At 39.4% G+C, this 288358-nt stretch overlaps 1 protein-coding gene and 1 pseudogene across 1 annotated transcript; both read right to left on the bottom strand.

Annotated features, from left to right (window-relative positions):
• Positions 1 to 85593: 85593 nt before the first annotated feature.
• LOC149211590 (Class II aaRS and biotin synthetases superfamily protein) lies at positions 85594 to 176875 on the bottom strand. The gene is made up of 7 exons (XM_089391547.1): positions 175049 to 176875; positions 173144 to 173323; positions 168095 to 168352; positions 167820 to 167954; positions 125813 to 126094; positions 89290 to 89421; positions 85594 to 86168 (listed from the first exon to the last, which is right to left on the bottom strand). Exons 1-7 carry the CDS (start codon positions 176660 to 176662, stop codon positions 85836 to 85838), a joined length of 2934 nt encoding a protein of 977 aa, XP_089247673.1. The 5' UTR covers positions 176663 to 176875; the 3' UTR covers positions 85594 to 85835.
• A 48634-nt stretch (positions 176876 to 225509) lies between these two features.
• On the bottom strand, positions 225510 to 226386 carry LOC149211591 (adenylate kinase 5, chloroplastic pseudogene; annotated as a pseudogene).
• Between the last annotated feature and the right edge of the window lie 61972 nt (positions 226387 to 288358).

Below are 288358 nucleotides of genomic sequence, written 5' to 3' on the forward strand. Positions count from 1 at the left end.
CTTTTATCCTCTTGTTTTATTGTTCTTTATGGTTTGGTAGTTGCTTGATGAAAAGAACACATAATAATAACAAGTAAAAGAAGAAGAAAATTAAGCTAAACAAAATACATCACAAGCAGTTATCAAAGTAAGAGAAATCACCTAACCTATTGCCCCTAGATTTCTCAATTCTTTTATTGTTAGGAAAGCCATTCTTCCTTGGATTAAATATATTCTTGATTAGTTCAAAGGTGCCAAAGAATTTAGTAACATTTATGTCAAATTAAGCTACCACTAGGTTCCAATTAAACAAATCGATGTATGGTGTATCCAGTTTCTACATCCATAGAAACCATGTGTCCAACTAATTTTCTTGAAATGGTTGGTAGGTACACCAATCCATACAAATGTGTATTTTTTTGATTCGTAAAGGTTGGTTGTTTCTTGGGTCAAAAAATAAATACAACAATTTTTTTTAATAATGTTAAGGAACCAAGATTTAGTCTTTATTTATACTAATTCTACTGTGTTGATACATTCTATCCCTCTTATCAAGGATATTGGTTAACTGGCTTTGGGCATCAGAGATGGATGATACAATTGAGTTTAATGAACTTGCAAGAGAAAATCCTAGTGACTATCAAGTGCTTTGGAGACCCTATATTAGTGACCTCCATGTAGCCAAGGATGCATCAATTTCATCGTTTGGATTTCTTGATTCTTGGTTCAAGTTTGGTTGTTCTAAATTTTTGTTTGGTGATAGTGGGTTTGGATTTTAATTAGGTTCCATATTAACCAAATTCACTATATGTGACTGCATTTAGGGTATTTTGTTTGGTTTTTTTTCCAATCTTAAACTATATATATATATATATATATATATATATATATATATATATATATATATATATATATATATATATATATATTTGCTTACTTGCCATTTAAAGACAAGGTATGATGTTGATTTGGAACTTGAGGGGTTTCAGGAATGAACAAACTTGCACAATATCTCCCAAAAACGCATCAAGTTGTCCCAATATGGTAAAAAATGCACAGGTGCATAAAACGAAATCTCACAATGAACGCATGCATGTTCCAAAGAACATGTTAGTTTTCATAGAGCACATGGCACATTCCAAAGAATGTGTTAGTTTTCATAAAGAAAATGTGTATTCATAAGAATACATGCATATTTTTAATAATGTGTGTCTGGTCTTAAGCCATGCCAAGATGACAAATTTGTTGAAAGCTAAGGCCTTACCGAGCCTATATAGTAGGGAATGTGTGCATGTTCTAGGGAATTTGCACATATTCCTACGAGCATGCATTCCAGTGAACACACTCTCATTCATACAGGTGAGCATTCTTGATGTCCCCATTCCCACTTTAGCCAACATCTTCTTAGGAGCATCCACGTCATCTTCTTTTTTCTTTAATCCTTACATGAGTTCTAATTTATTGCTTCCATTTGGTTCCTTGAGATGGGGATAGGGGGTATTTACCTTAATTCAAGTATTCCTCCAACAATATAGATAGACTAATATCTCTCTCTACATGTCACAACATATAGACCTAAGAAAACTCAAAATTATAAACAATAACCATTATCATTTTCATTGTATTTTTGGTTTTTGAGTCTCTTATGTTATAGAAGATCAATGGTGATTTGGTTAATACTATTACTTATTCTAAAAATTATACCAACCCCCAACATTTTGTTTACCAATCCTACTTCCCCTTAATTCAAGGGATCATTGAGTATATTTCTTAAATTCTTTAAAATAAAAGAATTAATTTTTTCATGTAGAAAATGATTAGAAATTGTTTAACCTCAATAAATACAAAATGATAATTTTTATTGAGATAATGTCCCTTATATAAGCCACATTTGTTTTAATAAGACTAAAATCCCATGTTAAAAATCCACAACTATTTTACACTAATTAAAAAGCATACTCAAATTGCAACCAAAAACCATTATGTCAACAAAAAGCATAACTCTTCCACTTTGCACACACGGATAATAATATATTGGTGCTTATATGTTTCCATGAAATACTTCTCTCAAGCCAATAGTAATTTTGTATGTCGAGGCCTTCCTTCAACTACTTCTCTCAACAATGGAGGATAATAATTTTGTATATAAAAATATTAATTACGCAAATGTTCTCTATTAATAATAGACATTGTAAAAGGAAAACATATCTCAAACGCGTTGCTGCTACTGGTAACAGAACAACGCAACCCTAGCCAGAGAACGCAACATGCAACTGCCCCTCAACGGCCTCCTGCTGCTGAGGCCTTAGCTCGATGGATCCTCCAGAGGACGGAGATCCTCCCTCGGATCGCCAACAAGAAAATGAAGGAACAGCAAAAGCATTCGCCTCTCTCATATCTGCAATGGGTCCGACCAAGAATCGACCGTCAATAACCAAGTTTGTTAAAATATTGGAAGACATTCCTGAAATCTCACTCCCCCTCGCTCTCCCCCGTAGAGCAGCTCTGTCCCTGGCGGAGCATGGATTAGTGGGGCAGTTTACTGGGTTATGGCCATCACCCAAGACGGTCCAGAAATGGGTGGAAAGGAACTGGACTGCGTCAATAAATGGAAAAATATCAATCAGGTTCTGTGGAAGAGGGTATTACACCTTCCACTTCGAAACCAAGGAGGATCGCGATCTAATATTTAGGAATGGCCCATACTTCATGGATACAAGGGGACTGTATCTAAACAGATGGACACCATATTTTGATCCAGAAATGGACGTGCCCAACGCTATCCCAGTCTGGGTCAGGTTGTCGCACCTTCCCCTCCACTACTAGGGAGATGATTCAGTTAAAGCTATAGGAAATGCAGTCGGGAAATACATAGACAGGTGTGAACCAAAGGAAAATATGCATGCATGTGCCAGAATCTGCGTAGAAGTGGATCTAGGGAAAGGGCTTCCAGAAGTGATCAAAATCAAAGTGGACTAGTGGATGCACATTCAACAACTGGATTATGAGAAAATCCCCTTCAAATGCAAGGTATGTCATGAATATGGTCATTTTGCTAATAGATGTACAAAAAAAAAGAGAATGAAAATGAAAATGTTGAAGATCCAGAAAACAAATGGGAGCAGGCTAAAAGGAAGAAGACAACCAACAAACAACCCCTTCACCCTTCTTTGTAGCCCCTTGCATCCTCTGACCTCCTCCCTCCATCACCAAAAGTAAACGATAATCCTCTCATTAGCCTAAATCCTTTTGGGCCACTAGATCCCTCAACCCCTCCATCCCCTAGATCCAGATCCAGATCCCACCCTCCCCCCCAACCCTCAACCCCCCAGCAACCTCTCCAATCTCAAATACCCAATCTCCTCCTCCTCCCTCAGTAGACAGAATTCTAACAAGAAATCAGTCAAAGGAAACTCTCCAAAATGTAGAACATCAAAAAAAAACAGGAAGAAAGTCAAACAAAGAACTGAGGGATGAAGCGACAGCAAAGGAAATGGCTTTAGGAACGCAACAACCAATGGAATCCTTTCTGGGAAGAAGCTCAAGAAACAATGATAAAATCCAACAAAGAGGGAAAGGCCCCTTGCACCATCCAACAAGCAAATAATGATAGTGGTCTCCTGGAATTGTTGAGGAATGGGATCACCCTTTAAAGAAAATGCCACAAGAGACATTCTGGCAAAAGAAAATCTAGACATTCTTATGATTCAGGAGACCAAAACAAATAACCAAGAAACGGAAAAAATAATATAAAAAAATCAAAAATTATGAAGGGGAAGCAATACAGGCAACAGGAGCTTCAGGCGGAATCTGCACAATATGGAAAAAAGGACAATGGGAAGTGATACAAAAAAAAAGATCAGCACTGGATACAAACAGATCTAAAGCAAATAAGCACAAAAGAGAAGTACAGCTTCATAAACATATACGCCCCCAATCACTACAAGGAAAAAGAGCAATGCTGGGACACCATAAAGGAAGCACTAAAAGAAATACAAACCAGGAAAATAATTCTCGGAGGGGATTTAAATTTGGTAAGAAGTATAGAAGAAAAGTTTGGAGGGACATATCACATAGACCCATCCAGGGATGCTCTAGAAGCAATAATGGAACAACACAACTTAATAGACATTCCCCCAAACAACGGAAAATATACCTGGAGCAACAAAAGAGTGGGAAAAAATAACATTAAAGAAAGGCTGGATAGAATTCTGATTCAAGAAAACATAGCAGCAGTTCATAGCTCTATTAAATCTAAAATTCTACACACCACGGCATCTGATCATAAGTCGGTGGCAATAATGATGGGCAAAATGGAAAATCAAGGACCGCTTCCATTTAGATACAGCTCAATATGGGACAACAACATAGAATTCAGCGAACTAATCAAGGAAGCCTGGGCACCAAGAATATCAGGATCACCCCAATATATTTGGGAAACAAAATTAAAAAATTTAAGAGCCAAGCTAAAGGAATGGGCAAGAGCAAATGAAAAAAAAAAAAAAAGATTTGCAACAGAAAATGGACAGCATACAAATTGAAAAAGAAAGCAAAGAAGAAGACAAATAGGATTATTTAAGAGAGAAGGAGATATTTTGGGAAATATACAGGGAAAACAGAAAAGAGGAAGAAGAGGCCAGATTGAAATCTAGAAGCCTATGGCTCAAGGCAGGGGACAAAAACACCTCCTTTTTTCACAATACCATTAAGATACGAAGAGCAAGAAATCAAATAGAAAAAATACAAGTTGATGGACAAGAGGTCAAAGGTGCAGAGGAACTAAAAAGAGCAGCCCACAAGCATTTTAAAAATTTACTTTCAGCCAGAGAAGAAACGGCTGAGTATGAAAGCTTCCTACAGCATACAAAAAAAAATTAAAAAGAAAAACAAAACTCAAAAATTTGCAAAGAGATAACAGAAGAAGAGGTAGTGGCGGCCATATGGAGCCTACATCCAGACAAAGCCCCTGGGCCAGATGGTTTTACAATAGCATTCTACAGATTCCATTGGAATATAATAAGAAAGGACTTCTTAAGAATGGTAAAGAATGTCTTCCAAAAAAAAAAAGGAAGCAATACAAAATCCTCCTATCTTGCATTAGTCCCAAAAGAATCCAACCCTTCCACCTTCAATAGATTCTGCCCCATCTCCCTTTGCAATTCCTCCTATAAGATCATCACAAAAATAATTGCAAATAGAATCAAGGAAGTTCTCCCAACAATAATATCTGAAAACCAAGGAGGATTTGTGCCCAACAGGAAAATCATAGATAATGTAATTATTGTATAGAAAGTCGTACATTCTAGCATACAAAGAAAAGAAAAAGGAATCATAATTAAGCTGGATATGGAAAATGCATTGACAGGGTCAGCCTTCCATATCTAATGGTAGTCCTCAAAAAACTTGGATTTTCAAGAGAAATAATAAAAGTCATCCAAATTTGCATCACTAACCCTTGGATCGCCCCTCTTATAAATGGAAGGCCCAGCGAATTCTTTCAAAGCACAAGAGGCCTCAGACAAGCATGCCCTCTCTCCCCCTTCCTATATATTATAATGGCAAAAACTTTAAGCAAAGCTTTGGAAAAACAAAGAAAAGAAAGAAATATCACTGGGCTTCGAATAGCAAGAGGAGTAAAAACCATAAACCACTCTCTGTTTGTTGATGACACTTTGTTATTGGGACGGGCATCCACACTAATTGTAAAAATATTCAAAAGAATATTGGATGATTTCCTACAGGTTTAGGTGGGCTCTTAAGCAACATAAAATGCAGAATCTATGGCTAGAATACCCCCCCCAGAATCATGCAAACGATTTCACAAATCCTAGATATCCCCATACAGGAAAAATGGACTCATTTCTTTTACCTGGGACTCCCCATCTCAAAAGAAAACATGAAGGCAAAGATACAAACAGATTGAAAAAATGAAAAACAAAATCCAAAGTTGGGGAATGATGTGTGTTGGGTCCCTATAATACTAGTGATTACCCCATTACTATTGTAGTTATACCCCCTATTTATATTGTTGTGCCCCTATTACCCCCATATTGTTATTTTTGTGCCCCATAGAATCCCTCTATTGTTATTTTTGTGGCTTTATATTATTATTGTTAGGTCGGCTGGATTATATTGTGACTCCTTAGACTCCTATATATAGAAAGGAGGTTTTGTCATTTGTATCATCCAAGAATTGTTCATTTATGTAATGTAAAGGAGGTTGCCCCCTCGAAGAGGCTGAATTCTAAGGCGTGGATCTCTCTTTTCTATCTTTTTGTGAGCTGGTTTCATAACATTTGGTATCAGAGCTTTGGATTCTAGGGTTTCGCTGCTCCAAACAGGTCATCGTGTAATTTTCACTATAACTTTTTTTCTGTGACGTTTCAGAAGTCGCAAAAAAAACCCATTTGAGAAGAATTGGCGCTGAACTTTGGGTCCGAATTTCAGAGCTTTTCGCGTGATATTTTCGGAGATATGATCTGAGGAATTGGGTCTTTTTGCAGACTCCTGAATTACATTCAAAACAGGTGACCTGGGGAAAATCGTCATAACTCTCTCTCTGAGGATCGGATTGAAATTTTGTAAAAAGGTACAGAAAGAGGACGGACTGTAGTTTCTTGTGGGTGAGTTTCAGATTCAAAGGTTGAAACAGTGACTCGTGGCACGTCGTACAAGTTCGCTCTACTGAACCAGTCTAAAAGCAAGTCACTGTGGGAGATTTCACATAACTCTTCCTTGGAGAATCCAATTTGGCTCAGACTTGTGGCATTGGAAAGAGGACGCAGAAGGCTACTACAGATAGAAATTTCAGAACTGGATGATCCGAAGTTACAGAGATACATCAGATTCAATATCAGGCTTCTATAAAGTGAAAAAAGGTGTGTAGTTTTTTTTTTAAATTTTTGTGTAAGCTTGGTTTAACGGAATTCAAAGGGCATAGTAAAGCATTATTATCGGTAACTGATGCCCCGAGGAAAGAAAATGCAAACACCTAGTAAGGAACCTGAAAGCTCTAGCATGACTCATGAAGAAGAGGAAAATGCTACATGATATATCAAAATTACAAGAACAAGTGCAACAAATGTCACGCTCACAAAAGCTAACAGAAGCTAAGATAAGTGGCGTGGAATCTAAGATAAATGGCATGGAATCTAAGGTAAATGGCATGGAATCTAAGATAAAGGGCATGGAAGCTAAGATGGATGGCATGGAAGCTAAGGTGAATGGCATGGACGCTAAAATTGATGGCATGGATGATAAGATGGATGAATTGAAGAAGTTGCTACAAGAAAGGGTCACTAATGGTGAAAAGGTAGTAAAGGAAACTCATGATGAGAACAAAAGAAATGTTAATCATGATTCCATAGACTCTAATGTTGGATCGAAGACTCACCATGTTCCAAAAATCGATATGAGGAAGTTTGATGGCAAGGATCCCGCCACATGGATATTACAGATGGAGCAATTCTTCGATCTCAATAATGTGCAAAACACACAAAAGGTACGTATGGCAACTTTATATTTGGAACCAAATCAGTTTGTATGGTATCAATGGCTTTGTTCTCGTAAACAATTTATCACTTGGGCAATTTTTACGGAAGAATTGATAGCACATTATGAGGATACAAAAAGCAACACTTTTTTTAGCCAATTGATAAGTCTCAAACAAAAGGGTTCAATAATGGAGCACATTGAGGAGTTCCAAAAATTGAACATAAGGGTAAAAGATATTCCAGAGGAGCATAGGATTGATGTGTTCATAGGGTCTTTAAAGGATAATATCCAACATGATGTGCGCCTTTGGGAACCTGATTCATTAGAGAAGGCATTCAGGTTAGCAAGAAAAATGGAAAGCAAAATTATGGCAACTAGGAAGCATACCATTCACAACTATAAAGACGGAAGTGTTGTTGCCCATAGTCTTCCACAACCTACAAGGTTGACACCACAACAATTGGAAGAAAAAAGAGCAAAAGGGCTTTGTTACAATTGTGATAGCAAATACACAAAAGGTCATAAGTGTGCTGAGAAGAAATTATTCTACATAGATTGTGAAGAGGAAGAAGAAAAGGAGCAAGAAAGGTCAAAAGAAGAGGATATATTCCAGGAACAAAGCCTAGATGAAGAACAAATAAATCCGACCATATCTTGTAATGCATTGGCGGGAATTACCACTCCTCAAACCATCAAGATAGAAGGACAAATCAAGAAGAAAAAGGTAATAGTGTTGATTGATTCAGGAAGCACCCACAATTTTATTCATTGTAGGGTAGCAAAAGAATTGAATTGCTTCCTATATCCAGCACCAGAGTGTCAAGTGATGATTGCAAATGGAGGAACAATAAATTGTTCTGGAAAGTGCCATAATATCAAGCTATCCATGGGAGAATATGTATTGACTAGCCCAATGCTTTCCATTCCAATGGGAGGTGCTGATGTTGTACTAGGAGTCCAATGGCTACAATCCTTGGGTACAATAGCTTTTAATTTTCAAGAACTTTTCATGAAATTTTCTGTGGAAGGAAAGGAAGTTGAATTAAGGGGTATTGCAGGGAAACCAGGAAAGATAATCAGCTCTAATGGCATGACAAAGCTTCTAAAAAAGGAGCAAAGAGGTGTAATTGCACAATTATGTTCGCTAGATGTTTCCACATTGGAATCATCTATTTCTCCAGATCTCCAAAAAGTCTTGGACAATCATTCCAAGGTATTTGAGACTCCCAAAGGTCTCCCACCTATGCGTGATCATGATCATGCTATTCATCTGATTCCAGGAAGTGTTCCTCCAAACATCAGGCCGTACAGATATCCATATGTCCAAAAAAGTGAAATTGAACGTATGGTTGCAGAAATGCTAGAGGCTGGTATAATTCAACCGAGTCAAAGTTCTTTCTCAGCTCCAGTAGTATTGGTGCACAAGAAGGATGGATCATGGCGCATGTGTCCAGATTATAGGGAGCTCAACAAGCTCACTATTAAAGATAAGTTCCCCATTCCTGTTATTGATGAATTACTGGATGAATTGCATGGATCAATTTACTTCACCAAGTTGGATCTTCGTTCGGGATATCATCAAATCAGAATGAAGATTGAAGACATTCCGAAAACAGCATTTAGAACTCATGAGGGTCATTATGAATTTTTGGTCATGCCTTTTGGCCTTACCAATGCACCTTCAACATTTCAAGGTTTGATGAATTCAATTTTCAAACCATTCCTTAGAAAATTTGTGTTAGTATTTTTTGATGATATACTAATCTACAGCAAGTCTTGGAAGGATCATGTTGAACATGTTGACAGGGTGCTACAACTATTGGAGGAGAAACAATTATATGCAAAAAGATCCAAATGTTTCTTTGGAGTCCAGGAGGTGGAATATTTGGGTCATATTGTATCTCATGAAGGAGTTAAGGTAGACCCTAGCAAAATTAAAGCCATTAAGGAATGGAAAATCCCCACATCCATAAAGCATCTGCGAGGATTTCTTGGGTTGACAGGGTATTATCGCAAGTTTGTTAAGAATTATGGGAGAATAGCAGCACCTCTAACAACATTATTGAAGAAAGATTCATTTTCATGGACTTCGGAAGCAACAAAGGCCTTTGAACATCTTAAAGAGGCAATGTGCCAAGCACCGGTCTTAGCTACACCGGACTTCACAAAAACCTTTATTGTGGAATGTGATGCTTCAGGAAATGGAATTGGTGCTGTTCTAATGCAAGATGAAAGACCCATTGCTTTTGAAAGTCGTCCAATCAAGGGAAAGTTTTTAAACAAAGCTATTTATGAGAAGGAAATGTTGGCAATACTCCATGCACTTAAGAAATGGCGACCCTACCTAATGGGAAGACACTTCAAGGTAAAAACGGATCATGATAGCCTTAAATACTTTTTAGAACAAAGATTATCCTCTGAAGAGCAACAAAAGTGGGTCACAAAGATGTTGGGTTATGACTTTGAAATCATCTACAAAAAAGGGAAGCAAAATGTGGTGGCAGATGCACTCTCAAGAAAGGATGAGGATGTGGAAGCATTGTTGTGTGCCATTTCTATTATCCAACCAGATTGGATAAACGAAGCAAGGGAGGAATGGAAGAATGACGAAGAAGTGTGGGCACTTATTCAAAAGCTACAACAAGATTCCAGTACTTCTGATACATTTAGCTGGCAAAATGATTCGTTATGGTACAAAGATCGCTTATACCTCTGTAAGAATTCCCAGCTAAAACAAAAGATTCTTATGGAATTGCACACTTCTCCCTTAGGAGGGCACTCAGGATTTTTAAAAACTTACCACAGGGTTAAGAAGGAATTTTTTTGGGATGGCCTTAAATCAGATATTCAAAAGTTTGTGGCGGAATGTTTGGTTTGCCAGCAAAATAAAGTTGAAACAATTAAGACACCAGGTCTATTACAACCTTTATCCATTCCAAGCCAACGTTGGGAGGAGGTTTCAATGGATTTTATCACAGGTTTACCCAAGTCTGAGGGAAAGAGTGTCATCATGGTGGTAGTTGACAGACTTACCAAGTATGCACACTTTTGTGCATTATCACATCCATTTAAAGCCAGTACAGTTTCTACTGCATTTATGGAAACAGTTCAAAAGCTACATGGAAACCCAAAGATTATTGTAAGTGACAGAGATCCCATTTTCACTGGAAATTTTTGGACAGAATTATTTTCTTGTCTTGGTACTCAGTTAGCTCATAGCTCATCTTATCATCCTCAATCTGATGGGCAAACTGAGATAGTAAACAAATGTTTGGAAGGATATCTTCGTTGCTTTGTATCTGATAAACAGACACAATGGGTCAAATGGTTGCCTCTAGCTGAATGGTGGTATAACACTTCCTTCCATACAGCAACAAAAATGACCCCATTTATGGCACTTTATGGGTATCAACCACCATCCATCACATCATATTTAAGAGAAAATTCTAAGGTTCAGGCAGTGGAACATCACATCGAACATCAACAACAAGTCCTCCAACTCTTAAAGGATAACCTCGTGTTGGCACAAAATAGAATGAAACAACAGGCAGATCAACATCGCAGTGATCTGCCTGTTGTTTCAACCATATAAGCAAATGTCCCTAAAGCAAGCTAAGAAGGATAATAAATTATCACCAAAGTATTATGGTCCGTACAAGGTGTTGGAAAAGATTGGTACTATGGCATACAAATTGGAGCTTCCTGCAGCTTCTCGATTGCACCCAGTTTTCCATGTTTCATGTTTAAAGAAGGTTATAGGTGACAAGCTCCCAATTCAAACAATATTGCCAGAACTTGATGAGGAAGGAAAAATTATATTGGAACCGGAAGCAATCACAGAAACAAGAACTCGATAGCTACGAAATCGATCAATTTCAGAGTATCTTATCAAGTGGAAGAACTTATCCGCTGAAGATTCCACATGGGAGGATGAGAATTTTATGCAGAAGTATCCAGAACTGCTCAAGCGTTGAGGACAACACTATTTTTGAAGGAGAGGGGCATGTTGGGTCCCTATAATACTAGTGATTACCCCATTACTATTGTAGTTATACCCCCTATTTATATTGTTGTGCCCCTATTACCCCCATATTGTTATTTCTGTGCCCCATAGAATCCCTCTATTGCTATTTTTGTGGCTTTATATTATTATTGTTAGGTCGGCTGGATTATATTGTGACTCCTTAGACTCCTATATATAGAAAGGAGGTTTTGTCATTTGTATCATCCAATAATTGTTCATTTATGTAATGTAAAGGAGGTTGCCCCCTCGAAGAGGCTGAATTCTAAGGCGTGGATCTCTCTTTTCTATCTTTTTGTGAGCTAGTTCCATAACAATGTGCCTAAACATGGCAGGAAGGGTGATATTAATCAAAGCACTCCTAGCAGCACTCCCAATCTACCAATATGCAATAATCTTGGCTCCAGCAAGTGCCTATAAACAAATGGAGTTAATCCTAAGAAGCTTCTTATGGCATGGAGGGAAGCAAGAAAACAAAAAATTCAGTTTGGTCAGGTGGGAGCAAGTAGTACTACCATATGAACAAGGAGGCCTATCAATCCGGCTACCTAGTCTCATGAATGTTGCCTTGGGAATGAAAATAATATGGAGACTGATCACAGGGAAAGAGAGCTAGTGGAAAAAAACACTTGCCTCAAAACACATGGACAGCTCTAGGAAAAGTCTGTTGAATGGAAACATCCCATCAAGACAATGTATTCAAGTCTGGAAGTTAGTAAAAAAGACAATCCCTTTAATGAGAAATCATATTTCTAAAATCCCAGGCAATGGAAAAACAATATCTATCTCGGAGGATAGAATTATGGGAAAAGAACCTCTAAAAACCCACTCAGAAATTGAAGGTATTCAAAAATGGATGAGAGGAAAAGGTCTAAATACTCTACACTCAATCTCTCTTTGGAATCAGAGAGATTGGCAAGAATGGAAAGCCTTAACAATCTCTGCAAATCCGGAAGTGCAATGGAGCAAATTAAGGCAACTTCTTAAAGGGGCAGCACCCATAAACTACGAGGAAGAAGATGACTTCCTTTGGGACTCAAGTGGTGGAAAATACACAATCAAGACTAGATACAAAATCTTATAAGAACAACTAAATCAACAAGACTAGGGTTACTTGAAGACAGTTTGGAAATCTAAAAGTCTGCCTAAGATTAAAATGTTCACCTGGACACTCTTAAAAGGGAAGATCTTAACCAGTGGAAACTTAAAAAAAAAAGGCTTCCAAGGCCCCTCAATATGTCCAATGTGTTTGCAAGCAGAAGAAACCATACAACATTTATTTCAGGACTGCATCTTTGCCAAAGAGTGTTGGCAACAACTCATAATTCATCTTGAAATCAATATAAATTTTGAAAAGCCTCTGTCGGACTTTCTTCAAACCTTGGAGAAGGCCTATCCATACACAACAAAGAGGAAAGTGACGATACAGAGGATCTGGAAGTGCATCCCAGTAGTTCTTTGTTGGCAAATTTGGTTGACGAGAAACAAATGAATTTTCAAGAGCCAGACCCCAAGAATAGGGAAAACCCTCTCAAAAACATGGGGTTTAACTTCTGAAATCCTAAATGTTAAAGGAACAGCACCAACGGACTACAACACTCTTCCACAAGAAGAGAAAAATTGGTTCAACAAAGCCATAATAAATAACAATGGTCAAAAATGACAAAGGAGGAAAACTTCAGATCATAGCTGGAAAATGAGACTGAGTGAAGAAGAATTCGCAACTTGGAAAAAAAATCAGAGAAGACATTGTCTCTACTTTGATGGGGCTTCAAAACATAATCCTGGGAAGGCAGGGGCAGGGGGAATAATTCTTGATCCGGATGGGAAATAAATTGTTACATATGAATGGGGACTTGGAGAAGTCTCAAATAATAAGGTTGAAGCCTATAGTCTGTTAATGGGAACAATAATAATCAAAAAAAGAGTGATACAAGACCCCATTATAATAGGAGACTCATCCATAATAATTGAGGCAATGGCTCGTCACAAAAATCCAAACAATGAATTCATGAACAGAGTATACAGGAGAATCAGGAAGAATTTAGAAGGCTCAGGGATGTGATCTTCAGACATGTTTTGTGAACTCATAACCAACATGCAGACTATTTCGCTAATCAAGCAGTGAAAAGAACTGAAGGGAGTGTTCGAGAAAACAAAGAGGAATATGACACCTTTGTCCCATAAGTTCCTCCAAAAGATAATAAGCATGAATCCTCCCAAAAAAAGGAACAGTGGGCATTCCTAAAAGAATTAGAAAAAAAAAAAAACAGTAAGATCTCAGCAAAAAGAATATCACTACAAATATAAGCAGAAGGTCACGAGAATAGGGAGGAAAAATCAAAGAAGATCAAAAGATCGCAATTGTTCTAGCAGCAAGGATGATTTCAATCATGTTCATAGGAAACACGCAGCAACCCATCCAATCAACGAAAGGCCCCGAACAGCTCTCAACTTCTACAAATATATGTGGAATTGTAACATCTCCCATAGCTCCATCCCCAGGCAAATTTGTTTGCTTCAATTGCCCCTCATATCCCCTACCCGGCTACAAGCATCCATGCCTTCTCTAAATTCTGTCTCATTTTCTTTTCACTGCCCACGAGCTCAGCATTTCGAATCCTCCTTCAAGCCTCCAGCCATCTGCTCTGTGCAAACCTCCAGCCACCAACCTCACTCCTCCACTAGTGACCATTTCCACCTCTGTACCTTCTCCCCCTCAGCACCTCTCCTCCCTGCCTGTCACACTCAGGAACGCCAAGCAGCAAGCAGAAGGAACAGCCAACAAAAGGAACAGCAAGCAAGTCAAGGGGAAAAAGAAGGAAGCAAACGAAATGGAATTTAACCCAATAGAAAAGGCAACAAGGAATGATGCATGCCTAGCATGCAAAGCGAACAAATTTATTATTGGCAGACTCCAAGAAATAATGAAAGACATCAAGTCTGAAATGGGAATGGAGTATAGCTACCATAAGAGGAACATGGAAATTCAGAAAGAAGAGATCATGGCACTCAAAAACGAATGCAAACATTTAGAGGAGGCAGTTACATACTTTAAAACCAACACCACAAGCCAAGAAGGTGAAAAATCTGTTTACTATGACAAGAAGAATCAGCCCTCTCAGGAGCAATCAGTCTACAAACCATGAAAAAATATCAGAGAATCAATGTTATGTAAATTTTATTTACTAGTAGGACAATATGTTAGACAGTATTCAAGAATAGCTACAGAAATCTATGAATTTTTTAATATAAGCACAGGAGAAGGGACTGCGTTCCTAGCACATTCTCATTGCTTAGGTTCCGCTTATGCTACAGTCAATTGTAATAGGAGCTTGCTCTATCTCAACTTTTGGTAATATATCCACTATCTGCTAGACTTGTTACAAAAAAAAAAAAAACATTGTAAAAGAATTTTTTTTAAAAGGCATGTTTTACCTTTAATTTGTTGACACGTGTAAGTAAATAATTAGAATTTGGACTAAACATTCATATTATTTTCTACATCAAAATGTTTGCATTTTATGTTATGGTTGTTTCCATGAACTACTTCTCTCAAGCCAATAGTAATTTTGTATGTCGAGGCCTTCCTTCAACTACTTCTCTCAGCAATGGAGGATAATAATTTTGTATATAAAAATATTAATTACGCAAATGTTATCTATTAATAATAGACAATGTAAAAGAATTTTTTTTAAAGGCATGTTTTACCTTTAATGTGTTGACACCTGTAAGTAAAGAATTAGAATTTGGACTAAACATTCATATTATTTTCTACATCAAAATTTTTGCATTAAATGTTATACATTTAAGGAACTTTTGTGATCACTATCCCTAAAGTCCCTATGTGACCAATGAAATGAAGTTGTTGAGAGCATTGAACATTGAACCCATAAAGAGAGTGTTACCCATCAATCTTGGTATTCCTTATAAAAGTGATTGCTAACTTGGGAGAATGTTGATGCATTTGAAGAAAAATGTAATACTTAGCATCTAGTTGATCTAGATTATTAAATTTTAAATATATTTTTAATTGTTTTACAATTTAATAAAATACAAAAAAATGTTATAAAACTTAATTAAAGATTCACAAATAATTTTAATGTATGAAATAGATGGAAAACATTATTGAGTCAAGAGGTGCTCCATAGTGTAATATAAGTGAGAGGGTGTCTTCTAAAATTACATTTTAAAATAATAAAATAACATTTGCAATAACAAATTTAAAAATAGTAATAAAAAACAATCAATATCTATTATAAACAAAATATTTTAATTTTTAACTTAATTTTACATCAATTTTATATAGAGAAGAATAAAAATAATTTAAGTAAAAATAAATAAAATATCACTTTCCTTATAGAGAAGATGTTTAAATTATCTCATTTTTAATATGAAATTGATATATATCATTGAAAATTTATTAATAAATTTATAAATCAAGTATTTCAAAAGATACAAGTAGAATATAATCAATAAAAATAAATTTAAAAAATCTTATTTTGTTCATTAAAAAAAATCATATTTGTAATTTCATCATTATCTCACATATAACCTTTTATAAATATTAATAACAAAAATAATTTACATTATATTATTTTATTCTTGTATCCATCAACCAATTGTTCAAGGTTTTGAATGAAGGTTTTCTTATTGGCCGCTATAATATCACAAGCCTTGCCCGCCTTGGATCTCAGCTTCTCCCCGTCCCCTCTGGACATTTGACGCAGGAGGTTGATCAAACTAAGGTGGTAGTCTTCCTTTTTTTAGATCACGTTCAGTCTGGTTTTGGTCATTTCATATCGCATGCGAGAGAATTCATCTTAGGAATGCGATGAAGAGTCACCTCTTGGTGTGATCCGAAATATTGCGATGGATTTTGTGCGAGGAACTTTGATGACGCGGGAATGAGATCGTGGCACTTTGATCAACGGTGGATAGTGATATCGAGCGAGCTACTTGCGTAATGTTTAACCGCCCTTACGAAGCCGATAAGGAATATAACCCTTAATTTATAAAATTTCGGGTCTGGTTTCGGAATTAAGTCAGAGAACTTGAAGACCCGATATCCATTGGATAACAGAAGCCATCCAATCCTACGGCTTGTGGGTCTTCAACTAACACATGGATTAAAAACAGGCCGAACCCCCGCAGTTGACCGTGACCCAAAAGTTTGAATTTAAGATCAACGACTAGGATTGAGAGCAGGGTTTCAACCACGATCAAGAAGTTTCGTGCTCTCTCCCCCCCCCCCCCCCTCGATTGTTGATCACCGTCGATCTAACAGATCTGTTGATCTGACGATCCAAATCTATTCCTCCGCCATTAATACTAAATGACCGCGATTAACACATAAACGCCGAGATTTACACTTAAATTATGAAAATAGAGAAATTACTCGAGTAAGTTTTAGAATGCAAATTCACAGAGGTAAACAAGAGTCTTCACCAAGATTAACACACAGTTGCACACTGAATCAATTTCTTCAATAAAATAATAGTTACAGAGTCTTGGCCTTCTCGGCTCAATTACAGCAATTCATCCGACCTCTGTCTCAATCTCAAAACCCTCTCTATCACTCAACTCTCAATCATCTCAGCTAAAAAATATCTATCTTTCTTTCCATTACATTTTCTTCTCTTTTATGAGTCAGATCCTATTCTAACTGTACTAACAACTTGATCTCTATCTTAATCAATCTAACAATCAAATCTCTCTTTTTAAGCTCTATTACACACCTATGTTAACAACTTATTCCTTAGTATAAAATAAGACAATTTTGTAATTACTACAATAATGAAGTAAAGATCGTTTTCGAGATATCCAACCCTCTCTATCAAAATTGACTTTTGACCACTTAGGCTAGTGAAATTCAATGCATTTAGCCACAACATGTGAACAAACCATCACATTGTTGGCTAAGTCCATATGCTCCTGCATCAGACTCCCGGGGAAGAAAAGAATCATCCCTCAGAGTTTCAGGGTTTACTCCATACTTCTGCAACTCTATTGTTGTCAACCAACTAGCATCCTCCACTAGTTTTCCTTTCCATTTGACTAGATATTGAAAATAAACATGTCCTCTGGTTCTTTTGGATACTCTTCTCTCCAAAACAAATTCCACCTATTTCTTAACTGTCTTTGGCATTTGTTCTTCCCAGTTCAAATTTTGAACTTCATCTTATGTAGTTTCCTCCTGTAGCTTTGTCTCTGTCTCTTTGTATGGATACAAATCTGCAACATTGAAGATAGGTGATATTCCAATCCCTTCTAGCAATTTGATTTCATAGGCATTAGTTGAAAACTTTCTTACAATTCTACATGGTCCTATCTTTTTCATTTTTAGTTTATTGTAATTCTTAGCAGGAAATCTTTCTTTCCTCAAATACACCATCACTAAATCTCCCACTTGGAATTCTTTCTCTTTTCTTTTCATATCTACTCTTTGTTTGTATTCTCCACTGCTTTCCTACAATCTTCCTTTGACATCTTCTTGTAGTCTCTGCATCTGCTCTGCAAACTCTTCAGCTTTTGCACTTCTTGTCTCTTGTTTACCCAAATTTATGAGCTCATACACACCCCTTGGATTCATCCCAAAAACAATCTGAAATGGATTCATTCCAGTACTTCGATTTGGAGTGTCATTATAAGCAAACTCAGCATGAGCTAGTCCTAAATCCCACTGCTTATGATTTTGATACACTAGACTTCTCAATATGTTTCCCAAACTTCTGTTTACCACTTCGGTTTGTCCATCTGTTTGAGGATGGTATGCCGAACTGAAACTGAGGTTAACACCCAGTTTCTTGCAAAGAGTTCTCCAAAAATTCCCTACAAACTTTGTATCTCTATCTGACACAATACTTACAGGCAATCAATGTAATCTTACAATTTTTGAAAAAAATAGATTAGCAATATGTGTTGCATCACTAGTCTTCTTACATGCAATGAAATGTGCCATCTTGGAAAATCTATCTACCACAACATAAATGGAATCATTCTCCCTTTGAGTTTTTGGTAACCCCAAAACAAAATCCATGCTAACTGCATCCCATGGTTGGTCTGGTATTGGCAATGGCTGGTACAATCCTGTATTCTAGCTTCTCCCTTAAGCATGCTGACATATCCTGCACTTATCAACAAATATCTTAACATCAGTCTGCATCTTTGGCCATTAGTAAAAAGTATTTACCTGAGAAAAGGTTTTCTCCTGTCCAAAGTGACCAGAAAATCCTCCACTGTGTTTCTCCTTTATTATGTTTTCCCTCATAGAACATTTGGGAATGCACAACTTGTTTCCTTTAAACAATAAACCTCCTTGGATAAGATAATCTAACCACTGACTTCTATATGAACTATTGGATTTTGTACTTCTGTATAAATATCTTTGAAATCTCCATCATCTTTATACATTTCAACCATTTCTTCAAATCCTACAACACCAACTTTTAATTCTTGCACAATGAAATTCACCCTGCTTAAAGCATCAGCAGCTTTGTTCAACTTACCACTTGTGTGTTTTATCACAAAAGTAAAACTTTGCAAAAACTCTACCCACTTGGCATGTTTCTGGTTCAATTTTGGTTGGTTGTTTATGAATTGTAATGCATGATTGTCAGAATACAATATAAACTCCTTTGGTAGCAAATAATGTCTCCATTTTTTAAGGCTTGTACAATAGCATAAAATTCTTTATCGTAAGAAGAATACTTCTTCTTAGCTTCATTTAATTTCTCACTAAAGTATGTTATTGGTCTTTGTTCCTAACTCAAAACTGCTCCAATTACAACTCCACTAGCATCTGTTTCAACTTGAAATATTTTTTCAAAATCACGTAAAGCTAAAACTGGTTTCTTTGTGATTTTCTTCTTCGGTAACTTAAAATTCCTGTTTGCTGCTTCTATTCACTTGAATGGTTGATTAGTCTCCTTGATTGTTTCAAGAATTGGTGCACAAATCTGACTAAAACCTCTGATAAATTTCCTATAAAAACTTGCAAGACCATGGAAACTTCTTACCTCAAATATATTCCTTGGAATAGGCCAGTTCCAAATTGCTTTGACTTTCTCTAGATCCATTTTCAACACTTATTTAGAAACTTCAAATCCCAAGTAAATTAATTCTTCTTTCTTGAAACTACATTTCTTCAGATTTATCGGTAGTTTATCTTTCTGCAGAGTTCTTAAAACCAATTTAAGATGCTCTTAATGTTCTTCTTTGCTTCTAATAAAAACTAGAATATCATCAAGATAAACAATAACAAACTTGCCTGCATATTCCTTTAAGACTTCATTCATCAATCTCATGAACGTGCTAGGTGCATTAATGAGTCCAAAAGGCATCACTAACCACTCATACAACCCATTGTTTGTTTTAAATGAAATCTTCCATTCATCTCCTTCTCTAATTCTTATTTGATGATATCCACTCTTCAGATCTATTTTAGTAAAATACTTTGACCCACTCAAACAATCCATCAAATCATCCATGCGTGGTAAAGGAAACCTATACCTGATAATGATCTTGTTTATGGCTCTGGAATCTGTACACATATGCCATTCACCTCCTTTCTTTGGAATGAGTACTGTTGGTACAGCACATGGACTAAGACTCTCTCTAATTAGTCCCTTATCCATCAATTCTTGCACTTGTTTTCCAACTTCTACATTCTCTTGAGGAGTCAATCTGTATGTTGCTTTGTCTGGCAAACTTGCTCCTAGTAGTAGATAAATATGATGACTAATACTCCTTATTTGTGGCAATGCATTTGGAAACTCATCCAGAATAATATCAGCAAATCATTCAACAGAGTTTTGATTTCTTCAGGTAAATCATCTATGTTTGTTGAAGTCAAAATTACCGTAGGTCTCCTTATGACAAAAAAATGCATTTCTTCACCTTTTCCAACCTCTTGCAATAGCTCCTTTCCACTCATCAGCATAAGACTGTTTCCAGGTGCTCCTTTGTTAGCTTCATCCTTCAATGGCAGCAGCGTATGTTTATTTCCATCCTTCTCCAGAGTATAAGTATTTTTCCTCCCATCATGAATAGCTTTCCGATCAAACTACAAAGGTCTTCCCAACAATACATGGCATACATCCATTGGCATTGCATCACACAATATCAAATATTTATAAGTACCAATCTATATCTCTACCTTGCATTGTTCTGTCACAATAATCTGATGTCCTTTCTGCAACCATGACACTTTGTAAGGAGTAGGGTGTATTGTCTTCACTAATCCTAACTTGTCCACCATCTTTGTAGAAACAAGGTTATCAGTACTTCCACTGTCAATTATCACTTTACAACATTTACCTTTGGATTTGCATGTAGTTCTGAATAAACTCTTTCTCTGAGCTGGTTCTCCAATCTCTTTCTCTGCCTTAAGCAATGCCCTTTTCAACAACAGGGATTCTCCTACTTCATGGGATTCTTCCTTTTCTATAATTTGAGGTGTTTCTCACTTTGCCTCAACCACATTCACATTCCTCTGACTTGTTGTTTTATTATGAGGACAGTCCCATGATCCATGTCCCCATTCTCCACATGTGTAACACCGAATATCTCTTCCTCGACTTCTTCCTCTATTAAAATCTCCCCTTTGTGGTGGTCTGCTACTTGAACTTCCTACTTCATTTTGATGTTACTGAAACCTTGGTCTAGTAGTTCCTTTACCTCTTACTGAACTTTTCCCTCTATTCCTCTGATTTTGTTTTCTCAGAATCTTCTCTTCTGCCTTCAAACCTGCTTGATAGGCATCTTTAATGGTCTCCAGACTCAGCAAGCTGATCTCATCCTGTATGTCATATCTTAAGCCATTGATATATCTGGCTACCTTCTCCATGTCATCCTCTACATGTCCTGCTCTAATACTCAATCTATAAAACTGTTATGTATATTCTTTAACAGGCATTCCTTTTCGCCTTAAATTTTGTAACAGTTTGAAAGGATTTAACTGATAATCTTTTGGCATAAATGTAGCTTTCATTTTACTCACCATTTTGTCCCATTTCTTGATCTTGTACTTTCCTTTTCTTGTTCTGGATGTTTGTAGCTCATCCCACCAAATAGCTGCATGACCCTTCAATCTGGTAACTGCAAATTTCACCTTCTGTTTGTCATCAACCTCCTCATAGTCAAAATATTTGTCCAATGAAATGATCCAATCCATTAGCTCTTCTGCATTGAGACTCCCTTCATACACAGGAATTTCCACCTTTGGTTTGCCACCTGCTTTAGCCAACATCTTGATAACTTTGATAGTTTCATTTTCCTTCTCTTCTTCTTCTTCCTCAGAAGATTCTTCTGTAGCACTGGCAACTCCTTCATCAAGTGTTCTCCTCTGAGCAATTTCCATTGTGTCCATCCTTGTACACAGACTCCAGATCTCCTCCAGTAGAATTGCATTTGCTTCAAGTCTTCCTCAACCTATGCTAGCTCCCCTCCTCGGCGACATGTTTACTGCAGTCAACTCAATCTTTGGGCTCTGATACCAAAAATGACGTAGGAGGTTGATCAAACTAAGGTGATAGTCTTCCTTTTTTTAGGTCACGGTCAGTCCGATTTTGGTTATCGCATATCACATGCAATAGAAGGAGTCTTAGGAATGCGATGAAGAGTCACATGTTGGTGCGATCCATGATATTGCGATGGATTTCATGCGAGGAACTTCGGCGACGCAGGAACGAGATTGTGGCATTTTGATCAATGGTGGATGGTGATATCAGGCGAGCTACTTGCGCAATGTTTAACCGCCCTTACGGAGCCGATAAGGAATATAACCCTTGATTTATAAAAGTTCGGGTCAGGTTTTCGATTTAATTCCGAGCACTTGATGACCCGATATCAATTGGATAACAGAGGCCATCCAATCCTACGGCTTGTGCGTCTTCAACTAGCACACAGATTAAAAACAAGCCGAACCCCCGCAGTTGACCGTGACCCAAAAGTTTGAATTTAAGATTGATGGCTAGGATTGAGTGCAGGGCTTCAACCACGATCAAGAATTTTCATGCTCTCCTACCCCCGCAATTGTTGATCATTGTCGATCTAACAGATCTGTCAATCTAACAGAACTGACAATCTAGATCTATTCCTTCGCCATTAATACTAAAGGACCATGATTAACACATAAACACCGAGATTTACACTTAAATTATGAAAACAGAGAAATTACCTGAGTAATTTTCAGAACGCAGATTCACAGAGGTAAACGAGAGTCTTCACTAGGATTAACACACAATTGCACACTAAATCAATTTCTTTAATAAAATAATAGTTACAGAGTCTTGGCCCTCTCGGCTCAATTACAGCAATTCATCCGACCTCTATCTTAATCTCAAAACCCTCTCTATCACTCAACTCTCAAACATCTCAGCTAAAAAATATCTATCTTTCTATCCATTACATTTTCTTCTCTTTTATGAGTCAGATCCTATTCTAACTGCACTAACAACTCGATCTCTATCTTAATCAATCTAACAATCAAATATCTCTTTTTAAGCTCTATTACACACCTATGTTAACAACTTATTCCTTAGTCTAAAATAAGACAATTTTCTAATTATTACAATAATGAAGTAAATACCATTTTCAAGATATTATGCTCCTATACCAATAGGTGTCATATTTCATGATTGACTTGATGAGCTTTGTAATATGTTCATACCTTTTCTTGTTGCAAAGGTTTTCCATATTTTCAAAAAATCAAAAAATTTAAAAAAATGTAAAGAAGGTATACCCTAAAAGAAAAATCAAAGGGTAAAAAGAATAAGATGGTCAAAAAAGTGAAAGAAATGAACCCCAAACAAAGAAAGACCAGGAAAGTGTGCAAGTCTAAATGCCACTACTTTTTCATTTTCTGTAATAAACAATTGTGTGTAGCTTGTCACTTATGCCACAATTCATGAATAGCCAAACAGCTTAAACTTGGCTCATTCATTTTTCAATTTCATGTTGTAGAATAGAGAAAAAATATCTGGCCAAACAGTGTAATCATGGCAGATAAGTAGATAGGTAGAGTAAATAAAAATGAGCTCAACAGTGTAATCTGAGCCCTTGGATGTAATAAGTGAAAACTTAGGTAGACTTGCCATGTAAAAGAAAAAGAAGATTGATAAGGGTTTTCCAGTCTAAGTGCACCCAAATAAAGAAGGAAAAAATGTCAGGCTAAAGTAGGTAGGGTAGGTAGATGGTGTTGCAGAATCACTTGTGATGGATAATGTCTCTAAATGTGTTAATTTTTACTTTTATCACAAGTGCAAGGCAGACATTACACTTGATGCAATTCAAGCAAGACAAGGTCAAATAACTAACTTCCATTCACATTTTCCCCTAAAGATTTCACTAATTCCCCCTAAAGTATTAAAGTCTTTGAAAATTAAAGGGGCTCAGAGCATTTCTCTGACTTCTGGAGGGACCGGACCCTCGGCCCAATAATTTAAAAAGCCTAAGTACTTATAATCATCTATAAACCATTTATTTGATTTCATAAAGTCTTTTCCTAAGTAAAATCTTATTTTACTTAAGAACAATGAACAATATCACCTAAAAAACCCCTTTTTTCATCTTAATCCTAAGCTTAAATGTATACCCGAAATGTTTTAACTTAGCGCTTTCATTTCAGTCATCATATTAATTCCTAACTACTATTATATAAATCCTACATAACTGCACCCTTTCCCGTAATATGTAAATATACATAAAAATACCCAAAATCTTATATATCCCACCTTGGTTAAATATAACCATAAATACGTGCCAAACAGGATTAATTGAAATTAATTAACCCCCAAGGTTAATTAAGAACCTCCCCGCCATTCACAATCAACCCGATATGGTTTATTAACTTGTTAATTCAATCAGGGCCACCGCAATTAAAGTCCCGCCGTACCTCACTTCCCATCCACCGCTCAATCGCTCCCCCATCATCCAACGGTCGTCGCTGATGTCGCTACCCCCTTGGCGACAACGCTTTAACGTGCGATCACCAGGCGGTTTTCCCTCCGTACTCCCGCCACGCATCAAGCAGTCTATGTGATCGCTCGCCCTCAGCCCAATACTGCCTAACTCCAAAAGCGGTGCGATCCCGTACTACTTACCGCTCTCCATAAACGACAAAACATCATTTCCACGCCTACGTCAGTCACCCGATAATCCAAAAAACCCCACCAACCTTGACTTTGTTAAATAAAATGAACAAAATGTCATTTTCACTGTTATATGTTGTGACCCGTGCTCCCATGCAAAACAACGTCCAAGTCAATTGTTCGAGCTTTCAGACCACCACCTGGTTAAGAAACTTGCAGTGACGCAGCCCAGAACCTGTTATCCTTCCGTCTTGGCACTGTTCACTTCCTTGATACAGGTATTTATCCAATCTACACTGAAACCCTGTAATTTTGGTTTTCTACTGAAAAATTCTACAAGAAAGGGCCAAATTCAGTTCTAGTCCAGTCTGTGTTTGCCATAAAAAATTCCCAAACCTACTGTTTGGCCTATTTTCTCACAGAAAACCCCAATTCCATTTTTGAATCCACAAGAACCAAAGATGGAAACCCCTATGGCCCTGAATGTCGCACCTATGAATGCTCCTCACAAAGACTTAGATTATCTACCTCTGGCCGATAAAGATTTTCAGATAAAAGACTTATCTGGTGATAAAAACCATCTTCAGGTCTTCTGCCAAGCCAGAGATAGTTATCTGAATGGGTTTGACATTTTTGGATTGTGGGAATCTAACCTTCCCATGTATTTCCTCCCCTCAGTCCATGTTTTCCCAGATATAATTCATCAATGTTGTGCCAATTATGATCCTAACCATAGAGTTGTTATGTCCCCAAGCCAAACAGTCCTTTTTCCCATAACTGCTCAATCCATCAATGAAATGTTGCAATTCCACTCCAGTCAGCCCCTCACTCCTATTTCCATGGGATATTTACTTGAAAAAGCATCTCAGTTGTCCCAATCAGAAGTGAGCCATATCGGTCAAACCTTCATGTTACCAAAGCACCAGCCCAAAGGTCCACCTCCTTATCTACAAACTTGCTTCACTGAAACTGGAAGACTCATTGTTGATATGATATCCCTGATTATGGGATTTAACTCTAGTGAATATGTTGATGATATCACCCTAGTGTTATTATCAATCTTTACTCCAGGACAGCCCCCTACTATCAAATATGACTATGCCTCCTATATTGCCAATAAAATCCATGACCAATTCCTGAATTTGGAAAGGGAAGGAGTCTTCAAATACACCACTTTCATATATCATCTCATGTTGTATTATCAGTCAGACAACTTCTCTTTCCTTATCAAGAAACTTGACACCAAAGGAAATCCAAGGTCTATTATCTTTTGGAGTCCAATCTTTCATAATACCATTGAGTCCCCTTACACCTACAGTGAGTTCATTGACCTATTTGTCCATCCAGCAACCACTCTGTTGACAGGAGTTTCCCCTCCTAGGATCAATGGTGACATGAAGAAAATTCTCCAGCTCTCTAAGCAGTACAGGATAGGTGACTGGTACTTATATAAGAACCACACAGAAATCAGGATATATGGGTGTGAACTTTGCCCATTCAAGCTACCAAAGTATGTTCCAATGAGATTGTTCGCATTGGAGTATTTCAGGCAGATTATAAATGCAGATTTAGTCCATTTTTGTAGTGCCAAGAAGAAAGCTCAGCTAAGAATTAAGAATCAGCTAGGCCCTTTTGTCTGCAACACTAGGGATGCATGGAAAGAAGCTGAAAAAATTTTAGAAGATCACCTTAGATTACGAAAGAGTTTTAGGTGGGTACCATATGACCCCAACAGTTTTATATGTGACAGAAGGATGAAGAACAAGTTATCCCCATATATTCACCATAGGATCCCAAAGATTAAGCAATTTACAAACTTGGATGAATGGATAGAAGGGACCTTAGTGGAAAATGATATTGAACAGGTCAATTTTGAGAATGCTATGAGAAATCTTGAGAAAACCCTTGACCTGGATTCTTTTGGGCAGGTACCATTCAGGCTATCTCAAAAATCAAGAATTAGTGCATCCATCACTGGAACCTCTCAACAGCCTCCATAGGAAGTCAACATCCCAGCCACAGGAACATCCAAAGGCAAGGAAGTAGAGACCACAAAACATCCTACAATGTCAGATCAGCGTGAAACTTCCAAAGAACAGGATCAAGTGCCAACTCCTCTAGTTCAAATCAATGTAGCAGAAAGTCCAGTTTTGCAAAGTCCTCTAAATGAGGAAAGAAATAAAAGGAGGGACAGGGAAACCACTACCCCTACCAGTGGACCTATAGGACAGCCTGGGACAAAAAGACAAAGACTGAACCCTCTGTCAGAAGAGGAAATAGTTGAAGAGACTACACACAGCCAAAGAGAAGAAAGAGCAGTTAGCTAGCAAACTTTCCCATTGGGAGGAACATCCACTAGCTCACAGAGGCAAGAGCTAGAAAGACAACATAGTGCAGAAGTATCATCCCTCAGGCCACCCACTAAAGAGGCCTTAGATATCAAGAAGACATTCACAGAAATAAAGGCCAAGAATGACCCATTGAGGCTTCAAATTTACAATAAATATTTAAAAATGGCCCCCACGAATCAGCAAAGACTAATGTCAGCGTATGACATTAAAGAGGGCAAGATGATAATGAGCTACTTCAATCCAAAGGTACAACAACCTCAGTTAGCAGCAGATTACATCAGAACTAACTTGGAGGTCTTGGCAAAGGATATTCATCCTTTGGATCAGATTGAACTTCACAAGCAAACTGGAGAAATGGTCTATTCAACATTGGCTGGTAAAGCAATGATGGCCCACAAGCTACAAAATTCTTTGGATAATACAACGACCCAACTACACCTGGAAAAAGCCTCCTCCCTGGCCAAGGATAACATAATAAAGTCATTAGAAGAAATCACCATTGGATTGGGGCATGATCCCAAAGATGTGAAAGGTGTAGAAGCATTGATCAAGAAGAAAGAAGAAGACATTGATGCCCTGAGGAAACAGCTAAAGCTACCTCCTTCAAGGCACCCACAAACTGCTGAGGTTATAAAACAAAAATCTGAAGAAGAGATGTGTTATCACCCCAAGAAACTCTCCTAGGTTGTATATTAGAGATGCTCAGGAACATTAGAAACTCAACAAAATGTTGGATAAAATGATGGATGAATGAAAGAAATGTTGTATATTCAAGCCAGATAACCACTCCTACTATGATTGACCCCAGACATGGTTGAACACCTCCAGACTACAAGGCTTTTAACCACCAATTACTCACAGTTTAAGGAAAAGGTGATAATGGAGAAGACTCACTACACCAGCAGATACACAGGATCCTATGATGGCCAGCTGCAACCAGCTAAAAGGTCTGTAAATCTATTATTTAATACACAAATAGGATGACAGCTATCTATGCATTAAAACAACAGAAACCTGCAAGCAATTTCAATGAAACAGCTAAATTATAACCCAGAGGTGGGATGATAGCCCCTCTGCTGCTAAAAATCAACAGTACATGAACAACTACAAAATAGGCACAGCCTGGAACAAGCAGAAGAAGTGGAAAATGAGAAATTGACAGCAAAAGAAGCTTGTATTAGCTAAAAATGAAGACCAGACGCTACAGGTATCACAGTAGTTAGAGTCTCCAGAAGTTGAAGCTTACAACAAAATAACATTCATCTAACACTCATCAAACTGATTACATCGTTGTTCTCAGTATATATAGAGTTTGTTTAAAACAAATCTCTGCTAGCCTATGCGTGGAGGTGTCTTAATGGATCACCAACCACATTTACAGACTATTATGAGCCTCAACTACAATCTCAGTGTCTTAATGAAAAAATCGGCCTTTTCTGATATTCTGATGTCCTTCTCAGGTAGCTGGAGTAAAATTGGATGAAGCTCCATTCCTGATAAATGGTTGAGCTGCTCGAGAGTGTCCTTTTTGTCCTTCGGCCATGATGCTTGTTAAATGCGATTGCTGAGAATTCAATGCACAGTGTACCTAATGATCTCTTCCTTCTTCGCGTGCATGGACAGATCAAACACACAGAGGATGCATGGCAAGTGAACGAGGGCTAGGCGTGAATATCAACCATTGGATCAAAAATGGACGGCGAAGATCAGATACAGGGGCCTATCGAGCGCAATCAGAAATGGAGGGACGAGGGCCGTTGGATCGCGGGCGGCAGATCCAACGGCTGACGGGAGCGGAAAATACACGACAATTAACGGGCGGGGAGACAACAGTTTCGCGGACGGGCAGTTTCCCCCCACCGCTTTTTGGCAAAAGGCATTTTACGTACAGGTGGGTGCGATACAGTTATATGACGACGCGTGGCTGACGGGACGGCAGGGAAACCACTTTCCCGGGGGCTTACGAACAAGCGGTTAATGGGGCGAGGGCTAGCGAATGTCGTTGGATCAACCGGTGAAGGATCGAGCGGTCAGCATCTAACACACATGTTTGTTGATATGACAGGTAAGGGACGGGCCCGGGATTTATTAAGGCTTAGGGTTATGAATTTTATGATATGCACAGGTTATAAAGGTTATCGGGGTTTATAATATAAAACAAGACAAATGCCCAAAAAACCTTTAAACAGGGTTCATGCGGTTTAATAACATTGTAAACAAAAAGCGCCTGGGAGGTTAGAGGAACATGGGTTTAAAGGAATTATGAAGGCCAAACAAAGGAAAACAAGGTGGCAGGAATTACAAGAATATAAAACAAATGAAGGGGGAAAGATTAAATGAATTGCTGCTAGCCCATCCTTGCAAAAAACACCACATCTGAGCTGTCCTCAACCCTCAAAAATGCTCAATCATGTAGCAGTGCTAACATTTGGCTCCTTCTAGGGATGAGATCCTCCCTGTGAGGTCTCATGAACCTGCAGATCAATGCCTTCCTGATGAAAAACCATTAGCAAAATTCCTAGTGTTCCATTGGGCATGGAGTCTATTCTGCCTGCATAAAACTGATAAAAACAAACTATTTACAACCTTTAAGGCCAAAAGACCTTAAATAACATAAACTTTCAAAAACCACCCATTCACTGGGCCATCAAAAATTGTCTCTCCTCCCATACTTTTCAGTATGAAGGTGTTGTTCCCATGAATCTGTGAAATGATAAAAGGACATGTCCAGAAAGCATCAAATTTCCCATGATTGCCTTTCTTCTCCTTTAGTGGATCCCACTTCAAGACCAAGTCACCAATCTGAAAATTATTTGTTTTTGCCTTCTTATCAAAGGCTTTCTTGATCTTTTTTTGATGTGATGCAGCTTTTTCAACTAGCTTTTCTCTAATCTGATGCAACTTTGTCAAATCAGTGATCCTGTTTGCCATGTCTTCTTCCTCATCTTGTTCTTCTTGAAGGAATTTTGCCACAGGGAGAGTTAACTGAATTGGGAATACAGCCTCAGTGCCATACACTAGTTTAAATGGAGAACTCCCTATGGATTTTTTTATGGCCACTCTGTCAGCCCACAGTGCATAATTGAGCTTTGAATCCCAATTCTTTTTATTATCATCCAACAGCTTATTAATGATCCTTATCAGACTTTTGTTGGAAGATTCTGCTAGACCATTTCCTTGAGGGTAATATGAGGTGGAATGAACAAGTTTAATGCCCATTGAATCACACATTTCCACCAATTACTTAGCTCTGAAAGCTGCTGCATTATCTGTTATTAATTTATGTGGACAACCAAATCTGCTGAAAATATTCTCTGTTAAAAATTTCATGACCACATTATGATCAGCCTTCCTTGTAGGGACTGCTTCAATCCACTTTGTAAAGTAATCAGTGGCTACTAATATCCACCTATGCCGGCCACTGGAATGTGGATTGATTTCTCCAATGAAATCCAAGCCCCATTGCTGAAAAGGTCCTTTTTCCTGAATTGGTTTTAGAGGCAGAGATTTCAACTGCTGTCTTCCTTCAAATATTTGGCATCTGTCACAAGATCTAACAAAAATAAATACATCAGAAAATAAAGTGGGCCAATAATACCCAGCTCTGAGAATTTTATGGGCAGTGGTTTTCCAATAATGGTGCCCTCCACACATGTTGTTATGAAACTACTGCATGATTTCCTTTGACTATTCTTTGTCCAGACACCTTAAAAATATTCCAGATGGATCCCTCCAGTAGAGCAGATTTTCCATAATGCAGTATTTTACTACTCTAAGTTTTAAATTTCTGGCCTGACTTTGAGTAAATTCTGAAGGGATATCTAGCTTTAGCAAGAAATTAACTATTTCAGCATACCAGTTACATGAAGCTAGATTCTCGGCCACTGACTGTTCTTTCTTTGTTTCAGCTGCATTTTCCTCTTCTTCTATTTGACCATTTTCTGCAATCGTGCATAGGAAATCAATGTCTAAAGACCTGCAATTTTCTTCAGCTAATAGCTTGGCAAGACCCTGACCTCTGACCAGCTTGGTGGGCTTCAACTCAATATTTAATTCTATCATTTTAGCAATCCACTTTGCCCTTCTTCCATCAACATCAGGTTGTGTTAAGACATCTTTTATTGCAGCAGAGGGCACATATGCAATTATTTTTGAATGCAAGATATAAACTTTGAAAGCCTTTAAGGATTTAATAAGAGCATATGCCTGTTTTTCTATAATATCATACCTCAGTTCAGCATCCCTCAAATTCTTGCTAAAAAATGCCACTGGATGCTCTGAACCTTCTTCATCTTGCTGCAATAAAACAGCTGCAATAGTGTCTTCAGAGGCAAATGAGAAAATATGAAACTCCCTGATGTAATCTGGACTTATTAATGTGGGAGCTTCCATTCTAGCTTTCTTAATTGACTCAAATGATTTTCTTGCCATATCAGTCCATTTTACCTCTGCTCCTTTCTTTAACATGGAGGTCACATGCTTTATCAGCTCAACAAAATTCGGAATAAACCTCCTCACAAAATTTATTTTGCCTAGAAAGGACTGAATATCCTTCTTTGATTTGGGAAGAGTCAAAGCCTGAATTTCTTTGACTCTTTCTGGATCAATCCAAACACCTGCAGCAGATACAACATGTCCTAACAGCTTGCCTTCATTCAAAGCAAATTGAGATTTTTTTGGATTCACTGAAATTCCAAACCTCCTGCACTTCAAAAACACCCTTTTCAAATGCTGAATATGATTTTGATGGCTGTTGGAATAAACTATTATATCATCAAGGTAGATAAGCACAAATTTGTCCTTCTCTCCCATAAATGCTATATCCATAGCTCTTTGAAAGGTGGCTCTGGCGTTCATCAATCCAAATGGCATTTTGGCATACATAAAAGTGCCCCAATGAGTGGTAAATGCAGTCTTCTCTTGATCATCTGGGTGCACAGCAATCTGATTAAAGCCTGAAAAACCATCCAAGAAAGACATTACTTTTGCACCTGAGACCTTTTGCAGCAAATGCTCCATCTTTGGTAAAGGATAGTTGTCTTTCTTGAAGCATTTGTTTAAGTTTCTGAAATCAACGCAAAGTCTGATTTCTCCATTTTTCTTCCTCACCACCACTAGATTGGCCACCCATTTTGAATACCTGAGAGGAACAATTATCTTGGCAGCCAACAACTTTTTAATTTCTTTCTCAATTAGTGGAAGAAGCATGGGATTTATTAGTCTCAGCTTCTGTTTAAAAGGAATAGTGTCTTTCTCCAGAGGGATTTTATGATGAATTATATTCTTGTCATATGTTTTCATATCACTATACTCCCAGGCAAACACATCAGCAAATTGCCCCATTAAATTACAGTATTCAGCACTTTGGTCAGCGGACAAATGAGTAGACAAATTTACAAATTTAGGCTCACCTGGACTTCCTATATCATACTTACAGACTGTAGATTGGTCTTCTTTTTGGGCAACCTTGTAAGGCACATCATTTTGGTCAAACAGTCTTTCAAGAGGAATTAGGCCCTTAGGAATATGACTACTAGGAATCTGGACTATGCTGCCTTTACCAATTTTATTTCTAAGCTGGGATTGGGGTTTGTCTTCCAAGGCATCATTTTCTTGGTCAATTTGCATCTCAGAAAATTCATCAATGACTTGCAAGAACCTATTAATTTCATCATCATCATTAAAAACTTTCCAATGGTGGACATTGTCAGGCAAGGAAGGTTTGTACTTCATTTGCACTTCATACACTAGTTTGGGAGGCATTGGGGGAATAAATAAACTAGCAGAAAAAGCAAGGGAATCAGCAAGGTTATTTTGGGCTCTAGGGACATATGAAATACAAAAAAAATCAAAAGAATCTCTGATTCCCCATACCTCACCTCTGTATGCTCTTAGCCTTGGGTGCTTTACCTGAAATGTTTTATTTACTTGCTGAATTATCAGATCATCATCTCCAAACACTTTCAGATTTTTTATCCCTCTGTCCTTTGATGTGTTAAGGCCCAACAGCAGCGCTTCATATTCAGCTATATTATTTGTCACCTGAAAAACCAGCTTAAAAGACAGTTGAATACTCTCTTGTTGTGGAGATACTAGCACCACCCCTGCTCCTGCAGTCTCCCTAGAACATGCAGAATCGAAGAAATTTCCCAAACCTGACTTCCTTGCTCTTCCTCAGCCTGAACTGTTGGTTTCCTGATCTGCATTTCGGCCTTCTGGGATTCTTCTATTTGGAGAATGCATGCTCCAAAATCAGTGTCCACTGCATATATAGGATGATTTTTAGGGTTCTTCTCATCACTGATAATATATGCCAGTTGTGCTTCTCTATATAACCTCCTGCCTTCTCCTCCAAATACTGGGACAGTAGCATAAGATAGATCATTTTGTAGCGTCCCACCTAGTCTCTTAATCCACCCTCTGGACAACAGCATGCCAAACTTAGGAGGGACATCTGCTACCACAATATCGATCACCATACTCTTCATGGGAAGCTGGGTTAAGGTAATGGCCAGATCTTTAATCAATCCAAGACATTTCACCTTCCTTGAATCAAAAGAAAATAAATCATGATAGGGTCTAGTGATATCAAGGCCTAACTCTTCCATGACAGCTTTAGGCATTAGATTGTGGCTGGCCCCTGTGTCTAGCAGGCAATTGTGGAGGATTTTGTCATGAATGGTCAATGAGACATAAAAGGATGGAGAATTATTATCAGCAGGTTCAATCATGGGATTAAGCACAATGGTAGGCTTGTCATCTTGCAAATTGACAGAGTCAATGGAGGTTTGTTTGATTTCTAGCTCAAGGGCCTCAAGGATAGGTTTTCTAAATATTTCACTCTTCACCAACTCAACCAGAGGCATAGATATCTTCAATTTCTAAACTTCTGACTCAAAGCTAAAATAAGCAGATGACTTATCAGAATTTTTTACCTCTTGAACTGGAGCTTTGAGGATGACTGGATCAGCTCCTGGTCTTCTCTGCTTGGCATTCTGTGACTCTGTTTGGACATCAGCACTTTGGGCAGGATTATCTTTGACATTCTTTGCATTAGACCTCAAATTGTATCTCTGCTGGTCTCCATTTTGTAGAACAGCTCTTCTATCCCACAAATGAATATTTTGTTCTTGCAGCAGTGATTGTTCATATTGAGCCAAGGTCAAAAATGCAGTGTTGCCTTTGTCTTCCATGCAGTGAATTTCATCCTCATCCTCTTCAAATTGTTCCTCCTCCATGACTACATTTTGGAAGGGCGCTTTAACTTTTTGATCTTCTTTTGAATCTTCACCTCTCTGCATTATTTGTAACTGGTCATTTGCTCTTTTGAATGGATTGGGATTTCTTGGAGCAAATGTGTTCTGCTACCTTGTTTTTCCTGAGTTCTGTTCAACCTTTAGCTTAGAAATTTCAGCAGCCAATGACTCTATCATCTTAGTCATTTTGTCTAATTTAGGCTCTGAAGTTGAGGCAGAGGAAGAAGAAGCCTTGCCTCTCTGCCTTCTTCTGTCAGCATGACTCCTAAGTTTTTCTGCAGCCATAATATTAGATTCTACCTCTAGGGTTGCATCTTGCATATCAACCAGAGTGGCACATCTTCTTTCCCTCAAAAACAAATAGAAATCAGAGTCAAAAGCATTGGCATATGTGAATTTGGCAGAGGTGGGAGTAGGCTTTACCTCAGCTGGTATTTTACTATACATTCTATTAAATCTTTTATTAAAGTCAGGCAAAGATTCACCATTTTCTCTCTTCAAGTTTCCAAACTCAGTATGGTAATACAGCAAGTCCTTTTTATCTCCCCAGTGCTTTAAAAATGCATCATCTAATGCTTCTATATCTGTTATGGACCTCTAGGGTAATTCGCTAAACCACTTCTTGGCCTCTCCATCAAGGCTCTGGACAAAAACTCTCATCCACACATCATTTTCACTTATATCTAAGTTATCAGCATAACTGTAAAAAGCTTCAAGGTGTTCTTTTGTTGTTACTCCCTCTGTACCAGTGAATTTAGGCATATATTTTTGATATTCTCCCACAGGCATGGGATTTAAAGGAATAGGCAAGACTAAAGGTCCATATCTAGCAGCAACAATTCTTTCTATCCTAGTAGGTGCTTGCTGTCCTGCCATATTTGGAATATTTGGAAGAATAGTAGCAGATTGAGCAGTAGGAAGTAATGCGATGGATGGCAGAGATACCGAGATGTTTTGGATTGAAAGGGGAGAAACTTTCTTTGGACTGAAATTCAAAGGGGAACTAACTGTACAAGGGGCTAAACTATTCTCTAAAGGAATTTCTTTATTAACAGTGTTGATTTCTAAGTCTTCAAGCTGTAAATCTTCAGCAACAACTTTATCTTTCAGAGATGCGTGAGACTTATTAGGCTTACCTGATCTTGATGCCCCTTTCTATGATGATTTCTTTGATTTAGCAGCCGTCTCAGGTTCAGGCACTAGTTCAGCTGGCAGCTTCTGAGGATTTCTTCGAGTATGTCTCATAAACTGAGCCAGAACTTCAATGTGGAGTCACCAAAGGATGGTCTTCCACCAATGGAGTCTCCAGACATATGATTACAACCATAAACTATGTTCAAACCTTGTCTGTCATCAAAGCTTGAAGTTGTGTCGTTCTCCTAGGGAAACTGAACTTCAATTTTCCTATCCCCAGCAATGGCGCCATTTAATGTTATCACCCCAAGAAACTCTCCTAGGTTGTATATCAGAGATGCTCAGGAACATTACAAACTCAACAAAATGTTGGATAAAATTATGGATGAATGAAATAAATGTTGTATATTCAAGCCAAATAACCACTCCTACTATGATTGACCCCAGACATGGGTGAACACCTCCAGACTACAAGGATTTTAACCACCAATTACTCACAGTTTAAGGAAAAGGTGATAATGGAGAAGACTCACTACACCAGCAGATACACAGGATCCTGTGATGGCCAGCTGCAACCAGCTAAAAGGTCTGTAAATCTATTATTTAATACACAAACAGGATGACAACTATCTATGCATTAAAACAACATAAACCTGCAAGCAATTTCAATGAAACAGCTAAATTCTAACCCAGAGGTGGGATGACAGCCCCTCTGCTGCTAAAAATCAACAGTACATGAACAACTACAAAACAGGCACAGCCTGGAACAAGCAGAAGAAGTGGAAAATGAGCAATTGACAGCAAAAGAAGCTTGTATTAGCTGAAAATGAAGACCAGACGCTTCAGGTATCATAGTAGTTACAGTCTCCAGAAGTTGAAGCTTACAACAAAATAACATTCATCTAACACTCATCAAACTGATTACATCGTTGTTCTCAGTATATATAGAGTTTGTTTAAAACAAATCTCTGCTAGGCTATGTGTGGAGGTGTCTTAATGGATCACCAACCACATTTACAGACTATTATGAGCCTCAACTACAATCTCAGTGTCTTAATGAACAAATCGGCCTTTTCTGATATTCTGATGTCCTTCTCAGGTAGTTGGAGTAAAATTTGGATGAAGCTCCATTCCTGATAAATGGTTGAGCTGCTCGAGAGTGTCCTTTTTGTCCTTCGGCCATGCTGCTTGTTAAATGCGGTTGCTGAGAATTCAATGCACAGTGTACCTGATGATCTCTTCCTTCTTCGCGTGCATGGACAGATCAAACACACAGAGGATGCATGGCAAGTGAACGGGGGTTGGGCGCGAATATCAACCATTGGATCAAAAATGGACGGCGGAGATCAGATACAGGGGGCTATCGGGTGCAATCATGAATGGAGGGACGAGGGCCGTTGGATCGCGGGTGGCAGATCCAACGGCTGACGGGAGCGGAAAATACACGACAATTAACGGGCGGGGAGACAACAGTTTCGCGGACGGGCAGTTTCCCCCCACCGCTTTTCGGTAAAAGGCAGTTTACGTACAGGCGGGTGCGATACGGTTATATGACGACACGTGGCTGACGGGACGGCAGGAAAACCACTTTCCCGAGGGCTTACGAACGAGCGGTTAACAAGGCGAGGGCTAGCGAATGTCGTTGGATCAACCGGGGAAGGATCGAGCGGTCAGCATCTAACGCACATGTTTGGTTGATATGACAAGTAAGGGACGGGCCCGGGCTTTATTAAGGCTTAGGGTTATGAATTTTATGATATGCACAGGTTATAAAGGTTATCGGGGTTTATAATATTAAAACAAGACAAATGCCCAAAAAACCTTTAAACAGGGTTCATGCGGTTTAATAACATTGTAAACAAAAAGTGCCCGGGAGGTTAGAGGAACATGGGTTTAAAGGAATTATGAAGGCCAAACAGAGGAAAACAAGGTGGCGGGAATTACAAGAATATAAAACAAATGAAGGGGGAAAGATTAAATGAACTGCTGCTAGCCCATCCTTGCAGAAAACACCACAGCTGAGCTGTCCTCAACCCTCAAAAATGCTCAATCATGTAGCAGTGCTAACAAGATGATGGATCTACTCTTGAAACTCAATGAAAGATTGAATGAAACGGAGCAGGCATTAGAAAATGCACTGAAGGACAAGCAGGGAGAGTCGATCTCTCAGCCTCCGGATGTAATACCCATAGTCTCAACAGCAGTCCCCTCTACAATTGGGACAGTATTAGCACCAAACATCCCAGCAGCCACAGCAGAGGTGGTCACAGGTACAGCAACAGTAGGAACAGCACAGGGCAGCAGCGCCAATCTGAGCATAGAATATCTAATAAAGTCAATGGAAGACATGAGACTACAAGTTTCAGAGCTAAAACAGGTAAAAGAACAGTTTGCTAAATTGGAAAGAAACTATGATCTCTCAAAGATAAATGTTGTGGAAAAAACAAGGGAGATTAAAGCATTAGAAAATAAAGTGAAAACATTGGAAAAAGATATCACTTTTGACAAGCCTCTGGAAGAAATCAAGAAAATTCTTTGGGCCAACATCACTCAATCCATAGATGATGTTTGGCCATCCATCCAAGTAATTTTTGAGCAAATTGATCTAGTGAAAGCAACACAGGGAGAAATTCAAAAGACAAAAGCACAATTAGAACAAATTCCTGATGAAGCCAACCGGCTCATACATTTTTTGAATAACAGGAATAAGGAACAACTGGAAGAACTGGAAGAACTTGGCATCACAGACAGGACAGAGACTATTTTGGAAATCAAAAGGGTGCTAACCAAGAAAAATTTGATGCAAAATTTAGAGAGAAGATGTCAAAATATGTAGGTAGAGATTAATTCTTTCATGGAGAAGTTTGCTATTTTGCAGAATAAAGGGCTACCAAGTCCCTTAGTGATTAGTGACAAATTAATGAAACATAGAGATTATGTAGATAAACTGAATAAGTATGCTAGCAATCAAGCTAGTTCATCAACAGGTGCATCAGGAATAAAAGCACTCCCCATAGGCCGAGTTCTCTATGACAGTTTAGAGAACTTATTCTATGTCGAGCATGAGATAAAGCACTTGTTCCCAATCTAGCCTACCTTTTTCTGATATACAGAAACTAATGAGACCATGAGGAAACTTCAGAAACACAGATTGCCAGAGAAAAAATGGTGGGAAGACATGTTGGAAATTTTGTAAATTTACCCTTAGTAAAATGTAAATTTTGGGCTATTTACCATAGTAAGATGAACAAAGATGAACAGGGATCAAACAGGGCTAAGTGTATCAAAACAGGTAAAGAGTATCAGTCAAAATAGGGCAGCCAGTATAGAGTTACTAAAGAAGACAGCAGCAAGCCAAATCATAGGGCCTGCCTCCAGCACACTCAGCAAGAATAGGAACAGCACAACATCAGTTTACCTTTCTCCTATCTTCGAAACTAGTTGTCTCTATTTTCTTGTAACTTATTCTTAGTCACCCTAGAATATATCTCACTCTGTTATGAGATAATTTTTGTAAAAAAATTTGTATAAATACTCCCTCAATTGGAGTATTAAAGGTGGATTCTTAGACATTACTGTAATATTGATTATTTTGGAATAAAGTGTTGTTGGAACAATTTTTGTATGGCTTGCTGGATAAAGAATTGATGCAAAGGACCTTCCACATATTTCTCAAATCAAACACCAGATCAATAAGTCCTCTATACCTTGTGTTTTAAGGTTCTCCTTGTTTCTTTTATCATCTATGTTTCATATCTGAATGATAAACGAAAAAGAGTAATTCAGAATATGCTTGATGCACTCTGTTTTCAATCATTATTATTCTCTATTTTTTCTTCTGAATTAGAATAAACAGTGAAACCTTAATTGCTCCTGTTTTCTAGTTCGTTCACTTTGATTATTAATTAAAGAATACTTAACTACTCTTTATTAGTAATCAATTCAAGTTCCCTTTCAAAAGGTTGAAGGATTCTTAACTGCTCTTCACCCATTTTGAAACCATTCCATTCATTCCTAATCTTTGTTTGTTCCCTGTTTGACCTTCTTTCCCTGTAAAACCATCCTTTGTTCAAAAAACCTAATCCAGTTAAGCCATCTTCTTTGACTCCATTAGCCCAATGGACTAAACTAGTCAGTCCTACCCCTCTGCTATTGAATCTCACCACCTAAACTCAAACAAAACTCCTAAACTTCATAACTAGCCTAATATCTTTCAAAACAAAGCTAAAACTTAAAGAGAGAGCCCTCTCTGGATACAGATTGGCTAGATTTTGTATCTAAAAGATTGGTTTGTGGTTACCTCGAACCCCTTTCCCCTTCTTACAAATTCTGGGAATATCTGAGTGATAACATAGCGGCGACTCCACTGGGGACCTGAATAATTTGTTTGTTACTATTGTTTACTTTATAAGCTACAGACAGAGCCTGAAGTTAGCCATGTAGCCTTTGAAATTCTCTTGCTTTGCAATTGCAGAAGTAAATGAATGTTGCTTCAGTCTATCTCCGGTCTAGTTTATAGACTGGACATTTGGTTCCAAATACTTGATCGGTTCCTTTTATCAAATAAGTCTTTAAGAAAGTTCAAATCCCATATCTAAAGCCTCTTAAAGAGACTGTTGAAGTTGTATTGTCAAAACCTATTTAGAGAAAAAATCAAAACTACACCTAGAAACCTGGCTTCAGAAAGGATTCATTATACCAGTGCTAATCTTGATCCAAATCCACCACCTGTGTTTGAAAATCCTAATCTGATTTTTAGGATTCTTAGGAGACGAGAGCCAAGAATGTTCTGCTAGATCTTGGCCTCTATACAGATCAAGATCTTGTCCTGTGAAGTGGATTTACCTTGAGGACGAACCCTTTGATGAGTTTTTTGAAACTTCTTTATTTGTAACCTTTTCGGACTCTGGGTTAGCCTACACAGTTCATGACCCCATATTTATTGAAAACTTACAACTTGAAGTTGTCACTTCACATCTTGATAGACATTTGCAGAACTCCATTCAATCTGAGCTTACCTCTGAACGAACACCAAACCTTTCTGTGATCACTACAGCCTCTCCAAGTTCATCATCAACACCTCAGACTTCCCAACCTCAAGCCACCCCTTCTACCCCTCCATCCACCACTCCAAGACCAACCCCAGCTGTTGTTTCAACCCAATCTACTGCAATGGCAAACAGATATACTCCCCTGCACTTACCTGCCAACTTGGGTGCTATGCCCCAAGACTATCAGAGTAAAATCACCCAATTTGATGGCACTGGCACCTACACAGCTCAACAACATACCAAAAAAATGACCGACTATTTTGAAATATATGAGGTTGATGCTGATAATGTTAGAATGAAGGTATTTGCTCAAAGTTTGACTAGAGATGTTAGAACCTGGTTTAGAGCCCTCCCTGCGAATAGTATCAATGACCTACAAGCTCTTTATATGACATTCCTAAATAGATGGGAAAAGAAAAAAGATCCTCTCTAGATTTTATCAGAATATGAAAACCTGAAAAGAGGTACACAAGAAACTGTCCAAGATTACTGCACTAGGTTCAATAATGTTTACAATGCTATTCCTCAAAATCTCAGACCTCCTCTAGATTTGGCATTGATCAAATTCCTTGATGGATTTGATTCTGATATGGCATACCAACTTAGGGAAAGAACTCCTCGAACATTAGAAGATATGCAAAGTATAGTTGTCAGTGTTGAAGCCAACCTGATATCCAAACGAGCTAAAGCCAGCGCTGAAAGGAGGATACCTTTGAAATAAGAACCTTCGGCCTTTGAACAGAAATTAGATGTTATTATTAAAGGAATGGATAGGCTGGGAGGTAGAGTAGAAACAATCGAGAGAAAATCCCCTTGGGATGGTCAACCAAGCAATATTGGGAGAAATCCAAATTTCAGGAAGAACCAAAACCCTAACACTGGAAAAACTGGTCTTGATCAAAACATTAGGCTCCCATTCCAAGAAAATTATGTTGAAGCCTCAACTTCTAATGAACCAATAGAAGACACTCAAATCAATTTGATAGGACTCAACAATGAAAAACAAGTTTTCTTGACCCAAGAGGATCAAGAAGCTCACATTCTTAAACAATTCCAAACTCAGTCAAGTGAATCATTTGACTTTAGGGAGGGATATGATACAGCCATTTATGAAGTCCACAAGCAATATAATCTGAGGAGCAGAAAAATTGATGTCCCTGAAATCAACAGACAAAAAGATACAAAACAGCCCAACAAAGGTAAGATCAATACCACCCCTGTACATATTCTTTCCAGAACAGATCCTAATCCAAATAACCCAATTATTGAAGATGTATCTGATAATCAACCAAATAACAGACAACTTTCCACTTCTATTCCTTCCAAAGGAAACGTGGAAGAACCTCTAGAAGTTGATTTGGAAACAACTTCAGCCCATAACCCCACTCCTAAAAAGGAGAGAAACACAGAGAATATAGAAGAAAAAGAGAATCCAACTGTCCGAAATACAAGAACTCAGACTGAAAAACCTTTTAATCTGGAGACTGAAGTAGGCAAATTAAAAGTAGTTGTTCCATTGTCTGAATTAGCTAAACATGATGTCTACCGAAGTCAAATCAATAAATCACTCAAAATTTCTGTTAATGAAGATTCAGTAAATGTTTTTGATGATCAGCCTGAATTGATTTTTGGCCCTGAAGTAAATGGAAAAACAGTAGATGGAGGAATCCCTCCTTTCTATGTAAGTTTGAACATACATGATAAAATACTTCATAATGCCATGTTTGATTCTGGTGCATCTCATAACTTAATGCCTAAATCTGTAATGGAGAAACTAGACCTAGACATCACCAGGCCATACAAAGACCTCTTTTCTTTTGATTCAATTCAGGTCAGATGTATAGGATTGACCAAAGACTTATGTGTATCGTTAGTTCAATATCCTACCAAAACAATCTTAATGGACATAGTAGTAGCAGATATTCCACCGAAGTATGGCATGCTATTATCCAGATCTTGGGGTGCAAAGCTCCAAGGATCTCTACAATTGGACATGTCTTATGCTACTATTTCAGTGTTTGGTCAACCTAAGAAACTATACAAAGAAACTTTAATGAAATATGTGGTAAGTAGTCAGGAGAAACCCGAAAATTTCCCTATCTACTCAGTATACTCTGATATGGATTCTTTCATTCTTTACAATGTTGAAAGTAATTCCTCAAATGAAATGGAAGTTTTAGCAATAGAGCCAAAAGAAATTACAAATGAAAAGTCTAGTGTTCAAATCCAAGAAATTTCTGAGAACAATGAAACATCAGATACCCAAGAGAAACTAGAAGAAAGTAAAAAACAAGATCTCCCTATTAATCAGATTCCTCAGACTCCTGACACCAATTATGAACATGAAATTCTTTGGCACTTAGAATTTGATGGTTCAGTTAACAAATTAGGAGCATGAGCAAGAGTTTGGGTGCACAATCTTGAAAATGATCATGCTGAAGGCCATGCATACAGATTAAACTTTACGTGCACCAATAATATGGCCGAATATGAAGCTCTGTTGCTAGGTCTTAAACTTGTCAAACGATTAGGGGCAATTAGGGTATCTGTCTTAGGAGATTCTGATTTAATAATTCAACAGATTAAAGGGAAGTTTCTAACAAATGATCCCAGATTAAGATATTACAGAGGAACAGTGATAGAGATTCTCAATACTTTTCTAGAAATTAAGCTTGCCAAAATCCCAAGAAAACATAACCTGCAAGCTCATAGCCTGACAATGTTTGCCAGCACCTGCAAATTACCATTTGAACCTAATCATTAGTTCACAGCTGAGATTAGACACAAACCAGCCATACCTGACAATTTGAAGAACTGGCAAGTGTTTGATAGTGATAAGCAGATTAACAATTTCTTAACCTTAGATGAAGAATTTTCTAGCATTAATATAGATGTAGATACAGTTAGTGAGTTTGATCAAACAAATAAGATAGAAACAGACATTTCAGCAGAAAGTGCAACTCAAATGCTTCACCCAACAAAATTTACCAACAAAGAAATGCAAGATCTTAAAGAAATGGATATTGATGAAATTATTGAAGGAGAATCTGAAGTTATCAATTTAAAAGATAATCATTTGCCTAAAGGATTAACCCCTTTGGAAGATCTTTTTGATTTCAACGATATTCCAAAGAAACCTAAGATGGAACCCTTAAAAGCAGACATTGAAGACTATAACTTGGGAACTGAAGAAAATCCGAAAATGGTAAAATTATCTAAATCTTTGCCCCCTGACCAAAAACTCAAATATGTTGAACTAATGAGAGAATTCCAGGATGTCTTTGCCTGGAGCTATGAAGACCTGAAATCTTATGACACCTCTATAATTCAACATACAATACCTCTGAAGGAAAATCAAAACCCATTCAAACAAAAACTCATAAGAATTAACCTTGTATTGCTCCCCTTAATTGAAAAAGAAATCAAACGAATGTATGAAGCTGGGATAATTGCTCCTATCAGATTTTCAGAGTGAGTGTCTAATTTAGTACCTATTAGAAAAGAAACCGGACAAATCAGATTATGTGTTGATTTAAGAAATGCAAATAAGGTTTCTTTGAAGGACAATTACCCTTTACCTAAGATGGATCATATTTTACAAAGGGTAGTAGGTGCCTCTAAGATTTCACTTTTGGATGGTTTCTCAAGCTATAACCAGATTCTAGTTCATCCTGATGACCAGGAAAAAATTGTTTTTACAACACCATGGGGAACGTTCAAGTATGTTAAAATGCCATTTGGACTAAAGAATGCAGGGGCAACCTTCCAAAGAGCAATGGACATAGCATTTGCAATAGATGACTTGACTATTTTTTCTAAATCAGATCAGCAACATTTGGATCATCTGAAACAAGTATTTTTAAAATGCAGAAAATATGGTATTTCTTTAAATCCTAAGAAGTCCTTGTTTGGTCTAGAGGAAGGCAAACTCTTGGGCCATATCATTTCCAAAGATGGAATTAGAATTGATCATGCTAGAATAGAAGCTATTCTGCAAATACCCCACCCCAGAAATGTCAAAGAACTTCAAGCTTTCCTAGGAAAGATTAACTTTTTGAGAAGATTCATATCTAACTTAACTAAAAATTAGATTGCTTAATAATATGTTGAAAAGGGATTCACAGGTTAAATGGACAGTAGAAGCCAAACAAGCTTTTGAAGAAATTAAAATGGCTTTGACCAGAACACCGGTCCTTACAAGTCCAAAGTTTGATAGAGACTTCATAATATTTTCATTTGCATCAGAACACACTATAGCAGTTGTTCTACTACAAAAGGATGATCAAGGATGTGAGAAACCCATAGCTTTTTTTAGTAAAGCACTGAGGGATGCACCATTAAAATACAAAATCATGGAAAAACAAGATTATTCACTTATAAAAGCTATTAAAGACTTTAGAGTCTACATATTGTATTCTCATGTAATAGCCTATGTGCCAAATGTTGTTGTCAAAGACATCTTGACCCAGGATGGAATTGAGGGCAAAAGAGGTAAATGGATAGCTACTGTATTAGAGTAGGATATTGAAATAAAACCTACAAAGCTTATAAAAGAACAGGGATTGGCCAAGCTCATGACTAAAACAAATTGCCAAGCCCTGGATATTAATGAACTGGATAATGAACAGGAGATGGCGACTCCACAAATCAGCCAGGCCTTCTTAGATTCACATTGGTATGCTGATATAATTTATGTACTATTAAACCTGTAGGCTCCTCCAGGGTTATCCAGAACAAAGAAAAGGTTTTTAAAGATGAAAGCTTTAAACTTTTGTATTTTAAATAATGTTCTTTTTTGGAAAAATCATGAAGGTATTCTATTGAATTGTTTATTAAAGGAAGAAGCTGACAAGGTTCTCAAAGAATTTCATGCAGGAGACTGTGGTGGACACCTTTACTGGAAATCAACTCCAGACAAAATCCCAAGGGCTGGATTTTATTGACCAACCTTGTTCGCTGATGTAAAGAAATTTGTCACTGCTTGCGATAAATGTCAAATTTTTTAAGGCAAGAGAAAACTGTTACCTTTACCCCTGAGACCAATTTCCACTGAAAAGCCCTTCCAACAATGGGGTTTGGACTTCATTGAAGAAATCCTTCCTCCCTCTTCTGGCCAACATAAATAGATTCTAACTGCCACAGACTATTTCACCAAATGGATAGAATCCATTCCTTCTAGACAAGCCAACGACACAGTGATTATAGGATTCTTAGAAGCCAACATATTGTCCAGATTTGGCTGTCCTGAAAAGATCATAATTGATAATGCTACTGCCTTCAAATCCAAGAAAATGATAAGTTTCTGTAACAAACACCATATCACTTTAGGCCATTCCACAGCCTATTACCCTCAAGGTAATGGTCTAGCTGAGTCTTCCAACAAAAGCCTAATTAATATTATTAAGAAATTATTGGAAGAAAACAAGAAAAATTGGCACAAGAAACTTACTAATGCACTATGGGCAGACAGACTCACTACCAAGAAATCTATTGGAACTAGTCCTTATGAATTAGTCTATGGCATGGAGGTTGTATTTCCTTCATCTTTAGGAGTTCTTGTAATGAAATTACTTCAAGAAGCTCAAGTGGAACCCAATGATATTCAAAGGAGAATAAACCAGACCATCCATCTGCAGCAGACCAGAGAAGAAGTGTATCAAAGATCCCAAGTATTACAAGAGAAGCTTAAGAAAATATTTGATAAAAGAACCAAGGCAGAATATTTCTACCTTGGAGACAAAGTTTTAAGATGGGATTCCAGGAGAGAGGATAAGGGAAAACAGGTCGAAGTGTATCAAACAGGTCGAAGTGTATCAGAACAGGTAAAGAGTATCAGTCAAAATAGGGCAGCCAGCACATAGTTACTAAAGAAGACAACGGCAAACCAAATCATAAGGCCTGCCTCCAGCACACTCAGCAAGAATAGGAATAGCACAACATCAGTTTACCTTTCTCCTATCTTCGAGACTAGTTGTCTATGTTTTCTTCTAACTTATTCTTAGTCACCCTAGAATATATCTCACTCTGTTATGAGATATTTTTTGTAAAATTTTTGTATAAATACTCCCTCAATTGGAGTATTAAAGGTGGATTCTTAGACATTGCTGTAATATTGATTATTTTGGAATAAAGTGTTGTTGGAACAATTTTTGTATGGCTTGCTGGATAAAGAATTGATGCAAAGGACTTTCCACAGATTTCTCGAATCAAACACCAGATCAATAAGTCCTCTATACCTTGTGTTTTAAGGTTCTCCTTGTTTCTTTTATCATCTATGTTTCATATCTGAATGATAAATGAAAAAGAGTAATTCGGGATATGCTTGATGCACTCTGTTTTCAATCATTATTATTCTCTATGTTTTCTTCTGAATTAGAATAAACAGTGAAACCTTAATTGCTCCTGTTTTCTAGTTCGTTCACTTTGATTATTAATTAAAGAATACTTAACTGCTCTTTATTAGTAATCAGTTCAAGTTCCCTTTCAAAAGGTTAAAGGATTCTTAACTGCACTTCACCCATTTTGAAACCATTCCATTCATTCCAAATCTTTGTTTGTTCCCTGTTTGACCATCTTGCTCTGTAAAGCTATCCTTTTTTTAAAAAACCTAATCCAGTTAAGCCATCTTCTTTGACTCCATTAGTCCAATGGCCTAAACTAGTCAGTCCTACCCCTCTGCTATTGAATCTCACCACCTAAACTCAAACAAAACTCCTAAACTTCATAACTAGCCTAATATCTTTCTAAACAAAGCTAAAACTTAAAGAGAGAGCCCTCTCTGGATACAGATTGGCTAGATTCTGTATCTAAAAGATTGGTTTGTGGTTACCTCGGACCCCTTTCCCCTTCTCACAACTTCTAGGAAAATCTGAGTGATAACACAAGAGATCCAACCCTCTCTATCAAAACTGACTTTTGACCACTCAGGTCAATGAAATTCAACTCATTTAGCCACAACATGTGAACAAACCATCACATTGTTGGCTAAGTCCAGATGCTCATGTATCAACATTGCAATTTTTACTATTTTCAATATATTTTGTCTCACAAAAGAGTCATCGCATCCCCTTTTGATTTTGATCCCCGCGTCCAATTTTGTAGCTATTAGTCAAGCATTCAAATCTTGATCATATTGAATTGGCAAGATGAGGGGTATTCTGAAGCTCAGTAACCCCATGATGGAGCTCCATCATCTGTGGCTCACAAGCCCACCGACCGCCGAATGCGAGAGGATCTTTGGTTGCGATACCCAGCCCTAGACGACAAGACCTTGGTCCTGGGTTAGTCACAAATCTCTCAAGAAGAAGTCCCAGCGGATCATCTCAGCCAGCGTTGGAATATCATGAAAAACGAATACACTAAAGGAATAGGAACTCACTCGCTTCCAATCCTAGTGTCAGCGCCTGGATCTGGTCTCTGGAAAAAATTACCTGGCTGCCAAATGACAAAAATGACCGAGTTCAGCCTCTGGAGGTCCAACCATTATAGCATATCAAAGCCCTCACAACCATCGGCACTAGACTGAGCAAGCGAATAGAAAGAACGGGAAGTTCCTCAACTTACTACGGTGGAATGCATGACAATAGAATGCAGTGGAAAGGGTTGAGATAAAAATGACTAGAATGTGCATCTCCACAGCAACATTTCGTGTCCAATACTGTTGGTGGTCCTAGACGAGATAATCTAGCAAGAGCTGGCTGAGAAGGTTTTGGAATGACTTCTCCATCTCATTCAACGCCTTCGAGATCCTTTGAAAACCTTTGTGAAACTCTTTAGTTTGAAATTTGGGCAGGGAGATAGTTTGAAATTTGAAATCACCATGCAGCTGGCATTGAATGTGTATAGTGCAGTCTGTGAAAACTGAGTTGCGGTGCGAGCCGTCGGAATTGTTGTGGCGCAGCTGCCGGAAAATCAAGAGGCCATTGAGTTATCAGTCATGGCCATGTATCACCATATATCACCATCATAGGTTTGTATGTCATAGCACAGAAATTCCTCATGTGTATGGCCATGCATTAAGCCAATCAATGACCATGCACTAAGAAATTATTGTTTTAAAGTGGTGAAGTTATGCTTTTAACTTTTTTTTTAGCTCCATCAACCTCTGAGGCATTGCTCCAGGCCCGACCCCAAGTGTGGACAAGGGGGGGAGGAGGTGTTAGCTCCTTGTGGACTCAATGAAAAAATGTGGACCCTGATGGGAGGTATATGAAAAGGGGTTATAATAAGTGGATGGGTGTGATGTATGCGGTGTCTGGAAGCAGGACCATCCAACCAAAATCGAGATTTCCCATGTAGTGTTATTCATAAAGCTAGTAGCTAATAAAGGGGAACCCACAGGACTAGGATATAAGGTTAACCACCAAGTTGGACAAGCAGGAAAGAGTACAAACCAAGCCCATTCTTTCCGATGAATCCCCCCCACTAATCCATGCTTAGAAGAGTCTATGATAAGTAAGCAAAAATACTTAATTACATAATGAAAGACATACCTTCGGGATTGGAAAGGCCCACCTTCAAGCATATGATCATAATATATGGGTGACGACACATAATGGTTGGATCAGATGGCGGAGATGATGACACATCAAGCTATTTGGTGGTTTCTTACTGAAGACAATCTAGGAGAAAATAATTCTCATATTGGTGGGGAACAATAATCCTTCATTGGAAGCCCGACATCCTTCCTTTAGGTCAATCTACTCACTTCTCCTCAATCTCGACCTTCTTCTATGGTATATTTCATGCCTTATTTCTCTCACTATCACCAAGTTCCATACATCAAATGAGCCACACGACAGAAATTATACCAAAAAAAGGGGGGGTCAAGGGGGTTGACTTGTACATTGGCTAGGTCAACTTGTGGGCAAAGGTAGGATATTAAATATATTGATTTATCCTCAATCGTGAGGAGTTAGAAGGCATGCCATATATCATCAGAAAAGCCTCAAAATATGTTATTTAACTATGAAACATTCTCCTTCACTTGGAAAACCTTTGACATCAATAATAACATTTTCAATAGAAACCTCATCAACATGGCAGGACATTCTGCCCAATTTAAGGAATTCACCTCCAGTGGATGGTTTAAATACAAACTACTTGTAGGATCATACAACCACTCAAAGTACAAAAAACAATTGCAGACTTTGTTGGAAAGGGACAACCCCGTGGATTAGCACTGCAACATGGCAAGCTATGAAAAGGCCCTTTCATAAAGTGGGTAGGTACCTTACAAAATAAGGGAGGATTATCATGTTCCTGTCATAGCAAATGGTTTTTTATCCCTTTATTTGTGAAGCAAAAAGAAGGCACTTTGTATGTGGCCAAAAAAGGGAAGGTTGACCTTTTCTTATTGAAAATGAGAAGGTTGAGCTAGTACATTCAGATAAAATCAAAGCTTGAGTTCCAGGTGGTGAAAAAATGGTATTTGTCACAACTTGATAACAATTCCATTTAACTTCAAGGTGGTAGGCATGGGAGTAGTTATTTATGATCAAGGAGGACATTGGTGTTTTATTCTAGCAAAATATTAGAGTTGCAATGAAAAACTAGGCATAATCTTACACCCTATACCAAGGTATTATAGCTAGAACTAAAATGGAAATCCTTTGTTGTACTCTTGTTGTGCCTTCTGCACATATTCAAATAAAATCAAAGTTTGAGTTCCAAGTAGTGACTAAAAATTGGTATTTGTTGCAACTTGATAATAATTCCATTCAACCTCAAGGTGTTAGGCATGGGAGGGGTTATTTATGATCAAGGAGGACATTTGGTGTATTATTCTCGCAGTATATTCGAGTTGCAAAGAATAACTAGTCATAAGCTTACAGCCTATAACAAGGTATTATAGCTAGAACTGAAATTGAAATCCTTTGTTGTATTCTTGTCGTGCCTTCTAGGCACATATTTTACTACTACAAATTTCCTAGTTCTAGCTAAAAATAAATAATAAATAAAATTCCATGTAACCATGTTACATGACCAATTGATCAAGGCTAAGCAATTTTGAGATTTAATGGAAGACCTATAAGAGATAAGTGGCATATCCTAAGTTGTTTTTCAATGTTATCAACTCAAGAAACTCAACACAAACTAAAAACAAACATCGAGCCCACCTAGCAACCTCATCAGTAATTGCATAGAAGGTTGAAGAATCATTGACGGCTAACCTCTAGAAGAGACAAGTTTTATTTGTTCATAGAGTCATTACTAAACATTGATATTGTTTTTTTTTTCAAATATTTGGTAGTACAATATAACACAAAAAAGCCAAATTAAAGAAAATATATCAATGTCATTCCCATAGAGACTTGGATTATGTTATATCATCCTAACCAATCCATTTTCCTCTAACATCTATTAAAAGCCTTGCAAACTTCAACACGGTAAAAATACTAGATGCACATCTATAATGCCACAATGTCTAACTCAAATAAGGCCTTGAACAATATAATATAGGATTATAACAACAATAGGCATAATTAATTGTTAAAAAAGATACAACAAATTCATAAAGTATAATTGTGTCAAATAGATACAAAATACAATTCTAATTTTCTGCATTTATATATATATATATATATATATATATATATATATATATATATATTGATATTGATATTGATATTGATATTGGATTATAACAACAATAAGCATAATTAATTGTTAAAAAAGATACAACAAATTCATAAAGTATAATTGTGTCAAGTAAATACAAAATACAATTCTAATTTTCTGCATTTTTCCAACTTTTTAGGAAAAATATGTACAAATAATATTATACAAATGTAATTATAATATCTTGCATTTTTCAGATTATTTTCCAACTTTCTTAAAACAAAGGTATGTATAAATGGCCAAACAAATCATTCAAATGTTATACATAGAAATTACACCATATATATTTTGCTCACATTTTGCACCATCTTTCATGTGTTTACTTACACATTTTGCACCATATTTCATGTGTTTACTTAGTGCTATGCTGCCCATTTTTCCCTGGAATTTTGCATTACACCAGGAACTGTTGCTCAATTACAATTTGCTTATTAAAAAATAACATGGTGCCAATCAAATCATGTGAGACAATTCCATTTATGACAAAAAAAATTAAAACTATTATAATTCCAATTTAAAAAAACATTTTAAAATAAATAAATTATTTTAATTTAAAACTATGAAGTATAAATTGAAAAAAATATTATTATTTAAAGTAATTCAATCATTTAAATTTATATAATTTATTTTTTTTATATTAAAAAAAACTTATTACATATCTCTTAATGTTAATGGAAAGCTTTGATTAGTAGTGATCCATAATGTTATTTTTACATGTTTTCCTTTCTCATGTTTTCTTACAATAGCCATTAAACTAGCATACCCTCAAAGTGGTAAAAGTGGTAGGAGAGAACATTGACCAAAAAGAAAGGTAAGGTGTATATGTCGCTAATGTTGTTGTTGTTGTTTTTTAAAATCATCATGGAATGTATTGTTATTATTCATCTTTTTTCTATAGCATTTAATCTATATATTCCATGGGTGTAGTCTCCCTTTTATAATTAATTAACTCCTCTTAATATTTAAATAAATAAATCATAGTATAGGTGCGAAAAGAGGTGAATGAGTTTTCCCCAAAAAACAATCTTGGTTGACATGGTTCAATTATGAAATTTTATGATATGTTGTGACTAAACATTCAAGAAAGTGTTATTTCAACATACCTACACAATGTGAAAGATGATTATCCAACTATTTGTCTAATTAAAGGTTAGGTATTGAAAACATGTTGATAGTGAAGAGTATTACATCTATTTGTAGGATAAGGTAGCATAATCTAATCGAAACTTTGCTTATCTCAAAATGATGGTGTGTTATGATTATATAAGAACAACTTTTACAATTGAAATGATGCTTCAATTTGAGTAAATAGAGGCTCACCATTATGATTTGAGACAATTCCATGAGTAGCCAGCACAACTCAACTAGAGGCTAGTAACCATTGATTCAAATGAGAGCAATAGTCCACGATGCACGACAATATCATTATATCAAAATTTTCCAATCAATGGTGGCATGTTGGGTTTGATCATTGTCATTTCATAAAGTATATATGTTCCATCACCTAGCCATGAATTCCATTACAAGAAAGCCACATATTCCTTTCATGGGATTTTGTGATGGTTATTGATTAGATTAGTGTGTGTTCCATTCCCCCCTTTCCTTCTCTCAATGAAGTGAATCAAAATCCTAGCAATTCCAATGCTCTTTGGTTAGGTTGGTGTTTCTTTCTTTCATGTTTTCCTTCACTTAACCGGACTAAATCAAAATCCTAGCAAATTTCAATACTCATCTCAAGTGACACTTATGAAGAGATGAGCTATGATCACATTCTTTATCTTTGAAATTTTTAGTTGGTCTGCTCTCCTCCCCTACAACCAGCTTTGAGACCCAAAACTTGAGGTTAGAATTAATGAACAACAAAATTTTATAAATACAAAATCCATGAATTTAACGTAACTTTGAGACCCAAAATTTGAGGCTAGAATTAATAAACAATAAAAATTTAGAAATACAAAATCCATAAATATAATGTAAAGAGGTATGTCATTATTATATAAAAGTCTATGATTAATATATACTAAAAAATGATATCAATTAAAGTATATCAACCACATTAAAAAAATATAATTGTGCTAATGACAAAAATTTATAAAAAATGTAAGCATAAACAATGAAATAAAAGTCATTTTCCATGAGAAACTTTTTATTAAAATCACAATTTATAAATTCTACTATTTTACAAAATATTTATCTATTTACCATCTTTATATTTTGTATTTTATTAGATATAAATATATCAAGTTACTTATTCCCTCCATCTATACCTTTTTATTAAAATCACAATTTCTAAGTTACTTATTCCCTCCATCTATACATTCTTATTAAATCACAATTTCTAAATTCTAGAAATTTTACTAAATATTTATATATTTATCTCATTTTATGTTTTGTATTATATTTTAAAATCACAATTTCTAAATTCTAGAAATTTTAGGAAATATTTATATTATCCTATTTTATGTTTTGTATTTTATTAAATAAAAATATATTTCATACTAAGGTTAAATAAAAAAGTATGAATAACAACTTTAATTCACACTTATTCCCTCCATCGATACATTCTTATTAAAATTACAATTTCTAAATTTTACAAATTTTATAAGATATTATATATTTATCTTATTTTATGTTTTGTATTTTATTAAATATAAATATGCTTCGTACTGAGGTTAAATAAAAAGTATAAATGACAACTTTGATTCACACTTATTATCGTTGCATAGTCTCATGGCTTTGATTGTTAATAGCATTCGACAAATTCTTATTAAAATCACAATTTCTAAATTTTACAAGATATTTATATATTATCTTATTTTATGTTTTTTATTTTATTAAATATAAATATACTTCATACTAAGGTTAAATAAAAAGTATGAATGACAACTTTGATTCACACTTATTATCATCGTTGCTTCATCTCACGGCTTTAATTGTTAATAGCATTTTACAAATTTTACAAGATATTTATATATTTATCTCATTTTATGTTTTGTATTTTATTAAAGATAAATATACTTCATCCTGAGCTTAAATAAAAAGGTATGAATGACAGCTTTGATTCACTCTTATTACCGTTGCATCAAAGCATGGCTTTGATGGTTAATAGCATTACAATTTAGTAAATTGAATTAAAGAAGTCTGATAACAATGAACTTGTTGGCTCTGAAGATGCTGAAGGAGGCTCCCATGGAGGCCCTCGGGGCCAAAAACCTTAAACTTATTGTCATGGTATACCCTCCATTTATGTCTGACCTCTACTGTCTATCTCCTTAACTCTCTGTGGCTCACAGCCTCCCTCTGCGCGGCTACCTGGCCTACAGCGAATCACCTAGCGGTCTCCTGGTTTTACCCTCCGTTCCGTTTTACCCACCTCGGCAACTTTAACTCCTCTGATCGTTTACTGACGGTTACCATGGAACTAGACCAAGTTGACTATGAGGACACTCATCCCCAGCAGGTTATATGGTCTCACCAGTGCACCGTGTCGGGATTTGGCTCATTTGCTGCCACTTTACGCCTGCGGTCAGCTGTACCATCCGTTCAGGCTCGACCTGGTCCTTTTGTGCATCATCCCCCACCCGCTGTTCACATTGATGATGCTCCTGGACTGCACTGCCCTCCCTTGTCTCTGGCTACCCTAAACCTGCTTGGAACCTGCCTACACCCCTCGCCTACCTTCGACGCCCCCTTACCCCAGCTCCTGCATATCTCAGCGCCCCATTGTACCCCTTCCACCTCCCGCATTCCTCCATCCGAGCCTCCCCCCCTCTTTAACCATGCCCACTCCAGTGAAACCCTAAACCCTAGAGGCTCAAACCCTAATACCCCCATCCGCTCCGGCTGCTTCAGCTCCCCGGTACCTAACCCTAAATCTAACCCTTCCACCCCCTGCACTATTAATCAGCATTGTCATGGTCTGCTAAAGGACCACCCGACTGCTCACTGCTCAGACAAGCCCAAAAAAAGAAGGTGCCTTAAATCAGTGGACAAAGACATCAATCTAGTACTGGGTGAAGACATTTCCATGGGTGAAGTAGCAGAGACTACAAATATGGTTCTGGTGGGTCATGTGCGTGGCAGGAACTACTCTGTTGAATGACTTCGGTCCTAGACCGCAGGGATTTGGGGTTCCCTGCTCAAAGAATTACCCATCATCAAGGTAATGGCTAGAGGATGGCTTGCCCTGTGTTTCCATAGGGAAGAATACACAGATTGGATTTTATCCCGTTTTTGGCACATAGACCTTGCTCCGGTATTGCTAAAAAGATGGGATCTGCTATATGATCCGAAGAGGGAGCAGATGGGAGCTAGGTCGATCTAGGTTTGTTTTCCGAGCCTTCCGATGTAGTGTTGGACCCCTGTAGTTTTCAAACGCATTGGAGACGCCATGTGCACTTACTTGGAACATGATCAATCCTTCGAAAAGACACGAATCATGACAATGGTGCGTATCCTGGTACATATGGACACCAGGGAAGGGTTCGAGGAAAAGATAACCCTCATTTGGAGACATTTCTCGCAACGCCAAAATCTGGACTATGAAGGTGTTCCCTTTCAGTGCAGGAGATGCCACTGTTGTTGGGAAAAGTATCCATTCGGAATGCCCCTATCCCACTCTAAGGTGTGATAGTGCCTTAGCAACAAACAAGGAAAACTAATTGAGTATTTCTTCTTTATGAAATGTAAATGAGGAGAAAGGATGTAACTAACCTATGTCTTCCGCTAGTTTGTTGATCCAATCACTCCTCTCTTCAGTGGCTCTCAGCTCCTTGTTCTCTCACCGGTCCAGCTTCACCGAATTCCTGCAAAATCACAAGAGAGAGAAACTACACGAAGATACAGATATACATTCATAAAAAGCTCAAGATCAGATTAAGCTAAACATGTAAGCATAACAAAACATCATTGGTATACAGCATGTAGGAGAAACTCAAATAGTTTATTGATAAGATAAGAAAGTCCAAGAGGAGATACAACCAAGTGAGTTCTGATCCAGCATCTACCTCCCAGCAAAGGAATCCCTTCCTCTCCTCCAACAAAGCATAAATCACCCAATGTACTAATCTCAATCTCAAACCAACAGCAATTCTCTGCAAAGTACAAAATTCCAGCCTCCTAAACCTCTGGGTGAGAGATCCATATATAGATGTAAGCAGAGAGGATGAGTCAGCTTATGTTTTGACTTGTGGCTTCTCTCTGTCAGTTCTTGCTTCCACTTGGAGGTTGAGAGCCTCTTACTCATCACTAGTCGAATTCATTGAGGCAAGTGTCATTGGAGAAGATTCTGGAAGCTTCCATGGTGTTTCCACCTCGTTGAATGAGCTTTCCATTTGTCATTTCCCGCTCAGCGCACCCTGGTAGTGCTTCCACCTGCGTTGCAATGCACCTAGCCAGTGTAGCCTCTGCATTTCAACGCAGGCAGCTAGTGGAGCCTCTGAATTGATCCTGATTTGACTGTTTCTGAGTGGTTTTTGGTGGAGAACTTCTGGGAGAAGCTGTCATTAGTTGACCTTGTTCCTTTAGGGGCAGGAACAACTCTTTTAGGGACTTTGGATCCCTTGAATTATGGACATTTCATGCTCAATGTTGTAAGGCACAAAAATGTCTATAACAGTTGCCCCCTAAAGTATGAGGCCGTTTTATCAGGTGAAATTCTTTATTAGGAGGATCCGAAGTTCTTCCAATGCTGGGAGGAGACCTGTAATAAGATACAATACAATACATTATTTTTCATACTGCTTTCATGATCTAGCTGAGGCGGGCATTCCCATGCTCAGCTTTATAAATTCATTTTTTTTGTACATAGAACAGACAATCGTCTGATGGTAGACTGATGATTTTGATGAAATCATCATCCTTTTCGTAGGATGATTATCTGCTGCAATGTTGTACATGTCAATGTCTTTATTTTTCCTAAATATATATTGCAGCCCGGATGGATGAAACTAGATTCGAGGTCTTCAATCTCGTCCGATCTTTACTCTAAGTACAAGTCGATCCATGTGAGAAATGCTCTGAAGTTGAACATGGAAAGACATCGCTTGATTACCAGTCAATGATGTAAACCGTTAACAAGCGCGAGAGGAATCACCGATAATGATAATGACCCTCAAGGTACTGCAGTACAATTCACGTGGTGTGAATAAAGGACTTGGCGTCGAACACCACGCAAAATCTTTCGGTCGAAGGTCATTGATGTATACCTGTCGTCGGAAGTGAGAAACTTGTCATTGAGGCATGCAAGCTTCAAAGTACTAAAGGGGTTGTTCCTAGATCAACTTCTTGGATAATGAGCTGATGTTGACAAGAAGTGATCCGTCAAAGGAGGGCCTTGATGTATCCCACATCAGTGACACGGAACGGAGCAAATGATTTTGATGGATGTGAAAACGATCTGATGATATATGGTTCAGGGTGGCGGTCATGAAAGGATGAAGGATAATGTATGGTAGTGGATGGGACATGGTTGACTTCTCTGGATGACTTCTCTTGAACATATCGGCGACACTTGTGTGATGGATCGGTAGCATTTACCCCAAAGGTGGATGGTATGGCGAGACCATGGTGATGTGACCGGTGAATGAAACAACCCAACCCGACTCAGGCACGGAGTGGAAGTGTCATGTTCAAGAGCGACTTGCTACCAATAACAGTTCTTTGAGTTTCTTCCCAATTTTTCCCCAGTCATTTCTGACCAGTACCTCTTTATTTTTGTCAAGCTTGAGGAGGATAACATATGCTTGTTCTATAATTTGCCCTTCGGGCAAACCCATCGCTATGTTTTAACGAGCCTAGCGATAGTGAAACTCGTTCTCGTCTAAAGACAAGTTTGTCGCTATTAATGTTTTTAACGGGTCTAACGACAAAGATAACTCGGTCCTTTTCATTTTAGAGAGTCTGAAAAGGTACGTAAAGTTAACTCCAGAAGTCCTTTTTCGTCATCTAATCCCTTAAGTCTGAAAAAAGTATAAAACAATAAAGAAGGGATGAATTTTCGATAGCTTTAACGAGCCGAACAAAACAAGCGCTCGATATTTTTGTGCAATAATCCCTCGGGTCCAAAAAGATTAAAATCTAGAGGAGGGATAGCACTTCCGGTCACTTTAACGAGCTGGAAGGCCAAAACTCGAAAATCTTTTCATATTTTACGAGTCATATGAAAAGAGCTTAAAGAAGACTCGTCTTTTGAGGAACGAGTGATAAAACGGGTAGCAGCTGATTCCAGGTAAGGGTTGGAATTTTCCAATCACGGCAGTGTCACAAGGATGGCTAGTGAAATCACTCTTCGCAGCTGTTCCTCAAAATGGGTAAACAATCAAATGGAGGTGAATGATCGGCCAATGGAAAAGTGGAGGTGACGGTGCAAACACGACCAAGGCTTTAATGGCTGATAATGTTACATTCACGGTGGTTATTTACCGGAGGATAGATCATTTTTTAACGAGCTTAAACGCGGAAAAACACTGCTCGGTCTTATGTTTATTTTTTAACGAGCATGAACTATGTGCTAAAACTGCTCGATAACATGGTCTAATTTTGATTTTTTACCATAACTAGCTTTGCTCTTTTCAAAGATAGTGTTGTACCCTCAATTGCTGCATCAAACTAGTTAGAAATGAATAACATTTGCTTGAAAATGAGATTAAAACCCTAATATTTTACTTTGAACTACGTAAAAGAAAAAAAGTGTTTTTACCTCTCATTTTACCATTTCATTTGAACTTGGTTTGTTGGAGCTTTGGAGGTGCCTCTTCCCCCTTGATCTTCATCAGCTAATTTCGGGAGATTCTGTGGACGATTCTCGGCGCCGTCTGGACCAGGTAGGAGCTAAACCTGAGCTCTTTCATTTCATGGTTTCCTTTCTGCATTCTGTGCTTGATTTCCTATTTTTTCTGAGCCCCTGGGGTTTGATGGGGTCGCTTTGCCATCATCGCATCTTGGGCACTCGAAACCTGCGCTGAATGTCAAGCAGTATGAAGGTAGTTTGACCTTCAACGCAGGTGGAACACTGTGCAGGTGCGTTGGGCGCAGAAAAGGATTTTGTTGCACAGTTTTTGATGAAAATTTTTGCCTGTTTCTCATCAAAACCAGGACCTAATCTCCTCTCTTGTTTGTTTTTGCAGAGATATTGGAGCAAAATGACCCTTACATGGCAAGAACGAGAACATGAAGAAGAGGACATGATTGCCCTACATGATCCGGTTACGGTGAATGCGCTGTGAAACTGTGGTCTGCTGAAGTTCTTCCGCATCTCTAGCATGAGACAGCAGATCAACCTACTGCAGTATTTGCTCGATGCCTGGGATCCTATCAACCAAGTTTTCCAGATTAGGGGCAAATCTATCCCCTTGACCACCGTAGACATTTACTTCTTGACTGGCTTGTCGAGGCGGGGTGCCCCCATCTCTTTGTCAGGTTCAGCCCGAGGGAGTGACTCTGTGAGAGATTACATCCGCCAGTATTGCAGGGAAGGATCTCAGCCGAGTAAATACGGCAAGATCGTTATCCGTGAGGTTGCTGACAGGTCCCTTAGGTCTATCCTGTACACTATTGGTAGGATGGCTGGTAGTGCATCTCTTCATGTAGCCAACAGATCCTATATGCAGCATGCCTTGGAGTGCCTCCAACCGAAAATATTCAACTGGTGTGATGCAGTACTTCTTCAGATGAAGAGTCAGTGGACCAAGGTAAAGGACGGGAGGTTGAAGAACTTTGGGTTCGGTTCTATTTTGACCGCCTTAGCTTTGGAGAAGATACCACTGATGCAGCCACAGTACATTGCACTCGACTTGCCTTCTCCTACTGAACCACGCATGCAGAGATGGGTTGACCACATGTCTAGGCATGCTGGTCAATCTCAGATTTCTTTTTCTGATACCTTCTTCAGGTGGTTTGAGCGTCAGGAGATGGTCTATTCCGAGTATCCATATGTTGGCATGGACTTCCGGGGTGATCCGGATTTAGTACTGCCGGACGGCGAGCAGTGGGGCGCTATTGGTAAAATCTTCGACCATATATATATAAGCTGTTTATGGTTTACATATAATGTTCTGTAACCAAGACAAAATCGGTCACATGACCCAAAAACTCAAAATGCTAGGGGGCACCCTAGTCTAGTGATGCTCGTGATAGCACGTCACAGCCTGTGCGATCATGCGTAAGAGACGAGTCCATCGTCTAGGCACACCAGTAGTATGTCGCTGCAACTATAAAGGTAACTCATCGATCCTCACATCTAAGGTGTGATAGTATCTTAGCAACAAACAAGGAAAACTAATTGAGTATTTCTTCTTTATGAAATGTAAATGAGGAGAAAGGATGTAACTAACCTATGTCTTCCGCTAGTTTGTTGATCCAATCACTCCTCTCTTCAGTGGCTCTCAGCTCCCTGTTCTCTCACCGGCCCAGCTTCACCGAATTCCTGCAAGATCACAAGAGAGAGAAACTACACGAAGATACAGATATACATTCATAAAAAGCTCAAGATCATATTAAGCTAAACATGTAAGCATAACAAAACATCATTGGTATACAGCATGTAGGAGAAACTCAAATAGTTTATTGATAAGATAAGAAAGTCCAAGAAGAGATACAACCAAGTGAGTTCTGATCCAGCATCTACCTCCCAGCAATGGAATCCCTTCCTCTCCTCCAACAAAGCATAAATCACCCAATGTACTAATCTCAATCTCAAACCAACAGCAATTCTCTGCAAAGTACAAAATTCCAGCCTCCTAAACCTCTGGGTGAGAGATCCATATATAGATGTAAGCAGAGAGGATGAGTCAGCTTATGTTTTGACTTGTGGCTTCTCTCTGTCAGTTCTTGCTTCCACTTGGAGGTTGAGAGCCTCTTACTCATCACTAGTCGAATTCATTGAGGCAAGTGTCATTGGAGAAGATTCTGGAAGCTTCCATGGTCTTTCCACCTCGTTGAATGAACTTGCCATATGTCATTTCCCGCTCTGTGCACGCTGGTAGTGCTTCCACCTGCGTTGCAATGCACCTAGCTAGTGTAGCCTCTGCATTTCAACGTAGGCAGCTAGTGGATCATCCTGATTTGACTGTTTCTGAGTGGTTTTTGGTGGAGAACTTCTGGGAGAAGCTGTCATTGGTTGACCTTGTTCCTTTAGGGGCAGGAACAACTCTTTTAGGGACTTTGGATCCCTTGAATTATGGACATTTCATGCTCAATGTTGTAAGGCACAAAAATGTCTATAACAGCCACAAGGTCAGCCACCTATACAAGGACTGCCCACTACTCACTTCTTCTCCTCAGCCGGCTATAAGGGGAACAAACATCGCCAGCCGAAAGGCCCGATTGTGGACGAGCAGCCCACAGGTATGGATCACTCAAAGGTTGCAGATGGAGTCACTGCATAGCAAACCAGTGCTCCACAAGATCCTCCTACATCCCCTCCACTAACTCAATCCCGGTCTACTGCAGCGGCTGCTCCTACATCGGGTAATGCTCCTCTTCCCTTTTCCTCTGCTTTGTTTAATAATCATATAAATGTATCTTGGGCTCATCCTGCATCTCTCCCCTGCATGAATACCCCCATCCACTGTGAGCTTGAGCCCCTCTCCCCCATTTTTTCTACCACCCCGCCGGCGGTACATGAACTCAGTCCCCTCCATCACTCCCCCCCCCCCCCCCACTCCCCTACTGCCACTGACTCACACTCCTACAGTCTCCACCCTCGACAATTGACTAACCCTAACATGTTAGGTCTGGGCATCCCTCCTCCCTTCACCAAGCACAAACCCTCCAGGGCCAGACCCTCAAATATCTCCAAAGCCATCAAATCTGTGGAGGTAGATGTGGCTCAGGGGTGTTAGAACACCATTGAAAGGGCACTTAGAGCAGCTGACACCCTGGACTCAGTTCCCTGATGAAATGACTCTCATTCAACTATAGGGGCTTGGCCAGTCCCCCTAAAAATTTGGCCCTCAAGCGACTCTTTCAGTGCACTCCTTGTGACATGATCCTTCTACAGGAAACCCTAGGGCCATCCGAACAGATTGTTAGGACCCTTCAAGCCATCTTTCCCGGCTGGCACTCCCAAGCCCTAGATGTAGTAGGCAAATCTAGAGGCTTAGCCATTGGGATAAACCCTCAATCTATAAGAATGATTTCTTCTTGGGCAGGTCAGGGTTTTTTGGGCATGGACATCTTTTCAGTGAAATTAGGCAAACAGTTCTGTATCTTTAATATCCATGCTCCAAACCTAAACAGGCTAGCCTTTTGGCAAACCTTTCTGGAGAATCCCTTGATCAACAATTACTCAATTCTTGGGGGAGACCTGAACTTCTCCATCAAACATGAGGAACCCTGGGGGCATCACTCGCATCTTGATCCTCTCTCTGATCAGCTGAGCTCCCTCCTAGATCATCATGGACTTATAGATGTTCCCATGAACAAGAAGACGCCAACATGGCATAACAGACAGACTGGAGAAGCAGCCCTTCGTAGAAGGCTTGACAGATATCTCATTCAAGAAGAACTTCTCCATTCCCTATCCATCTACAGGCAATGAGTGGGTTTGGGGGGCATTTAGGATCACTCCCCCATATACTTGGTAGTGGCTAGCCCATCCAGAAAACCTAGGTCTCCTTTCAAATTTAACTCCACATGGTTAAAAGACCCTGATTACATTAAGTTAGAGACGGATTTTTGGCAAGCCCAACCCCCTATCGAGGACCAGAGAAAGGCTGTTGGATTCTGCAGCAAACTAAACCAGCTTAAGAGATTAACCATGGATTGGAAAAAGAGGAAAAAGGCTAGGGATGACCAAACCCTTGCAGACATCGAGGCTCAGTTGGTCTCCTTAACTGATGAAAGAGGGCTTGGCTACTTATCCATGGAAGCTAAGCTACCGCTGGTTGAATTGGAGACACAGAGATTTAAGATCCTACTTAACCAGGAAGAAACGTGGAGACTCAGAAGTAGAGCTATCTGGCTACAAGCGGGGGATGGTAACAAAAAGTTCTTCCACAAATATGCAAATGGAAGAAAAGCCAACAATACAATCTGGCAGATGCCCATGGACCAGGATCAGATATCCAACACTCACCCTCAGCTTGCCAACCTCGGCATCTCTCACTTCAAGCAGCTATTCAAAGCCCCCCATGCCACCTTAATTGCTGAAATCATTAACATTGCAGGCCATTTTCTTGGGTTTGTGGGACCTGATGAGATGGAGGATTTTATAAAACCTGTCACAATGGGGGAATTAGAAAGCACTCTTAAATGGTTTAAGAAGGACAAAAGCTCGGGCCCGAATGGTTGGCCTGTGGAATTCTTTATTGCTTTCTTTGATATTATAGGACCAGACCTGCTTGGGGTGGTGGAAGAGAGCCGGTCTCTAGGACGCATATATGCCCCCATAAACTCTACTTTTATTGCCCTCATTCCCAAGTCAGACTCCCCGACCTCCTTTAATGACTTTCGTCCTATATCCCTCTGCAACTGTCTCTACAAAATCATTGCAAAGATTATAGTAAACTGCATCAAGCCGATCCTATCTGAGCACATATCTCAGGAGCCATTTGCCTTCCTTCATCATAGACAAATTCATGAAGCCATTGGTTCTGCACAAGAGGCCCTCCACTCCATTAAGCTGAAGAACCTAAAAGGGGTAGCGCTCAAAATCGACCTCTCAAAGGCCTTTGACAAGGTTAGCTGGTTGTATTTAAGGATGATTCTCACCCACCTGAGGTTCCCCCTAGTGTTCATCAGATGGATTATGGGTTGTATAACTAATGTTTCCTTTGCAATCCTTATAAATGGGTCAGCCTCCCATTGCTTTCAAGCGGAGTGGGGAATCAGACAAGGCTGCCCCTTATCCCCCCTTCTATTCCTTCTGGTAATGGAAGGCTTGAGAAAATTGACTGCAACTGAGAAGAGAGCTAGGAAACTGCGGGGCCTCAAAATCACGAATCAATGCCTATTAACACATCTACTTTTTGTTGATGATATACTCATATTCCTAAATGGGGGAATACAGGACATCATCACCCTCACAGAGGTTTTAAAACTTTTCAACGCTGCCACAGGGATGGAAATAAATAGGACAAAATCCATTATATCATTCTCTCATTGCACTCAACAAGAATTGCAACTTTCCCTTCAAAATTTCCCCTTCCAAAACTTGGCACTGAAGGACGGTCTAAAATACTTGGGATTCTGGATTAACGCAGATAGCTACAAAATTGCAGATTGGACCTGGCTTATTTCAAAGGTGGAAAAAATATTAAATAACTGGAGCCACCGCTTACTATCCAGAGCTGGAAGACTAGTGCTCATTAAAGCAGTGCTAGAAGCTACCCCAGTATATTGGATGTCCTTGGCCTGGATCCTCTTGGGCATTCTACATAGGATCCAACGAGTCTGCAGCCATTTCCTTTGGAAGGGACAGAAAGAAGGAAAGTCATATGCTTGGGTCAAATGGAGCCGGATTACAACCCCCAAAAAGTGGCGTGGTTGGGGACTAAAGCATCTACCCGCCTTCGCACAAGCTCTGGCTGCAAAATTAGGTTGGCTCCTACTGAAGCACAAGAGCCTTTGGTTGGAGCTGGTCATCCACAAATATATGTGGCCTAGCACAGCATTGGACTGGCTAAGACGTCCAACATGGAACAGGAAGGGTATATCTGTTTTCTAGAGGGCAGTAATCAATACTCTTCCCATCCTCAAAAGGGACCTCATCTGGACGATTGGGAATGGTGAATCTATCCGGATCGGGATTGATCCATGGATTGGTAGCAGAAATGCCTACCAACTCCCACGGGACCTGATCACACTACTAAACCACAATAGTGTCCATTTCATCACACATCTCGGAGACCCTGGCAACTCAACCATTTTCTAGCAAGCATGGCATACAGGAGAGGCATGGAACATCCTGGAACAATGGCAAAGACAGTGGAGAAATTATTTACAGAGCCTGAGAGAGTCCCATGCACGCATAAGAGAAGAAGAGGATGAACTAATCTGGGGACTTTCTAAGAGTGGGCACTACTCCTCCAAGGAAGGGTATGATATTATACTTTATTATCCAAGTACAAATGAAGTAGAAATGGCTTTGGTCAAAAAGTTCATAAAAAGAAATCCATTGGTTATTCTGTTCCATCCAAGCTTTCCAATTCTTATTGTTGACTTTATTGATTGTTGACCTATCTTTCTTTGAATAGGTTTTCATTTCTTCACAGTATCTATACTCTTGCTGATGAGTATACAGATCCCAGTTAAACATTTTCTTATACCATTCATTTGAGGGATCATAAGGACTTATTCCTTTGTATATCTTAAGAAATTGAATGATTTCTTCATCAGAAGGAAGTTGTACTTTACTAGGAATATTATTCCTAGGATCCAATCTGTAGCTGGGGATTTCTTCTGGATATCCTAAGCCTTTTATAGCAAATTTTCCTACTGATTGAAGCAAAATTTCTTCATGACCTGAAAAAGGAGTACACTTTGTATATTCCTGTGTTTGATTTCCAAAACTTGGCACAAAACGAATCATGTTTATTCTCCTTCTGTCTTTATCATGTTCTTCTTTTTCATGGGGTTTTGGAAGACTAGGAGTTTGCTGACAAAAGCTAGGAGAACAATGAGGATGATTACATACAAATGGTTGTGGAAATTGTGGAATTTGGAGTGCTGATTGCATATTAATTGTTCTAGGAGGAACAATATTTGAATGCGGAGACTGAAGAGTTTGTGCAATCGTATTTGATAACATATGCATGAAGTTTGGATCAGAAGTAAGATCATATGAAGGACTTGGTGATCCTTCAGGGATAGATGCAATAGAGGACATTTGTGGTTTTACTGCGACTTCAGTTTTTACAGGGTTTTGTATAACAAGAGGAGGATGACGTCAAAAACTACAAAGCACACACAGCGAAAGCGAGAATGCAGAAATGCGGAAATAAACAAAATCCGTGACTGATACTTTAATCACAAAGAGGGAAGAGACTCCTCTACTGCGCAATCTAGCATCACGAATCTGTTTTTGAATATATTTGAATATGAATGCCAACAAGAGTATTAGTTCATAATAAATACCAGGTCTGCTTAATCGCTCCAATATCTGACAATTCTTCTAAACAATATCCTCGTGCCGAAACACGAACTCTAGCCCAACGGTCTACTTCTGCGTCTTTGCGACTTCTTCAACCTTAACAAGGCTCATACAAGTTCGAGAATAGAATCCAAAACAATCTACAAAGGAGACATAGATTTACAGAAATTGAGGAATCTTTATTGATGAACTTCAAAACTCAAGTATTACAAAGTTGCTTCTCAAGCAATGCTAAGTTAGTTCTCCAGCAGAAAGGCTCTCTGAATTTCTCAAAACCCGAATGCCTCTCTTCCCTAGTCTTCATCTATTTATAGATCCTCCCAGTTCTAGGTTTGGTGATACCTCCATATCGGATATGAGAGAATCTTACTTTACATCAAAATCAAATCATTACATTAGTATGAGAGAATCCTGCTTTCGGCTAACCAGGAGGACATCCGCACAGTATCTTACTTTACATCAAAATCAAATCCTTACATCAAATATGAGATAATCTTGCTTTCGGGTAACCCGGAGGACATCCGCACAGTAATTCAATCATAAAATATTTTATATTTATTCTTACATCAGATATGAGAGAATCCTGCTTTCGGGTAATTCGGGGGACATCCACACAGTAATTCAATCATAAAGTATTTTATATTTATTCTTACCCCTTTATTTAATTATATATGTCGGATTGATTACACTCTAAGAGATTCTTTTTTAGGGAACCTTACAAAAAACCTGTCTGCCACCAAAGTTGGACAAAAAGACATTACAAAATGACAAAATGTTCTAGTTGTTCACGAGAGTAATGATGTTCTCTGAACCTAGTCAAGGAGTCATTATTAAAATACTGTGAGTAAATTTCTTCCTCACATTCCCAAATTGGTACTTCAGCGTATTCTGGTACTTCATCTTGAAAAAGTAGTGGGCCAAAAGGATTTAAATCTGGATCTGTCATGGCATGAAATGACTCATAGTCATGTGAAGAGCCATTCATATTTCCCCCGAATCTTCTGAAGAAATATTTCGTGTAATAAACCAATGAAAGGATCCATTGGCGCGGAGTGCTGCAAGCATGTGATAATTGGTGATATTACTGATATCCAAAATCCTTTTGTATAAAATTCCTTATTGATGTGCCCGTGGTTCTGTAAATCCAGGAATTTGTAATAACCGGAGAGAGAATGGGTAAAAACATAGAGGACCGGTACCATAAATGTTCCACCATTCTTTAAACCATTCAGGTATGGGGTCTTGTTCTTCAATTTGTGTAACTTGCATCCCATGATATCTAAAAGAAAACTGCACATTATAGAAAAACGAGTTAGCTTTATTTTCAAAACACATACCTGTATACTAGGCTTTCTCTTGGTGTTCATGATTTTCAGAGTTCTGAAGGTTGGGTGGCAATAGGAAGCGATCAATGTAGATTTCACAGCAGATTAGATTTTCATCTGCATCTCTGTGTAATGTGAAATCAAGATTTCTCAAACCTTGAAGAAAGCTTAAAGCTTCAAAGGCTTCATCATTTCTTTGCATTTGATCATCCCATGAGAAATAATGATGTCCAGTTCCATGCCGATATTTGATTTCTTTCATTAATCTGCTTGATAATCGAGTAGAGGTTTCTGCGGACTCAAAGTGTGAGAACCATCAGCACATTCAATGTGAATCTCATTTTCTAATCTTCTTATGACGTTACATCTGAGATTATTTACATCATTTCTCTGTAAAAATTCCCGGCTGAGAAGATCTGCGAAGGAATTCTTAACTCCAGAAATGAACTCTACATCAAAACGATACTGGGCCAATGTCATTATCCATCTAACCATTGCTGCATCTTCAAAGTCACATTTATGGATAGCAAACTTAAGGGCTTGGCAATCTGTTTTGACTGTAAAATGTTTATAGATCACAAAATCTTTGAATTTGGCAATGCCAAGGCAGACAACTCTAAGTTCTTTCTTTAGGCTGGACCAATTTTTTTGTGTAGTTGACCAAATTCCAGAGGCATACTGGCAAATTTCATATTCCATTTTCTTTTTATTAGGATCATGTTGGTAGAAAATTGCACCCCATCCGATATCACTGGCATCTGTAATGATGGTTTTAGGCCATTCTTCATTGATTGTGCTTAAAGGAGAAATATTCCTAATTTTTCCTTTAATTCTTCTGACTACCTCTGTTAAATCCTCTGTCCATGGAATTGGATCTTTTTGCAATCTTTTATTCAATAAGACTCTATCTTGGGCACAATGTCTAACAAATTTGGAGATGTAATTCAAACTACCCAAGAATCTTTGTAGTTGAGTTTTATCAGTGATTCTGTCTGGAAATTTATTTATGAAATCAAGACTATGTTGCATAATTTAATATGATCCATGTTGAATCACATATCCCAAGAAATCTATCATAGTCTGAAATAACTTCATTTTTGAATCTGATAAAACTATACCTTTTTCTTTGACTCCCTTGTAGAATATATTAAGATGCTTTATATGAGAGGGAATATCTGCAGAATGAATTAGAACATCATCAATACATTTCTTCAAGAAATCATCCATACCTTCAAAAGTTTCATCCATAATCCTCTAGAAGGCGGATGGAGCATTTACTAGTCCAAAGGGCATAATATTCAATTCAAAATGTCCTTTTGGTACTGAAAAAGTTGTTTTCCACTTATCTTCTTCTTTTATCCCTACTTGCCAGAAACCAGACTTTAAATCAAACTTGGAAAAGATTTTTGACTGTGATATCTGAGACAAAAGCACCAAGGACTTTGGCAAGGGATAAGCATCATAATCAAGAATATTATTCAGAAGCTTGTAGTTTACTACCAATCTTGGTTTTCCTCTGATAATCTCTGAATGTTTGTTGACATAAAATCCAAAACAAGAAATAGGTCTATGAGACTCACTGATCAAACCTTTTTGCAGTAAGGATTTGATTTCTTCTTTACAATACCTGAGTTGTTCAGAATTCATCGGTATTGCTTTTGATCTTCTGAGCTTTCCATGAAATTCCTTTTTCAAAGGCAATTCTACTTCATGTTGATGAATATGCCAAAAGGCATTTGGATCTTCATAACAACAAGATTTTAGTTTCAAAGAGATCTCACTTATTTCTTTTTCAAATTTGCCTTTCAGAAGATTTTCATCAATCTTGAGCATTTCTTTCTTCTTCTCCATCTTTGCCAAGTTATTTTGTAACCTGTCAATTCTACTCAATCTATTAGGAGAATTGGAATGAATAAAAGGATAGAAATAATCTATACCTTTGAAGAGAAGAAAATATGTGGAAATAAACAAAATCCGTGACTGATACTTTAATCACAGAGAGGGAAGAGACTCCTCCACTGCGCAATCTAGCATCACGAATCTGTTTTTGAATATATTTGAATATGAATGCCAACAAGAGTATTAGTTCATAATAAATACCAAGTTTGCTTACTCGCTCCAATATCTGACAATTCTTCTGAACGACATCCTCGTGCTGAAACACGAACTCTGGCCCAACGGTCTACTTCTACATCTTTGCGACTTCTTCAACCTTAACAAGGCTCATACAAGTTCGAGAATAGAATCCAAAACAATCTACAAAGGAGACAAATTTACAAAAATTGAGGAATCTTTATTGATGAACTTCAAAACTCAAGTATTACAAAGTTGCTTCTCAAGCAATGCTAAGTTACTTCTCCAGCAGAAAGGCTCTCTAAATTTCTCAAAAGCCGAATTCCTCTCTTCCCTAGTCTTCATCTATTTATAGATCCTCCCAGTTCTAGGTTTGGTGATACCTCCATATCGAATATGAGAAAATCTTACTTTACATCAAAATCAAATCCTTACATCAGATATGAGAGAATCCTGCTTTCGGGTAACCCAGAGGACATCCGCACAGTATCTTACTTTACATCAAAATCAAATCCTTACATCAGATATGAGAGAATCATGCTTTCAGGTAACCCGGAGGACATCTGCACAGTAATTCAATCATAAAATATTTTATATTTATTCTTACATCAGATATGAGAGAATCCTACTTTCGGGTAACCCGAAGGACATCCGCACAGTAATTCAATCATAAAATATTTTATATTTATTCTTACCCCTTTATTTAATTATATATGTCGGATTGATTACACTCTAAGAGATTCTTTTTTAGGGAACCTTACGAAAAACATGTCTAGCACCAAACAGAAAGACATTACAAAATGACAAAATGTTCTAGTTGTTCACGAGAATAATGATGTTCTCTGAACCTAGTCAAGGAGTCATTATTAAAACACTGTGAGTAAATTTCTTCCTCACATTCCCAAATTGGTACTTCAGCGTATTCTAGTACTTCGTCCTGAAAAATTAATGGGCCAAAAGGATTTAAATCTGGATCTGTCATGGCATTAAATGACTCATAGTCATGTGAAGAGCCATTCATATTTCCCCTGAATCTTCTGAAGAAAAGATTTCTTGTAATAAACCAATGAAAGGATCCATTGGCACAGAGTGATGCAAGCATGTGATAATTGGTGATATTGCTGATATCCAAAATCCTTTTGTATAAAATTCATGATCGATGTGCCCGTGGTTCTGTAAATCCAAGAAGTTGTAATAACCGGAGAGAGAATGGGTAAAAACATAGAGGACTAGTACCATAAATGTTCCACAATTCTTTAAACCATGCAGGTGTGGGGTATTGTTCTTCGATTTGTGTAACTTGCATCCCATGATATCTAAAAGAAAACTGCACATTATAAAAAATGAGTTAGTTTTATTTTCAAAACACATACTTGTATATCAGGCTTTCTCTTGGCATTCATGATTTTCAGAGTTCTGAAGGTTGGGTGGCAATAGGAAGCGATCAATGTAGATTTCACAGCAGATTAGATTTTCATCTGCATCTTTGTGTAATGTGAAATCAAGATTTCTCAAATCTTGAAGAAAGCTTAAAGCTTCAAAAGCTTCATCATTTCTTTGCATTTGATCATCCCATGAGAAATAATGTTGTCCAGTTCCATGCCGATATTTGATTTCTTTCATTAATCTACTTGATAATCGAGTAGAGGTTTCTGCAGACTCAAAGTGTGAGAACCATTAGCACATTCAATGTGAATCTCATTTTCTAATCTTCTTATGACGTTACATCTGAGATTATTTACATCGTTTCTCTGTAAAAAATCCCGACTGAGAAGATCTGCGAAGGAATTCTTAACTCCAGAAATGAACTCTACATCAAAACGATATTGGGCCAATGTCATTATCCATCTAACCATTGCTGCATCTTCAAAGTCACATTTATGGATGGAAAACTTAAGGGCTTGGCAATCTGTTTTGACTGTAAATGTTTATAGATCACAAAATCTTTGAATTTGGCGATGCCAAGACAGACAGCGCTAAGTTCTTTCTTTAGGCTGGACCAATTTTTTTGTGTAGTTGGCCAGATTCCAGAGGCATACTGGAAAATTTCATGTTCCATTTTATTTTTATTAGGATCATGTAGGCAAAAAATTGCACCTCATCCGATATCACTGGCATCTCTAATGATGGTTTTTGACCATTCTTCATTGATTGTTCTTAAAGGAGAAATATTCCTAATTTTTCCTTTAATTCTTCTGACTGCCTCTGTTAAATCCTCTATCCATGGAATTGGATCTTTTTGCAATCTTTTATTCAATAAGGCTCTATCTTGGGCACAATGTCTGAAAAATTTGGAGATGTAATTCAAACTACCCAAGAATCTTTGTAGTCGAGTTTTATCAGTGATTTTGTCTAGAAATTTATCTATGAAATCAAGACTATGTTGCATAATGGAATATGATCCATATTGAATCACATATCCCAAGAAATCTATCATAGTCTGAAATAACTTCGTTTTTGAATCTGATAAAACTATACCTTTTTCTTTGACCCTCTTGTAGAATATATTAAGATGCTTTATATGAGAGGGAATATCTGCAGAATGAATTAGAACATCATCAATATATTTCTTCAAGAAATCATCCATACCTTCAAAAGTTTCATCCATAATCCTCTAGAAGGCGGATGGAGCATTTACTAGTCCAAAGGGCATAATATTCCATTCAAAATGTCCTTCTGGTACTGAAAATATTGTTTTTGTAGGAATTTACAGGGTAAGTTCCTCAGACAGAACACCAAAGGACACCGCTCACAAACAGATCGCAGATCAATACACCAGTACTTTTGACATGGTTAAAACCCTCAAAGAGGGAAATAGTCTGCGGCCTGAGCCAAGGCGGCCACTTCAGGCAATTTATTAATAAAAGAATGAAAATTTACATAAGCTTCTCTCATGCACGGTTAACCTACAAATGACCCTCCATGCTCTTTAAATAGAGATCATGGACCAATCGGGTGTTAAGCCACGGATCAAGTGTCAATAATACCGAGGAGAGAATGAACCATCGGATCACTACATATCGTGACCGTCAGATTGTAAATTACAAAATGTACATAGTAAAGAAACACACTTTACCTAACTCTATACTAGACCAAGTTATACTTAACTATTTCCTATGTGTCGGAATATCTTAACATCCCCCCTTAAGAACAACTTGGGATAGGCTTGAAGGATTTACAAATATGACACAATAGGAGAAGGAAGGAGGCACTAAAGCCTATCCCCCCTTAGCGACAACTTCCTGAACTCCAACCATAAATCGAAGTTTAGTGAACTTCGCCTCTGTGAGAGCCTTTGTAAAGATCCCTGCAACTTGATCATCTGTTGAACAATATTGCACTTCAAGAAGATGGTCGTGAATGAGCTTTCTAATGAAGTGCATGTGCAGTTCAATGTGTTTGCTGCGCTGATGTTGGACTGGATCTTTGCATAGTTGAATGGCACTTTGATTATCACACCAAAGTGTAGTCGGATGCTGCTGCTGAAAGCCAAACTCTGACAGGATCTGACGAAGCCACAAGGCTTCCTTACTAGCTTCTACGGCACCACGATACTCTGCTTCTGCTGAAGAAAGAGAAATGGCACCTTGTTTCTTGCAAGCCCATGTAATAGGTCTTGAACCAAGAGTGAACACATAACCTGCAGTAGACTTCCGATCATCAGGGTCACCAGCCCAATCGGAATCAGTGAAACCAACCAATAGAGGAGATGCTTCGGCACTGTAATGAATCCCAAACTGAACTGTACCTCGAACATAACGAAGTATTCTTTTAGCTGCTTTCCAATGACTTTCACGTGGGTTTTGCATAAACCGAGCAACAAGACCAACAGCGAAGGAAAGGTCAGGATGAGTATGGGTTAGATACAAAAGTTTTCCTACAAGTTGACGGTATAAGGTAGCATCAACTTCAGGAGAAGTACAAGTGACTGAAAGTTTGACTCCAGACTGAAAGGGAGAAGGGGCTGGCTTACAGTGTTCCATGTGAAAATGGCGTAGAATATCCCAAGCATACTTGGACTGGGAAAGGGAAATACCTTCCTTGGATTGCAAGACTTGAAGACCAAGAAAATAATGTAAGTGTCCTAAGTCTGTCATTTCAAACTTCCTTTTAAGGCTAGACTTCACATGGTTTATGAGGTTGGGATCACTACCAGTCAAGATAAGATCATCAACATAAAGAACAAGAATGATAATAGACTTTCCCACTTTCTTGGTGTAGACAGTATTGTCAGAATGACACCTAGAAAAGCCATTTTCTAAAAGAAAGTTATCCATTTTGGCATACCAAGCTCGAGGAGCTTGCTTGAGACCATAAAGGGATTTCTTAAGCCGACATACAAGGCTGGAGTCTGTTTGTATAAAGCCAATAGGTTGTTCCATATAGATTTCTTCATGCAAGTCCCCATGCAAGAAGGCAGATTTAACATCCATCTGATGGACTTCCCATTTGAAAGAGGCAGCAAGGGAAAGAACAAGGCGGATAGAGTTCATTTTGGCGACAGGGGAGAAGGTTTCAGTGTAGTCAATGCCTTCAACTTGTGAAAAACCCTTAGCAACAAGACGAGCTTTATGTTTATCAACTTTCCCATCTGGTCCATACTTGGTTCTGTAAACCCATTTGCATCTAACAAGTTTTCGTCCCTTTGGTAGAGGAACAAGATCCCATGTATCATTTGCCAATAATGAATGATATTCTTCATTCATAGCTGCTTCCCAATCTGGATGGCCTGAAGCTTCTGCAAAGGTGTCGGGATCATAATTCACTGAAGCTTGAGCCAGTAAAGAAGAGGCTCTATCGAACTGAGAACGTGTACGTTGCTGATCTGTAGGATCACCGACAAGATCACCTGCTGCATCCCGAGTAGCACGGACCCATTTTGGAAGCTGAGGAGCTGAAGGAGGATCCTGAGAAGGTGGGGGAGGATTGTCATCCTCGCTGTCATCATCTGAAGAAGAAATATTTTCAAAAGTAGAAGAGATAGGAAGAGGTGGCACATCCGCCGAACTAGGCTCGTAGGCCGATATATTTTCAGCAACATCTCTTCTAATGATAACATTCTTGGACTTAAGTGGAATAAGTCTATATCCTTTGACATCTTCAGAATATCCAACAAAAATACATTTTTCACTCTTAGGTTCTAAAGCTTTATGTTTCTCATCTGGAATATGGGCCCATGCTTCACTTCCAAAAACACGAAAGTGACTTATATCTGGTTTAATTGAGCTCCATGCTTCTTCTGGAGTGATATTCTTTAAAACCTTAGTAGGAGTGCGATTTATTATGTAATTTGCACAGTTAATTGCTTCTGCCCAATAATTAAGACCAAGTCCTTTAGATTGAAGCATACAATTAGCCATTTCCTTTAAGGTGCGATTCTTCCTTTCAGCTACACCATTTTGTTGTGGAGTATATGGAACAGTATGTTGCATTTGAATTCCATGCTCAGTGCAAAAGTTGATGAAGTTGTTTTTAACATATTCTCCGCCATTATCAGATCTTAGCTTAAGAATTTGATGTCCAGATTGTTTTTCAACAAAGGCCTTAAAGGCCAAGAACATGTTAAATACTTCACTCTTGAGTTTTAAGAAGTATACCCAAGTGCGTCTGAAGAAATCATCAATGAAAGTTAAGAAATACTTGTAGCCAGAGAAGGAAACAACTGGAAGTGGACCACATAAATCACTATGCACAAGCTGTAAAGGGGCTGAGGCATGCCAAGAGGCACGTTTTTCAAAACTGTCCCGATGATGTTTTCCGAGTACACATCCGGAACAAACACCATCTCTGCAAGATACCATTGGAAGACCTGTCACCATATTTTCTTTACATAGATTCTGAAGAGAGCGATAGTTTAAGTGACCAAATCGCTCATGCCAAAGTTTGCTCACTTCACCATTATGAGCAACAAATACTGAGGGAAGATTTGATGACCCAAAGTTGTGAAACGTATACAACCTCGTAGAATCATCAGCAATGCCAGTAGCTAAAATCTGTCTAGGATCTCTTAGGTCCTTAATTACAACATCGTGAGGTGAAAATTCAACGATTTTACCTTCACCTGAATGGGTTATCTGATATACAGATAGAAGGTTGCAGGATAAGGTTGGAACACATAATACATCATTAAATTGACCATTGTCTATATGAACAGTTCCAGTCCCTACAACACTAAGAGATCTATCATCACCAACATATATATTTTTGGTGTTACAATCATTTAAAGAAGAAAACATGGCTTTGTTTTTGGCCATGTGATAAGAAGCTCTAGAATCAATGAGCCACTCATGAGAATGAGAAGAAGAAGATACATTTAGTGCATAGCCAGACCGAGATGGTTGACAACCACATGCAGAAAGTGCCATTCCCGAAGATGAAGTTGAAGTTGAAGAGTGCTCCAAATGGATGTTATTCTTCTTCATTGCCGCTTCCAAGGCTTCCATCTTTTTAAAGCATTTGGATTCTAAGTGGCCATCTCGATTACAAAAGTTGCAATGTCTATCAGTCTTCTTGCCTTTGTTTTTATTTGTCTTATCATTTTGCTGAAATGATTTTTCATTTTGAGGCTGAAATTGCTTAGGACCCTTGTTTGGTTTAGGACCATTCCTTTTAGGATATGACTTCTTAGGATTCTTTGAATTTGGTTGCTGCTGGGTGGCTAACGCTTTCTTGGAAGAGTTTCCAAGATTAAGAAGACCAAGGTGTAAGAGTTTTTCTTGCTCTCTTATTAAAGAATCACAAAAAGAATCAAAGGAAGGGGACTTGTAGTCTTGTCCTTGAGAAATGAAGGCTTCTCTTGTAGAATGGAAGGTGGAAACAAACACAAAGTGAGCTGGTCCCAACTTAGTAAGATACCATGTAGGAATTTACAGGGTAAGTTCCTCATACAGAACACCAAAGGACACCGCTCACAAACAGATCGCAAATCAATACACCAGTACTTTTGACGTGGTTAAAACCCTCAAAGAGGGAAACAGTCCACGGCCTGAGCCAACGCGGCCACTTCAGGCAATTTATTAATAAAAGAATGAAAATTTTCATAAGCTTCTCTCATGCACGGTTAACCTACAAATGACCCTCCATTCTCTTTAAATAGAGATCATGGACCAATCGGGTGTTAAGCCACGGATCAAGTATCGATAATACCGAGGAGAGAATGAACCGTCGGATCACTACATATCGTGACCGTCAGATTGTAAGTTACAAAATGTACATAGTAAAGAAACACACTTTACCTAACTCTATACTAGACCAAGTTATACTTAACTATTTCCTATGTGTCGGAATATCCTCACAGTGTTCCACTTATCTTCTTCTTTTATCCCTACTTGCCAGAATCTAGACTTTAAATCAAACTTGGAAAAGATTTTTTACTGTGATATCTAAGACAAAAGCACTGAGGGCTTTGGCAAGGGATAAGCATCATAATCAAGAATATTATTCAGAGGCTTGTAGTTTACTACCAATCTTGGTTTTCCTCTCATAATCTTTGAATGTTTGTTGACATAAAATCCAAAACAAGCAATAGGGCTATGAGACTTCCTGATCAAACCTTTTTGCAGTAAGGATTTTATTTCTTCTTTACAATGCCTGAGTTGTTCAGAATTCATCGGTGTTGCTTTTGATCTTATGAGCTTTCCATGAAATTCCTTTTTCAAAGGCAATTCTACTTCATGTTTATGAATATGCCAAAAGGCATTTGGATCTTCAGAACAAGAAGATTTTAGTTTCTGAGAGATCTCACTTATTTATTTTTCAAATCTGCCTTTCAGAATATTTTCATCAATCTTGAGCATTTCTTTCTTCTTCTCCATCTTTGCCAAGGTATTCTGTAACCAGTCAATTCTGCGCAAGCTATTAGGAGAATTGGAATGAATAAAAGGATAGAAATAATCTATACCTTTGAAGAGAAGAAAATATCTCCATTTCTGTGATTTTTCATCATAAGTGCTTCCATGTCTTATGAAATTGCTCAGGAAAGGAGTTCCTAAGTACATAGCACAATCAAGCCTTGTGACTAATGGAGCATGAACTTGAATTCCTTCAGATTGAGAAACGAAGACATCTATTATAGCTTCTTCCGTTGTCTTGATTTCTCCACTTGCAGTGACAACTCCTGGACACTTGTCTTTTGTCTTTGAGGATAGGGAATTACAGTGTCGCTTACTATGTTCAATCTTGAACCTGTATCAATTAAAACCTTCCACCATTCTATGAAAGAACCAATTTTGATTTTCGTTTTTACACAATACATTACATCTGCATTCATTGCATTCATTCCTAATCCAGATTTAGGATCTTCAAATTCTTCATCTGGAATTTCAAAGTCTTTAGATTTGAAAATCCCTTTCATTGGATCATGATATGGATCAGGCTATCTTTCTGGTTCTTTCTGTTCTGTCTGTGAAGATTCTCGTTTTGTGGGTTGTGCATGTAAAGAATGTATATTGTGCGCTTGATGTGCTTCAATGCATAGCCTTCTATTCTCTCTGACTTCTTTTCCGAGATCTTTGATAGCTTGACTAATTGCAGGAAGTGTTTGAAGAAGATCATCTTCAATTGTTTGTTGTCTGAATTGTCTTGTTAGACCATCAACTGAAAATAAGGCTGCAGAAGAAATATAGCTATGTTGATGATTTATCTACGACTTTTGTTGTTCTTGATATTGCTGTGACTTGGACTGTTGAATATGGGTCATCAACAATCCTTTATACATTTCTTTGAGTTTTGGATCATCAGCATTAACCATTTGTGTAAAATAATTTCTAGAACGCTCATCATGATCTAAGTTTTCATTTGATAGTGGTTTGAACATCCTGACTGCATTACATTTGCAAATGTCAAGATCACTGCATTCACAGAGTTCTTGAAAACATTCATTACAGTGTGGATCTTTGCAATATTCAACTTCAGAATCTTCTTCTTCATAAACAGCATGTATTTGGTCATTTAGATCATAATAATTTTCTTAATCTGTTAATTCTTCACAGCTAGAAGGGAGATCAATAATATTTACCATGCCAGATTTACTTTTATAGCTAAATTGTTTCTTCTTCCCAGATTGTTGTTTGTCTTTTTTCAGTTTTGGACAATTTGGAGCAATATGTCCTTTTTCATTGCGATGGAAGCAAAATATTTGCTTATGTTTTGGCCTTTGATGAAACTGACGTGTTCTTTTGTATTCTCTGGGAGGCATTCTATGAATGATTTTTTTAATTTCTGCAGATCTAAAAGTTTGCTTAGAGTAAGCTTTCTTTTTAGAGCGACGACGATCATATCCCCCTAAACTTTTAGAGCCATGTAAATGCCATTGTTTACATAGTTGTTGATAGCCATGTGGTCTAGTGGAGCTGGTGGCAACGCGAGCAACTTTCATCTGAGAGCAGAGTTCAACAATGACAGCTTTAATAGCTTGCCTTATAACACCAAATTTATAGGCACCAATCTTTCCAGGAAGCTTATTCAAAATGGCAGTTGTTACCCAATTTGGTAAAGAAACAATGAAGATTTCTTTCCATTTGGGATCTAGAATCATGTCAGAAGAAAGAGTATGCAGATGATGGAGATATTCCATAAAATATTCATCAAAACGCTGCATATTAGTAAGCTTCATGGATGTAAGTGTGACTGCAGCAAGTTTATTATTGATCTGAGGATAACCACAAAAATTGACAAGAATGCCATGCATTAGGCAACCAATCATGTTATTCACAGGTAATGAAGTCTGTGGATCCATATATGTAGTATTATCTGGGTTCATTACCACAGATGTTTCCCAAGAAGGAATGAGGACAGGATCATAATGAATTTCTGCGTTAAGCCAAGAATCAAGGAGTCCTTTGAATCCACTGATGATTTTCCTAATTGCATTTATTGGAGAAATGTCATCTGCTAAATATGTGTTGTAGCAAACCAACATGGAACTCAATGTAGACAGTGTTTCTGCTTCAGAACAATTGTCAATATTCCATGAATATGTGGAAGAAGCAGACCAATCTTTATGATAGTCTGATTTCATGACATCTCTTTTATCAAGAGCAGGTGACCAAGAAGAATTCCAATAACTTCTATCAATAACTTTATGTATAGTTGTATCTTTGGGTTCTTCTTCATCAGAAAATGAAATCAGATCAGGAATGTCTTTTGCTATCTGAAAAGTTTCTTTATCAGGAAGAGAAAAATTATTCACAAGAAACTCTAAATCTTCTAGAGTAGGAGGAGCTAAGGGCGCTGCTTCAAATTTGTTGAGTACTGTATCGGAATTGGAAGGCTTATCAGGATCATCTCCTAATTTCAACCACTCAGAAACTGTGATTTTATGTCTAGGGCTTGAAGAGTTTAGACTGGAAAACATGCCAGGATTAGCCATAGGAGCATAGACAAAGGTAGTTTCTGGTTTAGGAAAAATGATATCACCAAGATTCTTCATTTTTTATTGAAGAGTAGTAGGAACAACATGGAAAGGCAATTGATCTTGAGGATCTGAGAAATAAGTAGTAGCTTTAAAAGTAGGATCAGGAGTGTTTTTCTTTTTCAGACTTTCAACAGAAGTAGAGACAACCCAAACTTGTTTCTTTGCTACTTCAAGTGACGTTTTTAAGCTTGTCATCATATCCTGATTCTTATCTTCCACTGAATGTACTTTGCCAATCCATTTGGAATTATCATTAATCCCTTTTTCTAAAACATCAATAGCTTTAGCAATTTGCAAATCATTTGATCCAAGAGTTCTTATTCCATCTAGTAATTAATCTCTGGTAAAATCTACCTTTTGAAGAATTTTATCAATTATTTCTTGGAGCATTTTATTTTCTGTGGCTGCATATTGATGATTTCTTTCTAGATGTTTAATCAAACTATCTAGAGCAAGATTTGTCCAGTTTGTTGCTGCAACCGATTCCCTGTCTGAAAGATGAGACTAGTCAAACTGAAGTGGAAGTAACTTAAAAATCTTATCATCTTGTCTGATAACAAGATTTTTCCAAAGAGGAATCGTTGTCTCAGTGCTAAGAATAGTGCCATTTATTAATTCCCATTTGTGTTGTGGCACTTCTGTCTGTAAGGCTGACCCTTGCATCATATTCACTCTAAGGGTTTGACAGATGTGTTCTAACAAAAGCTGCCCTTTCATCTTAACAGACTGTAAATGTTTCGGAACATTTGATTTTTGCAACATATTTTTATATTTATCATCTATGTGAGGGATGATAAGAGGTCCAGGAATTTCAACTGGATTTTCCTTAATCTTTGTTTTTATATCTTCACAAGATAGATTCTTGAACTTTTTGACCAAAGCCATTTCTACTTCATTTGTACTTCGATAATAAAATTCATAAAAAGAAATCCAATGGTTATTATGTTCCATCTAAGCTTTCCAATTTTTATTGTTGACTTTGTTGATTGTTGACCTATCTTTCTTTGAATAGGTTTTCATTTCTTCACAGTATCTATACTCTTGTTGATGAGTATACAGATCCCAGTTAAACATTTTCTTATACCATTCATTTGAGGGATCATAAGGACTTATTCCTTTGTATATCTTAAGAAATTGAATGATTTCTTCATCAGAAGGAAGTTGTACTTTACTAGGAACCTTATTCCTAGGATCCAATCTGTAACTGGGGATTTCTTCTGGATATCCTAAGCCTTTTATAGCAGATTTTCCTACTGATTGAAGCAAAATTTCTTCATGAGCTGAAAAAGGAGTACACTTTGTATATTCATGTGTTTGATTTCCAGAACTTGGCACAAAACGAATCATGTTTATTCTCCTTCTGTCTTTATCATGTTCTTCTTTTTCATGGGGTTTTGGAAGACTAGAGTTCGCTGACAAAAGCTAGGAGAACAATGAGGATGATTACATACAGATGGTTGTGGAAATTGTGGAATTTGGAATGCTAATTGCATATGAATTGTTCTAGGAGGAACAATATTTGAATGCGGAGACTGAAGAGTTTGTGCAATCATATTTGATAACATCTGCATGAAGTTTGGATCAGAAATAAGATCATATGAAGGACTTGGTGATCCTTCAAGAATAGATGCAATAGAGGACAATTGTGGTTTTACTGCGACTTCAGTTTTTACAGGGTTTTGTATAACAAAAGGAGGAGGAGGTCCATCACAAGCCGAACAGAGTGATGAGCTGGTGGAGACATTTATGGAAATTAAAAGCCCCTCCGCGCACAAAATTATTAATGTGGAACATTATAATGGATAAAACACCTACAGGAGCTAATCTCAAGAAACGGGCTTTCCCAGGCCCGAAGTGGTGTGTTTTATGCCATGCCGAGGAGGAAACAACTCGCCATCTTTTCCTCACTTGCCCCACCACCCAACTTCTCTGGTCACAAACCCGGCACACTCTAAATATTATGCATTCCTGGAGTGGGGATGATATCCCAACCGCCTGGAAAAGATGGTGGGACGCTGCAACTGAGCCAAAAACTAGGAACCTGCCACTTTTGGTCAACTGGCACATATGGATGTGCCGCAATAACATCATTTTTAGAGGACGAAATATATCCTAGTCACTGATCCCACCAAAAATCTGTACGAGCTATGGGGAAATCCTGGCTGATGAACAAGTGTTTAGAACCTGGAACATCTCACAGAAACGGATTGACAAGGCACACCCCTGAGCATACTTCGATGGAGCTACACAAGTACAAGGATGCTGTGGTGGCATTATACTCTATCTATCTGATACACATTATTTCCACATATGCATGGGGTTGGGGGAAGGTACAAACAATTTTGCAGAACTGCTCACTCTCCAACATCTTTTACATTTTGCAATTCTCAAACAGTGCAGACACAGTCAAATCTTTGGAGATTCCAAAATAGTCATAAACTGGTTCAACAACTCAACATCATGCCATGCATATACTCTCAAAACTATTTTGGATGATATTGTTTTTCTCAAAACACATTTTGTTCATATCTCATGCAATCATATTTACAGGGAGTGTAATGAAGGTGCGGACAAGCTAACAGAAGAGGCAACACATTGCCCTCGAGGAGAATGGATGATCATAGAGAACACACTTGAGCAAACCTATCAGTTCTTCCACAGACCATATATGGATCAGGAACTATGGAGGGCAGACAGGCCCTAATAGCAACAGTGCTTTACAGTTTTTCTATTATGTAATTATCACTTTTTTGGGAACAGAACAGCAAACACCATTGGTGAATTTTTGAATATGTAATTATTGTACATAAGAACAGCAGTCACTAGCACACCCAACACAGGGTCTTTTTTGTAGAACTTTCAGTCCAACTTTACTCAGCAGATTACGGTCACAGTATTTGCATATGCCTATGGCATTTACCGCAGGTAATTTTCAAAAATTAATGGAAATTATGATATTTTCTTCCCAGGGGAAAAAAATTAGAATTATAGAAAAATAATAATATAATTTTTATGGGTGCAATCACATATTTATATCTCCAAGTTTTAATTTGGAAGGATAAATGGCTCTCAAAATATCATCCAAATTACTTGCCTTAATCTAAAAAAGGCTTAAGTTTCCTGGCAGTTGTTGATTGCCAAATGGCGTTCAGATGAAAATGTAAAAACACCTGGTCAACATGTAAGTGGGAAGCTTCCATCCAATGAAAATAAAGAGCATTTCAGTTCCATGGACACAGTTGCATCATATTGATGCAGCAGTGGTTCATTCTTCATCCCATGGTGTGAGAATAAAAATCCATATGCTGATCCAGAGCCCTCACTGAGAGGGGCAGTTTCACAGCTTTACCTTTTCCTTGTGTATAGCAAAAATAGTGGTAGAGTCGCTCACTGCAACTATGAATACAATCACTTCAGCAGCAAAGCCACTCAAATAGTGTAGTATAATCACTGGTTAGTTGTTTGTAATAACCATTTAGTTGGATTTTCAAGACAAACCTATAAAACTGGAACAAAGGCATGCCATGTTTGTTTGTTTCCTCGGCACAACCTGCTGTTTGAATTCCGCCTCCTGACTTCTGCAGAAATTGTAGTTTTGGATGGTTTTCAAAGCAGAATTTGGAGCAGTAACTGTAATTTGAAGGAAGTTTGATGGCCTCGAGACCATATTGGCCAAAAAGATCATGTGGGTGTGTTTGATTCAGTGTATATTAGCCGACCATTGAATACATGAATGAATTAATGATCTCGATTCAATTGTATTGGGAATTTTATGGTGTGTATGTGTGAAGAATTGGAGCAAATTCACCGGTTATATATCTTATATATGAAGTCGAAATAAGACATTTGTTTATTTTAGTTGATGGCGCATGAGAAATTAAATTGTTACATGGGTTCCACCAGCCAGCTTTTAAACTCTCAACCGGTTATTTATAATGCACCCCTGTTTCTGAATGGAATAATTTTCTCCAACATTTCAGAGTAAAAGAAGTGTTTAATAAAATGAGTATTGGAAAAGAAGTGTTTATAAAATGAGTTTTGCAAAAGAAGTGGTTTATCAAATGACTTTTGCAAGTTAAAAAATATCTTTGCGTGCTAGTGATTTTAACTGATTTTATTAGGGTTCCTGAAGCATTTAGAAACATCTTTCAACCATATCCTATTCTCTTGGACAATTTTTCAGCCACATTCAGCAGAAATGTAAGTCTCTACTAATTACCGCCTAGATGTGATCATCCCTTTTTAAGAAAGAACGAAATCATGAATAGATTGTATAATATTTAATTTCTCCTTGTGCACAGATGAGATTAAATGCTTGATAGAAATTAAGTAGAGCAGTTTACGACAACATCTATCAATCCCACTAATTTGTGTCATTTTATCTGATATAAAATAATCTGATTCAGGGGTTGGCAGTCATGCTCTAAAAGGAGAGAATTCGTATATTTGCCGACACACAGTGATTGGGATGCACTTGGGAGAGATATGTTGGAGATATGTTGAGTATAAGAGATTTGCGGCACTCCCCCTGCCAAACACAAACCAGAGATTGGAAACACATTAGGCCAAAGACATGAATCGAAATACCGAATCAAATCAGAGGCCGACTTCGGGAATTACTTCACGGCCAACAGAGAAATCAAAGTTGCAGGGCCTATCATGTCTGAACATCCCACAATTCCTGTGTAATATTTTGGTTGTCTTTCGGTGTTTGCATGCCACTGAATGAGCTGCGCAGGAGTAGTTCGTATATATATATATATATATATATATATATATATCTATACGTTTAGAGGAACAGCTGGAAAATCGAGTGCTCAATGTTCTGAACCCTCGAGATTTTGCCATGGATGCCGACGCCTCCAACTCTTGGCCTTTGATATGGCGGAACCACTGCAGGAACATAGCTGAGAACCAATTAAACAATCGGCACAGCTTCGGCGCCGCCAACTTTCGGCCTCTCATATGCCGGAACCAGTACAGAAAGAGGGCTGGAAGACCATGATGCGAATAGAGACCCCTGTCGATATTCGAAATTTCTGCCGTGTGTTCATTTCAGAAATTTCGTGGGCACCTCGGGCGCGGAGATAACGTTTGAATTTTAAAATTTTCGGCACCGAGGTTGCATATTGAATGAGTATGGTGGACTGTCTTATCTACCGTGTGACAGCTTGAAGCGGAGCTGCCAGGAAAGGTGTGAAGCTTAGTTGCCAGAAAATCATGGGAGACCATGCAGCTGTGGCGTCTGCATCCCCATACATACACGGTATAAGTGTATTAAATACTGAATGGCGTTGGAAATATTGGTTGCCAATGGGGTGCCTACTCCGCCAACTATTAATTGATAGATTTTGTAAGTAGACTTAATCCAGTCCCAACTTGCAGCTATTTTAATCATTAAAAAAAATGCAAATGTCTCTGCAAAGTAACGCCGATGCCAGCATCCACGTTGTCATTCAATACCACCAAACGCCAAATTAGTGATCCATTATGCAAAACCACAGACCAGAGTGGAAACATGACTTGCTCATCGGATTTGACAGAAAACTTTCTATTATCGCTTCTAGCCTCTCCCTGAATGAAAATGTAGACAATGCCAGTTTTACACAAATCATTATTCATGACATTTTTTTTCACATAGTAAAGAATCATTTGCATTATAACGCATAATTTAAAACTGACTACAGTAAAAGTAATGGACGAAAAAAAAGATAACTGTTATGGCTCATCTAACTGTTTGAAAAAATCCCGCTGAACAACTATATGGTAGTGTAGCAAACTAACAAGGGAATTACTCTCATATTTGCAGATGAATTTCTGGGGTTTTCTCGTATAAAAATAAAACACAGCCTGCATGAATTCGTATTGTATCCTTCCCATGGAATTAAGACAAAATCTGACGACCCTTTCCAAAATCAAAACATGAGAATTCATTTCATTGGACAGCAATGTAATCAGAACTTGAAGAATTCAATCTCATCTTTAGTTCCGCAATAATCTCATCCCTCGGAACCTCCTCTTGTCTCTTAGCTTGAATGTCTCTCAGTGTAATCAAACCCTTCTGCAGTTCATTCTCACCCACGATCAACATCCAAGGTATACCAGCCTTCGATGCATCAGCTATGCATTTCACAATTTTTCTGCTGTTTGTTAGAACAAATTCCGCTTTCAATTTGGCAGCCCAGAGCTTACTGACTAGTTCAATAGCTACCCCCATATCATCTCCTAAGGCCACCACCAAAACTTCTGTCTGTGTGGCAGAGATTACCTGCAAAAAATAGAATGTTAATATATGCAGCAATTCTTTTAAATGGGGAGACTCAGCTCCTTTCTGAATACAGAGATTATCTAGGTGAATGTCACGGATTAAGAAAGAGAAAAAAACTAAACTAGAATTAGTGGAAAGCCTACTCAATGGCGGAAACAAAAATTACTAGATCTCTCAGCATTTCAAAATCCCGATAAAGATATTTATTGCCAAAAACAAAGTTGACTAATTCAACAAATAACGGAAGGCAATAGAAGTAGGATACAACTATAGTGTGTGAACTGTGAAGAACTCTGTACAGTTCGTATACAAATATTAGTCGAACAAATATCTTAAACAAATTGCAATTATAGAAGTGCCAATAACAGAAAAACTTGATGTGGTAACTTTTCTCAAAATTGCTGATATAAAAACAAATTCACAACAGTAAATCAATAGAGTCTAAATAAGAAAAATAAATCGTAGAGATTAACACATAAAACAATTAACAAAGAACACCTGGCGAAAATTTAAGTTTGACTCTAAAACTAAGCCTTAAAGTGTCTACATAGAAAACAATATTTTCTGTGGAATATCAGATACCAACCATAACTATGTTTACATGTAATCTTGAAAATGATTCACAGGGAATGCATCCATCATATTTCAGGAACAGGGCCCAAAAGGGATGGACATCCCCAAGTAATCCTCACCCAAACAAAGCATCCCACATGCATCAGGGCCCAAAAGGGATGACATCCCCAAGTAGTCTTCACCCAAACAAAGCATCCCACATGCATCCCTTGTTAAAGAAGACCATTTTATTGATCAATGTTTAGCCACTGTGCTTCTTCCAAATTCAGAAAGCATTGTTCAAATTATGGTAATCTTTACTTGTGCTCTGGTAAAGTGCCCTCATTAATTGTATCACTCAATTATTGTTTAAGAGTCAAGTTTGATCAATGTTTAGCCACTGTGTTTCTTGCAAATTCAGAAAGCACTGTTCAAATTATGGTAATCTTTACTTGTGCTCTGGTAAAGTGCCCTCATTAATTGTATCACTCAATTATTGTTTAAGAGTCAAGTTTCAACCTAATCACATTATTTTACACTACTTTAACTGACCAAGTTCAGCTTAAGCATTTATATGGCCCCATTAACTCCATGAAAGGTGGCACCCCACATGATGAGTAGCGTGCAAATACACAAGTCATGCCCCATCTTTAACACCATTTTCATTCATCTTATGATCAATTCTTTAGCCTCACAGCATGATTCCTCAGCCTATGTGCACCATCTCTCTCACACACACGTGCTCCTACTAGTATGATCTACTCGTGCTCCTACTGGTATCTTAATCTGAAGAGTTTCACCTGGTTGGATTACATATTGCTGAAATTTTCACCACAGATCTTTTTTTCTCTTTTCCTTTTTTTTCTATAACCCAGGAATTGGTGGCCACTATGTCCATGAAATATTTGTACCAGGCAGATCCACCCGTCAGGGATCACTTCCTGCCGGCTCAACCACGGAGCCTGACCCCGAAGGTGTTGAGAGAATTGAAAATGTGAACTCTCAATAGTAAAGGTGTTTTAACGGCAAGGGACTTTACCAATTGAGCTAACCCTCGGGCCTAATTCTTACCATAGATCTATGACTTCAACTTTGGTATTAAAGCCACTGTGACTCCTTCCCTATCCAACGTTATATTCAAGGTTGTTTCTGGTCTGAAACAGGGGCTTTCAGAATTTATTGGGACAGCAGCAAATTTCAAGTGATTTTTTCACCAGGGCCTTCTTTTGGCATTTTTTTTTATCTTTTCAGCAGGATTAAGGGGATTCTTTGTGTAACTTTTTCTTTTGACTCAATATTGATGGTTTTCACTCTCAATAAGTTCTCTCTCTCTCTATCTCACAGCATCAAGATGTTCAGTTTTCCAGTCTCGGACTCACTTTGTATCACCGCACCCATGATACTGTTATATATATCTTACCCATGATACTGTTATATATATCTTTTTTGGTGTTGGTTAGACCAAGTGATTAGCTTAGCTAGATACTTACCTATGCTGAATTTTTTCTTTAGCTTTCTTTATCTTTTTTTCAGCATTACGTAAAAGTTGCTTTTGCACTCCCCCATTGTATTCAACTGGATGCATCTTTTAATCCCATTGACCTACTTTTGTGATCATTTGTTGGACAATAATAAAATTATCTTATCTTTATCTTATCTTATTTAGCTTATGTGAATGAATACATGAGTGTCTCTGAGTACAGGCATCTCAAATCTTTAATGCATGCTACTGGTAAATGGAAAATCTAAGCCAAGCTCTAAACATAAAGACAGCACAGAAAGAGCTCCAAAGGATCTCAAAATCTTGGTAACAAACCTAACACATACAAACTGCATGAAGACTGTGTTAGAAACTTAATGAAAGTAAACAGTACACAATGCAATAGTGTAAGTTCAGGTACAGCTGCAACCACGCGCTCTTTCAAAGCTAGTGTAAGTTTTATTATTTGGATAACTATATGCACAAATAAGCTAAGCTTATTTCTGGTGATCTCATGTGGCTATCATTTTTGCTGCATTTTCTGAAGGGCATGCTTTAATTTAATAGAATTTAAAAATATATATTCACCATCATTTGCACGCACTATGTTATAATTATGATTGATATAATTATTATAATTTGCCAATTTGAATTTAAATGATTCGCATTGTCTTAAAAATATAGATATACTGATGTAGCATATATATTAAGAAAACTTTAAACAACCATAAAATATTACTTGTAGTAAACCAGAGCATTTACCTTTCCCATACTTTACCCATTTTGTGTATCTTATTTCTGATGAAATAGGTCAAATATACAATCACAAAAATGGAAAAAGGTATTTTATTGAAAAAAGAAATGCATTCATGTCCTTGAATCATCAAAAAAGGATCAACCAGACAGAAAAAAAATGGATATGAAAATAGCATGTGATGATTTTGATATTGGCATAGTTTAAGACCTACTTTATCAATGGTTCATACTTCATCCCTGAAAGTTTCCCCAAATGCACTTCCAGATGTTTTTTGCATGTAATGTAAAAGTTTTTATTCTTTGCTAAGAAACTGAGGCAAAACAGTAACTCACATTTTTGCATTCTTCCTCCATTATTGTAAATACTCTTTCAATCCCAAGGCTCACACCTACTGCAGGAACTTGCTTCCCACTAAACATACCAACAAGATTGTCATAACGTCCTCCAGCTGCAATGGAACCAACCTACAGCACAGATTGGAGAAAATGATAACTACTAAAACCAAAATCACTTTTCAAATTCAGTTTTGCTACCTACTGTAAATAAATCAACAACTAATAAAGAATAATCTATATATCTTCACTAAAGGACAGCCTATATTCTTTCAGCATTCGCAATCATATTACATGAGCAAATACAAATTAAACCAACGCAGAGTCTCTCTCAAGAAGAACTTAGTTGAGAACTTAGTTAACAGATAACTGACACCAAGACAGATTTGGAGGACTTCTTTAACCCCGACCATTAACCAAAAGTGGGAAAAATGGAATGTCAACATACAATTATGAACTATATATAGAACTAGTGGGCCAGAATTCAAGACAAGAATGTACATAAATATATTGAATAAATTGCGAAAAATGTTGCTATCCTCCCCACCCATGTTCAATTCCCATAAGTGACATGTTAAGGTCATATTGAGTATATTGTTGTAATGACTTCAAGCCTTCTTGTTGAATGGCATTAAGCCCTAAAGAATATCTTACCCTCACCTAAGGCCTCGAGTGTAGGGTGCTTGGTTACGGGAAAAACACACACACACACCCTGAAGGTTAGTTCAATTGGTCAAGTCCCCATTGTTAGAGCACCTTTGCTATTTAGAGGTCACAGGTTCAGTGCCCTAGACACTCTTTGGGGTCAGACTCTGTCTTTGAGCCAGCAAGCAGTGATCCCTTCGAGTGGATCTGCCTGATACATATATTACATGGACATAGCGGTCACTGATCTCCAGAGTCGTGAACCACATTGAAAGGGATTTGAACATGGGACCTCGTACTCACATTTAATTTACATTTTTAATAGGCTTGCCAAGTGAGCTCTCCAGGGTTTTGGGGGGGGGAAGGGTCGGGGGGGGGGGGGGGGGGGCTCTTATAGAGAGATCACATAAAGCAAATGTGAGTACAAGGTCCTCAGGGAGTTCACTTGGCAAGTCGATGAAAACTGTAAAGTAAATGTGAGTACAAGGTCCCATGTTCAAATCCCCAATTGCTTACCCATGGCCACGTGCAAGGGGGCAGCATGTTTCACCTAAGGGTAATAGTGGTAGTAGTCAAAATCAAGCCTATGTCACCCAAGTACAAGACCAGCCCAATTGCTGATTCTTCTATGTTGAATTTTTGTAGCTATGGTTGGTCTTCATAATTGAGTTTTAGCCCTCTAAATGATCAATATAAATGAGAATTCCTAGTCGGCTTCAAAAGAGGGAAATTCAATTTTTGAAATACAAATTATGTCTCCACAATGTCAAGTGAAAATTCTTGGTCAGCTTCAAAAGAGGGAAATTCAATTTTTTAAATACAAATTATGTCTCCACAATGTCAAGTCAGCACTCCAAGAAGATCAAGTCAGCCAGCCTACATGACACACCCATTCGGACCCATTAGTCCACTATATAAAGGCAAATCGATCTCCTCCAAGGCAGACATTCGGATCTCATCAAGACAAGATATCTTCTATTCATTTGTACAAAGGATCAAGGAGGACACAAGTCCGAAGTTGACCAGATCTGACCGAATCTCTTTTGAGCATTTTCGTTGGAAGCGGTCTGAATTTCTGTGGAAGCACAATAGGTCGAAATTCCGCATAGTTGACTAGAGAATACCAAATTCTCCTGAGCAGCAATTTGACTTGGCTATGGACCGTTTGACCAAGTTTGACCTAGATTATGTTGTTGGTTTGTTTGTCTTGAAAAGATCAGATTGTATCTCTTGTTGAATTGAATAATTTCTATAGGAAAGGATTGCTAGGTTTTTCCCTAGAAGAGGATTTTCCCAAGGTAAAAATTATTGTCTCGTGTTTGGCTCTCTTTATGATCCTACTGTCATTTTCGTTTCTACTGCTGATATCTTCTGTGTAATTGCTTAATAATGAATGTGAACTCAAGGAGAACCAAACTAAGAAATCATTAGAAGTAATTATCAGATTAGGTCTTGAAAAATCAACATGGGATCAAAGTGTAGGTGAAAGAGTAGCCCTAGAAGCCCCGGTCCAAACTCTGATTGAAAGGAGGATGATCACCTACTAATATTTCTGTTAACTCATGCAAAGAGAAGAAATTGTTAGGTTTGTTCACATATTCAAGGAAGTTGAAGCTCATAATGTACCAACAAAGTTATGAAGTGAGGGACCGAATGACCTCAAGACGGCCTCAATCCTAAAATAGGTAGGCCTAAGTTCCTCTAGATTGAAGACTAAAATTACTTGCCAGACTTTGAAAATAAAGGAAACCCTAGTTCCATTCTCTGTTGAATAACACATTCTCTTACATTGATGAATGAGAGGGTCATCACATGTTAGAAAGAGACCATCCACATAAAGGACCAGAATGAGAGTCATGTCCTTTTCAACCTTGAAGTATAAATTCGGGCAGCATCGCTCCTTGTAAATCCCAACTTAATAAGATAGCTATCAATCCTCTCTTACCAAACCCCGGGGGCTTGCTTCAACCCATATAGGGCTTTCTTCAACCCTGCATACATGCATCTTACGATCTTGAACTTCGAACCCCTCAAGTTGTTCTACATAAACTTCCTCTTTAAGTGAACCATGCAAGAAAGCAATTTTGACATCCATTTGGTGTAGGCTCCAACCTTGCAAGGCAACAAGGGCTATGATCGAACAGATGGTGGTATATCAGGCAACCAATGCAAATATCTCATCATAGTCTACTCCTTCCTTTTAAGATAAGCCTCGAGCAACGAATCTGGCCTCGAACTTTTCAACACTCCCATCAGCTCCATGTTTGATCTTGTAAAGCCATTTTGAAGTGACCACTGACTTGTCCTTGGGTCTAGGAACCACATCCTAGACATCATTCTTCATGATCGACTCATATTCCTCGTTCATCGCATCCTTCCAAACTTAGTGTTTCATGGCTTCTTTGAATGTACAAAGCTTAGATTGCACAATGGCACTCATCGCAGTTAAGTACCCTTGGTACATGTTCGGCTTCTTGCTTTCACGAAATGTCCGCCTCAGTGCAATGTGTTTCTCAGCATCTTCAAGAGTATCTTTGAGCCACAAAGGTCTTTTTCTTGAAGTAGAGGTCTCACTAGGAAGTGGATCAATGGGATCCACCGGACCTTCCAATTTGGGCATTGGGTCATCAGACAGAAGTTCATCCTTCTTTCTTGCATCATCATCATCATTGTCCTTTCCAGGGATAGGAAGATCTTGAACTTTCCTAAGGGCAGAATCTTCATCGAAAATGACATCATGACTTATTTCCACTTCCCTTTGACCAAGCACATAGATTCTATATGCCTTCAAAGTTTCATTGTAGCCCTCAAACATTCCTTTCTTCCCAGATACATCTAGCTTGTTTCTTTTCTCTTTCGGCACATGACAATATATGGGACAACCAAAAATTATAAAATGAGAAACATCAGGTTTCTTATCGGAGAAAACTGCTTCAAGTGTCTTGAAGTCTAATGCTTGATGTGGGCATCTATTTTGAACATACACAACGGTGTTGGCAACTCCTCCCCATAAGAACTTCGGTAGATCTTGGTCATGAAGCATGGCACGAGTGGATTCTATGATAGTTTGATTCTTCCTTTCAGTAACTCCATTTTGCTCATGAGTATATGTAGTAGTGGTCTCCCTTTTAGTGCCAGCTTCTCTACAATAGTCATTGAATTCATTTGACTCATATTCAGTCCCATTATCAGTCCTTAATATTTTGATCTTCTTCCCTGTTTGATTCCAGACCAAGGCTTTGAAATAGCGAAACCATTTGAACACTTCATCCTCCTCCTTCAAAAAATAGATCCATGTTTTGCGAGAGAAGTCATCCACAAAAATTGCATAGTACAAATATCCACCCAAAGATGTCATGGACAACATACTTGTGACCCTCTTCCTTACATCAAGTAAGGCTTCGTAATGAAGGTGAGAAAATCTTCGGTGCCATAATTCAGATTGAAGAGAAGTATCGCAAGTCATTGCTCCTAATGGACTTCCTCCAACTTGATAGAGACCTTCAACATTGAATCCAAGAGTGAATGCATCTCTTGGGTTCCTTTGCCAAACACAAACCTTCCAAGTTCCCATCAATGAATGTCATCTTGAAACCTTTATCTTCCATCACAGAAATGGAGACCAGGTTCTTTTTCAAATCAGATGCATACAACACTTCTTGTAAATGAAGGGTTTGACCTTGATTTAAGTGAAGAGTAACAGTCTCAATTCCTTTCACACGATAAGTGCCATTATCCCCAAGTATAATCTCCATATTTGTCTTCTTTTCAATCAAGTCTGAGAGAACCTCTTTGTACCCAGTGAAGTGCCTTGAGGCACCACTATCAATCAACCAATGATCCAATGTATCCGAAGGAGAGGCGGTGGCGAGGGCAGAAATAGGATAAAATTATTTTCGCTTTACAACATTAACTTCTTCATACCTAAAGTTTCTCGACTTCTTGGGAGGACAACCATTTCCATTTCGAGCAACGGGAGCATTCCTCTTCCCCTTGTTGTTGAACCTGTTGTTCCTTTGATTTCCATTGCCTTTGAAGTTGTTGTTATTGTTGTCATCATCTCTTGGAGTATCCTTCTTGCGAGGACACTCTCTAGCGAAGTGGCCAAACCTATTGCAATTGAAGCATCTTCCTTTTCTTCCTTCTTTGAATCCCGACTTGAACCCTTCACCTTGTCTTCTTGGATTAGCATTGTTCTTCCTCTTAGCATGAGCGGAGAACGCGGTAGGATTGTTTCCATTTGAGGGCTTGTCTCTTTCCATCATCCTTATTTCTTCTTGAGTGCATCTAGCCAATAATTCATCAAATCCCAAAATCCTATCATTGTTGAAGATGGTAATGTTAAACACATCCCACTCTCTTGTATAAGAGTGAGCTCCCTGTCACCAATAACTTCTCCAATAGATAGGAAATCATTCTTGATTTCGGTAATCCTCATGAAGTAGGATCAAATGGATTCGCCTCTATCCATCTTGATGTCTTTCAACTTGTTCTTGAGAAAGAGAACTCGATTTGCATTATTTACTTTGAACATCCCAACCAACGTGTCATACATCTCCTTAGATGTTTCCAAATCAGAAATATAGGCAACCAAAGGCTTGTGAATAGAATCAACAATAATTTTCTTAGCTTTAACCTCACCTTTCTTGTACGTTGTTTGTGCAATTACGGATGCATTTATCCACTACTCTTCCTTTGACATAGTCCATGGCATCATTTTCTTCCAAAGTCAAATCTAAAGACATCTTCCATGCATGATAGTCAGATTTTTCCTTGAGCTTGTCCTCGGATTTGAAGGTGTAGTTGTCATTGGGACTAGTTCCAAGTTTTTGTCCAACAGCGTCCCTTAGTGATTGCTTTCCCTCACTCTTGCTTGGGCTTTGTCTTCGCCTGAGCTTTGATACCATGTTAAATTTAGATAACGATGGTATGTTCTATACTTTAGCACAATTTACTTCAATGTTGCTTATCAGCCCAATGACAATTTCCAATTATTTCCAGCAGCAATCACATTGACAGTAAATGCAAATAGAACATAAAATCATGTGCAGAAAACAAGCCAAGACAAGAGGACATAAGATTGGGCAGATGTCGGGGAAAAACCCCAATGTGGGGAAAACCCTTTGATCAAATCTTCTTATTATTATTCAATAGTTCAGCAGAGAGAGAGAGTACAAATATCAAATTTACTTACCCAAAACAACCTTGACAAATTTGCAATCAACTGCAGTCAAACTTCAACCCTAACCAGAAAGTCAACACTGGTTAGAATGGCAGCAACATGTCCTAAATGCAACTCGGTCAACCCAAGTCAAACTCGGCCTGAACAACAGGTCAAAGTTAGCCCCAAACAATTCAATCAACGATCAAAGGAGAGAGAAATGCTACTGTAATTTTTTGCAGTGAAATCTAAAGTCAATGTTGACGTCAACGCTGGTCAAATCACCCAAAAAACATTGGTTTTTGTGCCCAGCAACTCAACCTAGGAAGATCGAAATTCAACCCTGAAAATTGAAGTCAAAGAAGGTCAAATAAGCCCTGGTCAATGTTGGTCTGTTTCTCTGAAATTCAGCCTGCACTTAACCCTGAAATTTTTGACCTCCTGCCGCACGTGCGAAGAAGAGAGAGAGATTGCCCAACTTGTACGAACCAATCAAGAGAAGAGAGAGAGATGAATGAGGTGTTGAGTGAAGTCCAAAAGAGGAGAGAGGTCACTCCTATTTATACAATTCGTTGAGGATGAGGAGACACATCCATTGGGCTTCTTGAGCCGACATTTGAGTGAGACCGACCTTGACAATTTGTGCATGAGAGAGAATAAATTCAAAATTCCACTTCTGCTTGTCAGAATGAGATGATCTTTATATCAAAATTGGGCCTATCAAAAAGAGGAATCCAATGCAATAATCATCTCCATCATATGAGTTGCCCCAAGGTGGAATTTGGCCCTAGTTACCAATTTTAACACCACATATAGTTACCAGTCCCTAGCTTTCATTGAGTTGGTGAAACTATGAATGAGGTGTAGAAGTGAAACAAAGAGGTAAAACTAAATAGTCTCAAGCCAAAAGAGTCAAGCACCAAACTTTGCAAGAATGATGCGTTGGGGTATTCTCTAGTTGCATTTGATAATGCGTTAACGGAGAAGGATATGCCCTCTCTCAATTGAAGCCCAATCTCCCTCCTGTAAACAAGGCCCCCAAACCTCTAAGCCATAAACAATTGTGGGCTAGACAAGGGAATCCATGATAGACATCCTAGATGGAATGTCCTAAAAACTATGTTGAAAGCATTCGCTTAAGAACAGCTATGGTTGTGTAACCTTTATTGACCGAAGGTTGAAGAGAAAGTTAAACATTAAAGCAAGGCCCTAACAATTGTACATCCAAATAAGTATGTGTTCATGATCTAAAATCACCTCTCCTTTTGAAAACGAAATCATGATCCAATAGTACCTTCTTCAACCCATTGAACATCATCACCTTGGTCTCCCCTCTGTTCATTGTCAATAGTCGAAGGTCACAAAAAGTGCCAAAGCATCTAGATATGACTATAGGCCTCCTGGAGATGAGACTAAGAGGATCACATCATCAACAAAGCGAAAGAGAGAAATCAAGACCCAGTGGACATGTAAACCATAGCCATCCTTGTAAAATCTCATGACAGTGGTCAAAAGTGTCACTAAAATACTAGTGCCACAAAGCCTCTAATAAAGCCTCTCTTTGAAATGTGCAAATGCTTCAATGATGATGAGCCTCCTCAATAATGGCCTTAAGTGTGCAAATATGGTCAGTAGTTGTTACCCTGGATAGAAACCTACATGTCCTCGGGCCCTAAGACCTTGTTATCAAGCTTGTTGAAAAACCATAAGTGAAGCACTCTAGCATAAAGCATGGAGAAGGTATGCCCAATCATGATGATCTTGCAGTTATTAGGATCTAAATTGGCCTCTGATTTAACAATCAGATGGATAATGTGTTGAGACCAATGAACAACACCCCTTACCCAACCCCCTTGAGAAGGAGGTGGTCACTATGCATACCCAATCTTCAAATTGCCGATAATGGGGTATAAAAATTCTTGACTTTTTTTTCTTCTTTTTCAACTTCTCTAAAATCAAAGATATTGCCTCCCAAAGATTTTACCCCATCACCTCATCTGATTGCCATGTGGCAGTCCATCGTTGGCCTGCGTGGCAGTTGCACCCCATCCCTCCTCATGCCTCCGGGATGACGTCTAGTGACACACTATGTCACATGGTTCGAGTTCGACAACGATTAAGTTCGATTCAAATTCGAATTTTCCGATCAGGTTCAAATGAGGTTCGGCATTAGGTTCGACTATACATATTTTTCAATATATATATATATATATATATGACCTCAGTCTAATGGAGCAAGAATAGCCTTGTATAATGGACGTTGCAAAGATTGAAGGATTAGACATTCTCGGCATATCTGTTTTAGCATACAAATCTACCTAGACATATCACAATTGCACAGCGAGTGATCTCGACATACCTGTGAGGATCTCAGCTGAATGGAGTAGCAAAGATTTAGGACAAAGGCACAGTGTCAATGGATCTCGCATAGCAATCTTGGCATCAAGGCCTCGGTGATACTCCTGTAGAAGTCTAGACTCTAGACAAAGAACAGCAGTGATAGAACCTCTCTCGGCCTAATAAGATTGATGTTAGACGTTGTCTCAATCACATATCTATATATATATATATATATATATATATATATATACTACAATTATGGCACAATAACAAAGCCGCAGAAATGATCATTCTCGGAGGATACAAATTTATGTTGCCTGTGACTCCCTTTTGTCCACTATAAACATAGAAAGACTCGTGAAGAAAATGCTTTGATCTTGCTATCCTCCATAAATGCTAAACAATGTTGCAACCGGAATATTGTGTGGGTTAGCTAGAGATGTATTTTCCTATTTATCTGCACTGAACAAAATGTTAATGTACATCGACAATAATGTTCCATCGTTAGAGGAGCTTAGAGTATTCACTGAATGGAGGAATTTTCCTCAAAGGAATTTAGAAAGTATTATTAAGTTAGAAATGTCTTCCATAGTAGAATAATCATTAGTGTATTAGCCACTGAGGACACACGGTACAATCCCTGCATAACAAAGAGCCACAGTAACCATTACAGTGTCGGAATAAATGAGACAGTAAGGACCTCAGTGTAGTGAGGAATAGTATCTCATCTCGGTGGATCTATTTCTTAACAGTCAATATATATATATATATATATATATATATATATGTAATGGAAAGATCTTCGGATCCCTCACTATCTTTACATGATCTCACTATCTCGGTGTAAGAAAGATCACAATGATCCTGCAGTCATGGAATACACTCTCGCATGATCACAGTCAACATGATGGTCTAGAGTACAATGATGAAGGTAGGATAAAACAGCTATCATGGTTGTCATAATGAAGTTCTCAGTGCATCATTAAAAAAAATCGAACCTTAAAAAATTCTTTAAAATTCGCCTTCAGGTTCGTTGAGGTTCGTTCAGGTTTGTTTAGGTTCGAGTTCGTTCAGGTTCGACGAACCTGAACGAATTTCAAATTATTTTTTTCAGGTTCGTCGAATTTCGAACCTGAACCTTCAGGTTCGCCGAACCCTGTGACATAGGTGACACATCATCCTGCTCTTTCCATGTTGTCGGATTCCCAAGCATGCTTTTTTGATAATCATCGGGGTCATGTCACAAGTTTATGTGTGGGTGGGGTCGTATGGCCTACTCTTCCCATTGGTCTGCCTTTACACTCTTACTACCATCGCATGTTATCCCACGTCACCCCGCTTCCTTCACCCTGACACCTCCTTTGCTACACCTCTTCTCCAAGGTCATAGCGTAGGGATGACCTAGCTAAGGAGACCCTTTCTCCACCAACTGGATACGCTCTCCACCAGCGTGGTTTGACTTACGTCATCCCACTAGTTTCCTCCCGACATTTACAATTGACTCCCTACTTTAATCTTCCAGGATGAACTTGTCGAGATGACTCGACAGGTGGGCCAGTCCCTGAGGAATAACACCACAGCAATAGTGCAAGCCCTGCCACACACCCACCTTACATCATCCCGCAAGGCCTTGCCCAGCGCATTCGATTCTTCCGCTCTAGCGTTCCTCCAAGGTGAGACTTTCGGGGTGACGTCATCCCACCTTTATGTCTTGGTGCTCCTTTTGTGCCTTCCTTTCATCCTTCCAAGCTAGACTTTCGAGCTTATGTAAGTAGTGGGCCATCCATCTGGCCAAGGGTAGCGGTGTTGGGCACACGTCATCATGCTTGCATCATCCTGACACTTTATGTCGGAGCCTCCGCTTATTGCTCCTTTCAAATAATCTGGGTGGGGTCGCTCATGTTCCAATTGGTGCACGTGGTGGCTTTGCCATGTCATCTAGCTCATCCTTGCCCGACACTTTCTCTTTGCATCCAACCACATCCTTTGGATTCAATGTTGGGAGGTGACGCAACAAGGAGGTCCACCGCTGACCAATAGCAGGACCGTCGAATTGGTGTGTCCGCTAGCTCAACCGACTGACAACATCTTGGTCGATCCCATCGCTACACAACACAGTCCTCTGGGGTAAACCTTCCAAGCCACATTACGATAACTTCATCCAATTGTGTTAAAGGCAATCAAGTCGCGCCAATGTGAAGCCTCCATGACTAGGTTTCTAGCTAGTTAATGATAAGGTTGTCCAGTTCTATCTTATAAGTTCAAGGCTTAGTCCATCCTGTGCCACATCAAGCTTTCCATCAATCTTTGCCATAGCCCGACGAGGGGAACGTTTCCCAACCTTATGCGATGCGCCCGACTTGGATTTTCCCAAGTATAGAGGTAACTCGCTTCAACTCCTCACCAATCGCTTCTCACTGGTTGATCCAACCAGGGCTTTGTCACTGAGGTTTTATAAGCATCATGGTCAACATCGAGACTCGGCACCAACAATGGCGGAAGTGGCTTGCTAATGCACCATGTGGTGCTACCCCTCTTGAGCTTGGGCAAAGGCCACTCCAACGAGTTTCTGGCCCTCGGTTGTACCCCGCTCTATAATAAGGGCATTCCATGGTCACTGGCATAGGCGCTCCATTAGCCCCACTCTGTCATGGAACTACAGTGATATCCTAAAAGGCTTCACCTAGTCAGCCACACGCCAAGGGTTCCAAACTCCATGATTGGCCTGTAAGCAACCCTATGGCGCGCCACACTATGCAGAGGCTTCCAGGGCTTGGCAAGCTACTCCTTGATGATAGTAGAAGATATCTAGGCTATTGATAATGGATGGCTCGCTAAGAAAAGCCTAAATGGGTTTCAACTATCCTTCCACTAAAAGAAAAATAACCCTTTCAATGTTAGCATGACACCTTTTGCACTGGTTCAAGTGCTTATAGCCAAGCGAGGGTCTCTTATGTAATTATTTCATGTTAATAAAATGGGCTCCTGTGTCGAATGTTCCAAGTTTAACAAGTTTATTCCAGATCCTTATGGACCATCTAACACTACCTATAACATCTCATAATGCATTTGTGTTACCTACTTATAAGCAGTTTACAACACATTTCATTCAAAATAAGGTTCAGCTCTGTGGTATAGCATGGTCCTCATTATCACGTGCATCATTATACCTTTTGTGCATCATATGTTCTATGATCAACACCAACAAGCATATCACATAGTACTTCATTTCCAATTCAAAAGCACACACTCACTTAGTTTATTTAACATTGTCATTCATTTCAGAGAAGCAACAGACACAAATATATTTAACATATCCATCAGTGTCGTATCCCCACAAAGGTGTAACCACGTGTTCATGCATTGTTAGTCTCCTCTAGAGATGCAGTGCCATTTCAGCTAGAATGCAACATAAATTCTTTAACATTTAAACAAGTCCAGAAGATTACTTATCTTTAAAATCTGCAGGGAACGAGTCAGGGACAAGGACTCTCCACCCAACCATAGATAGTTGCAGCCACACTTACTTGCAGTTGTCACTGCCGAGTCGAATCCCAGAGTCTCAGGGGGTGCTTGCTTAAGGGAATCGATCACCATCTGCCAACTGAAAGCAAGGAATCCCAAAGAACCTCTTCCTCAATCCCACTAGTTGACTGCTACCATCTTCTTTAGCACAAGGAGTCCAGAGGTTCTCTACCTCACCCCCCCCAAATGCGCACACAGTGATTCACTCCCTTCCAGGGAGTCCAAAATCCACTATAACAGTAAGTCAATAACCAGAGGTCTTCAATAAACTCTTCCTTTGATGTTGCTTCAGGATTAGCCTCTTCCCAAGCTGTCTAGGGCTCCAGAGCTTGTTATCTCAACCCACAGCCTCCAGGAGACCCAAACTATTACAAGGCTCCAGAGATTACATCTCAACCCACAACCTCCAAGGACCCAAGTTGTTACAAGGCTCCAGAGTCCAGGGTGTTAGAAAATCAGAAATGCAAAAAGATTTTCTTATATAGATAATTACTTGTGTATTCCTTTGTTCTTATTAACTTTGTTTATGCTTTTTCTTTTATCTTCGTTTCATCAAGCAATTGTCAAATCAAAACATGAAGATCAAGTACACTATATATAGCCGCTCAACCAAGGCTAAAACCCCTCTATAGGGGAAATCCCAGTCAGCTCTTCCATTAGTAGATTCAAATCAAGATGAGACAATCCAAGACCTTTTAGACCTAGACAAAGACCTCCTCCAACCATCAAATCAGCGCTTCCTTCCTATAGATGATCCTTGCAAAAGTCTCCAAGTACCAATGTTACAATTGCAACTTCAATCCAGAATTTTGGCCCCCAACTACAGAACTTCGGACCTGCAACAGATTCAGAATTTCGACCCCAGTGACTTCACACGTGTGGGACAAAATGCCAAAAAACTCGATTTAGGACTTCCTAGCTAATCTTCTCCTTCTCTAGTAATTTCGCTCTCTTTCACTACTTCTCATTCTTGTAGATCAAACTTATTGAGTGTGTGTACCAAATAGGTCGAATTACTTCATATTTATAGCCTTCCAGCTGGGTTGAATAGCCCTAATCTAGGCTGACTTGTTGAGGATAGTATCGACTTGGTGTGGAGGTGACAAATGATCTTTTTGACTCAAATAATTCTTTTTACATGATACAAAAGCTCGAGAAGGGTTTAGTAAAAAAGCAATGGTTCTATTAACTCAACCCAAAACCTAGAAGCCTTCAATGGAGGCTTTGACCTAGAAATTGATGACCCAAGCATGAAACCTGTGCTTTAATAAGTCATTTTCTTTAATAACAAAAATTTATTTTGACAAGTACAATTATGAATACCGACACTAGTTACATTCTTCAAAATAGGGACCCATGTTGTTACAGGGCTCTAGGAATCCTATCTCAAGCCACAGCCTCCAAGGAAACCAAGTTGTTACAGGGCTCTAGAGACTAGCAGCTCAACACACAGCCTCTAATGAATTTGAGGACCAATCCCCTTCTCTTCTCTTCGCTTGTTGTTGAATCCTCTCTCGTTGGATGCTCCAAGGTGGTGTCTTCTTTCAACTATTGCTCGCTTTTACTTGTTCTGCAGGGATTGTTCATCCCTATCCTTGCTACATTCCTGGTCTCGTCCTCCATAATTCTTTTGTCCTCTTTTCCTTGCTAAGGTTTTTCAATGTATGGGTATGTGTCCTTTCTTTTGCAACTCATTTAATTTAAGAGCCAACCCATTAAAATCATTCAACCATTAGCCTTTAATGGTTTCCCATGCAATTTAGGTTTCTTCTCTGCACAAGAAAACCTCAATCATCCCAAGCAAGCAATCCTCCTCCCCAGCTATGGTATCCATGTCCCTTTGACTTAGCCCCCTTTTTAAATTCACATATTTGTAATGTGAAAATTTCATTCCTGAAATCCTATTGCAACAATTAGAATTAATTATTCTAATTGTTAATTAATTAACAATTTATTTGCTACGACAAATATCGAATAAACCACACTGCAACCTTCACAAATAAAACTGCGGAAAATAATAGCACTGGAAACTGAGAAATATTCTAACACACATACAAAAAATTGACACACTTATTTTTGGACAAACGTCCCCAGAAAAAACCAACTTGGGAAAACAGATACAAAAGCTGAGGGTTTTTATTATTGCAGTTGAGGGTTTTAATTATTAAGCAACAATGAAATTCTGAGTACAATCTATGGATGCCCCACTGGCAATCCAATCAGCAAAATAAACTACCCAAAATATTTGTGAGGCAAATACCTCACTGCACAGACCTCAACTCGCTAAGCCCGGAATTGCAAGAGAAACGACGTCCTCGCTGACTCAGCGTCTGGGAGAAATTCGCTTGGCCTCCTGGAGAATTTCCGAACCAACAGCAATTGAATTTCTCTTCCCTTCAACAAAATCAATCTCCCTCTAAAGTTATCTGTGCTTCCTCTGCACAGCTCCACTGGGAAATACGGCCCTTCTGTCGCTGACTCTCCCGATCTGGAAAAATTTTCCTCCGGACTCACTGTCCTTGCCCCTCTTTGTCTCTGCTTCCTTCTTTGGCTCGAGCTCTTCCGGCAACTACTGTTGCTCTCTGGAAATCAAATTATCCAAGGAAATCGATCTTTATGTGTGTGTTCTCCATCTACCCATTGATTTCTTCTTATAATCTTCTGTTGGACCTCCAACGGCCAACATTAAAACTTGATCAAAGGCAAAGATTATTCCTAGTCTATCTGTGTGAGTTTCTAGATGATTCACACCTTATCTTAATTAATTATAATTAATTAACCAGTTTTCTTAAGTTTATACCTAGGAAATATTTAAAAATAGCCTAATAATCTAATTGACACACTTCTAGGTGGAATTTCTAGAAATGATTTCTGGGTTATGGAGAGCCCGTGTGTTTTAGTCTATCCACAAAGTTTCGAGACTAGAACACTTCTAATGCTACAAAAACTAACATGTAAAAATATTTACAATGTATTTTTATGAGAGAACCATGGGTGGGGCTGTCACAACCAAGACAAGGGAAAAACCAAAAGAAACAACATGATTTAAAAAAACAGCAATGTCAAGGTCGAGGAAGTGAATGTCATGCTTGAGGAACTTGGCTTGGAAGCCATCCTTGTTTGTTGCTTTGTTAGTGCTCGTGACTAGCATAAACTTGGCCTCGAAGCCATCATTGTTTGTTGCCTTGTTAATGCTCATGAATTTAATTGCATGTTTGCATTGTCAGAGGAGAAAATAAAGGAGACATGATGACAAGAGGGGAGCAGTGGGGCGCACGGGGGATGCAATCTAGATTGAGGCCTATGAAGGGACATCATAAAGGGGAGGTCATATAAGTGAAGATGGATTAGGGATCTAAATCCGAAATAAAGGCAATATGTCTAGAGAAAAGGGTAAGCCATAACGCTTTTGCAGTGGTAAATGTCTTCACATGTAACACCTTGCGTCAACCATGGTCTCTATAAACATTTTTGTATAATCGAGCATCTCAACGTAACATCAGATTACGTGCATGTTACACTCGACATGGTTAATATAATAAAATTAATATTAGTAAAAGCTTACTCTCATTCTGATAATGATACCAAAAGGTATGAATTTGTGTTTAATGTTCAGTATGTGATTAATGGTTAATTGATGCCAAGACAAAGTGATCGTGTATTCTATCTAATTTAAAGAATTATACTTTAAGTTAAATAATGATGATTAATGTATTAGTTAACGATGGCTTAGTCAATTTAATTAAACAATTAATTCACTTTAATAAATATTGGTTAATTAATTGAATTTTTTTTATAAAATGTGGCATACATATTAAACATTGGAATGCTCATTAAGAACCCAACAAGATGCACATGAATCGATGGTCTGAGAAGGGTAACCTTAAAATTCTAGTGGTGCCATCTGACCTCACTCTGAAGAGGTAACATGCTGTTGAGAGTCAGGACAAGAGGACTCTCGCGGTCACCCACGAGGCAACCCACACTTCCTTAAAAAGGAAAAATCAAGTTGATCACAAGGGGATGAGTGCAAGGACATTGAGAAATAGTCTTGCAAGGGAGGATTGTGACCTCTCCTTTCTACCAATTTCCTTTCGATAATCTCATCAGGCCTGAGCAGGAACAAGCGTTGTTGTACTTACAGGTGTTTGTTGGGACTGACAAACCACATTGCTTGTTGCGGCTAATAAACCGTTGTGTTTATTCTTAGCTGAGAAACCACCTACACTACAGGTCATTGGTGCTTACAGAGACTGACAAACCACATTGCTTGCTAAGGCTGATAAACCACCGTGCTTGTCTCGAGTAATAAACCTCTTACAAGTGACGAGGCTCCTGTAGCTCACCTAGCGAATTTTACTCAAAAAATACAAGTTCTAAGATCCAGATCCAGCACGGGGATGGCAGCGTCCAAATAGTCTCGTGATTCTCCCATGGTTGGTAGGATAAGTGATGCCTCTTCTCCAATTACCAACAGAGAACTGCCTTACTAGATACGTCATCTAACTCTCGTATATGAATTTTAAATTTATAGTGAATCTATGTGAACCTGTGCATGAAATAATTTAATAATATGCTTGTATTGTGTATTTTAAATGTGACCTCTATTAATCATAGAAAATGAGTGTTTGAACCATCATAACTAGTGTTGTTACCACCCCATGCTTGTCTACATGTGTTCTAAATTCTTGTAAAGAGATGAAGTTTTCAACATTTCCATCCCTAGTTCCTCAGTTGTCATAACATCATGAAGGTAGACTCAAATTTCTAGGTATGGAAGATCTTAAATTATTTTTTATTGGGCTCATAAAATTATCCTTTTGCTACCCACCCTTTGACTTAAAGTCGCACCCGTCTCAAACCAATAAAAACATAGGTACTAGACTGTGGCCAATCTATCGCTCTAATTATATCATCTAAGCGGCGGGCCCTTAGTTATTGCTCTCAAGGGGTTGTATGGCCGAGATCTTTGGATCATCTGCCTCATTCAAAACCCATAACTGCAACTAGTGTGCCAAATTATGACTTGTTGCCTCATGTCAAAGTATTCTATGTTATTTTGTCCTCCCATTATTCACGTCAATTGAGTGCAGCCCTGATGTGGACCGAGCATAAATGTCGTATCGTTGTGAGGGGGATTTCCTATTAATCCAAGCTTGGTACGAAATGGAGTTTGGCTATTATGGATATAAGGCTTGTAACGACTATCTATGGCGATCGTAGGCACCAAAACACTTCCCATGCTAGGGCTTGTGCCCTGTTTAATTGACCAGCGTTGTATACATAAATCAGCCAACTTTGCATGTTGTTCAAATGTGTAGAGATACTTTGAATGGATAGTGATTCAATACAATCGGCCCAGCACTAGACACTTTAATTTATGAAATTCAAAGGCATTAAAAGAGCTTTGATAGACTATGCCAATTTGGTTAAGTGAATTGGATTTTATGGATTTTTTTATGGTTATGATTGACAATTACATCAATTTTGGATTAATCCTCCAGCTTGAAGCCTCGGAGAATGTTAAATTATAACAACAATTTTGATAATGGCTAGTCCCAAGCTCATTTATTGTTATTAGATCTTCGTATTATTCGTAGATTTCAATCTCAACTATTTTGGTGAGGTTACATGCTATTGGACGAGTTAGAGAATCAATATAGTCAACATACAATTGATAGTCATCAATAGTCCTAGGATAGAGTTCATGCTTGACGTTTAATTTTGTCCAATTCAATTGAACAATGACTATAGCCCTAGAAGTTTTCTAATAGCATAAATTTGGAGCATATACCTTCACAACATTTAAGTTATATCAATGTGCATAAATCGAAACTCAGATTTGATACTTCTGGTATCTTTTAACGCCTTGCTCATAAATATCTAAAGCATGTATGTTTGATGGTCTTACTTTAAAATGGATGGTTAAGCACACCAATTATATTTTTGTTTTAGTCTCATCCATATTTATGCTCTGTCCACTTATGTTTTAATGGGTTACATATGGATGCTACTATAGTGTGGTTGGCAAAATTGAATCTGATTTTTGCCCTCCTTACCTTCATATGATTGGTCAATATCGACCCACATTTGGAACAATATTTTGGCATCTAGGAAGCCTTACAAACCCTTCATTGGTGCTTAGGCAGAATTATGTCCACTCTCGTTGTTGCATTCTTTAAAGTGTCTTTAATTTAATATTCCCCTTCTTATGTGTTCTCAACTCCCATAAAAGCCCATCCCCCATAACCCATAAAAATGCATATGGTAGGGTAGGTGGTGTTACATCACATAGCTTGCATCTCCGTAACAAATGGCACTTCTATGGAAGAGGTGGTGACATGATTTCAAAGGTGGAGAAAAGAGGGGGGTTCGTGACTAAAAGGGAAGCATAGATTATTATGATGGAGTCTGCATTCCTTGTTGAACTAATGATTCCTAAGGGAAAAGCCAGGTGTAAGGGTGTGCATGGAAAATTAGATGTAAAAGGAATATGAGTTGTGAGAAACCTCCCATATGGCCATAGAGAAGCTCATATTCGGATGAGGCTATCTCTACGGATGATAAATGGGGGTGCTGAAGAATCAATTTTCAAAGTTTGGTGTCATATAAGTCAATATCTCCCGATCAAAGAAGATACTAGTGCACAGGGCACCAATGAGAGGTGGAGAGGGAGAAAGCTAGAAGGGCATGAACCCGCCAAGGAAAGGGGGATACTATTAAAATCCTAGATGTGAAGGCATAGTCCTTGTTGGCCAACGCATAAACAACCACATTGATTTTGTCACTATGAGTAGAGCAAACGAAACCCCCTGAATCCAAGTAGCACAGCAAACCAAAGTGATAGATCATAAGACTCTGTTTTTGTTCTATATTTTTGAGGTTGAGGGAATAAACACATATGACAACATCAAAACCACTTTGGAAACTGGGATCTAGCCCTGCCAGCTTCAGAGAGGGATCTCTTTGTAAAATTTAGCTATGTTTGATGTGAATTTTAGGCTAGTTATTATTGTACTAATTGTTTTTTATTGGATTGCTTGGTTGATTAAATTGTTATAATTCCATTGGGCTATGGAGTCTAAGGATTAACTATATCTGCATCAAATTTTGAAGGAGTTTCACAGGGCTAGCTAGGTTGCACTAATTAGATCTTTCAGAATTTTAAATAGGCTATGAAACAGAAGAAATGTAAGATTCAATAGAGACTAAGGAGCAATGAAGAATTCCTTAATTTGACTTCAACAGATAACATATAAATTACTAACAGCCAGAATAGCATGTTCTGTATAACATATCCTATTCATCGCAGTTTCTGTTATGCAATTAAGTTTTTCAAAACTCACAAAGAAAGAAAACAATGATTAAACACATAAACAAGGGAAAAACATCACCAATTCGTACACCACATGAATCCTGTGAAGAATGTCCTTGTATTATTGATGCTTCCAGCAACTAGAAAATCACAATTTGCAGAGGAAATTATATTCAACAACCAACATCTCTTACTTCAAATGATGAAGTATTTATAAAAATTCTAAACTAAAATATCTTTGAAAAAAATATCAAGATTTGTTACAAATATCTCAAACTCTATTACATAAATAGAACTAAAATATAGGACATACAAAACTAATGAATCTACTTGGCACTATATTTGTGGATTGTTGGTGACAAACAAGAGCAATTTGAATTTGATAGCAACTCTTATTTGATGAGGTGGCATCCAAGTCACTAATTGTCTTTGAGCTTTTTCGTCCCGAAATTCTGAAAAAATAAGTCCTATAATACCTTTGTATATTCCAAACCATAATAATTGTTATAAAACTGAGAGAGGTTTTGGTAAATGATGATATTGACAACGAAAAACTCTTTCAATTTTTGAAAATTCATTTCCACCTGCTTGGAAACTGCATTTGAAAACACTTACTGAAAACAGGAAAATTCGGGAAAATATACTTGCAAAGATTCATCTGAATCTCTCAAACTATAATAGTTGTTACAAAACTGAGAGAGGTTTTTGTGCATGAGGATGTTAGCAACAAAAACCTCTTTCTGATTTTCAAAATTCATTCTTCGCTGTTTGTAAACCATGTTTGAAATTATTGTGTTGTATAGGGGAAAAAACATAATTTAACTGACCATGAAACGAACATTGACGTGGAGGCAGGAGGTGACATGGAGGTGGGGGATGACGTGGAGGTGAGTGGGGACAGTTGTCCAAGTGGTAGGCAGTGAGTGGTGTGGGAGTGACAATGCAGTCAAATGTTAATTACGTAACGGACATGGCCAGCTGTCGAGATAAGAGTGGAGGGGAGAGCGTGGGGAGAGCTAGCGGGAAAGGGGGAGAAGGTTGGCGGATTTCAGAGGGGGCTCAAAATGGTAAGTGGTTTGTGAGGGGGGGTGTGAAATAACACGGAGGTGACATGTAAGGGTGGGATTGACGGGGAAGAAACCACTTTTCGCCCCCCTCCCCCTCGGATAAAGGTAGAATGGATAAGGGGGGCCGGAAAACCTTGTCAGTCGTTGATCTAACGAGGAGTCCATCGAACCGTTAGATGGAGCATAGAACTTAACAGATACGACAATTGCCTTTTGCCGCTTGCAAGTTTTTATTACATATTAATTAATCGTGTTTAAACTACACGATTAACTTTATTAAAACAAAATTAATTTATGCTAAAACATAATTACTTTATCCTAAGGGCGCATTTTGTCTTGCAAGCCCATTTCTTTACTTTTTCTATTTTTTCTTGGAAATAATTTGCAAGATGAAATATTATTTACATCTCTCAAACCCAAATAATCAAGTAAAACAATAACTCGTCCTACAAAATTTATAGGACCCTAACAGTGGCTCCAGCAGGGGATGACACTCTCCTTGTGAGGTGCCAAGAACATCGTAGACTAGTAGCCTGATCCATTGGGCTGATCCCAAAATCTACAACCTGTTCTGCCATAAAATCTTTGCTACTGAAAAACTCTCAAACTGAAATCAAACCCATTCTGCAAACTGAAATTTGAAATACACATTGAACTGAAAGTTGTACTATTATCTGAAACTGAAACTGACAATAATGTTTGAAAAAGATGCTCAGATTGTTGAGCTTATTTGCACACTGCTACCTACTCTAAACTGCTGAAAATTATGTTGAATCAAATAATACAAAAATTCCAATGAAGTCAGTCAAGTAGTTGTTGAAACAAGTGGGTCGCTTGACTGTTTGTTAGCACAATCAAAAGGACAGCTTGGCTTTTTGCCCATAAAATCAAAGTTGTAGAGTGCAATTGCAACTGTTGTTGGATCTGGTCATGAAAACATGATTGAACACTTGCGCTGAAAAGAACCTCCAGGTACTTTGTTATAGGATTAATAAAGGCATGATTAATTAGTTTACCTTGCAGGCTTGCATCCACTGATTGAGCATGGATGATTTCATCAATGGTATTCTCAAGGTTAAACCTGATTCCCACTGTTAAGTTTCAGTCTGGTACTCAAAAACATAGTTTTCAGCAATCTACGAATCAAAAGGCAATACAATCTCCTCTTGTTTTGGAGAAGGAAGATTTTCCAAGAATTGTTTAGGATCTCGGAAATTATAGGACTGAATCTGATAATCCAAAAGTTCAATATCCTTCTCGAATCTTTCAACAATTAACTCAAGAAAACAAATTTTACCTTCAGGAGAAATTTTTCTCATTTTCAAAGAACAAAACACAGTCGTTGAAAAATCTTCATCAATTTGAAAATCAGCTAATTTATCCTTGACTTCTTTTAAAACTTCACAAGACAGAGGATTTGCCACATAACCTATCATCTTGTTTAGAAAGAAATCTGATCAACTTGCAGTGGAGTTGCCATGAGTTTTCTACAAATCTGGATTCTTTGACAGTGGAGTCACACTAAAAACTTTGAAGCTCTGGATACTTTGAATGTGGAGTCGCCAGGTGAATGATACAACCTTCTTGTGTCTGATCACTGTCCACCGTCAGTAATCAGATCTGGAACTTGATACACTTTTCTAGGGAATCTAAAGGATTAGATCCCCAGTATGGTCGCCACTATGTTGTCGTTCTGTATTTTTGAGGTTGAGGGAGTAAACACATAGGACAACATCAAAACCACTTTGGAAGCTGGGATCTAGCCCTGCCAGCTTCAGAGAGGGATCTCTCTGTAAAATTTAGCTATGTTTGATGTGAATTTTAGGCTAGTTATTACTGTACTAATTGTTTTTTATTGGATTGCTTGGTTGATTAAATTGTTATAATTCCATTGGGCTATGGAGTCTAAAGATTAACTGGATCTGCATCAAATTTTGAAGGAGTTTCACAAGGCAAGCTAGGTTGCACTAATTGGATCTTTCAGAATTTTAAATGGGTTATGAAACAGAAGAAATTTAAGATTCAGTAGAAACTAAGGATCAATGAAGAATTCCTTAATTTGACTTCAACAGAAAACATATAAATTACTAACAGCCAAAATAGGGTGTTCTGTATAACATTTCCTATTCATCACAGTTTTTGTTATGTTGACAGAGAAAGAAGACAATGATTAAACACATAAACAGGAGAAAAACATCACCAATTCGTACACCACATGAATCCTGTAAAGAATGTCTTTGTATTATTGATGCTTCTAGCAAATAGAAAATTACAATTTGCAGAGGAAATTATATTCAACAACCAACATCTCTTACTTCAAATGATGAAGTATTTATAAAAATTCTAAACTAAAATATCTTGAAAAAAATATCAAGATTTGTTACAAATATCTCAAACTGTATTACACAAATAGAACTGAAATATAGGACATTCAAAACTAATGAATCTACTTGGCACTATCTTTGTGGATTGTTGGTGACAAAGAAGAGCAATTCGAATTTGATAGCAATTCTTATTTGATGAGGTGGCATCCAAATCACTAACTGTATTTGAGCTTTTTCCTCCCAAAATTTTGAAAAACAGGGTCCTGTAATACCTTTGTATATCCCAAACCATAATAGTTGTTAGAAAACTGAGAGAGGTTTTTGTAAATGATGATGTTGGCAACAAAACCCTCTTCAATTTTTGAAAATTCATTTCCACCTGCTCAGAAACCGCATTTGAAAACACTGACTGAAAACAAGAAAATTCGGGAAAATATACCTGCAAAGATTCATCTGAATCTCCCAAACCATAACAGTTGTTACAAAACTGAGAGAGATTTTTGTGCATGAGGATGTTACCAACAAAAACCTCTTTCTGATTTTCAAAATTCATTCTCAGTTGTTTGTAAACCATGTTTGAAATTATTGTGTTGTATAGGGGGGTAAAACCATAATTTAACTAATTATGAAACAAACAAATGATGTGGAGGCGGAAGGTGACATGGAGGTGGGGGATGATGTGGAGACATGACGTGGAGGTGAGTGGGGACAGCAATGCAAGTGGTAGGCAGTGAGTGGTGTGGGAGTGACAGTGAGGTCAAATGTTAATTACGTAACGGACATGGCCAGGTGTCGAAATAAGAGTGAAGGGGAGAGCGCGGGAAGAGCTAGCGAAAAAGGGGGAGAAGACTGGAGGATACCAGAGGGGGTCAAAATGGTGGGGGGGAGGCGAAATAACATGGAGGTGACACGTAAGGGTGGGACCGACGGGGAGGAAACCACTTTTCACATCCCCCCTGCGGATAAAGGTAGGATGGGTAAGAGGGGGCCGAAAAACCTTGTCGGCCGTTGATCTAACGAGGAGTCCATCGAACCGTTAGATGGAGCATAGAACTTAACTGATACGACAATCGCCTTTTGTCGCTTGCGGGTTTTATTACATATTAATTAATCGTGTTTAAATTACACGATTAACTTTATTAAAACAAAATTAATTTATGCTAATACATAATTACTTTATCTTAAAGGCGCATTTTGTCTTGCAAGCCCATTTCTTTTCTTTTTCTATTTTTCTTGGAAATAATTTGCAGGATGAAATATTATATACAGCTCTCAAACCCAAATAATCAAGTAAAACAATAACTCATCCTATAAAATTTATAGGACCTTAACAGACTTCACAAGCTATATAGGTGTCTCCCATAGGCAATAAGGGGTCCAAAACCATCATCTAAAATCCAATGAAGACCACTAAGCCTGGGTCAATCTTTTGCAAGCAAAGAGTGTTTTCAAACCTGTTAGGGAGCAATTATTGTGGAACTATAGTACAAACATTGAGGCCCTAAAAAGAATTGCCTCACCAAGAATAGAATCATGCAAGGTGTTATCATATAGGTCAAAGAAAAAATCCCCGCTAGGCTCACTATAAAGTGGAAGGTGTGACGACGATGGGGGATAGTAGCAAACTAAAGCGTAAGTGTCAAGGGGTAAGGGATGCTTAGTTGGATATTAGCACACAAGAAATCGACATGTTCATCAAATGAGACCATCAAATTTTATCCTCAAATGTGCTATGAATAAAGCATGCAAATCCCCTTAAGGCTCACATAATCAAAATGGAAAGTCTCTTATCTACAACTTAATGTCCAAAAATAACCCTAGATCATAGATCGAGTCCACATGGGTCCTAGTGAGAAAGAGGTCCCAAGCACATCAATTAGCATACTCAAATAGGAAAAAGATATATCATTGCAATCCCAAAGGAAGCAGTGGAAATGAACAACAAAACACCCCCACCCTGACAAGCTCATCATTTAAACCAAGGACAAGAACACCAAAGAGGAGGGAAGTCTCGAATGGCTTCTTTGAGGTCTTGAATGATTGCCCACTTGCCTTGAAATATCGATGCTTTGTCCAACTTTTGTGACCTATAATAGTTGATGGAAAAAGATATGCCATTGCAATCCCAAAGAAAGTAATGGAAATGAATGACAAAACACTGCCACTGTGACACTAAACAACTTGTTTAACAAAAAGATGTAATATGTCAACATGCCATGATCAATATTAGAAGATTTACACATAAATTTCAATGAATTGCAATCTCCTAGACAACAATGTCAATAGTAATGAGGGTTTGGGGAGGAAGGGCAACTTATGTAAATGATTGTCAGAGGTGGTGAAAATTGACACAGTACATGCAAGGCAATAAATGTTGAAGCCCCTATTTTAAACAGTGTGATCATATAGAGGGAAAGGGAATTCATCTCATGATTGTGATGAATACAAGACTTAGGCTTGGGAAAAGATCATGACATGCATACTTCATCTTTCCATGAACCAATGGATAGTGGCAGTATCATTAACAAGGGTGGCAAGACAGAATAACCATGGCATGAACAAATCGATAAGCTCCTAAGAAAGCTTTGGTTGTGATCTATAGATACATTTTTCTCCTCAATAATCCATTTATCTCTATGAGCTATATGGTTTTAGAGTCCAAGCCTTGTTTGTATTTATCTTGTCCACCCTCAATGTTTTCACGTGCAACTTGTCCTCAAGATAAGTAAGACATCCCTAATCTTTTGAAATTCATATTCTTTTGGTTTTAAGATTTAGGCCTCTCACGCACCCATTCTCCTAGCCCAAATACAATTTCTTGCTCTTTCATGGGGGACAATTTTTCATTCTCAACCATTAAGTGAGCAGAATTCCCTTTGCATTTAATCATTTGGCGCATTTATCTACCTCAATTGCTTGTCTTATCAATGCACGCTTTGGTTTGAGTCTTTTCACAGGTTGAGCTAAGTCATTTTTCTAGATCAAATATTGGGCTTCACAAATGTAGATTGGGCAAGGAGCTCCACAGACAGGAAGAGTACTTCATGTGGCATCTTCAGCATTGGGTCAACAGTTGTTTCTTGGTACAACAGGAAGCAAAGCCCAGTTGCACTCAATTCAGCAGAGGTAGAGTACATGGCTACTAGTCAGGCAGCTTGCGAGAAATCTGGATGGGGAAGTTACTTGTGGGACTTTTCAAATAGAGCATGGAGCCTACCATGATACATTGCAATAATAAGAGTTGCATTAAGCTCTCTAAGAATCTAGTGTTTCATGATCGCTCAAAGCATATCGAGATCAGGTACCATCATCTCAAAGATTGTGTGCAGAAAGGGATAGTGAAGTTATCGTACATTCCAACAAGGGAGAAAACAGCAAACATCTTGACCAAGGCATTGGCAAGAAACAATTTTTTTCATCACAGAGATAAGTTGGGAGTTGTAGAGAATCGCTTCCTCGCTAAGAGGGAATGTTGAAAATAGTAGCGAAAAATTGATTCCTTCATTTGTGCCTTAATTCAAGGAGTCAAATTCGAGTTCCTTCTTGTGCATGCTCGAGTTCCTATAATTTAGGAGTGTCCCTAAAATTAGGACGAGTTAGGTTGCAGTTATTGATGTGTTGAAATTTTTAAGTCGAGTTCTTGATTTTCTAGTGTGATTTTATCAGTGTTGTTAAAAGCGCGATCGGGATTAAATCGGCGCGGGGAATGAATCGGAAAAATCGGGAAAAAATCGGAAAAAAGCGGGAAAAAATCGTTTGGTACAAAAATATTCATTTTTTTTCATTTTTTTTCAATTTTTTTAATATCTAAACCATCTACAACATAAAATAAATACATTGACACATAAATATGATAAAAAAACTAATATATAAGATGTTTAATATCATTTCTAGCGCTAAAATCACACATAACATTGAATCATGTCCTGAATATTAAGTCCTGACTCCTGAGTCCCAACTCAGCCTCAAAATATCAACAAAAAATATGATAATGTATCTCATCATGTCATAATGTCATATACAATAAAATGAAAGTCTAATCCTATTGATTTCCTCTGCCCCTCTTGCGAGAAAATGCCACAGCTTTCCCTTTCCCTCTAGATGTAGATGCTGGTGCCCGTGCAGGTGGAAATGGCAGTGGAGTCTGATGTGCTCTAGACGTTGAAGAACTAGAAGTAGGAGCTATAGGAGGTAGACCACGTCATCTACTGGTGGCAGGGGTAGCCCGGGCAGGTGGTGTCACCTGGAAACATTACAATTTCCCAATCCTGAAATCCTGAAAAACTGATAAGTCTGCTGAATTTTAAATGAAATCTAAAATTCTACTTTCTCCATATGAAATCCAATGAGGCTAGAACCACTCTCAAACATCCTGAGTCATTTCATGGTAATGTTAAAAATTTAAGTAAAAGGATGAAAATGAAGATTAAGGAGAATGTCACTTTTACTTTAAGAATTTAACATTACCATGAATAGCATATCCATACTAGGGCCTAGACTTGATCATTAAGCTACCCCACTCAAAAATTATTTGTTTCTTTCAAAAAACATTGCATGAAAAAACCCAAAAAAAGTTATAAAACTATGCTGTCCTGAGCCCCCACGATTTTTTCGTTAAAAATCGCGCTTTTTTCGAAAAAAATCCCGATTTTTGAAAAAAGCGCGATTTTTTCAGTAAAAATCGGCAAAAAAAAAGTAGGCGATTTTTCGTATAAAAATCGCGATTTGATCGGCAAGGTGAAAAAATCGCGATTTTTTGAAAAAATCGCGATTTTATCGCGATTTTAACAACACTGGATTTTATTGACGAAAAACACAAGTGATTGAGTTTGAAGCAGTTGACATGCAATTAACTCATGCCAACTCAATCAATCACAAAATCATTCTTTAATTAGAAAATTCACTAATTTTAGCCATCCGAATTGCTATAAAGAAGGAACAAAAGCACACATTGTAATCATAATTTTGTGAGCTTGTGAGCGAAAGGTGTCAAGCATTCTTGTGCGAATCACTGGAGAGGAAAGCAATTCCTCTAGGTAGTGCGTATAGAAATTGTTGAAATTTGGTACCAGAGGACAGGTGGTTCCCTAAGGCTTTGATCTTTGGCCTAGGGAAAAGTGTCCAAAAAGAATTTAATTTCTCTCCTAAAGTGACTTTATAATTTTTATAAAGTCAAATCTAATTTAAAAGTGACTTTAAGTGATAAAGTTACTAAAGTCTAATTTTAAAGTTACTTTAATAAAGTCAATGTAAAATTAGAAAGGAAAAGTGACTTTGGAAATAAATGACTAAGTGGGTCTTTATTAAAGTGGGGTGAATTAAAAAATAGAAAATGAGATTTAAATGAGCGTTTAATCTCAGCCCTGGATCTCAATCTATTTCAGCCATTGGATTTAGGGATCACCCAAAAGTCACTTAGGGTTAGATTAAAGGAGGAAAAGGTCATTCATTCTTTCATGATCAGATTGAGAGAATGAGAACAAGAGAGCAAGGAAGATTTCTAGACAGGGAGGAAAAAGAGACAGCAGCTTGGCACAGATTCCAAGGCAACAATTTAGCAAATCCGTACAGCTGAGTTAGCACACAGTGAAAGGCAGATTTTGGCACGATTTTCTAGAAATCCGTACAGCTGTTTGCACAGAAATCAGGGAGAAGTTTGCACAGAAATCGAAGAGCAATTTGTTGGCACAGTTTCCAATGAAATCCGTACAGCGTATTGCTATTTTTTCTGCATGCAAATCGAGGTTCGTACAGCATATTTATTGCAGGCCATACAACAGCATTTAAGGCTGAAAGTGGGCACGAAAATTGAAGAGGCCGTACAGCATTTATTGCTGTCCTATTTTGTTGTTTGCTAGTAATTTCCAATTGGCTATGAGGCACGGAAAACGAGATAAGTTGTAAAATTTGCTTGTTGATTTTTGCTGAAAATTTCTCACTGTAAAAGCATTTTTTCAGAAATAAGAAAGAGCTCTCGAACTAGTTTTCCCCAAGAGTTGTAGGGGGTTTTTCCAGGGTCACATTGACCAAAAATCACTGTGTTCAAATGTGTTAAATGGCTGTTTGTACCTGCTGATTTTTTATTTCTGCATTTTCCAGCATTCTATAAAATTTCCAGAATTTGTGTTTTCAGCAAAAATTTATTTTTTCAGTTGTTGAATGTATGGATATGGGAAAGGGCATTTAACTATATGGGAGAAATAAGGTGAAACTAAAAACCGAGGTGGGAAATGAGAAATTTTTACATGGTATCAAAGCTTGAGTGCTGAAGTGCAGTTTGGGACAGCAAGGAGGAAAATTACAGCCTGCTGATTTTTCACTCAGAAAAATCCAGCACGCTGATTTTTCACAAACAACAGTTTTTATCTTTACTACAGCAGTGCTATTTTTCAGTTTTAGGACAGCAGGATGTCATTGGGATTGAGGGTGGAGGATAGGTTGGATGGGCATACAAATTACAGCGTTTGGAATGAGAGAATGCAGAGTATCTTTGAGGAGGCAGAAGTCTGGGACATCATGGTGCATACCACACAGAACCCTGTTGTTGTGCCTACTGATGCTACTCAGTTGGCTGAGTATAAAAAGAACAAGGGTAAGAGACTGATTCTAGACGGAGTCAAAGACCATTGCATTCCTCATGTGAGAGGAAAGAGAAATGCCTATGAGATGTGGATAGCATTGTCCAATCTCTACCAGAGTACCAATGAGAACCGGAAAATGGTCCTGAAGGAGAAGTTGAAGACGATTAAGATGGGTAATGATAGTGCAGCTGGATATCTCACAAAGATTACTAATGTGAGAGATGAGTTGGCAGCAATTGGAGAGGACATTCCACCCACTGAGTTGGTGCAGATTGCAGTGAATGGCCTCCCCCGTTCATGGATGAACTTCGCTGATGGGGTTTGTGCACGTGAGACCCTTCCTACATGGGAGAAGTTTTGGGATGATTGCATTCAGACAGAGATCAGGAAAGGTCAGCTTGGGGCAGCCAAGCCAGTTGAACAGGATGAGGATGTAGCACTGTCAGCAGGAGGCAAGAAAGGCAAAGGGAAGAAGCAGGCTTCCACAAGCAATGGTGGGGACAAAGGCAAAAGTAAAGGTAAACAGGGTCACACACAGAAGGACTATTCCAAGGTGAAGTGTTGGAATTGTCAACAGATGGGACACTATGCAGTTGTGTGTCAGGAGAAGAAGAGGAAGAAGGGGAAGAACCAGAACGTGGCAGCTTCAGCAGAGGTTGAGGACTTTGCAATTCGTTTTGACCAAGAGTTTGGATTCACTGCATATGGGTCCTCTAGTGCAGGATCACCTACCACACAGGTTCAGAGGGAGCATGCTTTTCCCTCGATTAGCGGAGCATCTTTATCTGGTATATTAGTGGAGCATCTTCGGATATCTGGTATGTGGACAGTGGGGCTTCACGTCACATGATAGGAGTCCGTGACTACTTCTCAGAGCTTTCAGAGAGTGGCACAGATATTGAGGTAGTACTCGGTGATGATAGAGTTGTTAGAGCAGTCGGGGTGGGGACACTGACATTTCAGAGGGAGTCCAAACCTCCCTTGAAGGTGACAGATGTTCTTTATGTGCCAGGGATGAGGAAGAACCTCATATCTGTCTCAGCTTTGGAGGACAGAGGTTATGAGGTACTGTTCAGGGGAGGACAGGTGTTGATGTATCCCAGGGGCACTCCAACTGATTCAGCCAGAGTGATAGGTGTACGCCATGCAAAGGTGTACAAGTTTGCATTCCAGTCCCTTGTGGCATTGAACAGTAGTACCGACAGCAGAGCTAGCAGTTCTGAGCTCTGTGAGATTTGGCACCGCAGAATGGGACATATGTATCATGGAGCCTTGAGGACATTGCGGGAGATCACTACAGGTGTGCCAGATTTCAGTACTGATCACTTTGATACTTGCAGAGGATGTGCGATGGGCAAGTTTGCCAAATCCCCTTTTCCCAGCAGTGACAGCAGAGCGACTGGGATACTTGATTTGATTCATTCCGATGTGAGCAGTCGGATGTCTCATGTTTCCTTGAGTGGATATGAGTACTATGTTTTATTCATTGATGATCACTCCAGGAGGACCTGGATTTATTTTTTGAAGACCAAGAGTGACGTCTTCAAGCGGTTTCAGGAGTTTAGAGCTCTTGTGGAGACAGACAGGTCGGAAGATCAAGTCCCTGAGGTCGGACAATGGGGGAGAGTACACCCTTGGAGAGTTTGTTGACTATTGTGCGGAGGCGGGCATTAGGAGGGAGTTCACTGTTCCTTACAACCCCCAGCAGAACGGGGTTGCGGAGAGGAAGAACAGATCCATCGTAGGGGTTGCCAAAGCCATGTTACATGATCAGGGGTTGCCATTGTTCTTGTCGGCAGAGGCCTGCAACACAGCTGTTTTTTTGCAGAACAGGACTCTGCATCGTGCCTTGGGGCACATGACTCCGGAGGAGGCTTTTTCTAGGAAGAAGCCTGATATTGGTCATCTTCGTATCTTTGGATGCATTACATACTCCTACATACCCAAGGAGAAGAGGACCAAACTAGAGCCCACCGCAGAGAAGGGTAACTTTGTGGGCTACAGTGAGACCTCAAAGGCCTTTCAGATTTACATTCCTGCACAGAGGAAAGTTGTTGTCAGGCGGGATGTGAAGTTCGAGGAGGATAGGGCCTTTAGGAGATCACGGGAGTTAGAGTATCTGGATCAGCCAGACCCTCAACAGCAGTTGAGTCAGTCGCAGGGATCCAGTGGGCAGGGATCAGGAGGATCCAGAGGTACATCTATGAGGATGTCAGGTCCGTTAGTGAGCAGTGGCTCGCCGAGCCAGAGGTGGTGCTCCGGGCAGCATGCAAAGCAGTTCACTAGGGAGTCCACTAATGGACAGTTCACATGGTACCTCAGCTTCTGCAGGTTCAGGTGCAGGCAGGAGGACAGCAGACAGACAGTCAGGAGTTCAGGCTCCTGATGATGATGAGGAGGAGGAGTTTCATTCTCCAGTTGGAGAAGTGCACTCAGGGAAGAGGAAGCCCAAGTAGCTTCAAGACACCTTGAGAGATGCCACATTTGTTGCTGAGCCTAAGAGGCCGGTCAGAGAAAGTAGACCACCTGAGAGGTTTTGTAGCTATATGGCAATGGTTACCAGCATCCTTGACTCTGAGCCTTCTAGCTATGAGGAGGCAGCTAGCCAGCAAGTCTGGAGAGAGGCCATGCAGGAGGAGTATTCTTCTATCATGAAGAATGATGTTTGGGAGGTGGTGCCGAGGCCTAGAGGGCAAATACGTGGTTACTTCTAGATGGCTTTACAAGGTAAAGCATGTTGCAGATGGCAGCATTGAGAAATTCAAAGTGAGGTTTGTGGCTAGAGGGTTCTCCCAGGTAGAGGGAGTTGATTATGAGGAGACCTTCGCTCCCGTGGCTCGATATACTTCGATCCACTCCATTATATCGATAGCGGCAGAGATGGGTTGGAAGATCCACCAGATGGATGTGAAGACTGCATTTCTCAATGGCTTCATACAGGAGGAGGTGTACATTGAGCAGCCACAGGGCTTTGAGGTGCATGGGAAGGAGTCCCATGTGTGCAGACTGAAGAAGGCCCTTTATGGCCTGAAGCAAGCTCCCAGAGCTTGGTACTCCGGGATAGATACATACTTGCAAGGGTTGGGTTTCACAAAAAGTGAGGCAGATCCAAACCTTTACTTTATTGTGATAGGTGAGGAGCCTCTCATTCTGGTGTTGTATGTGGATGACTTGGTCATTACAGGTGCAGAGAGACTCATAGAGCACTGCAAGAGAGATCTTGCGGCGGAGTTTGAGATGAAGGACATCGGCTTGATGCATTACTTTTTGGGTTTGGAGGTGTGGCAGGAGGAGGGGCATTTCTTCCTGGGGCAAGGGAAGTATATTGTGGACATCCTTAGCAGATTCCACATGGAGGATTGTAGACCCATGTCGACACCGATGATCACCCACTGGAAGAAGCTTCATGCTTCGGATTCCGAGTTGGTGGATCCCACATTGTACAGGCAGCTGATTGGTTCCTTGATGTATTTGGTCAACACTAGACCAGATATTTGTTTTGCAGTCAACACGATGAGTCAGTTTATGTGTGAGCCTAGGAAGGTTCACTGAGTGGCTGCAAAACACATTTTGCGGTACTTGCAGGGGACAGTGGATTATGGTCTGGACTACAGGTAGGGGGATGGAGTGAGATTGGCAGGTTATACTGATTCTGATTGGGCAGGTTGTGCTTCTGATAGGAAGAGCACTTCAAGGTGCTGTTTTGGGTTGGCTTCGGCAGTAGTGTCATGGTTCAGCCGGAAGCAGCAGTCAGTAGCATTGAGTTCAGCGGAAGCAGAGTATATGGCAGCCAGTCTAGCTAGTTGTGAGGCCATCTGGCTTCGCAAGATGTTGTTTGGCTTATTTGGTCAGTGACTTACTGTGATAATCAGAGTTGCATTAAACTCACGGAGAATCCAGTGTTTCATGACAGGTCAAAGCATATCGGGATCAAATATCATTTCATCAGAGACTGTGTTCAGAAAGGAGCTGTGAAGCTTGAGTATATTCCCACTGATGAGCAGGTTGCAGATATTCTTACCAAAGCCTTACCACGGGGCAAGCATGACTACTTCAGAGACAAGATGGGCGTGGTGAGGAACACCTTCCTCGGTAAGAGGGAGTGTTGAAATTTGGTACCGGAAGACAGGTGGTTCCCTAAGGCTTTGATCTTTGGCCTAGGGAAAAGTGTCCAAAAAGAATTTAATTTTTCTCCTAAAGTGACTTTATAATTTTTATAAAGTCAAATCTAATTTAAAAGTGACATTAAGTGATAAAGTTACTAAAGTCTAATTTTAAAGTGACTTTAATAAAGTCAATGTAAAATAAGAAAGGAAAAGTGACTTTGGAAATAAATGACTAAGTGGATCTTTATTAAAGTGGGGTGAATTAAAAAATAGAAAGTAAGATTTAAATGAGCATTTAATCTCTGCCCTAGATCTCAATATATTTCAGCCATTGGATTTAGGGATCACCCAAAAGTCACTTAAAGTTAGATTAAAGGAGGAAAAGGTCATTCATTCTTTCATGAGCAGATTGAGAGAATGAGAGCAAGAGAGCAAGGGAGATTTCTGGACAGGGAGGAGAAGGAGACAGCAGCTTGGCACACATTCCAAGGCAGCAGTTTAGCAAATCCGTACAGCTGAGTTAGCACACAGTGAAAGGCAGATTTTGGCACAATTTTCTAGAAATCCGTACAGCTGTTTGCACAAAAATCGGGGAGAAGTTTGCACAGAAATCAAGGAGCAATTTGCTGGCACATTTTCCAAGGAAATCCGTACAGCGTATTGCTGTTTTTCTGCACGCAAATCGAGGTTCGTACAGCGTATTTATTGCAGGCCATACAGCAGCATTTAAGGCTGAAAGTGGGCACGAAAATAGAGGAGGCCGTACAGCATTTATTGCTGTTATGTTTTGCTGTTTGCTAGTATTTTCCAGTTGGCTGTGGGGCACGGAAAACGAGATAAGTTGTAAAATTTGCTTGCTGATTTTTGCTGAATATTTCTCACTGTAAAAGCATTTTTTCAGAAATAAGAAAGAGCTCTTGAACTGGTTTTCCCCAAGAGTTGTAGGGGGTTTTTCCAGAGTCACATTGACCAAAAATCACTATGTTCAAATGTGTTAAATGGCTATTTGTACCAGCTGATTTTTTATTTCTACATTTTCCAGCGTTCTGTAAAATTTCCAGAATTTGTGTTTTCAGCAAAAATTTATTTTTTCAGTTGTTGAATGTATGGATATGGGAAAAGACATTTAACTATATGGGAGAAATAAGGTAACATTGAAAACCGGGGTGGGATCTTGCAAGGTTGTTTCAAGCCTAGTTCAAGACTCAAAGATCAATTTTTATTCTCTATTGAAGCAAGGTTATTTATAAGAGATCTATTGCTCATTCTTCAATAAAAATTCTCAAGCAAGCAAGGGTTTTCCCAGTTGGGTTCATTAGAAAAATAGTTGTGTGAATTGTGCATTTATTTTTGTTCTACTCCGCTACAAATTTGGTAGAGAAATTCTGTGTTTATATGAACAAAAATTGTCTTTCAGATTGTTCATATTAGCAGATCAGAATTTCGTGGAATTTCTACAAATTCGACTAATCTACTAATATTGTCAATATATGTTGTCTACATAGATTTCTTCAGTGAAAATAGCCTAGAATAAAATAGTTTACTGCTTCAGAGTTCACTCACACAAAAGTAAATAGCATATTTGACTGAATCAAACATCTCCATTTCAATCTAAAAACTAAGGGTCAATGATCGCATGCATGCCAGGGCATTGAAAGCAAGCAACTAATGAAGTGCCCACTGAGGTTCAAGTCCTACCAAGTGACATGCTAGAGCTTGTGGATGCTCACTATCACATACAACAGTGATTGGGGCCAGGTACAAATCCTGGGTGACAGTGGCAGAATAGAAACCCCCCACTCATGGCTTCTTAACTGAAGGTGACCAAATTGAATGGTGCTAATGTTCCCCCCCCCCCCCCAACTTAATGATAAATCTGGGGCATTTTAACTTCATCATGATATGTTAAAATTGGCAACTAGGGCCAAACTCCATGTGGATCTAATTATTTATGGCAGCTGATATTTTTCTTGGATTCCTCTCGTCGAGAGGTGTAGGATTGATCTAAAGATCATCTGTTTCTGACATGTATTCATGGAGATACGAATTTATTTGTGTTATGTGACAATTCGTCAAGGTCGGCCAGCAACCAAATTACCCCCACTTGTCCTCCACGTTTTAGTATAAATAGAGGTGGCATTCAAGTCATTTTCGACACACCTTGTGATCTCTTCCTTTCCACTGTTTTGGGCTTTAGTGGAAGGGGAAGTCCCCAAGAGGATACATTGTCCTAAATGAGGGATCCCTAACTTCTGTTCTAATTGAGATCAAGGCACAGTCAATAAAGCATGCCCTTGACCATAACACAGTCATGAAGGCTGGATACTATTGTTCTCATGGAGAGATCCTAACGCTGTCATGGAGGACAGACCTTAACACTTTTATGAAGGAGACATATAAACCGCAGAGGAAGAAGACATCTAGTCCGCAGTTAATGAGGGTTTCTATGCTGCCCTAGCCGCAGTCCTCAAAGGGAGATCTAATCCACAGTAAGGGGAGATCCTTTCACGCTATATAAGGAAACACACAGCAGCTAGAGAAGGCTCCTAACTGCAGCACTTAGGGTGCACTAGGATGCTATCAATAAGTGTTTTATATGCAGCTAACGGAGACTCCAAAACACAGTGTTTAAATGTGCACTAGGAACGCATGACAGAAGGATGCAAGGAGTTATGTTCTTGTATCATTCTTGGCATACCTGTAAATTAAAGTCGTAGTCAATATAGTCCTCGGATAGATGGAGCAGAAAATAGGCACTGTATTATTATGAATTCTGGGTTAGATTCATACTTGACATAATCACAATTTCTGTGATATCAATCTCAGCATCTTTGTGTATAAAGCCTTATCTCACAGTGAAGTGCAGCATAGTGTTGATGATTGTAGCACAGTGAAGTGAAGCATAGTGTTGATGAGTGCAGCATAGTGATGATGGATGTAGCATGGTGATGGAATCACCTTGGAGAATCAGTTGAAGAATGAGATCTGATAAGTGTGCCTTCACTTGAGTTCAGATCTGCGGTCCTTGTCATCAAACTATTGTGTCATCTTCATGGTGAAGATCTCTGCTCTTATCTTGTCAAGTCAAAGTGTTGACTTCTGATGTATATGTACTATCTCTCGCTCTGCTGAACTATTTCAGAAGATAAATTGATCAAGGGTTTCCCCACACTGGGATTTGTCCCTGGCTGGTGCCACATCTTGTGTCCTCTTGTCTTGGCTTGTTTTCTGGTGTTTATGTTTATGTTTTATCTGCATTTTACTATCATGCTAAATGTGATCACTAATCTGGAATTGATATTGAACTAATATGGAACAATGAAGTAAATTTGCTCTCAGCATAGAACATACCTAAAATTAACATAATAAGATGAAGCCAGTGAAAAAAAAAAAAAAAAAAAACAAAACTTGAAAAGGAAAATTCTTTGAGTAAAGTAAAGAAAAGCACGTGTCAATAACCTGTGTGCTGCCCTTGAAAACGGCTTCATATATCACTCCAGTGTAGTAGTCAAGACCTCTTGCAAGACTAAGATCAAATACTATCTTGTTTAGACAACCTGAACGCTCTAGATACTTAAACAAAATTTCAAGTTCATTAAGTGCATGTACAGAACCATCATGCTGCAGAAAACAGCTGCCTTCCTGTTTAAGCTCAGCCAGCATCTGCAGTGGCATTCCTTTTTTTAGTACAAGAGATCCAATGCTATCAGCCACTTCTGGAGTTAAACCTTTCTCTTCCACCTGCAATGTTAAATAGCAACAATGCAACATATCAGGTCAGGTAAATCAATCCATAACATATCAAGAAAATGGAAACAAAAAGCATTAACTTTTCCACCCAATTCCATACAAAAATACATTAACACGTCACAAATCTGGGACCATAAAGATAACGGGGGCATTATTCATAGTACAAGAGTGCCATCAATTGATAGCATGATAGCTCATTACAAGTTTCAGCAAATCAATGCCTTATAATGAGTCATCATGGTAGCAATTTAGCACACATTGAATTTTGAAACAAATAGAGAATTAGTAACCACTATATAAGATAATCTGAGATAATTTTATCATCATCCAACAATGACCACAAAAAGTTGGTCTGTGGGCCTAAAAGAGTATAACTCATTCAGTGTTCAAATTGTTGAGAACTTAACAGCACAGAGTGGAAAATAGGTTTTCAATAAATGCAACAAAACTTATCCTGTTTTATTACATTTAACAACGCGTGTTCCCATTGATTTTCTGATAAATATAGGATGCAATATGAACAGAGCAACTCTTCTGATCCCTTAAATTTCAAGTCAAATTTCAACAGTAGTTGGATTACACCAGATATCAGTCAGTCCTTTTGTGATATTTTCCAAAGGTTATTTTTCCAGCTGCTTATAGGATTTCAACACAATAAATTTGGACCTTGGTTTGACACCTTATCATAAAAAATTCTGATAATACAGAAAAATAAAATCAGAAAAGTTCAACCATGGAGCATAGAGGTGATGGGGTGTACTGTCAAGGGACTCCATGATGTGAACGTGACTGGTTCGAAACTCCGTGCGAAAAAAAATCCAGCCATGTTAAGGTTTAGTGTGCCCAGGTCAGGTGCAATCCCTGGGTGATGTTGACAGCTTAGATGCCCCTTGGTCGCAGTTTCTCAAACCAAAAGTTAAGCGTGCAGTCATCTCAGGACTCACCCAACTTAGCAAACAAAAAAACTCAGAAAAGTTCATTTTTATTTCCATCAATGTCAACAACAATCTAATGCAGTAGTTCAGACACTTCATAATTTATTCTTGAATAGGAAGGAGGAAAATTACACATGCCACAGTGCAAGTAGTAGTAGTCGTTGCTCAATGGTATTTTTGGTGGGTCTGTCAATCTAGTTTTGTTCCAACCAAATTATCTATCTGCAGAAAACCAATAATAAATGCCAAGAGACCTTTGTGGTACTTGATAAGATTAAGTATGGCTTGGACATAAATCAAAGACAAATAGTCCTTATAAATGGACCCTTACCCACAAATAAGTAGTGGATATTGGGCACCAAGAAGGTATTCGAAGTCTCAGCCTTAAGTTGTTAAAACTATGGACATCACATCAACAAGAGGTTTTGCCAAAAGGAACATTTGGACACACACCCTTGTACATTGATAATAGCACCCTAATCATTTTCCCTCAACATTTTTAGTTATCTGTTGTGGTTCCTGCATTAAGGACAGAAGCTCTATTAGATGATACAGCAGCCTACTTAAAGAAGGATACTTATGGCAATTTTAGACGCACATGGTCAAAATTATCACCTTTGAATGTAACAACCTTACTTGGAGAAAAAGCAACATGGCCTAGGAAGTTGTAGTTGAAATTTCTTTATTTTTGTTATCCATTAGTGGAGTAACCTTACTTCATAAGGCAGCAAGTTTCAAAAATGAGAGATCACCATCCATAAACAGGAAGTTTGACAGAAATAACCTCCTGAATTACAATGTACGATAGTTGATCCCAAATAGGTGCTCCAAAATTTTAACAATTCTTTCAACCAATTTGACCCTACATACATGAGTTGTAATGTAGTCTTCATCGGAGACTGATATCATGGATTTGGTTCATGAAACACCTTCTTGGGTGGTGTACCAGTACTAGAAACATAGCGAAACACCGAAACATGACCAAAACTTCCCGGAAATGTCGTCGACCATACCATATGACATTTTTGTTAAAATTTGGATACCAGATGACAAGTGGTTCCCTAAGGCTTTGATCTTTGGCCTAGGGAAAAGTGTCCAAATTTATTTGTACTTTTCTCCTAAAGTGGCTTTATAAGTGGTAAAGTTACATTCTAATTTAAAAGTGACTTTATAAGTGGTGGTGTACCAATACTAGAAACATAGCGAAACACCGAAACATGACCAAAACTTCCAGGAAATGTCGTCAGCCATATCATATGACATTTTTCTTAAAATTTGGGTACCAGAGGACAAGTGGTTCCCTAAGGCTTTGATCTTTGGCCTCGGGAAAAGTGTCCAAATTTATTTGTACTTTTCTCCTAAAGTGACTTTATAAGTGGTAAAGTCAATTTAATTTAAAAGTGACTTTATAAGTGGTAAAGTTGCATTCTAATTTAAAAGTGACTTTATAGGTGGTAAAGTTACATTCTAATTTCAAGGTGACTTTATTAAAGTCAATAAAGAATTAGAAAGTGAAAAAGTGACTATGGAAATAAAAGGCTAAGTGGGACTTTATTTAAGTGGGTGAGTTAAAAAATAGAAAGTGAGAATTAAATGCACATTTATTCTCATCCCTAGATCTAAATGAATCTCAGCCATTAGATCTTAGGGTAACCCAAAAGGTCATTTAGAGAGTAAAAGGAGAAGAGAAGAGGAAAATATCAATTTATTCTTTCATGAGCATTTGAGAGAAAGAAAAGAGAGAGCAAGGAGAAAATTTCTAAGCAGTGAGGAAGTGAAGGAGAGCAACAAGAAGACATTTCAGCGAATCTACGCAACAGCGTTTATTGGCAAGCATCCAAAGGCAAAACTATACAGCAAGAGAAAGGCACAAATTTCGGGGCAAGTTTGGGCACAAATTTCAAGGCAAGTTTGGGCACAAATTTCGAGGCAATCGTACTGCTGAAATATGTATGTTCCATACTCAATACAATGTAGAAATTTCTGTTTTCCCACCCCGGTTTTCAGTTTCTCCTTATTTCTCCCATGTAGTTAAATGCCCATTCCCATAACCATACATTTAACAGACTGAAAAAATAAATATTGCTGAAAACACAAATTCTGGAAATTTTTCAGAATGCTGGGAATTGCAGAATTAAAAATCAGCAATCAAAAACAGCCATTAAAACACATTAAAACACTGATATTTTTGGTCAACTTGACCCTAGAAAAACCCCCTACAACTCTTGGGGAAAACCAGTTTGAGAGCTCTTCTTTATTTCTGAAAATTGTCTTTTTACAGTGAGAATTATTCAGCAAAAAATCAGCAAGCAAATTTACAACTTATCTCCTTTCCCGTGCCTCACAGCGATTTGGAAATTACAGCAAACAGGACAGCAATAAATGTTGTACGGCCTCCGTTTTGTGTGCAAAAAAATCAGCAAACTGCTCCTCGATTTTTGTGCAAAAATCTATCTTTCACTATGTGCTGAATCAGGTGTACAAATCTGCTCAACTGCTGCCTTGGAATGTCTGCCAAGCTGCTGTCTCCTTCTCCTCCCTGCTCAGAAATCTCTCTTGCTCTCTTGCTCTCCTTCTCCCAATCTGCTCATGAAAGAATGAATGACCTTTTCCTCCTTTTCCTCCTTTAATATAACTCCAAGTGACTTTTGGGTGATCCAAGTGACTTTTGGGTGATCTCTAAATCTAATGGCTGAAATAGATTTAGATCAATGGCTGAGATTAAATGCTCATTTAAATCTTACTTTCTATTTTTTAATTCACCCCACTTTAATAAAGACCCACTTAGTCATTTATTTCCAAAGTCACTTTTCCTTTCTAATTTTTCATTTACTTTAAAATTAGACTTAGTAACTTTATCACTTAAAGTCACTTTTAAATTAGATTTAACTTTATAAAATTATAAAGTCACTTTAGGAGAAAAATTAAATTCTTTTGGACACTTTTCCCTAGGCCAAAGATCAAAGCCTAAGGGAACCACCGTCCTCCGGTACCAAATTTCAACATACAACAAGTTCTAGGCACATTTTCGAAGGCAGACCGTACAGCATTTAATGTTGTTTTATTGCTGGAAAAAATTATGTTTTGGCTATTTGCTGATTGGCACAATTTTTGAGGCGGAGTTCAAGCACGGAAATCCAGATAAGTTGTAATTTGTGGTTGCTGGAATTTTCACTGTGTATTTTAGTTTCTCTGTAAAAGCATTTTCAGAAATAAAGAATAACTCTCAAACTGGTTTTCCCCAAGAGTTGTAGGGGGTTTTTGCAGGGTGAAATAAAGAATAACTCTCAAACTGGTTTTCCCCAAGAGTTGTAGGGGGTTTTTGCAGGGTCACATTGACCAAAAATCAATGTGTTATTGAAGGAGAATCATACAGCCATATCACAAAGCCATAAAACCATATGTACAGCAAATTAACTCACAAACAATAAACTCACGGAAAAGGCAGAGAGCCATCATGTGGTCTCTCATGCTCATGTAATTCTCTCTTATTCAAATAATTTAATAATACATTTAAAGACATGAGCAAGTGATCTTAAGATAGTGCATCTATCTTAGACTCATTTGGTTGAGACATTTTCTCAGCTTACACTAATTTATGAGAGCTAGTTGGAGAGAATCTCTCATCCAAAACTAGACTCCTTAGTTTGAGAAACTAGAGAAACTAACTCTCATGATTTAATTTAATTAATTATTTTATTTGGATTTATAATTGTTTTTAAGAGAGTGAGGCTAACATTCCCCCCCTCAATGATAAATCCAAAACAAACAAGGACCCATCTTCCAAGTTCTCAAGTCGATCCTCAAAAATCATTTGCCTGAAAAAACGCCAAAGTTGGATGCTGAAAAAACTCAAATCTGAAGAGAACATGAATCAGTTGCATTTCTAATTCATCTCTGGATGTCGCTTGACAACTCCATCACGTGCCAAGCTACAAAAGGATCCAACTGTCCTTTGCTTGAAATCAAAACCCTGTGTCCACTGACAAAATGTGATGACCGCTGACTGACGTATCTGTTGATGATGATTGCCCACTGGCTAATGAAGATGCCCATTGGCTACTTCATTGATGTTGTCAAGACTTTCAGTCTGACAACCACTTGTCAATTTCATTGACATTTTCCCCCCTTTGTCAGCTGAAAGGAGATAAGATAAGATAAGATAATTTTATTAATGTCCAACAAATGACCATAATAGGTCAACAGGATTGTCGGTTACAATGATTACAACATGCCAAGCCGATGGACCAAACGATCCCCTTTAACATTTCTTTTAAAAAGTAGAAAATACATCTATAATCTAAGTAAATGTAAATGTAGAAGCTAGAAGCTCTCGGCTTCGAAACAAAGCATTGTGATGAAGCAGAGAAGGAGAAGAAGAAGAAGGGGGGAAGGAGTCTCCTGTCTAGTTCCTACTCCTAACATCCGAGGTCGAGAGAAGAAAACTGAGAGAAGCTTGTCAAAGTCTGTTGTCCTGTGGGCATACTGGGTTGTCGCTGCTATCGCCTAGAGGTTCTAGGGCGCCTCCCAGGGGTGGATCCAATCCTGGAGCGCTGGTGCAGTCTGGTGGGTCGACCCCCCCGGGACCGCACTGATCTGGTCTCAGTGTCTGTGGGTCGGTCAATGGTTCTTTTGGTGCCCCACGCTGATGGTAGCGCCCTAAAGATGTCCGTGATCTTCTATGTGGTGTTCGATCTGGTGGGGGGCTGAAGAAAATGGGCCCGAAATCTGAAGGCCTCCTGGAGATAAAGTGCAAGGCATCTCAGATCAACAGATTTGAGGAAGCTGGCCAAAGTCTGAGAAGATCTGAAGAGACAATGGAAACAACCTCGAATCTCGTAGTAAGCAAGGCATTCGAAGATGAAGTGTGTCTCTGTCTCTATCTCCTGTAAGTGACAAAGCTGGCAAACCCTATCTGCCCTATCGATGTGGTGATTTGTCTCCACCCGGAGTCTGTGAGACCCAACTCTGAGCTGCCCGAGGGGGATTCTAAGGGCATGCATCCAATGTTGGAACGTGCACTGGGGTCTGATGATGAGCCCATCCCTGATCTCCATGCAATGCTCCGCGTAGAAGGCCATTTTTGGACGCAACCCATTGGGAGGATTGGTCCATGTAGTCTGAATGTATCGTCTGTAAATATCCTCCTTAATGATTTTATGCAGCTCTTGCTAATTGGGAAGGAGGTGGCATGGAGCATTCAAAGAGTACTGAAAAGGAGGGAGATGGTCAATTTGGATTCCTGAAGCCTCCAGAAGCTCTATCACATCGGTGTACCAACATTTGGATCAGCCTGTCTACATACAGGCGATGTTCTCCGAGGAGCAATATACTAAATATGGGTATCTGTTATGACCCTTCCTCGCGTCTACCAGGCCTCGGAGCCTGTGCAGGGGCGACACTAACCTGAATATCACCTCTAGGCAGAAAGGTTGAGCCCCGAACTCTACTAGAATGATGTGTTGAGGAATTGTCTGCTTGCACCTAATGAAATGGCGCAAAAGGAGGGTCTGGACCCGCTCCGCTGAAGCCCAATCTGACTCTAGGAGAGAGGGACCCCAAATCTCTGAGCCGTAAAGCACTGTGGGGCGAATCAAAGTGTCCATGATGCTCATTTTGGACAAGATGTCCTGGAAATGGTGCCAAAAACACTGCCTCTCCAGAAGGGCTAGGGAGCCATACCCTTTGTTAATCCGACGCTGAAGGGTTGGCCGCAGGCTGAAGCGAGGCCCTGAAAACTGAACTCCCAAATATGTATAGGTGCTGACAATCTCGATCTCTTCTCCTTTAAATAGGAACAATCATTTGCACTTGATTTCTGAACTCCCCCCTTCAGGTGTAGGATTGTTTCACTGGTGTACTCCCCTGTTCAACTATATGAGAGTACCATCTTCATTTCGCTGTTGGCTGCAATATGTGTGAGTGAATCCGATTGTAAAACTTGTACAATCTTTTGGTTGTGGACGTCCATTCCCATGGATCAATCCATGAATAATCGATCTTTAATCTAGCAGGTTGGTCTTGTTTGCAACATTTCTCTAATGAATGATTCTGCTTGCCACAATGGTGACAAGGATGGAGATCAAAACACTAATCTTCCAGATGACCTGTTCTATGACAATGAGAACATTTTGGTTTGTCTGCAACATGAGTTTGTATGTATTTCTCTTTGTTTGCAACTTCAGTTTGTGTGCATTGACGTATGTTTGCAACTTGTGGAGAACTCTCTGAGGTGATATGTTCAAGTAATCTGGCACTGACGAACTGAATGGGCTTTGAATAATCAGGGATATGTAAGTTGTCGTCATCTTCGACATATCCTAATCCTCGTCGATTTCGATTACTTTGAATTTCTTCCCATGGATTGATGATGGGTTTGGAAGAAAGTTGAACTGGAACAACTTCAACACTTGAAGCTGGTTGGATGAATGAGTTTGAATGATCAGCTGTATCTGGAAAAGACTTGGAAGCAACACGCTTCTCTTGCAACTCAATTCTCTGCAGTTGCGATTCTAGTTGAAGGAACTCAATCATTTCATGTGCATGTTGAAGATGCACTTGAATGTCAGCAAGAGTGGTTTTGTTGATGTGCACCATGTCGTCGGCTGATGATAACATTAAATTGTGAAGAATTTGGGACAGTTGAATGTGTGTCGCCATGTTGTCTTGCTGGAACTCACGCTCGCTTGCTTTTAATACTTGCTGGATTTGTAGAACTCACTCGCTTGATGTTTGATTGATTGTTGCATGCTCACTTGCTTTCACACTTGCTTGCTTTCACACTCGCTGGCTTTGATGCTCACTTGAACTTGCTTGATTGATTGTTGACACTTGTGATTTCTGAATGTGCTGAAAAATGATGGGTGTCGAACACTGTCGAAAATGCACCCAAATGACAAATGACAAATTCAATGTTCAAGTACCAACTGACTTGACTCAATGATGCACTTTAACAAATCAAATGAGGGTGTCGGTTAAAACCGAAAATGCACCTGGACAATTCAGTTAAAAAAAGTTTATCTGCAAGTGATACAAAAAGTGTTGATGATGTTGATGTCGTCTTGGCTTGAAATGCTTGATTTTGTAGCATCCTTAACTTGATGGCATGAATTAACTGTTGTGAAATGTTGTTGCAGAATATTACTTTTATCAAGTCGATGATGTGACGCTTTGTGTTTATGAACTTAAGTGATTACAAGAGTGTTGATTTCAAGAGCTTGATCGAGCATGCTTATACTTAAGTGTTTCTTATGCCCATTTAGTTTGTGTAAACAGATGACAAAGAAAGCATTTAATGAACACGACACAAACCATGCAAACACATTCACGACACAGAGTGTACCTATGATCCCCTTATTCAATTTCAGGTGGATCTAGGACACGATCACCACAAAAAGATATGTTTTTATTTAAATAGGGAAGTACATCAACCTTCACCTTCACAATACCATCGTTGAAACTTCTCAAAATTCTAGAACTCCTTGAAAATTTTCAAAATTGCTTGGAAGCAAATTGTCTTCAAAACTGACTTACCCACTTTCTTCAACAAAATATTAAAATGACTTCCGTAACAAATACACCTTATCACTCCATTACAAGGAAATAAGCCCTCACTTTATAAAATAGTCACTCCAAAAAAAACCTTATCACTCCAAAATATTAAAAACATACCATTTTCCAAGGACATTGAAAAGTCCAAATACACTTCAACTCTGATTTCCATTTAAGCTAGTTTCCATGACAATCATAGCAAATATGATACCAGAGAAGCCAATGGTACACTCATCCATAAAGAAAGGATAAGGATGGATTGGGTTGTGCGCTGCCAGATAATCAATGAGAAGATGCAAAACCGCATTGCAGGTAGCTTAGCAACAATGTGACATGCAAGTATCGAACCGATCCCATAATTCGCTCTAGCCCACTGCCAATAGGCATCAAGGCCATTATATTGAACATAACATGCAGCACCGAACCATGAAATACCACAGAGGTGTAGATCCTATACACTTTCAACTGCAAAACTAACTGTGTTGGCTAGAAACAGATCTCATAAAAGGAATCATATCCAACCAACAGGCATATCAAGTAAATAATACCACAAACAGCGACCAATCCAGATGTGATAAACCGAACTCAGCTTCTGACTGTATATTACTTCTGACTGTAGCGTTGTTTACTTCATTTATGCTAATCAAAGCTATGCAAAAACTCCATTAAAAGCACCAACAAGCTACTCAGCATCGAACGCCCAAATTAACATCAGATGATAAATTAATTGTAACAATTGACATGAAACAGATGAGGAGAAGAGTAGCGGAGTGGATAGAAAATGCTCGAGCTGCCTCACAATCAACTTTTCAACGCCTCTTTGAATTGCCCACAAGCGTCATGGCTTCTCACAGTGACCACAGGCTCATCATCGTTGTACGCCGCTCGTCTCTTGAATTCATGGCCATTGCTTTTATTTGCTCTGTATTTTTGGTGCTTGCTTACAAATTGTTCAAATCAAATGAGTGGAAAATGATGGCAACCATCACGAGATCCACGAAACCTTCAGGGTCGAAGATCGAATGGAGTGCGTCTTCCGTCAACACTAACGGTGTAAGGGCGTACCTTATATTGGGCCTTCGAAAGATTCTATAAATGAGTTATCCTCTTCTTGAAAGCACCTGCTGATAAAACCACTGCATTATCGCTGCTTCAAAACCCAGTTCATCACATCATCATACGCATTCCATGACACCCATGCACACCGCTACCAGATGTAGCAACAACAGTCTCGATGTCGCATAAACGAGATTCAAACCTGAGACCACGATCAGGAAATAGTATGGTATACAATCATGGATTTGACAACATTCAAGCATAAAAACCACACCCTTTTTTTTAAATTTAAACAAACCAGTACGATTTTGCTTTTATGGACTGTAGATCATGCATCCCTTTCACGCCACTTTCCAACAGGCTTGTCACTCCTACGTTGCTTCCACCACGCAAAACATTGCTTTCTTCGGTGGCAAGAAACCTAGTCCATGCAGTCAAAGATCCCTTCACTCCTCTGCAAGTGTTTCTTGCATTATCGTGCTCTACTCTCCTGCATGAAAAAACCACTACTTTGGATCTTTCCAAATCTTTGATTTGGGGTTGGCTCTTGACTAGAACTCAGCTCAAACTAAAGAAACAATCGAGTGAGGTCAGGCCTACAGGGGAGGCCGAGATAGACTAGCAGGACTTGCCCATTTGAAAATATTCCAAACTCTTCAAATACGCTTCCGCTGCTGCACACAATTCTTGTGAACTTCAGCAATTCTTTTGACCCATACGGCGTTCTAAGCACACCTCTCTACCTGACTGTGACTTTCAATGGTCCATATGATTATACTAGAAGTGGAAATCCCACTCAGGATTCATTGGAAGCTCCGATACCACATGAAGGAGAATCATACAGCCATATCACAAAGCCATAAAACCATATGTACAGCAAATTAACTCACAAACAATAAACTCGCGGAAATTCAGAGAGCCATCATGTGGTCTCACATGCTCATGTAATTCTTTCTTATTCAAATAATTTAATAATACATTTAAATACATGAGCAAGTGGTCTTAAGATAGTGCGTCTATCTTAGACTCACTTGGTTGAGACATTTTCTCAACTTACATACTAATTTAGGAGAGCTAGTTGGAGAGAATCTCTCATCCAAAACTAGACTCCTTAGTTTGAGAAACTTGAGAAACTAACTCTCATGATTTAATTTAATTAATTATTTTATTTGGATTTATAATTGTTTTTAAGAGAGTGAGGCTAACAGTTATTTTCTGTGTGTGGCTGTCATAATTTTGTTGTGTTTTATTTCTACAATTTCAGCAGTTGTGAAATCTCTAAATTTGTGTTTTCAGAAAATATTGTCATTTGCAGATTTTAGAATTTTTATCATGCTTGGATTTAAAACTAAATGCATGGAGTGATAAGGAAAACTGATAACCGGAGTGGGGGTTGAAATTCTTCAATTTTTTGATTCTGAAACGTTGTACGGTACAACCAACGTTGTTTCGAAGTTGTTTCAGCAAAATGCAGTGCGTAGAGAGTTAAGTGGTCGTTTCAGACACACTCAAGTAACCAAGAAGGGCATGGGTCCCTTATATGGCCCAAAAATGCTTAATCAAGCATTTTTCATAAAGCTTATTTCACTCCTATGCTAATTTCATTTTTTTAAAAATGCACTTGGAGCTCTCTCTTACTGCTCTTGATGTTAGTGGTGATTCAAGCAGGAACTAGAAGTACTAGTAAGCTAGACAAGCATCTTCTATATTTTTGTCGATGAGAGTGAGGATTGTTATTATTACTAATATGTAGTCAGTATTTGTCTTTAGTTCATATTTTATTTTAGTTTTAGCACATATAGCCTCATGTATAATGGTTAGTTTTGGAACCTTTTGCCACCTCTTTTCTAAGAGGGACATTAGGAGAGCAGTCAGAGCTATGAGTACTATCAAAGTTGTTGATGAGGAAGGTCTTCATGCTGAATTCATTAAACATGGCATCTTCTCACTCGAGTCCTATATTGCATATTTATTTAACCATGTGGTGTGTCTAGGCTTCCCCTCCTCAAAGACAAGACCAAGGTTGATTGGGAGCGAGAGAGGAAGCGAGAAGCGACAGCGGCAGCGGGAGCGAGTGCAGGAGCGGGAGCGGGGAGTGACATTTTCAAAATCTCTCGGGTCGGGAGCGAATTATAAGATATATTTGTATATATTTTGATGCATATATGCCAACAAAAGCATATAGAAGGATGAATTAGTTATAAAAAGCATAAAAACATGGATTAAACCATATAACATCAATCATCTAGTAGTTACAATCTTCATCAACCACAGGTCCACAAGTTACAAGTTTTCATTTATATAGCATGTAGGGGCGCATATAACCAAAATAGCATAGAGTGCAATCCATCTTTGAACCAAAAATACATCAACAAACAAGCTCTATATGGCCTCTAGCATCCAAAAAAATCATGCTACAACAAATACCTACATATCCATCGTCTATCTTGGGGTCTTTGTCATTATTATCACCCTCTAAGCATTAACATAAATGCAGCATGTCAACTCAAGATTTTGTTTGAGTGATAGGTACATTTTTAGTAGGGTCATGATAGAGGAGTTCGACAACCAATGTCACTAACTTCAGGGTACACAAAGGGATTGGTGCTCTTGATTAAATACAAGTTCAATACCCTAGTACATGACAAAATCCAATGGAAACTTTGCAATCCCCCAGTCTTGAAATCTTGAAAAACTGATAAGACTACTGAATTTTGAGTGTGTTAAAATTCGCAACTAGGGCCAAACTTCATGTGGGTCATCTTATTCATGGCTAATAATAAGTTCATTAGATTCCTCTCGTCGAGAGGTGTAGGATTGATCTAAAGATCATCCGATTCCAATAAGTATTCATGGAGATATGAATTTATTTTGATTATGGAATTATTATCAAGCCAACCTACAACTCATGTAGGCTCAGAAGCCCAACAGTCGCATCTATTCAAACATCAACAGTTGTGTATAAATACAGGACTACTTTTCCTCATTTGCACTCACTCATCTCATCACATCTCTCTCTCTCCTGCGCAGAAAAGAGGCTCTTCTCTACTGCGCAGAAAAGAGTCTCTCTCTCACACATGTGGAAGGAAGCTGCTGAAATTGAAGTTGCAACTACAGATCCAAACTTTGACCAGCATGGACCATCAAACCTCCTCTTCTGAACTGCGTTGTAGGTTCATCTGGACCTCCTCTGAAGGCCGCAACTTTTGGTAGCGGAATCAAGTTGATCCGACAGTCGGTTTGCAAGATATCGACTGCCCTAGTTTGAAGGAAGCTGCTGAAACTGAAGCTGCAACTGCAGATCCAAACTTTGACCAGCGTGGACCATCAAACCTCCTCTTCTGAACTGCGTTGTAGATTCATCTGGACCTCCTCTGGAAGCCGCAACTTTTGGTGGTGGAATCAAGCCGATCCGATGGTCGGTTTGCGAGATATCGACTGCCCTACTTTTGATGATGACGCTGCTAATGCTGATGCTGCTAATCTAGGGTTTGCTACTGCTGAATTATTGAAGATAAAAGAAGATTTGATCAAAGGGTTTCCCCACACATTGTGGGGTTTGTCCCTGGCTAGCCGCCACATCTTATGTCTCTTGTCTTGGATTTTTTTCTGTTGATTGTTTAATGTTCTATCTGCACTTTACTTATGCACATGTGATTGCTAATCTATGAATAATAATAAGAAATAAAAGTAAATTTATCTAAGCATAGAACATACCATAACTTAACATGGTATCAGAGGTGAGGTGAAGACAAAGCCCAAGCAAGAGCAAGAGCAATCACCAAAGATAAGATTGGCAAGGCTATCCTAAAAAAAAAACTATGGGGTCCTCAACACTCTTTCCTACCGAAGACAAGCTCCGTGAGAAAGCTGACTATCCTGGATGGAAGATGTCTATCAATCTAACCCTAGAAAATCAAGGAGTGTTGGACCATGTGAGAGGCAATATTGTTGAGCCTCCATCAAATGCATCTGCTGCTGCCAGGAACAAATGGAAAACCGAAGAAGTCAAAACAAAGAAGATCATCTGGGACTCTATTGCCAAGCGCTTGGTGGCCTACATCTCCGACCTGAACACCTCCAAGGAAATCTACGATAGACCTGTGAGTTTATTTAAAGTTAATGATGCAAATCAAGTTTTGTTTCTTAGAAATATGTTGAAGGAAATTAAGAAGCGTAAACATGAGTGTATGCAAGCATACTTCTTAAGAATCACCGAGAACGAGAACGATCTCCTATCTATTGGGGAGACTATTATTGATAGGGAAATGGCACTCACGACTCTTGGAGGATTACCATCCGAATGGTACATGTTCAGGACTACTCTTCTGAACAATAATGTAATTCCTGGTTTTGAGGAATTAATGGCTAGATGCATCCAAGAAGAAACAAGGGTAGAAGAGAAAGAAATTCCCATACCTAAAGGTCCTCTTGCTACCTTTTCTTCTCATGCTAAGAAAATAAATAATTTCGGGACTAAATCAAAGGAAAGGCTGGATCTAAGGGTGGAAGAAAAGGACAATGTTACATCTGCGATAAAGCAGGTCACTATGCAAGGGAGAGCCTTGATAGAAAGGACTCACACCGGGACGATGATCAAAATCCCTCTGATGGCAATCAAGAAATGATAAATTCAATAGCAAAGGTAAGAGGAGTGTTGGGAATCAAGGAAGAGGACAACCATTCAAGAAGGCTAGAAATTCCAGGATGTATTAAATGCACCTGACGTCAAAAAAGACCCTGGTGTCCATCTCAGCGATGGAAGACAAAGGCTACAAGGCAACCTTCAGTGATGGCAAGGTACGTATAGTGTTAATGATGCCTTTACTCTTGGGTTTCATGTTGATTCATTATATCAGGTCAATGGAAGTCCGCTAGGTGTCATGTCTTATGACACATCTCTTCAGTCCGAACTTTGGCATCAGAGGTTTGCCCACCTTCATTATAAAGCTCTACCCGATGTAAGACAAATGGTGACAGGGATGCCTGAATTCTGAGTAGAGAAAGAAGGTGTATGTGCCAAAGGAAAGCTCAAAAGGGGACCATTCCCCTCAAGCCAAAGCAAGACCTTCAATATATTACAGTTGGTTCACTTAGGCATACCTAAGGCTGGCATTAAGAGGGAGACTACTACTCCACATACTCCTGAACAGAATGGTGTGGCGGAAAGGAAGAACCATACGATTGTGGAAGTTGTCCAGAGACTTCCAAAGTTTCTATGGGTAGATAATGTAACAATGCCTGATGTGGAGGAACCCATGGATCCTATTTATCCACCTAAGCCTTCCTCTTCTAGGAAGAGGCCTTCATGGCTTAGGGGGATACATGATGATGTTGAAGGACATGTTGCACCCCGAGGAACCTTCCGTGAAAGTAAGAAACCTAACAGGTATCAAGGATACCTGACCATCATGAGCACGATCATACAAAATGAACCTTCATCATTCTCAGATGCTGTCAAGCATCAAATATGGAAGGATGCTATGACCGAAGAATATGAGTTTATTATGAAGAATGATGTCTGGGAAATAGTTCCCAGACCCCCGGACGAGAAAGTTGTCACTTCTAAATGGCTTTACAAGATAAAGCATGCAGCAGATGGAAGTACTGAAAAGTATAAGGCTCGTTTTGTTGCTCGTGGCTTCTCCCAAAATGAAGGTATAGACTATGATGAGATATTTGCACCTGTTGCCAGATATACGACCATCTGCTCGATCATAGCCCTTGCGGCTTCACAAGGATGGAACCTACATCAGATGGATGTCAAGACCGCGTTCTTGCATGGTTCGATCAAAGAAGAGGTCTATATGGAGCAACCCAAAGGATTTGAGATTTATGACCGAAAATCTCATGTATGCAGGTTAAAGAAGGCTCTTTATGGGCTGAAGCAAGCACCCCAAGCATGGTATGAGAGGATCGATAGCTACTTGATGAAGCTAGGATTCACTAGGAGTGAACCAATCCTAACCTTTACTTTAAGGTTGAAGATGACAAACCTCTCATACTGGTGTTGTATGTGGATGACCTCTTTCTAACAGGTGTAGACGCTCTCATTCACAAATGTAAGAGGGAGTTGGCTTCTGAATTTGAAATGAAGGACCTAGGACTAATGCACTATTTCCTAGGACTTGAAGTTTGGCAGAAGCCAGGGGAAATTTTCCTATCTCAAGGAAAATATGTGGTGAAGATATTGGAAAGATTTGGTATGGTAGACTGCAAGCCTGTAACTACCCCGATGGAGCTTGACTTCAAGAAGTTAAGCAGTAGCGCTGCTAGACCTGTTTTACGAAATGCTACCGAGTAGCGCAACTCGTCCGAGCATTAATGTTCTTAGTGAACTCCCGTCCAGACATATGCTTTGCAGTCAACACATTGAGTCAACATATGGTTGAACCTCACCACATACATTGGATTGGTGCCAAGAATCTGTTGAGATATCTTTGTGGCACAATTACTTATGGGTTAAGATACATTGTCGAAGATGTGAGACCACTTGGATATACTGATGTTGATTGGGCAGGCAATGTGGAGGACCATAAGAGCACTTTCGGGTGTTGTTTCTCCTTGGGATCTGCTTCGATATCCTAGATGAACAAGAAGCAGAAGTCAGTGGCTTTGAGCACCGCCGAAAGCTCTTCAGTGAGCTTTGAGGCAATCTGGTTGTGAAAGCTCATCAGTGAGTTGTTTGGATTTACATTGGATACCACCGTGATCCTATGTGACAACTAGAGTGGGATTCGTTTGTCAGAGAATCCCGTATGTCATGATCGCTCCAAGCATATCTATATCAGGGATCACTATAGTCGAGATATGGTGCAGCGGGGAGCTATAAGGCTCCAACATATTGGTACCGATGAACAAGTCGCCGACATTCTGACAAAGCCCCTAGGAAAATCAAATTCCTAACTTTTCGAGAACAACTTGGTGTTGTTCAAAGACCCTCCGATGAGGGTCCTATATGATGCAATGAGCTCTGGGAGCTCCGGGGGGTGCGAGGTACTTCTTGGAGCGACATATGACCACAGGGTGATTCACCATCCCCTGGTGGTGTACATGTACACCCCGTGGCGACTATGTAGCAGGATGATTGGTTCTCCTGTGAGGTCTGGATGATGTGTTCTCCATGACGACTATGTAGCAGGATGATTGGTTCTCCTGTGAGGTCTAGATGATGTGTTCTCCATGACAATTATGTAGCAAGATGATTAGTTCTCCTGTGAGGCCTGGATGATGTGTTCTCCATGGCATTTGTGTAGCAGGATGATTAGTTCTCCTGTGAGGACGGGATTGATTAAGTTCTCCTGTCGAGGCATCCTACCCATGCAGTCAGGGACTCATGGGAAGTACCTCTCATTTGATCAATGAGCAGGGAAATGAAGTTAGGGACCATAGTAGTACCAATGGACACATCGTTGTATCTATCGTACTCCCTACGCTAGGATGACCTTCAATGATCTGGGATCAATGATACTGGTCTGGGACCAGTGGTAGGAGTTGTACCTACTATGACGCTGACTTCAGGTAAGTTGAGACTGGTCTGGGACCAATGGTACATACTCCAAGACTGACATCGTGTCAATGCAGGACTGGTCTGGGACCAGTGAGAGTGGTACATACAATGACGCTGACTTCGAGTCGGTTGAGACTGGTCTGGGACCAGTGGTACACTCTCTGAGCTTGCGATACTGGTCTGGGACCAGTGGTAGTAGTGGTACCTACTATGACGCTGACTTCGGGTCGGTTGAGACTCATCTGGGACTAGTGGTACGCACTCTGAAACTAACTTTGAGTAAGTGGAGGATGATACTGGTCTGGGACCAGTGGTAGGAGTTGTACTCACTATGACGCTGACTTCGGGTTGGTTGAGATTGGTCTGGGACCAATGGTACATACTCTGAGACTGACTTTGAGTCAGTATGATACATCCTCGATCATTTCTTCTTCTTCATAATTCGAACAAAAGCAGAACAGAACAGAACAAAGCAGAGCAGAGCAGAACAGAGCAAAGCCATACAGATCAATACAGGGCAGAACAAGACAAAGCAGAACAGGCAGAATAGAGCAAAGCATGGCAAGGGTCAGGCTGTATAGGGCAGTGCATTTGATGGATGAATAGTAGCGACGGACAGACAAATTGCAGATGAAGTTCTCCCTGGTTGAGAGGGAGTGTTAAAATTGGCAACTAGCGCCAAACTTCATGTGGGTCATCTTATTCATGGCTGATAATATGTTCATTAGATTCCTCTCGTCGAGAGGTGTAGGATTGATCTAAAGATCATCCGATTCCAATAAGTATTCATGGAGATATGGATTTATTTTATTATCAAGCCGACCTACAACTCATATAGGCTCAGAAGCCCAACAGTCACATCTATTCAAACATCAACAGTTGTGTATAAATACAGGAGGACTTTTCCTCATTTGCACTCACTCATCTCATCACATCTCTCTCTCTCTCTCCTGCGCAGAAAAGAGGCTCTTCTCTACTGCGCAGAAAAGAGTCTCTCTCTCACACATGTGGAAGGAAGCTGCTAAAATTGACGCTGCAACTGCAGATCCAAACTTTGACCAGCGTGGACCATCAAACCTTCTCTTCTGAACTGCGTTGTAGGTTCATATGGACCTCCTCTGAAGGCCGCAACTTTTGGTGGTGGAATCAAGCCGATCCGACGGTCGGTTTGCAAGATATCGATTGCCCTAGTTTGAAGGAAGCTGCTGAAATTGAAGCTACAACTGCAGATCCAAACTTTGACCAGCGTGGACCATCAAACCTCCTCTTCTGAACTGTGTTGTAGGTTCATCTGGACCTCCTCTAAAGGCCGCAACTTTTGGTGGTGGAATCAAGTCGATCCGACGGTCAGTTTGCGAGATATCGACTGCCCTAGTTTTGATGATGAAGCTGCTAATGTTGATGCTGTTGATCTAGGGTTTGCTACTGCTGATATAAATCAGATTTATTGTACTATTTCTCTCTGTTGAATTATTGAAGATAAAAGAAGATTTGATCAAAGGGTTTCCCCACACATTGTGGGGTTTGTCCCTGGCTAGCCACCACATCTTGTGTCTCTTGTCTTGGCTTGTTTTCTGTTGATCGTTTAATGTTCTATCTGCACTTTACTTATGCACATGTGATTGCTAATCTATGAATAATAATAAGAAATAAAAGTAAATTGCTCTAAACATAGAACATATCATAACTTAACAGAGTGAGATATAAAATTCTACTTTCTCGATATAAAATCAAACGAGGTCGGAACCACTCTCAAACATCCTGAATCATTTCATGGTAATGTTAAAAATTTCATGGAATGTGTTTGCAAAAAAACCTATGGAGAGAAGTTTTTTTTAGGGAGCTCACTCCCGAAGAAAGCACGCTTCGGGAGCGGATTCAAGGAGGGGGAGGAGGAGCATTATTCACCAAATCCACAAATCAAGGAGTAGTTCTGATCCAAACAACCACTGAACTACCAAGGTGGCTCATACATTCCCCAAGCTTTATGCCATAGTCTTACACCAGTGGCTCTCTAAGGAATAGGAGAGTCGCCATCTTAGGGCTCAAGGACAAGCATGTTTTTGGCCAAACTAGTCTAGACAATTGACCACATTCTCACTCTCTGAGCCATTGTTGAGGAGACTCGTCATCACTCTTCAAAGGTCTACAGTTGCTTTGTAGACTTCGGAAAAGCATTTGACACAACTCCAAGGGAGGCCTTGTTCCAAAGGCTCCATGACATTGGCATATCTAAGACCCTCTTGGCAGCCATTATGAAACTATATGAGTCAATTTTAGGACAGCTCCAAATGGAAAACAACCTTTCCAATTTCATTAAGAGAACCATCAAAGTTTTTACCGCTCAAACTAGAGGGGCACTTGCCAGGTCATGAGCAACAATGAAGCTAAAGCCCACTATCACCACAGCTAAAGCTTCCTACTCTTTACGGATTTTCACCGATGGGAGGAGACCCAATAGATCAAAAGGATAGATCAACTAAGATGGGTGTAAAGTGATCTCGAGAACCCTTTCCCAAGGGAGGCTCAAGAATCGGACTTGTTTGCTCTTAAGGCAAGGTACAAGGTTTTATAGGAGAAGGGGATGAGGATTTAAGGGTTAGGTTCAAGGAGTGTGAATTGTAAAGGAGATTCCAAAACCCTAAAATCCTTGTTGAACTTGGTTCCCCAAGTGTTTTTTGAAGAGTTGACTTTTCAAAGGTATGGGACCACACATGACCAAGTAAACCCGGTTAGGTCAAGAGGAAGGAGTTTAGCAACCAATGATAGACTTGACCTAAACAAAGAGGAGAAAGGGATCAAAGAATTGATTTTTAGTTGAAGGTGCAAAATGATCCCTATGAGGAACTAGCCTAGGGAAGCTTAGGGCAAAAACCAATCTCGAGGCTAGGGCTTAGGATATCTCACAAATACATCATCGGAATTTCCTCAAATTTGGAGGACTAAGAGATACACCATCGTAGTAAAGGCCAAGAGATCGAATTTTTCTTATGGGTGGTATGTCGGGAAAATGATGCCCTAGGAGCCCTAATGTGGCTAAACTTAGAATAAAGGAAAGGTGAAGAAAAATGATTCTTTGAGTGATCACCTTATGGTAGACTAGTGCCTAGCCCTTTGGGGCAATTGGATTCAAGAATAATATGAAGATAGACTTCATTTCTAGGTCAAGGAGGCTATAAGATAAACTTCGCTTGTCACTTAGGACAACGGAGAGTGACATTAAAAGCTTTTATACTTCGTTTGCAAGGTGAAGTGGCTTGTCGGAATTTCCTCAAATTTGGAGGACTAAGAGATACACCAACGTAATAGAGGCCAAGAGATCGAATTTTTCTTATGGGTGGTTTGTCGGGAAAATGATGCCCTAGGAGCCCTAATGTGGCTAAACTTAGAATAAAGGAAAGGTGAAGAAAAAATGATTCTTTGAGTGATCACCTTATGGTAGACCAGTGCCTAGCCCTTTGGGGAGATTGGATTCAAGAAGAATATGAAGATAGACTTCATTTCTAGGTCAAGGAGGCTCTAAGATAAACTTCACTTGTCATTTAGGACAACTGAGAGTGACATTAAAAGCTTTTATACTTCATTTGCAAGGTGAAGTGGCTTGTCAAGATAAATTTGATCATAGAATTATCCCTAGGAGAATTCATTCAACATACATGGCCCATACATAGAGATATGCTATATAGAAACATCATTCCACAATTTCGCAGTAAATGCATGCAACAACTAGCCCTAGTATAGCAAAAATCTCATTATAAATGCATGTGACAAAGTAAAAGAATAATATCATTAAATTAGTACTTACATGTAAGAGAATATATCCAACCACCAATAAACTTGCCAATCATGAAGCTCCAAGACAAGAAAGGACAATCCATACATCAAAATTCATCCATGCTCCAAAATTTCCTCCTCTAAGAAGGAATAGCGAAATCTCAAGAGAGATACAAGTCTAAACCAAGAGATGATGAGAAATGAACTCTCATCATTTGTATTTATACACCTCTAAGGAGTTCAATTTAGCTATTTGAGCCTACATTCGCCCCTAAAATAGAAATAATGTGCAAATAACTAACTTTTGGTGACAAGCCCATCAAACTAGCTCATAAACAAAATAAGAGGCCTCTCAAGAGGTCAAGTGATCGATAATACATGTCATTGGGCTCTCAAAGAAGCCTAATGAAGTCCATAAGTGCCATAATGATGAATAGGACTTCCAAAAGTAATGGACAAGGGGTTGGCCCCTTGTTCCCCACATAATAAACCTATGGTGCTCCCAATGGGTGTGAGGGCACACAAGTGACCTCATGGGTCTCCAAGTAAGTCGAAGATGTTTGTAAATCATCTGTAAGGGCTCAGATGATTGTGCAAGTGATGCCACATCAGCATACAAGTCCGAGGTCATCTTCCAAGTGCATGGTACAACTATGGGGTTGTCTGGGCAAAGGTGAACCAGGTGCATCTTCCTCTCTGAAATATTCACCGAAATTTGATAGCTAGAATGAGGAGACAGACTTCTATTTATTGTGATTTCGTCTTCCAAATGAAGGGACGCGTCTTCTGGGAGCAGGCAGACTTGAGAGGCCTAGCATGGGTTGGGTCAAGGACCAAATTAATATTCCTAACTTAAAAAATTAATATCTCCCAAACTATTTGGAGTTTCTGGCCAAGTAAGAGCTCAATGGAAAGCTAAAAATATGCTCTAAAGAGTGGTGAAGGTCTCACAGAGAAATTCTGCCTCTAAGGTAGTAAAAAACATTTTTTATATGTGACTGGTCATTTATTGAGTGCGGAAATGGAGGCAGGGCAAAATGCCTTTGAGTGTAGGGCTTCTTCATGGTTCGATTTCTTCATTGATTGTCTTCATAATCATGTCCTAGCCTTCTTCAACATAGGATCACCATCATCATGTCCTTGCCTTCTTCAACATAGGGTCACTAGTGCAGAGATACTTCATCAATCAAATGCAGCATCATTTTGTAGTCTTCATTATAAGGACATCAAGCTTCACATCATTGGAGATTTGTTATGTCATCATCAAATTATCGAAGGTAGGGCATGTCATCATGTAGTGTTATCATCAAGATCAGTGATATGGTAGTCTTCCATTATGATCATCAAGATACATGATTGACACTTCATTTGTGTCTTGACATCTTAAACAAGAGTTGTAATCATCCTCTGGCATCTTCAAGAATATTTGCCATCCCGACCACTGACATCAACGATTAACATCAGTTGTTGACATCAATGACAACCTAGATTAACAATCTCCCCCTTTGTCATTGATGGCAATATTCTTGCCCTTTCAACATTCTCTCCCCCTTTGACATCAATGGCAAACGGGGTGCCCAAGTACTCCCCCTGTCAAGTTGCTTCTTTTCTTCACGAATAGTAGTTCTTCATAAGTATGTTACTCTCCCTGTCACGGTGCTCTTCTTTCTGGCAATGTGGTTCATGATAGATGTGCTTACATTCCTTTATGTGATGAACCAACTCCCCCTGTTTGCACAACCTCCTCTAGCTCAAGAAAGATTACCTACTTAGTGATCAAGAGGAAGATATCTTCAACAACAGTCCATTGGATAGATAAGAGATCACGTTCTTCAATGGAGTGTTCCTGAGAAATGATCTATCAAAGAATGATTGTCAATATAGATCATCAAGGATTTCATAAGGACCCTTTCACGGATAGCTTCTACAATAATGATCAAGAATCACAAGCTCCCCCTAACTATAAGCATGGTCTCTTTTTGGAAGAATCTCATCATCAAACACTTGGAATATCAAGGACATCTTCATCAAATCAACATCATGTGTTGGTGGCTAGAGTGTTCAAGAGACTTTCGAATCCAATTTGCTTCTTTCTCCATACTTGTGTGGGGGGCCAAGTTAAGTTATAATCACGCGCCATATGTCCAATGTTATGGCAATTGAAGCACTCCATCTTGTTTATGAATGAGTAATCACGACTTCTTCTTGCAAAATTGTTTCTAGGAGATTTACAGGGACCATTATATGTGTCTTTGTGATATGCCCTACAACCCTTTGCCATGTGCCCAAAGTTTGTACAAGAATAGCAATAACCAAGAAATATATTTTGGTACCTAGGAGATAAAGATTTCCTTGTAATTCTGAAGTCTTTTTGCCTTGGGATTCTTTGATGATACTCATTGTCTTTTGTATTCTTGACACCATCTGCAAGTCTCCTTGGAGTAGGATTTCTTCCATAGTTGTCTTTACTCTTGTCCTTGCCTTTGCTGGAACTAGAAGCATCAAAATTTCTTTCTGGACTCCTCACATCCTTGTTGTTTGAAGCATTATCATACTTGCTTGAGGATTCACCTGCATAGCCAAGACCTGATTTATCAATGGGAGACCTTTCATGACTTACGATGTCATCTAGTGTTTGAGAACTTTTCAAGTTCTTATTAGCGAGTCAACTTCCTTTTTAAGAAAAGCAATTTCTTCCTTCATTTTCTTGCATTCTTCATCCCTCTTTGATAGAATGATCTCCATTTCTTCCTTCATCTTGGTTGCTTCACATGATTGGGCCTTAAGAGAAGTGATTTCTGATCTTAACTTGGTGATGTCATCATCCTTTTCTTCTAGTTGGCATATCATGGTGTTTCTCTCCTTTTCTGCTTCATCAACTTGTCCTTCTATGAATGCCAAAGCTTCCATCACCTTCTCAACTCCTTGTGTTTGTTTCCTTGCTTCTTCTAGTTGAGATCTAAGGGAGGAGACCTCTTCCTTGTATTGACCAATCTCTGCTTCAAGTTTGTTCAAGCTCTTGATTCTTTGTTCAAGGTAGCTTGACAAAGTTTCTTCCCTTTTCTTTGCCTTATCCAATTGATTGTCATGGATATGACTTCTTCATAATGCTTTATTTTGTTTTGATGAAATTCTTCCTTAACCTTGGCGAGCTCCTCATCTCTTTCTTGTACTTGAAGTTTGACAAGGTCAACTTCCTTCCTTGTCTTGTCCTAGTCACCAACTTGCACGTTCTTCTTAAGTTCCTCATTTTCGTTTTTCAAATTGTTAATCTCTTCTATGGAAGCCATAAGTTTAGTGAGGAGATCTTCTTCAAAATCTTCTTCATTCTCTTCATTTTCTAGGTTTTCTTTAGCCTTGATGTTATCACTCTCATCTTCAGCGTCCTTGATGGGCTCTGGATTTCCTTCTTGTTTTCCATCATTTTCTTGACTAGAGATCAGTGTCAACACTCCTTTTGAGTGAAGATCATGAAGTTTATCCCATATGCCTTTTGCTGACGAACATCTTTCAAAATTGGCCTTCATAGAATCAAGTAGCCCATTCAAGATTGCTTTCATTGCTCTTGTATTATGTTCCTTGGATTCTCCATCCATCATGCTATCAGCGATCACCGATTTCCAGACTTCAATACCTTGAGTCTTTAAGAAATTCCTCATTCTTGCCTCCCATATATCAAAGTTTCCATTGAACAATGGAGCCTTCACAAATTGATTGACTTCAATTTCGGTGGTTGAGGGAGACACATCTTTAGGAGGATTGGAGACTTTCTTCCTTGCCTTCACCATTTGTGTTCTAATGATCAACCTTCAAGCTGTTAGGCTTTGAGTGAAGGTATTGGCTCTGATACCAATTGTTGGAAATACTGAGAGGGGGGTGAATCAGTATTCCTTTACAATTGTTACTTTTACCAGCTAGATCACTTATATTTAGAACACAAAATGAACAATAAGAATAAATGCTTTTATTAATTTATTTTTCACAATAAATCTAGTACAATGTATATAGGGCTCCAACCCTAGATGAAAACACCGATCTTCAATCTTCTAGGCTCCAACTTGTTGCCAAGCACCAACTTGGACTTTTGTGAGGCTCCAACCTCTAAGGCATCGACCCTATCTTCTCAAGGCACTGACCTTGTGTTTAGAGGCTCCAACCCCTATGGCACCAACCCTTCTCTAGTACAAACTCCAATCTAGTTTCTTGAGGACTTCGATCCTCTAGGGCTCCAACCCTATCTTATCCAAAGCACCAACCTTGAGTTTCGGAGCACCAACTCCAAGGACACCAATCTTATATTTTCCATGCACCAACTTGGACTTTCCAAGGCACCAACCTTGTCAATTCTGAGGCACCAACCCCAAGGGCTCCAACCCTATAGCTTCACTTTGTCAAGGTATGTTAGGTTGTACTTCACGGCTCCCAAGGTCTTCTTCACCGAGCCCTGTCAATCTTCAGCTTCACTATAGTCTTTACGCTACATCATCAATGACAACCTTATCATATAGAAGGTGTCACCATTGCTCTTCATCATACCATTGCTCTTCAGCTTCACCGAGCCCTGTCAATCTTCAGCTTCACTATAGTCTTTACGCTACATCATCAATGACAACCTTATCATATAGAAAATGTCACCATTGCTCTTCATCATACCCAAGCAACTTTTCCAAGTCACCTCATGATGACATCAGTGATGCATCATGGTCTTCAATGTTATCTCCAAGATCTCTTAAGGCTTCTCAAAATATCTTCAATCTTCATCAAGGTCACGGCACAAATACTTCAATCAAAGTCTCCAAAACCCTTCACTAGCTTTGACTAGTGATGCACTTACTTGTATGTCCTTGACCAAATTCTTCACTGTTCTTTGTTCCAAGCTCTATTCACTGTCGAGGTTTCAAAAGAGTTTCTTCAATATTGAACCTTTTAAATGCCAATCTGAGATCTGCCCAAACCCTTAGCAAGTCTTCCCCTCAGGATCATAGTCTATCAATATACACCGAGCAAATTCGAGCTTGAAGGAGGTCCGAGACTGAGGTTAGTTGCTGCAGGAGTTTATATATATAATCTGAGCTGAGTTTGCTCATTATTCACAAGCAGAATTCCTTCACACAAGACTGTACCTTCATACCACAGGTCCAACTTTCAAAAAATCCGAGTCTCCCATAGAGACACTTCAGTTCTCTTCGATCTCTAAAGATCATTGGTCTGCTGCCCACAGGTGAACTGTAATCTGCAATCCGAGTTTTACAAACAATGACAATTCTCTATTCTGAGGTGCCACTGAGGCTTAGGTCTGCAATCTGACCCTTTTTGCAGATGACTGTTCACACTAGTCCGAGAATATGACTATACTTATCACTGCCCACAGTCCAAGCTTAGACAGGAGACTGGGTGCAGATCTCAGATTTGGTGACCCTGCTCCTATATAAGACTGCAACAGGAGATCTGAGTTCTGAAAAATGGAGGAGGTCCAAGCTGTAATGGATAACCTAATAGAAATTCGCCCAAACTGTAATCTCTAATGTCCTTCTCGGCTTCTGTCTCCTTTTTTTCTGCCTCTCTGAAATCTTCACCGAATTTTGATAGCTAGAATGAGGAAACAGACTTCTATTTATAGTGACTTCGTCTTCCAAATGAAGGGACACGTCTTCTGGGAAAGCTACGAGCTCATCGGAAAGCTAAAATATGCTCTAAAGAATGGTGAAGGTCTCATAGAGAAATTCTACCTCTAAGGTAGTAAAAAATATTTTTTAATGTGACTGGTCATTTATTGAGTGCAGAAATGGAGGCAGGGCAGAATGCCTTTGAGTGTAGGGCTTCTTAATGGTTTGATTTCTTCGTTGATTGTCTTCATAATCATGTCCTAGCCTTCTTCAACATAGAATCACCATCATCATGTCCTTGCCTTCTTCAACATAGGGTCCCTAGTGCAGAGATACTTCATCAATCAAATGCAGCATCATTATGTAGTCTTCATTATAAGGACATCAAGCTTCACATCATTGGAGATTTGTCATGTCATCATCAAATTATCGGAGGTAGGACATGTCATCATGTAGTGCTATTCATCAAGATCAGTGATATGGTAGTCTTCCATTACGATCATCAAGATGCATGATTGACACTTCATTTGTGTCTTGACATCTTAAACAAGAGTTGTAATCATCCTCTGGCATCTTCAAGAATATTTGCCATCCCAACCACTAACATCAACGATTGACATCAACTATTGACATCAATGACAACCTAGATTAATAGTAGCCCTCTAGAGGGTTAGGACCCCGTATAGGGAGAAAAAACCCAAAATGGCGACAATCTGCAATCCCACATAAGATCCAATGCCTCCCTTAGCCTTCCAGTACAACAAGTCAGCAAAGGAAATTGAGTGAAAGAGCTTACAAACCATGGACAACAGGTGGGCACTTCATAATGACATGCCCTTCCATAGTGGGCTTTGACATGTGCTGATGTCTCCAAACTCCAAATGGGGTTAACCAAGTATCCTATTAGGTGGTTTCTATTCTAAAGGGGATAGTATGTCCAAAAAATATCCTTTAAAGGGTGGTGGTATGAAATAAAGAGATGAATGAAGTAGGGGATGAAAGGGGCAGCCCTAGGCCACATGCTGGGGTACAAGGGTAGCTAATAAAAGGGAAGCCCACACTTGGGTATTTAATGTATAGGAGGGAGCAATCGTGGTACATGAGGTGCCCCGGCCTTGATTTTTCCACCCTTCTTTATATGCCTTTTTCTTTTTATGATTTTTCTTTAATTAACTGCTCAGGACTCAAGGGGTAAGAGCATGATGTGTGAGATATAGCAGTGGATACCCCCTTTAAGGTAGGGCAGTTTATTGTCCACCAAGGGTTGGGCCAATCATGGGATCCTAAATGATAAAGGAGGCTCATCTAAGTCCTGTAGGAACCAGGGTGATGGCCATGATGATGGGGTATGTCTCATGTATTGGCTTTTGCCCACGTGCTAAATGTGTTTTTCCCAGCCACCTTCTGCATTTTGTGGTATTTCCTGTTTAATGTGGCCAATTATGCTTTTACTTTTCTTTTCAGCTGCATCAACCTCCGAGGCATCATTCCAGGCCCAACCCAAGGTGTGGGCAAGGGGAGGGTAAAAGCTAACCCTATGTGTACCCAGTTGAGGAATGTGGACCCAGGTGGGAGAAATGATGCATGGGGCTACAATGAGTGAAAAGGGAGTAATATACATGGATGAGGGAGCGGGACCACACAACCAAAATCAGGGTTTCCTATGCAATACCATCCGTAAAGCCCAAGGGTCAGTAAAAGAGATCCCACGAGACTCGGGTACAAGGTTAACATCCAAAATAGGTCTAGGGGATATGAGCACAGACCTAGCCCATTCTTTCCGCCGAATCCCCCCTTTAATCCATTCCCATAAGTATCCATGATAAGCAAACTATAATACTCAATTTCCAAATGACAAGGCATACCTTTAGTTTCGGGAGGCCCACCATCAAACATACGATCATGGCAGATGGGTGAGGGACCACATCGCTAGCTCAGGTGGCGGAGAAATGGCACAAGGAGCTAGTTGGTGGCTGTAAGGGGTTGTGGGCTATCGGCTAAGGACCATCTTGCAGAAAAAATTTCTCCTATGGATATCACCCACAAAATGGTGGTTAACAGGATTCAAACAAGGTTGCCCCCTCTTGCCTAACCTCTTTGAGATTTATATTGATAAGTAGTTGTCTTTCCTACATGATCATCCCTAGGAGGGGGATGGTTGTCTTCAACATTTGATGTTGATTTTGCTCCTCCTTTTTGCAAATACTTGGTCTTGTTGGCTTCTTCTCCTAAGGGATTACAAAGACAAATCGATGTGCTATCCAATGTTTATGATCTTCCACAATTGACGACCAACCTGGGTAAAACCAAGGTTATATTCTTTAATGCATTGGAAAAAATCTCTCACGGACTTACATTTCTAATATTGGGGCGTTGAGATTGATATCACCACCGCTTACACCTACTTAGGGGTACAATTCACAGGATCTCATTTCCGCATGCGACAAGCACTCCACGCTTGACTCAATAACGGATATGGTTCCCTAGCCCTCATTGAGAGACCAATAATTTCAGAGTTTGGTTTAGGAAATCTCGTCTAACTTCACCCCATGGACACAATTATTAGACCCATAATTCATTATGGCTCTGATGTCTAAGGAACAAGCTTGTTGCTGACAGATTGGCTAGCCTGGCGAGAGTCCATACCCTGCTTCTCAGATGCATCATCCATTGTAAGCGAACAATTCCATAGCCCATTATTTAGGTAGAGTTCACTCATTTTGCCTCACGTTCATTTTCTGTTTGGTTTCATTCCTTCATAGAGTCATATCTTTCAGAGACTCGGACACTAAATAGGTCAAGGGTCTTGGTCTTGGAGAGGTAAATAGGTCAAGGGTCTTGGTCTTGGTATTCAGCGATTTAAGTCTCTATAAGAAGAAGAATTTGTTTGGGTTTTCTTCTCAAGTTGGAGAGGTTTTGGCCCTGGCTGATCGCCTACATTTTGTGTCTCTTGTCTATTTATTGTTTATGCATTGGTAGTTGTTTGATGAAAAAGAACACAATAATAATCTAAGTAAAGAGAAGATCCTAATCTAAAGAAGTAAAAAGCATTCACAAGCAGTTATCATTAGAAGAGAAATCACCTAATTGTTATGTCCTAGATTTCTCAACGCTGGGGGCAATGTTGTAGAGTTGGAATCGACGGCCATAGATCATTCAGTTGAATGAACCCCTTTACCTGTTGTATGGAACTCACAAAGCACAGTTTTGTGGGCCACAAGTGCAGTCGAGGTTGCTTTGATGGAAGGTGCAAGCAGCAGCCAGCATTAGAATCAACGGTCCAAAGTAATTGGTCTCGATGTTCCATTTTTGTTTGAGAATAAGATGAACTGGCTAACAAAATCTATTATTGTGGTATGCGTCGATCCTAAAACCCAACTTCAATGACTTGTGATGAGGGATGGAATATCTGAGGAACAGGCTTTGAATAAAATACACTCTCAAATACCTTTGGATTCCAAAAGTGAGAGAGATGACGGCATAGACAACTTAGGCTCATTAGAGGCAACAAAAGAACAAATCCTTGATATCTCATGTCAAATTACTGGACCATTGACCTGTAAATACTAAAGAATATCTTCAATTAAGAAACAGGGTGTTATCGATTTAGGGTGCAGTTATTGTTATGTTTTTCGGATGTGCCAACCATTAGTCCAAAGTGCCTTCTTGGTCATTTATAGTTCAAATGTGTTGAATTTTGGAAGGCATTATGAAGTCAGTCTGCCATAACAGAAGTTGCAGTGAACCATGGAAAATGTTCGTGAGTACACCCAACAGTTGGAGAATTATTTTATGAAGTGAGACCTGGTTAAGATAGGCATTGGTGCCAGCTAAACTGACCAAGTCAAATGTGGGATCCCATGCAAAGGGACATCAGACCTTGTGCAAGACAAAATTATTAAATTATTTTCTTGGGGATAATTTATTTTAAGGGAGTATTTAAATCATTCTCAATGTAGATTGTGGCTTTGTCCACTTTAACCTTTTTTATGTTTCTAGAATAAAATGACTTGGTCTTTTTAGACTAAGTCCTCATAAAATTAATAATATTTTATTGTAAGGGAGTTAAAGCCTCCTCCTATAAAGAGAGGCATTTCATCATTTGTAAATCATGGTAGGAGAGTGGGAGTATTCCTCTCTCTAGAAACTAATTAAAAATTTTGGTTTATGGGTGTCATTTTTCGGGCAATTTTTCTATGCCTCTGCTTCTTAGTTTTTGTATCTAATTTGTGCTTTAATTAGGTTAATTCTACAAAGATAGATCAATGATCACAAAATCACTTACCGATCCAGTGAGTGACACAGTCACTGGGAAGGGGAGGTCAAGGCTTCTAGGGTCTTCATCTTACCCTTAGCTCTCATCAAAATACACATTTTAAAGCGTTGGACAATCCCTTTTAAGGGGAATCTATAACCAAAATGGTGGGATATTGGAGGCAATTGTTAGTACAGTGGTTGGGGCATCTCTAATGAGCAGGTCCTCCTAGTGAAGTTGTGTTCCCTGTGGGTTGTCCTAGACTAACTTGAGTGGGGTAGTTTCACCCCCAACTCCTCACCCATCCTGTCCTAAAGGAAGAGCCGACAAAGAGGGGATTGTGATCGCGACACCGTCTATCGCCCTTGAATATTGGCACTGGCCTTTGTATCCTTCCATGATCCATCACCCTCATTTTCTTACTACATCAAATCATTTTCTTTCTTACATCAAAAAACCATTGTTTCACTAGGAGCCTCCCTCGAAGCCAAAGGAGAATTGCCTGAAACAGAGGCAAGGTAGGTTGCTGAGGTGACAGTGGGTGACCTACCCCAATTGCCACTCGAATTGTGCAGCATAGTTTGGAGATTTTATCATCCTAATGCACAACTCGCAGAGGTAACAGTACCGACTATTAGGGTAATATGGCTAGATTTACAATTGATAGTGTCGCAATTTAAGCAATTCTTTGAGGACCTTCTATCAACTTGTATCATCAAGTACAACAATATAGTCCTCCTTGCTCTCATTTATTGTGTAAACGATTATGCAATTTCTTCTCTTGACAATTTAGAATGGAGTCTTATTTTGCTTATTTTTTACAAGTGCATTTTATGATGGTAAGAATATTTTGGCATGTGTTATGTAAAGCACTTGTTGAGTTTTAACCTCGTTGCACAAAACAGTGCATGGTTAAAGCTCATTGAGTCTTCATTCAGAACATTCTTGTTGATATTTAACACTAGAGCTTTAAGTCACTTCATGACTCTAGGTTATATTTTAATTTTTGTTTTTACTCATTTTTTGTGTAAAGTAGCCTATCCCATATTCATAAGTGGAAAAGACTCACTTGAGTTGTAAATCTATAGATGGAGGTGAACTCCAGTCTAACAAGTATCTAAGTATCAAAAGAGAGAATATCATACAATGTCATTGTATTTATCTTTATATGTGTTTGGTTCTTTCATCAACCCTATCTAAGGTTTCTCGATATATTGTTCTAGATCTATTCATATCAAGAGATTTATTACCCACTTAAACAATTTGTATAGAATTTTGGCAAAGGTGCCCTCTTTTAGGGTGAAACACATACTACAAAAGATTAAATGCACTAAGCAAAAGATTATACTCGATAATAACACCATACTACAGGAACGCATGGAATGAGCCAAATGTTCAAGACTTGAAAATGTCTTCAAGATAATTGACTTCAAGAAGATATATGATAGGTTTTGGCATAATCAAGGCCCTAGCTTTGGGTCATTCTTCTTGAGAACAATTTTAAACTTTGTTGGTCAAAGCCTCGACTTGCTTTTCTATTGACAAAGGAAGTCACAAGAGGTGGGCTTTTGCATTTAATTTTCCAAGGGTGCCCTTTAGTGGCTAACCCATACATGATGGCAGTGGAAGCCATACAATTTTTTATTGCCCACAAAGTGATGCAAGGATTCATCAAGAGCTATTTATCTCCTCAAATTTGATGGTGATCAATTGGTTAAAGGGTACTTCATTAATGATTTTGTTGATAAGTGGTTGTCATTGATGTCAACCCAAGCAGCACCAGAAGATGCCCCGCTTTCGGTAACCAATATGCCATGGCAAATCATTGGTTCCTGCATCCACACCACCCTTGATGGATTCTCCTCATCCAAATGTTTCCGGTGTTATGTGGCATGCCACATAGCTCTTCACAGTTTGAGAGATATTCGCATTTGAAGTTAATGACCCTAATGTGTGGGCAAAAACCCCAAGGGGTGGTGACATGGCCCTCTTTCATTGGTTGTTGATCATTAGCATGAATGCTATTTATCATATTTCATGGAAAAATCATCTTAAGGGCGGGCATCATTAGTGTTTTGCATGAAAGGTCTAATCCATCCACCAAAACGTCAAATTCATCCACCAAATGGGCAGCGGCCTTCTTTGCTTAGACAACAAAGACATGAACAATTCAAATTTTAGTTCCTAAGTCTCCTCCAACATTCACCTATTGAAACCCCTCATAGCCTAAACCTATGTCTATGAATATAGACCTAATATCCTCACCAAAAGTATGCACTTGAACGAATGATCTTGTGAAGGGACTCTCTAAACTTTTCCAGCCCTAGTGGATTTAACCCAGGAATCATAAGTTGGTTACGGTTTTGGTGATGGTTCTTTTGGTTTGAAGGTTCAAACTTCAGTCTTTACGAAAGCGAAGCCTTTTGGCTTGCAAGCAGCTAGAGTCATAACTGTGGTTACTACCTATAATTTTGGACCTGTTTCATCACCTGTGCTATCTATAAAAGTTCGGACCTATTGTGATTATATTCGGCCCTGTGTAAGAGTGGGGTAGGCCATATTGCAGACCTTCGGCCCTCATCTGGGGGTCAAAAATCACAACGGCAAAAGACTTTAAAGGCTCATTGCTTGAGTACAATGTTTTTATTTGGGAATTTGGGATTCGCTTGGGCATTTTGATTGCAGGTACAGGCTTGTCATGGAAAACACTCGGCCATCTAAGGCATCAAGTTTACGGAACTGTTCAGGGTCTTTATCACAATTCTTATTGGCTTTTTGGGGTTCAATTGGCTTGAATATTTGCAGGTGGAAGACCTAGAGCCTTGGCCCAAGAAGACTGGGATCTGTTGAAAAAATGTTGTGATAATTAAAGCTCCTGCAGCCTACATAAGCCTCGGTCCTGGCATCAAAGCACAGAAATTTTTTGGGAGGCATTCTAAAGGCTCGGTCTTTCAGCAAGCAACATTACAGGTGCCCTTCCACAGAAATTTCTTGCGGCCTGGGTACATATAGTCTCCTTGCAGCCTGATCTGATCCAAGCAACAAGACTGTTGAATTTTGGTCAGTTCTTAAAGAAGCACACTTCTGAACAGCATCCACATATATACACATCTATCTAGTTTGAAGGTCAGCCTCTCCAAGCCGACTTGTTGACAATAGATGGAAAACAGTGAAGCAGTTATTAGAGTTAGAGACTATTGACAGCAGTTCAGAAGTGGTCTTGCAGTTGGGTGTCCAGAACTTCATCAAAGTGGTCACTTGAGGAAGAGTTTCCTCGGTTAAGCAGCAGTGTTGTTTAGAGAAAGTGATCTACAGCAGTTCCAAAAATAAACAGTAGCACCTACAGGACTGTTTCACTACCGTACAGCCTTATCATCAAGGACAAGGTGGTTACATCATCAAAAGCAAAAATTCTTCACCATTTCATAGTGTTGAAGGAAGAACAGTCACATCAGTATCATCAGCAACATCAAAGGCATTGTGTACAGCAGCCCAAATCATTGTATATTTATGGTATGTGATTAAAAGTCTTGTGAATATTTTGTAAAGGGACTGTACATGTTTGTAGAAGTCATTAGTCACTGTTGTTGGGGTCCTAGGGTTTGTTGTTGGGACAAGGGTTTAGGTCCTAGGGTTGTTGGTCAGTTGAAGAAAAACCATTGTATATCATTGTAAAGTGGATCATTGTCCCTAGTATGGGAGTCCACAATTTTGTATTTAAATTTTTGTCTTTTCAGGGTGGTAGGGTGGTGCTAGGTCAAGTTGGTGCTTGCTAGGGTGTTGGAGAATCCTTTCAGCTAACTGCCGATAAAACCCAGGGCATTGGGGCATCCTTCCATTGGATTCTAGAGTTCTAGGGAGTTGAAGCTTTCTTTTCAGTTGGAGCTGAAGATTTAAAAGAACTTATTAGAAAAGTATTCGGTGGTTTTTTACCCGGAAGGGGTTTTCCCACCTAAAAATCTTTGTGTTCACTATCTACTGTTTATTTATAATTTTAAATACTGATGAAGATTAACTAAAACTCTGAAAAGATTAATAAGTTACTAATTGATAAGAAATATTGATTCACTCCACCCTGCCCCCCACCCGCCTCAGCGTTTCCAACAGATTCCTTCTTAACTATCCTTGAGGAGAAGAAAGCACTATGGAATGCCTTAATCTAGTATTGATCTAGTGCACTTGCACTGACTTAGAATTACTAGAAATGAATTTACTACACCATGAACAAAGAATCACTTGCTACCCCCTCAAGCCCCCTACACCCTATTCTTATTGTCTCAACAAAGTGAGGGTAGGCCAAGGCACAAAGTTGGTCAATTCTTGAGGGAGAGGAGAGCACATCACAGCAACTAGCTACTTAGCCCTCCCACAAAGCCATTAAATTACAAATTCTCAACTTTCCAAGAAGCAATGTTTGACAAGTAGCCTAAAAATGACAATTGGCAGGTTGTTGCTCTTAACATGTGGCGGATGAGTGTTAGATAAATAATAACAATAACACAAAGTTGAAATAGGTTTTACCAAATATCATGGGTTAGCAAAACGCGGGCCCATAAACCACCAATGGTAAAAAATCGTAAAAATAATAAATTAAAATTTAATAATAAAAGATGAATAATAAGCCATGACTAAAAAGTCACGACTCTTCATACAAAGGCACCATAGGCCATATTTATAGTTGGGGCCACCTCAATGTATCTCACCTCGTTAATTCAATCATTTTTAATATATATAACATTATACATATTGTGTTAATTATTTCAGCAATTATTGTTTGCTACATTGGTATCAAAACCAAATTTCTGACATCAAGTTAAACAACCATATGTTCTGCCATCACCATTCTCTCTCTCTCTCTCTCTCTCTCTCTCTCTATATATATATATATATATATATGTCGTGAGTTGGTGTTGCATGGTTTTGTTGATTCTAATTATGCAGGTGATGCGAGTGCTAGGAATAACACTTCAAGGTTTTGTTTCAACTTAGGATCAAGTATGATATCCTAGTTCGATAACAAGAAAGTAGCAATTGCACTTAGTTCAGCAAAAGCAAAGTATAACGCAGCCAATTTTGCTAGTTGTGAGCTCGTCTAGCTTCACAAGTTGATCGTAGAATTGGTTGATCAAATGTTGGAGCCAATTATTGTCTACCGTGACAATGAAAGCTACATCAAGATCTCTAAGAATCCAATATTTTATTATCGCTCCAAGCACATCAACATTCAGTATCATTTCCTCAAAAACAAAGTTCAAAGGGGAGCAGTGCTTCCTTCAAATTTGTGCATGGCATATATTTTGACTGAGCCTTGCTAAGGGGAACTTTGGAATGTTGATGGAGAGATATGCTTTGGTGGAGGACACCTTCCTTGTAGAAAGGAAGTGTTAGAGATTACTTCTTGCTGATTTGTTCTTCCCCAACAATGTCACATTCCGACAAAATTTTCCATCCGGGGTCTATGTGTAGCAACATGCAAATTGCATTAATGAGAGGAGCACATTGATTGAAGCACATTATGGGGATCTAGTGGAGGCACAATAGTTATTATGTAGCCATTCAATATCTGAGTAGATGCATGCATGCACTATCTTTAGATGGCACAATTCCCTGAGTAAGGGTGCATTGCATGAGTGGGGCACACTGACTCCTAGGAGTTGTGCAAGCATGTGAGCGCATTAAATGAGTGCTACTGCTATGAATATTGTGGGAGGGCATAGTCCAACCCTAGTGTTCCCAATGTATTCTAGGAAAATCTATACATACATGAATGTCAAGTAGGCCTCTCTTGCATTGTGTTTATGAATATAGTCATGTATTCATGCATTTAATGTTGTTACCATGTAGCTTCTTTCCTTACTCTTTTAGCTTTTAGTTTTAGGAGTTGTATTTGCACTCACACTACTTATCACTACTATTGTACTTTTGAGTTCAACTAGCCTACCTTTTGGGTCATTTCTTCACATTAATAGAAATATTTACCTTATCTAGGATCTATCAACCATCGAGAATTGGTAGGGAGTGTCATTTAAAGCAATGGAGGTTCAAACTAGAAGCTCCTTGACCATTCTCGGTGCTCCAAGAGCTATTCCCGAAAACTCTTTAAATGAGTTCCTCTTGCTTACGCAATTCTAACATGGCTATGGGAAATTATAATATACATTTGAATCCTTAATAGTTTCCTAATATAAATAAAATGTGCCTTTGAACGAATATCCAGAAAAGATTTTGTACATTATTTTCTATTCTAGAGTTGTTGTCCATGTCACACTGTAATAGTATCTTACATTAAAATCACTCCCTTAGTACCTCCATGCTTCCTATATCTAACATTCAAGAACCAACTCCCATTGTAATGGTATCTTACATTAAAATCATTCCCTAAGATTTTCCATCCTTAGTATATCTAACATTACAGATCTCATGCCTAAACAAGGTCTTCGGTATATTTTAAACACCTTACATGTAGCACAAACAAATAACTACAATACAAAAATTGCTTCCAAAGTTATTTTAACATTAACATCATGTATTCATGTGTAAATATTGTTGAAGTTTCTAAGTCTACCAGTTAGAAACTCTCCATGCACTTTACTGATTTATTCCTACCTACTTCTTTTGTTACTTAACAAGTTATTTACAATGCAAATACTGAAAATAAACACTAGTGCATGCTCAACATATTACAGATCATCAACTGAAGGAAACATAAACAATCACACCAAATGACACTGTTATTTTTGGACCAATGTCCGCAGAAAAACCCAATGTCGGAAAACCAGTGCAGCTATCTGAGGGTTTTCTTATTAAGCAATTTCAGAGTATAATCTAGATGCCAAATCCGCCTTTACCCAACAGAGAATTTCCTTGGCAGTAATACCTCTCAGTTTGAGACAAATGTCCCGGCTGAAACCCCGGATAAACCTTCCGGCAGCTCCTCAGCTCCAATATGTCCCAAAAACCCCAGCGTCTGCCTTTCTAGACTGCGTCAGCCTCTTTGCTCAGCACTGGCCCTGTGTCACCCTGAATGGGTCTACGTCATCCTCGGGAGGCCCTGTGTCAGCCTTCTAGCCCTCTGCGTCAGCAACGCTGGCCTCTCTAAAGCACTGCGCAGCTCCTGGCTACCTCTGCATGGCCCTGCGTGAGCTATCGCTGCTATTGCACCACTCTCTCTGGCTCCTACGCTGCTCTCCCGGCACTATCTTTGCCTCTTTGTCTCTTTGTAATAAATGCCCCTCAGTTGCAACTCTGTTCATCTGATGTACTCTCCAAGTGACCCTCAAGCCCCCTCTTATACTTTTCTCGTTGACATATCAACGGCCGCGATTAAGTCCCTAATCAACGACTAAGATTAGATCTGGCTTGATCCATGTCTTTTCGACCATTCTAATACAGTTTTATATTAATCCACATTAATATTTTAATTTTCCTAAGTTTAGACTTGGAGACTCCATTAAAAATATTAATTATATTAATATCTCCTGAACTGTTTAGAATCTGCCCAAACCCTTTCTGGGTATTAGAGATCTCATGTGCCCCAACCTCTCCACCAAATTTCGTGGCTAGAGCACATCCGATGCTACCACAAATCAACACTCCCTCTTAGCGAGGATTGTGCTCTAGCAATACTCCTCACTGAGTATTACTCTGATCATCCGGCATCGGTCCCTCTGCTGATGCTAGGCCTATTGCCCACCATCCTCTACACTGTTGTATTCGGTACTGCTTCCCATGGTTCTGCCACTGCTGCATATCTACGACAGCTCCCTCTGCATCCGTGCTGCTGCTGGTCCTTTCTCCCAACACTGCATCCGCACTGCAACTCCTCTCATCATGCCGCATTGTGCTGCCCACTACTACACTGTAACTCGGTTACTGAGAAGTAACTGATCTCCCAACTCTGACCTCTCCGTTGGGCTAGAGACCCTCCTGATGTTGAAGCTCCCTCCATCGCTGACAAGTGCTCCCTCCCTGACCTCTGCGCTGCTGCAACAACTTCCTGCATCTCGCATCGTTGCACACCTCTCCGTGTCATCCTGCACTGGTGCAACACTCCCATGCCTCTCGCACTGCTGCAGCCTGCTAGCCTCGCGCTGTCTCGGGAATCCTGCATTGTAGCTCTCTCTATTGCTCCATCTACATCCATCTCTACCCACATCAGCCAGTCCTGCCACTCCTCTTCGGGGCTCCCGTAGCACGGTCTAATCCAAGAGGCTGGGTACCTCGAGGATCCTGCCCCTCATCACCTGTAGTCTGCCTAACTACAGCTCGATGTCTCTCCACTTCCGCTCAAGTGGCGTGTGTGCACTCATGGCACAGTCATCATCTGTCTCCACTTCCTTCTCTGCCCTTGCTGGCACCACCTTAGTCTCGGAAGATTCTCCCTTACTCTTCTTCCTTGGACACTGGGTCGCATAATGACCCAGCTCCTCATAGTAGAAGCACTTGATCTTGGAGAGATCTTTCTTCTTCTGCTTTTCTTGCTTTTGCTCAAATGCTAGGGCAACATCTTCCTCCTCTTCCTTTTTGACTCTGATCCCCTTACTGCTGCTACCCGCCTTTGACTGTCGTCTAATCTCTTCTTGGCGAAGAGCCACCCACATCTCATCCCAAGGTGGAAGTGTCCCTCTACCCAGTATACTCTGGACAAATACCTCTCAGTCTTCTAAGACAGCATTTAGGGTTGTCCTCACCATCAATTCTTGATCCGGCGTGGCTTCTATAACAGTCAACTGATCTCAGATCTCATTCAGTCCTTCGAGGAAGGTGTCAATCAGTTCTCCCTTCTTCATCTGATACGACTTCAGCTGTTTTTCTACTAACATTCTTCTTTGCACAAAAGTATGCTGGTACAATTTCTTTAGGGCCTCCCACATCTCATATGTTGTTTCCTTCTCGACAATGTGTGGTACTACATGGTCCTTGACCCCGTCAAGGATGATGCTCTTGGCCCTCGCCATTGCCTCCTCGTACTTGTCATTATCATTTGGGTCGACTGGGATAGTTATTGCCTTCAAGGCGAAGTGCTTGACACGATTTCTGTCAAGTACGGATAAGATTTTGGCCTTCCAGACTGCGAAGTTTGATGCTTTGTCCAGCCTGTCCTGGTCTCTTACTTTGTGTAGTGCCATGACGCTCTTCTACTTCTCTCCGGAAAGTTCTCAATCTTACTCCCTTTGAGTCTCAATTTCCCTCCTGGAAATCCTTCTGCCGATGTCGAGATGCCCCCTACTCTGATTGTCTGTGCAACCGCATCATTGATCCGGATTTCTCGACAAAAACCCTTGGTAGAAACTCCCTCCTCTTGGCCTTGCCCTGTCAGGTACTGTTTTGACTACATTACCTCACCAGCTCTACTCTGCAACATTCCCCCAGCAAACATAAAAGTGAGAGCTCATAGGCTCTGCCCAATCCCGGCACTAGCAACCTGGCCTCCTCATCCAACTGCGTCAGCCCTCCTAGCTCTTGCGTGGCTCTACACGAAGCTCCCTTTGCCTCCCTTAGCCTTTGCGTTGCCTCTTCCTGGCTCACCCTTGATGATTCAGGCACTGCGTCACCCTTCCCTTGTTGCTGCTCTGCTAGAAACAGCTTCTGTCACTCGGCACAACTGTTTTCTGGTGCTATTGCTCCGCTCGGCTGATGTCCTCAGTTCTCCTGTGATCTGCAACAAGCTCTGATACCATGTTGAAGTTTCTAAGTCTACCAATGAGAAACCCTCCATGCACTTTACTGTTTTATTCCTACCTACTTGTTTTGTTACTTAACAAGTTATTTACAATGTAAATATTGAAAATAAACACTAGTGTATGCTCAACATATTACAGATCATCAACTGAAGGAAACAGAAACAATCACACCAAATGACACTGTAATTTTTGGACAATGTCCCAAAAAAAACCCAATGTGGGAAAACCGGTGCAGCTATCTGAGGGTTTTCTTATTAAGCAATTTCAGAGTACAATCTGGGTGCCAAATCCGACTTTACCCAACAGAGAATTTCCTTGGCAGTAATACCTCTCAGTTTGAGACAAAAGTCCCAGTTGAAACCCTGGATAAACCTTCCTGCAGCTCCTTAGCTCCAATTTGCCCCAGAAACCCCAGCGTCTGCCTTTCTAGACTGCGTCAACCTCTCTCTGCCCAGCGCTGGCCCTGCATCACCCTGAATGGGTCTGCGTCAGCCTCAGGAGACCCTGCGTCAGCCTTCTGGCCCTCTGCGTCAGCAACACTGGCCTCTCTGAAGCACTGCGCAGCTCCTGGCTGCTTCTGCGTGGCCCTGCATGAGCTCTGACTGCTACTGCTTCACTCTCTCTGGCTCCTGCGCTACTCTCCCAGCACTATCTTTGCCTCTCTGTCTATCTGTACTCAATGCCCCTCAGCTGCAACTCCGATTACCAATTCTATCTCTCTTAGCAAACCTCGCTCTAGAGAATAAAATGACTAATCATCTGGTGTACTCTCCAAGTGACCCTCAAGCCCCCTCTTATACTTTTCTCGTTGACATATCAACGGCTGCGATTAAGTCCCTAATCAACGACTAAGATTAGATCTGGCTTGATCCATGTCTTTTGGACCATTTTAACACAGTTTTATATTAATCCACATTAATATTTTAATTTCCCTAAGTTTAGACTTAGGGACTACATTAAAAATATTAATTATTTTAATATTTCCTGAATTGTTTAGAATCTGCCCAAACCCTTTCTGGGTATTGGAGATCTCATGTGCCCAAACCTCTCCACCAAATTTCGTGGCTAGAACACATCCGATGCTACAACAAATCAACAAATACAATAAAGCTGAGATAGTATATTTAAGATGAGCTTATGTAAAAATTATACATGTAAATTTTTGGAATTGCTCAAACATTACCAAATCACATAATATGCTATGTACACATTATAAATGTATGTTTTCTTTCAAACAGCAATTGAAAGGTAAGCTTAATTTTAAATTTCAATGTGGAAGGCAAAACTACATAAAAACCTTTCAAATAGAAATTCAGACCAGCCCTTCAAATTTGACTGCTGCTTACCATTTCTTTCCGAACTTGCTCCCATGGCTGCTTATCCAGTTTATCAATTGCAGAGCAAATACTTCTGAATTTTCCCTGAGGTACTCCACATATCTCTAACATTCCATCCAACAATTTTCGATGGTTCAGCTTCACCTGCCAGATTAGAACTTGATCAATCTCTGCACATATTGACAAGATGTTACTGCACAAAAAACAATTTAAAACGTGGATACAACAGATAAGATCATTCACCCCTAAATTAAGCGGATTGCACATCAACTTTCGACAATTACCTCGTAGTGCCCGATGTTTAGTTCATCTAAGAGCTCAGTCAAAACCTTCATCACTTCAAAATCAGGTACCATTGGGGAATACTGCCCAGCAATATCAAAATCACACTGATAGAATTCACGGTAACGTCCCTTAGAAGGGTTATCCCTCCTGTAGACCCTTGCTATGTGATATCTTTTCAAATTATTGATACCATGCATAGCCAAATATCGTGCAAAAGGCACAGTCAAATCGTATCTCAAAGAGCATATTTCACCACCCTGGAAATAAACAATATAAAAGGTAAACATAGTGGGCATGAACTACACCCATTTATCATCAAAATAATCAATATGGATAACCCCAAAAATCCACCATAGAAGCATGAAAATATAAATAAAATAACTTATGAACTGTGCCTAAATATATATGTACTGATAATGACACAATTAAAGGCTCCAAGGAAGGCCTGATGGATCCCATATATAATAATAAAACATAGAGTCATAATCGAAAGATGTTAACACCGTAAGTGCTGAGGTCGAAATTAGTCCACTAGGCCCATATTAAAGCCCATAAACTAAGGACATGAATAGTATGTGCCTGAGAACTGAATTTCTTGTTCTTATATGGCCATAGCCAATAACCTAGTATAATGGATCTCCAGATTCCAGAATGTAGGGCGGAAATTTGCCTGCACTAAAACTATATATTAGTAGTTGAACATTAGGAATGATTAGCCCCTGTTTGATCAATTCTGAGCACTGAAGTAGAAATTTGTCCACTAGGCTCCTATCAAAGCCAATGAACTAATAAACTGAACAGCATGTGCCTGAGAACTGAATGTGCCTAGTGGCTTTGTAAAAGAAGCTAACACATTATTTAAGAGTGAATAGAGCTATATTCTGGTAAAAAATGAATTTTATCAAAGAGCCATAGCAAATATTCTAGTATAATGGATCTCCAGAAAGTAGGACAGAAACTTGCCTGCACTAAAACCATATATTATCAGTTGAATATTAATTATAAGTACCCTTGGATGATCATTTATGATATGGGATTCCTAAGAAGTTCCAGTTTGTCCCTTATGAAAACTCATTTTTTACCAGAATATAGTGAATCTGATTGAGAAACCTTAACCCTGATTTTGTCAACCTTTTCCAAAAATGAGTTAACCTTGGAATTAAGCATCCTAAAAAGATACAAAAGTGCACCTCACAGAGTTTTGAAGAACAGTGAGGCAGGGATCTTGTGAAAAGACAACAAAAACTTGTGGCACAGACTAAAAATATTGTGTGTGTTCTCAGAAGAAGCCTGAGAGCAAGGCTGTTTCCTGAAATTCTATTACTCATTCAACATATTCATCTCTTTTCCTGCTGAAACACAATAATATTCTTCATGGAAAAGATATACGAACACCGTCATATTCTGCTGCATTATCTGTAGTCAATTTCTCACTCTGTAAATTTATGACTATACTCTTTCTCTTTACAATATTTGTTTTTATTATTGTGTATTAAGATTAGGGACTGTTACCCACCACTTTGTGAGCGATATCCCCAGGAGAAATTTTTCTCCATGATGAGCCTCAGCCGGCAGCCAGCATCCCCTTGATGCCTCCTACTAGCTTGTTGTGTCATTTCTCTGACAACTGAGACAGCCATGTGGTCCTTCACCGACCTGTATTGATCGTATGTTTGAAGGTGGGCCTCCAAAATCCAAAGGTATGTCTTGTCATTTGGTAATTGGGTATTGAGTTTACTTATCATGGATACTTCTGGGTATGGATTGATGGGGGGATTTGGCGGAAAGAGTGGACTTAGTTTGTGCTCCTCTCCCCTTGATCTCTTTTGGTTGTTACCCTTGGATCTTAGTCTCGTGAGATCTCCTTTATTGACCATTTGGTTCTAGGGTGGTACCACTTGGGAAACCCCGACTTTGGGTGCATGGTCCCGCTCCTTTATCCGCACATATCACCCCCTTTTTTCACTCACTATACCCCCATTCATATTTTCTCCCACCTGGGTCCACATAGAGCTAGCCTCCCTATCCCATTGCCCCCACCTTGGGGTTAGGCCTAGAATGATGCCCCGAAGGTTGAAGCAATTAAAAGAAAAAGTGAAAAGCATAAATGGCCACATCTAACAAGGAATTGTACCACAAAATGCAAAAGATGGTCGGGACAAAATAATTAGCACGTGGGCAAAAGCCATTACATGACCTCTACCCCAACCATGACCATCACCCTGGTTCCATAGGCCCTAGATGAGTCTCCTCTATCATTCAGGAACCCATGATTGTCCCAAACCCTGGAAGGCAATGAACCGCCCTACCTAAAAGGGTTAATCACTGATATATTATACACATCGTGCTCTTATCCTTTGAGCCCCGCGCAATTAACTAAAGAAAAATTCATAAAAGGCAAAAGCCATATAAAGAAGGGTGGAAAAATCAAGGTCAGGCACCTCATGTACCACGATTGCTCCCTCCTATACATTTTATACTCAGGTATGGGCTTCCCCTTATCTAGCAACCCCTATGCCCCATTATGTGGCCCAGGGCTGCCCCTCTCATTCCCTATTCCATTTCACCTATTGGCTATTTGTCACTTGCCACCCTCATTAGAAGGATGTACCTTGGACATACTATCCCCTTTAGGGGTTGAAACCACTTAATAAGGTCCTTGGCTAGCCCCCTTTTGAATTTGGAGACACTAGCACATGCCAAAGCTCACTACGGACCGGTGTGCCATTATGAAATGCCCAATTTGTTATCCATGGCTTGTAAGCTCCTTTACCCGATTATTTTAGTGACTGATTGTATTGGAAGCCTAGGGGACGCATTGGATCTTATGCAGGATTGCAAGTGGTTTCCATTTGGGTTTGGTCTCCCTATATGGGATCCTGACCCCCAGAGGTCCACATTGGCACATGTAGGGTGTGCATAGAGAGCCATGGGCCTCCACCGCAGCAAACAGCACTCCATAGATCTTCATGGATGTTCAAAGACTACTAGCGATCACTTTTGGGACGATGGTGATATGGTTGGTACACAATGCCTAGCAAACCCCCATAGAAGACCCACACTCTTGGCAAGTGTCACAGCACTTGTACGATGTCATGGCCGCATTCACTCCACCACCTAGACCATTGCAGAGGATCTACAGACATCTCTGATTCATATGGAGACCCATGGGGTCATTGATGCGCCCTCAAACCCACTGAGAGCACCACGGGTCCACTACTTGGAGAACAAGGGACCACCCCCCTTGTCTATCATATTCTGAGGAATTTATTCCTCAGTATGGCACTTTAGGATGTTATTGAGCCTTTGGAGGGCCCTACGACATGCATGCATCATTATTTGGCCCCTTATGAGGCTTATCTTTACATTATGAGCTACTATGGTGGGCTTGTCACCATTAGGAGTTAATATTTGCACATTATTTTATCTTTAGGGGCCCATAGGCTAATTCGAATTACATTAGGAGGCTATATATTGATGTTAGATACACTCATTTGTATCATCACTTGATTTGGGATCTCTCTAGCCTTAGAGAATTTTTGTATTGTTTCCTTGGAGGATATTTGCCGAAGATGGATGAATTTTGATGTGTGGATTTGTGTTATCTTTCTTATCTTGGAGCTTTGATATGCAAACAAATTGTTGATTGGATATACTCTATAACATTGTAAGTGCTTTTATCATTGTTATTCTTGTTGCCGCATACAATTAAAATTAATGCTAGTTGCTACATTATTGTAATGTGGAATTAAGCTATGTTTTAGTTATTTCCGGTATGGGCCAATGTTATATGAATGAAATGTCCTGAAGATTATTTCATCTCGAGAAGCTTGCATTATTTGCTTTAAAGTATAAATGCTTGAAAGTCGCTTTTCTTTTCTTACTATCTACATTGGATGAAGTTGACTTTCTGGGCCTCCTTGATCAAGAATCCAAGTTCTTATTCAATACCATCCTCGACTCCATATCCCCAAGTGAATTAGGCGGAGGTTCCATAAAAGGGTGATCATCTCAACTCTCATTTTACCATTTTTCCCCTTTTTCCTAAGTCTAGCCCCATTAGGTCACCTAGGGCATCAATTTTCCGGCAATTGGGCCAAGGAAAAAATTTGATCTTCCCTAAGCTACTGCACTAGTGTGTACCCTCCCTCTCCTCCAAATTTGAGGCCATTCTGACGTTGGAATCTCCGAGAATCCCAAGCCCTAGCTCTAGGACCGAATTTTGCCTAGGTATCCCCAAGGCTAGACCTTCGTAGGATCAATTCAACCTTTCAAAGTGAATATCCTTGTTTGGTCCTTTCCCCTCACCTTGTCCCAATAGGAACATCATTGGTTTCTTTATTCCATCCCCGAACTTGGGTTGGGTCCACTTGGCCCTGTGTGGTCCCACTTCTCAATAAAGACTATTTGTCAAAAACCACTTGGAAGTCCAAGTTCCCAAGGATTATAGGGATTGAAAAACTTGTTCATAAGCCTATATTTTCTCACTCAACCCTCCAATCCTCCCCCCTTATCCCTGGAGGGCCAAGTCCCTTGCTTAAAAAGCAAGCAAGCTCCATTCTTCATCTCCATCCTCGAGAAAGGGTTTTTAAGGTCACTTCTCACCTATCTATTGACATATACTTTTACAAATGAATCCCTACACTACCAGGACTCCTCCCATCGGTGAAAGTCCATATAAAGCAGGGAGACTTAGCTGTGGTGACAGTAGGCTAAGCCTCCAACGTTGCCCTTGACCTAGCAGTTGCCCTCTCAGGAACCCCCTTTAGGTCCCCTGCTGGTTTGAGCGGTATCAGGGACATAACATTTTCTCATCTGATTCAGGTGCTCCCTGGTTATTACTTCTCAATTTATTCACTCAAAACATTCAGATCTTACATAGTGAACATGAAGTGCTCTATCACAGTTCAAAGAAATTCATTACATTTCATCACTAATGAATCTTCTTCAGGATTACCAGATTAAATTACACATCTCAACCATATCAACAAATACATATACATCAAACAACATTCTCAAGCTTTATCAAGTCCGTGTTTCTTAAATACCTGATCAGCAAGGTCATAAATTAGCTTAGAATCTTCACCGTACTTTCCCATCAGAGTCTCTCTCAACTCAAAAACTGGAGTATCAAGGGCCACAGCACCATGACGCTTGAACACCCCTACAATTATCGAAAATGCTCTTTCTCTTATGGCCATCTGTTCTGGTGTGAAATCACGGGTACCCTGTCACATTTATCAATTCAAAGCTACCAAAATAAGCATGTGGAGGCATATGACAGTAAAGAAAGAACATTAATATTCCCCATAACAAGTACCCAATTAAGAGAAAATGATTACATAAGTCATGGAGAAACACCTCTGAGTAAGAATACTATCATACTGCTCACTGGAAAAACAACAATTTCAAAATGAGATAACTTCTTCTGCAATAAAGGAAATATCTACTGCAAACAGCTCAAACCAAGTTTCAGAAGCATCTAACAGTGTGAATCATGGAGTTGATAACCTTTTCTTTAAATTCAAACCACTAGACAGATAACTCTAGTATTATTTGGTAGGATTGAGAAATGAAAATTAAAAATGGGACTCAGTATGAGAACCCTGAGAAACTGCAATTGGTTTAAAGAGTGAATTTTTATTGCATAAATGGTAAAAGATTCAAATCATGTTTGCAAGCATCGTAGAGACAATTTACCAGGGACTTACATAGTATAAACATATCAACTGAAAGCTATCAAATAAGCATGTGGAAGCATATAGTCGTAACAAGAAGAACATTGATATGTCCCACAACAAGTACACCATTTAGAGACAATATCATTACATAGCTCATGGAAGAACCCCTCTGCATAAGAATACTCTTATATTACTCAATTGAAAAACAATAATTTCAGGATGAAATAACTTAAGCTGCAATAAAGAAAATAAGTACTACAAACAGTTCAAACAAGTTTCACAAGCATTTAAAAAGCAAACAATACAAATCATGGAGATAATAAACCTTCATGCAAAGTCAAACTGCTAGACAAAAAATTCGAGTACTTTCTCTGAGATTGAGAAATGAAAATAAAAATATGACCAATATGAGAACCCTGAACCTCCAAGAGATTTAAAGAGAGAGATTTCATTACATTGATAATACAACATTCAAGCATCATAAAATACAATTTACCAATAATGAAGCTAAAAAACTTGCAGAGTCAAGCTTCTAGGACTTAAATACTATAAGATTGAACTGAAGTTTTTAAGTAAAAACAGATACCATTTGACTATCGACAGTAGTCACAAACCTAGCCATGGTTCTTTGCACAGGGAGACACAATGGCCAAAAGAAACATCTATAAGACAGCAGAGGGAATGCAACTGCATGTTAAAGAGGTCATTGCAGGCATAGCAGAGGATTATATAGAGGGGTTTGCAGCAGCAGAACAAAGGTTGACAAAACAAGTGGCTAAGCTAAAGCAACAACTGGAAGTCCACGGTATAATCCCAGAGTTCACTCTCAAAATGCTCAGAATTAAGAAGCAGATGGAGACGAACCACAACCAAAACAATGGAGACCAATGAGAAGCACATAAATGTCAGAGTATGTCCACCAAATCAACTGACTTCATGACCAATCTAGATAAGTATTATGGTTTTATATTTCATGACTTTCCTTATAAAAACATTAATAGTCAGGCTAGCATTTTAAGAACCTCCTCCTTACTAGTGGAAACTGGAAAGCCAGCATTTTAATTTGATGAGAGAATAGGCTAGAGATTTTCCATGAACTAAAACAAGCAGATTCAATGATTTCATGTAACTATTGGTCTTAATGACAGAGACTGTGAGGATCAAATATCGAGATTTCTGAGGAAAACTTCATATGTTGCACAGTTATATAGCTCCGTATACTTTGTCGATAGAAAAATATTTACTTATCAAACAAAAACAACAGTCACAAACCTTGGGAATTTTAGGTAATCTTCTAGTTTCATTGCTTTCTAAAATTGTCTTCATAGTCTCTAATAGCATCTGAAGTTCTGAGTCTTTTAGATCGAGTAACAAATCCAGTTCCTTTGCCCATTCATCCGGTGACAAATAAACCCAAGTAGGTGTATTTCCTAGGTGTAATCTCTTTTGAATAATTTGAACAATGATCTTCCTGACAATAGCAGTTCCCTTCCCCAAACCAATTTCTTGGCTCCCTTTCTTCTTCTTTTCACCTCTCGGCTTCCCCTTAGTTTCATGTGCCTTCATATCATTTTCCTCTACGCTTCCCCCTTCATTGCGGTTCCCTTTAACAGCAACATCCTGGGCAACAATTTCGCCCGGGAAGCTTTTCTCTGCAATTCCACCAGCAATAAGCTTTTCACGCAAACTGAGCAAAGAGAGTGCGCAAACTGCCTCGCAAGCCACAATTCGTCTCGTCTCTTGCAACAAGGCAAGAACGTCACTGGCCACTAGAACTCCATCCGACTCACGTTCGGAAACAACCTTCGAGAAAATCGATTGCACTTTATGATTTAAAGCATCTGAGTACTCAAACTGCCGAAGAAAATGGTCATCCAGCTTCACATCATTGTCAAGGCTGTTAAAAACACTGACACTGCGCTCAGCCCTGCTGAAGCTATTCACTCCGACCGCTTGCAACGAAACGGCAAGTGACAAAACTGCCTGCTTTAAATCCTGAAGCTGCACGGCTTCACCTGAACCCTGCGTACTGCCGGATTTCTTCTTACCGTATACTGTGCTGTTAACTTCAATCCTAATCTTGTTCTGCGACAATTTAACATTTTCTCTGAGGCATCCGTGATTGTAAGGGATAGCAAAAAATGCAGAATCTCCATCAAACCGTAAATTCTTAGGGTTTGCCAGTTTCGAGCAGAATAAAAGCGTGCGCATATCACTGGCGACGTCGTTGTCTGCTTTGTTTGAAAAGCCCTCGCTTGAAACCTCTAGATCAAAAGCCTGCGTGTTAATTTGCACTGCTTCACAGGACAAACCCGCAACAGCGTCTACAGTTACACACAAGGCTGACGAAGTATAAATGGCGAGCGCGCTAATTCCAATGGTAGCCGGAAAACAAGCCTCCATGACCTCAATTTCCTCTGCCGTGGCAAAGAAATCCTCCTTCGAAATTCTCGTAAAAGACTCGACCCTGAGATCATCTTTAAATCTGTAAATTGCTTCCACAACCGCGTGGACAATTTCAGAATCCGACTGGGGCAAATCCAGAGCTTTATTATCGTTATTATTCAACATATATTCAATAAAGAGTGGAATAACTGGACGGATTCGAGCCTTGGCTTGCAGCAGCTTGTTTACAAGCACAACGAGTGCAGCTCTGGCTTCCACGCAGGTTAAATACGGGCCGTTTCCGTTCGCATTTTCAGTGAGATTCTCGCTTGAATATACATATGTAGGAGCGATTGGTTTAGAAGAAGAATTACCTGATAGTTGAAAGAGTCTCTCCAAGGCGGACGAATCTATCTGTAGCTTAGAGAGTTCGTGTGCGACACTGTAAATCGCTTCTGCAGACAAAGCCGAGCCCTTGCTGCCAACGACAACGGTCGCCATTGATGAAAAAAATAGAACCCCGTCTTTCGAGGTTGCCCGGACTGCAAACTGTGACGATCAATGGCAAACTAACCCTGCTCTTCGGAGTTGCCCACACTAGAACCTGTAACTATATGCGCAAGCTCCAGCGAAAAATGTGACTGTGGGTGAACAAAATAATTATGAGACAAGGTGAACTAACTAAAAAAAATTGTCAGTGAATAGTTAAATTGCAAGTGAAATTATTGCAAGGGAGGGGAAGATTTTGAAGCTTATGGCACAGTATATTCGATTAAGTTAAGCGATAATCATTTAGTCATATAGTTTTAAATGTTGCTTGGCAGCTTGAGGATGTGTTTACGGTCCACACCCTAATTTGTTGGATCATTGTTACGAGCCCACACGTTCTTGTACGAAGTATTTGATTCTATGGTTGGGTATTTTTTTATTTTTATTTTTTTTCCTTTTATTTATTTACTTTTGTTTAGTTGGATTTATAAAGCATTTAATAACTTAAGTGATTAAATTATTTTAAAGAGAGGAAAAAGTTAAATATATTTTAATATTTAGTGATTTTTTGAAGGTAAGAAAATTTATCATAATTTAGTGGTCAAACGAGCAGTGAGGACACTTATCTCTCGCTGTTAACCGCAAATGAAGGTTAACTTATTACCGTTATTTAAGGAAAAATCACACCCCCTGGAATAACACATTGGTGGTCCAAAAGGGGTCAAACTTTCACTCATGCCAGATGCTTTTGGGTCTTGGGTCATTAACCTGTTTTCTTACGTCCGAGGAATGTTATTTTTTCATAGGGTTGCATTGTTCTTTGCTTTGATAATTGTTTTGCTTCATTAATACATTAAGTTCACCTCATATCATCATTCCATTATTCATGTCTACTCCATTATTCTTCAGCATATGTAATTATATAGAAACAACAACATCATCATTATTAATGCAGAGGAACATAAAGGAACAATAGAAGAAAAGCATGCACACATAGAGGCACCAAGATTGGTCCGAGACCTAAGCAAAACCCACTATTGGGGAAAACCCTTGCAAACCTTCTTGTTCTTAGATCGTCATCAAATGATTTAGCAAAAGAGAGTACAATGATCCATAACTTTATCTATGCAACAAGACAACTATGATATCCATGAAATAGATCTAATCATGCTTATAATCAAAACCCTCATTCTGATGGTTGTAATGTGTTGTCACTAACTGTAGTCAATTGTTGGATATTGTTGAACATTGTTGTCATTGAGCGGAATCTTCGAAATATTGAAATCTCATCTTTGAGTCTTGGACGCAGGGAGGAGGAGTTGTGTGAGCATTTATAGCAATTTTGGACGCTCTCTGCAGAACTAGATGACTACATCTGGAACAGATCTAGGCGCTCCCAGGTGAACTCGATGAGGGTGTCCGGAGTCAAACATACCCAGAGGATATGATATGATCATATACTAAATATTGATGTAGAGTTGATTAGCCATTAGTGAATTGAATGAAAACCAAAAGGACGGAAAATGAGGAAAACTGTTGGAGCAAAACACTTTATGACAGCTGATAGACCATAAGAAAGATGCAAAACAGAAGCATAAACAGAGAAACCATAGATATACCAGACAACAATATTGATTACGGAGTTCGTCCCTAATGGACTACGTCTCCGGGTCTGCTTTCAAGATGGGCGACCGTTTTATTAGGAATGAGAAAGAAGAAGTGGATTACACAGTGATTTGGTCAGATTGAACTTGCACACAATCAATTCTGACCTCTGCCATCAGATAGCTCTCTAAACCATCTTTCCAACGCCGCTTATGGTTTCCAAATCCGACTCTCGATGCTCCCGAAACTCAGAAAACAAAATCTGCCTCTAACCTCCAGAACCTGCACATGAAAACTGAAATTCCACTCTAATGTTCTTCATGGACAAAATCTGCCTTAAAAAGGCCTGCAGGTGCATAAAACCACTTGGTTTGAACTCAAGGATGTATATGCTTACTCCAAGGTTGAGTTGGTTTGATTTTTTGGCCACCTTAGGGCTTAGTCATGGTTCTTTTATTAATTTTCAAACAAATTAACACTAAAAACCCACTTTCGGACTTTAGAATAACCTAGAACCGCAAACGATTTTACTAACCGTGCGGAGGAGAAACCATTGCATATGAACACCAGATTCTGCGGTTTATCTGGAGGTGGTTCCGCTGACCATTGGCGGAGATAGTTGTATGTGACAAGTTGCTAACAGTTTGGCTAACCCTGGCGGCTCCGACACAGTTAGCGACCCACGGTTTATAACACGTAACCTCCGCAATCCTGCTCACATGGCTTGGTTACCCCCCGCGCGGTTAAGGCCCACGGTTAGGCGCATATAACCGCAACCTTCGCAATCCTGCTCACATGGCTTGGTACCCCCGCGCAGTTAGGGATTGTGTTTTAATTTGATTTGTTTATTTGTACATTGATACACATAACCCGAGAGCTAATGAAAGGGTTTAGAGTTAGGTTTGAATGTGATAGGTTTAGGGATTTAGGATTTATAACTTGCACTTAGGTTTAATGTAGAACATGGTTAGGACTTAGGCATAGGTTAATGGTGTTCTAGCATAGGTTTTAGGTCTTAGATGTAGGATTAGGATTTTAGGTCTAGAATATAAAGATCCTCTTACAATATTTTGTCACTATGTGACGTAAAACCACAAGTGACGACAAAACCCTGCACACATCATCGACTCCAGTTGTCTTTGCAACAACAACCTTGACGACAAACTTATTCCTCGAATGACACCTTTGTCGACACATCAACCTCTGCCACGGACGACACAACCATGTCAACACCAATCATGTTTGTCAAACGAAAAAAGACATGTCGTCGACCAAACCCTAGGGAACTGTCGATGAACTCAATTCGACAACCAGGAGCTAAACCATCTCCGCTAAACACCATGAAAACCTATGAACATTACTTGAACAACCAACATTGTCGATCTATTGAAGTTGAACTGAAGCGACGATGACACTGAACGACACCCATGAACACTGATGACAACACTTTGAACATTTGTACAATTGGATCGATGGATCCTCCTGGATCATTCCTCTCCACTTGAAAGCTTTTGGACCACAAAAGTTTGACTAATTAAATAGTCGATGAGGATAGAACTCCCTCCCTTTCCATATTGACCTGACGATGTACCAATGCATTTGATCAATCATCTGCATGTGATGACCCTGATGATGCTGACCATGATATTGTTTGATTCGGTGACCCGTTTCTTCCATCCGCAGTATGTTCAATTTGCGACGATGGGTAAACAACCTGTTATCAACATGACAATTGAATTCTTTCCATGAAGAATCATGAATTAGTGATTCATAAACATCTTTGAAAACGGTATTTGTAGAACTTTATTCAATACATCTGATGGGTATTAACAATCTACTTTCCGGAATAACTGAAATATTCAAAGACTCCTTTGATTTTGACTTCATATCAATTACTTGACTTGATTTACTTTCTTGTTGACTGATTACTAAGTGAACTTGCTGCCCATAACTCATCTAGCTGTGATGAAAACACTATTGCAACTTAGTGTTACACTAAAAAATGTCACCATGACTATTTACAGTTAGTATGGCCCTATCAACAGTCATGCTACCCTCTTAGGCAAAGTCTTATGCCTCTGCTCTCCATGTCAAACTCCAAAAAGAGAGAAAGTCTTTGTAAATGTATTTATCTCTGGGTACGCAGGTTCTCTCAACCTTACCTGCGGGTACGCATCCAATGTTCACAAAAACTGCGTCTTTGGACGCTCTGTATGTAAAGGGGCAGGTGCGTCCCCCTGTAAAGGTCAAAATGCGCAAGTTTCATCTTTAAAAAGTTACTTGTGGTCATTTCTAGAGCATTCTAGAAGGTTGTTTGACGTGTATTGAGCGCCTCCAGATGGTTCATGTACCCCTATGAAAGAGGAACTTATCCCATCAATAAGGGAGCTATCCCATCCAAAGAGGGGATTATCCCATTGATGGTGGACCTGATTAACTTCCTCTTGAGCACTATAAATACAGGCATTGGGCCAGAAGGAGGGGAGGTTGGAAGCTATACATTTCTAAGGGTAAATGTTGCAGGAATTAGGACTCCCATTTAGAAGCTTGTGAGGAGAGATTGCCATCTTTGCTTGTTTCTATTTGGAAGTGGGTGAGCTTTGTCAAAGTAAAGGAGAACTCTTGATGGACCCTGGGAGGGACTTGCACAACACCAAGGCTCAGGTTGTATTTGTTCCTTTTGTTACCTATTAATGCAAATGAGTCCATTCTTCTCAATAACTTGTTATTTATGAGTTGTTTCATGTACTCCTTGGTCTATGTGTTAAATATGTTTTATTCTATGAGATTATCAAGTGTTATTTAATCGTTTGTTTGTTAGTGGATGCAGGTTTCAAAGTGAAGGAGGAGCTCATCCGGATCAGAGGAGCTGGACTGCTACAACAGCACTGGACTACAGGTAGGATCTAAACACTTGATTTCCCATATAGTAAATGCATGTTTAGAGAATGATTGCTCTTGTTTGTCTTGTTTGTCACTAGAGAGTCTTAGGCTCCTAGGGAGGTTGGTTGTGTCCGCCCAATCGACTCTTTCCGCCTGACAAATTGGCGACTCCACTGGGGATCGAACCCAGAATCTCTGGTTTCGCAGAGTTTTAGAGATCCTAACCGGCAGTTACCGTTTATCGCAACTTTGGATTTACCAGACTTGACGCGCCTAACGAACGATCCAATTCAATATCTTCCGTTCTGGCCGCCAATGCCAAATAAGTTGCCCAGCGATATACCCAAGTTCGAAGGTAAGTCAGGAGAGGATTCGTCCAATCATGTGATGACTTACCACCTCTGGTGTGCTTCAAATTCTATCTCGGATGATTCGATCCGTTTACGTCTTTTCCAGCGTACGCTCAGTGGTCTCGCGGCCAAGTGGTACATTGAGTTACCACGGGCCTCTTTTTACAATTTTAGCCAGTTAGCTACCTCGTTCTTAACTCACTTTCAGTTGCCGGTCAGATACGATAACGGCACGGAGTTATTAACTTCACTAAAACAATCAACGTCCACGTATATTTCTGATCACATTCATGAGTGGAGACGTCGAAGAAGGCTAGTGAAAGTTTTTATCCCGGACCAAATCTTAGCTGAATGGTTCGTTAAATCATTATTACCGAAGATTACTAAAGATGTAGCTAAGGGCGGAGTAGTTACTGAGGAGCAAGTCATTGCTCAGGCGCAATACCTTGACTTAGTTTACACTCAGTCGGGTACGTTACACGAGAAGATTCCAGATCTTCCAAAGTCGAATCAAATCGTTGCTGCTCCTTCGGGATCTCATGCCGCTGATGGTATGATTGGTATTGTGAATACAAAGAGCAAGAAGAAGTCTTCCAAGGCTTCAACTACTCCCATTATCACTTTGCCTGATTCCCCGACAGGAGAGTCTTCTCCCGAACTTTCCGCCGATATTCATGCTGTAGAGTCATCTACGGCCAAATCAAAAAATGGTGGGAAGAAGAAAGGAAAGAAGAAGGCTAAAGCAGACAAGGCTCCGAAGGAGAAAACGAAAAAGTTGGAAACCAATGACGAAAAGCGCAAACCTCGATATCCTTGTCTTATTTGTGAAGAGGATCATTTTACGCGAGATTGCCCTCATCGGGCCGAGGTTGTGAAAATAGTTAAAGGTTCTCCGACTCCTGCTGTGTTAAAAGATCCATTTCCAAAGCAGGAAAGCAAGATGATAGGTTCTTCCTCGACTGCCAGTGAAGAACCCATTTTGATGATGTCTCATGTGAGGATTGCGACTCGCTCGCAAGATTATGGTAGTAAAGCTCCTGTTGATGGTAAGGAAGCAGAATCTTCTCATTCTATTCCGTCAACCTCAGCTCCTGGTTCCGATCCACTACAGATCGAAAAACCTAGCCCGGACTTAGTAATCAAACCGCCCGCCAAGGGTGTACTTCGAAGGCCTGCTTTCAATCCACATGCGAGAGCGGCCCAGAATTACAACATCGTTGAGGACTTAGTTGTTTCACCCTCAGCAATGTCGGCTCTAGAAGTGCTGCAATCATGCCCAGCACAACGAAAATTACTTTTGTCGGCTATCGGAGCTGTTGATGTTCAGGACCCGAACCTGATAATCTTCGATCTAGAAAATAGTACACCGCGTCTACCCCATCAAATGGCTTTCCAAATTCCAGTGATAGTAAAAAACAGGCCTATTCATCGGACTGTGATTGATGAGGGAGCCTCTATGTGTATTATGTCGATTCAATGTTGGAGATCGCTTGGTTCTCCTTCGTTGAACCAATCCCCGACCATCCTTAAGGCCTTTGATGGCCGTGGGTTCCGTCCGTTTGGTATTCTACAGGAATTACCTATAGGGGTAGAAGGTAAAACCGTTAGTCTGGATGTGGAAGTGGTTGATGCCCCTCTAGACTACAACCTTCTTTTAGGTTGAAGTTGGTCATATGCTATGACAACAGTCGTTTCATCGGTCTTCATAGTGATTAAGTTTCCATATAACGGTAATATCGTGACCATTGATCAGTTGTCATACTTTTCATCCGACCCAGCCTCTTCAGAGAGTATCCAGCATGTCGGTAAGACGACAATCCCTTATAGGGACGTTGGCGTGGGTTTAGTTAAAGATTCCGGTTTACTGGGAACTTTTCCTTTCCCTCCAATCAACGCAGACCCTTCATTTGCATCAATTCATATGATTACATCAGAAAACATTATTTATGACGATCCTTGGATCGTCCCATCTGAATCTAAGATAGACTCATTCGGTGATGCTATGCCTTTGAGTCCATATGAAATTGCTTATGAAGCTGTCATGTCTTTTACCGACTCGCGTTCAACCGAAAGCGACCAAATGAATGTGGTCAGTGAAGAGTCACTTTTCACATCAACCTTAGAACGGATAGCGTTTCCCGAAGTCGTGTCATCTGACGAACAACTTCGCGAAATCCTAAGTGTAGACGATCTACCATGGGAAGATCTTCATCACAGATCTTCGTTTTTACCTAAGGATGATGCTTTTGAAAATGATTTTTCATCTATCTTTACCGCTGAATATGTCAAAGACGCTCAGAATCCAACGAAACATTCTGATTCAGAGTTGAATTTAGGGAATATTTCTCGTACTATTCCCATTGATATTTCAGTGAAGCTCGGAATTGAGGAGAACATTCATATAGGTGCCTCATGTACAGAAGATGAAATCCAAACTTACAAGGCCCTATTCCAAGAATTCCGCGATGTGTTTGCCTGGTCTTACGAGGAAATGCCGGGAATCGATCCTGCCATTGTTGTTCATGAAATAAAAACCTACCCGGACGCTAAACCCGTCCGGCAACGGTTGCGTCAGATTCACCCTCGGAAAGCGGCTGCGATTAAAGCAGAAGTCGAAAAGTTGTTGAAAGCAGGTTTCATTTATCCGATCCCGTTAACGGATTGGGTATCGAATATTGTTCCGGTCAACAAGAAACAAGGAACAATAAGAATCTGTATCGACTATAGGGATATAAATCGAGCTTGTCCAAAAGACAACTATCCTACGCCTTATATCGATCAAATTATTGATGATTGTGCCGGAAGTGAAATGTTTTCCTTTATGGATGGTTTTTCGGGCTATAATCAAATCAATATTCTACCTGTCGACCAACCAAAGACGGCATTCATTTTTCCATGGGGGACATTTGCTTATTGCAAATTACCTTTTGAGCTTAAGAATGTCGGGGCCACTTTTCAACGGGCAATGTCTTATGCATTTCATGACATCAAGCACATTGTGCAACCGTATCTCGATGATTTGCCTGCTCATTCTTTACATCGAGCTGATCACCTTGTCCACTTACGAGCAATCTTTATGAGGTGTAGACATTATCGAATTTGGTTGAATCCCCACAAGTGTGTTTTCTGTATAGAGACGGGTCGATTGCTGGGATTTGTTGTTTCAAAAGCCGGCATTCGCGTCGATCCCTCGAAGGTTGAAGCTATCATCAAATTGCCTCCTCCTTCGAGTTTGCGCCAACTCCAAAGTTTGCAAGGGAAAGCGAACTTTTTACGCCGATTCATTCCAAACTATGCCGAGGTCACTAAAGGTTTTACACGGTTGTTGAAACAGGACGCTCAATTCTTTTGGGATGAGATTGCACAACAATCTTTTGATGCACTTAAACACGCGTTGACCCATGCACCGTTGTTGCATCCTCCCAACTACAACCAGGACTACTTCTTATACCTCGCAGCTTCGCATTCCACCATTGGAATGGTGTAAGTTCAAGAAGATGAATTCGGAGCGGAACATGTGATATATTATCTTAGCAGGACATTAAATCCCACTGAGCTAAAATATTCGCATGTGGAGAAATTGGCCCTGGCAGCCGTTCAAGCTGTCCAGCGTTTTCGTCACTACATTCTTCTCCGTAAAACTACAGTCATTTCGGATTGCAACCCTATGATTTATATTTTGACAAAACAACTGCTAGGGGGCAAGTACTCTAAATGGATCGTGATCCTGCAAGAGTTCGACTTGGAGTTCGAGAAGTCCAAGTCTAAGAAATCCTTAGTTTTTGTGGAATTGATGTGTGATTTCCCGCGTGCTGACACAGAGACTGTGGCAGAGGAGTCCATTGCGGACGAATCGTTGTTTCTTATCAGTACTTTAGATCCGTGGTACGGGGATATAATCATCTATCTCCAAACCCAAACCTTTCGGCCTGAAGCTTCAAAGTCGGAACGTCGAAAAATTCGGTTTCAATCCCAGCAATACAAGATTATTGGAGATACACTTTATCGCCGGGGGGCAGACTTAGTTTTTCGACGTTGTTTAACTCACGAAGAGGCTGAGAGGGTTTTGAATGATTGTCACTCTGGAGCATGTGGCGGTCATATGTCTGGGTATGCCACCGCTCAGAAGGTGTTGCGCGCTGGCTACTTCTGGCCATCTATGTTTAAGGATTGTATCATTGCAGTCCGGAAGTGCCACAACTGTCAAGTGTTTGATCGCAAGATGCGCGCACCACCTGCTCCTCTCCACCCTATAATTGTCGTTGGTCCATTCGCCAAATGGGGTATCGATTTTATTACTTGTAACCCTCACTCGGCCGGGGGGCATGCGTATATCATCCTCGCGGTTGATTATTTTACTAAATGGGCCGAGGCGATGCCTACATTCGACGCAAGCGGCAAAACACCTGCAGTTTTCGTATTCAATCATATTATAACTAGGTTTGGTGTCCCACAAGCAATCATTACTGACCATGGGAGCCATTTTCGAAACATCATGATGACTGAGCTTACAAGCCAGCTTGGTTTGCGCCACGATAGCTCTACTCCTTATTATCCGCAAGCCAACGGTTTGGTTGAGTCTATCAACAAAGTTCTCGTTATCATGATCCGACGAACCATTGGTATTCATCGGTCGAATTGGCATAACATGTTATTTTCGGCACTATGGGCATACCGAACCTCAGTGAAAACTTCAACAGGGTTCACTCCTTTCCAGCTAGTTTATGGCTTGGAAGCTGTGTTACCCATTGAATGCGAAATCCCATCACTTCAAATGGCTGTCGAATTACTTCCAGCTACTTCTGAAGAGGAGAAGCGTTTATTATACTTAGCTAAATTAGATGAGACTCGACGTGACGCTACATTGGAAATCGAGACTCACGCGAAGCGAATGAAAGCTCAGTATGATAGAAATGTGACCCCTCGAAGTTTTTCAGAAGGAGACCTAGTGCTATTATATGATCAAGCTAACGATAAGCTAGGTGCTGGAAAATTCGTTCCTATGTGGCATGGACCCTACATTGTAAAGCGAAAGCTAGCAAAAGGGGCTTATGAGCTGGTAGATTTTGATGGGGACTCTTTGGGTAAACCCAGAAATGGACTTTACCTAAAGAGGTATTATGCTTAAATGGTGGGTATGGAGAAGTTTTAGTTAGGTTAGGTTTTCTTTCTAGCTAGTGTGTTTGTTAGTTTAGTCAGTGTGCTTAGCTTAAAGCGTGTGTTTTTCGTCGTTATTCTGGCTTATCTTGGTTTTACTCTTGATATTGCAGATGTCGACGCCTCTCCAAACATACATCTGATTTGCTGATGGTGCTTGTCGTAGTACACGGAATATCTCTTCCGCAGCCTGGGTTATCTATTCGCCCTTTGACGAGTTAGTTTCTATGCATGGGGTAAGCCTCGGTCAAACAACGAACAACATTGCAGAATACAGTGCAGTGGTTGAATTATTATCCGAATCTATTTCATTTGGAATTCGACGTTTGATAGTGAGGTTAGATTCTGAACTTGTTGTATTACAGCTTAATAGAGTATATGCCATTAGAAATCCTGTGTTATTAAGGTTGTTTTTGAGAGTGCGTCTCTTGGAACGTGAATTTGATTACATTGAATATCAGCATATTCCAAGGTCTTTAAATACATTAGCAGATGCAATTGCTTCTCGAATGTTGGACAGACATTTACGATAATCATGCAAGTAAATTTAAAAAACATTTCATCACATATGTTAAACAAGATAAGCCGGTAATAGTGATATATATATAGATAGGAGTGTGCCAAAAAATATACATCGTCTTCGATCATAGGTTGAAAAACACCTTATGATCGGCAAAATGATAAGTACAAAAAGTCAAAAATGTCACATGTGTCTATAGAAGTGACTAGCCAATCACTGGTGGTGCTCCCTATACGACACCACTGCACGTGCTACCTTACACAAAAATCTCCTAAACGGTCCAGGGACTGCGACTACATAGCGCTGAAGTCTGATAGGAATATCATCTATGGTAGTCTCAGGCATATCCGCCGTCAGACGCTCTAGATCCTGCTCCAACTCAGCTAGTGACTCTGCAGCCGCGTCTTGTGGGGCCGGTACCGGTGCAACTGGATGTCTCCTCTCAAAAGGCCGGAGGTTGGCTGGCCGCCGTGGACCAACATTTGCATTTTGAAAATTTTTACTGTCAGTTTTGAGACGATATATATAAAAACAAACAAAAAAAGTACATAATTTGAAAACTTGTGAGAAATAAAGTACCTCTGTCATCCCATTGTTCTCCCTGTGGAAGAACCATGTCCGGATCACCTCGAAAATCTACTCCGGCATACGGAAAGTCCTGAATCGAGAAAACCTGGTCCTCTAACCAGCGAAAATAACTATCAGGGAATCGAACAACCGCCGCGCCCTCGTCAGGATGCCGGGCCATCACCGTAACCCATCGTATCAGCTTTGGCTCCCGAGGACCCAAGATTTCAACAGTGAGTTGCTGAGGGATCAGCATCGGAATTCTCTCTAAGGCAAAGCTCACAACTAGAGGCCCATATCCAAAGGTCTTTAGTTGTCCGTTCTTTGCCCTAGTCAGTTGGCCCTTCATATTGGCCGACACAGCATCACACCAGTTGAAAATGGTGCCTTGGAAACAGTCAATCGCCATCCGCATTTGGGACCCGGTGGCAATATGTAAAGCGGTTGCACAGCAAATTCTAGTAACCGTGAAAGCTATAACTTTGAGTTCACGCAGAGAGATGTGTTTGATTTCCACGCCTTTCGCATGGTGTGCATTGGGTGTGCACCAATCTGCCCGGAGACTAGCAAGGGATTGGCCACCCGGCCTAGTCCCGGCTAGATTGAGTTGCTCACCCCTATTCGGCAAGCCAGTGAGAAAGTATATATCAGAGGGCTCTATCTCGAGCTGGTGCCCTCCGATGTAAAAGCATTGCTCATTAATGTTCCATCTCTCAACCAGCCACTCTAAGAATCTCACCTGAGCCCTCATGCCAGGTATGGCCCAGTATTTATATAGTCTGCATGCTCTTAAGGCATTAATGGAAGGTTGATGATTAATTGCGGCTAAATCAACGTCCTCGTGCTCTCTTTCTCTCCAATCCAACATGGTGAGTGCCCTACACACCAACAAACAAAGATTAGAATTGATTTGGGAAATTTTAAATGGTTCTTTGTGGAGTTTGGGGTTTCAAATTCCGCCTTTTGCGGGGGACGCACCCCGCGTTCAGGACACAGAGCGTCGGGACGCAGCTGGCCTGAAGGTGGGCTGCGTACCCCGACCTTTTTCCTGTGTGGAAAAAAGTCGGGGGACGCAGGTTACCTTAAGGCCACCTGCGTACCCCGCAGAGCGCTTTTTGAAACCCAAAACCCCCCAAAAATCAAAACTGGAACCTAAAACAAACTTTTAATCGGATGAAATTGAAGAGTAGGATGTTGTAAAATACCTGGAAGAGACGGCGTTCGATTCTGACGGTCGGATTCTCCGCAGCAACCACGGGAAGTTTCTTGCCAAAAGCCCTTTTTTTTTCAACCTCAACAGTAAAATGGTAAAAATGACATGGTAAAAAGTCTTTTTATAGGTTTTTTGGATGAATGAATGCTAGGTTTGTTCATTTTTCACCATTGAAGGATATTTGTCAATGCATTTTTGCCTATCTTAAACAGGTATGAGTAATTTGTCGTTTTTGTGCAGGGCAAAGGGATGTAGAGGGAAAATTGTCATTTTTCACGAACCAAAATATCAGAGTCATCTTTTAAGCCCTTTTCTGACTCCTAAAACATGAAAAGATTGCCGAGCGTTTCTTTTACACTCGTTAAAACGGAATTAAAAGACGGTCCCCTTATAGCTCTTTTCTGACCGTAAAAACAGGAAAAGATTGCCGGGTTTTTGTCGTTTCAAACTCGATATGGAAATAAAACGACGTGTCCTTGATCACTTTTTACTTTTCAGGTCAGTGGCACTAATTATGAAAGTACTCCTTGGTCGCAAGATCAAGCGGTTCCCCCAGGTATTATTTTATACTTTTTCGGGCTTGAGGGACACAAATCTACGAAAAAGTTCAACTTGCAGTCTTCTTAAGTTTTTCAGACTCTCTAAAATTGAAAAACGTCGAGTTTCTCCTATACTGGACTCGTTAAAATTTCACAGTAAAGGACCTGTTCAATTAGAAACAGGAACGAACCACTCCTTCCTAGGGTTCGAATCAAAACTAGGTTGGACTCGTCTGAAGGATGAGCTTATAATCAAGCATATGTTATCCTCCTCAAGCTTGTTAAAAATAAAGAGGTACTTGCCAGAAATGGTGGGGGAAAAGATAGAAGAATGAGCCTATTTGTTATCTTTTGTCTCAGAAGAAACTTTATTACCACTCTTGGACACGACACTTTTCATTCACCTGGGATGGGAAATCTTTACCTCACAGTCGATCAAACCACTTTGAAAGTCTTTAGCCGGGTTCCGGGGATTAACTTTGAGTTATTCATCACCAAGCCATTTGTCGTGTCATTATGTGTTCAAGAGGTCTGCAAGAAAAACTTTCATCTGCAAAATACTTATCATTCATTTGACCATCCCTGAGTCAGTCCTTACAGCAACATTTCTTCAACTTGAACAATGATTTCGTGTTGTGGGCTTGCCTGCAACGGGTCGCTTTCTATCGACATCAGCACATTATCTAGAGAGATGACTTAGAAATCGTCAGTACCTTGAAGTCTGCATGCATTAATGGCAGGTTTCTCGCCTTTGACGTCAGTTTACATCATTGACTTTCGATCGAAGGACTCCGTGAAATGTTCGACATCAACTCATTCATTCACATCTCATGGATTGTACTGGGTACTTTGAGAACCATTGACATTACTGGTGGTTTCTCTCACGCTTGTTAACTGTTTACATCATCGAATGGTAATCAAGTGGTTTCTACCATGTTTGACATCAGCTCATTTATTCACATGGATAGAATCGTACCAATTCGGGAAGTAGAAGTGAAGACCCTGGATCTAGTTTCCACCATTCAGGCTGCAAGGAGTTTTGTATTCATTATCTAAGTAGACTAATCATAAACAGATGGCTGCGCCCATACTGTGTCTACAAAAGTCTATGATTATGATGTACTACAAGATCATTCCTGTATCAGAGTAGTTAGTCTGTTAGTTAAAGTTTTAATCTGAGTATGGGAATGCCTACCTCAGTGATGATATAATCTTATACATGTATTTTGTGTTGAAAATTGCAGGTTCTGACCGGGCTCTCCACGAGATAATCCTTGAAATGATAAAGCGCTTCACCCTTCCTAGATGATACAAAACCCTAATCTATGTCAGGCTTCGCACTTTAGGGGGAAATCTGTTACACTAAAAAATGTCACCATGACTATTTACAGTTAGTATGGCCCTATCAACAGTCATGCTACCCTCTTAGGCAAGTCTTATGCCTCTGCTCTCCATGTCAAACTCCAAAAAGAGAGAAAGTCTTTGTAAATGTATTTATCTCTGGGTACGCAGGTTCTCTCAACCTTACCTGCGGGTACGCATCCAATGTTCACAAAAACTGCGTCTTTGGACGCTCTGTATGTAAAGGGGCAGGTGCGTCCCCCTGTAAAGGTCAAAATGCACAAGTTTCATCTTTAAAAAGTTACTTGTGGTCATTTCTAGAGCATTCTAGAAGGTTGTTTGACGTGTATTGAGCGCCTCCAGATGGTTCATGTACCCCTATCAAAGAGGAACTTATCCCATCAATAAGGGAGCTATCCCATCCAAAGAGGGGATTATCCCATTGATGGTGGACCTGATTAACTTCCTCTTGAGCACTATAAATACAGGCATTGGGCCAGAAGGAGGGGAGGTTGGAAGCTATACATTTCTAAGGGTAAATGCTGCAGGAATTAGGACTCCCATTTAGAAGCTTGTGAGGAGAGATTGCCATCTTTGCTTGTTTCTATTTGGAAGTGGGTGAGCTTTGTCAAAGTAAAGGAGAACTCTTGATGGACCCTGGGAGGGACTTGCACAACACCAAGGCTCATGTTGTATTTGTTCCTTTTGTTACCTATTAATGCAAATAAGTCCATTCTTCTCAATAACTTGTTATTTATGAGTTGTTTCATGTACTCCTTGGTCTATGTGTTAAATATGTTTTATTCTATGAGATTATCAAGTGCTATTTAATCGTTTGTTTGTTAGTGGATGCAGGTTTCAAAGTGAAGGAGGAGCTCATCCGGATCAGAGGAGCTGGACTGCTACAACAGCGCTGGACTACAGGTAGGATCTAAACACTTGATTTCCCATATAGTAAATGCATGTTTAGAGAAGGATTGCTCTTGTTTGTCTTGTTTGTCACTAGAGAGTCTTAGGCTCCTAGGGAGGTTGGTTGTGTCCGCCCAATCGACTCTTTCTGCCTGACACTTAGTTTGATTCTGAAAGTATCTAAGTAATTGTTGAGTTACTTGAATCACTATGTCTATTAACTGATATTTCCATTAACTTACACTTTCAATTAATGCATTAGTTTTCAGACCTTGGTAAGGAAACTTTAGATCTGCTTTTGAAAATGCTTTGTCATGAAAACTTATAGACTTCCTCTCCACTTGAAGAGAGGCTTCATTACTTCTAAAAGCATGAAATGATGATGGAATACTAAAGAAATGTGACACTGACTTTTCCCAATACTGACCTACACCCCTGAAACTGAAAATAAACATACTATCTGAAACAAGTCTCTGATTAGACTCACACATACCATTCCCTACTATACACTGTTGATGATGATAACTTCTATAATTCAGTTGAATGAATGAATTGAGATTCATTCTGTCTTTAAGAAGATGTTCGTAGGACATTAAATGTATCTCATGTTTCTTATCCTGTTCATGAATAAGATTTCTTAGAAAAGAATTAACCACCTTAACCAATTGATCTATAAACTGAATCTCGCATCTTGAACAATCAACCTTATGTTGTTCCTCAATAGCCATGAGTACATATTTACTTGAACTTATAAACTACTTAACTTGATTTGAAACAATTAAATCCAAGTTTGATTTGACTTTATGTGCCCTAACAATAAAGTCAACCCCTTCTTTCTTTAGGTGATATTTATGTTCTCTTTTGTAAAAGACTGCATCTCCATCATAAAGGTAAGGACTCCCCAAGACAACTCCATAAATGTCTACTGGGACCACATCTAATTCCACTTCATCAATGTTCTTAGATGTAATTGCAAATTTTAACCGACTCTCCTTTGTGACATGTATCTGAGTTGATTTATTAATCCAACCTAATGGGTATGGTCTTGGATGATTCCGTGTTTCCAATCCCAATTGATTAACTATATGTTCAGATTTTAAATTTGCTTGCGACCCACTGTCGAACATTGTGTCAATCTTTGTATGCTTAGAAGTTATCCTTATGTGGAAGAGTTCAACTCGTTTATCCTCATGTGAAGGATTTATGTTTGAAGAAGATACATTAAGTTTCGAACTTGAACCAGTATCAGAAGTTTTACCTATCGTAACCATGGTGGTTATTTTCTGTTCATCACTTGAATATGAACCTAGATCCTGCTGGACTACTGCAATGGCCTTCTTTTCATCCTTCGCCTTAAGGAACTTTTTGGGCTTAAGTTCTGGATGAAGTTTCCAACACTTTGATTCATCATGACCGATTCTTTGGCAATGAGAACAAGTAGGTCTTTCCTTCTGAATGATCACTGATTTCTTTCTCTTCTAAATGTTCCCCTTACTGTCTCTGGATTCTCTGTTTTCCATCTCTTTGGATGATTGAGATGACAACTTGAATGGTCTGGCACTTGATTCAATATGTATAGCTCGAACACACACCTCATCAAAATCATCAGGATTAAACATTAATAAAGTATGTTGCAAATATGAATCTAAACTACCAATGTATTTTAACAAAGTTTCTTGTGTATCCAATGAAATACCAAGCGCCAATGCTTTCTTCCTGAACTCCTGAGTAAACGCCTGAACACTCTTCCCTTTACCTTGCCTCAGAAGCTACCAATCAATAACAGCTTGCTGCATGTATCCTAAAGGATATAATTGTTTCCTAAGAGCTTTCAAAAACTTAGACCATGAAGAGATAACTTTTCCTGTTTTCTTTACATCTAACTAAGTTTTGCTTTCCCACCAGATTAAAGTTGTTCCCCCCATTCTAAGTGTAGCTAACTGAATTTTAGTTTTATATTTAGAAATGTTCTGAATGAGACGATACACTTCTAACTGCTTTATCCAGTTATCTAACATTTCAAGATTCATTTCGCCATCATAAACAGGTAACTCAAATTTAACATCAAGTTTCAAAAGAGATGATTTCTTAGGTTTCTTATCCATTTCATATTCTGCACTAGAAGAAGAAGAAGAAGAAGAGGATGATGGAGATGATGGAGATGATGGAGATGATGGAGATGATGGAGGTGAAGGAGGTTTATCATCCTTCCCTTTACCTTTGTCCTTCTTCGATGCCTTTGAAGAAGAAGCTACATCTCTCACCTTCTTGTCTTCATACAATTCTCCCAACATCAGTTCCATAGTTAAGAACACTTGCTGAAACTGTTCCTCATTCATCTTAGTCTTAGTGTTTTCACTTGCATCAGATCCTGACATGGTCAATTTCTGAATGACTCGTTGCTTTCCAATCTCTGGATCGATCTGCTCAAGGATTCCTTCTCCTCGTTGCAACTTAGACCTGGTTAACATTCAATGGCAACTCTACAAATGAAAACTTGCTCTGATACCAAATTATATGATCTGATATGATCATATACTAAATATTGATGTAGAGTTGATTAGCCATTAGTGAATTGAATGAAAAACGAAAGCACAGAAAAGAGGAAAACTGTTGGAGCAGAACACTTTATGACAGTTGATAGACCATAAGAAAGATGCAAAAAAAAAGCATAAACAACAAAACCACAGATATACCAGACAACGATATTGATTACAGAGTTCGTCCCTAATGGATTACATCTCCGGGTCCGCTTTCAAGACGGGCAACTGTTTTATTAGGAATGAGAAAGAAGAAGTGGATTACATAGTGATTTGGTCAGACTTAACATTCACACAGGCAATACTAACCTCTTTCATCAGATAAATCTCTGAACCAGCTTTCCAATGCCGCTTATGGTTTCCAAATCCGACTCCCAATGCTCCCGAAACTCAGAAAACAAAATCTGCCTCTAACCTCCAGAACCTGCACATGAAAATTGAAATTCCACTCTAATGTTCTTCATGGACAAAATTTGCCTTAAAAAGGCCTGCAGGTGCATAAAACCACTTGGTCTGAACTCAAGGATGAATGTGCTGACTCCAAGGTTGAGTTGGTTTGATTTTTTGGCCACCTTAGGGCTTAGTCATGGTTCTTTAATTAATTTTCAAACAAATTAACACTAAAACCCCACTTTTGGACTTTAGAATAGCCCAGAACCACAAACGGTTTTTCTAACCGCGGGGAGGAGAAACCGTTGCATGTGAACACCGAATTCTGTGGTTTATCTGGCAGTGGTAAAGCTGACCGTTGGCAAAGATGGTTGCATGTGATAGGTTGCTGACGGTTTGGCTAACCCTGGCGGCTCCGACACAGTTAGTGGCCCACGGTTTATAACACGTAACCTCCACAATCCTGCTCACATGGCTTGGTTACCCCCACGCGGTTAAGGCCCACGGTTACGCGCATATAACCGCAACCTCCGCAATCCTGCTCACATGGCTTGGTACCCCCGCGCGGTTAAGGCCCGCGGTTAGGGACTGTGTTTTAATTTGATTTGTTTATTTGTAATGTTTGTTAATATTACATTAATACACATAACCCGAGAGCTAATGAAAGGGTTTAGAGTTAGGTTTGAATGCGATAGGTTTAGGGATTTAGGATTTATAGCTTGTACTTAGGTTTAATGTAGAACATGGTTAGGACTTAGGCATAGGTTAATGGTGTTTTAGCATAGGTTTTAGGTCTTAGATGTAGGATTAAGATTTTAGGTCTAGAATATAAAAAATCCTTTTACAATCTTTCTTCACTATGTGATGTATAACCACATGCGATGACAAAACCCTGCACACATCATTGACTCCAGTGGTTTTTGCAACGACAACCTTGACGATGAACTTATGCCTCAGACGACACCTTTGTTGACACATCAACCTCTGCCACGGACGACACAACCATGTCGACACCAATCTTGTTTGTCAAATGAAAAAACACATGTCGTCGACCAAACCCTGGGGAACTGTCGATGAACTCAATTCGACAACCAGGAGCTAAACCATCTCCACTGAATTCCATGAAAACCTATGAACATTACCTGAACAACCAACACTGTCAATCTGTCGAAGCTGAACTGAAGCGACGACGACACTGAATGACACCCATGAACACTGATGACGACACTTTGAACATCTGTACAATTGGATCGATGGATCCTCCTGGATCACCAGATCTTGCTCAAACCCTGGATGCTCTCATAAGGCTTCTATGTGAGCATCTATGGCAGCCCGGATGCTCTTAAGACCACTCTATGTGAGCATCTGGGGACTAATACATCTCGATCTGTATCTAAAACCTTTGACGCTCCCATAACACACTGTGTTGACATCCAAGGCTCCTTGGACGCTGTTAGGACCACTATGTACCAGCATCCAGGGACTAAAATGCCCAGTTCTGTGCCAACGTCTAGGAATCAGAAAACCCTAGATCAAAGTGAGCTTCGACCTTGTATATTCGGACCCTTGTGCGAATTTTCCTCTGACAAACCTGTTGGAACCAAGACAATAAGAGAAGAGAAGATGGCTTGATTAATATGTCCAAATGAGCTTGAGGCCTCTTCTATTTATAGGCTTTCATGAGGGTCCACTTGGGGTTAAGGCCGACCTATCCAATATACATGAGTGAATAAATAAATTCAAAAACCAACTTTTGCTTATCCAAATAAAGTGATCTTTAGGTCAATTTTGGTCCTCTTGGAAAGAGGAATCTAATACAATCATCATCTCGGTCATCCGAGCTATCCAAGCTGGAATTTGACCACAGTTGCAAAAATTAACACTCACTCTCAACTAGGGAGGATTCCACCTGCCAATATATGTCCATCGATCAATATGCCATTCAAGTGTCATCATGTATCATCCTTGATCATCTACGTCATGTATTCATCATGCCATGGCCACCTTAAGTATCTTATCATCACAAATAATCAATGTACATCTCGATCTATCCCTTGCTTATTCATGTTTATATTTTCATTGTTCCTGCTCGTATGTTGAACATTCTCGAATCTAGAAGAAGAAGAATTTGTCACCAGAGGGGAGCTTAAGTGTTAGGTCCCTATACTACTAGTGTAAACCCTTATTGTTATTAGTACAACCCCCTTATTATATTATTGTGCCCATGTAGTCCCCATATTGTTATTATTGTGCCCCATAGAAGCCCACTATTGTTATTATTGTGCCCTTACATTATTATTATTAGGTCATATCTAATTATATTATGACCCCTTAGCCTCCTATATATAGAGAAGAGATCTTTTCATTTGTATCATCCAAGAATTGTTCATTTGTGTAATGTAAAGGAGGTTGCCCCCTCGAAGAGGCTGATTTCTAAGGCTTTGATCTTTCTTTTCTATCTTTTTGTAAGCTGGTTCCATAACATTAAGCTACCATCCTCTATCGATCAGGTTGCTACCTGAAATCTTTGCCAGCGGGCTGCTACCCATAATATCATCATTAATTGTCATCGGAGAGCAATCATCAAGGAGCACATCTCAACCTAAAACCACATCATGGAACACATCTCAACCTGAAATCTCATGGGGGAGTTATACATCTACGGCCCCATATCAAGCAATATGATATCCAAACACGCAAGGGAGCACATCTCGACCCTGGGACCTCATCAAGGAGCTCAATCTCAACCTGGAATCGAATAGGGTTATCTCAAATGTCATATTACTTACTGATCTTCCCATCGATGACCCTGAATAGTCATGTGGTAAAATGCCTGCATCATAATTGACTTGGGTTGTACACTCCAAGTACACTCTCAACTCATTGGCCAAATGAGGAGTGGTATTCCCGGATAAGCCTTGCTTGTGGGTATGATGCCAACTGGGGTATACTCTGCAAAGACCAAACAAGGGAGCAACATTCTCCAACCCTATGAAGATAGGGGAGCAACATCTCCAACCCTATGGGTAACAGATAGGGGTCATACCCTATTGTCCAAAGTTCCCTCAACCCCAAGAGCCCTCTATCTCAATTCCTCACCCTGGGAGCTCAGACAGGGAGGAAGATTTGGCTCAGTGTCCTCGATCAGCACTACTCTCATCATACTCAAATCTGGTATCATCTTGTCTCAATAGTAGTTGTTTCCTATTCATACAGGACATCAAATCAAATATCATGTCAGAACATAAATAATCATATAAATCACAAAAGGATACCATAATCATCCTCCCTCTCAAGGAGGTGCCAACCACAAGCCTAAGCTTGTTTTGAACAGTTGGATTATCTCAATATATGAGAGTATCTCTCTCTCAGCTATAAATATGGGAATTCCTGCTAATCGAGTCTCACTCTATGTCATCATAATGTATCTATGTCATATCTAGATCATGCTCAGACATCTCTGTAAGGAACTTCTTCATCCTGCTTCATAGCTAGCCATGCTAGCAAACATCATACTCATCCTCAATCGTACTATGGATGATTCGAATTTAAACAGGAACGCAACAAATTACAGATATAACCGTAAATATAAAGATGCAACAGAAATAACACTTCATTTCATTAATATTAAATATTGAAATATGCTTACAAACAGAATGGAAATAAGGCTTTCTCAGGTGATGGTAGCTTATCTATGAGAAATGATGTGGTGGCTACATGCCCCTGAACTGTGTTACAAAGAGGCTAAAAGGCCTATTTATTATTGAGAAAAACCCTAACCCTAGGAGATGAAGCGCCAAAACTATGGGCCCCGTTTGGGTAAATTGGTACATCAACTTCTCAGGGTCGTAACTTTGGCATACAATCTCTGTTTGACGTGCACAATACCTCGTTAGAAATATCTATCCAAAGACTACAACTTCCAACCAGACAACACTAATATAGGACCCTTGTTGGCCCTGATTTTCCCAAAAAATGTCGTTTAGAGCCTCAAAACGGCTTCGAAAGTTCACGACCCGAAAAAAACTGCCAAAAATAGTAAATTGTGCTACAATTAAGGAAACTGAAAACTGAAAGAGACAGTGTGGGGGTCCAAGTGGAATAGGCGGGAGGCCACCAACATCCACCTATATCAATGGACCTCTCGTCCAAGATATCATGGCAGATATAATACTAAAGTAGCATCCAAATGTGCTTAATAATGATCTCTATCAACAACAATACATCCATGCAGTCACATATCATAGGAGAAAAATCTCAGCCTCAAAAATATAATATCTCATGCATATAATTCAAAGGATGCTTTGTGGCTCACTCATGAATTTATTAAAGTTCCATATATATATATATATATATATATATATATATATGGATGTTCAAAATGGAACATCAATGCTTCAACCAATAGTTGGATGCCATGTCAAGTTCAACAACATCTTTGCACTTCAAATTGGAGTATCCAACGATTTGCATTTTTCATTATTCAAAAACATTTTCCAATAACTTTGCAATATAGAATTTCTTTTCCAAATTCTAGAAATCGATTCATCATGCCATGATACATCATTTAGAGCTTCAAAACCTAACTTCCTCTAATTTAGATCATTAGAGGTGCATCACCTGTCAAGAGTAGATCATCAGGATATAAAACCAAAACCATAGTCTAAATCAAGGCCATACCTTGGAACTCATCATCCTGACTTCATTAAATTATTATCCATTAAGGAGATATCTGGATCAGGGAGCTTGCTTCATGCAATGCTCTCTACAAGCACAATGCTTTACAAAGCCGACATAATCAGCCTTAGATACATCAATGGTGTATTGCTACACAATATTTTGTCACACCTCTTGTTCACTTCTTGTTCGACATCCCTAAGTGCCAAAACGTTGACCACTGTGAAGTGTACTCGTCATGAAACACATACTGAAACATCCCTGAAGGGTAGAAGAAAACCTACCCTGATTCAATTATGGGGAAGGTTTACTGAAACCCTAAATTTCAGGACCAATGCTCTTTGCTCCATTGCTTGCCTATGCTGATGGCAGGTTGCAGTTCTTTAACATAGCAGTGCCAGCACAGGTTTTGATATGAAATATTGCATTGAACCTCTTCTGGCAGGTTTTCTCAAAATGGAAGATAAGCTTCGTATGTTAGAAACTTCGAGAAACAACGAGTTGGGTGTCATTGGGTAGAGATATGGTTGAGATCTCCCATTTGGATCTCTTGATCCTACCTTTAAGGACCTTCCCCTTGAGATGCAGACCTTCCTCCCTCTTTTGTGGATCCCTAACTCCCTCTCCCTTCTTATAAATCAAATCCCCTCCATCCCTAATTGGTTAGTCATTCATTGCCTGCATTCCTATGCTGAGATTATGCCTAAATTCTACCCATCTAACTTGGAGGAGTGATTGAAGAGTCTTGGCTTGGAGTTGGACATCCACCAAAAGAAGGTCTCCAACATCAAGGAAATGGTTGTATGCTTCCCTTTTTTATTCATTAATATATACATCTGATGTTCACTTTCCATAAATGTCTAAATATTTATGCATTTAGCTTGATACTCCTTGATCTATCAAGTAGTTTATGTTTGATATATACTATGTATGCTCTTGTATCTTGTATTGTCCTTTGATCTCTCTTGCAGGTACTCGGACATAAGGAACAAGCAAGGAGCGAGCCTGGAAGCTAAGGGATCAAAGTCATCATCAAAGGATTGAGCAATTAGCATCAAAGCGAGGTAGGTTTCTCTCTCTCTCTCTACATTTTTAAACATAAGCTAGGAAAGTCTGCATTAGTTTGTTCAGTTTGTTGCTAGACCCACTCATTGGGCTAGAGAGATCACCTTTGTCCGCAAAGGGGATTTATCTTCACAACAAAATGGTGACTTTGTTGGGGAAGCTATAACCTCTTCAATCTCTTTTCTTGATTTGGTATTTTGATCAGTTTGACTGACCATTGAATTACCAGTTAGTATGAGGCTGTATAGGTCTGCACATTGAATGATCACTACTTTAGAGTGTTAGGTCTAGACTCTTAGTTGAAATTCTTTTTATTTTTTTCCAACTTTCTCGCCCAATGCATTTTTGACCTGAACAGTTGCACTGCCAGCGCATTTTTACTTGAAACAGTCGTGCTGAAACCACTTTTAGCAGGTATTTGGCTATGACAGTAGCAATGATCTCAGAGATTTGAGAAAAAATTAGGGTTTCTATCCTAGAATCCAGTGTGTCCTAGCCTCTGAAGGTTTTTCTTGTCCTCTATGTCTAGATTTGCCAGTGTTTTTGTCTGGTTGTCTTGTTTAATTAGAAAATTAGTCTCTTTGGCTTTGAAGTGCTTAAAGTGAAGTTTGATTGAGTTCTAGGGTTTCTAGGTTAGTTAGTCATCACTTGTTATTTGTTTGTGTCACTGAGACACTGGTTTCTCGATTGAGTGAGTCTTGTTTTCTATGAAAAATCATTGAAAACATCAATTTGCATTTGTTTTAGCTTGTCTTTCACGAAGTTTCTTTTCAAGTTGCATTAGGTCATTTGCATTTGGAAATCATCTTTGTTTTTAATCAAGCATAGATTACGTTGTTTGATTTTCAAGCTGAAAGGAGTGCATTGTTTATTTGTTCAAAAAGAAAAGTGAAAGATATTTTCATTTAGGTATTTTTGAATTGGATTTGGTGTTGCTTTGGTTGATGCATTAGTTGCATTAGATCATTTGAATCGAATTTTCATTTTGCTTTAGTTGGTGCTTTAGTTGCACAAAAGCATTCAAAAATCAAAGAAAAAACATCATTTGTACAAGTGCATCTTAGTAAAAGTGAAAATCATTATGCTTTCGAAAAGTTGCATTTATGATAGTGAAGAGTGAAGATCATTTTTACTTTTGAGCATTGCATTTGGAAAGTGAAAGTGAAAGTTAGTGGAAGGCATGTTGTTTGATGCATTATTGATTGAAATTTCTTCCCTTGATTAGTCTATCTTTCATTGAAGTGGAAAGCTTTCCTTTTTCTCATATAGTTGCATCTTAAACATTCACGTGACATTGTTTTGAGCCCAAAATTGAGATATAATTCAAGATAAATGTTAAAATTTCCTCAATTAACCTAAGGAGCATTTGGAATTTAACGCAAACATTTAGAGGTCTAGGCTAGAGATTGGTGAAATCTCGTTCCATTTACGGAAGTATATAGGATCATTCTCCATTACTCTCAGGTATATTGGAGGTGCTCCATGTATGGCAAGTATATAGGAACACTCTCATCGAACTGTTATGCATTAGACAACGTTAACACGGACTTGTGCTCTCCATACTATCGCGTATATATTGAGAGACCCCACTAGGTTGATATCCTTTAGCCATAGGTAACCAATTCATTCGCCTTGTAAACGTGATACACTTAACACAACATTCAAGGAGATTGGTTGCCGTACGTTAAGTGCTTAGTTTCGGCTAAGGTGTATATTGCGGTTCGTGGTTACTTGGTAAGCCCTCTTGCCTAGATTACCCTTTTTTATTTATTTTTTGTTTTTAAGTTCTAAAATTTACAACCCACGATAACATGTCTTACCCGTGCAGTTCTCCTTGGCCTCATTATGCCCTATTAATAGTAAATTTTAATTGAAGCTCGAATAAATCACCTCCTCCCTTTTTTTGTTTTTGAGGAAAGGTCATCGTGGCAGAACTATCAAGTTCATATTACATATCCCCTTCACAGTGTGACACTGAAGGGTCACCACAAGGAGTCCACCTTGAGATTCCAAAATCACTTGAAGGTCAAGGTTTTGAACTTGGAATTGTCCTAAGTATTCAACCCCTTGCTTCTCGTCCTCCACCTCGAGAGTCATTGTCATCATCTCAGGAATCTGATCCATAAAGTCCTGAGGTTCCTCAACAGTTTTTGTTGTTTCCCTTGAATCTGCTTTATGATCCTTTGATAATATCTTCTCAAATCCCATATAGTCCGTTTGATAATCCCGACATACCTTTGGAACTTTCTCCTCATTCATCGTGGATTCCTCCTCGCCGATTATTTCCAACCATGGAATCAGAAGGTGAGATTCCAACCTCTTCTCGAGATCCTCCTTTGGAAGTCTCTGCCACCCATACTCTTGGTATTGGTAATGACTTTGAATATCATTTTTCACCTGAAGGCTTTCCATATGTGTCCTCTTCTCATATGGGGAGTGGGCTAACTCCACCACCTGAAAGTAGTGAACCTTTATTCCCACCAGGATATACCTCTCTTGGTCATTTAGTTTTAGGTATTCCAAGCGCATCTTCACTTTATCATCATCTGATATGGTCATCTTGTGTTACACCTACCTTTGACCCATTCATTTTGAACGTGGCTTCCCAAATGCGTGTGCAAATTGCGGTCTCTTCGGTTCCTGTTCAACCTACAATCACAATTGGGACAACTAATGTCCATATAGGTTATTCAACTCCTCTTTCGACCTCTACAGTGGTTACACCTCCTCCATTGAGTGGGCAATATGTACCACCCCATATCCCACCGCATGGGGGGTAACCACCTCCTCCATTGAGTGGGCAATATGTACCACCCCATATCCCACCGCATGGGGGGTAACCACCTCCTCCATATGTACCTCATTTTTCTGGTGGAACCTATGTGAGTGGATCCTAAACTCGCGTTATGGGAGAAAGTCAAACTATAGGTAGTATTCCTTATGGATCTGGTCAAATTTGTTATCAACAACCTCTTTCGGCTCAAATACCTTACCAACAGCCATACACTCCTTATGGTTCACAACAACCTCAAATCTACCTTTCAATCAACAGGCAGGATCCCAAATGCAGTATGTTCCTAATCCCTCATTTGGGCCATCTGGTCAGTTTCATTCTATATATGGAACTTATCCTTTTGGAGTTGGTAATCCTTTACAGTAAGGAACTTATCAATATCAGCAAGGAACCTATCGAATTCCACAAGGAACCTATCAATATCAAGGACCTTTCGTACAACAAGGACCTTACGTGTAACAAGGGTCTTATCAACAACCATTGGAACATCAAGGGCAACCATTGTAGCAGCAAGGTCAACCATTGCAGTAGCAAGGTCAACCTTGTATCAACAAGGTCAGCCATTGCAGTAGCAAGGCCAACCATTGCAGCAGCAAGGTCAACCATTGTAGCAGCAAGGTCAACCATTGCAACAGCAAAGTCAACCGTTGTATCAACAAGGTCAATCATTACATCAACAACCCTATACTTAATACTCCTTACAGGCTATCTATCCCCCTTATGGTTCTCAATGGCCTGTGTCAGGTCAATATCAAACTTTTCCGGGTCAGAACCCACCTCTGTGGAGACAAACTCAACCTTTGTATGGTCAATATTCCTCCCACTGGGGGCAAAATCAAAATCCCTATGGTCAAAAAAATCTGCCACTATGGAGGCAAAATCAATACCAACAAGGTTGGAATCCTCAATTTCCATTTTTAGCTACATTGGAGTTATCGGATGTGTTCAAGCTCACAAACGACCCAATACTTCATTCACCATATTGGCCTCTGATTCCTCCCAAGATTACTAGCGATTGTTCAAAATTCGAAGGGAAGTTTGGAGAAGACCCCTAAGCTCATGCCATGACCTACCATTTATGGTGTTCATCCAACTCTTAGGTAAATGATTCCATTCGATTAGGTCTTTTCCAGCGAACCCTAATGGGTGTTGCCACCAGATGGTACATCGAGTTACCTCGAGGTCTTTCAAGATTTCAAAAAATTTGGTTATGACTTTTCTTACTCAATTCCAACTACTAGTTCGGTATGAAACTGGTACCCATCTCCTAACATCTTTGAAACATAATATTGCTACCCACTTCTCAGATCACATCCATGAATGGAGACTTCGATGTCGTCTTATTAAGTTCGAAATCCCTCGTGAACTTTTAACTGAATGGTTTACTAAGTCATTCATTAATCAAATCGCCAAAGACATAGCTATGGGTGGTTGTGTGACTAAAGAACAAGCCATCGCCCGTGCTCAGTATCTGGATTTGGTATATTCGCAATCTGGCACGCTTTATGATCTCTTACTTGATGCTCTGTGACCTTCAACTGATTTGACATCTTATAAACCTGCAGAGAGACCACTCGTTGATGGTATCATTCGGTCAGTGGCTCAAACTTATAGTAATGCTTCTTTTGCTTCTACCAAGTAGAAATATTCTCCGACTACTGCGCCTTCTCCTCCTTCAAATACTCCCAAAAATCCTGGTAAAACTTCTGAGGTGAATGTTTTCCAATCTACCATAGCATACAAAGCCTCAAAAGAAAAAAGAAGGGTCAAGGTAAGGCTAAATCTGATACCCCTAAACAAGATCCTCCTAAACCATCTGTTGATGATGCATGACGAAGATCATTATACTAAGGATTGTCCTTGTCATGTTGAAGTTAGTCGTCTATTAAAAGGCACCCCAGGGACACCGGTTGTGTTGAAAGAACCCTTTTTGTCACAACAGACTTCACTGGTATATCAACCTTAATCCTCTACATCCTCAGGCTCTCAAGTTTTCATGAGTGGAACGACACTTGTCTCTATTTCTACTCGATGAAAAATTTATCAAAGTCCTACCAAATCGGTTGTGGAAAATGATGCTAGTGATACGCCTTCTATTTCCACTCCACTCAATTATGGTCCTCTTCATATTGAACGACCTAGTAACGATTCTATTACTTGAACACCTCCTAATGGCATTCTACGGAAGTCATCGTATAATATGAATGAACAAGTTTCTCAACATTATAATATTGTGGAAGATTTAGCTCAAGTGCCTTCGACAATGTCAGCTTTGGAAGTCCTCCAGACTTGTCCATCACAAAGAAAAGCATTGTTGTCTACCATAGGAGGGATTGATCCTACAGATTCGAATATGATTACTTTTGACCTCGAAAACCACGTTCCTCGTCTCCCGCATAAACTTGCCTTTTTGATACAAGTTGTTATCAAAGGGAAGGTTGTTCATATGATTGTTACTGATGAGGGTGCTTCTACTTGCATCATGTCCCTTTCATGTTGAAAATCCATTGGCTCTCCACTTCTCAACCCGTCCCCCAATACCTTGGAATATTTCGATGGTAGAGGTTCTCATTCATATGGTATTCCCAATGGCTTGCCAATTCAATTGGAAGGAAAATCCATTAACTTGGAAGTAGAAGTTGTCGATGCAAATCTGAATTACAATCTTCTACTCGGTCGTAGATGGACCCATGCAATGTTTTGTGTGGTTTATACTTTATTTCGTGTGCTCCGTTTTCCTCATCAAGGGAAAATAGTCATTATCAACCAACTCACCTTTTTCTATTCCAAATCCTCAAATGGAAATGTTCCATATGTTGGGAATACTGATATCCCTTACGAGAGTGTGGGGGTGGTGGCTTGGGTGCAAGTGTGAGGGATAATCGTTCAAATCCTGAAATGATCTCCTCAAGTGTAGGTGCGAGTTCTTCTTTGTTTTTACATGGAGTTTCAGTCATCCTCCTCCAAAGTTGGATACTCTGCTAAAAATAGCAGAACTGCTATTTTTTTTTTCCCTAAAATGGTAAACCTTCAAACTAAGCTCAGAACTGAAAAGAAATAAAACCAGAGCTAATAATTCCTTAGGATCTGCTCAGGCCATTAACCCACACACACTTTCGAGCATGATCATTGTCCGATCAATCAGTCGACGGATGGTTCGGATCACCGGATCTCAACGAAGGTTTAAGTCGTTTCATAAAACCAAATCAGGTCTGATTTGGGAATTAACAACCGTGCTTGTTAGCACGAGATATATGTCTGATCACTCTTTCAACGGACGGTCTGATCTCCTTTGGATCTCAACTAAACTAATATTATGACTCATAACCTATGAGGTCCGTCCACTGGGATACCACTTATGGTTTTGAGGCCGCGCGATAATCCACTTACCACTTTATGAAGACCACTTCGGCTGCTTAACGCCCTTGCATCTATGCTACATGATGACCATCGATCTATTGTTCTGTCGATTAGACGACCTAGAACTACTCCTGTTCCCTTCTGGATATTCACTACAATTTGTCGATTTTCCTCGTTCCGTCAGATTTTAACGGTTCCGCTAGGGTTAGTTCTCCACTAAGGAAATTATAAATTCCCTTAACTAAGTTTTGTGCCACGAAATTATTCAACTTAGCTTAACATACAGTGCATGAGAAACTGAAACGCAATAACACTAGTTCATATAAGAGTCTAATTCTAGCAATCAACTAAAAATTAACGATACACAGAGGTATTTCGAAGGAACTCTGGCCTTCGGATTGACTAATTATGCATAGATATATATAGTTACAGAGAGATTGAAAAGCTCTGCAATCAAAATTCTCCTTTTTTTCCCAATCCAGCCAAATCCCCTTACAGTAGTTCAAAAATTACATAAATACTTTACATCCAACAATCTGATCCTCAATCCATGGATCGAATTCATCTAATCTTAGATAATTAACTAAATCGCTTGATATTCTCCTTGAGATACTCAACTAAGTCTGAACTACTTGGATTAATTACAAAATCATATAATACTCATATTCTGGCTTAAATCCTATCTAGAAATACTTTGCAAATTGATAGCTAGAGGATCCCACTCCTTTGCTTGTAGATTTTTTGGATTTTTGGAATAAAATGAAGCCTTTTGTATTTAAAACTCATGCTCCTGCATCAAACTCCTAAGGACAAAATTCTTCATGCGCTCATGTCCATGAGTTCTTCTACAGAACTGCCCATCTTTTGTAGCATGGCTTTTGTCATCCAAGTAGCTTCAGCAATTGTTTGACCTTTCCACTTGACCAAATATTGAAAATACTCTTGTCCCCTTGTTTTCTTAAGCACTCCCTTATCCAATATATTCTCTGGCTGTAATGTCTTTGCTCTAGGTAATTGTTTTACCCAATCCACCTCTTGTTCTTCCTTGTCTTCTGCTGTGTCATCTGCCTGTCCCTTTTCATACATGTACAAATCAACAATATTGAAAATTCGAGATATTTCAATACTAGGGGGTAATTCAATTTCATATGCATTTGCAGAAAATTTCCTCAAAACTCTACATGGTCCAATCTTCTTGAATTTTAATTTATTATACTCTCTTTTTGGAAATATTTCCTTCCTCAGATGGGCTAAAACCAAATCTCCAACTTCAAAATTAACTTCCCTTTTTTTCAAGTCTGCTCTGTTTTTGTACTTTGTGTTGCTGTCTAGTAGCTGTTGTTTTACCTGTTCATGAACTACTTGAATTTCTGAAGCAAAATCTTCTCCTAAGAGCACTCCTCATTTCAGCTTTACCCAAATCTCTCAATTCAGACACTCCTCTTGGGTGCATTCCATAAACTATATGGAATGGGCTTTGTTGTGTACTCCTATTAGGAGAATCGTTATAAGCATATTCAGCCTATGCCAAAACTTGATCCCACTGTTTTGGATGTTCACCTACAAGACTTCTTAGAAGATTACCCAAGCTTCTGTTTACAACTTCAGTCTGTCCATGAGTCTAAGGATGATAAGCATAATTGAAACTCAGTTTAGTGCCAAGCTTCTTCCACAAGGTTCTCCAGAAATGTCCAACAAATCTAGAGTCTCTGTCTGAAACAATGCTCTTTGGTAACCCATGTAACCTTACAATTTCTTTAAAAAAGAAGTTAGCAACATGAGTAGCATCATTGGTTTTATAACATGGAATAAAATGTGCCATTTTTGAAAATTTGTCAACTACAACATAAATTGAATCATGTCCCGTTTGAGTTTTTGGTAAACCCAAAATGAATTCCATACTTACCATATCTGAAGGCCTATCTGGAATAGGTAATGGAACATACAAACCTGTGTTTTGGCTCCTTCCCTTTGCATACTGACAAACTTTACAATTATTCACACACTTTTCCACTTTAGTTCTCATCTTTGGCCAAAAATAAAACCGGTTCAGCTGCTCATAAGTCTTATCTACACCAAAATGTCCCCCAAGTCCTCCACTATGTTTCTCTTTGATCAAATTTTCTCTCATAGAACAATTTGGTATGCACAGTTGATTTATTTTAAATAACAGTCCATCTTGTAAGAAATAATCCAGCCACTTGCTTCTATCTAACAAAACAGAGTTTCTACAAACTTCAAATGCCTCTTTAAAATCTAGATCTCCATCATATAATTCCTTAAGAAAATCAAACCCCAACACTTGAATTTGACTTTCTTGCACCAAAATGCTTTTTCTACTTATGGCATCTGCTACTTTGTTTGATTGACCAGTTATATTTTTTAACACAAAATTAAAACCTTGAAAGTATTCTACCCATTTTGCATGCTTCTGGTTAAGCTTTGCTTGTTGCATAATGTACTGTAATGCATGGTTATTTGAATACAGTATGAACTCCTTAGACATCAAGTAATGTCTCCACTTCTTCAAAGACTGCACCACTGCATAAAGTTCCTTGTCATAAGAAGAATATTTCTTCTTTGACTCATTCAACTTTTCACTAAAATAAGTTACAGGTCTATCCTCCTGACTTAAAACATCTCCAATGGCTTCTCCACTGGCATCACAATTTACTTGAAAAGGTTTATTAAAATCAGGCAAAATCAAAATAGGTTTCTCAGTAATCTTTCTCTTCAATAGCTGGAAATTCCTCTCTGCTTCAATAGTCCATTTAAATGGTTGTCTGTCCTTCTTTATAGTGTCAATAATAGAAGCATTGATCTTACTAAAATTCCTTATGAATTTCCTATAAAAACTAGCAATACCATGAAAACTTCTTACCTCAAAGACACTTTTCGGTGAAGGCCACTCCATGATTGCTTTGATCTTCTCTGGGTCCATATTTAACCCATCAGCAGATACAAAAAAACCCAAATACACCAACTCTTCCTTCATGAATGAACATTTCTTTAAATTTAACAATAACTTCTCTTGTTGCAACCTCTCTAAGACATAATTAAGATGTCTCACATGTTCCTCTTTAGATCTACTGTAAACTAATATATCATCCAAATATACTATTACAATTTTACTAATAAATTCCTTCAGAACTTCATTCATGAGTCTCATAAATGTACTAGGAGCATTTGATAACCCAAAAGGCATTACCATCCATTCATACAATCCTTCATTTGTCTTAAAAGCGGTTTTCCATTCATCTCATTCTCTAATTCTGATTTGATGATAACCACTTTTTAAATCTAACTCTATAAAATATTTAGCTCCACTCAAACAGTCCATCAAATCTTTAATCCTAGGTAAATGAAATCTGTACCTGATTATTATCTTATTGATCGCTCTTGAATCAATGCACATTCTCCAGCCTCCATCTTTCTTTGGGCTCAACGCTATTGGCACTGCACAAGGACTCAAGCTTTCTCCAATCAGTCCCTTGTCTAACAATTCCAGAACTTGTTTCCTGATTTTTTCATTCTCTGTGGGAGTCATCCTGTAAGCTGCTTTATTAGGTAGATTTGCTCCTGGAATCAAATCTATATGATGACTAATTTTCCTAATGGGTGGTAATTCATCAGGCAAATCATCTACAATAATATCACAATAACTATCTAGCATCTCTTGAATTTCAATTGGCAAATCAGAGATCTTAGTGGAACTAATTATTACCTTGGGTTTGCAAACCAATGCAAAACTTACCTCATCTTCTTCCATCTGCTACAGGTATTCTTTCCCACTTAACAGTAGGGTCTTTGGATCAGACTTCTTTGATGTACCCTCTTCTTCCATAGACAACAATGTATGATTGACCCCATCTTTACTAAATTTGTATGTGTTCCTTTTCCCATCATGCAAAGCTCCTCTGTCATACTGCCAAGGTCTTCCCAGCAATATATGACACACATCCATAGGCACCATATCACACAAAATCTTATCTCTGTATTTTCCCAACTGCAACTCCACTTCACACTGTTCCTTCACTAACAACTGATGTCCTTTTTGAAGCCATGACACGTTATAGGGTGTTGGATGCTTCTTTGTCTTCAATTTCAATTTTTCCACCACTTCTGTAGAGACCAAATTATCTGTACTACCACTATCAATTACCATTTGGTAGCATTTTCCTTGAACCTTACACACACTCTTGAACAAGGTTTTCCTTTGTGCTGGTTCAACAATTTCCTTAGCTGGCTTTAGTAAAACTTTGTTAACTACCAAAGACTCTCCTTTCTCTAGTACATTCTCTTCTTCTATTACCTTTGTTGCTTCCTCTTCAGTTTTAGCGACAATTGCATTCCTCTGATTCATCCCTATGTTTTTTGGGCACTCATAAGCTCTGTGTCCCAGTTTGTTACATCTGTAACATCTGACTTCTCTTCCTCTGCCTCTACCTCCTCTTCCTCTAAAAAAACTCTCTCTTCCACTTGCATCACCTCCTCTGTGTGCATGCTAACTTGAGCTGCTACTAGCTCCATCTCTAGGTGTTGTAGACCTTCCTCTACCACCTTGACTTCCCATTCCTTGGAAAGTACCTCTATTCCTGGCAGATTGCTTCCTCATGAATTTTTCTTCAGCCTTCAATACCATTTGATAAGCCTCTTCTACTATTTTAGGAGACAGTATAATTATCTCATCTTGGATCTCCATTCTAAGTCCATTTACATATCTTGCAACCTTCTCATCTGTATCTTGAATTTGTCCTGCTCTTATGCTTACTTTATAGAATTCCTATGTGTATTCTTTCACTTTCATAGACCTTTGTCTAAGATTCTGCATCTGTTTAAATAATGTTTGTTGATAATCACTAGGCAAAAACTTACCTCTTAGCTTTGCCACCATCCTGTTCCACTTTTTAGTTGGCTGCTTACCAAGCCTCCTTCTTTCTGCCCGCACTCCATCCCACCAAAGTGCTGCATGTCCTTTCAATTTTGTGACTGTAAACTTTACTTTCTTCCCCTCTTCTGTTTCTTCATAATCGAATAATTTCTCCATATCATTTATCTAGTCTATCAATTCCTCAGGGCTTAAGCTTCCTATATAATTTGAAACTTCAAGTCTGGGCTTAGATGTGGATCTCAATACTGACTTAAAGAATCTCATCTCAGGAGTTACATCTGCAGGTTCCTCTTCTTCTGCAGCTTCAGCTTCAGGTTCACTGACATCTCCAGCATCTGTATCTCTTCCCATTTCCATTGCTTCTAATCTAGCCTGCATCTGTTGCATAGCTTCCAACACTTCAGCATTTGCAACTAGTCTTCCTCTTCTTCGACCACCACCTCTTCCTCCAACTCTAAAAGACATGTTGGATTTCTTTTTCTGATCCTTGAGATTCTGTTCAGTGTCAGTAATCTACTCTGATACCACAATTGGTGGCCTGGGTGCAGGTGTGAGGGATAATCGTTCAAATCCTGAAACAATCTCCTCAAGTGCAGGTGGGAGTTCTTCTTTGTTTTTACATGGAGTTTTAGTCATTTGCCTCCAAAGTTGGATACTCTACTAAAAATAGCAGAACTGCTATTTTTTCCTTAATATGGTAAACCTTCAGACTAAGCTCAGAACTGAAAAGAAATAAAACCACAACTCATAATTCCTTCAGGTCCGCTCAGACCATTAACCCACGTGCACTTTCGAGCGCGATTATCATCCGATCAATCAGTTGAAGGACGGTTCAGATCACTGGATCTCAACGAAGGTTTAAGCCGTTTCATAAAACCAAATCGGGTCTGGTTTGGGAACTAACGACCATGCTTGTTCGCATGCGATATACGTCCGATCACTCTTTCAACAGATGGTCTGATCTCCTTCGGATCACAACTGAACTAATATTATGACTCATAACCTATCGGGTCCGTGCACTGGGATACAACTTATGGTTTTGAGGCCGCGTGATAATCCACTTACTACTTTATGAAGACCACTTCGGCTGCTTAACAACCACGCATCTATGCCACATGATGACCGTTGATCTGTTGTTCTGTTGATCGGACGACCCGGAACTACTCCCGTTCCCTTCTGGATATTCACTAGAATTTGTCGATTTTCCCCGTTCCGCCAAATTTTAACGGTTTTGCTAGGTTTATTTCTCCACTAAGGAAATTAGAAATTCCCTGAACTAAGTTTTGTGCCTCGAAATTATTCAACTTAGCTTAACACACAGTGCATGAGAAACTGAAACATAATAACACCAGTTCATATAGGAGTCTAATTCTAGAAATCAACTAAAAGTTAACGATACACAGAGGTATTTCGAAGGAACTTTGGCCTCTGGGATTGACCAATTATGCACAAATATACAGAGTTACAGAGAGATTACAAAGCTCTGTAATCAAAATTCTCCTTTTTTTCCTAATCCAGCCAAATCTCCTTACAATAGTTCAAAAATTACATAAATACTTTATATCCAACAATCTGATCCTCAATGCATTGATTGAATCCATCTAATCCTAGATAATTATCTAGATTGCTTGATATTCTCCTTGAGATACTCAACTAAGTATGAACTACTTGGATTAATTACAAAATCATATAATACCTATATTCTAGCTTAAATCCTATCTAGAAATACTTTGCAAATTGACAACTAAAGGATCCCACTCCTTTGCTTGTAGATTTTTTTGGATTTTTGGAATAAAATTAAGCCTTTTGTCTTTAAAACTCATGCTCCTGCATCAGGGGGCCAGTCTTTTCAAAGACTCTTCCCTTATGGGAACTTTTTCCTTTCCACCTCCGAACATTGCTTCAATTAACATGGTATCGACTTGTCACATTCCTTGGGTCATTCCCAGTCTTGATCATATTGACAGTTTTGATGATGTTATGCCACTCAGCCCCGTAGAGCAAGAATATAAGGTTATTATTTCAGCTTCTGCGGCAACTTATGAAATTCATGATCATTTCAGTATGAGTCTATACGCATATTCACAATCTCCTCGGCTTGGTTCTTGGGATTCTCCAGATCCTTTGAATGAGACATTTCCAACTGATGAGAGTATCGGAAAATTTATGTCTCTCGAAGAAACTCCATGGAATGTTGCCCAGCATCATTCCTCGTTTCTCCCAAGCCTGGGTGAAATTTCTTCTTGCCTATACACCCTTGTTTCCAATGTACCGACCCATCCACTTTAGACATCTATTTTGGTTCACGAAGTGTTGTCCGAAGGAAACATGGGAAACACTTTGGATACCTTGCCCAGTGACATATCAACCCAGCTCGAGGTTGTCAAAATATTTCACTTGGGGGGTTCTTTTCCTTGTGATGAGTTTAAGATTTTTGCATCACCAGTCATGAGACTTTCTCACCTAGTTTTTACCGTTCGCCCATTATCACAATGAGGCATTGATTTTTTGACTTGTAACCCTCACACGCCTAGGGAGCATGGGGGCATTGTCATTTATGTGTATCATTCCACTAATTGGCCGAGTCGATGCTTACATGTCATGCCAACGGTGAAACTGTGGTTTTACTCTCTTTTGATCAATTACCCAAGTTTCGAAATGGGCTCCATCTGAAACTTTTTACACGTGATTTTGTGTAAATACTTTATATATTAGTGTGCAGTTTGGTTTTGGTGTGTTTGTTTGCTTTTGCAAGCATGTTTTCCTCTGCTTACCATGTGTTCTACTTGGTTTGCAGATGTCATCGAATGTTTATGTTAGTTTTTATGATGGAGCTTGTCGTAGCACACATAATCTATCTTCTGTCGCATGGGAAATCTATGACCCTAATGGTGAGTTAATGAATTTACAAGGCATATGATTAGGTCGTACTACTAATAACATTGCCAAATATAGTGCAGTTATTGAGATTTTATCAAAATCCTTTTCTCTTGGCATTATAGAGTTAGTCGTTAATCGTGATTCATAGCTCATTGTACTACAACTTAACAAACAATATTTAGTTAGAAACCCTCAGATTTTGAGAATGTATTTGCGAGTTTGTCTTTTGGAACAAGACTTTGATTATATCACTTATCAACATATTCCGAGACGTTTGAACACATTAACATATACATTGGCTAATTATGTATTAGATAGACATCTACGACATATGTAAAACAAAAACCATCACATAGTAGAAACAGTAAACATGAACATGTATATGTATATATAAAGTGTTTGCAAAAAGTTTATTACATCAAAATGCCAAAACTGTGTTCTGAGACACATGGGTTCTCAAGCCTACATAAGTGCGGAAAATAAAGACTAGAGACGGCTATCCACCCACATGGTGCTCATGGTAGCACGACACAACTCTAATGACTCGGTTTAGCAACCGACGCAGTCTGGCAGGGACCCCTACAGTGTGCCTCTGATATCGCAGTGGTGCCTTATCAATTGATGCATATTCTGGAATGCCCCTTGTGAGGACTTCCAGGTTGCATTCCACCTCAACGATAGGGTCAACTCCCTCCTCATAGGGAGCATCCTCTATTTGTCGTGCCACTCGCTTGGCTATCGGAGAAACCCTTGGAGGTCTCTCTGGTCCAACATCTGCAAAAATCACAAGTGTCAAATCTCAGTACACATATAAAAAAATCAAAAACTTTAAAAACTACTTTTTACCAACATCAATCCACTATGCGCCTAGTGGAAGTGGAAGGTTGGTATCTCCTCAGAAATTGTGCCAATGTATGCCCAATCATCTACCATGATTAGCTATTGTCGCAGCCATCCAAAAAATGTTGGGGGAAATGACATCCACTGACCACCTCCTTGTCGAGGCATCAGCTCACCCCACCTCATCAATAGTGGATCTTTGGGCGCTGGTGCATACGCTTCTATCCACTGATATCAAAATAATGGTACACGTTCCAAGAAGAACATCACGAAGATGGATCCATAGCTGAACTGTTTCAGCTTTCCTGACTTGCACTTTGTAAGTTGGCTCTTCATATTGACCAACAATCCCTCACACTAGTTGAAAACCGTGGGACTTAGACAATCAATGGTATACTGGAAATGAGACTTTGTTGCTTCATGCAAAGCCTGAGCCCCAACTATTCGGGCCATAGTATGAAGGATTGTTCATAGCGGGAGATTAGTGATGGTCTTTATATCTATCTTCCCACTTTGAGTTTTTTGAGTGCCTGGACAATGTCTTGTAATCAACATATTCATGCTCTCCCCTCCAGTATGAAAACCAAATAGTTGAATTTGTTGTCCCTTTTTGTATAACCCTGTAATGAAATAGATGTCTGCCACATCTATCTCAAGTTCTTGGTCCCCAATCATGAACAGTTGGCAATCCACATCCCACTAACCAATCAAATGTTGTAGTAATTCTACCTAGCTCCCAATCCCAGGAATCCGGATGAATTTCAGTAACCCACAGTCTCGAAGGGAAACAATGTAATTTGGGTCCTCGGCTGCTTGATGGTCTTTAGCTTCATGTCCTCTTTCTTTCCATTCGATCGCCATTTTTGGTTGATTAACGCGTGGAACATCCATAAAACAACATTTCATGAGTCTCCACGGAAACAAATATGGAAACAAGTCATTAAACATGGAGGATTTAAAGAAAAAATTGCAACTCTGTGTCAGCACGTCTGTTTGTGTATTTTTCTGCACTTCCAGCGCAATGCCACAGTTGGCCGCAGGGTGAGCAGCGCGGGTCCGATGGGTAAAACTCGCGTTGATCACCCTCGACATAAATTTTTGCTAATCCCTCCTTACATCCTAATCTATGGATGAAAATGCATGAAATTACAACCAAATAAGGGAAGGGACAAATCTCTAACTTGCAGCGAATGACTCGACGAATGGTGTTCGAGATTAATCATACTCCTTGCCTGAAGATCAAGGTAAAATAGGGTAAAAATTTGCAAAATGGTAAAAATGATTTAATTTTTTGAGTTTTTATAAGTTTTCAAGTGACATTTTAACCAAATTAGGGCATATTTCAGTTATATTTTAATATTTTTCCTCCAAATGGGTAATGTGCATTTCACTTGTGCAATGATAGGTCATGGAACATGGTGATGGTGATTAATTATGACTGATTCAATAAGTTTTATTTTATCACTTTTTTCAAACTCATAAAAAACAAATGTAAAAGCGACCCCCTAGAGTCATCTTTAAGCTCTTTTTTTACTCTCAAAACATGAAAAGACTATCGAGTACTTGTCTTTTCGAACTCATTAAAGTAAATGAAATGACGTCTACTCAGTATAAGTTTAACCCTTTTCTAGATTGAGATAGACTATTGTATGAAAAAGGAATACCTTAGTCGAACATGGCTAAGAGGTTCTCTTGGATATTGTTTTCTACCTTTTCGGGTTCAAGAGACGATTTATGAAAAGGGACCTTTGGAGTTTTATTTTTTGCCTCTTTTTCAAACTCTCTAAACATGAAAAATATGTTGAGTTTCACCTCCATCAGAATCGTAAAACAAATGATGCAGAACATGTCACCATGACGAGACCGAATTTCTCCTTCCTAGGACTCGTTAAACTTACTAGGATGGATTCATCCAAAGGATGAACTTATATGGCAAGCATATGCTATCCCCTTCAAGCTTGTGATTAAAAATAATGGGGTACTCACAAGAAATAGTGGGGGTGACGCAGGGTATACCCCTGCTGTACCCACAGTATGCATATCTACCTATGCATAAACCATTATCCCAGCAATTAATATGACCTACCAGGTTAAAAATTCATCCTCTGTGATGGTTAAGGCCCCTTTCTTTAGAATTCACACGGAAACATATAATTAGACTAACCAAAGTCTAAACCTTCATTATCGGAACTGGTTAACCCTTAAAAACCTTTATAAATCCTTATGGCCACATATATATAAAGATCCACTTATATCTTTGGATTATAAGCTTAAGTCCATCATAATTTCCTTATAAGAGAATACACATAAAACAGGCACAACATACCTTTTTCTGCTAATTCTCGGCCTTTGGCACAGTTACCGAGTATTGCCCGTATTGTAATCGCTCATCATTTACCATGGTCATACCACATGTATGCTCTATCACCCCTCTGACTCTGATATATGAATATTGGAATCGTTAACATCACTCCTTTGTATTAAAAAGACTCGTCCACGGCGCTTCACAGAATACAAAGGAAATACGTTAAATTTCCGCTCTGAAACGTATAAGTGGATCTCAAAATATATACACCTGCAACCATAATGTTCATCGAGTCTGTTCCTTGAGCCTTCCCACTTTAATTTCCGCAACGGCTGATCTTCGTTCAACGATTATCAGTATCGGCTATCGCTATCGCACCATCGCAATTGACCCTTTCCACTTAAGCTCCGATCTCACATATATTACGGACTCGATGGGCTTATAGGTTACATCTGATAAGATTTCGGGTCCGGCTATAGATCGCATGTCGCAATTGCTTCCTCCCTTTGGGATATGTGATGCGATCCCGATTAATTCACTCTACCGATTTAATGTTGGCCGTCGATCACCTCGATCTGACGGCTACTGTGCATGAATAATTCACTTCTTCGCTAATCCAATTACATATGTATTTACATTATTTATTCAATGTTTCTGTGGATTCTGGCTTTCTTCAAAGTTCCGGTCTCTCGGTGCTTTTAATTGTGCACTTCCTCTTGAGCTTGAATTTGATCCTTCTAATGGATTCACCCGTCCATTATGGTTCTCCTCTTCGTGTCTTTCTCTGTGTACTCGCCGAGCTTCGACTGCAACTTTCTGTTATACAGAAAAGGGCTAGTTCATTCATTGTATAATGTTCGATCACACTCTTATACAAATGGAAATTGAATCTCTGTTCGATATATCTATATATATATATATATATATATATATATATATATATATATATCAACACACAATTACATAATGAGACTTTTTGTCTATCCTCGGCCTGATCTTCTAATTTAAATGGCCTTGGTTCATTATCTGCCCGTAGGCTTACAAAACACTCCAACCTGCTATCCCTCTAACCTATTCAACCTCTCCAACCCCTGTTCATTCCTTTTTAGCTTACATTTATACAAAAGAATTCTAAAACCAATTTCTGTTTTAGATCGAGTGATCAAGGGCTATTAGCTTACATTGGAGCCAGAGGACCATGGGCAGAGAAACGAAAAGCGCCATCATACAAAGGTGGGACCCATGACCTAGAAACCGACGGTTTGATCAGGGCGCCCTTGAACGGTAAGAGGTTTTGGGGGAGAGCGAAGCGATCCCACTAAGCAATCGATGCGTGGTAGCGGAGGTGAGAGAAAAACCGCGGTGATCGCGCATTATCGGTCGAGCAAGTCAACCGCGCTCGACATTCATATGATGTCAGATCTGGAGGAGCCCAGATCAGATGGTTGACATTGCGCCTGATAGACAAGCCAAATCGATAAGGAATTAAGCCGCGATTTAAGGGGATTTGGAATCCGTTGACCGCCACGGTGGAGAAAGAATGTATCCATGACATAACGGAGGAAAGGAAGTGACGAACACACTGGTGTTGTTCCGATGGAGACACGTGGCTACTTCCTGAGCACTCATGTTGATGTCGAACAAGGAACTCCAAGCACACAGGCGGTAGGCGAATCGACGTAGGTGGGAGAGGAACCGAACAGGCATGGAGATTAAATGGCTAAATCCATGAACAAAGACAGTCGAATGAGAAGCAAGAGAGAGAGCGAAGAGTCCAAGCGACCAAGAAAGACAGTGAATAGTGAACCCTTAGAGGAAGACTGAGCACAAAGAGTAGTAAAGCCAAGCAGAGGAGGCAGAGGGCCGAGCTGACCACAGGCAGCCGTGAGCACCAGAGAGCTTGAAGATTCAAGCCTTCCCATAGAGGAATCTGTCCGGATTGAGCATCATAGTTGGCTCTTTCCACTGTAGACCAAGGGTCGCAGAGCTGGTAGGAAGAACAAGAGTCTGTGTAACCCGAGTGGCTTGGGGAATCCAAGAACCACCGTGCCAAGCAAAATCTGCTTCAGGAGAACTCATATTGAGTCCCTGTATTGTAATTTCTCTACTGAAAGACACAATAAAACAAGGCCACCACTGAAGCTGGACTGGAGACGTAGCCCTGGAGGATAGGGTGAACTCCTTATTAAAAATTGCTTGTGTCTTTGTGTTGCTTACTGTATTTCTCTGCTCTCTTTCCATTTATTTTATGTGTATTGGCAATCTGATCGATCCGTTGTTTCAATAACACAGAACACACACACCATCACATGAGTCTGTAATACCTTTTGTTTAATAAATCATCAACTGAAGTCACTCATAGGGTGATTATCAAATCAAGTGGTATCAGAGCTCTAGGTTGTAAGGTTAGACAAGCTTGTGTTGGTTTAGCTGTGAATGCTCACTAGATCAAAGCTCAAATTAGGAGAAGGAGAGTTGGTGGAAACTAATCCTGAAATTGAGAGAGTCTATTCTCGGAAGACAATGTCAGAGGAAGGTTCTATAGGGCCAGACCCTCAATTCATAGAAAGTTTCCTAGCTATAAAGTCTATGGTAGAAGAAATGTATAGGGACTTTAGAAAGCATAAGGGTGAAGATTCATTAGGCTCTAAGCAAGATAAAGAAGAAGATGAATCTCATTCCCATGACCACTCCAAAGGAAAGGGGAAGAAGAAAGCTTTCTCACACCTCCTAATAGCCCTGTGCATAATAAGAAAGCATCTTTGATTAAGTTAGATGTTAAATTTGATTTGCCTATATATGATGGAGAGCTAAATGTTGAAAAGTTGGACAATTGGATAAAACAAATTGATGTGTATTTCAGAGTAAAAAATATAGACTCAGACAAGAGTAAGATTCAGCTGGCAAGCCTACGCCTAGGAGGCACTGCCTTGGTTTGGTGGGAAGGAAAAACCCAAGCTGATATGAGGAAGCATGGTAAGGCTATCTCTGTCTGGAGTGACTTTGTTTTTGCCATCAAAAAGCACTTCTATCCATTGGCCTACATGCAACAAGCGATGATGAGTTGGCAAACTCTTCGGCAGTTGAAAGGGTAAAGTGTGCAAGGGTATACTCAATAATTCAGAAAGAGAGCGTTTATGTTGGGTATCTCATTAGACTCACCAGAAACTCTTTTGAAGTACATTAGTGGTCTACACAGCTACATGAGGCATACCATCCTCATGTTTAATCCCACTAGTATAGATGAGGTATCTGTACAAGCTACTCATCTAGAAGCTAGAGGAAAGAATGGAAATCCAGAAGTTGGGGGACCATCCCAACCCACTGTAAGCAAGAGCAAGGAGAAAAGAAAGCAGAAGTGGAAAGAAAGGAAGGCTAACACTGCACAAAAAGGCAAAGCTTCATGCACTCACTATAAAAAGGAGGGGCATGATGATGAGCACTGTTGGATTCTGCATCTAGAGCTTGGGCCTAAGAAGTCTGAGGGCAAGAAGAAGAAGACTGCTACAGCTATTCAGAAAGATTTGGGGTCAGACTCAGGAGATGAAACAATCATTGCAGCCATAGGTATAAAAGGTAAGAATTTTGAAGCATCTACTAGTAATTCTGCTCAATCTATTATTGATGAAGAACATGAGAGAAAAAGACATGAGCTTTTCCATATTCGAGTTGTTTCCAAAAATCAAAAGATTGATACTTTGTTTGATAGTGGCTCACAAGTAAATCTAATTTCAGAATCAATTGTAAAGAAATTGGGATTAGCAACTACACCTCATAAGAAGCCATACCCATTAGGATGGTTGAATGATAAAGCACAACTACAAGTGACTAGAAAGTGCAAAATCAAGTTTTCTTTTGGGTCAACATTTGTAGATGAGGTTGAGTTAGATGTAATTCCTTTGGATATATGTGGAACTGTTTTAGGAAGTCCTTACTTGTATGATAGAAAGGATATTTTCTATAGAGCTGAGAACAAGTATCTACTTGTTAAAGATGGAATCGAATACTTTGTAAGAGCTCATAAGCTCAAGAATAATTATACTCTCGTAAACTCGGGATAGATGAAAAGAATGATAAATTCATGCAAATAGTTCTTACTTATGGTTGTAAAGGAAAAGAAAACTGATAAAACCAATGTATTTGAGGGCTGTAATTCTGATCAGCAAGTTGATATAGAAAAGATTGTTTCTGAGTATGATGTCTTTTTTCAAGAACCTCAAGGTCTACCACCCAAAAAGGGAATAGTACATGATATTATTTTGCAGCAAGATGTTCCTTTGCCTAACATTGGGTTGTACAGGTTATCTGCTTTAGAGAATGCTGAAATCAAGAAGAAGGTGCAGGAGTTGCTCGAGAAAGGGTTCATCGGGCCTAACACATCACCATGTGGGTCACCAATCGTTTTGGTGAGAAAGAAAGATGGCTCGTGGAGAATGTGCATTAACTACTGAGCACTGAATAAGATAACAATCAAAAATCGTTATCCCTTCCTCGCATAGATGATCTTCTAGATCAATTGAAGGAAGTTGTTTATTTCACCAAGCTGGATTTGCATAGTGGATACTATCAGGTCAGAGTTGCAGAGCAAGATGCATGGAAGACTACTTTCAAAACAAAGCAGGGATTGTATGAATGGCTGGTTATGCCTTTTGGCTTGACCAATGCCCCTGCTACTTTCATGAGATTAATGAATGATGTACTCAGACCTTTTCTTGATGATTTTGTTATTGTGTATCTAGATGACATTCTGATTTTTAGTAAAACATGGGAAGAACATTTAAAGCATGTTAAGTAGACATTAGATGTTTTGAAAAAAGAAAAACTTTATGTTAAACTCTCCAAATGTGAATTTGGCAAAACCTCTCTAAATTATTTGGGTCATATAGTAGGGGGAGGTGAATTGAAAATAGATCCCTCTAAAGTGGCAGTCATTGTAAACCGGCCTAAACCCAAGTCTGCTACAGAAGTGAGAAGCTTCTTAGGAACAACACAGTATTGGAGGAAGTTCATTTCAAATTTTTCCTCAATTGCAGCTCCCTTACATGCTTTGACAAGATTGAACAAGGTGTTTCAGTGGGGAGGCAAACAGTAGAAAGCCTTCGACACCTTGAAAGAAAAAAATAGTACATCACCTGTACTAGCACTACCAGATCTACAAAGACCATTTGAGATCCAAACTGATGCCAATGACTATGCCATGGGAGCAGTGTTGACACAACATGGTAAACCCATATGTTATCATTCTGAGACTTTTAATCTGTAGTAGTTAACTATCCTACCTATGATAAAGAATTGTATGCATTAGTTCAAAGTGTGAAAAAGTGGAAACATTACTTAATGGGCAAAGAAACAGTAATACATACTGATCATCAGCCACTTCAATATCTACACTCCCAAACTAAGTTGCAACAATCACAACATTACAGATGGATGGGTTTTCTACAATAGTTTCATTTATTCATCAGATATAAAAAGGTCATACATAACAAGGTTGCAGACATGTTATCTAGACCCATTATAAATGCATCTACCATACTTAAGCATAATTCTATGTTGCACGAAAGCTACATAGAACAGTATGCTCAGGACATGGACTTTAAAGATGTATATGCAACTTTGAGTCAAGGCAAAAGAGTAGAAGAATTGGACTATCATGTGAATGACCGACTCTTATATCATTGTGGGAAACTCTACATTCCACAAATTAAGAGAGCAAAGATAATTAGGGGAGCACACACTTCTCTGATATCAGGTCACTTTGGGGTAAGTAAAATAGTTGCACAGCTGCAAAGGTTCTGTTATTGGCCAAAAATGAGTGAGACAGTTTCTAGATATGTCAAGGTGTGTGCTATGTGTGCTAAAAGCAAGCCCAATAACAGAAAACTAGGCTTGTACACTCCATTGCCAGTTCCTTCTCACCCTTGGGAAAGCATTTCCATGGATTTTGTTGGAGGACTGCCCAAATCTAGGAAGGGTCATGATTATCTATACGTTGTTGTGGATAGGTTCAACAAAATGTGTATTTTGATACCCTGTAGTAAACAGATTACAACTGAACAAACTGCAAAATTGTTCTTTGAACATGTATGGGTTCATTTTGGATTACCCACTTCTATTATATCTAATCGAGACACCTGATTTGTGGGAAAGTTTTGGTCCAGTCTGTGGGAACTAATAGACACCAAATTAAAGAAAAGCACAACTTTTCATCCACAAACAGATGGCCAGACAGAAGTAGTTAACAGGGTAGTGGTCCAGGTACTGAGAGGATATTGGAACAAACATCCTAAGCTTTGGGATGAACACTTGTGTTATGTGCAGCATGCTTACAATAGAGCAAAACACTCTTCTACACAGAGATCTCCTTTTGAGACCTGTTTTGATTTCATACCAAGGTCTCTTTTGGATTTTGTCTTTGGTAAAGATACCATGGTTGATGGACACAGTGATGTGGACAGGGCAACTAGGTTCATTGAACAGATCTAGGAGATCCATCAGGCAGTACAGGAATAGCTGGAAAAGAGCCAGGCCAAATACAAGGCTAGGCATGATAAGCATCGGATGGAGCATAGTTTTCAAGTTGGAGACCAAGTCTGGCTGTATATCAGCAAGGACAGGATGCAAGGTGAAAGTAAGAAGCTAAAACCTATCAGGTATGGACCCTTCAGGATACTTGAGAAGATTGGTGAAAATGCTTTTCACCTTGCTCTACCAGCTTACATGCACATCTACTCAGTCGTGAACGCAGATTGCTTGAGGTTGTTTGAACCTTCAATGATTGAGGACCCTGAAGAGCAGAGTCAATTACCTTCTATTGATGACCTGCTACCTGAATATCTTAATGATTTGCAGGAAGATACAGTGTTGGACAGGAAGGTAAGGATGATGTGCAGTGGACAGGTGGAATACCTCAGGATTGGGATTAAAGGTTCGAAGCCGAACAATAAGTGGATTGAGATTAGACAAGTGAGACAGCAGTTTCCTCACTTAGTCGATACTTGAAGAAAACCAACTTTTGGTGGTCCAAAAGATTTTCAGTAGGGAGGCCGTGATCCAAATCGGATCCATAAACGACTGTCAAAGAATCATGACTGTATCAGGACGAAACAAATCCTTGAAGAATCCAAAACAACAATCAGAAACGCCCTAAACCAGTGGCCATGGCAGTCGGCGTGGAACGACAACAACCTCGGTCAAAGCGCGCTGACCTAGGCCCATGGAGACTACACAGGATGTCGAAATAGCCCCAGGGAGCCCCAAAACGGGCAAAGGGACTGATTTTCAATGCGCTTGGCGCTAATCGCGCATCGCTAGGCGAACAGGGCCGAAATGGTAGAGCCTTAAGCACTCGGTCACATTGGAGCTAGAGGACCGTGGGCAGAGAAACGAAAAGCGTCATCGTATGAAGGTGGGACCCCAAGACCTGGAAACCGACGGTTTGATCGGGGTGCCCTTGAACGGTAAGAGGTTTTGGGGGAGAGCGGAGTGATCCCACTCAGAGATCGACGCATGGCAGCGAAGGTGAGAGAAAAACCACTGTGATTGCGCGTTATCAGTCGAGCAAGTCAACCGCGCTCGACATGCGTATGATGTCAGATCTGAAGGAGCCCAAATCGGACAGCCGAGATTGCACCCGATAGACAGAAGTGGAATCGACGGAGAATTAAGCCGCGATTTAAGGGGATTTGGAATCCGTTGACCGCCACAGTGAAGAAAGAACGTATCCACGATATAACGAAGGAAACGAAGCGACGAACAGGCTGGCGTTGTTCCGATGGAGACACGTGGCTACTTCCTGAGCGCTCATGCTGACGCATGAGGCGTTTTGAATGACACTGGACACAAAGACAAAATTATTTGGTGTTGTGACTGAGTGCGTAGCGCTGAACCCAACGCGTAGCGCACACCTCATTGCGTAGCGCCTGAGTAATGTAACACTGGCCGCGCTCACCCAATGCGTAGCGCACTGCCCGATGCGTAGCGCACAGCTTCAATGCGTAGCGCACCTTCCAGTTTCCAATTTTTTCGCCCTTTTAACCTGCCCATTTAAAATCAAGTGCCTTCAACTCATCTACTGCCTCGCCATCATCAGCAAGAGTGAGAGCAATTACTCGTATAAGCTCCATCAGTGTGCCAATTCTATACACATCCATGTCAGGGTTCAACTCTGGGATATTTATTTCAATCTTTAATCTGGTATAGCCATCTTCTACAACCCTTATTGTGGCACAACGCACATCCTCATAGAAATATTCTCGTATCTCTCTGGAATGAGGAATGTTATTCAACTTTGTAGGAATTCCTTTCCAGTTACTCTTGCTTCTAAATCTGTCATCATTCATAGATCCGTCTTTGGTTGGAAGCAAATGATCGTTACTATGAACTAAAGACCTGGTATCCATCAATTCTCGTGCAAGCAATTTTGCCAAGATTGTATCAATATCCTCAAACACTTGCTGTTTAGGTTGACTTCCATCAATTTTCCTGATGGCATTCTCGTAAATAGAAAGCACTGCCTCAACATTCTGTTGATATGTTTGAAAGCGATATTTTACTTTTTCCTTGGTGTCATCAGAACGTTGAGTAAGCCTTGCTGCAATTTCCTCGGTCTCTGGAGGAAAATACTTCAAGTGGTAAATTTTCCCTGTAATAGGATCAAGCCTCCTTCCAACAACTCTTTCAATAAGGATTTCCTGAGGGACATTCAACAAGAGAAAAATGTCTGGCCTGATCTCAAGCTTCTCAAGAACCTCTGCTTGTGATAAGCTCCGTGGATATCCATCAAGTAGCCATCCCTTTTCTTGTGCATCTTGTTGTTCCAGACGATTCTTTACCATCGTCATCACAATTTCATCTGGAACCAATAAGCCCTTTTCCATGTAGTCCTTGGCCAACAAGTCTCCAGTGGAAATATGTACTAAACCATACTTTAATACAGCTTTGTCTTTTGTTCCCTTTTCTAATTTTCTGAGCTTGAATGATGGCTTTTCTTCTGTTGAGTGTTTTGTAGGGATAGGAACTGCTGACGCTGAGACAGGGCTGCCATTTGAAGAGCTGGAGAATTTTAAAACATTTGACAAATTACATATTCTAAAAAACACATTTAATGATTTCTTCTTCAAAACAGGGTTTTGAGGAAGAATCAATCTCACATTATTGACGGTGACATTCCTAAAAAACTTACTGCATTATTTCACACTTCTGCAGACAAAACTCTGGACTCAAGACATAAAATGGCTCTTCTGATCAAAATGGCATTTAATGACTACCAGTGACGGGAAATGAACCTTGGTGAATTTAACTGCAGCGGGCTGACAAGACGGAGTCTAACACCAACCAAAGAACCTAGTGATCTTGAAATATGTGTGAGTCTGTGCCAAGCTAGATGAGTTGTGGTAGAAATTGAATGAAGTTATTGTGTTTGAAGAGAGAGTTGTAGAGTAAGCAACATGAAATCTCTTTACCCACTTGTTTAAATTGATGTTCACTGCAAATAAGTTAAGGTATCTTTGAAATCACATTATCCACTTATGTGATTCATCACTTGAATGGCCCAAGGTATAAAAATTCCAGGGATTCCTAAAGAGAAACCAGTAGTTCAAATTCTTTATGCTAACACTATGGAACTAGAGGGGATGGATTCAATGGAGATCATGGCCTTGTGTTGTGTTTTGCTAAGTGGAAGAGGTATGTCACTGTTTGAATGTTGGGTGAGGTGCCTAGAGAAACTTTGAATGAGGGAAAGTATTGTTGGTGTCTGGTTGTGGCTATATTTTTAAGTATTGTGAGTTGGGATGGATGATAAATAAATCCAACAACCATCCATCATCCCTGTGGTCTCATAACCCAGTTTGGGGGTGTTATTTATAGCAGATGCCTATTGTTAGGCAGTTGATCACTCATTTGTCACCAATTTGATGGATATATTCATGGAAAAGGTGAGGTATTATCATCATTCTCATGCATGTCTTCTTTCTTTTGTACCTTTTCTATATAATTACCTTGACATGTTGAACTTTTATAGCTACGGTTGGTATTCATCATTGAATTAAATCACAAATATGGAGGGCATGCCCTGAATACCCCTACCTTGTAGACCTTGTCAAGATCTTTTCAACAGTCCAAATAGAAAATGCCCCCCATCAGTGTTTGTAATTGCATTTTCCCTTTCCTACATTGGTGTATCATAGTCATTTGTCATGCATATCTATTTAACAATTTTGTTCAAAACTCTATTATGAGGTTATTGTGGCGATAAGCTGAAAGATTCGAAGAAATAGTCATCATGAATGGAGGGAATCCTAGTTAGATTTTCAAACAATACATACTAGAGTTCCCTAGTAGATCAACAATCTTCCAAAGCTTCCAGATTATTGATGAGATGTATGAAGCCTCTATGAGCACTTGCATCCTTATGAGATCTCTCAAATGTGAAAAAATAGGGTCTACTTTCAACCATTTACTCATGAAGGAAAAGAAAGACAATAAATCTATAAATATTTGCAGCTTTTTATCAGTTTTTGCTTATAGAAGAACTATGCCGCAATAGACTATATGATTTCCTATACAACAATGTGAAATTATTTGATACATGAGACTCAATTTAGATTCCAAAGTAGAACAACTTTACTTTTTAGGGAAATAGACTTGCTACAAGATGACTAATGAGAAAATCATGCATTTTCAATGCAAATATAAAATATACTACCCGAACTCATGATCTATATCAGTAGATGTAAAAAGAAACTTAAATTCAGTAAGCTTCAGTCCACTCCTAAAAAAAGGACATTGTAGGAAAATGAATTTGCAACTAACCAACCAATGTGAAATGAATTTTTAGTGAAATTATCAAATGTACTACACTAACTGATGATATATATACCAAAAACGAGCATTATCAACCAAAATTAAGACATCACATCTATAAAATGTTGTCATTGTACATTCGGCTATATAATATGTTCTCTAGTGAAATATGGCTCCAATAACTTGATCAATTATGCCAGGATACAAAAACAAATACCTAGAAGAGCTTAGGATACCCATTGGAAACAAAAATAAATCAGGGAGGACTTCATGTACAGATAGGACAAATGTATGTCAAAGAAATGAATACCACTCAAACAAGTTGAGTGGAGGATTTCATGGGTTTTTTTGAATGGAAAAAGTGGAGCGGAACCATTAAATCATATGATGAAATAAGAGGAACTCCCCGAGTACAATGTAATTACAACCCTATTGCCAAGTGATCATTAGACAAGTGGTCTAAAAATCCCAACTTGTTCAATGTGAGCATTTGACACAACTATGTATACAAATGCATATAAGGTTCCTAATTGACATAAGTTGAGAAAGACACAATTGAGAGGTCAATACAATCTTTGGGCATGGCATGGTATCATGGTGTCATTCCTAGCTCAAAGCCCAAGGAAAAGGCCCCACTAGTGAATGGTCATAAGTCAAAATGGAAGGCAGGCTAGGTTTTGGTGTTATGCTTAATGTTTGGTCAATTCAATGTCCTTGAATTGTCAATCATAAATTGTCAACCATTGTGCGTAGACTGATGAAGTATAGGTGCACAATATGTGCTTAGAAGTTTCATTAGGTCATTATGTATTTGTTAAAATCTAAACTTAAGATGGAGGTGGTGTTTGTCAATTATATTAGTGTTGTAATTCTTAGGGATTTTGGTTAAGTTTCCTAAGAGTTAATCTCTATCCAATTAGTTTGTAGATGATATGGGAGTGGTTCTACTTGTATTAGATTGTTTTGGGATTTTTGGTCCTGAATCCTTATGCTATAGCTTCTAATTATCTAAGTGTAAAAATAAACTTATTCTATCAACTATGAAGAAATATTGTTTGAACGCAATTGTTTAGGAGCGAACTCCTCACTCTTTTACTTATTCATTTTTCACTCAAACAAAATAACCCAAGAAACATCTATATTATGAATTAAACACACTTCAATTATGCCAGATAATAAGCAAATGAAATGAACATGCTGTACCAGGTAGAAAGCAAATTAAATAACAGACTAAACTAGGTATAAAGCAAATGAAAGTTCTCATGAAAATAAGAACTTGGTCGCGAAATCATTATGTTGCATTTTCACACCAAATAGAGCAATTAAAGAATTAAAGGAAATCATATTGAAATTGATCGAAACCTATCACTGTTTGTAGGGGCCCTCCACATAGCAGTTCATAGCTTCCAATCAACACAACGCTTTGCACACAAAAATCAATTCTATTTATATGAAATTCACAAACTATTCAAAACTATGTCATTCGGCGCACACCCAAATCATAGTGCGGCCATTAGTTTTATAGCAGGTCTCTTGGCATAACTGTATGAATAATTCAAGCCTAATATCTCTATCCTATCTAAACGTATATCACTAAACTGACGTTTTGCTATTTTGGAAGCAAAAAGATAAGGTTTCAATCGATCTCGAGTCCTGTTCTGCGTTAATCCGATAGTTGACTTGGAGTTTGACCATGATCTCTTGTGCTTCTTTTAGAAAATAGTTTCGAGGGGATAGGAGGGGATCCACAAGGGAGCCATCCTCTATCCATCCGCACCCTTCGCTACTAACCTAGAACTATGGAAACTTGCAAACAATGGAGACAATTGCAGAAACTTGTATTAGCTATGGAAACAGACTGATTCGGTAGCCAATTGCAACTTTAACAAAACAATACAGTATAAAGTTAAATATGAACAAGAAGACATATTATTGCATACCTTCATCAAAACTTGGTAGATATGGCTTTATTTAGGTGGTAAATATATAGGAAAAGAGAGGATCATTAGGCAAAAAGGATGTCATGGTAGGACAATCTTCGGACTCTACATTCCCCTGGACTGGAGATGTTGTATGTCCTCATACACTTCTTCCTTGTCATTCGCTTGTGCCTCTTGTTTATCATCTCCATGTTTCACTGTTTTCTTCTTTTTGGCAAAGACCGACATTCCAGGCTTCCCCATGAGAATTTTGTACTTTAAACTGATAATCTCTCTCTACATAATTCTATTTTCTTTGTTCAACTTCATGTTTTTCTTATACCACAAGCTTAGATGAAGGATCAGATTGTCACTCTTTGAATCTATATCTCACTCTATGTCTTTAATGCTTGATTCTCATTTTTGAGATACCGATTCAATTTTTCTAGTTCAAAGATCTCCTACTTTAAGATGTTTGAGGCTAATTGTTCATTTACCTATTTACTCTCTTCTCCAGGGCTCTGAATGGTTTCCTTTGTTGTTGTCTCTTTCCTTTCTAGTGACTCTATATAGTCATATATTTCCTGCTCAGCAGGGTCAATACCCGGACTATGTATCGGGCTTCTTAGGGGTGAGCTATATTTGAGGCTGAGTGTTCATTTACCTATTTACTCCCTTCTCCAAGGCTTTGAATGGTTTCCTTTGTTGTTGTCTCTTTCCTTTCTAGTGACTCTATATAGTCATATATTTCCTGCTCAGTAGGGTCAATACTTGGACTATGTATCAGACTTCTTAGAGGTGAGCTAAGGCTATGGTGATGATATTGGTGACACTTTTGGAGAATTTACAGGGCTTTCAATTCACTCATCCTCTATTGGCTCGTTCTCTGTTGGCTCAATCTTTGTTGGAGTATTCTTTGTTGGCTCCTCTCCATTTGGATAATTTTCCTCAAGATTAATGTATTATGTAGTTTTTGAGGTTTTTTGTGGAATTGTTCTTAACCTCATGCTCCTCCTTAACCCCGATGTTTGTATTTTCTTCACTTTCTTCCTTTTATTCTCTGATTTTTCTTCTAGAGGAGAGGTCTTAGTTTGTGAGAATTCTTCTTTACTTGGGTTGGCTTTCTTTCTTCTAGGGTTTCCCCTCTTCATTCTCCGCAAAATAGTTACTATAGGAAGCTCTTCTTCTGATACCTTTGTCTGAGTTTGAGGTGCCTGTTCCTTTATCATTTCTATGGTTCTCTTCCTCCCTCTGAGGGTACTGCTACTACTTTGGAGATGAAATTCAACCAATATTTTTACTAGGCCATGATGATACATGGTGTTTTCTATGAATTGAATTTTCTTCTGAACATTTGTAGACATTTTCCTGACGCTATTTAAGAGGAAATAAGGGAGGTTCATTTGATGATCCTCAAGGAAGTTAATAATCATCCTAACATGATAAAAATACATTTTCCAAAACCTACCCTCACAAGTGATAAACTTTTGAAGCACAAGTAATAAGTTTCTCCATTTGTTTTTAAGAGCAGAGCTAGGAATACCTTTCTTGTAGACCGTAGTGTCCATGTTCGGATTCTTGAGGAAGACCTTCTAGTCCTCACTATCAATCCCTCTGTTTTTAGACCATTTTTCTCCATTTCTTGGCAGCTCGGTAGCCTCAGCGATCATAGACTCCGTTATTATGAGCTTAATGTCCCCAATTTCAACTTCCATTCCATCAAATGAGTGCACAAATGTCTTGGTTACCTCCTTGTGGAAGCTATTAAATTTCTCAATGAACTGCAGCCATTGTCTCCTTTGCAACAACTCCCTAGTTTATGGGTACCCCTTCAGGAATTGCTTCCTTGCTGGCTCAGTTCGCACAATTATCCCCATTCCGAAGGATGCTTTTCCTCAAAGATTGTCTACCTTGATAGGAAAATGGAGCTAGTAGGGTTTGCTAGCTAGAAGAAAGATGGAGTGGTTATGAAGGTTTACAGGAGTGTAAGAATAGGGAAGAACGGATGGATTATCATAAGGATTTTGGGGATGAAACTGACCGTTAGGCACATTCAAACTTATGATTTGGTAATTACTTTGCTAGATTTTGCATAAGTTTGTGACATGACTTTTAAGGTGGTGGCATATGATATTTCGTTAGGCGGACATTACCCTCAGGTTATAATGATTGTACTTTAGTACTATATCTTCTTAGTCATACATGCTATATATCCTTCCCTATTGTTAAATTAAAGTAGCACGTACCTTTGATATTCTTTCGCTAACATTATATGTTGTCCTTTGATCTCCTGCAGGTACCTTGTTGTCAACTTTCCTTTAAGCCAAATTACCAAGCATATTTGTAGACTTCAAAATCATTAGGCTGCAGAAACTTGTTTTAGCTGCGAAAAATTGTCCAAGCTAGGGAAAGTTGTCCAAGCTGCGGAAAGTTGTTGATTCTGCAGCTTAACAGAAAGAAGGCTTTAGTATATGAACTTTTTTTTTTTTTTTGAAAAGAAAATTTGAAGTGCTAACAAATTGGTTTTCACTTTAAATTTTCTGTATAAACATGCCAACAACGTGTTGGTTTTCATTATACAATTTTTTTTATTTTTTATTTCTTCTTCTTCTTCTTATTATTATTATTATAATATGTATGTATATGTATATGTATAAATATACATATACATATACAGATACATATACATATACATATACATATACATATATATACATATAATTTATTATATATATATATATATATATATATATATATATATATATATATATTAAATGAACAAACTGAGTGGAAATTTCTAAGGTGGAAAAGAAGAAGAATTCTTCTTGACCATCTTCAGTTCTGAATTATCTTGAAACATTTTAACAAATTTCTCTTTTGTTAATGGTTTCTGGTAAAGTTTGAGTTGATGTCCATTTACTAATAGAGGAGTTTTCTCTTCGTCAATAGTCGTGATTCTAACTGCACCATTGTCAAAGACATTCTCAACTTCATAAGGTCCAAGCCAATCAGTTTGGATTTTCCCTTGAAAATTTTTGAATTTTGAATCAAAGAAATGCCCAATCTCCTGGATGAAACTTTCTTTCTTTAATGTACTTATCATGCCATCTTGACCTCTATTGTTGCACTAAGCTGGTCCACTAGAAGACCTTTTGTTTGATTTCATTGAGCTCATTTAATTGTGTCATCCTTTGCTTCTGGGCTTCTGACAAGTCAAGGTCTAATTGGACTGCTGTCTTATAGGTCTGGATCTGGAACTCTATTGGAAGTAAGACTTGCTTCCCATAAACAAGTTCATAGGGAGTGTGCCCTGTGGTATTCCTCCATGTAGTTCTGTAGGCCCATAAGGCTTTTGGAAGCTTTTCCACCTAGTCTTTCCTATGTAGATGTACAGTCTTTGTAAGGATAGCCTTGATCACCTTATTTGTGGACTCAACTTGTCCATTGGCTTTTGCATGGTATGGAGTTGACTTCCAATGTTTTATCTTGTATTAGTCCACAAGTTTCTGCACTAGTCTGGATGTGAAATGCGTCCCTTGATCTGTTACAATTTCTCTTGGGACACCAAAATGAGTAAAAATATCCTCAAAAAGAAATGAAACTACAATATTTTCAGTAGTAAAAGGAAGTGCTTTAGCTTCTACCCATTTACTGACATAATCAATACATACTAGAATATACTTCTTTTTCTTTGAAGGTGGGCTGATTGGTCCAACTAAATCGAGTGCCCATTTTCAAATGGTTTGATAAGTACCTGTGGTTGGAATGATATTTCATTTGAAAGAGTAGGTTTGCCCATTCTCTGACAACTGTCACATCTTTTAACATATTCCTTAATTCCCCTGAAAATGGAACGCAAATAATATCCTAAAAGAAAGATTTTGTAAGCAGTTCTCTTGTCACAAAAATCTCCTCCACATGGCTCATCGTGACAAGCTTTTTGTATCTCCGATATTTCGTCCTCTCGAACACATCTTCTGATGATGAGATCTGGTCTTGTCTTGTATAATTCCTCATTTATCCATGAATAGGATGTGCTATTGTGGATTATTCTTCTCTTTTCTCTAGGGGATAAATGAAATGGCATTTTTCCTGTGGCCAATTAGTTAGCAATATCTGCATACCAAGGTGATTTAGTATATACTGTAAAAAGATATTCATCAGGAAATTTATCTTTTACATGTTGATCATTGTTTCATTTTGTATTCTAGATAGAAAATTGATAATTGTGTTTTGCTTTCCTAGCCTATCTAGAATGATTATGTTGAATTCTTGTAAAAGTAGGAGCCATCTAGTTATTCTTCCATTGATGACTGGTTATTGATTAAGTATCTAATGGCAGAATGGTATGTGTGAACAAAGGTTTCATAGCCAGTTATATAATGTCTGAATTTGTTAGTGGAATGAACTATAACTAAGAACTCCTTTCAGTTACAGTATAATTTAACTCTGCAAGAGTTAAATTTTTACTGGTATAATAGATTGCATAAGGAGTAAGATCATTTTGTCCTAACACCACTCCTAAGGTTGAACTTGAAGCATCTGTTGAGATATGGAAAGGCAATTTCTAGTTTGGTCCTTTTAAGATGGGTGCTTCCGAAATTCTCTTTTTCAAATTTTCAAAGGCAGCTTGACATTTAGAATCCCAACTGAATTCACAGTCTTTGGTGACTAGTCTAAAGAGTGGGGATGCAATTTTTGTGAAGTTTTCTATAAATCTTCTATAGTATCCAGTAAAACCGAGAAAACTTCTCACATCCCTTCGACAACTTGGCACTGATAATTTAGAAATGACTTCAACTTTAGATGAGTCTACTTTGATTCCATCTCCTGAAATATGATGACCTAAAACGATTCCTTTGTTAAACATCATGAAGCATTTTTCATGGCTTAGCAAAATATTTGCTTCTTTACATCTTATTAAGACTTTTTCCAAATTTTCCAGTGCTTCATTGAAAGAATCCCCATAAACTGCAAAATCATCCATGTACACTTCCACACAAGTTGGAAATAATACTGTGGGGGGGAGGGGGGGCTGAATCAGCATTATCAGATCAATAATTTTATTTCCCAAACAGATTTATATACGCTACTTCAGTGAAGTGAATTAGCATGTACACGCAACTGTGATTAGAGAAACCAACATATATCCAGAGAACTTGTGATTTAGACAATTTATCATGTGTTGATCTTAAACCAGTGCATCAGTAACATATTAGACAGTGCAGTAAAAACAGAATAAAGCATCACACATAAGCAACACACATGAACACCAACATTTAATGTGGAAACCAAATGTGGGTGAAAACCACCTACTGTTGTCGTCTCTGTCTTCTTTTAATAATAACAAAATATGTTTACTATCTTGTACTAGTGCAGACTCATACCAGTACGTAGGCACCCATATGTAGAAGGCTACAACCTTCTCTCTTTTTCCAGCTTCTACTAGAAGGGAGATGCAACCCCCTAGCTCTTGTACTAGCCTATTTTTTCACTAGTACATAGGCAACGACCTACAGAAGGCTACAACCTTCTTTCTTCCTCCAGGGACCACGTTTCATGAATTTTTAGACTGGATACTCCTGGAACACAACACCACAATCTAAACACCACATTTCATCGAATTTTCATACTGGACCCATCAACAACTTTTAAACTTAAACATCATCAACCACCATTCAGTTAATCTAAACAAACAGATCACTGACACTAGAACACTGTGCTGAACCTAGAAACCTGCATCATCATTCAGAACCAACTGTAACCTCAAAAACCATGCATCAAACTGTATACACTACTTGGCTGAACCCAAACTGCATGTATATGATACTTCCGTTAATCAAACTTGCGTATACATCCAAAGCTACTGTAAAAATAAACTTTTGAATCAAGTATGTACCAACCAACAATATACTAAACATCTACTATCAACTTACAGAGCTTTACAGAGGTAGCAACAAATATCACTTCTTCTCACTTATACAATCAATCTATCAAATATCAAACTCCTTATTCATTCAGTTTTACATTCAGATCTAAGAAGACTTCATTGATAGACAATAGTAAAACAACAACACAAATCTGATAGATCAGTCATCCTTGAACATCAAGATTTTCTTTTGCATACGCTACTTGGAAGAGCCGAACTAGCGTGTATACGCACCTTCACCAAAGTAAACCAGCATACAGATCTGCAAATACTTACTTCATAACTTCACTGCACCTTCGGACTTGGGACAAACCCAAATCACAATATTTAAAGAATAAAACAAGTGTACATAATCAGATCTAGCCCAATAACAGATCATTCAATAATAAGTCATTTCAGGTCTCATGATCCTAATCCAATATTGAATTCAAGGTGCACAAAGTATTTCAGATCAAATTACAAACATAGCCCCTGCAACATAAAATATACTTCAGATAGAAGTATTCCTTAGAAACCCATACACTTGCACATAACCCTTCATAAGATATTCATTACTTCAGTACTTAGCCCTTGATCTTCTCCTTCTTATATACTTAGATCCTTTGTCAATACCTTGGACCAAAACCACTTAGGACCAATACCTTGGACCAAATACCTAGGGTCAATACCACGGACCAAATACCTAGGGTCAATACCACAGATCAAATACCTCGGACCAAAACCTTGGTTTTCCAACATGTACGTGCTTTTCTTCCTGTGGGAGTGCGTTATATGTATATGCTCTTTTTGTTCTGTGGACCAGTGTGTATATGTTGTTTTGACTAAGTGGACCTGCGTATACTTCTTAAATTTCTTTTCATCAACCTTTTCCTTTACCTTCTTTATTCTGATAAGTAGACCTCAGTTCCATCTTCCTATTCTTTTGTATCACTGTCCTGTAACTTCTGAATATACATGTTGTACTGTGAGTTGCATTTTACCAAAATTGAATTGACTTGTGAGTGAGTTGCCATCAAGGACAACACTTGTATCATAATGCCAACAATCTCCCCCTTTGGATTTGATGGCAACCATGATGGTGTTGATTACTGCAAGCTGTAGAAACTATTAGAGATAACATGCAACACCAAAATACTCTCCCCCTTTTACATCAAGGGCAAAGGGCGGACCAAGTAACTTTCCTCCTCTGATATACATTATGTTGTTCATGCTCCCCTTGAGTACATGCCAAGTCTACAGAGATATGATTCAAAAGAATAACATGACTCTATAACTCAACTATGTGAGTTTTACCTTCCTATCACTAATGACTCATACATACATCAATATCCCAATCAAATGGGGATATACCAAATTTGACTCATCCACCCACCCAAGTGGGGATATACCAATTGTTTATATATGACAAAAATACAATAAATATTACATCATCCATCCCATGTAAAGTGGGGATACAAATTACATCACTTGTCCAATAGGACTCATTCAAATGTATGAGAAGTCATATCACACCCTAGACTTTTACATGACTTAAGAAACAAATGGTATAAATATCTGAATCCATAGTTTTACTCAACAACCATAATGCCAACAATGCAGAATGCGAGTGAAGGCTAATGCTCCCCCTGAAAATGTGCTCCCTCTGCATTGTCAACAAGTAATTCATCAAGGCATCTTTTTCAGTCAGATAAAAAGTAATGAACAAAAACATATCATCAGACTGTAATCATCAACATCAGACAAAGCATCCATATCAGAGTCTGACCCATTGTTTTTCCTGTCAGAAAAACACATACGCTTCTTCAGCTATAGAAATCCATGTGTATACGTGACTATACTTCATGAAACCCGCGTATAATAACCTTCCTCTAAAAAACTGGATTTAACAGCAAGATGATGCAGAAACTACTCCCAGCTTTTGCCTGAGATATTCAAATATTTCTCTGGGCAGTGGTTTAGTGAATATATCAGCAACCTGATTTTTGGAGGGAACATACTCCAATTTGACCTTTTGTTCAAGCACTTGTTCTCGTAAAAAATGGTACTTGATGGGTATGTGCTTGGTCTTGGAGTGCATGACTGGATTTTTTGAAATATTGATGACACTTGTATTATCACATAGAATGGAGATGCGTGGAGTTTATGTGATCTGAATATCTTGCAAGGTTTGCATCATCCAAAGTAGCTGTGCGCAACAAGATGTAGCAGCCATGTATTCTTCTTCAGCTGTAGATAAATCAATCGAACTTTTTTTCTTGTTGAACCAAGATACTAACCGGAAACCCATATAGAATGCACCACCACTAGTGCTCTTTCAATCATCAACACTTCCTGCCCAATCTGCATCTGAATATGCATGAACAGTAAGGTATGTATCTTTAGGATACCATAGTCCAAAGTCCTGAGTTCCTTGAAGATATTTGAAAATTCTTTTGACTGCCTAGAGATGTGATTCCTTTGGATTTGCTTGGAACCTTCCAACAATTCCTACTGCATGGATGATGTCAGGTCTGGTACCTGTTAGATAAAGTAGACTTCAAATCATAGATCTGTAAGTGATATGAAATCACCCCTAGGTGACCTTAGAAAATTAATGAAGGTATTACAGACTCATGTGCTGGTGTGTGTGTCTATGTTATCTTGTGTAACGGATCTATAAGATTGCGAAATACACAGACACTAGAAACAGTAAGAGATCATAGTAAGCAAACATAAACACAACAAAATTTAATAGGGAGTTCACCCAATATTCCTGGACTATGTCTCCTAATCCAGCCTTCAGTGGTGGCCTTTTGATTATGTTTTTAAAGCAGAGTCTTACAATAAGGAGCTCAATCTGAGTCTCACTTGACAGAGGATGAACAGTAGGATGGCACTTGGAATTCCCAAGTCCTTAGAGCTCACAGAATCCCCTTACCGAATTTCGACCTTATTTGGTCTTTGTTTGGTCGATGCTGCCCTTACTCTGATGGTCAGCTCGACTTCTCTGTCCTCTGCAACTTTGTCTCTCTTTCTGTGTCTCTCGGCCTTCGGCTTCTTCACTGCTTCTCTGCCTCACTGTTTGTCCTGTCTCTATCAGCTCGTCGCTTTAAAGCTAGTTCATTCCTTCAACTGTTCATTTTTTCTTCCCAGCTTTCTAGATCGCATGCCTCTGTCTGCTGGGACTCCTCTGCCCTACATCATCATTGTTGCGTAACGATTCACAGAAAGGTGGCCACCTGCCTCCTTGCGAACTGAGTGTCAGTTCTTCTTGAACGGTCGTTTTTTCCATTATTTCCTAGATTCCTGTGAAATAGATCCTTCTGTCAATTCATTGGTCAAATCAAACTTCAAATCTTATGCTACGTAGTTTATTTCTCCCTCGGGTCTAGTCATCCATCAAGTTGAACCTCCGTCATTGATCTGGAGCCCCTAGATCCTACAGTCTTTGCTTATATCACGTGATTGAGTTGCTCGATCGTTAGCCCATGATGTAAGCGATTTCTCTCCCCACCGGACATGTGTCACTCAGTCTATGGAATTGTTGGGTCCTTGGCCAAACCCGCTTACCACCCGAAATGCCTCTGATATTCCATCGGTTTTGAGCACGGGACTCGCCTTGTCGGTTTTAGTGCTTTCCCACAGTTTTCTGGTTTCCCTTGTGACCGAGCGCTCGGGGTCTTTCCTTCTTGAGGGGTTTTGCCCAGTGATACGCGATTAGCAACTCCATTTCTAGATCTGAGCTTAGTAATTGCCATTTTTTTGCGCCATGCGCGGTCTCCATGGGCCAACGGTTAGCGTGCTTTGATCGAAGGTCCTTGTTGCTTGGTGCTCGCTGCAAATTGCCATTATTCAGAGGTTATTTATGATAGCTATAAGATTTCTTGAAGTCCGTCATTCATTCTTAACAATCATGGAATTGTTTGAGGATCTAATTCGGATCACGACCTTCCCACTGAAAAAGCTTTTGGACCACCAAAAGTTGGTTTTCAAGCATCAACTAAGTGGGGATACAAATTTCTCACCTGTCCAATCTCTATCTGAAACAACCTCCATTTCCGGATCTAAGCTTCAAAATTGCCATTTTTTTGCGCCATGCGTGGTATCCCTGGGCCAACGGTCAGTGCGCTTTGATTGAAGGTCCTTGCTGCTCCGTGCTGGCTGCAAATTGGCATTATTCAGAGGTTATTTCTAATAGCTATAAGATTTCTTGAAGTTTGTCATTCATTCTTAACCATCATGGAATTGTTTGAGGATCCAATTTGAATCACGACCTTCCCACTAAAAAAGATTTTGGACCACCAAAATTTGGTTTTCAAGCATCGACTAAGTGAGGATACAACTTTCTCACCTGTCCAATCTCTATCCATTTTGCACTGCTTGGCTTTTAACTCTTGAGCCCCATTATGAGGTACTCAACATCTCCCCTGCGCATTGTTCTCACCTTCTTGTCCAGAATTGTTTCTTCCTACAATTCATTAAGATATCCAGGTAACAGGTCATCAATAGAAGGCAATTGACTCTGCTCTTCAGGATATTCAATTAACGAAGGTTCAAATAGTCTCGAGTTGTCTGCATTGATGACTGAGTAGATGTGCATATAAGCTGGAAAATCAAGGCGAAAAGCATTCTCACCAATTTTCTCAAGGATCCTGAAAGGTCCATACCTTATTGGTTTTAGCTTTTTACCTTCACCTTGCATCCTGTCCTTGCTGATATACTGCCAGACTTGATCACCAACTTGAAAACTATGCTCCATCTGATGCTTGTCATGCCTTGCCTTGTATTTGGCTTGGCTCTTTTCTAGCTGTTCCTGTACTACCTGATGGATCCCTTGAATATTTTCAATGAACCTAGTTGCCTTGTCCACATCGCTGTGTCCCTCAACTATTGTGTCCTTCCCAAAGACAAAATCCAAGGGAGACCTTGGTGTGAAACCAAAACAGGTCTCAAAACGAGATCTCTATGTGGAAGAATGTTTGGCTCGGTTGTAAGCATGCTGCACATAACACAAATGTTCATCCCAAAGCTTGGGATGTTTGCTGCAATATCCCCTGAGCAACTGGATCACTGTCCTGTTGACTACTTCTGTTTGGCCATCGATTTGTGGATGGAAAGTTGTGCTTTTCTTCAATTTGGTGTCCATCAGTTCCCACAGACTTGGCCAAAAATTCCCCACAAATCTCGTGTCTTGATCAAATATAATTGAAGTGGGTAATCCGAAATGAACCCGTACATGTTGAAAGAACAGTTTTGCAGTTTGTTTAGCTGTAATCTCTTTATTACAAGGTATCAAGATACACATTTTGCTAAACCTATCCACAACAACATACAGATAATCATGACCCTTCCTACATTTAGGCAGTCCTCCAACAAATTCCATGGAAAAACTTTCCCAATGATGAGACAGAACTGGAAATGGAGTGTACAGGCCTAGTTTCCTATTGTTGGGCTTGCTTTTAGCACACATAGTGTTACACAATAATTTGTCACTGTCCTCATTGCAGTCCTTCTACTGTGTCATGTGCCAAATCAACATGTTCATATCTTCCCACTTATGCAAGAAGATTAAGCAAACGCTCTCTAATGCTGAAGATTGATCCTTTTTGACTAAGTCCCTGCATCGTCGCTAGTAAACCCTTAGAATCCGCGATGATTCCCTGTCATGCACTGTATCATTGCGAAGTCATCGCTAGTCCCCAGTTCATGACCCGCAATGATCCAGATTTGGCGAATTAGTTCAAACAGTCAGCCTTATGGATGTCTCTAGACCTAGTTGTTGAGTCAGTTTGGGTCGCCTTTCTGCCTCTGGGTTGGTGGTTCCACCTCTTGTGCAACCTCCCTTGAGAATAAGCTCCCTCCCTCATTTCATAGAGGCTCCTCCTCTTATAAAATCACTCACCATTGCTATGATCTGCTAGTTCCTTAGTAGTTGTTAATTCCTTGGATTGAGCAGTGTTGTTAGTGCTTTTGAGTTTGATAGATAGCTGGTGTGGGTGTGACAAGTGTGAGATTGTTGATAGCTTGTAGAAGGTTGTGAAGTGCCCTTAACTTTGTGTCAAAACTTATGAGTGAGAGAAAGACATTGTATGTTGGGAGATCCATCTTCAAAGAGTGAATGCTTGAGAAACACACTGATTGGACCCTCTGGGAAGGCTTGCGACGTCAAGACTCAGTTGTAAGCCTGCTCTTATTTCATTATTAATACAATCAATGATGTTTTCCTATGTCTTGTATGTAATTTACTTGATAGCTCATGACTTCTTGACTTTGTGAGTAAATAGATCATTGTTGTTTTCCGGTTACGTGCTTTGTTGTATTTCCTTTGCATTGTTTCAGGTTGATCACTCATTAAGGAAGGAAGTGGAAGCTGGAGTAGTGCAACGGAACTTCATTGACCACCGGTTGAGGTAGACCTCCAACTATGACTGTTTAAGGAAATCTATTGTTGATCTGTCTTTGCTGTGACTATAACCACTCTAGGGCTAGAGGGGTTGCCTCTGTTCGCAGAGGGAACACTTTCCTACATCACAAGTGGGCGACTCCACTGGGGAGTTTGTCCTATGTTCTTCTCTTGTTTTCTCTTATCTTGATTTTTATTTGGTATCTCTTGAGTTTTGAGGATTAACTATCCGTCTTTTGGGTCACCTAGATTGATCTGGGGATTCCCTCTATTGTTTGTAGGATTGACTGGTTTTTGTTTGGGAGTTTTTTTGTTCGTTTGTCATTGTTTTTAACATCATCACAAGAAATAGCTTAACAATCACGTTGACATCGTGCTCACTCTTTTGTAAAGTCCTTTGCGTCGCTGAATAACGTCTCACAGTCGCGACGACTCTTGAAATTGGTACGTCGCGGAAAAGACGTGTGCTTCTGCAATGACGTCGCTCTGTTGCTACAGCTAATTGCTGATCAGCGCTAGTTGCTTGTGTTGTCCTCGTGATGATTCCTGTAGAATTTATTTTTTCAATTCTACCTCCTTTCACCAGTCCTGTTGATCCTTTACCTTCTTTCTCTTGCTCAGTAGCTTGATTTTCACTGTTTATGGTTAAGGCACTCTTTCTTTGGTTCTGTTGAATGAATCTTGCATTTTTTCCTGTGTGACCTAGTTCGTTCTTTCAAGTTCTTGAATCAATTGGCTTGGTTGCTGGTTTGCCCAAGGTTCGTTTGCAAATTTCTTGTTGGTTTGATTGAACCTTCCCCATTGCTTGTTTCTGGTTGATTTTTAGTGTCGATTATTGAACCAATTTTTTATGTTGATTCGATTTCTTCGCTACCAAGCATAGATCACCATTGTTTGGATTGATCAGTTCACAGTTGCTTGTTTGCCTCTTTAAATTCAAAAACAAAAAGAAAATCCAAAGTTTTCATTCGTTTAGCATACGAAAGTGAAAGTACATTTGCATTACGAATTTTCATGTTTGATAAATTGGAAAGCGAATTTTAAATCTTTCATTAGTAGTATCGATGCATTGTGAGATTAATGTATTGGTGCATTATGTTTCTTAGTGTTTTCATTCGCTTGTCCTTGTTTTCTTGGTTTGGGAATGATCTCTCTAACCTTTTGTAGGTAGGTGTTCATTGAAATGGAAGATGCTTTACTCATTCTAGCTGCATCCTAGGTTTTTGATATACATACGGTAGGGCCTAGAAATTGAAACATAATCCAAGATCAACTCTAAAATGAACTGAATAAACCTAACAATGCATTGGAACATAACACACATTATTTAGAGGTCTAGGCTAGAGACGTGCTCCGGCGTCATTAAGCCTAGTCACTATTGCTTTCACTTAAGGTTGGGTGATTCCTCCTTCTGTGACTCAGTAGCTACTAGCACGGACTCGCGCTCCCAATACCATTGAGTATATGTTGGGAGACCCCACTAGGTTATCATCCTTTATCCTTAGGAAGCCGTGTCTACCGCCTTGCAAACCATAATGCACCGAACACAACATTAAGGAAGATTGACTGTTGTACGAGAAGTCCTTGGTTTTCATATGATCGCCAAGGTGTATATGCAGTTTTATGGGATGTTTGGTAAACCTTTTGCCTAGTTCTCCAGAGTAGTCACTTTCGTTCCTTTTCAGACTCCTTAAAAGAAAAGGTCCATCTGAGCACTTGTCCTTTCAGTCTCATTAAACCTTGAAAGAGATAGAGTCACCTTTTCGTCCTTTTCTCGACTTTTGAAACATGAAAAGGTCAAGTTTTGTTCCCGTGTCATAAAATTTACCGCCCATGAAATATTCCTGGTAATAGTTCGAGTTCTTGGTTGTGAGAAGAGTGTCTTTCAAGCTCGTTCTCAATGGAAACATTCCCTGAGTCTACCAGCCAAGGTCTTCCCCCAGATGGAAATCCTGGTCCGTTTCCTCCATTTGGAAATGTCGGTGCTTCGTATATGGCAACATTGTCTTTGCCTAGGTTAACCATCGGTTTGCCCGTATGGTTGTTTTCAACCTCGGTGGTCTCGAGCGTCATGACTCCTGTTCCACCATCTTCTTCGTCTGAACCATGACATGTTGATTCCAAGGTTGAGCCTGTGCCTTCTTCCCCTGTTTCTCTGCCTTCCTCTCCTCCTTCGCCTGGTGAAAGTTCCATATCTAGTAACCAGGAGACTAAGAAGAAGAAGAAGAAGACGAAGAAGAAGCAGAAGTACGATAAGCATGAGGCCACCTGTGTAACTATTGCTCCGAGTATATCTCAGGTCATGACACCTTTTGCTCCTCTGCGGGAGGTTAAGTTTCCTTGTAAATTGTGCAAGGGTGACCATCTTCTTCGTGATTGTCCTGGCATTCCTAGGATCTTAGATGTATGGTCCCACAATCCAGCTTGTCCCTCATCATCCTCTGAAGCTCATGGCGATGCTACCCTATCAACTGGAAACGGTAAGAAGAAAGGGAAGATTCGATTCCCCTATAGGCTATGTGAAGGCAACCATCCCCTTCACCTTTGTCCGCTCATGGATAAAGCTTCCACCGTTTTGGAAAGTCTTATAGCTTCTTCACCCCAACTTCCCATTGGTTATTAGAGGCTCTCTTCAGACCCTCTCCCCGTCGACCAAGAGATTGACTTAGATTCTTCTCTTGTCCATCCTCCTCTTTCCGAACCTGGCTGTGCTAAGCTTGTTCCAGACCAACCATTGGTCGGAGAGAGTGTCAACTTGGGTTCACCACCTGTTGATCACTTTGTTTTGGAAGAGTGTCATGCTCATGTTCTTCTCGTCTCGTCAGATTCTCCTGAGTCCAAAAATGACCCTCCTATCCCCGCTGGTCAAGAGGGTCCTTCTTCGGTTCCTGTAGAGCAGGGGGGCAATCATACGATTCCCCCACCAAGTAGTTCGGTCGTTTCCTTCGACTGGAGTCATTTGACTACATTCCACCTTCCATCCTATGTGCCTTTCCAGATTACAGTACATGCCTATGATAAGGCAGTACCTGACACTGTCTTGGATGAGGGTGCATCGGTTAGTCTCATGCCTTTCACTACTTGGCAAGCTTTGGGCTCCCCGTAGCTTGTGCCAGTCGTGCAGAATCTATTGGTGTTTGACGGAGGAACTACCCGACCTTTGGGGATCCTTCCGAAGTTTCGTGTTACTTTGGGAGGCAAAACCATCTATATAGACGTAATGGTTGTCCAAGGTGCTTTAGATTTCAGTCTTCTCCTTGGCCATGATTACATTTACACCATGGGGGCCCTCGTCTCTTCACTTTTCCATGTGGCTTGTTTTCCACACGATGGAAGAATGGTGACCATAATCAATTGTCGTTCTTTAGTCACTCGGTGCCTCCTATATCACCATCATCTCCCATCGGTTCTTATCCACAAGCAGTACCTTCCTTGCCACAGGTCAATTATGTGGCTACCCGTTCCATCTCCGCCTCTGCTGATGATCATGCAGATGGTCTCATACATCATGTACTGGGGGCATTGGAACCTGATCTTTCATTTATGCCTCATGACATGTGTTCCTCCTAGAGTACATTTCTTCCATCTAGTGAAGACCTCTTGGGAGCCATGTTCTCATTTGGTCCATGAACAGCTGACCGAGGATAGTTCTGATCTTGTGTTGACCTCGTTGAAAAACGAAACAAGGTGTACGAGGATAGTTTGTTCCTGTCTCAACCTCGTTAAAAAATGAAACTGGGTGTCCCGAGGATAGTTCTGATCTTGTGTCGACCTTGTTAAAAAAAAAAAAGGTGTACAAGGATAGTTTGTTCCTATCTCAACCTCATTAAAAAATGAAACCGGGTGTCCCGAGGATAGTTCTGATCTTGTGTCAACCTCGTTAAAAAACAAAACAAGGTGTACGAGGATAGTTCTGATCTTGTGTCAACCTCGTTAAAAAACAAAACAAGGTATACGAGGATAGTTTGTTCCTGTGTCAACCTCGTTAAAAAATGAAGCGAGGAGTAACAAGGATAGTTTGTTCCTGTCTCAACCTTGTTAAGAACTGAAAACAAGGGTGATGAGCATAGTTCTTGACCTTGTGTCAAGTTCGTTAATAAATGAAACAAGGAGTCTTGAGGAAAGTTATTGATCTTATGTCAACCTCATTAAAAAATGAAACAACTCCCTTTCCAAATCGAGTCTTTGATTAAGATCTCGTAAAATCCAAGTCAAGTCTTTCCAAGATCTCGAAAGTGAACCTTCATTCCATCCACCTCGTTGAATGCAATGAAGCTTGGGGGGCATGTACCTCGATTTGCATCATTATGCCTGGGGGCATGCAACCTCATAATAAGCATAGTTTTTCATTTCAAGCTTGTGTAAACATGAAACCGAATCCAAGGAGAGTTCTCCATGGTTCAAACTTGTGTAAAAATGAACCCATACCTGATTTACACCTCGTGATTGCCTTTTTATCCGCTAAATTCTACTAGATGAGCCTTGGTTGTTTCATTCCATCGCCACCATCTCTTTTGCTGATCATATGCTTTCACTTGGTTGTTTTCCCTTTCCTGAGGAACCACAGCAATGAGTGGTTTTATTAGCCAGCCTCTTGACCATTATATGTTTTGAGTAGTTCCACCATTGTCGGAACCAGTTGCCACCCTTTATACCACTCGTTCCTCTAGGACAAGTCTTGTTTAATGCTCTTTTTTGACTTAAAAGACGAAAAGATAGCCGAGTTATCCCTTTTGACTTGTTAAACGAAATAAGAGGCGGTCTGATTTAAGCTCTTTTCCGATCGTATAAACGTGAAAATATTGCCAAGCTTTTGTCATTTTGGGTTCCTTATTGGTTACGAAACGACGTGGTTTCGATTGCTTTTCTACGTTTTCGGATCGAGGTCACTAATCACGAAAAGTACTCCTTGGTCATAATGATCAAGTAGTTCTCTCGAGTATTGTTTTATACTTTTTTGGGCTCGAGAGACACAAATATATGAAAAAGGACTCCCCTGGAGTTTTCTTTTTCGTGTCTTTTTCAAACTCTCTAAACATGAAAAAGACTCTGAGTTTTACCTATGTCGGACTCGTTAAACCCTGACGACATTGGACTCGTCACCATGACGAGACTTGAGCTTCTCCTCCCTAGGGCTCGTTAAAATATTACTAGGTTGGATTCGACCGAAGGTCGAACTTATATTACAAGCACATGCTATCCCCTTCAAGCTTGTTTTCAAATATAATTGGGGTACTTGCCAGCAATGGTGGGGGAAAATTTGGAAATCATCACTGATTATCTAGGGTAGCTAGTCACTCTTAAACATTGACACTTTTGCTTATTGTCGGGTTGGGATATCCATACATCGTCATTTGGCCCTCCGGGGTTTTGGGTTGCCATTTAGCCTCATTCCATCTGATCCATGCTGTCTCCATCAAGCTTATGATCCCTTGGTACCTGAATGTTGCCATTCTTTGGAGTTGTGTCGCCGACATGTTCAAGAGTATAATCCTTCTACGGTTTACATCCTTGCTTCCTCCTCTGATACTCTGTTTCGCCATCTACCACTTATTCCTTATCTCGTGTCGTTGATGGGGGAAACATTATGGCCCTCCTGCGATGGATCATCTCTTGTCGACGTCAGCCCATTATCCAGGAGACTGATCTAGAGATTCCCTTTGGTACCTTCGAACTTGCATGCCTCAATGGCAAGTTCTTCGCACCTGACAGTCGACTTTCATCATTGGTCATCGATTAGGTGATTCCACAAGTGTTCGACTTCAACTCATTCTTCACACTTCGTGGATTGTACTAGACGGTACCTTGAGAGCCATTGGAATTATTGGTGGTTTCTCTCACGCTTGTTAACGGTTTTCCTCATCGGCTGGTAATCAAGCGACTTTCTATCATGCTCGACTTCAGCACATCTGTTCGCATGCTAGAATTTGTACTATGATCGGTTGGGTTTCAAGACCCCGAACTCATATTACACATGTTTGGGGTGCGTGGATTGGTTCATGATTACATGACTCATTGATGGATGGCTGCGACCATACCTGAGTCTTCATGGATGGCTGCGACCATACCTTTATCATTGTCAAGGTCTTGTTAACTGGATGGCTGCTTCCATACCACAGACCTAGTTTCATATGTCTTTTGGCTATGCCCATGCCTAGACTATATGTATTTCACTATCAGAGATATCAGTTGTACTTGCGCCTGCAGGATCTTTGAAGCGGTGTTCCAGTTTAGACAGTTTCGTAAAGCATTTCACTCCTCCCACTCTCTCGGGCTTCATGATTTAGGGGGCATCTGTTACATAGTAATTTGTCACTGTCCTCATTGCAGTCCTTCTACTGTGTCATGTGCCAAATCAACATGTTCATATCTTCCCACTTATGCAAGAAGATTAAGCAAATGCTCTATAATGCTGAAGATTGACCCTTTTTTACTAAGTCCCTACATCGTCTCTAGTAAACCCTTAGAATCCGTGACGATTCCCTGTCATGCACTGTATCATTGCGACGTCGTCGCTAGTCCCCAATTCATGACTTGCGACGATCTAGATTTGGTGAATTAGTTCAAACAGTAGGCCTTCTAGATGTCTCTAGACCTGGTTGTTGGGTTAGTTTGGGTCGCCTTTCTGCCTCTGGGATGGTGGTTCCACCTCTTGTGCAACCTCCCTTGAGGATAAGCTCCCTCTCCCTCATTTCATAGAGGCTCCTCCTCTTATAAAATCACTCACCATTGCTATGATTTGCTAGTTCCTTAGTAGTTGGTAATTCCTTGGATTGAGCAGTGTTATTAGTGCTTTTGAGTTTGATAGATAGCTAGTGTGGGTGTGATAAGTGTGAGATTGTTAATAGCTTGTGGAAGGTTGTGAAGTGCCCTTAACTTTGTGTCAAAACTTATGAGTGAGAGAAAGAAATTGTATGTTGGTAGATCCATCTTCAAAGAGTGAATGCTTGAGAAACACACTGGTTGGACCCTCTGGGAAGGCTTGCGACGTCAAGACTCAGTTGTAAGCCTGCTCTTATTTAATTATTAATACAATCAATGATGTTTTCCTATGTCTTGTATGTAATTTACTTGATAGCTCATGACTTCATGACTTTGTGAGTAAATAGATCATTGTTGTTTTCCGGTTACGTGCTTTGTTGTATTTCCTTTGCATTGTTTCAAGTTGATCACTCATTAAGGAAGGAAGTGGAAGTTGGAGCAGTGCAATGGAACTTCATCGATCACCGGTTGAGGTAGGCCTCCAACTATGACTGTTTAAGGAAATCTATTGTTGATTTGTCTTTGCTATGACTAGACCCACTCTGGGGCTAGAGGGGTTGCATCTGTCCGCAAAGGGAACACTTTCCTGCATCACACATAGTACACCCTCTTACATATCTAGAAACTGTCTCATTCTTTTTTGGCCAATAAAAAAATCTTTGTAGCTATGCAACTGCTTTTCTTACCATAAGGTAACCTGATATTAGAGAAGTGTGTGCCTCTCGAATTATATTTACTCTTTCGGTTTGTGGAATGCATAGCTTCCCACAATGATACAAGAGTTGGTCCTTAATATGATAATCTAATTCTTCTACTCGTTTGCCTTGACTTATATTTTCATATACATATTTAAAGTCTATATCTTGAGCATATTGTTCAATGTAACTTTCATGTAATACAAAATTATGCTTAAGTATAGTAGATGCATTTATAATGGGTCTAGATAACATATATGCAACTTTATTATGTATGCCCTTTTTATATCTGATGACTAAATGAAACTTCTGTAGGAACCCCATCCACCTATAATGTCTTGATTGCTGCAACTTAGTTTGGGAGTGTAGATATTGAAGTGGTTGATGATCAATATGGATAACTGTTTCTTTGCCCATTAAGTAATGTTTCCTCTTTTTCGCACTCTGTACTAATGCATACAATTCCTTATCATATGTGGGATAGTTAACTACTGCAGAGTTAAACGTCTCATAATGATAACATATGGGTTTACCGTGCTGTATCAACACTGCTCCCATGGCATAGTCATTGGCATCTGTTTGGATCTCAAACAGTCTTTGAAGATCTGGCAGTGCTAGTACTGGTGCTATACTAATCTTTTCTTTCAAGGTGTCGAAGGCTTTCTGTTGTTTGTCCCCACTGAAACACCTTGTTCAATCCTGTTAAAACATGTAAGGGAGTTGCAATTAAGGAAAACTTAGAAATGAACTTTCTCCAATATTGTGCTGCTCCTAAGAAGATTCTAACTTCTATAGCAGATTTGGGTTTAGGCTAGTTTACAATGACTACCACCTTAGAGGGATCTATCTTCAATTCACCACCCCATAATATATGTCCCAAATAATTCAAAGATGTTTTGCCAAATTCACATTTTGAGAGTTTAACATAAAGTTTTTCTCTTTTCAAAACATCTAGTGTCTGCTTAACATGCTTTAATTGTTCTTCCCATGTTTTGCTAAATACAAGAATGTCATCCAGATATACAATAACAAAATCATCAAGAAAAGGTCTGAGCACATCATTCATTATTCTCATGAAAGTACCAGGAGCATTAGCTAAGCCAAAAGGCATAACCAGCCACTCATACAATCCCTGCTTTGTTTTGAAAGTAGTCATCCATGCATCTTGTTTTGCAACTCTGACCTGATGATATCCACTATGCAAGTCTAACTTGGAAAAATAAACAACTTCCTTTAACTGATCTAGTAGATCATCTATGCCAGGAAGGGGATAATGATTTTTTATTGTTATTTTATTCAGTGCTTGGTAATCAATGCACATTCCCCATGAGCCATCTTTCTTTCTCATCAAAATGATTGGTGACCCACATGGTGATGTGCTAGGTCTGATGAACCCCTTCTCGAGCAACTCCTGCACCTGCTTCTTGATTTCTGCATTCTCTAAAGTAGACAACCTGTACATCCCAATGTTAGGCAATGGAGCATCTTGCTGCAAATTAATATCATGCACTATTTCCTTTTTGGGTGGCAGACCTTTAAGTTCTTGAAACAAGATATCATACTCTGAAACAACTTTTTCTAAATCTGCTTGTTGTTTAGCATCACATCCCTCAAATACATTGGTTTTATCAGGTTTCTTTTCCTTTAAAACCATCAGTAAAAATTGTTTGCATGAAGTTACAATTCGTTTCATCTACCCTGAGTTTATGAGAGTATAATTATTCTTGAGCTTAGGAGCTCTTACAAAGTATTTGATTCCATCTTTAACGAGTAGATACTTGTTCTCAGCTCTATAGAAAATAGCGTTTCTGTCATACAAGTAAGGACTTCCTAAGACAATTCCACATATATCCAAAGGAATTATATCTAACTCAACCTCAGCTACAAATGCTGACCCAAAAGAAAACTTGAGTTTGCATTGTCTAGTTACTTGTAGTTGTGCTTTATCACTTAACCAACCTAATGGGTATGGTTTCTTGTGAGGTGTAGTCAGTAATCCCAACTTCTTTACAGTTGTTTCAGAAATTAAATTTACTTGTGAGCCACTATCAAACAAAGTATCAATATTTTGATGTTTGGAAATAACTCGAATATGGAAGAGTTCATGTCTTTTTCTCTCATTTTCTTTATCAATAGTAGACTGTGCAAAATTACTAGTAGATGCTTCAGAATTCTTACCTTTTATACCTGTGGCTGCAATGGTTGTTTCATCTCCTGAGTCTAACCCCAAATCTTTCTAAATAGCTGTAGTGATATTCTTCCTCTTGCCCTCAAACTTTTTAGGTCTTAGCTCCAGATGCAAAATCCAATAGTGCTCATCATCATGCCCATCCTTCTTATAGTGAGTGCATGAAGACTTTCTTTTCTGTGCAGTGTTGGCCTTCCTCTCTTTCCATTTTTGTTTTCTTTTCTCCTTATTCTTGCTTGCAATGGGCTTGGATGATCCTCCAACCTCTGGGTTATCATTCTTTCCTCTAGCTTCTAGATGCGTAGCTTGAAAAGACACCTCATCTATTCTAGTGGGATTAAACATGAGGATAGTGTGCCTCATGTAGCTTTGTAGACCACTGATGTACTTCAACAGAGTCTCAGGTGAGTCTAATGAGATTCCTAGAATCAAACCTCTCTTCCTAAATTCTTGGGTGTAACCTTGTAGACTTCGCCCTTTCAATTGGAGAAGAGTTTGCCAGCTCATCATGGCTTGCTGCATGTAGGCCAATGGATAGAACCGCTTTTTGATTGCAGAAACAAATTCACTCCAGATAGAAAGAGTCATACCATGTCTCTTCATGTTAGCTTGGGTCCTGCCTTCCCACCAAACCAAGGCAGTGCCCCCAAGGCATAGGCTGGCCAACTAAATCTTGCTCTTTTCTGAGTTGATATTGTACACTCTGCAATAAACATCAATTTTTTTGATCCAATGGTCCAACTTTTCTACATTCAACTCTCCATCATATATTGGTAAATCAAATCTAACATCTAGTTTAATCAAATATGTCTTCTTTTTATGTTCAGGGCTATTAGGAGATGTGAGAAAGTTTTCTTCTTTCCCTTTGCCTTTTGAGTGGTCATGGAGGAGATACTCTTCTTCTCCTTTATCTTGTTTGGAGCATGATGATTCCTCATCTTTATGTTTTCTAAAGTCCTTATACATTTCCTCTACCATGGATCTCATAGCTAGGAAACTATCTATAAATTGAGGGTCTGGGCCCATGGAACCTTCCTCCGACATTGTCTTCTGAGGGTAGACTCTTCCAATTTTAGGATTAGTTTTGACCAACACTCCTTCTCCTAATTTGAGCTCTGATCTAGTTAGCATTCAACAGCTAAATCCAACACAAGCTTTTCTAACCTTAACAACCTATAGCTTTGATACCACTTGATCTGAAATCACCCCTAGGTGACCTCAGGAAATTAATGAAGGTATTACAGACTCATGTACTAGTGTGTGTGTCTATGTTATCTTGTGCAACAGATCAATAAGATTGCGAAATACACAGACACTAGAAACAGTAAGAGATCACAGTAAGCAAACATAAACACAACAAAATTTAATAAGGAGTTCACCCAATCCTCCTAGGCTACGTCTCCTGGTCCAGCCTTTAGTGCTGGCCTTTTGATTATGTTTTTAAAGCAGAGTCTTACAATAAGGAGCTCAATTTGAGTCTCACTTGACAGAGGATGAACAGTAGGATGGCACTTGGAATTCTCAAGTCCTTAGAGTTCACAGACTCCCCTTACCGAATTTTGACCTCAATTGTTCTCTGTCTGCTTGATGCTTCCCTTATTCTGATGGTCAGCTCGGCTTCTCCGTCCTATGCAACTTTGCCTCTCTTTCTATGTCTCTCGACCTTAGGTTTCTTCACTGCTTCTCTGCCTCACTGTCTGTCTTGTCTTTGTCAGCTCGTGGCTTTAAAGCTAGTTCATTCCTTCGACTATTCGTTTCAGCTTCCCGACTCTCTGGATCGCCTACCTCTGTCCGCTGGGACTCCTCTGCCTTGCATCATCATTGTTGCATAATGCTTCAAAAAGAGGTGGCCACCTGTCTCCTTGCGAACTGAGTGTGAGTACATCCTGAATGGTCGTTTTTTCTGTTATTTCCTAGATGCCTGTGAAATGGATCCTTTTGTCGATTCATTGGTCAATTCGAACTTCAAATCTTATGCATCACAGTTTATTTCTCCCTCGGGTCCGGTCATCCATCGGGTTGAACCTTTGTCGTTGATCTAGAGCCCCCAGATCCTACTGTCTTCGCTTATATCGTGCGGTTGAATTGCTCGACCGTTAGTCTGTGATGTAAGCGGTTTCTCTCTCTCCCCGCTGGACATGCGTCACTCAGTGTATGCGTTGTGGGGAAAAATGCCTATGCAGGACGATCCTATCCACCTAAGGTGTGACAGTGCCTTAGCAACAAACAGAAACAGCTATTCTAGTATTCTTCCTTTATGAATTAAGAATGAATAGAGATGGATGGACTAACCGGTGTCTTCTGTTTGTCCCTCGATCCGGTTTCTCTTCTCTTTGAGAGTTCCCAGCTACTTGCCTTCTCGCTCGCCTAGCTTCAACAGGTACCTGCAAGATCACAAGAAGAGAACACTACACAAAGACATAGATTCATATTCATAACTAGTTCAGGATTAGAAATAAACTAAACATACTAATGCAATCATACATCAAAGATACACCAGTATATAGGAGAAACCAAGATAGCTTTATTGATGAATAACAAGGTTCAGGAGGAGATACAACCAAGAGGGCTCCAATCCAGCATCTCCTTCCCAACAAATGAAATTCCTATCTTCACCTCCCTTCAAAGCATTAAGCACCCAATGATTCCAATCTCAAACCAACAGCAATTCTTTGCAATAACAAAATTCTAGCCTCCTGGATCTCATGGAGGAGAGATCCATATATAGATGTTTGGAGAGAGGATGAGTCAACTTGAGATCTGACTAGTGTCCTCTCCCTCTGTCAGTTCATGCTTCCACTTGGAGGTTCTTGCTTCCACTTGGAGACTAAGAGCCTCTCACTCATCACTAGTCGAATTCACTGAGGCAAGTGTCATTGAGGAAGATTCTGGAAGCTTCCAGGGTCTTGACACCTTGTTGAATGAACTTGCCATTTGTCAATTCCCGCTCAGCGCACCCTGGTAGTGCTTCTACCTGCGTTGCAGTGCAGGTAGCCAGTGCAGACTTTGCATTTCAGCGCAGACAGCTAGTGGAGCCTCTGAATTGATCCTGAATTGACTTGTTTTTGAGCAGTTTCTGGTGGAGAACTTCTGTGAATTGCTGTGGTTTGTTAGCCTTGTTCCTCTAGGGGTAGGAACAAAATGTTTAGGGACTTTGGATCCCTTAGATTATGGACATTTCATGCTCAATGCTGTAAGGCACAAAAATGTCTATAACAGTTTCCCCCTAAAGTATGAGGCTGTTTATCGGGTGAAATGCTTTATTAGGAGGATCCGAAGTTCATCCAATGCTGGGAGGAGACCTGTAATAAGATACAATACAATACATTATTTTCCATACTACTTTCATGATCTAGCTGAGGCGGGCATTCCCATGCTCAGCTTTATAAATTCATTTTTCTGTACATAGAACAGACAATCGTCTGATGGTAGACTGATAATTTTGATGAAATTATCATCCTTTGGGTAGGATGATTATCTGCTGCAATGATGTACATGTCAATGTATTTACCTTTCCTGAATATATATCGCAGCCCGGATGGATGAAACTAGATCCGGGGTCTTCAAACTCGTTCGATCTTCACTCTAAGTACAAGTCGATTCATCTGAGAAATGTTTTGAAGTCGAACATGGAAAGACATTGCTTGATTACCAGTTAGTGAGGTAAACCGTTAACAAGCGCGAGAGGAATCATCGATAATGATAATGACCCTCAAGGTACTGCAGTACAATTCACGTGGTGTGAATAAAGGACTTGGCGTCGAACACCACGCAAAATCTTTCGGTCGAAGGTCATTGATGTATACCTGTCGCCGGAAGTGAGAAACTTGCCATTGAGGCATGCAAGCTTCAAAGTACTGAAGGGGGTGTTCCTAGATCAACTTCTTGGATAATGAGCTGATGTCGACAAGAAGCGATCCGTCAAAGGAGGGCCTTAATGAATCCCACATCAATGACACGGAACGAAGCTAATGATTTTGATGGAGGTGAAAACGATCTGATGACATATGATTCAGGGTGGCAGTCATGAAAGTATGAAGGATAATGTACGCCAGTGGATGGGACACGGTTGACTTCTCTGAACGACTTCTCTTGAACATATGGCGACACTTATGCGATGGATCGGTAGCATTACCCCAAATATGGATGGTATGGTGAGACCATGGTGATGTGACCGGTGAATGAAACAACCCAACCCGATTGTGGTACGGAGGAAAAGTGTCATGTTCAAGAGCGACTTGCTACCATCAAAGTTTTCTTGAGTTTCTCCCAATTTTCCCCAGTCATTGCTGACCAGTACCTCTTTATTTTTGTCAAGCTTGAGGAGGATAACATATGCTTGTTCTATAACTTGCCCTTCGGGCAAGCCCATCGCTATGTTTTAACGAGCCTAGCGATAGTGAAACTCGTTCTCGTCTAAAGACAAGTTTATCGCTATTTAATGATTTTAACGAGTCTAACGACAAAGATAACTCGGTCCTTTTCATTTTTAGAGAGTCTGAAAAGGTACGTAAAGTCAACTCCGAAATTCCTTTTTCGTCATCTAATCCCTTAAGCCCTAAAAAGTATAAAATAATACAGAAGGGATGAGTTTTTGATAGTTTTAACGAGCCGAACAAAACAAGCGCTCGATCGTTTTGTGCAATAATCCCTCAGGTCCAAAAAAATTAAAATCTAGAGGAGGGATAGCACTTCCAGTCGCTTTAACGAGTTGTAAGGCCAAAACTCGGCAATCTTTTCATATTTTACGAGTCAGATGAAAAGAGCTTAAAGAAGACTCGTCTTTTGAGGAACGAGTGATAAAACGGGTTAGCAGCTGATTCCAGGTAAGGCTTGGAATTTTCCAATCACGGCAGTGTCACAAGGATGGCTAGGTGAAATCACTCTTCGCAGCTGTTCCTCAAAATGGGTAAAAAATCAAATGGAGGTGAATGATCGGCCAATGGAAAAGTGGAGGTGATGGTGCAAACACGACCAAGGCTTTAATGGCTGATAATTTACATTCGCAGTGGTTATTTACCAGGTAGTTCATTTTTTAACGAGCTTAAACGCAAATTGAAACACTTGCTCGATCTTATGTTTATTTTTTAATGAGCATGAACTATGCGCTAAAACTGCTCAAATTTATGTTTATTTTTTAACCAGCATGAACTATACGATAAAACTGCTCGATGATAAGTTTGCATGCCCCCAACATAATAACGCTTGCATGCCCCCAGCATAATAATGCAAATCGAGGTGCATGCCCCCCAAGCTTCATTGCATTCAACTCGGTGGTTGGAATGAAGGTTTACCTTTGAGATTTGGAAAGGGGATTTGTTTCATTTTTTTTAATGAGGTTGACACAGTAAAAGAACTATCCTCATGACTCCTTGTTTCATTTTTTAACGAGGTTGACACGAGATAAGAACCGTCCTCGGAATCCAAATCCATTAGATATAGAAGGTTTCATATTCCACCGTGGCCACTTCCGCCAGATTACTCGTAGGCAGTAGGGCAAAAGTACCCATTAGGGAAGGGTCTTTTAGGAGACCTACTCTGATATTTTGGAGCGAATGATTGCTTCCATGGATCATTGGAATGCTTCCCGTAACTTGTGAACTGTTGGAGAGAAATGTTTGTTGGTCAACGATTGTAATTCCTCCTTGGAAGGTAAATGCAATCTTCCTGAAGTAGGTCGACACAACTGTGGCCATGGCATATATCCAGGGTCTTCCCAATAGGATGTTGTAATCAAGGTTTTCGTCGATTACTTCAACATCAATTTCTACTGCTTTCCCTCCTAGTTCAACTTTCAAGTTATTTAGGATACCATATGGTGTATATGTCCTTCCTTCGAATGCTTTTAATGTCGTCGAAGATCGCGACAAGGTTGGAGATCCTAAAGTTTTCCAGCAACTCGTCGACATAATGCATGTAGATGCCCCCTCATCAATAATTGTTCGATGAACCGTTTTGTTGAGGGCTTTCACTTGAATAAGGAAAGCTAGTTGAGCTGGTAACTGAGAGTCATATCCTTTATGATTAAAGGCCACAAGATTGGAATCCATTGGGTCAATCCCTCCTATTGCTGATAATAAAGCTTGCTCTTGGGAGAGGCAATTTTGCGGTACCTCAAGTGTCGACATAGCGGACGGCGATTGGGCCAGGTCCTCTATTATATTATAATTCTGTGCTATTTTTGCACGAGGATTAAATGTCGATTTGTGCACTACTCCCTTTGGCGACTTTATCATTTGTTCAGGAATGATGGGTGGCACAACTTTGGTCAAAGTTGTTGTCGAACTACTAGGTTGTTCAATAGCCTTGTTATTCGACACCTATGGATTCCCGTAATTATTATTCCTTGCCAAAGCATAATTTTACTGCTTTGATATAGACAACATAAGCACTTGGGATCTGGAAGAATTTCGATTAGCAACCAGTTTGGTTCCCGGGTTTGGAAACGGATCAGTCAATACTGCTGAGGTTTTTGAACTCTTACAGAGTTTCTTAACTTCAGCTATATGTGGACAATCTCTCGTCCAATGATCCTCATCGCATATATGACACCCCGCAGGGGGTTTCCTTTTTCTCCCTTTCTTTTTCTTCTTGCCCCCTGGTTGCTTCAGTTGTTTGCCCTTGTCGGCCGACATGGCATTTACTTCCGAGACAAGAATTTTGTCTTTTGCCTTTTGATCTAAAATCTTACGGGCCTTCTTGGATGTGGCCTTTTCCGATTTCGCGTTTGTCGTGCCAATCACACCATCACCGGCGTGAGAGTCATTGTTTGATTTAGGAGGAGGAGGAATTGAGAATTCCGGTCTAGGGGCGTCAGGTATTTTGTCGTAGAGTGTGCCAGACTGAGTATAGACCAAGTCCAGATATTGCGCACGAGCGATAACTTGCTCTTCCGTTATGACTCCCCCCTTTGCCACATCTTCCGTGATGGCAGGAACGTACGTTTTTACCATCCTACGACGACGTCGCCACTCATGTATATGATCAGATATGTGAGTGGCCATTGTCTGTTTGAAGTTGGTTAAGATTTCGGTTCCCATTTCATACCTTATCGGTAATTGAAAATGGGTTAAGAAAGTCGTGGCTAAGGTTCTGAAATTGTCGAACGAAGCTCTAGGTAATTCAATATACCATTTAGCCGCTGGACCCGTTAACGTCCTCTGGAAAATGCGAAGCCTTATCGAATCATCGTTTAGGGTGTTTGATGAACACCACAGATGAAATGTCATCACGATTCGATGGGTCTTCACCTGGATTTCCATTAAATTTAGGAATGTCCGATGGAAGCTTGTGAGGAATCGCTGGCCACCAAGGGGCGTAAGCAATTGGATCGTTTGTTAACCGGTGTAAATCAGGTAACTCCAAAGTTGCCACGAATGGTAACTGTTGATTCAGGTTAGGTGAAGCATACCCAGGGTACGATGGAATTGCCTGAGCAGTTGGCCTTTGCATACCAGCATAATGAATTGATGCTGGTATGACTGATACGGTTGGTGGACTTGACCACTATAAAGCGGTTGGTTTTGACCGTTTTGAATGTATGGTTGTCCACTGTTCGCAAAGATCTGCTGCCCAGAACCTTGGTACACTTGTTGGAATTGTGGTTGTTGGTATTGCACCAGCCACAGTTGTGAAGCCATGTTCTGTTGCACTATACTAACCGTCAGACCAAGATGTGGGGTAATTGTACCCGTTTGGACCTGTGTCGCCCCACCAGTTGGCGATTGTGGTTAAGTCACATGGTCAAGGGGCTGTTGCATTACTACCTGAGAAATCTGAGATTGACATACAACAAGCATCGTTTGAACTTGTGACACTGTTACAATAGCTGGTGTTGTCGGGATGTTCGACATAGGTACACATTGTTGCATAGAATACACAACTCTCAGTTGTTGGGGTAGTATAGGTACCCAACCACTTGTCGTAACTCCAGTATAACCTGAATACTGTTGTGAACTCCCGTGTGGATATCCTCCCGGAGGGGGTAATGAAAGGGCATACTGCCCCCCATACGGTGGCAATCCGGAACTCAAGGGGATTGTTTGTCCTTGGTGACTGGATTGCCCAAATTGACCTCCAAATGGATCAATCTGGCGAGTCTCAATATAAGAGTTGCCGGATATTATTCCGGAGGAATAAACAGGAACTGACCATACTGTCGAAATAGTCCCTGGATGGACTCCTTCTAGCGGTTGTGAGCTAGTTGGGACAGATGGTACGCCGACAAACATTGTCGGAGTGACGGCAGGGAGTTCTGCTATCGCTGTGTCATTCGACACAGTCCTAGATGTTGACGATTGTTCAGACATTTTGAGTCTATCCAATAGATTTCCTAGCGATTCTACAGGAACTTCCACTCGTGATAGACTAACTTCTGATGTAGTAGGAAATAGAGTGACCCCGACTCCAAAATGTGTTGGAGTACTTGCTTGCGGATCTTCTACAATTTCCTCTATTGCAATCAAACCAGGTGGAAGAGGAAGACCGTCAGGTCCGTAAAATATTTCTGGTGCCGAAGAAGGGGTTGATTCGACAGCGACAGTTGTTTGAGGAGCAAGACTCTCTGAACCGGTCGTAGATGGAACTGGTTCAGTAACGCAAGTATTTGCTCTCAGACTAGGATCAGTGTCACTGTCCCTCTGTGGTTGTTGAACTTCTCCTATAGAGGCAGGGTTTCCAGAAATGTTTGGAGTAACCAGAATCTCAGATGTTGTTGGAACACTTGTTCTAACTTTGATAGGAGATTTCAAACTGGTTAAACGAGTTCGCTTTGTCCGTACTATTTTCGATTCCGGAGACAAAGACGGTTGACTCGTAAGCCTCCGCGAACGACGGGGTTTCAATTGACTTTCTTCCACGATTGCAAATTACTCGATCAACCAAAATACAAAAAGGGGAAAGAGTGTTTCCGAATTAAATGAATTTTTAGACGCTTTAGACACAACTTGCTTTTTCACTTTTAAAGAGTCGAGAAAAAGCTAAAGATGACTCTAGTCTCCTTCGATGTTTTAACGAGCCCGAAGTGACAAATGCTCGGATGGAATTTTTCTGTTATAGAGTCTAAAAAAGGCCAAAAGGAACTGCTCTGGAGTTCTAGGCAGAGGGTGTGCCAAACTTTTCGCAAAACTGTAGAATACTTTTTAGGGTACGGGCGGTCGATCTTCCTGAATGTTGTGTTCAGTGCATTGCGATCAGTAGGGCGGCCGACACAGCTTCCTAAGGATAAAGGTTTTATGCCTATAGGGGTCTCCCAATATAACGCGACGGTACGTGGGAGCACAATCCGTACTGGTACTAATCGTCCCTCAGGAGGAATCACCCAACCATCAGTGAGGCGACCAGTGACCAGGTTTTACGACGCCGGAACACGTCTCTAGCCTAGACCTCTATGTTGTGCGTTATGTTGCAAAGCGTTGTTAAGTTCATTCGATTTATTTTAGGTTGATCTTTTTAGAAGTTTGCCTTTCTGGATCACCAAGAGATGTATGATACAACTCCTAAATGCAGTCTAAAGATGATAAGCAAGCTTTTATATCTTTTCAACTATGAAAATCCTAGCTACAAAGGGAAAAGAAAGACACCATCTTTTCTCAAAGAGCAATCAACACACTCTAATGCACTTTTCCTAAATCAAGCATGCAAACTATCAAGATGCAAATGCACAATGCAGGTGTTTGTTTTCCGCTTTCTTAATATTGATGCCTAAAAAGAAAGCTTTTTGTACAACTTTGAATTCGCTTTTAAATGACAAATACAAACAAGTTTACTTTTTCGAAATCAGAAAGGGTAGAAGAGAATACAACACTTTACGACTTTCAAAATGAACACTTGTTTCGACACTTAAAAGAGACAAACTCAAACCAAAAGAAAAAGTAAATGTATAATCAACTGTAAACAACCAATGAACTCTCTCCTAAGATCACAATCAACATATCTGAATCAAGGGCTACATGATGATTATTTCACTCTTGCAAAGGAAAAATGTAAATGACGCCACAAACACATAAAAACACTCACAGTCTTTTTGTACAAAAGGAGGCGGAATTTAAGCAGAGAAAAGGAGTTATCAGACAGGTACCTATGCTGGTTACAAGCTGCAAAAATCAGAGATCAAAACAAGGCAAAATAGAGCAGAGAACCCCAGCTGCACAAGGCCTAACTGGATCAACGCACCCTCAACACAGAGGTTTTGACATTCAGTGCAGGTAGCCTTCATGGGACCTGCGTTGAAATGCAGAACCCCTTCACAGGGTTTGCGCTGAAGGAGAAACGAGAGTTCCTCACTGGGTTCTGGGTCACAGTTTGCTGATTAATCTACGGTTTCAGGCCAAATAAAAGAAACAAGCAAGGTACCATGAAAGGGATGCTTTGAGGGAGGACTAAGATCTATCACAAAGGATCATCAAATCATTTGTGAGTCCATCGTTCAGATCATAGACAAATCCAGTGATTGGATCAAAGCAGCAGCTGTCTACTTTGCATCTGAGAATAGCAGATGCAGTTCGATTGTTGCTGTTGAGTCTATGAAACAAACAATGATAGAGACACAAATAAAATGACTAAACAGATCTCCCCAGTGGAGTCGCCAATTTGTTGTGGGGAAAAATGCCTATGCAGGACGATCCTATCCACCTAAGGTGTGACAGTGCCTTAGCAACAAACAGAAACAGCTATTCTAGTATTCTTCCTTTATGAATTAAGAATGAAGAGAGATGGATGGACTAACCAGTGTCTTCCATTTGTCCCTCGATCCCGTTTCTCTTCTCTTTGAGAGTTCCCAGCTACTTGCCTTCTCGCTCGCCCAGATTCAACAGGTACCTGCAAGATCACAAGAAGAGAACACTACACAAAGACATAGATTCATATTCATAACTAATTCAGGATTAGAAATAAACTAAACATACTAATGCAATCATACATCAAAGATACACCAGTATATAGGAGAAACCAAGATAGCTTTATTGATGAATAACAACGTTCAGGAGGAGATACAACCAAGAGGGCTCCAATCCAGCATCTCCTTCCCAGCAAATGAAATTCCTATCTTCACCTCCCTTCAAAGCATTAAGCACCCAATGATTCCAATCTCAAACCAACAACAATTCTTTGCAATAACAAAATTCTAGCCTCCTGGATCTCATGGAGGAGAGATCCATATATAGATGTTTGGAGAGAGGACGAGTCAGCTTGAGATCTGAGTAGTGTCCTCTCCCTCTGTTAGTTCTTGCTTCCACTTGGAGGTTCTTGCTTCCACTTGGAGACTAAGAGCCTCTCACTCATCACTAGTCGAATTCACTGAGGCAAGTGTCATTGAGGAAGATTCTGGAAGCTTCCAGGGTCTTGACACCTTGTTGAATGAACTTGCCATTTGTCAATTCCCGCTCAGCGCACCCTGGTAGTGCTTCTACCTACGTTGCAGTGCAGGTAGCCAGTGCAGACTTTGCATTTCAGCGCAGACAACTAGTGGAGCCTTTGAATTGATCCTGAATTGACTTGTTTTTGAGCAGTTTCTGGTGGAGAACTTCTGTGAATTGCTGTGGTTTGTTAGCCTTGTTCCTCTAGGGGTAGGAACAACATGTTTAGGGACTTTGGATCCCTTAGATTATGGACATTTCATGCTCAATGCTATAAGGCACAAAAATGTCTATAACAGTATGGAATCGCTGGGTCCTCGGCCAAACCCACTTACTGCCTGAAATGCCTCCGATATTCCACCAGTTTTGAGTGCAGGACTCACCTTATTGGTTTTAGCGCTTTCCCATGGTTTTCTGGTTTCCCTTGTGACCAAGCGCTCGAGGTCTTTCCGATTAGCGCTTTGTGCTAATCGCATATCAGAAACAACCTCCATTTCCGAATATGAGCTTCCCAATTGCCATTTTTTGTGCCATGCACGGTCTCCATGGGCCAACGGTCAGCGCGCTTTGATCGAAGGTCCTTGTTGCTCCATGCTGGCTGCAAATTGCCATTATTCAGATGTTATTTCTAATAGCTATAAGATTTCTTAAAGTCTGTCATTCATTCTTAACAATCATGGAATTGTTTGAGGATCCAATTCAGATCAGCAAGTTGGTTGGTTTACTGCTAGTGATTCATCATTAGAGCTGAGAGTGCATCCGGTTACCATTGGAGTACATACTAGTTTAGAATATTCCATTTCGTATTTTTTCAAGATCTGCTTGAGATATTTGGTTTGTGAGATATAGGTACCATATTTTGTTTGTTGAACTTGTAGACCAAGAAAATAAGTAAGTTCACCAAGTAAGGACATTTAAAATTCTTGCTGCATTACTGAAGCAAAATTATGACTCATGGATTCTTCATTGCTTCCAAAAATGATATCATCAACATAAACAACAATAATTAACAATTTATCATTTTCAATCTTTGTGTATAAATTTCTATCTACAAAACCTTTTGTAAAGCCTTGTTGTTGTAGATATTTGTCAAGGTGGTAATACAAAGCCCTTGGAGCCTGTTTCAGACCATAGAGAGCCCTTTTGAGTCTGCATACAAGTTTTGCATCATTTCCAAGAATGAATCCTTCTGTATGTTCAATAGAAACTTTGTCTTCTAAATCTCCATTAAGAAAGGTTGATTTTACATCCATTTGATATACTTATGGCTTCAAGTTTGGCAACAGGTGCAAAAGTTTCTTCAAAATCTATACCTTTTTTTTGGGCATACCCTTTTCAACAAGTCTTGCCTTGTTTCTAATAACTTCTCCATTTTCATTCATCTTATTCTTAAATATCCATTTTGTTCCTATAATATTTTTTTCATGAGGTCTAGGAACTAACTCCCAAGTATCATTCTTTTCAATTTGATTTAAATCTTCATCCATGGCCTTGACCCAACATTCATATTTGCAAGCTTCATTTACATTCTGAGGTTCTATGGAGGATAGTAATGCTAGATAACTTGAGGTTCCTGTAAGAGTTCTTCTTGTCTGCACTCCAGACCCTTTTTCTCCTAGAATTTGAGATTCTGGATGATTTTTCTGGACATACCTGGATGGAGTCTTTTCCCCATTTGTTGTATCGTCTTCTAGTGCTTCATTGGTTTCTTCTTCAATATCATTTTGATATGATGCGGGAAAGTAATCCCTATCTTCCTTATTGTCACATTCCTCTGTTGATTTCATCTATTTTACATTTTTGCATGCTTCATCAACTACAACATCAATGCTTTCAATAATTTTTCGAAGTCTTTTATTATAACATTTGTATCCTTTACTTTTGGAAGAATAACCAATAAGAATACCTTCGTCTACTTTGGGTTCAAACTTACCAAGTTTTTCATCGGTCCTTTTGATAAAAAAAATTGCTTCAAAAAACTTTAAAGTATTTTACAGTAGGAGGCTTACATACTAAAGTTCATGTGGAGTTTGAGTGCTATTTACTCGAACATTTTCTTTGTTGAGAATAGTCACAATAGAATATGCAGCTTCACCCCAAAAGGTTGCAGGAGTTCCAGATTCATCTAGCATAGCTTGAGCTATTTGTTGAAATACTATGTTCATCCTTTCTACTACACCATTTTTCTGAGGAGTTCTTGCGGTGGAGAATTGCCTTTTTATTCCATGTTGCTGACAAAAGTCTTAGAATTCATCCGATATGAGTTCTCCCCCTCGATCAGATCAGAGACATTTGATTTTTCGATCTAATTCATTTTCAACCAAAGCTTTGAAGGCTTTAAACTTTTCAAATGCTTCATCTTTATGCTTTAGAAGACCTATCCAACACATTCTGGAAAAATCATCAATAAACAAAATAAATTATTCTTCTCCACGAGGTGAATTTTTTTTTTTGTCCACATAATTCTGTATGGCTAAGTTCAAGAGGCTTACTTGCTGACCCTTCCTTTTCAATGAAGTGAACTTTGGTTTTCTTACTGATTTGACATGGTTTGCATATGGTATTTTCTAGGATGCTGATATCTAGAAGATCACGAACTGCCTTGAGCTTGCATGCTTTTCTTATTTGAGAAAAGCTTAGATGTCCCAATCTTCTATGCCACAGCCAGTTTTCATCTGTTTTGCTTAGATAGCATTGTCGTTGTCCTCCTTTTAGTATGTATAAGTTGTTTGGAGTTCTTGTACCTTTGATCACGGTCTTTCCTGTATCAATCTCACGAACAACACATCTGTTTGATAGAAACACCAGTTCATTTCCTTGATCACACATTTGACTGACATTCAATGGGTTATGCTTTAAACCATCTACATACATAATATTTCCAGCTTTAACCTTTTCTTCCAAGAAAACAGAACCTTTACCTTTAATGACAGCTGGAGTGTCATTTCCAAATGAGACATTCTTTTCTTTTTCTAAAGCATTATATGAGTGAAGTTTCTCTTTATCACTTGTCATGTGTTTGGAGCATCCACTGTCAATGTACCACTGATTTTCTTGTCCTTCTGCATACAAGGCTATACCACATCTTTCTGATTGAGATTCCTTCCTTCTCCATATCTTGGGATTTGATGGCATTTGCTCCTTTTGAAGTGTTGGCCGAAATTTTCTCTCGCATTCAGATTCTTCATGACCAAAGTTGTTACAAATTGAGCATTCTATTTCATTTTCAAGAGGAGAAAAGTTATTATAGGAAATTTTCTTGATTCCTATTACACTTCTTTGATTTCGTGCTTCTTTAGTCATGATGGTTTTGTAAGAAACGCATTGAGCAGCCTTGTGCCAAAAGTTATGACATGAAAAACAATGCCCATTAAAGAAGTTTATGCGACCATTGAATTTTTTGACATTGTTTACCTGTTGGTTGCAACTTCTATTGATATTCATCCTTGGAGTAAATTGAGTATGATTTACCCGATAATTAGTTTTAGGCCTTTGCTGACGATTGACATACTGTTCACTGGTCTTTGCTGCATCAAGATAGCTTCTAGTGGAGGTTCATGGCTTTTGTGATTGAGATGATTCTTCAGTATATCCAAGACCTATCTTTATCAGAGGAGAACGCTGAACTTTGATAATTTCATTTAAAGTTTCTAATCCTTTAGCAAATCTAATATTGAGAATTTTTGTCTTCTCAAGATCTTTTCTTATACCCACAATTTCATAGTCTAGACTTTCATTGTGTTTTTCTCTTTCAGCAAGTTGGTGTGTCAAAGTATTTATGATCATATTCTTTTCTTCTAAACAATTTTGAGTTTAGTGATTTTTTCATGAAAGTCTTCCTCTTCTAATGCATCCAAAAAATCATCATTGTCATAAGCCATGAGAAGCCTATAATCTTGTTCAGTTTCATCTTCATCACTATTAGATAAACCATCACTATCTTCATGCGTATAGTAACTCCTTCTATTCACAACCTATTTCCTATTGCCTTTTGCATATTCCTTCCCTTTTTCATAGTTATCTTTATGAGGACATTTGGTAGCATAGTGACTGATTCTACCACAAGCAAAGCATTTGAAAGGTAACTTACCTATGAACCTTTTAGAACCCCGTTGAAGCTTCTTAACAAAATTTACCTCATCTTCTTCTTCAGAAATGTGTCGTGATTCATTGTTCACTTCTTTTTCTTTTTCCTTTGCTGATGCTTTAAATGCATCTTCTCTCATATCTGATGGACCTCCTTTTCTCATTTCAAAGGCAGTTGGGATTCAATGAAGTTGAGTCACAGTGATAGTCTGAAGATCTTGTTTTTCTTCTATGGCAGTGATCTAGATTTAAATAGGAACAAAAAAAATACAGAGATAACCATATACACAAAGATGCAACAGAAATAATACTTCATTTCATTAATGTAAAACATTGAAATATGCTTACAAACAGAAATGGAAATAAACCAGCGAAGGCGATGGTAGATTATCTCTGAGAACAGATGTGGTGGCTACATGCCTTTGAAACTGTGTTACAATGAGGCTCGAAGGCCTATTTATTATTGAGAAACAATGGAAAACCCTAAACATCCAAAAACCTAACCCTAGAAGATGAAACGTTAAACTTTGGGCCCCATTTGGGTAAATTGGTACATTAACTTCCCGGGGTCGTAACTTTGGCATACGATCTCCATTTGATGCACACAATATCTCGTTAGAAAGATCTATCCGAGAAATACAACTTTGGGAAAAGCAACATCAGTCCATGGACCCATGTTGCTCCTAGTTTTCTCAAAAAACGTTGTTTAGGGCCTCAAAACCGCTCCGAAAGTTCAAGACCCAAAAAATTGCTAAAAATATTTAACTGTGCTACAAGTAAGGAAACTGAAAAGCTGAAAGAAACAATGGTGGGGGTCCAAGTGGACTTAGTAGGTGGCCGCCAATATTCACCTGGATCATTCCTCCCCCCTTAGGAAGCAATGGTTCCCATTGCGTTGAGTTCCTCCATGAGATGAGGAAACTTCTGCTGAACTTGGTCCTTGGTGAGAAACTTGCCCCGGTGAAGGAGTTGGCTTGCTCTGACAACTCGATACAATTGGATATTCTGCTGGTGAGTGTGCTTGATATGTGTGTCCATGATCAGATCAGTTGCAGCTTGTTCCATGCAATCTGAATTTAACTCTGTGGGTGTGAGCTGTTCTACCACGTCCGATGTGTCTAGTAATGGTGGAAAGTATGGCCGAAGGTAGTCCACATTGAACATTGGGTGCAGAACAAGGAATGGGGGAATGTTGAGCTCAAATGAATTGTCTCCCATAGCCTTGGTAATGGTGTAAGGACCATATCGGAGTGGTTCGAGTTTTCGATAGGCTCCGGTAAGGCGTTCCTTTTGCAAATGCAACCAGACTTTGTCGCCCACCTGAAACTTGTGTGGCACCCGATGTTGATCATGTCGCTGCTTGTACTTGGAATTTGATTTCTCCAGAATGTCATGGACCTACTGGCGAATATGTTGGATGTGCTCAATGAAGCTATTTGCCTTATTTGTTTCGGACTGGACATGAGCCAAATCTGCGCGAGTAGCTGCAACTGGCATGGCCACATCAATGGGACATAGTGGCTGGAACCTCAAGCCCGCTTGAAAAGGGCTATGGCTAGTCGAGTTGTGGAGAGCCTGGTTGTAGCTATATTGAACATAGGGGAGGCTCTCGTCCCATGTGAGTGGATGCTTTCAGTTGTACATGCGTAGAATGTGTACAATCATCCTGTTGACAACCTCTGTTTGGCCATCAGTTTGAGGATGGAAGGCTATGGACTTAGTGAGTTTGGTGTCGAGAATTGACTAGAGATTGGACCAAAATGTACTGAGGAACCTACTATCCCAATCTGAGATGATAGACTGTGGGATCCAAAAGTGTACCCACACTCATTCAAAGAAGAGTTTAGCAGTGGCTTCTGCTGTGATATTCTTCTTGTAGGCGGCCATGATGGCCATCTTCGAGAACCTGTTGACGACCACAAAAACATAGTCATTTCCATGCTTAATGGAAGGAAGACCTGACATGTAATCCATGGAGATGGATTCCCACAGTCGAATAGGGGTAGGCAGCGGGGTATAGAGACCTTGCTTCTTAATGTTCAGTTTGGCAATGGCACAGGCAGTGCATGATTTGATGTACTTCCCGACATCATGTTGAAGATTCGGCCAATAGAAATACTTCTGCAGTACTGCCACCATTTTCTCGACCCCAAAATGTCCAACAGCCCAACTGTAGTGTGCTTCCCAAATCATCTTGGCATGCTCGCTTGAAGGAACACAAAGGTGACCTAGGTGGCATAACAGGGAATCTTGGAGGTGAAAATATGGAACATGCTGACCCTCCTAGAGTGTCTGGTATGTGTGGCCGAATTCTAGGTCACTTTTGTAGAGAAGTGGCCAATCAGAAGTCTCGTGCCCACAAGAGTTGAGCACAGTGGTTAACACCATGATTGGTGGTCGACTGAGGAAATCTGCAACATTATTGGTGCTACCCTTCTTATACTTGATATTCAAATGGAATTGTTGCAGATATGTGGACCACTTCTAATGGAAATCATTATGGAACCTTGGGTCTGTATGAACTGCAGGGATCAGTGGTTTGTGTGGATGACCGTTTCCTTCCCCAAAATGTAATGCTTCCATTGTCGGTAGGCCTGCACAATGGAATACATATATTTGTCATAAGTGGGATACTTCCAGACTGTGTCTGAAATTTTCTTACTGTGATATGCCACTGTATGCTCGTGTTGAGTAAGGATTGCCCCAATAGTATAGTCAGAGGCATCTGTCTTGACCTCAAATGGTTGTTGCAAGTCTGGTAATGCGAGCACAGGTGCTGTGCAGAGGCAATATTTCAACTCTGTGAATGCCCTCTGTTGAGATTGAGACCAAAATAATTTTTCTTTTACTCCTCCCTTGGTGACTTGACTCAAGGGCCAAGTGATATGAGAAAATCCCAACACAAACCTGCGGTAGAATTTGGCAAGACCTAGAAAGTTGCGGAGCTCTGTCAGAGTGGTTGTAGATGGCCAATCTCAAATGACTTGGATCTTGGAAGGATCCACATGCACCCCCTATTCATCAATAATGTATCCCAGATATTGAACCTGGGTCATGCCAAAAGTGCATTTCTCCAAATTGGCACATAACTTCTGTTGCCGCAGTGTTTGGAGAACCTGTCTGATGTGGTGGAGGTGCTCTTCCCAACTCTGGCTGAATATTAGGATGTCATCCAAGTATACCACTACAAATGAGTTGGTGAATGGCCACAAGATGTCATCCATTAGCCTCATGAAGGTTGTAGGAGCATTCGTTAATTCGAAAGGCATCACCAACCATTCGAACAGGCCCTCCTTGGCTTTGAAGGCAGTCTTCCACACATCGGAGGGTTTGATTGGTACCTGGTGATATCCTGACTTCAAATTGATCTTGCTGAAATATTTTTTCCCCTTCAGTTGGTCCAAGAGGTCATCAATCCATGGGATCAGGTACCTATTATGGATAGTGATCTTGTTCAGCGCCCGATAGTCAATACAGAGTCTCCAAGTCCCATCCTTCTTCTGTACCAACACGATCAGGCTCCCACAAGGCGATGAACTTGGACGGATGTGACCTTTCTGCAGTAGCTCCTGAATCTGCCTCTTGATTTCATCATTCTCCATAATGGAGCACCGATAGATTGGTCCATTGGGCAGTGGCGCACCTGGGGTCATATTGATGGAGTGCTTGACCTAACATTGTAGAGGAACCCCTGTGGGGGAGGTGAATATGTCCTCGTACTCCTCCATGACCTTTTCCATCTGTAGTTATCATGTGGAGGGACCCTATCTGGAGGTCGTGGCCACTGTATTCTTCTTTCCTTGAGGGCATATCATTAGGAAAATAAATTTCCCGGTTTTGGAAACGAGCTTACTACATTGTTTTGTAGTAATCAAAGAGATGGCGGTAGGTGGTGCTACCTCCGGTATCCTGTACAACTTAGTTCCCAAAGTAACAATAATAGCACACGGCCTTGATTCATACACAACATGTCGCTTCCACAAGTATGGTTGTCCTAGTAATACATCACAAACTTCAAGGGGAGTAATGTCACACAATACCTCATCTGTGAAGGGCTTGATGTTGTATGGAAGGTAACACCGCTAGCTAATGTGAAGATCCCGTCCTTGGTGAAGCCACCTGATGGTGTACGGTTGTGGATGTGCTGTGGTTGGTAAGCTGATCGCTTCACGACCTCTGCCAAAATGAGGTTCTTTTGGCTCCCGCTGTTGACAATGAACTGTAGTGGGGAGCCCTTTACCAACATCTGGGAGTGGAAGAGATGCTTCTCCTCCTCTAGATCTTCGGGTTCCTCTTTCTGGATCTTCATGGTGGCAACGGTGGCATTGGGATTTGCATCGATAATTTTCTTCCCTTTGTCATTCCCCTTGTTGGGTTCTGACTCAGAGTCGCAACCTGCATCCAATTCTGAAACCTTTAGCTCATCCACCAGTGACTGCTTGGCCCGACACTCACTTGTGTTGTGAGTTGAGCTCTTATGGAACTCACACCACTTTCCCGTGTCCTTTTTCGGCTTCGTGACACTGTTCTTTACTTGCAGCTTTGGCGGGTTGTCTTGGGCCACCCCGCCTTGGCTTTGTCCTTTGTTCTGCGGTTTGGGGGCACCTTTCCCTTGCTTCAGAGTTGCAGATCCAAAGTCTCACTTCTTCTGTTTAAACTTTTGCTCAACCTTGACGACATATTGGTATGTAGTGCCGAGTGAGGAGATGTTCAGGAATTCTATTTCTTCCTGGATGTACTTGTGCAGGTAGCCGCGATATTTGAGTACCAAATGCTGCTTCAAATCCTTGATACCCAACTTTGTGTGAAGGTTATGGAAAATATTGGTGAACTATGGCACGCCTTGGTCCCTTCCCTACCGCAACGTGGTCCACTTTATCTATTGATCCTCATAGCTTCCAACAGGGTGGTACTACTCTTTGATGGCATCCAGGAATGAATTCCAAGTGGGTGCAACCGAAAATAGTGAGCCTGTACTTTCATCCTTATGCTCACAGTAGGTTTCCCATCAGTCCTTAACATGGGGGGCTGCTTCGAGAGGAGTGAAAATAATCTTTTCCCGACTGGAAAAATCATGAACAGAAAAATAAACCTCTGTCATATTTAACCATTTATCGACGACATCTACTTCTATCTGACCCTCGAATATGGGGATTTCAAAACTAATTTGTACCTTAAACAGTGTGGCATTTCCAGAGTAGTTGTTGGAAGCCGATGCATCACCCCTGGGTAGCCACTGAAGGATCTGGGCAAAGTTGTCCATCATCGCGTTCCTTTGTTGCTCAAGGGCTTCTTCGAGCAAGATTTTGATAGGATCTCATGCCCCCCATCTTCCTTTTCATCCTCCATGGGAGGCCATCGGGATTTGTGAGGCTAGTCTTGCAAAGGTTTGACCAGTTCAAGCCCTAACTCCTTATATCCCAACCTCGTTGGGGACATGCAAAGAAAAAAAGAGAAAAAAATAGTAAATTGTGCTATAATTAAGGAAACTGAAAAGCTGAAAGAAACAATGGTGGGGGTCCAAGTGGACTTAACAGGTGGCCACCAATATCCACTTGGATCAGGCAGACACCCTTGACTCAAATTTAGAAGACAAAGTGTTATAGCTCCAAATCTCACTCTTATGGTTTGTGATGCTGCACTCATGGCCTAGGGCAACCCCTCCTTCCAGACTTGGTCCTAAAATTTAAAAAAAGCAGTGTTTTATCCCTTATACGCGACATTGCCCTGAGTTAAACGTGTGTACACGCGGGTCTGTGTATACCCAACCCGCGTGTATGTATTAAAACACTTTAAAAAATAAATAATTCCTTATTTTCGGGCGGAGATCGCGGGTTTTACATGCTGATCACCTGTTAGTGCCCGTGGCCCAACTGTTCCCAACCAACTCCTAAATAAAAAACTACTTTGGAGATGGTATAAAAAGATATCAAAGGGAAGGCCTAAGGGAGAGAAAAAAGAGAGCAAGATTATTATGCTGAGATTTTCCCCTTAGACCAGGTCTAAAGTCCTTGGTGCCTTCTGCACTTCCCCCATTTTGCATAGGAAACCCTTGTTTCCATGTGTATTGGTGATCATTCATCCTTTATATCACCATTGAGTAAGACTTGGAAGGAGCTCTTGTTGGAGGCTTGAGGCTGGAACGAATCCGGGAGGAAGCTTTGCTTGGAGCCTGCTGAAGGTGTTTCAGGTGAAATCTTTCTGTTATATGTACTTTACTTGCCTTTATATAAAGAAACACGTCTTGGTTCCCGAAACAATCTTTCTTTGTGCTTAAGAGATTCTTGTTTTGAATTCTTATGCAAGTAGTTACTTAAAGATTTTTATAACTAATTTTATAGCATGAAGATGGTTTATGTATAAGTATTTGTCCATGTACTGCTATGTTATTTGATTTGTTTGTTTTACAGGTCAAATGAGAAGAAGGGAACTCCAAGAAGGGTTTGGACCCTAAAGGCCTTCTCGAACGTAGGACCTTAGGTACGTACCCTTAACATTAGAATTTGCTTACAGTAAAGATAATGGCTGTGTGTGTGTTTCTTTGAATAAGCAATTTTCAGTCTGGTAGAGTCTTAACCCAAAGGACCCTAGGGGTACTTTCCCCTCAACCACAAAGATCTCAAAATTTTCTCAACTAAAGTAACTTCCTTTATTTCTTCACCCATATTCTTCCTACAATTAACAATCTCATCTACACGTAAAAAGTAATTGGACACATTCTCATCATTATGCATTTTAAGAGTTTCATATTGAATTTTGAGAGTTTGAAGCTTAGCACGTTTTACCTGAGAGTCTCCTTTGTAGCTCTGAATGATTTTGTTCCATATTTCTTTGGCTGTCTTGAGTTGCATGACCTTGACAAATTCTAATTCTAACAGACTTCCCAGTAATGTATTGACAGATTTGGCATTAGTTTCGTATAACTTCTTACCTATAGTGTCTGTAGGAATTGCTGCTGGAAATTGATATCCTCCTTCCACAATTTCCCAAACATTGGTTCCAAACGATTGTAGATAGGCTTTGGTTCTTATTTTCCAATATACTAAGTTGCTCCCATTGAAGATTGGTGGTCTTATGGATCGCATGCCTTTGTGACTGTTCATCTTGAGAGATCTACCTTCAAGCGATCAAGCTTCTTCTAAAGGACTTGCTCTGATCCCAATTGTTGGAAATAATACTGTGGGGGGGGGGTGAATTAGTATTATCATATCAATAATTTTATTTGCCAAATAGATTTATATACGCTACTTTAGTGAAGTGAACTAGCATGTACACGCAACTGTGATTAGAGAAACCAACATATATCCAGAGAACTTGTGACTTAGAAAATTTATCATGTGTTGATCTTAAACCAGTGCATCAATAACATCTTAGATAGTGCAATAAAAACAGAATAAAGCATCACACATAAGCAACACACCTGAACACCAAGATTTAAGGTGGAAACCCAATGTGGGTGAAAACCACCTATTGTTGTTGTCTCTGTCTTGTTTTAATAATAAGAAAATATGTTTACAATCTTGTACTAGTGTAGACTCATACCAGTACGTAGGCACCCACTTGCAGAAGGCTACATCATTCTCTCGTTTTCTAGCTTCTACTGGAAGGGAGCTGCAACCCCCTAGCACTTGTACTATCCAATTTGTTTACTAGTATGTAGGCATCGACCTACAGAAGGCTACGACCTTCTTTCTTTCTCCAGGGACCATGTTTCATGAATTTTCAGACTGGATACTCCTGTAAAACAACACCACAATCTGAAGGCCACGTTTCATCCAATTTTTATATTGGACCCTTCAACAACTTTTAAACTTAAATTGCATAAACCAACATTCAGTTAATCTGGACAATCAGATCACTGACACCAGAACACTGTGCTGAACCCAGAAACCTGCGTCATCATTCAGAACTAGCTGTAACCTCAGAAACCATGCATCAAACTGTATATGCTACTTGGCTGAACCCAAATTGCGTGTATACGCTGCTTGCATTAATCAAACCTGCGGATACCTCCAAAGCTACTACAAACATAAACTTTTGAATCAAGTATGTACCAACCATCAATATATTGAACATCTATTGTCAACTTACAGAGCTTTACACAGGCAGTAACAGAGATCACTTCTTCTCACTTATACAAACAATCTATCAAATATCAAACTCCTTATTCATTCGGTTTTACATTTAGATCTAAGAAGACTTCATTGACAGACAACAGTAAAACAATAGCACTGATCTAATAGATCATTCATCCTTGAACATCAAGCTTTTATTTTGCATATGCTACTTGGAAGAGTCGAACCTGTGTGTATACGCACCTTCACCAAAGCGAACCAGCGTACAGATATGCAAATACTTACTTCATAACTTCGCTGCACCTCTGGACTTCAGACAAACCTAGATCATGATATTTAAAGAATAAAACGGGTGTACGTAATCAAATCTAGCCCAATATCAGATCATTCAATAATAAGTCATTTCAGGTTTCATGATCCTGATCCAATATTGAATTCAAGGTGCACAAAGTATTTTAGAACAAATTACAAACATAGCCCCTGCAACATAAAATATACTTTAGATAGAAGTATTCCTTAGAACCCCATACACTTGCACATAACCCTTCATAAGATATTCATTACTTTAGTACTTATCCCTTGATCTTCCCCTTCTTATATACTTAGATCCTTTGTCAATACCTTGGACCAAAACCACTTAGGACCAATACCTTGGACCAAATACCTAGGATCAATACCACGGACCAAATACCTAGGGTCAATACCACAGATCAAATACCTCAGACCAAAACCTTGGGTTTTCAACATGTACGCGCTTTTCTTCCTGTGGGAGTGCATTATAGTATATGCTCTTTTTGTTCTATGGACCAGCGTGTATACACTATTTTGACTAAGTGGACTTGCGTATACTTCTTAAATTGCTTTTCATCAGCCTTTACCTTCTTTATTCTAATTAGTAGACCTCAGTTCCATCTTCCTGTTCTTCTGTACCACTGTCCTGTTACCTCTGAATATACCTGTTGTACTATGATTTTCCTATTACCAAAATTGAATCGACCTGTGAGTGAGTTGCCATCAAGGACAACACTTGTATCATAATGCCAACAACACAATCGTGGATAAGGTCAAAGAAAATGTTGAGGACTACTCTTTGGAATGTTGTTGGAGCATTACATAAACCAAAGGGAAGTACCCGGTAAGCATAAGTTCCCCATGGATAAGTGAACGTGGTTTTATATCGATCTTCAGGGGCTACCTGAATTTGGTTATATCCACTGAACCCATCCAAGAAGGGAATTTTTTTTCCTGCTAAAGTGTCTAAGACCTGGTTTATGAAAGGTAACGGAAAGTGGTCTTTTAATGTTGCTTTGTTTAATTCCATGTAACTGATGCGTACTCTCCATTTTCCATTCTTTTTAGGAATGATTACTAGGGGTGAAACCCATTGATTGTCACATATTGGATAGATTAAATTTACATTTAATAGTTTCTGCAATTCCTCCTTAACAATTTCTTTTAGGTTTGGGTTCATTCTTCACTAAGGTTGTCTAACTAGTCTTGCATTTTGTTCGATGTAGATATGATGTATGCAAGTTTTAGGATCAATCCCTCTCATGTCAATGTATTCCCATGCAAAAGCAGAAGAATGTTTATGTAAAATTTCTATCAACTAATTCTTTTGCACTTCTTCCAGGTTTTCATTGACATTCAAGGTTTTTCTTGGAAAGGTTTCTATCGGCGAACTCAATTTTTTTTCCATGGAGAGCAATGATACTTGTTTAGATGAGAGATACTCATTTTGATTATGATCATAATGTGAGGAAGATTCATTATTTTCTAGTAAATTTAGAAGTTGATCCTCCTCCTTTACTTTTTCAGTAGCAAAAATAGGTTGTATTTCTTCTTCATCTTCTATCCATTCTTTAGTTTCTGTATCTATTGTTGTTCTTGTAGGGGGATATAATATAAACTTCTTTGTGGAACTTCCATCTGAGATAAACATATTGCCTGATCTATAGCTGATGAATGCATCAGCGATAGCCACCTTTCTAGAATTAATGGATGTCCTCCTAAGTTATTCTTGGGTGTTAAGACCATGAAATCAACAGGATATTCCCAATCATCTAAGGAGACACAAACATCTTCTGACACACCATATGGTTTAATAACATACCTATCTACTAATCGCAACAAGCTTGGTGTGTACTAAAGGTTAGGAAGCCTAAGTGTGTCCATAACTTGATTACTCATTATGTTTATGGTTTCTCCTAGGTCAATTAGTGTGTTTGGTATTTCAGTTCCATTGATGTGAATTTTTACAATCGGGCTTCTTGGATCTAAATATTTTTGAATTGACAACTTCCCCATCATAATGTCTGCAATTTTCTAACAGAATTCTTTTTATATCTTTTCTCCTTCTCCCTGATCTCTATGTACTTAATTCCTTAATTGTTTTTGCAAATATTGGTATCTCTTTTATGGCTTGTAATAAGGGAATTTTAATACAAACGTTTCTCAATTCATCCATCACATTATAATCAGGCAAGAAAATTTATTTCTCTACTCCTTCATCAATTTTCAACCTTTTTTGGGAAAGTTGGATTAACTGATATCAAGGGTTGTTCTATGATAGGAGTATTTATTGGAATTTCTTCTGCTTTTTTGTTTTCCTTTTGAGGGAGAAAAGTCTCCCCTTCTTCTGATTTTTTTTTGTGTTTTTGAAGATCGTATCTTGTTTCTTGAATGACAACATGAGGTTTTCTTGGTAATACTCTTCTAGACCTTAATTGGACATTTTTTAGGTCTAGTGGAGTTATTACATAAGTTTGAGGATTCTGACCCTCCATGTTGTACACTGGTTGTTGTGGGATTTTATTATTAGGATTCAAAGTGGTTGAGCAGGTAGTTGATTTGATTTTTGTGGAAATGGTAGGGAAAGTTGTGGGTTTTGATTCTAAACAAGAACGATTAGCTTGAGGAATTTGATTAGATGGGGGTAAGAATTGTGGTGGAAGGTAATATGGTGAGTACTATTGATATTGAGCATAGGCTCCATAAGGATTTATCCATCCTTGATTCCAAGGTTGTGACTATGGTAGAGCCCAAGGATGCCAGGCTGAATTCCAATTATTTTGTGAAGACTGGTAAAATTGTTGTGGTCTAAATCCTTGTGATTGATGTGGTTGGGGGTTTTTCCATGTTCTTTTGGCTATCAAGTAGAGACGATCCACTAGTTCTGAGATTCCTTCATCATTGAATACGCCCATAAGACCTGGTAAGGATGGACATTCCTTCGTATCATGATTATCTGCACATATGACATAGGTTTCTATGACTTTTGAGTCTAAGGGACACTCTCTTAGAGCATGTTTCTTCCAAAATTTGGGACAAAAGATAGATAATGCAACATTTTTAGAATTTTTCTTGTTTTTTATTTTAAGGGTGTCTATCTGTTCACTTAGGCTCCCTAAAATATCTATTTTAAAGGTGTCAAGAAAATTTCCTATTTCTGACTTGCTGACTGTCCCAGCTGTAGATTTTTTAATTCTTGACAAGAGAGGGTCTCTACGACTCCTTCCAACTCATGCTTTACCCCTTGAGATATGTACCCATAAATCACAAGTATATGCGAATGGTAGTTGGGAAATATCTCCTTTCCCGGTTAGGTTAAGGAGATCGATCCATTCATCTTTAATGGCTCCGAGTAAGAGAGATTTTAAGGTTTCTTCATCCAAATTATCCATTTTTTCTCTCTTAACATTATAAACAAACGTTTCTACCAAGTCTTCAAGATTTTCATCTTCTTTTTGTGTCATTTTGAAGACTTCATCTTTAAGGTTACTAGGCATACAATAATCTCTATATTTGCCTAAGAAAACCTTTTTGTCCCCATGTTGTTATAGAATGTACTCCTAGACTCATGAACGATTTTAATGTTAAGTCTTTTAATGTAGCAGGGAACAATTTTAACTTTTGAGCATCATGCAGATAGTCATATGATTTGCATAATACTTAAAATTCAAAGAGAAATGTCTCTGGATCTTTGTTTCTTTTCCCGTGGAAGTTAGGAAGAATTGAGGGTGATATATTTTTCATTGTGAGGGTTGTATATTCATCAAGAATAAGGAATCCCAAAGGATCTTTATTCCCTTTGCCTCTACCCCCTCCTCTACATCTTCCTCTTCCTCTTCGTCCAATCCTATCTTCTTCGCCATGGACATTGTGTACTTCTCCTTTGCCTTCTTCAGCGATGATAGATTATTCGAAGATAATATAGTCTTATTCTAATATTTCTGGTTCCTCTATCAATGGTTGCTCAGAATAAGTTTCCAATTCCTCTTCTTCACTAGGAACTTCTAATTTTTCTCCTAAAATTTGCTCACCAGTGGAGGATAGAAAGATCACTCCTGTAGTTGGGGATGTAGGATCTTCCTCAATTACAGCTTCAGTAGAAGAAGTTGGTGATGTCTTGGATTGGATTTTTGATCTTGAAATTTCAAGAAGCCTTTGACGACCTCTAAAAGGAATTCGGGTTTGAGTATGCGGTGTGGATTCTTTAGGTCTAGATGGAGTGAGTGGATATGTGGGAATTAAACTTCTTCCTCTTTCTAAAAATCTACCCCTAGAGTCTCTATCCCTACACATATCATGTTTCGATTTTTTTTTTTTTAACTTCTATGCATACTTCCCCGACTACGACGTCAAAATGTTTGGTTAATTCAATGTCCTTGAATTGTCAATCATAAACGGTCAACTAGGGTGCGTAGACTGATGAAGTCTAGGTGCACAATATGTGCTTAGAAGTTATTCATTAGGTCATTATGTATTTGTTAAAATATAAACTTAAGATGGAGGTGGTGTTTTTCAATTATATTAGTGTCGTAATTATTAGGGATGTTGGTTAAGTTTTCTAGGAGTTAATCTCTATCCAATTAGTTTGTAGATGATATGGGAGTGGTTCTACTTGTATTAGATTGTTTTGGGATTTTTGGTCCTGAATCCTTATCCTATAGCTTCTAATTCTCTAAGTGAAAAAAGAAACTTATTCTATTAGCTATGAAGAAATACTGTTTGAACTCAATTGTTTAGGAGAGAACTTCTCAAACTTTTACTTATTCAATTTTCACTCAAACAAAATAACCCAAGAAACATCTATATTATGAGTTGAACACACTTCAATTATGCTAGATAATAAGCAAATGAAATGATATACCAGGTAGAAAGAAAATTAAATAACATACTAAACTAGGTATAAAGAAAATTAAAGTTCTCATCCAAATAACAACTCGGTGGTGAAATCATTACACTGCATTTTCACACAAAATAGAGAAATCGAAGAATTAAAGGAAATCATATTGCAATTGATCAAAACCTAGCATTATTTGTAGGGGCCCTCCACATAGAAGTTCATAGCTTCCAATCAACACAACACTTTGCACACAAAAATCAATTCTCTTCATACGGAATTCACAAACTGTTCAAAACTATATCACTCGGCCCACACCCAAATCACAGTGCAACCATTAGTTTTATAATAGGTCTCTTGGCATAATTGTATGAATAATTCAAGCCTAATATCTCTATCCTATCTAAAATTATATTGCTAAACCGTCATTTTGCTATTCCGAAAGAAAAACGATAAGGTTTCAATCGATCTCGGGTTTTGTTCTACGTTAATCCGGTGTTTGACTTGGAGTTTCACCACGATCTCCTGCGCTTCTTTTAGCAAACAGTTTTGAGCGGATAGGAGGAGATCCATGAGGGAGACCTCCTCTATCCATCCACACCCTTCACCACTGACCTAGAACTCTGGACCCTTGTAAACAATGGAGATAGCTATAGAAACCTGAATTAGCTACGGAAACAGATTGATTCGGTAGCCAATTGCAACTTTAACAAAACAATAGGGTATAAAGTTAAATATGAACAAGAAGACATATTATTGCATACCTTCACCAAAACCTGGTAGATATGGCTTTATTTAGGTGGTAAATATATAGGAAAAGAGAGGATCATTAGGCGAAAAGGATGTCATGGTAGGACAATCTTTAGACTCTACACTTAACTATTATAAAACCAAAGTATAATTAATAATATAATAAACACAAAAAATATATCTTGAGAAGCAACACAAGAGTTGAATCCAAGAGTGGAAGAGGAAAGGGAGTCCTTGGGAAGTTAATATAGGTTACTTAATGTCAAACAAATGACCAAAATTATATTAACGAGACTGCTTAGTTCATAAGTGGCAGTACAAAGTGGGATTTCAAATGCCACCCCTATAAAAGGAAGAATTAGTCCTACTCAAAAATATCTAAGCATGACTATCCTAGTGCTAAGAAGAATAAATACAAAGCATTGGAGCCAAGTACAATAGAAGCCTCAATGCATCGAATGCCCACCGTAAAATAGAGGGTATTCCTCTAAATTCGAAAGGGAAGCTATCCTACCATCTTAGGCTCTAGATAGAAATTTGGGTAAAAGAGATGGATCTGGTCTAGTGGATGTCACTCTATATGGAAAACATGTCCCTCTACATGGAGCTAGTAGAAGGGAGTTTCCTACCAATCTAGCATGAGTTATCTTGAAACCCCATATGACAACATCACATGGGTTTTCTTATCAACGGTTTGGCTGCCTCTCATAACCCAATATATCATTGCTGCCATGTATCCCTTTCAAACGTTCTATATTTTGACCACGCTATATTAAAATCTCTTTCACCTACCCTGTTGATCATATGTTCCAAGTACAAACTCAAAATGTTATATGGAAGACACATGATCCTCATGCATGGGAGACATAACATATACTTTTTCTTGGAGAGGTTATTTCCTTGTCATTCTTACATTCTTCCTCATGCTAAAAGAATGCATGCCTCCATAGATGACATTCAATATAACCAAACCAAGAAGCCATCGATCTTGAAATATGTGTGAGTCTGTGCCAAGCTAGAGGTGTTGTGGTAGAAATGGAAGGAAGGAATTGGGTTTGAACTTTGAAGAGAGATTTGTAGAGTAAGCAACATGAAAATCTCATTACCCACTTATTTAAATCAATGTTCACTGCAAATGAGCTAAGGTATCATTGAAATCCCATTATCCACTTGTTTGATTCATCACAACAATGAGCCAAGGTATACGAATTTCAGGGATTCCCAAAGAGCAACCAATAGCTCAAATTATTTATGCCAACACTATGGAACTAGAGGGGATGGATTCAATGGAGATCATGACTTTGTGTTATGTTTTTATAAGTGGAAGAGGTATGTCATTGTTTGAATGTTGGGTAAGATACTGTTAAATTATGGTATGTTCTATGCTTAGAGCAGTTTACTTATTTTTCTTCTTATTAGCCACAAACTAGCAATCACATATACATTAAGTAAAGTGCAGATAGAATATTAAATGATCAATAGAAAACAAGCCAAGACAAGAGACACAAGATGTGGTTGCTAGCCAGAGACAAACCCCAATGCGGGGAAACCCTTTGATCAAATCTTCTTTTATCTTCAATATTTTAGCAGAGAGAAATAGTACAAAATCTAAATTCTGTAATTTTATATCAGCAGCAGCAAACCCTAGATCAGCAAAGTCAAACTTGGTCAAACTAGTTGAAATTGACCTCAAAATTACTTGGTCAATTTCTGGTCAACTTGTCCTCGAACAGCCTGAAGAAACAACCCTTGAACAGCCCCAAAAGTTCAGTGAATTTGCAGATTTCTGAAGTCAATTGCAGCTCTAAACTAGGGCAGTCAACACCGGTCAAACCAGAGGTCAGATCACCTCGATTCTTGTGCCAAAAATTGTGGCTTGCCTAGGAGAGGCAACCACACCCAATCTACACTTCTCGAAGGTCAACGCTTGGTCATGTTGGTCAAAGAGATGACCTGTTGCCCTAACATCCTTCTTTCTGCATCTTCCTTGCCCTAGGATGTCTCCCTTTCAGCCACACATGTGAGAGAGAGAGAGAGAGGCTCCTTTTATGCATAGGGGAGAGAGAGAGAAGATGGGTGAATTGAATTGTCCAAATGAGGAGAATTCTCCTTGTATTTAGATGCAAACGTTGAGGATGAATAGATGTGACTGTTGGGCTTCTGAGCCTACATAAGTTTGCTGGCCGACCTTGACAATTTGTCCATAATCAAAATAAATTCATATATCCATAAATACTTATCGGAATTGGATGATATTTAGATCAATACTACACCTCTCGATGAGAGGAATTTAGGAAAAATATCAAAAGTCATAAATAAGGTGATCCACATGGAGTTTGGCCCTAGTTGCCAATTTTAATAGATACCTAGAGAAGCTTTCAATGAGGGAAAACATTGTTGGTGTTTGGTTATGGTTATGTTTTTTAGTATTGTGGGTTGGGATGGATGAGAAATAAATCCAAAAACCATCCTTCATCCTTATAGTCTCATAACCTAGTTTGGGGGTGGAATTTATAGTAGATTCCTATTTTTGGGAAGTTGATCACTCATTTTTCCCCAATTTGATGGATATATTCATGGAAAAGCTGAGGGATTGTTGGGCAGCGGATCCCCCATAGCATGTTTTGGGGCTTGAAGCTTGGATGTTGGTCAAGTATAATGTAAATACCTCGTGAAATGCGGGCGTAGAGTGCGAGAGTCTAGGGTTGTCCACCCTAAGATAATATAATTTAATGTAGAGTGTGTCGGCCTACCCATGGTCCATGGACTATGGGATTGTATAAATAGAGTGAGTCTCTAAGTGTAAAGGGAGTCTTAGCTTTGAGAAGTAATATGATTTTCAGATGAGGAATTCGCTCTGAGTCTGTAAGTCCAAGTCTTGGGTTGTAGTAGTAGGGAGAGGCTCTGCAGCTGTGTGCCTAGAGGCCTGGTAGAGTCCGCAGCTGTGTGCACGGACCCCTGCAGCTGAGTGTGCAAGGCTGAGTTTGGATTGTATCTCAAGAGAGGATTAATAAAAGATAAGTTAATTATGGAATATTCTGTGTCTATGCTTCTATTATCTTTATGCATCTCTTTATAGTTTATGATTACGCGCACTTGTTATGAATGTTGAATGATTAATGAAAATATTGGGCCCACATAATAAAGTTAGATCTATAATATTAACATAGTAAGGATAAAGGATCTAGACAGCACCTCTTCGTGCTCTTTATAGAGCTACAAGAAAGCAGTTGCACAAGCTGTGAAGGATAGACGGCTACGCAGAGCAGAGCAAGCGCACAGGATTGGTTCACGAACTTCCAAGACTTCATCAAGACATCCCTAGGGTGCGGAAACCTGGTTCCAACACCCTCCCATACTACCTCTGGTGAGACCTCAATCCGCGCACCGCAGACTGTTCCCAAAAGGGCTAATAGTTTTAGGATTTGTTTGGCTAAATCACTTTTGAACCTAGGTCAGGCCACAACAAGCCAACAAATGGTTCCGTTGCCGGGACTGGGATCTGCCTAAGGGATGTCTGATCTCGTGCCACTGGAACCCAACAAAGAAGGAAATTGAAGAGTGGTTGGACAAGAAGCTTCATGAGTTCATGACACAAGAAAACAGAACTCCGCAGATATCCAAGAAAAGGTGGCTGGATTGCTATGTGTATACGAAAATCCATGAGACCTTCTTCGCATCCTTTCCTTCCGAACTATACGAGTGGATCAATAGGTTAGCCAACAACTAGGGAAGCTGTAAGCTCGACCAACTGATAGTGTGGACTCTGGAGTTAGTGCGCAGACTAGAGGCATCAGAAGATAAGATCGCGCGAGCTGTGGACCATTGGCATGACCAGATAATAGGGAGATTTATCACTGAGTTCATAGTAGACACGACAGTGAGCTATAACGAAGCAGAATGACGTTTTCTCAAGGGACCGCGAGGTAAGTACATGTTATAGACATTTTTGTGCCTTACAGCATTGAGCATGAAATGTCCATAATCTAAGGGATCCAAAGTCCCTAAACATGTTGTTCCTACCCCTAGAGGAACAAGGCTAACAAACCACAGCAATTCACAGAAGTTCTCCACCAGAAACTGCTAAAAAACAAGTCAATTCAGGATCAATTCAGAGGCTCCACTAGCTGTCTACGCTAAAATGCAAAGTCTGCACTGGCTACCTGCACTGCAACGCAGGTAGAAGCACTACCAGGGTGCGCTGAGCGGGAATTGACAAATGGCAAGTTCATTCAACAAGGTGTCAAGACCCTGGAAGCTTCCAGAATCTTCCTCAATGACACTTGCCTCAGTGAATTCGACTAGTGATGAGTGAGAGGCTCTTAGTCTCCAAGTGGAAGCAAGAACCTCCAAGTGGAAGCAAGAACTGACAGGGGAAAGGACACTACTCAGATCTCAAGCTGACTCATCCTCTCTCCAAACATCTATATATGGATCTCTCCTCCATGAGATCTAGGAGGCTAGAATTTTGTTATTGCAAAGAATTGCTGTTGGTTTGAGATTGGAATCATTGGGTGCTTAATGCTTTGAAGGGAGGTGAAGATAGGAATTTCATTTGCTGGGAAGGAGATGCTGGATTGGAGCCCTCTTGGTTGTATCTCCTCCTGAACCTTGTTATTCATCAATAAAGCTATCTTGGTTTCTCCTATATATTGGTGTATCTTTAATGTATGATTGCATTAGTATGTTTAGTTTATTTCTAATCCTGAACTAGTTATGAATATGAATCTATGTCTTTGTGTAGTGTTCTCTTCTTGTGATCTTGTAGGTACCTGTTGAAGCTGGGCGAGCGAGAAGGCAAGTAGCTGGGAACTCTCAAAGAGAAGAGAAACCGGATCGAGGGACAAATGGAAGACACCAGTTAGTCCATCCATCTCTCTTCATTCTTAATTCATAAAGGAATAATACTAGAATAGCTGTTTCTGTTTGTTGCTAAGGTACTGTCACACCTTAGGTGGATAAGATCGTCCTGCATAGGCATTTTCCCCACAACAAATTGGCGACTCCGCTGGGGAGATCTGTTTAGTCATTTTATTTGTGTCTCTATCATTGTTTGTTTCATAGACTCAACAGCAACAATCGAACTGCATCTGCTATTCTCAGATGCAAAGTAGATAGCTGCTGCTTTGATCCAATCACTGGATTTGTCTATGATCTGAACAATGGACTCACGAATGATTTGATGATCCTTTTTGATAGATCTTAGTCTTCCCTCAAAGCATCCCTTTGATTGTACCTTGCTTGTTGCTTTTATTTGGCCCGAAACCGTAGATTAATCAGCAAACTGTGACCCAGAACCCAGTGAGGAACTCTCGTTTCTCCTTCAGCGCAGACCTGTGAAGAGGTTCTGCATTTCAACGCAGGTCCCGTGAAGGCTACCTGCGCTGAATGTCAAAACCTCTGTGTTGAGGGTGCGTTGATCTAGTTAGGCCTTGTGCAGCTGGGGTTCTCTGCTCTGTTTTGCCTTGTTTTGATCTCTGATTTTTGCAGCCTGTAACCAGCATAGGTACCTGTTTGATAACTCCTTTTCTCTGCTTAAATTCCGCCTCCTTTTGTACAAAAAGACTGTGAGTGTTTTTATGTTTTTGCGGCGTCATTTACAGTTTTCCTTTGCAAGAGTGAAGTAATCATCCTGTAGCCCTTGATTCAGATCTGTTGATTGTGATCTTAGGAGAGAGTTCATTGGCTGTTTACAGTTGATTATACATTTACTTTTGCTTTTGGTTTGAGTTTGTCTCTTTTAAGTGTCGAAACAAGTGTTCATTTCGAAAGTCGTAAAGTGTTGTATTCTCTTCTACCCTTTCTGATTTCGAAAAAGTAAACTTGTTTGTATCTGCCATTTAAAAGCAAATTCAAAGTTGTACAAAAAGCTTTCTTTTTAGGCATCAATATTAAGAAAGCGGGAAACAAACACCTGCATTGTGCATTTGCATCTTGATAGTTTGCATGCTTGATTTAGGAAAAGTGCATTAGAGTGTGCTGATTTCTCTTTGAGAAAAGATGGTGTCTTTCTTTTCCCTTTGTAGCTAGGATTTTCATTGTTGAAAAGATATAAAGCTTGCTTATCATCTTTAGACTGCATTTAGGAATTGTATCATACATCTCGTGGTGATCCAGAAAGGCAAACTTCTAAAAAGATCAACCTAAAATAAATCGAATGAACTTAACAACGCTTTGCAACATAACGCACAACATAGAGGTCTAGGCTAGAGACGTGTTCCGGCGTCGTAAAACTTGGTCACTGGTCGCCTCACTGATGGTTGGGTGATTCCTCCTGAGGGACGATTAGTACCAGTACGGATTGTTCTCCCACGTACCGTCGCGTATATATTGGGAGACCCCTATAGGCATAAAACCTTTATCCTTAGGAAGCCGTGTCGCCCGCCCTACTGATCGCAATGCACTGAACACAGCATTCAGGAAGATCGACCGCCCGTACCCTAAAAAGTATTCTGCGGTTTTGCGAAAAGTTTGGCACACCCTCTGCCTAGAACTCTATAGCAGTTCCTTTTGGCCTTTTTCAGACTCTATAACAGAAAAAGTCCATCCGAGCATTTGTCACTTTGGGCTCGTTAAAACATCGAAGGAGACTAGAGTCATCTTTAGCTTTTTATCGACTCTTTAAAATTGAAAAAGCAAGTTGTGTCTAAGCGTCGTTAAAAATTTATTTTAAACGGAACAATCACCCTTTATTCCTGCGTTGATCTTTAGGTTGAGAAAATGGAGCCCACCAACCAAGGAATTCCCCTTGGTGGAAATCCTAGTCCCTTCTCCTCTTGGGGAGATGTTGGTGCGCCCCATATGGCCACAT

The sequence above is a fragment of the Pinus tabuliformis genome, chromosome 1_1 (genome assembly GCF_031772625.1).
Source record: "Pinus tabuliformis cultivar Carrire ecotype Pingquan chromosome 1_1, CPIR1, whole genome shotgun sequence".
In the NCBI taxonomy this organism is placed as follows: domain Eukaryota; kingdom Viridiplantae; phylum Streptophyta; class Pinopsida; order Pinales; family Pinaceae; genus Pinus; species Pinus tabuliformis.

Bases quoted from the DNA above. Each gene is read 5' to 3' on its own strand.
- LOC149211590 (XM_089391547.1), bottom strand. From the start codon at position 176,662: ATGGCGACCGTTGTCGTTGGCAGCAAGGGCTCGGCTTTGTCTGCAGAA. The intron at 126,095-167,819 runs GTAAGCAGCAGT...TTAACATTGCAG, and splicing joins AGCAAGTTCGGAAAGAAATG to GTGGAAGAGAAAGGTTTAAC. The intron at 89,422-125,812 runs GTTATTGACACG...TCTGTGCTGTAG, and splicing joins TTTTCAAGGGCAGCACACAG to GTTGGTTCCATTGCAGCTGG.